This window comes from Eucyclogobius newberryi, unplaced genomic scaffold (genome assembly GCF_026437365.1).
Source record: "Eucyclogobius newberryi isolate DKJ021-1_F unplaced genomic scaffold, fEucNew1.0.hap1 SCAF_1, whole genome shotgun sequence".
Taxonomy (NCBI): domain Eukaryota; kingdom Metazoa; phylum Chordata; class Actinopteri; order Gobiiformes; family Gobiidae; genus Eucyclogobius; species Eucyclogobius newberryi.
In genome coordinates, this window is record NW_027315723.1 from 36,437,878 (window position 1) to 36,658,069 (window position 220,192).

Here is a 220,192-nt window from a genome sequence, read left to right on the forward strand (position 1 = left end):
TTACGCCCACACCCCTGTACTTAAAATTAAGACTCTGAGTGATACAAGAGGGGTTCTAGAAAGTCACATAACCACTTTTCAAAAGTGAAAACATGTAAAGGACAATCCACTGCTGGTTACAGTATCAGATCTGAAGGCTTGTACTGGTCCGGAGGCGTGCAGGCTCCTCATGCTTGATCCAGACATCAGTCAAAAGTTTGAGCACATCAGAGAAACTTTCAACTCTCACAAAGACACGGGAAGAACTGCGAGGAAACAACAGCTTTTTGTTCAGGACCAAGAGTAGAAGAGCGAGCAGTTGTATGACACCAGCACAGACATTACAGCGCTATAAAGGCTACAGTACAATAAAGGCTAATCGCAGCAGCAGAACCGTCAGCCTCCTCAGCCTCCTCAGTCTCCTCAGCCTCCTCAGCAGTGTAAAGACGCCAGTGGAAATAGACATTGCTTTGCCTGAAATGTTCCACACTATGGCATAAAACATGTCTGTCTGGCATTTATTCTATTTCAATCTGATCTGTAACTGGTCTCCATGGAGACAGATATGTTTAATGCCATACTGTGTAACATTGTGGGCAAAGCAACAACATTTCAATAGCGACAAGCAGGCTGCGGACTCTCAAACAGAAATGTGACATTATTGTGCAGCTTTGACTTTTATTATTCTGCATGTACATTCTCTTCCTCCATCACAAACCACTTTTACTTGGGTCAAAATTAAAGAGCTGAATCAAGCCATAAACGTCAGGGTTTCTGGGTCTCTGGGACTGCAAGGACTAGTCAAAATATCGAAGTATTATTTTAATAACCGTACAGACCCTAAAACACACATGAAAAGGCAGGGGTAGTATCAAATCAAAATGTAAAGAAAGATTAAAACTATTTCTGGATTTAATCAATAATGCAATTTATTTCAGTATTTATTTGCTTGATTATGTGTTTAAAAGGTCTCATTGTACAATAGAAAGAAGTGTTAGTCGAAAAAATGCTGACTAAAATAATTGTTAGTGACAGACCTACAAATCCCTCTTGGTCGAAATATACTAATAGTCATTCATTTCTAATTGTGTAAACGCCTTGACCACTTGCTAAAGTCTACAGTGTTGAAGTGATAACGCGCACAGCGCACAGACTTGGGGGTCACTTCCTGTTTGGCGTTTGGCGCGTCTTGTGGGAATCTTGTGTGTGAGAAAGGAAGCCCCGTGTTAACTGTGCTCGGACCACAGTGTCAGAGCACATACTGACTGTAAATGATCCTAAACAGTGAACCTACAACGTCATTAACACATACTTTTGGCAAGTAAATACAACGCAACCAACGGTCAACAGCCCCTTCATTATATTATATATTATATGTCATTATAATTAGGAGTGGGAAATATGGACAAAGATTTATAGCGCAATGTTTTTTTTTTATTATCCTGATAACGATATTCAGGCAATTATATGTAAATCCACCAGAAATGTGTTAAAACATGTCTTTAGACAAAATTGTTGAGGTTTGATTATAAGACAAATATGAATTGTCTGTAAAATGAATCACACATGTGCAGAAATATCATCTTATACCCTCATTTGAAAGTTTACAACATCGCTTTTTAAATATGTTTCTTTTGTAGTATTTTTAACTATAATGATGAGCATGTCTTTAAAACAACATTCATGATATTGTCTAAATTTCGATATATTGTCCAGCTCTAATTATAATCTGAAGTGTGAACTTTCAAAAGCCTCAAATGGTTTTAGTTAATTGTTTAAGGCAATATACAAAAATATAGAGTGCAAATAAAATCCAAAATCGTTTCAAGGTGAATTGTGATATGAAGTTGTTCAGCAAATGTCAAAAGCAACAATCAGAAATCACACTTTCAACTTTGCACAGTATAAGATATATTTAAAAAAAGACTCCAGAATGATTGTAAACGTTGATATAAAAGAAAGCTGTATTGTGTTTGCCATCTCTAATGCTGCAAATGCAGTTGAGAGAAGTTAATGAGCATTTCTTGGATACCTGCTCGTTCCCATACACAACTGTAGTCCTTTAATTACTGCTCTGAAGCATTCAAAACACATTCTGCAGTTTATAAGAGTTGCTTAAACAGCCAAAGATAATTGTTGTGAATCTCTAACGCAGCAGCTCACACAGTAACACGTTATTTACGATCGAGTCGCTTATTTGCTAAACCTTCTGCCATTTTGGAGTTTTTCTTCTAAAGCTCTTTGGAACATTTTTGTGATGTAATCGGGCACAAAAGAAGCAGTGATGCATTTAGAAGATAACAAAACAGAACATTCTCTTTGACAGAGAGTTATGGAAACCCAAAAATAAGGTCTGAGGAATAAAGTCTGGCGGTAATGCAACAATTGGATGCCAACCGCCATAAAACAACAACAACAACAACAACAACAACAACAAGGAATAAAGTCTGGCGGTAATGCAACACTTGGATGCCAACCGCCATAAAACAACAACAACAACAACAACAACAACAACAACAACAACAACAACAACAACAACAACAACAAGAACATTTCAGTCATTAAAAAATATAAAAAGAGGGGCTCTTTGATGAAGGGATGAACAAACAACGTACAATGTCAATTTTTTATTTTATTTTGTTTTGATGCATGTTGCCATTACCATAAGCAGGGATGGGTCTTCGCAGTCTGCTCGAAACAAATAGAAAATGTGTTGAAATGGGTCGTGTTCATGGGACATTACAACACTCTAGGATCCCCACAGTTCAACACTGAGCTGGAGATTATATTAGGATTATATGAGATTCACTGTTTACGTGTCAAATCATGTATTAATCTGGTTGATGGTTCATTGCTCTGTTTTTACTCTGCATAAAACAAAAACTTGCACAAAGTTCAAAGTCCTCTCAGTCAGTAGAAATACACAAAAGTGATTGTTGTCCCCTCACAAAAGACCACAGACGTGATTGTAGTCAGTTGAAAGGACTTTAGGCCATGAGATTAATCTGGTAAATTTGAAATGTATTTATAGATTTATAGATATACAGAGCTGTATAGGCCTCTTCCCACCTCACCTTATCACATCATCTACTCTGTGATTATGTCTTAACCTCAAGTGGAGGCAACAGCCACTTTCCCCTGTTGATAATGTGTGTCAGCCGATGAAATAACTAAAAGTATAATTCACAAATGTTGATGATTTCTCTGTGACAAGACCTAAGAAATCCTGCATTTGAACTATATTATTTTTTGCTGCCCTCCATCTGTCTTTAATATTATTGGCTGATGAAATGACGAACACAACCTATTGAAAGTATAGTACAGTATAGAGTGGGTAAAGGGTAAATGGTGTGACTAGTTTAGTTTTCGTTGCACTTCACTTAACTGTCTGTGTAAGCCTTTTCTGGTTGAAACACTAACACTTTACCAGAACACACTGTAAAAAGAAGGCAAAAAGACATTTATCTTTTTTTTCCGCTTTTTTATTACACAATAAGTTAAAATGAAGGCCATTTATTAACAATGCACAATGATTGAAGAGAAATGTTTGCCTTAAAGTTTGAAGACGTATTTTATGTTTAATGGCCCTCAATGTTCTGTGTGGTTGAGTTTTGGTTATTTAGTGTTTTCTAGAATATCCTGATCATCCTCAGGTCAAGAGTATGTATTAATCTAAGGGATTGTTTATGACCATTACCTTACCATTTACATTAGTGACTTTGTTTACTACATTATTGGTTCAGCCACCCCATAAAATCATCAGCATTTTCAACAACCTCCATTATACCATAATAACTGTAATGTCACTGCTCCCGGCCTTCGTCTGGTCCAGTCTTCTGTGAATGGCGACTTGTCCAGACTTGACGTCAGCTCAGCTCAGCACTTTGTCAGTGACTCTGCTCCAAAACACTGTTTAGGCTCCACATAATGGTTATTTTCACAATTCTCTAACTGCTCCTTGGAACAGATGAATAGACATGTGGCCACAATGTAAACCAGCCAGGACGTGAAATGAGGAAGAATAATGATTTGCAGTAGGGCGCAGGAGCCATGGCCGCCCTAAATGAGAGTGTTCTCTTTCACCTGTCATACACAGACTTGTGTAATTACTGCTTCCAGCTCCAACAACAAAACAACCAAAAGGAGACACCCAGGTCTGAGGGATATCATCACTGTTAGAGATGCAGGTAAAATGCAGATGAGCAGACCAAAATGTTTGCTCATGTGTGGCAGAGACACTGTAATTCAGCCAACAATTCTAACTTGACTTTTCTTAACATTAAAACCACTGAGTTATAATGTAGCCAAGAGAGAAGGTGGGGTCTGTTGCTGGGGCAATCTTGTGAGTGGAGAAAGCGTAAAATTCAAATGGAAAATAAAGTATAAACAGGGCAATACATTCATAGATTAAAGTCTTTAAATTAGCATATAATGGTATATCTGTGGTCCTAATGGAGCAGAGAACTCTACATGTGTCAGGACTTTGTTTTTCTGAATTATGAAAAACACTGCACTGGTCTTTTATGTTTGTGTGTCACAACAACACCTTATGGACACCATCATTGATAATTATTCTATTTATTTCATGATCATTATATGAAGTTATTACCACTAATTAAACGATTTTCTTGCCATATTTGTTTTGTAGAACATGAGCATTAGATAAAGTTCAAATACAAGTATTTGTTACAAAATTACTATTAAAAAGTCCAGCTCCCAATTAGTATTTACCAGTAGTTTAGTTACCATGGCTGTGTTCTCTGTAGCCTGTAAATCAATGGTTAAAACACTTGACCATAAAGGTGCATTTTGTCACTTTTCTGACGGAGGGTCTGCCACCTGATTCTCTCCATGGAGATGTTATTGTTTTTCCAAGAAGGTTCCACAGTAAAGCATTTAACTTATCTTATCCCTGTGGTGACAAGCAGATAAATCCACCAGAACAAGTTACAGGTCAGGTCTGTGGAGAGGCGAGCCCCCGCTCACAATATGAATGCATGTCAAGGTATTCATAACAACACAAAAATACGGTAATTGAATAAAAGCAGGATAGATTGTTTAACGCCATATTGTGAAGTGAAGACAAACAGGACCCTGGCGGACCCTCCAACAGAAAAGTGACACAGTCCACTTTCAGATTCAGTCTATGTCATTGTGTTCTTTCAACCTCTCGCGGTCCACACAGAGGCCAAACAGACGGAGATTTATGCTAAAGTGGTAAATCAGACGAACATAAAGCATCTTCATGAGCAGTTTGTGGCTCTGTCTTGATTCTGAAGGATAAAACAACTCTGCCTTTCCTCAAAAACACAAATGATGGACTGCTCCCTTGTTTTGTAGAAACACCAAATCAACCACTACATTTCAAGCTGGATTGCTCAGCCTGAATATGTTTGGCTGTATAAGTGTGCATGCTACTGCTGCTGTGGCTGCTGTTGTTGTGTCCTTGAGCAAAACACATCACCTGCCTCTTTTCCTCTAACAATTGCGTGAGAGATCGTGAGTGAGAGCGATTCATAAAATGTTGAGCTCTCTAGGTGTATGCGCACTGTTTACGTTTTAATTTTCTTTTTTACGATCACAGAAATTTTATGAATCACTGAATTGTTTAAATGGGAAGCGTAACATCCCGTAAGTTGTTAGCACACCTCTCGCTGACCCCCCTGTGTGACGTCGGAGGACATCCTGAAGACGAACAATGGCAGAGAAAAAAGCAGCACTCACTTTCCCAAGGTTCTCCATTGTCATACGTCACAACACGCTCGACCCCACATACATGAAGCCAACGGATTTATGCTTTGCAGTAATTCACAGAAGAACGTCCCACTGTTTTTATTGCCCAGAGTCCAATGTTTGTTGTTTTAAAGAGGCAACGTGAAGAGTGAGGGGAAAAAACTGTAAAAAATAAATAAAATTAAGGATCCTTTAAATATTTTACCTAATCAATCAATCATTATAAAGCCCCTGCACTACATACAGGCCTACGGGTGTGTAAAAGATTGCATTGCATCTTCATTTAAAAGGGTTTGCACCCTCATTCAGGTGCATTTTGGCCTGACCACATAACATTTCCAAAAAAAAAATGACCACAAGAAGCATTTATTTCATGTTTTTTGCCCTAAAAACCTTGAAAAAGATTGAGATAAATGTGTCATGGTTAATATTTAGGAGGCTGGGAATGAAAAGTGAGCAATACATGTGGATTACAGCAAACAGTTTAAGTCGAGTTTTAAGACAGTGGAAATCAGACACAGCCATCTCCTCTGATGGTGCTTCCTTAACTGGTTCTGCAGTATACAGCCTTGTGTTCATCATTTTAGTAGCCTGTATAAAGAAGTCAGTACCTTAGGAAACAGGAGCTGCTCCTGTGAACACAATCCAATGTTCAGGCTTATAGTCACAAATATATTAAGGCCGCCAGTGATAAACACTATTCTTAACTAGAAATAAAACCTGATGGACATTATTTTTATTAGTAGTATGTGAATGTCAATGGATTACGACTGGACTGCACTGTGCAGTGGTGGACCCAGCCAGGATGTCTAAAGAAATTGAAATGCCCGTGACAAGTAGGTGTTTGACACAGACAGGGACAAGTATGGCCAGACAAAATGTTGTTGCTGTAGGATAGGACAGATTTTAGTGTGCTCTGGTATTTAGAGTAGAAAAAGAAAAGATTATTGGGTTGCTCCCTGGGTGAGTGAAAGTACATATACTGATTTTCAAACCATGAGCAATATAACCTCAAAGAATATGATATATAATAGTGATATAGTAAGGATTCAGAAAATAGACACACAGGAGTGAGATCATTACCCTAAAGAAGACAAAGTAAAGGTATAATCAGCATACTGCCTGATTTGACTACTTGCAACTTGTTTCTCAAACATGTTGCTAGTATTTGTATTACACATAAAGAAAAATGCCCTTTACCGAAATGAATAAAAACAGCACATGTTTAATGCAAAGCATTACACTTCTCACCAAACATGTTTGGTGAGAAGTAAGATAAGATAAGATAAGATAATCCTTTATTGTCCCACATAGGGAAATTTCATTGATGTAACGCAGGTAGATACAGAGGTAGATACAGAAGAAAAGAACAGATAGCTTATAGTTGAAGAGTTGGGTTTGACGTGTTGTGTTGGCTTTCCAGGAAGATGTTTACAACCACACAATATTGAAATTACGGCGTTGTAATATTGAGATATACTTTTGCTGGTTGGTCTTTGAATGTGTATGTTGTGTTGCATGTATGTATCTCGACACACCTGTCACCATCCCGCGGTGCTGATCTGGGATTCATAGACTAGCGCCGTGTTTATTTGCCCTGACACATCTGCTCAAACAGGCCTGTATGAGGAGATCAGATAGTGTTTGTTGATAGTGAGTTTGGCCGAAGCTGCCTCAGAGTTGAGTTTCCTCCCTCCCGTCGCTCCGAGGGCCGCTGTACCACAACAGCTCCCACATGAGGGCTTTGACCAGTCCCAAACAAGAGTGCCCCATGCTGCTCTGCACACCGCATGCTATGGGTGGGAGTTCACTCTGGCTGACTTTAAGGAATGGTCTGTACTCGAGCTATAGGTTCTGTATGAACAGCTTCAATCCAGTCACAAATACGGTGGATGTGTATTTCTGAACATTTTATTTAATGAGTGTGAAAAAATACCTTATTACAATGTTGCCCTCTCCTACTCCTGTGTATTTTGATGTCAGCTCATATTATTCCTAATGAGTCCAGTCTTTATATCTGTTTAATCTCCATCATATCTCACCCGTAGCAGCAGAACTATCAGCCTCTTCTGTCTGAAATCTCCTCCTCCACCCATTCCAGGTTCATTTAAATTATAAGGACAATTCAACTAAACTGAGAGTTGTACAAAATACATGTTTAAATTTAAATGGCTTTTTTTAAAAACAATTTTACTTCTCCTCAGGTAGGAACCTATAGCATAAACCAGCGTTCAGGGATGTGGGCAGTTTACTCATCTGCTCTGACGCTGAACAATCAGAGGAAGCAGGGCACGCCAAAGCAGGAAGGACAGCACATCACTGCTTCCTGTGAACTGTTCGACTGAACTGTTCCTCCAGTGTCCCAGTGGAAAGACACACACAGCCAAACAAACACAGAGGTGGGGCCCTCATCACTTTTCACAGTCCAAATATCCATAAAACATGAAAGAAAAATAAACTATATATTTGTCCGTTTCGTCTGTGGAGCTTGTTGTCAAAACAAGTTTCTATAAATAACCCACCGTGTGAGGAAACCAGCAGTTATTCAAGTTTATACAAAATCCTACGGGCAGGTTGGTGGTTCACATTCCCACAATCATACTGCTGTGTGTTGTGTTATTGTCATATAATACAGGTATACTTTAGACTTTAAAATTGCTCATGATATAACTACAAGTCCAGAATTGTGTAGAGTGAGATGCTTGACCCTGCTGCCCTCGCCCAGTCTCCTGTTGACCCACATCTGTTATGAAAGGCCCTGAGGTGGAGGCTGTTCTCACCAGTATTACCTCTGAACATTTCTCAGGAGGACAAATATTCTTCTTTGTGGGAGCTGTGTTTGACTTTAATCTCCTGTAACCTCCAGTGTGTCTTGCTGGCAGCGAGCCAGCCTCTCTTTCCCACACCAGCAGCAGCCGCACATACAGAGCCTCAAACCAGTGTCCAGCACTGGTGCCAAACAAATACACCTGTAACACACATTTATTACATATCTTTACACATGTACTGATCAGGGATGGACCGACATCCTCTTGTAAGAGAGTACTGACTCATACATCACTGACTCGAGTCGATAGGACACATTTAACACAGGTGCATGAACCTTTCTGTATTTCTGGTAAATGACAATTAACACCATTCTGAAAAATGTGATTCACCATGTGTAACCCTCATTTATCAATGGACTGTGAAAAATAATTCAGCCGTGATGGTTTGGATTCTTTTGTGGTTGATTGAACAAACAAAACAAAAGAGATGTAAAATAATTGCAAAATCACCAGTTTAATCAAGATCCAGACAGACTTTTCAAAACTTTATTTTTAAATTTCATATAACACTTCTATCATATGAAATACTTGACTGAGTACTCATTTATTTATGGAGAACATCTGTAACATTTTGTGTGTAACATTGACACATGAACACAAACTGTGACTATATCAGGTCTTTAAAGTTGGGCCATCACATCAGGTGTGTTTTAGACATCTATGTGATAAGTCAAACTCCTGCGGACTGCATGGCACACATCTTTATGATTGTAGGAGTTGAGTGAGTCCCAAAGATTGTGCTGACAGCCAAAGCCTCATGCCACAATAGCATGGACATTCCTACTGGCCATGCACCAGCAAATATGGAATGCAATTAGCACGTATTAGAGAGATAGTGTGCAGAGGCCTTGTCAGGAGCAGAGCGGAGCACAGCTATCAGCTAATGACAGCTGGGAATACAGGTGGAAACGTCAGCCATCTGCACCAACTAAAATGCAATAGGAACAGCACTTTAAAGCTGATTATGGACAGGGAAAAGGATATACTGACTAAGTCTTCTATTTTTATATCGCTCCCCACAAGATTTATTTCTTCATTTGGAGACAATAAAACACTTATTTGATCTTATCTAAAGTTAAACATAATTGATTTTGTTCCCTTGACAATGTCACGAGCGGCAGAACGGAGCCAAGTACGGGCTGGAAACAGGCGAAGAATTAACAGTCTTTAATGGCACAAAACAGAAAAATACAAAGTCTCTTTGTTAAGAGTGACGAAAAACAAAAGATCCTTCCAGCGGTGGGCAGCGCCAGCAACCGCTGTGTCAGGGGCAAACGAGAGGCGTGGTCAGGTCCGGTCCAGGTTCGGTACACAAGGCAAAAACAGTGTTGTCAGAGGATAGTCGAAAGGGTAATCTCAGGACGGTCCAAGGTCGATGACGGCAAACAGGAATCACAAGGAGTAGGCAGAAGTCGGAGTCAGAAGTCGGAGTCGGAGTCAGAAGTCAGAGTCAGAAGTCGTAGGCAGAAGTTGGAGTCAGAAGTCGGAAGTCAGAGTCAGAAGTCAGAGTCAGAAGTCGGAGTCAGAAGTCGGAGTCAGAAGTCGGAGTCAGAAGTCGGAGTCAGAAGTCGGAGTCAGAAGTCGGAGGCAGAAGTCGGAGGCAGAAGTCGGAGGCAGAAGTCGTAGGCAGAAGTCGGAGTCAGAAGTCGTAGGCAGAAGTCGTAGGCAGAAGTCGGAGTCAGAAGTCGTAGGCAGAAGTCGGAGTCAGAAGTTGGAGTCAGAAGTCGGAAGTCAGAGTCAGAAGTCGGAGTCAGAAGTCGGAGTCAGAAGTCGGAGTCAGAAGTCGTAGGCAGAAGTCGGAGTCAGAAGTCGTAGGCAGAAGTCGGAGTCAGAAGTCGTAGGCAGAAGTCGGAGTCAGAAGTCGTAGGCAGAAGTCGGAGTCAGAAGGCAGAAGTCGGAGTCAGAAGTCGGAGTCAGAAGTCGTAGGCAGAAGTCGGAGTCAGTAGTCAGAGTCAGAACCGCTCGAATGCTGGGGCTAACACGGCTTCGCAGACAATCTCGCACTGAACAGAGAAAACCAAACACATTAAATACTACACCCAGTGATTAGCAATGAGATACAGCTGTGATGAGCTGAGACACAAAAGGGGCGGTAACCAGAGGGAGAACAAGAAGGGGAAACGAAGAGGAGCAGAGACAGAAAACCTGTGAGTAAAACAAGACAAACTATACAACACCAGACAGACGGTGGCCATGACAGACAACTTGAGGATGTTTCACCAAAATACAAGGGTTTCAGAATATACTCAATAATAATATTTACATTAAGAACAGCTCATAAAAGACACATGTACAATAGCAGTTGTCAAGTGTTTGCTCTCTGATTGGATGGTCGGTGACACAATCCCTGCTTTTGCATATCTTGTTGTGTCCTCGGGCAATACACTTAACCAACCTTGAATTGGTGAACTGTTTTTTAAGAGTTCAATGTTGGAAAAAGTGATATAATAGTGGAACCATTTACCCTTTATGTTATAACAAGCATATTTCTACACTTCTTTTGCTTTGGCATCATGGTATTTGGTGTTTGGTGCTAGGTACTTTGGGGCACATTAGATTCACTCTTTCCTTGACTCGCTTGTCCTCACTTGCCCTTAGCGGCTGAATGCTTCAGACCCCTGACTGAGTTCTGTAATTATGGGATGCACTATAACACAGAGTTAAATGCTGATGGTGAAACAGTGAAGTGAGCTGCAGGAGGAGGTGGTAGACTGTTAAGTGCCTTTTCTTTTCTTGTTTCATTCATGCTGCGTTCAGGAACTACTCATAAAGTCCTCCCAGTTCTGACTACCCTTCTCTGAGCTCACTGTTTCTCAGACTGCAAATGTCACTGAAAACAAGTTTTTGCCCTTTTTACACCACCAAATACATAGAGACAAGTACATCACATTAAGTGCCATAAATCTTTGAATGTAGTATGGAAATAAACTCTCTTTAGAAATCATACACACACATCAAAAAAGAAAAAAAAAGGTAGCTAAAGAAGGACGTGGCTGCTTAGCACTGTGGTGGATTTTACAGACAACATTTAAATTGTTTTTTGTGTATGCTGAGACAGAAGTCTTAATTTATTTGGTATTAATGGTTAATGCTATTCTGTGGTATCTGTGGTATATGTGGTATATGAGGTATATATGGTATATGTGGTTCTGTGGTATATGTGGTATATGTGGTATATGTGATTCTGTGGTATATGTGGTTCTGTGGTATATGTGGTATATGTGGCTCTGTGGTTCTGTGGTATATGTGGTTATGTGGTATATGTGGTTATGTGGTATATGTGGTTCTGTGGTATATGTGGTATATGTGGTATATGTGGTATATGTGGTTCTGTGGTATATGTGGCTCTGTGGTATATGTGGTATATGTGGTATATGTGGTTCTGTGGTTCTGTGGTATATGTGGTATATGTGGTTCTGTGGTATATGTGGTTATGTGGTATATGTGGTTCTGTGGTATATGTGGTATATGTGGTTCTGTGGTATATGTGGTATATGTGGTATATGTGATTCTGTGGTATATGTGATTCTGTGGTATATGTGGTATATGTGATTCTGTGGTATATGTGGTTCTGTGGTATATGTGGTATATGTGGTATATGTGTATATGTGGTATATGTGGTATATGTGGTATATGTGGTATATGTGGTTCTGTGGTATATGTGGTATATGTGGCTCTGTGGTATATGTGGTTCTGTGGTATATGTAGTTCTGTGGTATATGTGGTTCTGTGGTATATGTGGTTCTGTGGTATATGTGGTTCTGTGGTATATGTGGTTCTGTGGTATATGTGGTTCTGTGGTATATGTGGTTCGGTGGTATATGTGGTATATGTGGTTCTGTGGTATATGTGGCTCTGTGGTATATGTGGTATATGTGGTATATGTGGTTCTGTGGTTCTGTGGTATATGTGGTATATGTGGTATATGTGGTTCTGTGGTATATGTGGTTCTGTGGTATATGTGGTATATGTGGTATATGTGATTCTGTGGTATATGTGATTCTGTGGTATATGTGATTCTGTGGTATATGTGGTATATGTGGTATATGTGGTATATGTGGTATATGTGGTATATGTGGTATATGTGGTATATGTGTATATGTGGTATATGTGGTATATGTGGTATATGTGGTATATGTGGTTCTGTGGTATATGTGGTTCTGTGGTATATGTGGTTCTGTGGTATATGTGGTTCTGTGGTATATGTGGTATATGTGGTTCTGTGGTATATGTGGCTCTGTGGTATATGTGGTATATGTGGTTCTGTGGTTCTGTGGTATATGTGGTTATGTGGTATATGTGGTTCTGTGGTATATGTGGTATATGTGGTATATGTGGTATATGTGGTATATGTGGTATGTGTGGTTCTGTGGTATATGTGGTATATGTGATTCTGTGGTATATGTGATTCTGTGGTATATGTGATTCTGTGGTATATGTGATTCTGTGGTATATGTGGTATATGTGATTCTGTGGTATATGTGATTCTGTGGTATATGTGGTATATGTGATTCTGTGGTATATGTGGTATATGTGGTATATGTGGTTCTGTGGTATATGTGGTTCTGTGGTATATGTGGTATATGTGGCTCTGTGGTATATGTGGTATATGTGGTATATGTGGCTCTGTGGTATATGTGGTATATGTGGTTCTGTGGTATATGTGGTTCTGTGGTATATGTGGTTCTGTGGTATATGTGGTTCTGTGGTATATGTGGTATATGTGGTATATGTGGCTCTGTGGTATATGTGGTATATGTGGTTCTGTGGTATATGTGGTTCTGTGGTATATGTGGTATATGTGGTATATGTGATTCTGTGGTATATGTGATTCTGTGGTATATGTGGTATATGTGATTCTGTGGTATATGTGGTTCTGTGGTATATGTGGTATATGTGGTATATGTGGTTCTGTGGTATATGTGGTATATGTGGTTCTGTGGTATATGTGGTATATGTGGTATATGTGATTCTGTGGTATATGTGATTCTGTGGTATATGTGATTCTGTGGTATATGTGGTATATGTGGTATATGTGGTATATGTGGTATATGTGGTATATGTGGTATATGTGTATATGTGGTATATGTGGTTCTGTGGTATATGTGGTTCTGTGGTATATGTGGTTCTGTGGTATATGTGGTTCTGTGGTATATGTGGTTCTGTGGTATATGTGGTATATGTGGTTCTGTGGTATATGTGGCTCTGTGGTATATGTGGTATATGTGGTTCTGTGGTTCTGTGGTATATGTGGTTATGTGGTATATGTGGTTCTGTGGTATATGTGGTATATGTGGTATATGTGGTATATGTGGTATATGTGGTATGTGTGGTTCTGTGGTATATGTGGTATATGTGATTCTGTGGTATATGTGATTCTGTGGTATATGTGATTCTGTGGTATATGTGATTCTGTGGTATATGTGGTATATGTGATTCTGTGGTATATGTGATTCTGTGGTATATGTGGTATATGTGATTCTGTGGTATATGTGGTATATGTGGTTCTGTGGTATATGTGGTTCTGTGGTATATGTGGTATATGTGGTATATGTGGTATATGTGGTATATGTGGCTCTGTGGTATATGTGGTATATGTGGTTCTGTGGTATATGTGGTATATGTGGTTCTGTGGTATATGTGGTATATGTGGTTCTGTGGTATATGTGGTTCTGTGGTTCTGTGGTATATGTGGTTCTGTGGTATATGTGGTTCTGTGGTATATGTGGTATATGTGGTTCTGTGGTATATGTGGTATATGTGGTTCTGTGGTATATGTGGTTCTGTGGTTCTGTGGTATATGTGGTTCTGTGGTATATGTGGTTCTGTGGTATATGTGGTATATGTGGTTCTGTGGTATATGTGGTTCTGTGGTATATGTGGTTCTGTGGTATATGTGGTATATGTGGTATATGTGGCTCTGTGGTATATGTGGTATATGTGGTTCTGTGGTATATGTGGTTCTGTGGTATATGTGGTATATGTGGTATATGTGATTCTGTGGTATATGTGATTCTGTGGTATATGTGGTATATGTGATTCTGTGGTATATGTGGTTCTGTGGTATATGTGGTATATGTGGTATATGTGGTTCTGTGGTATATGTGGTATATGTGGTTCTGTGGTTTATGTGGTATATGTAGTTCTGTGGTATATGTGGTTCTGTGGTATATGTGGTTCTGTGGTATATGTGGTATATGTGGTTATGTGGTTCTGTGGTATATGTGGTTATGTGGTATATGTGGTATATGTGGCTCTGTGGTATATGTGGTATATGTGGTTCTGTGGTATATGTGGTATATGTGGTATATGTGATTCTGTGGTATATGTGATTCTGTGGTATATGTGGTATATGTGATTCTGTGGTATATGTGGTTCTGTGGTATATGTGGTATATGTGGTATATGTGGTTCTGTGGTATATGTGGTATATGTGGTTCTGTGGTATATGTGGTATATGTGGCTCTGTGGTATATGTGGTTCTGTGGTATATGTGGTATATGTGGTTCTGTGGTTTATGTGGTATATGTAGTTCTGTGGTATATGTGGTTCTGTGGTATATGTGGTTCTGTGGTATATGTGGTTCTGTGGTATATGTGGTTATGTGGTATATGTGGTATATGTGGTATATGTGGCTCTGTGGTATATGTGGTATATGTGGTTCTGTGGTATATGTGGTTCTGTGGTATATGTGGTATATGTGGTATATGTGATTCTGTGGTATATGTGATTCTGTGGTATATGTGGTATATGTGATTCTGTGGTATATGTGGTTCTGTGGTATATGTGGTATATGTGGTATATGTGGTTCTGTGGTATATGTGGTTCTGTGGTATATGTGGTATATGTGGCTCTGTGGTATATGTGGTTCTGTGGTATATGTGGTATATGTGGTTCTGTGGTTTATGTGGTATATGTGGTTCTGTGGTATATGTGGTTCTGTGGTATATGTGGTATATGTGGTTATGTGGTTATGTGGTTCTGTGGTTATGTGGTATATGTGGTATATGTGGTATATGTGGTATATGTGGTTCTGTGGTATATGTGGTATATGTGGTTCTGTGGTATATGTGGTATATGTGGTTCTGTGGTATATGTGGTTCTGTGGTATATGTGGTATATGTGGTTCTGTGGTATATGTGGTATATGTGGTTCTGTGGTATATGTGGTATATGTGGTTCTGTGGTATATGTGGTATATGTGGTTCTGTGGTTTATGTGGTTTATGTGGTATATGTGGTATATGTGGTATATGTGGTATATGTGGTATATGTGGTATATGTGGTATATGTGGTTCTGTGGTATATGTGGTATATGTGGTATATGTGGTTCTGTGGTATATGTGGTTCTGTGGTATATGTGGTATATGTGGTTCTGTGGTATATGTGGTTCTGTGGTATATGTGGTTCTGTGGTATATGTGATATATTGGGTATATGTGGTATATGTGATTCTGTGGTATGTGTGGTTCTGTGGTATATGTGGTTCTGTGGTATATGTGGTATATGTGGTTCTGTGGTATATGTGGTTCTGTGGTATATGTGATATATTGGGTATATGTGGTATATGTGATTCTGTGGTATGTGTGGTTCTGTGGTATATGTGGTATATGTGGTTCTGTGGTATATGTGGTATATGTGGTATATGTGGTTCTGTGGTATATGTGATATATTGGGTATATGTGGTATATGTGGTATATGTGGTATATGTGATTCTGGGGTACAAAGCAATAACAAATCCATGGAGACAAACAGGTGGTAGACGCCCCACAAGAAAAGTTACATATTCTACAAGTTTAATTTCATTTATCGTTGTCCTTCATGAATAAAAGTTGAATTTTCTGGAACTGCAATTGGAGTCCTTAAATCAGATCTTGATTCAGACATTTGGTTTAAAACTGTGACCCCAAATTACACAGTTATAAAGCTAATGTGCTGGTTGTCACTAAACTAAGCACATAAACATAAATGTATGATATTGTGCTACAAACCACAGAAGCAAAATCATCTGTAAACAAAAACGTAAATGATAGAATTGTGATACATCATCAGCATTTGATGTGAGTCGGTGTAATCCCTCATTCGTCCACACGTGTGCCATCATAAAAAAAAAAAAGATGCAGTTGTAGTCATCTGGACACTGTTTCCACTTTCATCCAAAAGTCATTCTCAATCTGCGGACCTGGTCTGAGAACTCAGATATTTATCCTTTTATATATCCCATATTTGATGTGAGTTTTTAATGAACCATGTTCTTGGAAACACCAATACAAACCTTTCCAAGTTTAAACTGGGCAGAAAATATTAATTTCTGCATCAGAAAGAGCTACTAAGCACAATCTCAAGGATATGTGCCTGAATGAGTGGAGTGGTAAATAAGAGTTGCTATCCGCACCACTAAATCCGTATGCACAACACAGATCGCGTATAAAACAGATCTTCTTTGAGGGATTTCTCTCCGGGTGCCACCACACTGCATGCCAGTGCGGGACGGGCTTCGAGCACCATTAGCAGGCCAGGCCTCAGTCATGCTCTTTTCAGCGCTAATGATTAACTCTCTGCCAAGTTCCTGTCACCCACCACTGGTCTTAGCTCATTGTCCCCAGACAGAGTCCTGCATAGAAAAGTTAGTCTCTTCATACGATCACCAAACTCACGTATGTTACTGTATGCAATTTTCATCATGGATGACTTTGGTCCAAAGCTTTGCTCTTTGCGGCTTCATTTTCACGTGTTGTTTGTGTGGAAATGTGCACTCCTGGTCAGTACAACTGCTGCGACTGTGATATCTGCTTTAAGATACAATACTGCATTTATGGTATTTATGGTATGTATAATTAAATACAAGTTTTGATTAGTCCATGGGTTCTTAGGACAGCTCTTGTCTGTGGAGGGAATGAAGATGTGAGCTGAGGAAAACCTATAAGGAGATTATGGATGAAGTAGAACATGGCAAAGACAGCTTTGTGAAGCCAGACTAGAGGTTCCTCCTATTGAGTTACAGCCAGCTTTTTCCCATATTTAAAACAATTATCCTGGTGTAAAGTGCAGTGACTAATTCCATAAAACAAAACAATTTAAGCAGCACTCCTAATGAATCCCTGATTCACTTTTACTGTGCCCTATACACTTTCATGAATCAGTCCAGAGCCACGCAAGAAAACACAGAGGAAACACAGATTTTCATGTATTTTCCTGAAATGCTTGTCTTGAATCTTTAACATTCACTCAATGCTAGAAAGCCTCTCTGCTCAGGTTATTCTGTATAATCGGTGTCAAATGATACGGCCCTATAGCTAATATATGGTAATTTATTGACCTCATAGGGGAATTTGTGCATTTGATCCATCCTTCATGGTCGTCAGGAGCAGTTGGCACAGCAGAGCCTGAGGACCCATCTCCAGATCATGAGCTGAGCTTTGTCAGGACAACTTCAGCTGGAGAAATGTAACTGTTTATCTATTTATTGGATCCTCATTAGTCGTTAGATGAGTAAAGACTAGTCTTTCTTCCCATTGAGCATGTTCCTTCTTCTGTAACTAATTTGTTCTTATTTTGAACTTCTTGACAATGACGAGATTACGTTTCGATTCTAAAAGACAAAGAGAGTGAATCTTTTAAAAAAAATAGTTTTTCTTTTCTAAATGTCTTTTGAACTTGTTTTTCTTTTTAAATTTCTTTTAAATGTGTAACATTTTAAAATGTGTGTGCAGTTATATCTTTACTTTGCCGCAGGTCACCCTTGAAACAGAGCTTTAGATCTTTAGATCTGTCAAGACAGTTGCTTTTATCAGAGGGTTTATCAGGTCTGTGTCATACATACAAAACAATAGATGTAAAGTTTATGATGAGAATTTTAACCGTTTAAAGAAACATTAGTGGCAGTGGTAGAATCTGCTCTTGATGTTGCAGCTAACAGAAGGTCAATAGGCCAAAAAGAGCCTCCCCATGGTACAATGAAGAATTGCATTCACATAAACAAAGAAAGACCTCTACATCCCCTCAAAACAGAAGAATCCCTAAAAGCATGGTAAATCTGCCTACTGTCCTATAAGCAGGCTCTGTGTACGGCCCAAAGTTAACAAAACACATGATTTCTTTTCAGCACTGTAGCCATGGTAACAAACTCTCACAGCGCAGTAGAGCCCTCAATCCCAGCTACTCTCAGCTCTAATTATTTCCATGTTTTTTTTTAACAATATCCAAACACGTAGAGATAAACAAAATTAAATTATTCCCACTATTATCACTGAACAAGCCCAAGCTGTAAAACTAGTGTCCCATATAAATCCATCAGTAAATGTAGAAAGGTTCACTGTTGTTGATCAAGCAGAGATAACTTCAGTCATTATGTCCTCTAAAACCTCAACTTGTGTCCTAGACCCCATTCCAAGCTGACTCCTCAAAGACATTCTCCCCCTAATTATAGATTCAATTCTTAATATAATAAATAATTTATTAGGAACATGCAATTATTAAAATACTATTGCATGTCAGAGCACAAACCAAGCCATGAAGTCCAAGGAATTGTCTGTTGACCTCCGAGACAGGATCATATCAAGGCACAGATCTGGGGAAGGGTACGGAAAAGATTCTGCAGCATTGAATGTTCCTCTGAGCACAGTGGCCTTCATCAGCCGTAAATGGAAAAAGTTTGGAACCATCAAGACTATTCCTAGAACTGGGCACAGCTAAACTGAGCCATCGAGGGGGTTGACCAAGAACCCGATGGTCACTCTGACAGATCTCCAGCATGTCTCTGTGGAGAGAGGAGAACCTTCCAGAAGAAGGACCATCTCTGCAGCGCTTACCAATCAGGCCTGTGTGGTAGAGTGGTCAGACGGAAGCCACTCCTCAGTAAAAGGCACATGAAAGTCTGCCTGGATTTGGCAAAAAGGCACATGAAGGACTCTCAGGCCATGAGAAATAAAACTCTCTGCTCTGATGAAACAAAGATTGAACTCTTTGGCTTGAATAGCAAGAATCATGTTTGGAGGAAACCAGGCACCACTCATCACCTTGCCAGAACCAGCAGCATCATGATGTAGGGAATGACTCTAAGCACACTGCCAAACACTAACAAAGTAGTGGCAACAGCACAACTCTGAATGTCCTTGAATGGCCCAGCCAGAGCCCAGACTTGAACCCAACTGAACATCTCTGGAAATATCTGAAAATGGCTATGAACCGACACTCACCAACCAACGTATCGGGGTTGGGAGGTTCTGCAAAGAAGAATGGAAAAAGCTGCAGATAAATAGGTGTGCCAAGCGTTATACTCAAAGATTTGAGGCAGTACTAAGTGCCAAAGACGCTTAAACATAGTATTGAGCCAAGGCTGTGAAGACAATTGTTGTTTTGCTTTTATAATACATTTGTATTTCAAACAACCTTCTTTCACGTTGTCATAATGGGGTCTTGTTTGAGGCATATGATGAATTTAATCCATCTGCCGCTGCTGACCTGTAGATCCGGGTGCTCCTCAAGTGCCTGGAGGAACGCTTTCTACTCTAGATGAATGGCTCCTTGTCTGCCTGGATGAACTGTCTTTGCTAGATGAACCTCCTCCTGAGTGGTTCTGGTCCCAGTTAGTCTGATATGTATAATGGATGGATGGAGAATGGATAATGTCCCGTTTGTTAATTTCCTATGAACATTGTTCAATCGGATTTGAGGAAACTGCTGTTGTGATTTGGGTGTTACAAAAATAAATTGAATAGAATTTTGGAATGACGCTGTAAAATAACAAAATGTGGAAATACTGCATAGCCATGGGCTAATTTCCATCCATTGTCCCGCATTCACTCTCACAAATCACTTTCATGCCAGCATACTTGAACACTGTGGGCAAAGTGGGTGAAGTGTCTTTACCAAGGACACAAGTCCAGTCATCTCCCATCCAAGTACTAACCAGGCCCATTCCTGCTTCGCTTTAAAGATCTGACGAGATCGGGTATTGACAACAACACAGACCGGGGCTCTGTGCTGGAGCCCCGGTCTGTGTTGTTGTTATTCACTCCAAAAGGGATGCGCTTATTGGCTCTGATATTCTGTTTCATTGTGTTTTTTCTGATTGGAGAGATGGTACTTGTTTGATGCTCTTTTGGTTTCACCTGAATATTGGCCAAAAATAGTCTCTCTCTTCTGATTAGAATGTCTTTTGCCATTTTATGTAGTTTCACTGAAAATAATAATTTTTCTTCATGTTCTTTCAATTTATTTTTGTCAACAGTTTTTCCTTTCACTGTCCACATTTGATGTGTTTTGTAATGCAGGACCTTAGATTGATGATATTCCTTAATACAATTCCATTGTTGTTCTGTGGGAGCCACTGCTTCATCACCGTGAGGAATCAATCTTTTCTCTGCATATTTTTGGAACAGGTTCTTCATCTGTGTAGTTTGCTTTTATGCTTCCTTTTGATTTAGTTCATTTGCACAGATTGCGTTTTCGAGATCCTTTAAAATTTCATTCATTTTGAATGGAATAAGGTCCATTTGATTTAATTTATCTAATATCTTAAGTTTGAATTAATATTATTTAATAAGAAAAAGTTTGTCAGTCAGTGGTCTTTCAAAAACAAACAAAACAATAAAACAAATTACAATAATAATAACTATTATATTATAATTCGAACAATAATTATAAAAATAATAATGAAATAAAATAAGGAAGAATTAAAAATTGAAATAGAATAAAAAATTGAAAAAATGAAATTAAATAAATACTAAAATCACCCAGCCATAGAAGGTAGTTAATCTTGTCATGTAGAGTGCTTTTAGCCAAGTAGTAGCTTTCTTAGTTCCCTTTAGTTACCTACACGTCCCACGTTTTATTATTTTATCTTTTAATTTTAAAAAAAATTTCCGGAGTCCAACTCCCTTTTAAATCAGTCCAACTGATTGTCTAAACTAATGAGCTAACATTCACTAAATTCATACTTTAGTGCAATACTTTAGTGCAAATTTAGGTCCATTTTTGGCAATCTTCAACAATTTAGCATTTTCAATGTGCAGATTTTCGTATCTAAATAAATAATAATAATAAACAATAAATACACTTTTTGTTGAATGGTCCCAGTCTCAATTGTAGGTCAAAAATAAACTGGCAATAATCTTCTCTTCTCGGCTCGGTGTCCCGTTACTGAACGCTATGCGTTGTCAGCCGACATCCAGAAGGGAATATTTAAGAGCACAATTCGGATGTTTTCTTTCCAAGCACGATGAGATGCCCGCATCCTCCACCAATTCTGTCGAAGTTTAGTTTATAACAGACTGCGAGAGGCGAGGATTGTTCTCTTTATTCGATGAAAACAGGGAAAAACAGGCAAAACGGTAGCATGTTGTTCGTCTTGCAACTGTGATTCGACTTTCCACAAGATTTAGCTGTGTTTTATATATCTGTTGCTTGGGTCTGATAAAATGACGTCATATCGGACGTCAGGCCATCGTGACCCATATCCAGTAAGATCGTTGTGACACATGATAAATAGGACACAGACATGACAATAATTTGATCAATATCCACAAGAGTAGCGCTGATTTTTGGTCAACAGAAGCGACTGAATGGATTTCTTAATTTTTCTAGTAATTTTTAGCATTCATTTTTGTTCAACCTAACTATAGTACTTTATTACTTTCCACCACTCCCCTCCATAGTAGGGCCATAGTTTAGGCCACCCTGGTATATATTTTTACAAAATGTTTTAAAGTTGAAAGCTGGAGGTCTTGAGATAACCAGGATTGCTTTCCAAAACTATCTGAAATCACAGCTATTTCACCCCAAACACTGTAAATTTGGTCCTTAATGTGTCCCCCCTTATGCCTGTACCAAAAACCTTCACTTGACTTGAGCTACTGAATTCAGCCTTCTTCATCACAGGGTTCTTGTTAGACAACACTACAAAAACTTCAGTAGCCCTAATTCTAAGGTCAGTCATCGCAACGCGCCAGCGCTTTTCCAAAGGCCCGAATAAAGTATGCTGAATCATCTCCATACTTATGTAATATGGATATTGAGCTTCATGTTGAGTCTTTACACAGAGACAGAGGCAAATGAAAACAGGAAAAGAAAGTGTACCACAATCTGGTCATCTGTGTCTTTTTGACGTTTGAGTTTGCCTAGTGCCCATGAAAGCCCCTTTGTTCCAGTGATGTAGTGTCCCGAGTGTTAAGAGGCTGCAGTGTGGGCCCCTCTGCTTCATTATGAACCAGCTTTTGTGCTCCGGACAACTAAATTTATATATATGCATGTCACAACCAATAGGTCAGGAGTCATAAAGAAGAGTTACAGAGGGATATTCCTATTTTAAGTTAAATTTAAACGAAACAACATCAGTGTTTTGCCTGGATGATGTTTGGAGTTTCATTCAGCCCTCAGCTAAGAGGGACCTGATCGTGGGCCAGGGCATCACCACGGAGGTAGCACCAAAACGGCCTTGCATAAACACTGCATTTCTTCAGCGGCGAAACTTCTATCTTAGCAACAGCTTTGTGTGTTGTCTTAGCCAAATTCAAACAGTGCATGTATACAGACTCTCGGGCACATAGCCTCAGCAGACGTACGCTTGATTGTGTCTATGGGTAAATCAGATAAATGTTTCTGTTGGAAGTCCAGAGAAGTGTTGTTGACCATGTTATGGTAGGAGCCATCAAAATTCCAATCACACATGGTAAATACGCTCTGAGGTTGTGTGGTGTTGGTGTTGTTGACGACAGTGTGGCCTACAAGTTTGGGAGCTGTGAATAATGTCATCACTATTTATGAGGAGACAAAACAATATATAGACCAAAGGTTCTCATACTTTGCACACCGAGGACCACCAGACCCATACCTGGATTAAATTATGGGTAAACCACGACTAAAATGAGGTATAAGGCCCGCATATCACCAGGGACACACGTACCACAGTTTGAATAGATGTGCACACAGCCTGAGATCAATATACAATAAAGGAATATCTTATCTTATCTTATATAAACATCCATTCATTATAATGATGCACTGTCAAGCTAATTTGGCCTGATATATATTTTTTCAGCTGTAGCTTTGTCCAGCTTGTAGTGTTGTGCAATCAGCAATGTGTTTGAATAGATGTAACGTCCATGTTCTAACCTCTAGGTCTATGTCCCCTCAAGACTATGTCCCCTCAAGACTATGTCCCCTCAGGACTATGTCCCCTCAGGACTATGTCCTCTCAAGACTATGTCCTCTCAAGACTATGTCCTCTCAAGACTATGTCCCCTCAAGACTATGTCCTCTCAAGACTATGTCCTCTCAAGACCATGTCCCCTCAGGACTATGTCCCCTCAAGACTATGTCCTCTCAGCTCTATGTTCACTCAGCTCTATGTTCCCTCAGCTCTATGTTCACTCAGCTCTATGTTCCCTCAGCTCTATGTTCACTCAGCTCTATGTTCCCTCAGCTCTATGTTCCCTCAGCTCTATGTTCCCTCAGCTCTATGTTCCCTCAGCTCTATGTTCCCTCAGCTCTATGTTCCCTCAGCTCTATGTTCCCTCAGCTCTATGTTCCCTCAGCTCTATGTTCACTCAGCTCTATGTTCACTCAGCTCTATGTTCCCTCAGCTCTATGTTCACTCAGCTCTATGTTCCCTCAGCTCTATGTTCCCTCAGCTCTATGTTCACTCAGCTCTATGTTCACTCAGCTCTATGTTCACTCAGCTCTATGTTCACTCAGCTCTATGTTCATTTTGTTCATTTTAAGCTCAACGTTAGATCTAAAAACAGGACCACTGACTTACTGTTCAAAGTTGCATAACTGACCCTCGTCTTCATATGGTCATTTCACCAAGCAGTGGAATTTCATCTACATGTTTTATGACAGTTGAACACAACTGGAGACTGAACTTTTATATAACTACAAATAAGTCATGAAGTGGGCGGGGTCAGGTTGAACACAAACATTTCCTGTGCACTCAAGCCTCAAATGTATGACAAAGCACGATTACCTTAACGTGCATGAATCAGTCCAAATACAACTCTGAGTAAGATACTAACATTGTTATTAAAAAAACAGCTCATGAAAGACCATTTTACATCATATGTCCGCTTTAGATGAATGTGGACTGTAACCGGTACAACTGTCCGGGGGAAATACTCTAATCTGATTCGTCCTACTTTTATAGCTTTAGTAAGAATTTGTTTTGTTATATTGTTTCAGCATCCTAAATTGGAAAAGGTAGTAGTTGTTTATGTTGGGATCAGGGAGAGGAGTTTTGAGATGCCTTGTGTAGTGTAACTTTACACATACTGAGTTGGGCTGTCTCCAGGGGATTTGCTCTTTTATATTGAACTGATCTAGTGGTTTTGTTGCTTTCAGCGCAGGAAATTGAGTTGTTTTATGTGTGATCCAATGTAAGGGCTGTTTCTGATCAGTCAGACTTCAGACCAGTTTCAAGTGTTCAAATGAAATACAAAATTGCAATAGAATGTGCATGTAAACTACATCAAATTCACTGCACTGACTGAAACATTGAGTCATGAACTACATTTTTTGACACAGCTTCACAAGGAGAACTTTTACCGGACACAGGAGAACCATCACAGGCAGTAGCTGCATAAGACACTGCTTGTAGAGACTACTTTGGTATCTATCAATAAACAATACATTTTATAGCCAGCACACTCTCCTGACAACTTAAAGATATGATGTGAAAATGTTCCATGCTTGAGAATGGCCCTTGGAAATGTTCCTCACGCTGATGTGTGCTACAGACGCTGTGGCGGTCGACCACTATGTCTTAACGTTAGCTTGGTGTTGAAGCTCCAGAACAGCCTGAGGTTACTCCAACTTCACAGAACCACTCAAGTTTTTCCCCAGTTTTCCTCTAGATTTTTGGTGGAGTGAGAGGCTTAATTAACATTCCCAAAGTGTTTACAGTCAATTAATCAACAGGCTGCGGGAGCTGCTCATTACTCCTCTGCTGTCCCACATCAAACAAATCCTCCTTCAGTCAAAGGAATTCCCACAAGGAGTAGCTTTTCGGATGTTATTAAGTGCAGCTCATAAAAACGATATGAGCCGATTTTGCAAAGGGAGATAAGAGTGGAGTGTGTGTCGCTGGTGTCGCAATCATGTATGTGTGTGTATATATGTATATATGTATATATATATATATATATATATTATACTTTTTCAATGCTGACCATCAATCAAGTAATTTGTATAATTCTTCTTTTACTCGGACCATGCTTGTTAACAGTTTATATAGTTATTTTTCCTAAAGAGGTTTGGTAGTTTTTCCTGGCTGAGAAGCAGGGTCTGAGGACAGGGGAGCTTGGGACATTTGTCTAAGGACATGAGATGGTGGGACATTGCCACGTTCCTATGAACATTGTTTAATCTGTTCTCACTGCCCTTTATCTCAACCTCTGTTGTGATTTTGGGAATTACAGAAATAAATTGAATTGAATTGAAAAAACCTTCAGAAAACTGTAGGCTAGTCAGCAGAGATCAGAGTATACAGAAGTAGAGAGAGGGTTAAACGTGTCTCCACGTGAGAACACTTTTCAGACAGTGGAGTATTTATAGTGCAATAATTCAATGTGTTCATTAGATGCTACAGTGAAGGCCTGACACAGGGCCAGAGAAGAGAGGCAGCTTTTGTTGGTTCTAATGCCCTGCACTGGCGTCTACTGTACTGACATGTGCAGCAAAAGGGGAGAACTTATGGCAGCGATTGCATCTAGACCACTCAGACATTGTATTTCAAGTCTGTAGGGCCTTAAGGGAAGTACTGGTTTACTCAGCACCAGCACCTCTTTGCCTGTCGGGTGAGAAACTGAATGCATCACATCATTAAAGCACGTGATAAGGAGGGTTCACATTATAGTCTTTTATCAACTTTGTTTTTAAATGTTTTTGTCATGGAAGTGTGGGTGATATGACAATGAAGTCACAATTTTCAGAGCCTAGAGAACAACTTTGGTTTGATTAGTAAATATGTCTTTCAGAGGCAAGTGAGACATCTGCTGTTTCTGAGAGTTCACATTTCACTGTGATTGGTTGTATCCACATGTCACTCACTCGGGGCATGACATACTCTGACCAATAGGAGAAGTAGGTGGGGAAAAGGAACTGTGTTTGAGCATGATTTCACCAAATTAGTATATTACCACAGGGATCAGAATAATAACAATATGGTTTATATCGCAATATTGCCCAGCCTGACATGGACGTTTCAATGTGACATTTGAACAGGTTTGATTTGATTGAAGATTGAAGCATTAATAAATAAATATTTGAAATAAACATTGAGTTAACAACAAGAAGTGCTATTGTTTACCAGGCTTCCAATCATACTCAATACATTTTAGAATTGATTGTGGTCTTATTTGTCTTATATGTTATTTCACTGCTGATCCACAATTCAAACTGTGTGCTTCCTTGTGTCCCCCTGTGTCCCCTCACATTCTGCGCCTCGTGGGACAAATCCTGTGAGGCCAACTCTGAGGACAGCCAGTTCACATTACGTAAGCTCTCTGGCCAAACGAATGCTCTTTTGATCAATTATGATCTTCGCTGCTTTCATGGAGTAAAACTTACTCTGTAGTTTTCAGCTTGGTCTATGAACTATGGCAGTATCTCATTCTCAGATCTTGAGCCAGGCTCTTGGTCTGGACTTCCAAGATTATTGTAGGTTTGATGGGGAAACTGTAGCATGACTTAGTATGAGTTTGAAACAAGTTTGTTTTTCTTCATATTTCTAACAGATAAGTGCTTAAAAGATGTACCGGTATGTTTGTGTGATATGGGAGTTTGTTTTTTTCTTTACAAAACTTCCTTTATCACTTTCCCTCCAAATACTTGGATTAGGTGCTTCATGCTCTATACAACTAAAATTGAAACACAATTTAGCCTTATTAGAAGTCAATTGAAGAACTGAAAGGAGTTTGGACTGCATCAGATAATACTAGAGGTTTACTTTAGAGTTGCTGCTTGGATTGCTGAGTTATATGACACCAGCAAAAACATAAGCTCCTTTAAGTAAAATAAGATAATGCTTTAAAGGAAGGGAGTTTATTGACTTGAAAGAGCATTTCCCCCAGCCTAGCACTCCACAACCTATATTTTTAGACAACAGAAATACGACTTATCTGTGAAGTCTTAGAATTAGGTAATGTGTGAAAAACTACAATAAAAGCAATGTCCAAGATCTCTGTCCAATGGAAAAAGTCTATTGGTTCCAAGCACAGCATTCCACTGGGCCATGTGAAGTGTGTACACTCATACCTGCTCTGACCACAACCACACTGACCAGAAACATGCTAAATCACTCCACCGCATGCTGCTTTTCCACCATTCTTTGTCTGCAACAAACAGAAACCAACAGGAAAATATATCAAATCTAGAATCACTTCTCTAACACCCACATGCAAGAAAGTCACAGCGGTTTCATGCTCAGGTAGTAGTCCCAGGGCCGCTTCTATCTTTAAGAGGGCTGTGTGCTGTTTGTGGGGCCCCCCAAGAGAGATATTCACATGTATTGATACAAATGATACTTGAAGAGAGAAAACAAGGAGAAATGGAGGCCTTATTAGGGATAGGAAGCTAATAAGCTCCTGCTGATGGTGATTAATTATTGTGAAGCACTGTGTTCCAAATTATTATGCAAATGTACCAAATATAAATGACAGTCATAAGTTTCAATTCAACAATCTTTAAAGTATAATTTGAACGTTATTGTAAATGCACAGTTCTAAATGATTATGCACAACTGAGTATTAAACCATGTTATTGTTAAAGAACTGAAAATGATCATTTGTTAAATTAGAAGGTTTAGCAGGTCATATTTACTGAAATCAATTTATTTTAATCAAATTTCTGTTTCTGAATGTATTATTCATTGTTTTATGTCGCAGCTTAACGCTGAGACAAGTTCCTATGTTTATGAACTGTGTTCAATAAACCTTATCTGATTCTGAAAAGTGTGGTCTACTTAATAATGTGGAACGTCCTTCTTAAGTAGTTATTCTTTTAATTGGTCCTACCTGGCAAGGGGTCAGCCCTATGTTCCCCGGGACCTGGGTTAGGGTTATATGCTGTGCTATTTTATGCTGTAAATTTATGTACAATTATTGAGGATGTGGAACCTGAACTAGTAGCCTATGCTAGCATTGCGTAGTTCCCCCACTCATAGAAAAGGGGGAACATAGGTACCGGGGAATAAAGGTACTAAGGTCTGTGATAGATTTTTCTGTCCCAAAGAGCCCTGGGACAATACCATCCATGAACAAACATTACCTTTGAGACATTTTGCTTAATAATTTGAAACGCGGTGTAGTTGAATGATACAAATTGTCACTATAAAAAGTATGGTAAATTAGCCTGTTGAAACTAAAATATGTGGGAAACTTCCAAATGAGTGCCACATCTCACAAAATTGCCACACCAGATATTTTTCTTGGGGCCCCCTAGTGGCTTGTGGGGTACTGTGCTTTAATCTGCCTGTATATAATTGAAATGCAGCTTTTACAGAGGTGGTCAGTAACTCAGTAAATGTACTTGATTGAATTCCTTTATCCAACATTCCCTTTATAACCAAATATGCCTTTCTAATGTAATCTTTTACTTTATTTACTCTAGTCTAGTTTTAGATGATGAACTGAACAAAATACACAAATACTATTTGCATCTTATATTAATGAATGCCAAAAGGTATTTGTAAAAGAGCTCTCAAGTAGATTCTGAACAACAGTGTTCAGAAAGAAAACATTATCCACCCACACCGCAATGTCTGTGCATCAAGTAATTTGAACCATGTGACAAGATGATCAGTGTCGTCTCATCCATCACACCGTCCATCAAAATACTACATGCTCTCAGCAAGTCCCACAGCTACAGAGGAGCAGGTCTGATACAGAAAGTGTTGGCCACGTAAGGAACAACGCCTTGGCAGTGATTTTAATATTTTTAGACTTTCTTTTCTTGACATTTTTAGGCCTGTTCCACTCCTAAATACTGTTTATAACATACCTACTTTTTCAAATGTCATAGTAAGTTATTTGGCTTCCATACCACCTCTGCTGCCTATAAAGAATAAATCCTTAATTATTTACTCTCACAAAAAAATGTAAGTGTAGTGACCATGTGTCCACGAGACCAGGGTGCTCCGGTGGCCCCGATTCCCGCTCGTCCATAATCTCTTATGTACAAGTTAAAGAATGTCTTAATTAAAGCCATTTTAAAGGAGCAGGTGACGTCTTTTGATGTAACGTGTCTATCCAGTCTAATTAGGGTCCAGGCTGTCAGAGGCACTCAGCACTGATGCCCTGTGGCTCCTCAGACCAAGTCATCTTCTGTGGATCCAACACAGGGCAGCACAGGGTAACCACCTGTCCTACTTCTGGTTTCTGTAGTCATTTAGCTTTGACCCCTGTCCATTCTGCCCATATCAATATCTCTTTAAAATGCAATATTCTTGTGCTCGCCGGTGATGCAGTGGATAAGGGCGGTGCATATGTGTGGTTGCTCCTGTAACGTTGTGGGTTTGTGGGAGTCCAGCCCTCGACATTTGCTAAATGTTTCTCTCCCTTTCATGCTTCAACTGTCCTGTCAAATACAGCCTTCAGGCCCTTAATATATGAAACATTCTTCAAAAGGACATGAAAATGAGATGTGGGCATGCCAGAACTCTAAAGTAAAACTAGTAGATGATGCAAAAAGTGTGTCCTCTTTCAAAGTTGTCTCTATAGACACCATGGAGCCCCCCTCAATTTTGAAGTATTAATTATATTAAAACGAGGTAACCTTCGCTTAGACAATTTACCTTTTGGAGGAAACATTACTTATTACTTATTCAAGCCTGTTTAAGTTTGTTATCTTATGAGGCCCTCTTCAGCTCGGGGCCCTGGACAAGTCCCTGGTTTGCCTGTAATTGTAGCAACTTGATGTATGTAATGAGTAGAACCTATTCTTTCACATACACAGGACTGTTTATCGAATTGGACAATAAACCATCAAATTAAAAGGCTAGACCAGTTTTCACTAACAATAAAATATAATTTAATACATCTGCGGATTTACTGTGCTTCACCCACCCCTTCTGAGCTGCTGTCTGCATTATGTTAATTCTACAATATGCTATCCTTATAAAACAAACCATATACTATACAGTCTATGAACAAACAAAGTATCACTTGTATAATACTGACATCTAGTGGCCAGTTATATAACTTTCATAATTACTAGCTATCTTTCGCTAAACATTTGTTTACCTTTGTTAGCCCATAATCTTTGGGGTTATGACTTGTTTTATAAATTCATCCACCTTTTCCCTATTAGCGCTCCAGCCCATGGCAACATGACAAAAGATAGGCATAAGCAATAAGGGCTATTCAAACAGGCCCACTGCCCCATGTCTCTGAGGGTCTGAGGTGGGCTTGAAGTGGTTTCTGTCTATTACTGAGAGATGGTCCAATGACTGTGGATTTAGTAGAAATATTCCCTATTCGGTCGTTTATGACTATTTCTGTGTGCTGAAGATATTAATTAAAACAACCTGAAAATGAAGTCTACCTATGGAAACACCAGAGTCTAAAAAAATCCTTTCAACGTCTGAACATAGAAAACTAAAGGCAATATTAGCATGGAGCCTACATTAACATATAACATTGATTTTAAAGGGACTGGAGGTTATTATAAGGTTTTGACATAGAATAGGCTAATAATATATATATTACGTGGACCTATGTGTCCTCATTTGATCCATAAATGAAAGTTAAACACCGCCCTGACCACCCCTAAAACTGAGGCTCAAATACACGTGCGTTTGCATCTGTCCCAGATCCTCTTGTACAATGAGAGATCACAGCTTCTTTATGAATTATGTCTCTAAAAGAAGACACTTAAATGAAGTGCTAAACACTGTGAGTAACTAAATGACAAGCATAAAGTACGGGGCTAATAATACTACACATTGCACTCATCAACTGAGCTGTTGACAGTCTGTAGCATCTGAAAGTACAAGGTTTTCAATTAGTCACAAACTGACACATTTTTATGGGATTAAACAAAAAAGAATCTGTGGACCACAAATTACTTAAATATTTCACAGCGAGCACATGTGTCGAGCACAAGAATGATGCATTTCTTCCACGTTACCTTTGCGTTTTTTATCTTTATGTTTTTCGAAATCTCCGCCGAGTGAACCGTCTCTGACGGGCCACGTGAGGGCCGTTACGTAAGCATCGGCTTCTGACCAATCCCGTGTCAGCGTCAAACCGGAAGTCGAACGCCATCGCCATTTACTCCAAACGCAAACAGCAGACCGCTTCACTGCGCGGATATTTACACGGTCCCGTGCTGCTCGACGCAGATAGTCGTGGTTTTAATCCAGAGCCAGGCGACATGAAGCACAACTCAAACGTCCCGGCTTTCCTCACCAAGCTGTGGACTCTGGTGGAGGACGCAGACACCAACGAGTTCATCTGCTGGAGCCAGGTATGGCGCTGTGTGTGGGGGTCGCGTTAGCCATAAAGGACCACCCTGCCCACTGTCAATGCACTGTACAACAACCCACTCTGTTGAAGGAATATAACTCGCATTCGATTTGATTTATTACATACAAATATATCAATAATTATTCAAACGTGCGAGGCCTGGTCTTTATTACCTTGTGTTGCTGCTTTCGCTGGCGCATTGGCTCAAACGCATTATTAGCATGTAGCCACGTAGTATTGTAACATGGACACACTGGGGACATGAAAGTCACAATTATGCTGCCTGACTTTTGTTTTAAATTGCTGGTTGTGGTGTTTGCAGGAGGGAAACAGCTTCATGGTGCTGGATGAACAGCGGTTTGCCAAAGAGATCCTCCCGAAGTTCTTCAAACACAACAACATGGCAAGCTTCATCCGACAGCTCAACATGTGTAAATATCCATTCTTCTGTTTCCAGAGACGCAAATAGCCAAACCACGGAGTCTGAAATCTAAACTAAATAAAACACTGGAGTCTCATAGTCCTGACTGTTGTGGACTTGTGTTTATGATTGTATCCAGTATCTGTCAGTTTTTACTACTACTACTACTACTACTACCTACTACTACTACTACTACTACTACTAACTACTACTACTAACTACTACTACTACATTTTAACCTGAAAGTATTGCATCATTATATTACAGTATGTGGTTGTTCAGTATGTTATGTCTCTGTTATAGGTCTGTTAGTGATGTAACTGAAATACCGTGATATTGTATTGTCAAAAGTCACAAAATAATATTGTGCCATGATTGTTTAAGCGCTTATTTCATCACTTTTTTTTATCTTAATTGGAATATGACATAATGCTTCAATTCAAAGGCTTGTCAAGGCATTTTGAAAGGAAAGTGTTGCATCATCAATTCTGTTCTGGTCTCCACAATATTGCAATAAATATCGTAGAATGAATATCATGATAATATCCTTCTGTTGCATATCATAATGTCTGTTAAGCACATTACATGTGTAAGGCATTATTATTATCATTGTAGCATCCCTGAGCCTTTAATAAGTGATAAATACAATTTTCTTTTTTTACCAGAATGTTGAAATGCTTTCAATGTTTTGATCAAATACTGTGATTGCAGATGGATTCAGAAAAGTGCTGCACATTGATTCAGGGATTGTGAAGCAGGAGAAAGACGGTCCAGTGGAGTTCCAGCATCCGCACTTCAAACATGGCCAGGATGAGCTGCTGGAGAACATCAAGAGGAAGGTGAGCTCGGCATGAATACAGGAAGCTTAAACCTGCCTCTGTCGATACATGATTTGGCATAGCTGTGACATTTTAAGGACAAAAAACTAAAACATTTGATACATTTTTTAAGGTTTCAAATGCTCGGCCAGAAGAAAACAAGATCCGACAAACCGACTTGACTAATATTTTGGCAAATGTCCAGAATGTTCAGTGCAAACAGGAGGACATCGATGTGCGCCTGGGCACGCTCAAGAGGTGAGAGCGCCACCTCCAGGGAAACCAGAAAGTGCTTACGTTCTTATCAACCAAATGTACAATAAGTGAGAATTATATGCAACCTTCTCCTGGTGCGTTTACAAACATGACAAGTTGGAGTCACTGAAATGTGGGTGTCGCAGAGGAAAGACGGGGAGGGAAATTTAAAGTTGCACAAGATGGAAAAGTAAACTCAAATAATTTGTGTTTAGACCATAAATATTTTGGTTGTGCTTTATAGTTTTTAGATTCAACATTTTTCTGTGGCTTCTACATTATTCTACATACAAAACAATTTACCCAGTGAGTCTTGATTGACAATGATTTAAAAAAAAACAATTGGAATTTCATTTTAAATTCAATTATTGATATTATATTTGTTGTTCATTTTAGAGAGAATGAAGCTCTGTGGACAGAGATCTCAGATCTGCGGCAGAAACATTCTCAGCAGACGCAGCTGATTAAAAAGGTATGTTGTGCTGACATTTGTCCACACTTGTTTAATTAATAATATGAATGCACAGTTTGTGTTTTTTTAATACATATTTCATGTATAGTTTTATCTCTATGTGGCTAGTCATAATGTGTTTTTTCAAACATCAAAAGGAGCATAACGACTCAATAGCCTGATTGTGTTGTGTGGGTTCACTTACTGAGCCTGGTTGTGTGGGAGAGAGTACATGTGTGAGATGTAACTGCCCTGCTGCGAGTTGACATTTAGTTAAAGGCCATTATAGTCATGATGATTAAATGTGTCAATTGCCATCTGATATATAACACCACTAAGGCTAATTCTTTGGTTGTTGATCATTATCCTTCCTTTTTCAGCTCATACATTTCCTCCTCACATTGGTACAGAACAACCACATCCTTAATGTAAAACGTAAACGGTGAGTTACACTTTTTACCCCCTTTAAGTGCCATCAACATGTTATTGTCTATTGGTCTTGATGAAGTTTCATTTGTTTATTTGGCTTATATAGACTTGAGCTAAATCTTTAGTTTGTTTCACAGGCCTTTACTTATGAATAGCAATGGGAAGAAGTCTAAATACATTCACGAGTTATATGATGATGACGGGAGTGTGGAGCAGGCGAGTACTGCAGATATACGCACAGCTGAAGGAAAATTTTTATTCTAAATCACACATTCTCTCCTGCAGACCTCTGTCAACGGTTTGAACAATGTCTTAAGCTCAGACGTTACTGATGACGTCATCATTTGTGACTTCACGGATGTTGCCGATGTTGATTTGTTGTCAGACGCTGCCCAGGGGTCATCTAAGAGTCATGAGCACAGGTGAGAGAGAGGATTATTATGTTCATTCTCAGTCTGGTAATGTTTTAGATAATGGCTTATAATAAATGCTGGTTTTGGACTTGTTATCTTGCTATCATCAGTGCAATTATGGCTGTCTTGGTGTGCATCTTGTCCCATTTTTTTAGATTATTTTGGTCCGCACGTCACAACATACTTCAGTCCGCACTTCTAGCGGACTGAAGTGTGGAGCGATACAGACTTTAGGCAAGCACATTCCCCGCAATGCATTTCACTGCATTTCACCGCCTTAGCAAGTTAGCGGCGAGCGCTAACAGAAAACAATGGAAATGAATGCCTTAACTGTTGATCTGATGATAGTTTAAAAAAAAGAGTTTGTCAAAGAAATAGAGCTGTTTACTGGAGCCTTTACCTGTATCCTGTGTACATGAAACACTATCTTCTCTTGTGTCGCTCGAACAGTGCCTTGTGTTTAACATTTTAATATAAATTCTGAATTTGTTCCCCAATACTTCTTCTCTGGCCCAGTGTGTCAAAGTTTAAATAATAGTGACAACCTGAACTACAAATCAAATTGGCTAAACTATTATGTATTCCTTGGCCCTGTGTATCTATCTTCTTTTTTGTGTCATTTTGAACATTGTGGACCGTGCGTGCAGTGATGTGGAGATCGTGGAGGTGGACAGTGGTGGACAGAGCAGTGGTGCGTGGCCTGCAGATATGGAGGGCACATGCACAGAGCCCAGCACACAGAGCCAGCCCTCGCCAGAGAAGAGCACTCCCACCAGCTCAGCACTGCAACTCAACAAACAGTTCACCCTGAACCAGGAGGACCCGGTCAAACTAATGGACTACATACTGAAGGAGAATGGAGCCATCTCACAGAACATTAGCCTGCTGGGCAAGTAGGTGCTGGAGAAATGAAGAACTAAAATCTGTGTGGATACATCTATTTACCGTACATCTTTGCACTCTGCTTTATCTGAATCTATTCAACTATTTATAACATCAAATGTACTATTTACACTGGCATATGCTGAAGTCTCATGGTAAATACATGTGTGAACTGTGAAGAAGAGTTTTGTGTAGTTTAATTCCTGTTTATTACTGTGTCAATGCAGATTGGAGTTGATGGATTATCTGGACAGCATTGACTGCAGTCTGGAGGACTTTCAGGCAATGCTGAGCAAGCCCTTTGGTTTAGACAATGAGGTAAGTGCAACTGTCACAACATGACAGGAAGGAGCTGTCTAATGTTATTCTACAATCAGTTGGTGCATTCAATGCTGTTTTCTGCACTAAACATACAACATTTTAATAAGCCAATTTCTGTTTTAAAATGCATCTATTTCTGTCTCCTGTTTTTTACTACTTGTAGGAAAGTGTTGGACCCAAACAAAGCACTGGGCTGCTCGACCAATCAAAGACTGAGGCCAAAACTGGTGAGAATGAGAAGGACGGCTCAAAAGCCCACTGGAATGTACCGTTCTACTTCAAAGAAGGAGCTGGGAAAGAATTCTTCACCTTTTGTTTTCTTATAATGCCCCCTATCACACTAGCTAGCTAGGATTACCTCATTGGTGTTGTTCAAATCACTTGGGACTAGTCTGGGTCAAGTCTTCAGGTCTCAAGTCATTAAAAAGGGTCAGAGTCCAAGTTCAGGCCATTCTTAAGAGAGCTTTCTTAATATAAACTGTGTCCACTCAGACTACTGTGATTTATGTAGCTTGAACCTACCTTAACGTAAATCCAAAATTTAAAAACAGGTCTACTAAAGCAGATGTAAAGAAGTTTGAGGTAAAATGACTTGAGAGTTGTAAATAGTGAAGTCCAAGTCTTTGTCCACGAGTCAGAGTCCAAGTCTGAGTCCTCTTCCCCATCTATTTCTAAAGGCCGTGGCTGGAGAGCCGCGGCGCGGTCAAATGGCCGCGCAGTTTCAGAGACCGTATAGCCTCATGGCTAACCCTAACCTTAACCTTAAAGCGGCGCTAAAACACGGTCAAACAGCGCAGCAGTTTCAGGAGCCGCGGCGCGCGGCCGGCACAAAAATAACATGGCAGTTTCGGCCGCGCGCCGCGGCTCTGTAGACGCTCCTATTTCTAAAAAGCCCCCAGCAGACTGAAGTGTTTTTGTCTCTGATGCTCTCTGAGCTCTGCTCTTTATCTCCTCACAGATAAGCAGCTGATCCAGTATACTTCCTGCCCTTTGCTGGCTTTCCTTGATGGTGGTTCCACATCTCCAGACCTGGACCTGGCCACCGGTACAATCATGGCGACAGAACAGATGGACAGGCTACCCTCAGAGCTCCTGGACAGTGTTGACTCTAGTCCAGCCAAACACAGCTCCCTGATCCGCCTGGAGCCGCTGACCGAGGCAGAGGCCAGTGAGGAGTCACTCTTCTACCTGTGTGAGCTGAGCCCTGGGCTGGAGGCAGACTCCTCTCAGGTGGAGGTGTTGTGAGGAGCTTTATTGACACTGGCCTGAACTGAAGCTACATGTTGTTATTATATTATTATTAATATATTTCTTGAATGCACACAGAAGTGAAAAAAAAATCCACATTAGTTACTGCTTCCAGATGGCATTCCATTGTAACTGTCAAAACCCGAAAGTTTGTGCTCACAAAAAAGCAAGTCATATTTTGTCCAGGTCCAATAGTGTAAACTATGACATATTCGTAACTGGTTGTACAGATTTCAATAGTTGCTTATGAACTCTCTACTCACCGTTGCTCCTGTGCTGTTTGTCACATCAGTGCTTGTGTTTTCTGGAATGACATAGCTCTGCTGCCACAGTCACGTTTGTCATTTAAAAAATACTTTGTTCTTTGCGTGTGTTTTCATTGTTTAAATAAAAATGTATTTTTAGTTAAACTTGTGGCTAAATAAAATGTTCGCTCTTTTAGATGTAAAGGATGGCTGATTAATTTCCCTTTTTTTGGCTGGTCCTTTCAACATGAAACTGTTCTACATCTAGACATGATCTTGATTAATAGACTTTATTCATGCTTTGTAATAACCAATGTCCAGTGGCTCTATCCACCAGCTTTAGTTCCTAGACCAATCTTTAGTGTCCTTCGTTTTAGTCCAACACTTTGCTCAAATTTATTGTTTTGTGTCCTTGGCCCTTTTTGCCAGAGCAGCTACATAATCATGATTGGTTACTGTAATGTCATTATAAATGCCTGGAACCAACTCATATTAAACTGGTCATTGTGTTCAATAAACTAACACTCCGTTAGTATATTGTGCTGCATAGGTTTCATGAAAACTGTCTCAACATAATCCATGGTTATGTTCTGTTTCCAAATATATGATATCACCCTACAGGTGTTGGGTATTTTATAAAATAGAATCTTATTGCCCTTACAAAGAACACATGGGGACCATTTGATCACAAAATATGTGATCACAAAATCAATAAAGTTGCCTTATTTGTCTGCTACATTTCTGAATATCAGAATAAATCAAGTTGTCAAATGTCTTCACTTTGTTCACTGATTTACTTTGTAATGTGTGGTAAAGTATCACTGTTATCAACGTGGAATGAAATTGTCATTGCAAAATAAAGTTGTAAATATTTCATTTCAGATCACTTAATGTAAGTTTTATTATTATCATACAAAACATCTCTTAAGTGGTTGGTGTAATCCCTCATCTGTCCAGGAGTGTTCCACACTGGATCTTTTTCTGCAATCCCTAAAATGGGACTGACAATGGTGTGCTATGCTTTGTTGAAGTATAATAAATACATTCAATATGAGCTAATAATAATAATAGCTTTGCAGATTAGAGCGTGTCAGCGATTGTTGGATAATACCACAAAATAAACGCTATTACTTTTCTAAATGTCCAATACTGAAAATGGTCATCTCCACTGCACTTTAACCTGCCTTAAGTTACTGTAATAGACTAGACAGTGAAGATGGGTATTAAGTAGCATGAATACATGTTTCAATCATTTTTAATATGCCATGTGCAATACAGTAAAACATGTCAAAATACAAGGTAAAAAGCAATCACTATTCAAAACATTCTAGTCACTGAGCAGAATATCAATACACTTCACAATGCTTGTTAATTTTAATTCACAGAGCTAAAAGAAAAGTAACAGATGAGGTTATGGATGTGAGGTTTGAACATGCTGCGGGTGGAACACAATACACTACAGCAATATTAAAATATAAATACTAGTTACAACATGTCGGTGTAATCCCTCATTCGTCCAGGCGTGTTCCATAGTAGAAAAAAGCTTGAGTTGTAGTCATCTGGACTCGGTTATCTGGACTCAGTTAGAAAAAAAAATATTTTTTCTAACTGAGTCCAGATGACTACAACTGAAGCTTTTTTCTACTATACTAGTTACAACCACAAGTGTCATCCAGTACACACTGTTTGGGTTATTAAAGTTAAACATGCATCTTTTCTTCCCCTAATCTGGCTTGTTTAGGAACCACAAAACGCACTATGTCATCAAAACTGAGCAATGAATACAGCAAATTACATTTTATGGAAATGTGCATGGACTGATGATTTTAGTCAAAGTCTCTGTTGACGAGGATGAGCGGGGCCACCAGGGTCCACACGTACAGAGCGATGCAGATCCAGCTGGAGCACATTTTCACCCACACCGACGGCCAGCGACTGGTCATGGTCTCATACGTGGAGTCAGGGCTATAAAGGAAACGAAGAAGATGCTCAAAAAAACGATTTGCAATTTGGAAAAAAGTTCTACTATTATATAACAAAACAGAACAACAGCAGCTATTCTTTACACATCACTGACATGTTCAAGGCATTCATGAGTTCAGACGAAGGATGTTAAGGATGGATGAAAAAAAAACTTAAAATTTTAAATATGTGATTATTTATATATATTTATTTATTAATGAATTAATATTTTATTAGATTTATTATTAGATTTTTCGATGAACTTTGTGATAAAATGTGAATATATGATTATATTTATTTGTTGCACCAATGAAATTTCCCCATGTGGGACAATAAAGGAATATCTTATCTTATCTTATATTTCTGTGATGTATTTTATCTGCATAATAGTGATATTTTATCTGCATCATTAGTCTAAGAGAAAAACGGGTGTGTGACAAACTGCATTTGTGAAGGGGTCGTAAAGATGGGCCAAAGACTGTTGCCCCAGGGGGGGAGTTGCACCCCCCTTGCAGGCTTGATCTCTACGGAAAAATACCAAGTTGTTGTTGTTGTTGTTGTTGTTGTTGTTTTATGGCGGTTGGCATCCAATTGTTGCATTACCGCCAGACTTTATTCCTCAGACTGTCGTAGTCCGTAAAAGAACTCCTTCCATTGCTTTCTAGTCACAAAGACATATCATGACCTCATGGGCTTTGTAACACCAAAGCAATGGAAGGAGTACTTTTACGGACTACGACAAAGTCTGAGGACTACGAAAAGTCTGAGGAATAAAGTCTGGCGGTAATGCAACAATTGGATGCCAACCGCCATAAAACAACAACAACAACAACAACAAGTGCCTTGATGTGAGGCTGACCAATGAGAAATGTGACCCGCCTATTCCAGAATATCTAATAAAACCAACCAGCATGGGAAAAAACGAGGTGAGACGCAGGAGAATCACGCAGGCTGCTTACCACAGCTTGCGTGATCAGTCCCCGCGTTTTCTCCCAAGCTTGCCATACAAATGTCTGATATTTCTGTGTCGTTTCATATTCTAAGTTGAATTGTGTTCTCTATGTGTTAAGGAATAGCATCGGTGTATGTCTAATTCCATGACAAACTTACATGTAAAAATATGCTTTATATCACACAGCATCTTTAATATTCTGAACATAATACAAGTATGACTAAATACAAGAGTTTTTTGCGAGTGTAAGTGTAAAAAATATAGCACTATTTTTTGATCAAAGTGAAAGGTGTGACTGACCTGTACCAGTTGGTGAGCGTCATCATGATGTACAGCGAGGCCAGAAAGAGCATGAAGTGGAAAAAGGAGTAGGAGTAGGTGACTCCTTCCTTCTCGTTGTCCAGGGCTCTGTTAAGGCCCCCAGACTCCTCAAAACTGCCACTTTGGGGCCCGTCCTCGATCAGAGCGGACTCATCCGTGCTGAGGGTCAGTTTGTTCACCTGAGTGTTGGAGGAGTTACGGATGCTGAAGGGAGACAAAACAAATGTTGTTGTTTTTTTTACATCTCTCAACTTGCCATGTTAAAGCTTGTAGGTGACAGGAAACTGTGTCAGAAACTCTCGGTCATATTAGTATTGTGGCCATTGTCGGCTAGTTACCTGGAGTAGAGCACACACATAAGGAACAGGACCAATCCCACAATTCCCTGTGCATCCCACCACTGCACCACCTGACCCTGGGCCGCAGTGCTGGTGCCGTTTAGACCAATCATGGAAAGAAGGCTTGGGTTACACTTCCTATCTGTGAAGAAAGCCCACTTTTAACCTCATTGTGTTATGTTTAAAAAGCAGGTTCTTAGTGACATTAGAGAACTCACCAGGCTCATTGGTCATTGCAGACCAGGTCACATACATAGTGTACAGAGTGACCAAGGAGGACTGCAGCAGGCCTGAGCGGGGCTGGGACTCCTGCAGACCACACAAGACTTTTTATTCAAAGGCAAATGGCCTAAATTAAATAGATGTCACCTAGAGGTGTCATTCATATTTCAGACAGAAGTGTTCTTGTAACAAACCTGAATCTGGGGCAGAATGGACAGGACAGAAGCTCCGATGCAGAGCAGCATGTTGATGCTGATGAACACTTTGTTCTCAGTGCAGCCGTCCGCATGGGTGTAAAACATGTAGAAGAGCACCAGGGCAATCAGCGACAGCAGGTAGTTTACAGCGGTCATTGAAAGCAGGGCTGAAGACACACAAAGCATTCGGTTTCTCATACATGTACCACTTCCAGCAGCACAGTGAATGGCAGGGCGTTACTTCTGCCATGGTGACTGTTACCGCAGTGTCATGTTCCCCGCTACACAAACATGTCGTACCTGCATACCAACAGCGAGAGTTTCCCTCCTCCATCTTTTCCACCCACGATTCATTCCAAGAGTGAGCAAAGTCAATCAAAAGCACCAACTGAATGAGGATGAAGCAGAAGGCTCCTGCCATTCCCATGTAGAACCACACTGTGCAATATATTATATATATTAGGCATAAGAAAAACGGTTTAGCTGCACAGCATTTGTTTCAGTTTCCTTATATTCAATAGCAACAGAATATATAGTAAAACAGGTTCAATAGACTCAAAGAGAAAGATGAGTTTTACATTCAAAGGTTTCCAAACTGTGACGTGTTAAAAGTATTAGCGACTTACCAGTTGTAAAAGGGCCTTCGGAAATGAAAAATGCTCCTATGGTGATCGCAGTAGCTGCAGCAAACTTGAAAAACCAAAACCTGTATCAAAATTCAAAAGAAGGGAAATCATTATGTAATATTTCTAAATATTGCGCAAATATGAAATGAGATACAATAATATTTTAATGATTGATAGTTCTGCTTGATTTATTGCACGATATACAGTAGGTGCACTAGAGACCAGACCATTGCACAGGTCCCCTAAAGACACTGACCCGTTGTGAATGGCGGCGCGCGGGTCATTGCTGCTCTTCACACGAACCATCAGGAGAGAAAAGAGGAGGAAGAACATGGCCATGCCAAAGCACACGCGATACACGGCTTTGTAACCCACCAGCACATCACAGTTCACATGTCCCTCCACACCCGGGATAGAGGAGCCCATCCCACCCTCGCAAAAGCCTGGGATCTGCACACACACAATTAAACCAGACAAATGTTCTATTATTTCACTGATTTAAACATGGCAGAGTTAATTGTAATGTTGCTGCAGATGTGTACCCTCTTGAGATGGTCCTCCATGCCAGGCATTAACATAATACAGGCGACTCCCACTCCCATCAGCAGGAAGAACGCATAGATGAGCCGGGTCACTGTGGAATTGTTTCCACTGGGACAGCAACTGCACAGCAGGCAGGGGGCGCTACCACACAGGCAAGGGATCTGCGTTCACAGAAATCAGATATTATTTTCTGTGACAAAAGCATTAACAGGATAGAACAAAGGTGAAACAGTGCTGTAAATAATGGGTTATTCTGTACGTTAAAAAAGACTGCATTCTTAGAACTACAGTTTACCTGCTACGCTGCCCTAGTAGTGACTATGCTGGGGGAAGTATGGCAGCTGGAGCACCATCCTCTGCTTTCTCCTACTCTTACTATCAACAACATTTAATATTTTAGTTCACTGTGTCCGTTCATTGCTGTTCACATGTTTTTTCTTCTTCTTCCACTCTTCTCGGGGAGTGGTTCTGTTTCAGACCTGTAGATCCGGATGCTCCTCGACTGCCTGGAGGAACACTCTCTACTCTAGTATGAACCAACCTGTCTCCTCCTGAGTGGTTCTGGCTCCACAGTCTCGCTGACATGTTTAATGGACGGATGAAGAATGGATGCTGAGACATTATCCTAATTTCCTATGAAAATTGATGAATCTGTTGTTGTTGTTTTCACTGTCACAGGCAACTGCTGTTGTGATTTTGGACGTTACAAAACAAACTGAATCGTACTCTTACTACATTAACATGAACATATTTTATTGTCCATCCTAAAGAAAGTAATCTTTGAGCACACAGATTTCATAGAGAAAATGAAATATATTCTCTTTTTTCCCTCTTTGTATTTATGAAACTGTGGCCTAATTCAGTATTTCTCCACCAGGGGCGCACGACCACTTGTATCAAATAATGTTTGAGGAATATGGACATAATTCGCATTCAAACAAGAAAATAAAACAGTATTAATTGACAATACAACTATTGTAAACAGCAGGAGTTAGGGGTCCCTGAGAGTGAGACAAAATGGGCCCCGGGAACCACTGACCTAATTCCAACAACAAAATCCTCTACAAATGTGCCTAGTTTCGGGTTTCAGCCCTAGAACATCAAGCCAAATAAACAGAAGGATTGAAATACATATGTGGGTGACACACGCACCCATCACATGCCAGTGTGTTTTGGGGACACGGAGTGACGCAACAGCAGCGGTGAAGCTCATGTTTACGTGCACAGACGACATTATTATTACACTTTAAGAACATTATAAACCCGTGTTAACCGAGGCTCTGTTTAAATATCAGAACTAAAGGAAAGAGCATAAAACGCAGCAGGCCAAGGAAGGACGTGACGCGAGCAGTGTAGGCGAAAGACACAAATAAAAGCCAATTTAAGGTCAATTGTTCCGTTAGTAACATGGTAATAACAACTGGCTGCGATCGGGACATTCATCGGGCCGAATGTCAAAGCAGACAGTTAAAGCCGTGAGTCCGTGAGTCCGTGGCCTGTTGTTTGTGTGATGCGCAGTCATCGTGGCCTCGGACACGAACCGCTCGGGCCCAAAGTCCGCACCGTGGATCTGTGCGCTCCGTGTCATTTACGTGAGTGATCATTTATGAATGTTCACTCACCCAGCTCGCCATGGAGCACAGGCCCAGCACGGCTCCCATCTCTGCGGCCGACGGCGCTTTGTTTCTGGATCAGACGAATTTGGATCACAACAACCGCACGGCCATGTAACGTGTTTCCATCTGCAGCCGCTACAGCGCCTCTACTGGCGAGTCTGGGAACTACAGCGCACCCACTTTCTGTCCAGTTTGAGAAGATAAGACTTTATTTGTCCCACAATGAGGATATTTCAGTGTTGCAACACAAAGTACGAACAGAGGTGAATAATAAAAACAAACATAACTCTTATTGAACAAAGCTTTTATAAAACTCTTATAAAAAGGCTCTTAAAATCCTAATAAAAATAATAACAATAGTAACACTCTTATTTACAGCTCTTATATGGACAGAGAATATGGCACATAGTTTGTGTGTGTGGGCATTGGTGTGGACACTGGTTTGGACACTGGGCGCTGGCGTGGGCAGTGCTGTGTTTACATGAGAAAGGACTCATAATCATATCTATATAATACATCATATTTTTGCAGTTATAAGAATATTAACTTCATGTAGTCTACATGCATTCAGTTACGTCACATGTACTGTATCTAATATGTACATCCCCACATAAATCACACACAAAAAACAGTCGTCAATGTTTGTAAAATATTGTGTTCAGAAGTGTGCTATAAACCAATTGGCCAAATTTGTTTTAGGGCATATAAGTAATTATTTGAGAACAATACAGCCCCAACAGTTGAATAGAAACGCAGAGCAAATTAGACATTAGAATTAGACTAGGTAGTGAATTAGAAGTTGATCAAAAGTCAGTCTCAAAATGTCTTCTTCTGTCTATTCACAAAACCAGTCATTTTTTGATCAATATTTTAGATTTTAATATTCAGACAGGGAGCAATATCAAATACACAGTTATATAGATTAAAACTCTGGTCTCTCTGCAGTAAAAAAGTAATTTTGATAACAGATAAAAGGCGTACAATTGGACAATATTTATTTTATTATTACCATACTTGAATTTGTTTGAACAATTCTTCACATCAGACATTTCCCCAAACTTCATGGTTGCAGCCGGGCTCCGTGTGCACAGTTTCAATAAACAAGTACAGTCTCCATTCTCATGTCCAGTGTATGTAAACACTAATGTCCGGTGACAAAATGAGTCCATAAGAGCTGTCGTTACTTTCCCAATCGCTGCTGACATCCTCCATATCTGTAAAGAGCCCCCAATAAATCCTCATAGGAGATATTTCTGTGGGTCGACAGGGAGCTGCAAACAAAGAATTCAACAATGTTATTCATCCAGACCTGCATAAAAGTGGCACCCCACAACTAAAAGAGGCCCAGAACGACAGAAGAAAAGATCTGGTCTTTCTTTCATTTTTGACCAAAAACAACTGAAGCTACATCAATAAAAGGGAAGAAGAACTGGGAAATAACTTGCCTGACCAGCCATTCCCAACACTTTACAAAACCTGAGGGTCTGGGATCCAACCCAGTTGCGCCAATTTCCAAAGGGAGTGATTGACAGGCAGATTAACCAATCAGACAAACGCATTGTCCGTTCGTGTCTAAACAAACATGGTGGATGACGAGGAAAGGATAAAAATAACACAGACTGAGAAACGTTGCCGACTTCTGCCGAGTCAACAAGCGACGCACTAAACTCTGTAAAAAAGTTATATATTTTGTTCTGAATGTTTCGAAAATATTTGAGAGACTTCTTCCGCATTTGAGAGACACGCGACAAAAAGTCTTACAAATGGAACGTACATGAACTCCGTGAGTCTGATGTGCCATGGAAGGAACCCCAGTGTGCTGTCGACAGGACCCAGCTTCAACACCAGGTCTGGGTCTGAAATATTCCTGAACTCTGAAACAAATAACGTTGCACTTTACAATGAGCGTTTTACTTATAAGAAAAGCACGACAAAACAGAAAGGACAGTTACTCTTACATCAATAAATCCAACCACTACATTTACGACAGAGGAATGAGTGATTATCTCAGGACATGAATGCACGAGCGCTGACGTACCCCTGAGCAGAGAATCCAGCATGGAGACGCTGATGTCTTTGGCGCTCCTCTCTTTGTTTTCCACAGAGCGGCACAGCTGTTGGGCGGCTTGCACGATGCTCGGCTTCCCATCTTCAGGAGACAGTACATTGACGACGGGCCTGCATGACACCACTGTCCACAACACGGGAGAAACATCGTGACAAGGCACATGGAAAACACACTTTAGAAAACAGGGCTGCAGTTTTTCAGTCGTTTAGTCCAGTCAACGATGTCTTAATCCACCAGAATTTGTATTAGTCAACCAATTATTTTATTTTAGAATGGGGACGTCAGCTAAAATGAGACAGAATGCATTAGCTGAAGATTTGGGAGTGAACTGTGAGTTTAATCTGCTTTTTTTCATATAAATACAGTTTCCTTGTACTTTCTAAGAAGTTGTTTTTGGATTAACTCAGTTGTAGTCATCTGGACTCAGTTAGAAAAATTAGACATTTCGACTCTCATCCAAGAGTCATTGTCAATAAGAGAATTTAGATCGAGAACTCCGATATTTATACTATTCTGTGGTAAGTCCAGCCCATTGGGCGGAGCCTTCCTGAAGTGGAAAGAGTTGTTTGTTTCAACAGAAACTCCCCCCCTTGTATCTACAGAGCCTATTCAGACTTTTAATGGGCTATTAGTCTCCCCTTTGTCTTTGTGAGACCCTGGCTCACCGACTCCGAGTACCTGATTAGCATCTAAATGTCCTGGTCCTCAGTATACCATTATAGATACCAGGGAGATTGAATCTTAGCCCTCCATTTCTGTTTAAAGAAGGTCTTTCTTTTTTAACAAAAATAGCTTCCTTAACTCCTCTTTCAAACCATCTTTTCTCCCTGCTTAAAACCTTCACCTCACCGTCTTCAAACGAGTGATTAGAGGCTTCAAGATGGAGATGCACGGCGCTCTGAGGTCCTGAACTTGTATTTCTTCTGTGCTGATAGAGCCTCTTGTGCAGAGGCTGTTTTGTCTCACCTATGTACCGTTCTTTACAACTTTCTTCACTGCATTGGATCGAATAAACTACATTGCTCTGTTTTTGAGTCTGCAACTTGTCCTTAGGATGAACCAGTTGCCTGTTTTAAAATAAACGGGGACTTCGTGATAGAAACACCCTTCCTTCTCTGTTCAGTTTCCCTTTTGTTCTCTCATGCAGTTGTAGTGTTGTGAGCGCAGTTTGGGTCGGATACATAGATACTAGCCATGCCCCCTTTTTAGTCAAGTAATCAATTGGCTGAGCGTATCTTAAGTCCACCAAGAATGTATTTAGTAGACCACAGTCCTACTAGAATATAAAAAAAGGCATTTTGTCAATGGCATGTCACAAAAGTGGTTGAGACTTATTAGCTTAAAAAGACAATAGAGCCTTATAGCTCAATTACCTTTACATTTTTGGTGGTCAGACTGACTGGTGTGACCTGTCTTTTATCACCTGTTGTTGCCAAGCATGACTTAAAACATGCAAGGTAATGAGCCTTTTTAAATGAACTGCGGCTGCCACATTATTATTATTTTAGTCAGCAATATTGTTGTTTTTATTAGTCGACTAGTCAAATGATTTATTTTTATTGTGCATTGAAACTTAATAAATAAATCAAATAATCAACCAAATAAGAGTTGAAATATGGAGACTGAAGGCTTCAAGATAGAGAATGTTTGTGTGTAGTGTATCATTAATGAAAATCAGAAATGGACTGTTCTTTTTTAGCCTTCCGATTTGATAATATGCCACGGCTTTTGTAATAAAAGATTTTTTAGGTGCAAAGATGGATAAAAAGTACATTAAATGCCTACCATGTTTTTCAGAGCCATTGCTCAGGAATTCCACTTTTGACCCTTCTACACCCAACAAGTGTCTCTGCAGCTGGGTTATTTCATGCATGAGAAGAGAGTTGTTTTTCTGGAGAATACCTGTAAACACAAAAGACTGCATTATAATACTTTCTCAAACTATAGTTCAAAGATAATGATTGGACTAGAATTACAATATTAATGCAACACATTTACATCCACCGGAGCATCCTTTGGTTATAGCGATTATAAAAAGGAGCAAATTATTATGAACTTAAAAGAGCCAATATTACAAGTTTGTCCAAATAGTTTCCAGGTTTGGTTCCACCAGAACCCCCAAACACAAGCACTGCCATTTGTACTGATTGGCTGCACCTCTGTCCTGTGTTATCCAGCTGCAGCAGAAAATGTGCATTCAGAAAGTTTGATTTCATAAAGCTGGTCACAAACTATAGGAACAATAATTTATAAAAATGAAAGAAAATGAACGATTTCACATTTGTTTTGTTTTCTATGCATCTATAACCGTGAATAGTCTTTATATCATGAGGTTTCTTCACACAAGAATTGTTGACACAATAATTCAATGTTGTGACACTGGCATCCCAAACCAGGCCAAAACTAAACTGGACCAGACCAGGACTGAACCAGGACTAGACCAGAACTAGACTGGACCGGACTGAATCAGGACTAGACCAGAACTAAACTGGACCAGACCAGGACTGAACCAGAACTAAACTGGACCAGACCAGGACTGAACCAGGACTAGACCAGAACTAGACTGGACCGGACTGAATCAGGACTAGACCAGAACTAAACTGGACCAGACCAGGACTGAACCAGAACTAAACTGGACCAGACCAGGACTGAACCAGGACTAGACCAGAACTAAACTGGACCAGACCAGGACTGAACCAGGACTAGACCAGAACTAAACTGGACCAGACCAGGACTGAACCAGGACTAGACCAGAACTAAACTAGACTAGACCAGGACAAAACCAAGTCAATATCCGAACAAAATGGGCTCAAACCAGGACCAAATCAGGACAAGTGTAAACGCACCCTTCCTGGACATTAGGGTGGTAGATCCCGTGAGGGGACAACCGCGCCCTGTGTGTGTCTGTCAGGAGGTTTAATTCAGTGCTAAAGCTCAGAATGACAGACGGGACACTCGTACCATTGTCGTCGTACACGCTGACATGTGATATGCCCATGGCCATGCACCACACCACCAGGTTGGCCACGTCCGTGAAGCAGGGCTCCTCATCCACCACCAGCAGTCCGATGTGCAGCGGGAGCTTCTCCAGAGACTTGCCGTCATTGAGGAACATGGCCTGGCGCTCGGCGGGACTGTCCGCGGGCGCTGCCTTCGAGTCCGGGTTGCGCTGCATCTTTTTCTGCTCCACCGGGAACTCCGTGAAAGCCACCGGCAGAAGAAGAGAGGCCAGCGCCCGCTCCCACAGGCGGCCTCTGAAGCAGCGAGTGCGGGCCCGGAGCCAGCACACGAAAGACCTATTCATGTGGACCAGGACGAGCAGGAGCCGCCACAGCAGGCCGTAGAGCAGAGCCATCGCGGGAAAGCCTTCAGTGTTATGGGCAAAGTAATCCAGTTACCGACAACTCACTGCTTCCACCGCCATCTTTGCCTCATCCCCGTGTGTGATACACGGAGCCCGCTGATTGGACAAGACCGGGTTCTTCTATCTTCAGCGCTTTTGGCAGGTTCTCCTGGTCAGACATGCGCAATGCCGCCCCCTAGCGCCACACACCATATAGCACAGAACACTTGAAACATAAAACAGAATCCCTCTCTTTATGTCATCAATGAGGAAAAAACGATATTATTATACGTCCATGGGAAAAACTTGTTTTCTTCTTCTTCTCCTTCTTCTTCTTTGGTGTTTTATGGCGGCTGGTATCCTAAACCTTGTCTGTTGAACAACAAACAGATTTAAATAAGATAATCAATATAATCACATGCATTTTAATATGCATTTAATGTTTATATATACATAAATATATTTGAATATGGTCTATCTCTTTTTGTATGCCTTAAATTACAGTGTTCGGGAGCTCTGGTGGAACCAAACCTTGAAACTATTTGGACCAACTTATAATGTTGGTTCTTTTAAGTTCATGATATATATATATATATATATATATATATATATATATATATATATATATAGACAGAGTAAACGGAGTATAAGGGCCAGCCCGAAAAAGATATTTAATAAAATGCGGGGCACTACAAGAATCAAGTCATTAAATTTCTACTTTAAAGTCATAATCTTATGAGATTAAAGTCGAAGTAAGAAAAACGTTGTAAATTAATGAGAATAAACTCATGATTTCATGAAAATAAAATCAGAAATAAACGAGAATAAAGTCGTAGTTTAGGCAACAACAGAGGCAGAGGCAACTCTGAGGGCGACAGTAAAAAACGGATAAACAATGTCCGTGGTCCAGAGTCCCCCGTCCTCAGACCCTCCTTCTCGGCCAGGAAAAACTACAAAACCTCCGTGGGAAAAAGTAGAAATCTGGAGGAGTTCCACAGTGAAGGAGAGATCTGACTCTCACAGACGGACAGGCTGACGTGAGATAGACAGTGGAGCTGGAGCCACTCAGGAGGAGAACCAGTTCTTCAGAAGGAGAACCAGTTTGTCAGGAGGAGAACCAGATCTTCCAGGCAGATGAAGGACCGTCCATATGGGGTAGAGAACGCTTCACCAGGAGAGGAGCATCTGGGTCCACAGGTCATCAATGGATCTATCCCACTCCCCTCGGGGAAGTGAGAAAAAGAAAAGGCAATGAACAGATTGCAAGTGGAATTAAATATTAAATATTGTTTGATAGAATAAGTGGTCAGAATCAGTGGATAGTGCTCAAGCTGCCATACTTCCCCTAGAATAGTTTCCCCTAGGGTAGCGTAGCTGAAACAGTAGGTTTTCAATTTCTGTTCCTAACTGGCCTGACCATAAGCGATTTCAAAGAGGAACGTTTTTTTAAGCCTGGTCTTAAATTAAGAGACTGTGTCAGCCTATTTAACATGGACAGGAGCTGATTCCATAACACAGGAGCTTGGTAGCTAAACGCTCTACCTCCTACTGTGCTTTTAGAGACTCTTGGGACCAGGACGCAAAAAGAACGGGCTTGGATGAGTTGACAGCTTTTAATCATAGATCAATCAAATAATTCTAAACCACATATTGTATCTTTTGAAATGTCAAAAGCCCTGAAGAGGGAATAAAGGCATATATTGAATTGCAAGCTCCAATGTGTAAATGCATTGTTTTGTTGCAGAAGCTCAATAATCACTTTAAATCTTGATCCTGAATATTGTACCATGAGGAAATACTGTGCTAAACTTGTACCATGAGATTTGTATCATTACATCCCAACTATTCGCAAATTCATTATTTTCAGAAGCGAGTGTAGAATCTTCAAGCCTTGTGGTCAGTGGTCAAAGCAAACTCTTGACTGTGAGGGATGTGATGCAGTCATTTGTGGCTGTGCTGCTAAAATAAGGCCTGAGACAGACTGTTTTCCACAGGTGATGTCTGCCCTCACAGAGCTGTCTTTACACACGGCACATGTGAGGGTTTCACTCTAATGTGATGATGGGGTTCATGCACTTTGTGCACAACACGCCACTGTAACAGCATTTTGGGTTGCACAGAATATCCCCAACACTCTTTCAATCAGTGTAATTAATACAATACAATAACTACTAATTGATTTTAGTTTTGTGAGAAATGACATACAAAATGCTTTACCAACATTGCTCATCCAGTACTAAACCAGAATTAAACTAGGACTAGACTCGTACTAACTAGGTCTAAACCAGGACTAACCAGAATTAAACCACTTTATTTAAAAAAATGATATATATTTGGAAGATGAAATCGTTTGAAGGGCCTGCTTTGGCCCCCGGCCTTATAATATAATAATAGCCCTGGTTTACGGTCTTAATGTGGTTTGTTCTGTCGCCTCAAGAAGGTTCTGGTTTTTCATCTAGTCTGTGTGTCTGTGGGTTTTTTATATTTTTTCTAGATCCTATCATTTCAGATTGTCGATTATTAGCCCGCGGCTTTTGAATCAAGAGCTTCACAGCCAATCCTCTGTCAGTAAAAGTATTTGGTTTGGAGCAGAGTTTAGCCTTCATAAAATGTATATTGAAAGACATTTTTATTTTGTGATGGATCCAAATGATTTTAATGTTTTTACGTTACACTATTGTAGTTGACATAGTAAGACTGGCCAACCAACATTAACACTAAACGGTGAAAATGAAGACTCCCTCGCCTGCTGTGGTCTGAGCGCGGTCAGTGTCCTGCCCAGTGTCCAGGACCTGAGCCACGCGCAATCCATAAACCAGAAGGACATGGGGGCCCTGCACGGGGGAAATGATTGTTTGTGATGTCTAATTATAAAGATCTATTGTGGTCTTTTGTATTAACTTTTAACCCATCCAAGTCAAGCGCCATTTGCGTCCTGGCCGTGGTGCTGAAAGTATTCTCGTTAAAAAAAATAGATTATCTTGTTAATTGATTAGATTATTCTTGTTAATTAATTAGATTGTTCTTGTTAATTTATGACTTTTTTCTGGCTTCGACTTTAATTTCATGATATTATGACTTTAACGTCCAAATTTAATGACTTAATTCTCCGCATTTTTATCCGTAATATATAAATTAAACTCCAGCAAACTTTGTTTGTTTGTTTAGTAAATTTAGTCAAATCTGTTTGCACCTCAGCACATCCAGGAGGCTCTCTCACCTCATCCAGGAGGCTCTCTCACCTCATCCAGGAGGCTCCCTCAGCACATCCAGGAGGCTCCCTCACCTCATCCAGGAGGCTCACTCAGCACATCCAGGAGGCTCTCTCACCTCATCCAGGAGGCTCTCTCACCTCATCCAGGAGGCTCTCTCACCTCATCCAGGAGGCTCTCTCACCTCATCCAGGAGGCTCCCTCAGCACATCCAGGAGGCTCTCTCACCTCATCCAGGAGGCTCCCTCAGCACATCCAGGAGGCTCTCTCACCTCATCCAGGAGGCTCCCTCACCTCATCCAGGAGGCTCCCTCACCTCATCCAGGAGGCTCCCTCAGCACATCCAGGAGGCTCCCTCAGCACATCCAGGAGGCTCCCTCACCTCATCCAGGAGGCTCCCTCAGCACACCAGGAGGCTCCCTCCGCACATCCAGGAGGCTCCCTCAGCACATCCAGGAGGCTCCCTCAGCACACCAGGAGGCTCCCTCAGCACACCAGGAGGCTCCCTCAGCACATCCAGGAGGCTCCCTCCGCACATCCAGGAGGCTCCCTCAGCACATCCAGGAGGCTCCCTCAGCACACCAGGAGGCTCCCTCAGCACATCCAGGAGGCTCCCTCACCTCATCCAGGAGGCTCCCTCAGCACATCCAGGAGACTCCCTCACCTCATCCAGGAGGCTCCCTCAGCACATCCAGGAGGCTCCCTCCGCACATCCAGGAGGCTCCCTCAACACACCAGGAGGCTCCCTCAGCACATCCAGGAGGCTCCCTCACCTCATCCAGGAGACTCCCTCACCTCATCCAGGAGGCTCCCTCACCTCATCCAGGAGGCTCCCTCAGCACATCCAGGAGGCTCCCTCACCTCATCCAGGAGGCTCCCTCAGCACATCCAGGAGGCTCCCTCACCTCATCCAGGAGACTCCCTCACCTCATCCAGGAGGCTCCCTCACCTCATCCAGGAGGCTCCCTCAGCACATCCAGGAGGCTCCCTCACCTCATCCAGGAGACTCCCTCAGCACATCCAGGAGGCTCCCTCAGCACATCCAGGAGGCTCCCTCAGCACATCCAGGAGGCTCCCTCAGCACATCCAGGAGGCTCCCTCAGCACATCCAGGAGGCTCCCTCACCTCATCCAGGAGGCTCCCTCCGCACATCCAGGAGGCTCCCTCAGCACATCCAGGAGGCTCCCTCACCTCATCCAGAAGGCTCCCTCAGCACATCCAGGAGGCTCCCTCAGCACACCAGGAGGCTCCCTCAACACACCAGGAGGCTCCCTCAGCACATCCAGGAGGCTCCCTCAGCACATCCAGGAGGCTCCCTCAGCACACCAGGAGGCTCCCTCACCTCATCCAGGAGGCTCCCTCAACACACCAGGAGGCTCCCTCAGCACATCCAGGAGGCTCCCTCACCTCATCCAGGAGGCTCCCTCAGCACATCCAGGAGGCTCCCTCAGCACATCTAGGAGGCTCCCTCACCTCATCCAGGAGGCTCCCTCAGCACATCCAGGAGGCTCCCTCAGCACATCCAGGAGGCTCCCTCAGCACATCCAGGAGGCTCCCTCAGCACATCCAGGAGGCTCCCTCAGCACACCAGGAGGCTCCCTCAGCACACCAGGAGGCTCCCTCAGCACATCCAGGAGGCTCCCTCACCTCATCCAGGAGGCTCCCTCAGCACATCCAGGAGGCTCCCTCAACACACCAGGAGGCTCCCTCAGCACACCAGGAGGCTCCCTCAGCACATCCAGGAGGGTCCCTCACCTCATCCAGGAGGCTCCCTCAGCACATCCAGGAGGCTCCCTCACCTCATCCAGGAGACTCCCTCACCTCATCCAGGAGGCTCCCTCACCTCATCCAGGAGACTCCCTCACCTCATCCAGGAGGCTCCCTCAGCACATCCAGGAGGCTCCCTCAGCACATCAGGAGGCTCCCTCAGCACATCCAGGAGGCTCCCTCAGCACATCCAGGAGGCTCCCTCAACACACCAGGAGGCTCCCTCAGCACACCAGGAGGCTCCCTCAGCACATCCAGGAGGCTCCCTCACCTCATCCAGGAGGCTCCCTCAGCACATCCAGGAGGCTCCCTCAACACACCAGGAGGCTCCCTCAGCACACCAGGAGGCTCCCTCAGCACATCCAGGAGGCTCCCTCAGCACATCCAGGAGGCTCCCTCAGCACACCAGGAGGCTCCCTCAGCACATCCAGGAGGCTCCCTCAGCACATCCAGGAGGCTCCCTCAGCACATCCAGGAGGCTCCCTCAGCACATCCAGGAGGCTCCCTCAGCACATCCAGGAGGCTCCCTCACCTCATCCAGGAGGCTCCCTCAGCACATCCAGGAGGCTCCCTCACCTCATCCAGGAGACTCCCTCACCTCATCCAGGAGGCTCCCTCACCTCATCCAGGAGGCTCCCTCAGCACATCCAGGAGGCTCCCTCACCTCATCCAGAAGGCTCCCTCAGCACATCCAGGAGGCTCCCTCAGCACACCAGGAGGCTCCCTCAACACACCAGGAGGCTCCCTCAGCACATCCAGGAGGCTCCCTCAGCACATCCAGGAGGCTCCCTCAGCACACCAGGAGGCTCCCTCAACACACCAGGAGGCTCCCTCAGCACATCCAGGAGGCTCCCTCACCTCATCCAGGAGGCTCCCTCAGCACATCCAGGAGGCTCCCTCAGCACATCTAGGAGGCTCCCTCACCTCATCCAGGAGGCTCCCTCAGCACATCCAGGAGGCTCCCTCAGCACATCCAGGAGGCTCCCTCAGCACATCCAGGAGGCTCCCTCAGCACACCAGGAGGCTCCCTCAGCACATCCAGGAGGCTCCCTCACCTCATCCAGGAGGCTCCCTCAGCACATCCAGGAGGCTCCCTCAACACACCAGGAGGCTCCCTCAGCACACCAGGAGGCTCCCTCAGCACATCCAGGAGGGTCCCTCACCTCATCCAGGAGGCTCCCTCAGCACATCCAGGAGGCTCCCTCACCTCATCCAGGAGACTCCCTCACCTCATCCAGGAGGCTCCCTCACCTCATCCAGGAGACTCCCTCACCTCATCCAGGAGGCTCCCTCAGCACATCCAGGAGGCTCCCTCAGCACATCAGGAGGCTCCCTCAGCACATCCAGGAGGCTCCCTCAGCACATCCAGGAGGCTCCCTCAACACACCAGGAGGCTCCCTCAGCACACCAGGAGGCTCCCTCAGCACATCCAGGAGGCTCCCTCACCTCATCCAGGAGGCTCCCTCAGCACATCCAGGAGGCTCCCTCAACACACCAGGAGGCTCCCTCAGCACACCAGGAGGCTCCCTCAGCACATCCAGGAGGCTCCCTCAGCACATCCAGGAGGCTCCCTCAGCACATCCAGGAGGCTCCCTCAGCACATCCAGGAGGCTCCCTCAGCACATCCAGGAGGCTCCCTCACCTCATCCAGGAGGCTCCCTCAGCACATCCAGGAGGCTCCCTCACCTCATCCAGGAGACTCCCTCACCTCATCCAGGAGGCTCCCTCACCTCATCCAGGAGACTCCCTCACCTCATCCAGGAGGCTCCCTCAGCACATCCAGGAGGCTCCCTCACCTCATCCAGGAGGCTCCCTCAGCACATCCAGGAGGCTCCCTCACCTCATCCAGGAGACTCCCTCACCTCATCCAGGAGGCTCCCTCACCTCATCCAGGAGACTCCCTCACCTCATCCAGGAGGCTCCCTCAGCACATCCAGGAGGCTCCCTCAGCACATCCAGGAGGCTCCCTCAGCACACTAGGAGACTCCCTTAGCACATCCAGGAGGCTCCCTCAGCACATCCAGGAGGCTCCCTCACCTCATCCAGGAGGCTCCCTCAGCACACTAGGAGACTCCCTTAGCACATCCAGGAGGCTCCCTCAGCACATCCAGGAGGCTCCCTCAGCACATCCAGGAGACTCCCTCACCTCATCCAGGAGGCTACCTCAGCACACCAGGAGGCTCCCTCAGCACATCCAGGAGGCTCCCTCAGCACATCCAGGAGACTCCCTCACCTCATCCAGGAGGCTACCTCAGCACACCAGGAGACTCCCTTAGCACATCCAGGAGGCTCCCTCAGCACATCCAGGAGGCTCCCTCAGCACATCCAGGAGACTCCCTCACCTCATCCAGGAGGCTCCCTCACCTCATCCAGGAGGCTACCTCAGCACACCAGGAGGTGGCAGCAGCGGCACCGCAGTGAAACTCACTCAGCGCAGAAGCAGACGTTTGAGCAGAGCGTCATAGTGGTCGTCATGGCGGACACCAGGGAGAAAGCGCTACAAGACTACAGGAAAAAACTACTGGAACATAAAGAAGTCGATGGACGATTAAAAGAATGTGAGTACTGGAAGTGGTTGAACTCTTCCCGTTTGGTTTGACTGCTCCATGCGCCATTCCTACACGTTTCCTTGGTGACAGACAGTTGTGAAGCTAACGGTGTGCTAGCAAATGCTTTGTCATGCACCCGCAGACTCTTTCATTCCAGCTCAAATCGAGAGCTCTGAAGTCTGAAACACGAGCAAAACATGATTTAATATGTGTCGCGATGTACTGCGACTGAGTCAGTAGTTGCCAGAAACTATTATAATCAATCTCATTTGCTACAAACTAAAGTAACTCCAATTAGCTTTAGCCAAGAATGCCAATGTTTGTTTTTTTTACATGGCCAGCGAAAATCATACGTAATTAATAACCAGATTGTTGTTTATTTACAGTTGCAAAATACATGCAATAATAAAAATCGCCTAGTTACGGAAGCGTACCTAGTTAATCAATGGGTTTTAGAGTGACATGCTGTTGTAATAGGAAGACAACGTTGAAAAAAATAGTTAAAATAACGTCAATTTTTTTTACATTTCCCCTTCATTTTTGCCACTGTTTTCATTGTCACACCCTGCTCAAGAGTGAACAATCAATAAAGAAATCAGATTACTCACATCAGGTTGTTGTTTACATGAAGTTCAATAAGTTGAAATAACTCCAGAAATCAGAAAATGATCAGATTCTCGGTGTGCATGTAACCATTGTTTGTGTTTGTTTCAGTGAGGGAACAGCTGAGGGAACAAACTAAGCAGTATGAAAAGTCTGAAAATGACCTGAAGGCTCTTCAGAGTGTCGGACAGGTAACTGCACAGTACAGTCCATGTTTAATGATGACCGAGTTGAGACAGTGTCATTATTAGCACTACTTTTTCACCTTGAACTACTTTGTCATTTGATCATTTTTGCCAAATAGTCTCAAAAGTAAGACTCTTAGCTACAAGATTTATGTTGCTGGTAGACTTGTTCACATCATTTTTTTATTTTGATTTTAATACATGGCCTTTTCTACAGATTGTCGGAGAGGTGCTGAAACAGCTTACTGAGGAAAAATGTAAGTAAATGGTCACTTAAAACTTCAAAATGCATTTCTAAAATCTAAATCATATATATTTTCTTTTTCAGTTATTGTCAAAGCAACAAATGGTCCTAGATATGTGGTTGGATGTCGCAGACAGGTAATAACAAAATAACACTTAAATTATGAAAACATTTTATTTACAAAGGATCAATACCGATTGAAACTGTTTTTTAAAACTCTTCTCCAGTTGGATAAGTCCCAGCTAAAGCCAGGTACCAGAGTGGCTTTGGACATGACCACTCTCACAATAATGAGGTGGGATATTTGCTTTACTAAACATGTGAGACACATGAAGCATATGTTTCACCTGCATCATCTTCTTTGTCTTCCACAGGTATCTGCCCCGGGAGGTGGACCCTCTGGTGTACAACATGTCCCACGAGGATCCTGGTAGTGTTTCCTACTCAGAGATTGGTGGCTTAAGTGAACAGATCCGGGAACTTAGAGAGGTAAAAGTTTCAAAAAGTTTTAAGATAAATGATTTTAAACAAATGTTTAATATGCTTTGCTGTTGCTTCTGGTTTTGACAGGTTATTGAGCTGCCCTTAACCAACCCTGAACTTTTCCAGAGAGTTGGGATCATTCCCCCTAAAGGTTGTCTCCTCTATGGACCACCAGGTTAGATTGGAGTTGCAAAAGCTGAAGACTCAATACGCACCATTGTAACTAATTTGCAATAATGAATTCACTGCTACATTAACATTTGAATGTGACCTGTTGTTGAAATGACACCAGCTATACCATGTCACTTGAATAAACTCTTCAGATCCTTTAGAATTATGCACAACTTCAGCAGTGCCATTGTGTTATAGGCACTGGAAAAACTCTTCTTGCGAGAGCAGTGGCCAGTCAGTTGGACTGCAACTTCCTCAAAGTGAGTAACTGGCACACATTAAGTTTGTAGACTTGAGTGATGGACTGAAGCTCACGCTCTGGGCTTTACAGGTGGTGTCCAGCTCCATCGTTGACAAATACATTGGTGAAAGTGCCAGGCTCATCAGAGAGATGTTTAACTATGCCCGAGACCACCAACCTTGTATCATATTTATGGATGAAATTGATGCTATTGGTGAGTGCATGCTTTATGATGTCACACATACCTTTTATGTATTAAATATTCATACATTTTAAAGTGTATCTCAAGAATAAAGTCTGAAGAATAAAGCCTGGCGGCAATGTAACACTTGGATACCAGCCGCCATAAAACAACAACAAGTGTATACAGCACTACAATACTATCTGTTTTATGGATGTATTTACAGGTGGGCGGCGCTTTTCTGAGGGCACCTCTGCTGACAGAGAAATCCAGAGAACTCTCATGGAGGTATAACATTATTACTTGACACACCTTTATCATTAATATTTTAACAATTTATTGCATTAGCAATACATTTACTGGCTATGGAATTCATATTTCTGTATCCAGTTAACAAAGTAGGGCTAAGAAAGTTACACGGCTGCACTGTTCCAAAGGTGCATTGCAGATGGGTTTAGTGATTTCCAATAATAAAATGAGAACCAGCACCAACCATGTCCTTCAGATATTTCTTTGGGTTATTTTCCACTTTCTCCCCTGCTGTATTGTAATGCAGATGTAAATGTTTCTCAACAGCTTCTCAACCAGATGGATGGCTTTGACACATTGCACAGAGTCAAGATGATCATGGCCACAAACAGACCAGACACTCTGGACCCAGCGCTGCTGCGTCCCGGCAGGCTTGACCGCAAAATCCGTAAGCATTCATTTGGTTCAAACATATGAAATACATTCAGTGTTTTCAATGTTTTTTTTCCTTTCTTTTGACCAGACATAGAGCTACCAAATGAGCAAGCTCGTTTGGACATCCTGAAGATCCACTCCAGTCCAATAACAAAGCATGGAGAACTTGGTAGGTCAAACTACTGACTAGCAGTTGATGATTGTCATTAAAAGATGATTAATTAATCTTTTAATATTTGTTTTAGATTATGAAGCTATTGTAAAGTTGTCTGATGGTTTCAACGGCGCAGATCTGAGGAACGTCTGCACAGAAGCAGGTTGGCCGCGGCTTTTACACTTTCTTCTTTCATTGTTGTTCTTTTTCTCACATTTTTGGCCCTGTGCAGGTTTATTTGCCATCCGCGCAGACCGGGAATATGTGACACAAGAAGACTTCATGAAGGCCGTCCGCAAAGTGGCCGATTCAAAGAAACTTGAGTCCAAGTTGGACTACAAGCCTGTATAAAACATCCATTTGCTTAACTTTACAGTGTCACAGCATTTTGGTGAATTTGCCTCAGTTTGTATGTTGTATTTGGGAGGCAGAAAGTTTTACATGTTCAAATTCTATACTCTTGTTGTGTGCCTTCCATGGGAAAGCATCAATAAACTGAAGTAAAAGATACATTTGTCTTATACTTTATTGCAAGATATATATACAATATACACAATATATATTTACACGTTTTCAGAAACTACTGCTTAATGACAAGTCTTAACTGATTTACATTAACTGGGTTAGAGAACTGTTTATATATTAACCTGATCACAAATGACAAACTTCAGATTCTGATTCTCTGAATCACTGCAATCTGTTGACAGAACTGACTGAAGTTAAATAAGATGTACAGTCTGCCTAATGTTTACTGTGAAAACCTACATATGGTTCCATAAAACTAGAATAGGTCTAATTTTAGATGAACCTGCATTAACTGTTGGAGTTAGATCTATTTGTGGGTCTTAAGGTGAAAGACTCTATGATGAAGGCCCTACAGACTGGACAGTGCTGCAGGTGCAGCACACAGCTCTCACACACACACGTGTGTCTGCAGGGGAGCAGTACTTTGTTCACTTTGTCATTCTGACACACAACACAGTCCCGCTCGCTCCTGTCTGACCACGGCTCCTCCTCTGAGTCCAGATCAGGTCTGTTTGGGCTCACGTCTGAACTACTGCTGTTACTTGGTTCAGCTTTGTCTTCCTCGCCGTCTGCGGACATGAAGAGAGGCTGCAAAACAGAACAATGGGTTTTAGTAAAGGAGAATGTAGTTTATGCCCAAGCTCTCAAATGTCTTGGCAACTATTATTTAACAAAAATATGCATTTAAGACTGTAAATCTTCACTGAAACATTAACAGGCCCAGTATTTTTGCTCTGTTAACTTTATATAAATTCATTTTGAGTGTTTTATGATTTGAAAAAGATTACCTTTAATTCATACATGCTTCCTTGTGCAGTAAAAAGGTACTGAAAAAGTATACGTGCTGAGAGGGAATACTTGTCATCCGGCACATGAGTGACTGTCACACTGGCAACCTGAAACACAGAGGATATGAGCAAGTCTTTTGTCCGTCACGTGAGGACGAGTGAAGGAACAAAGGACTTACAATGTTATAACTGTCCAGAGCCTCCTGCTGAGCCAGAGTCAACACAGCCACGAGGGGATAGCGCTGTCTTGGTAGAGGCCCAAAGTCAGTGATCTCCCGTTCAGCCGGCATCTGTGTGAAGAGCTCAGTCCAGTTTGTATCACGGACTCTGAGAAGGTCTTTTAAAGAAACTAAGCTGAAGAAAATTCCAATGACCATGGTCCAAATGGTCCATAGTATTATAACAACAACCTCTAATAAAGCTTTCTGAATATATGCAATACTATTGTACAATAATGGATGAGGGCAGTTGTTTAAACTGCACTGTGTAACTTTTCTGGTCCGCCACCTGCTTGTCTTCTAGATGTTATTGCTTTTCCTGGAATGTTCCACAGTATGGCATTACGGACTGCAGGTGGAAATTAGCCACTATTCACCATACCATTAAACTTATCTGTTTCCATGGAGACAAGCAGGTGACATCATCAAAATCAGATAATTTTTGAGCAATAAAACGCCTTTAATTGAATAAACATAAGATTAATGCCACACTGTGGAATATTTCAGGCAAAGCAATAACATCTTCATGGAAGCAAGCAGGTGACAGATCCTCCAACAGAAAAGTTACATTGTGCACCTTTAACAATATGTGTAATATAAGTAAGTAATAATAAGTACAGCCCCGTTTCTCTGCTTTCCCCGCTCCACAGACGGGGGCGATCTGGTCACAAAACTGGACTCAAATGCGTCTTGATTGGGCTAGAGCAACGCCGGCGTCTGGTATGTGGACTGCCGCTTCTGTCCCAACGTCTTTGTTTTGTTAGTCGTTTCCATTGTTTTGTTTTGTTCCCGCGTCTCTGTGTTGTCTTCTGTCTACATCCCTGTTCCTTAACTTCATCGGACATTACTGCACCGTCCATCGCTCATCTCCTCCCTCACTCCTGGACTATCTACTGCCCTAGCCGCCAGCTAACAGCTGGCTTAACACCTGCGGAGGTCCGTCATGGTATCGCGGGGCCTCCCTGCCGTGCAGACAAGGTCTGGGGCAACCAACGCCACTCACTCCACCAGCTTCAACACCCGGTCCACTGCTGCTTTTTCACAACTCTCTGCCCACCAGCTTCTAGTTAACCAGCCTCTAGCCACCGCCAACATTCTAACTGGATTACTCTCATCTGCTGCTACGTTCCATCTCCTCCTCGGACTATCACTCCCACGCCTCCAGGCCACCGCTCCACCAACTTCTCGCCTACTCACCTACACCGCTGCTGACCTTCACCTCCTCAACCATAACCACCGTCTCCCAGCTGCTGCTGCCTCTGCAGCTAGCTCAGCTGGGATCCTTCGCCGGCCCCGCTACATCCACAGGGGCTCTGGTCTCTCCCATAACCAACACTCCAACGACGGCTCACCTATCCCCTCACTCTGGACTAGTTTTCGCCCCCCCGTCACCCCCACTTGCCGCACTGCCAACCTCAGCAACCTCCGCCCCCCCCACCCCTGCGCCCCCATCCATCTCCGCGCCCCCATCCATCTCCCTTGCACTGCTGAACTGCCGCTCCCTCGCCAACAAATCACCTGTTATATCTGAACTGCTACTGGACAATAACATTGACCTGCTTCTCCTCTGTGAAACATGGCAACAGCCCCTGGACTTCTATGCTCTCAACCAAGCCACTCCCTCCAACTACACTTACACTGCCTAACCCCGCCTCTCCGGGCGTGGGGGAGGTCTTGCTGTTATTCATAAAAAATCTACATCCATCACTGAACTGAACCTCAACCTTCCATCCATCTCATCATTTGAATACCTCGCCTTCTCCCTCCCCAACTCTATCACCGCTATCCTGATCTATCGTCCCCCAAAGCCCCACCCCTCTTTCCTCACTGAATTGTCTGAACTCCTCACCATCGCATCCTCTCTCTCTGCCCGCCTCCTACTCACTGGTGACTTCAACATCCACATTGACTGCCCCAACACCCCACTGACATCCGACTTCCTCTCTCTCCTGGACTGCTTCCATCTCACCCAACATATTGACTTCCCCACCCATACCAAAGGCCACACTCTGGACTTAGTCTGTTCCTCTCTCCTACCCATATCTAAGCCCCACCCCCTCCCCTTCCCACTCTCTGATCATCTCTGCATCCTTTTCTCCGCCCCCCTACCCTCGCCCCACAACCCCAAAAAACGCACCATCACCTACCGCAATATCAAGTCAGTCAACCCCCTCACGCTCTCCCAGCTCATATCCTCTGCTTTCCCCCCTGACTCCCCCCCCTCTTCCCCCGACGACTATGCTGTCATGCTCAACACCACCCTCTCCGACTCCCTTGACTCCCTAGCCCCCTGGAAAACCTCCTCCGTCTCATACATCAACCCCGCCCCCTGGTACACCCCTGAACTCCGCACCATGAAGCAGACTGGCCGCCAACTCGAACGACTCCTCAAAAGAACCCGCCTCACCGTCCACGCCGAAGCTTTCAAATTACACATCTCCTCCTACCGTGACGCTCTCCAAGCCGCCAAATCTGCCCACCTCTCCACCCTCATCAACAGCTCCCACCGGAGCCCTCGCACCCTGTTCTCCACTGTCAACAAGCTGCTCCAGCCACCGGACATCACTCCACCCTCCTCCCCTGACCTCTGCAACTCTTTCCTCCTTGCCTTCAATGACAAAATTTCCAAAATCAACAGCTCCATGACTGCCGTCTCCATTAACTCCATCACCACCCCCACCCCTGCCCCCCCTCCTCTCCCTGACCACCCACCCTTCCCTCCCCTCACCACCTTCTCCTCTGTTAACTCCTCTCATATCATAGACCTCATCACCGCTTCCAAAACCACCACCTGCTCTCTCGACCCCCTCCCAACGACTCTAACCAAGGCCTGCCTCCCTGCTCTCATCCCCCATCTCACCACCCTCTTCAACCAGTCTTTATCCCTCGGCCATGTTCCTTCCATCTACAAACTGGCCTCCATCACCCCCATCCTCAAAAAACCCACCCTAGACTCCGCCAACCTCTCCAACTACCGCCCCATCTCCAACCTGCCGTTCCTCTCAAAAACGCTGGAACGCATCGTCGCCGCCCAACTTCACACCCACCTCCAGTCAAACAACCTCTATGAACCCCTCCAATCTGGCTTCCGCCCACTTCACAGCACTGAAACAGCCCTGGTCAAAGTACTCAACGATCTCCTCACCTCTGCAGACTCCGGGGCCCTCAACATCCTGTTACTTTTGACACTATAAACCATTCCATCCTCCTACAAAGGCTGCGCCAACTGGGTGTTGAGGGCTCTGCACTTGACTGGCTCACATCCTACCTCACCAATAGGCAAGAGTTAATTTCCCTCTCCGGTCACTCATCCACCCTCTCCCCAGTAACGCAGGGGTCCCCCAGGGCTCAGTCCTCGGCCCCCTCCTCTTCATCTGCTACATCTTCCCCCTTGGTCACATCCTCCGCCAACTCAACCTGGACTTTCACTGCTACGCTGACGACACCCAGATATACCTCACCACCAAATCCACCCAAAACCCTCCCCTCAGCCACATTGAAACCTGCATCTCTACAATAAAATCATGGCTCACTCTCAACTTCCTCAAACTGAACAGTGACAAAACAGAGCTCCTCCTCATTGGCACCAAATCCACTCTCAATAAAACTGGTCCCTTGTCACTCAGCATCGACACCTCGACCATCACCCCCTCTACCCTGGTACGCAATCTCGGTGTCATCATGGACCCCACCCTCTCCTTCACTCCCCATGTCAGCCACATTGTCAAGACCTCATACTTCCACCTCCGCCGCATCGCCAAAATCCGACACTGCCTCACCCTCCCCGCTGCTGAATCCCTCATCCATGCCTTCATCTCCTCCCGCCTTGACTACTGCAACTCCCTCCTCACTGGCATCTCCCATTCCCTCCATAGACTCCAAATGGTCAAAAACTCCGCTGCCCGCCTCCTCACCCACACCCGGTCCCGTGATCACATCACTCCCGTTCTCCGCTCTCTCCACTGGCTCCCCATCAAGCAGCGCATAAACTTTAAAATACTCCTCCTCACCTTCAAAGCTCTTCACCACCTTGCCCCCCCCTACCTGTCTGACCTCCTCATCCCCCACCGCCCCACCCGAGCTCTCCGATCCTCCTCCTCTCTCACCCTGACTGCACCAACATCCCGACTCAAAACTTTTGGCGACAGAGCATTCTCCCGAACAGCACCCCGACTCTGGAACTCCCTCCCCCAACCTGTCCACCACTCTCCCTCACTCACAACATTCAAATCCCCCCTAAAAACATACCTCTTCACCCAAGCCTATGACCTCCCCTACCCCTAGCCTCCTCTACCCCATTGCCTACACTTCTACCCCCTGTTACATCCCCATCTTTTTCTCTCTACTTCTTCTGTCTTGTTCATTTTATCTGTATATTAATGTGTACTGTACGTGTTGTCCCCCCCTGTCTGTAAATACCCCCCCTTTTTTTTATTATGTTCAGCGTCTTTGGGTCACTGAAAAGCGCTATATAAATTTATATTTACTTTTTATAAAGTTATTATTATTATTATATTACAACCATATGTTGATTTAGATGGAACTATTGCTTTGTTTTTTATGCATTTCTTCTATTTGTTATGATGGAAAACTGGACCAACTGGAGAGCTGCGTTTTAGAGGAAACTAAAGAAGCATTACAGCGTTTGAAACATGAGTTGCATTATAAAGGATACTGAAAGGTCTGGCTGTAGTCATAGTGACAGGCTAAAGCCTGCTGGAGGCACTGCAGACTGCTGGGCTGTGGACTGTGCTGCAGAGCCTTCAGCGCTGCCTGAACTGAAGACGCTTCACAACCCCAGAAACAACTTAGAACAGAAGACTCCAGACAGCGAAGTCGTAACCACACACCATCTACAGGCAACAAGTACACATGGTGAAACACCGAGAAGGAGAAGAAAGAAGTGTAAATGAAGCAATATTGTCACCAGTCACAGAGGCAGGTTTAGATGCCAGCTCCAGGGTGAAGGGGTTTGTCACCCGAACCATGGGCTTTTCTGGAGTTGGGAAACCTGATTGTTCTTCATCCGAGTTTCGGAGAATAGTATGGACATCGAAGCCAACCCTAGGGCACAAGACCACATTATAATTCAAAAAATAAGAAATAAAATACTATAAAAGTTGTCATTGCCTTGTAATAAATGTGTTTGGAAAAGTGTGCCCTTCAAATAGCTCCAGGCAAATAAATAAATAAATAAATACACAATGACAATAATAAGACTGAATAGTGTCCTAGTATTGAATAATTGTGAGTAATACTGTTTGCTTACGTTTCTCTGGAAGCCTTTGAATGAGTTTTACACGTTTGTTTACCTGACTCATATTCAGAAAGCTGTGTGGAGAATGCCAGCTATATTAAGAACCATCATTTCAAACACAGACATGACATTTCCTTCTTGAAAAGCCGGTCTCGTAGCTATGTCTTAACTTATGCTAATGACAGTAAGCTAACTACTTACCATCCAAGTACCATTGCAGCCGTGACAACAAAGCATAAAAACACAACACTGATGTAAAACAGTGGAGAATATTCATAAAGAGTCACCAGGAAAACCGCCACCATTGTTTCCTATTTTGTATTTAGTCTAAATATCAGCTGCAGAAGACGCAGTCAGCACGAGTCAACACCACCATCACTGACAGCATGTAAACGTGTTGTTACTAGAGGCTCTCATTGTTGCAGTGGACCAGTGTCACGCGACAGCCGGCGGCCATCTTGGGACGGATCAAATGGTTTTAAAAGAGTATTATATCTAAATTTTCTGTTTGCACGTTTTAACATAGTTTCTATGTTCTATTAATATGTTTTGTGAAGTTGTTATACTGTAATACTAATTGTGGTAATATTTGCATACCTAACTTAATAATTGGATCATGACAGGATCTATACATGGGTTTCAGCATAATTTGTTTGTTGATTTTCACCATCCAAAAGATGGGATATTTTGTTTGAAATAGTTCATTGCTATGGCAATGGTCCTAATCATTTTGAAACCCAAGGAAGAAATTAATATTCTTTATAAAGAACGGCACCAAACAGTTGTTTATTTCTTTACATTCTCTATCTTTATTTATCCCCATTGCCCCAATCCTCAACCTCCAAAATGTACACAAAAATAAAATTCTCTCATAACAGAAAATCAGTGCACAATGCCAGTGGTCACAATTGTGTGCAACATTTAGAGATTCAATAAAAAAGATATCATAATAGTGATGCAAAGCAGCCCACTCACACTAGATCTTAAGAAAGTAGCCAATGTACTAAGGAAAAAACATGTAGCTTCAATTCCCTAGATAAAGTCTAAAAATTAACATTATTTCAATAAAGAAGATTTCTGTACAAGTCGACACACATGTTTTGAGCTTTGGTTGGAAAAAAAAACAAGCACGTCAGTGGAATGTTTCTGTGACCGTGAATGAAATTACAAACAAAACTCCATAGACCAAGTGACATGTGAATCCAAAGTTGTGTAGCTCATAGTGACATTAACTTGCCTGAACCGGTTCTGAATGAGACACAATCCTGTACCTTTTTAATGCAACTGTAATTTTACAACAGGTAATCCACTAGTACAGCCTCGACCGCTGTTAATGAATGAAAAAAAATCCTAAACCAGAACAAAACTAAATCCAAAAGTGTGACCTATTAACTAAACGTTGAAGATGTGATTAGTAAAGATCGAGCGTCCCACGACTGGTCCATTCTAGTCTGTAGTGTCTGATCTCTATCACACAAGGACGAGAGCCTGAAGAAAATATTTACACCAACTCTTTACAACATATTTGCATTCATAAATTATGTATAAATAAAATAAAAACACTAGCTTAATCATCAGCTAAAACTATTACAATGCCAGTCTGATTATTACCCTTTTAAATTTGGTGGAAGATTAATCAAAAAGACACAGCAATGACAGTGTTCCTAATAAACAATCTACATGTCCACATAATCAAGTCCCAATTAAAACATTCAAAAATATAAATTAAGGCAAGTATTCAAAAATGTGTTCAACAATGACCCCACAGCACTATGATTTTGTAAAAATGTACAATAAATAAATTAAGGCTTTAAAGGCGTATGCATGCAGTGGTCGTGAGTGACTAATCCAGACTAAAGAACTACTTCAATCCAGTCTCAGGGGCAATTCTTTAAGGCAAAGGTCAGGTGTATAATGCAAACTTACAGCTAACACGCGACCACAAGTACATATATTCCCTCATTTTTGTCAAACATAATCTGACGCAGCGATTCTCCGTTTGAGCGCTGCATTTATCCTACAACGACCCCCTCTTGAGTCTCTATAATATGTCCAAGACTAGACGTAGACCAAGTCCCGCCCCTGAGCTGCCAGTTCAGTGATCACCTCTTGAGCGCCTCCTTCCGCCTCGTCCTCCTCATACTGGATTGGTTTGGGGCAGCTGTAGGGATGGCCATTGTCGTCAAAAAATCTCCTAAAGGTGAACTCATAAAACGCGTGTTCGGGGTGTTTTCCGTTTCTGAACCAGCCGTTCAGCGTGTCGTTGTGGCTGTCCTCGTCGTCGCTATCGTTGCTCCACAGTTTGTCTGGGTCTACCGGGTCGAAGTTGGACGTGTCGGTGGAGTGGGCGATGGTCGGGACGTACGGCGCCCCCTGCTGCCGGAGGTCGCTGGAGAAGTCGATGCTTTTGAAGAAGGCGTTCTCTTTGATTTCGTCCGTGCCGTTCTTCCCCAGCCGATCCTCGTGTCCGCGGCACAGTTTGATGATGAGGTCTGACGCTTCGGGACTGAGTTTGGCGGCCGGCGGAATGTGCAGCGTGTTCATCCAGTTGATCACCTGGTTCGGAGGCGAGACGGACACGTTCAAAACAACATTACACAGGCGACACGGAGAGGACTTCAGACAAAGATGCTTGGCATACCTTGAGCTGCGTTTCCATGGGTGTGGTGGCCAAGAATGGAGGCTGCCCGACAACCATCTCATACAGGATGACGCCGACGCTCCACCAATCGCACAGCTGAGTGTATCCTGCAAGAGAGGAACATTACATTCTATTTATAACAATCCAATTTAAACGTTCCATACCAAGTTCGATCAATAAATCAGATCAAAATCACTAAGTACTTTTTTTGGATGGGCAAGCAGATTTGGGGTAATCATCACCATTTAGTGTCCTATAAGTTATTTGTTCTTTTCTTCTGTATCTATCTCTGTATCTACCTGCGTTGCATCAATGGAATTTCCCCATGTGGGACAATAAAGGATTATCTTATCTTATCTTATGACATTTGCACACAAAAGTTAAAACAAAACTAAAAACTAAAATGCAAAGGTGAGTTTTGAACCTGGGTCTCCCACATGACGGGCGGACACCTATTCTAACTCCTGAAGCAGTAAGTGATGCTGAATTGACTAAATAGGCTCACCGATCACTTCATTACACTATTGATTAGTGTTCTGTGTTATTAAAAGGCTTTCTGTATTTCTAACTAACATCTAATCTTTAGAAACATAAACAGAGCCTTAGCTACAAAGCTAAAAGATTGTTTTTAAGCCTGTTGGTTGAAACTTGGCGCTGCCGTTTCTTCACTTCCTCTGAACCGCCAAGATTTCCAGGTTTATTCAGCGCAGTTTGAGGCTGTGTGGTCCTCAGAGCGCATGGACAGACCTCCAAAACAAGCTTCTTTCCGCTCTGGTTTTAAAAGCTCATGTTAGAGAGTGGAGCATCAACAGGGCTCTGAACACGGCCTCACTAATTGCAGACTGAGCAGAACCAAGCTTCTCGCGCAGTAACGCTCAGTGACCTGTAGAGGCCACTAAAAGACACGGTGTCTTCAGCCAAGTTTCAGTAGCAGAAGTGAGGGGAAAACAGGCTTATTTGGATACATTTCGGACCAATATAAATATAGTTGTGGTAGATTTTATTGGTCAATCACTGCTTGCCTTGATTGCCCTGACTGCACGCCACTGCCTTAGTACTAGACCCTTGTTAAATTAGAGCTCATTTTGCTTGGAGTCAGGAAACCAAAGTAACACTATTATGAACATGAAGGCAGAAGCACTTTTTATTACTTACCTGTCCTTAGCAAAACTTCAGGAGCAATATAGTTGGGTGTCCCCACTAACGAATGAGCCAGACATCTCTGGTGCTGCCGAGCCTTCCTCCGCTCCAGTGGTTTCAACCGGTCAGTGCAGCGACAGTTCGAGGGATCCTCCCACTCTTTACTGAAGTCCATACTGTCCTGCCGCACGTGGTCACCTGGAAAAGAACACAGGTTGTATAGTGCAGTAGATAGGTCCCATATGTTTATAATATAGCTCTTGATACACCCCCAGCCCGCTACATTCATAAATCATGTATTCAAGTTTTTTTTTTTTTTAAAGTACTCGAGCATGTTTTAAGGCCAATAACTGTACAAATAATGCAGAATGTCTTTTCTTTTTATATATTGCTCAATCATTGCCTGAAATGTATCCAGTTTGTATTAATCACAGCCCATTTATATATATTATTTTACCACAACTAAATGTTATGTACAAGCCACTAACTATCACATATATACATGCATCACTATTTAGTATTTACACATATTTTAAAGTAAATATAATATATTTTGATGTTGAACGCAGAGATATGCGTTTCTGTAAGTAGTATTCCTACACCTCTTTCAGCCCTTTCACACTCACCACTTTGATAGTACTTTGAGTCGTGGGTCCAGCGGAAGCCAGTGCAGAGTCCAAAGTCCGTGAGTTTGATGTGCCCGTCTCGGTCGATCAGGATGTTGTCCGGTTTAATGTCTCTGTGAATGAAGCCCATTTTGTGGACGCTCTCGACGGCGCAGGTGAGCTCGGCGATGTAAAACTGGGCCAGCTCCTCTTTGAAGATGCCCAGTCGGATCAGCAGGCTCATCATGTCGCCTCCCGGGATGTACTCCATGACAAAGTACAGGTTGTCCTTGTCCTGAAACGAGTAGTAGAGGCGCACCACCCACTCGTTGTCAGCCTCGGCCAGGATGTCCCGCTCGGCTTTGACGTGGGCCACCTGGTTCCTTAGGAGCACGTCCTTCTTTCGTAGAGTCTTCATGGCGTACAGCGCGCCCGTGTCCTCTTTCCGGGCCAAACAGACCTCACCGAACGCGCCGATGCCGAGGGTCTTGATCCTCTTGAACATGGACTTCTCCATTTTGGCGCGTTTCAGTCGGATGTAGTTGGATTCCTTCTGGCACAGCATCATTCGCATCTGCTCCTGGGCGTCAGGGGACAATCCCACCTGCACAGAACAGATCATTTAAGACACGGGCGATAAAAAATGACGTGTTCACTGGTTCTAAACTTCAAAAATAAGTACACGATGCACAATTTTGGGAAGTAAATACATGAACTGAAAACAAATATTTTGGCGCAGTTACTCCATCATTTGATGGTATTCAGAGGACACTGTGGTACTTGATCCCATATGTTAGGCTTCCAACTGCATGGCATTAGTGAAAAATGGAAAACACTGCTCTCATACAGCCTGCGTGTTTTTTTTAGTCTTTTATTAGCGATAATTAAATGCACAACAAACACAAAGCCGTTTTAATCCTACGTCTTACCCTTTTAGACTATAATATAATCCAACACAATATGAAAGTAGTCCAAGTATTTAGAATACAGTACTCTTGATAGGACAGAGTAACAGATTATGTAACACAATTAAGGCAGGTACAGAAACGATCTTGCTACTTTTGCCACTATAATATTTTTTTAAATGTCTTCTTTCTTTTGTTTATCTATATGCAAAGCAATGTGTAGTAATTTCTCTTCTGCATCAAAAAGGTTTGTCTAAGTCCAAGTCTATTCAGCATTCTGTGACTAAATACATTTCTTCCCAACACTGATGATGCATAATCACAAGAATGTGCTTCATGCTGCACTTGAGCAAATGAAACATGCTTGTTGCGCAAAGAAAGACAATGTAATTCTGTAAATACTTAAAGCTAAAAGAAAAACTCCCTTTGTTAAGAGTCACAAAGTACACATTTACCTTTTAGATGGGCTGAAGGCAAGGAGGAAAAGACGAGTAGAAAAAGAAGAGAAAAAAAGAAATAAGAACAGGATATAAAAGGTTTAAAGGGTAAAAGTGAAGCGATGAAAGAATTTAACAAGAACAGAAGAATAGATTTGTTAGGAATTAAATGATTATTTTCAACTGTGTATTTACATATTAAACATTATTTCAAATCATGAGAGCTGGATATACAGCAGTTTGTAGTCCTAATTAACTTGACTTTTCGGAAATATTGATTTGTTTTCCAAACCCTGATCATGAGTTTGTTATTTTTCTTTTGTATTAATCTGTTTTGTCTTTGTGGCCAGTCTCTGCCAATCCTGTCCAAACAACATCACAAAATATCTGAATAATTGTGGGCAATATTGACATAAATTAATATATCAATATGTTTTTGAAGTATCCCAATAACAATATTCAGACACTATTATTTCAATTCAACAAAAATGTGTTAAAACATGTCTTTAAACTTAAATATCTGTGAATTTAATCACAAAATCCAGAAATATCACCTTAAACTAGTCAATCAAAAGTTTAGAGTTCCGAGTATTGGGAGGAAAAAACATCACGATTTGACGATTATTCACAATTACTGGGAAAATGACAAGAAAGCTTTAATCTTCTTTCATTCCTGAGGTCAAACATGTTTATATTCCTCAGTTTGTGACCAGCTTCTCAAAATGTCACCAAAAGAGTAGTTTACGTTTAGGTGTATTTTGGGACAACAGATTAAATCAAAAAGACTTAATTTTGCTTTTAAAATAGTCACGGTTATTATTTTTTGTTGTTACGATTATATTATAAAATCACGAGTATCAATTAACCGAATGACCTCCCCACCATATACCTTTTTTCTTTTTTTATTTAAAAACCCTTCTTTTATAACTTTTTTTAAAAACAATAAACCATACATTCAATTTTTAAACTTTGTATATCTATCATTCACAGTATTATCTAAAGCGATCTAAACATCAATACACTGCCCACCTCTATGTGTGAAACGGCTTTCCTTACCCTTTGCATCTCACTTTCCAGCTGCTTCCTCCTGCGGATCCTCATCTGATGGTTCTTGAGGATATTTTCCACGTGCTGCTCCATAAAGAACTTAAACGCTTGTGGAGAGTACAGCGCCACTCTCCCGGACTCGCCTCTCCTCTCCAGGTCCTTCTTGTTGCGCCTTAAGGGAACAGGCGACGTTGTGATCTGCTTGTTCTCCTTTTCCATTGCACATTCTGGATTTTCGGACGCTTTGTCCCCGGCATTCCCCTCGTCCTCGCCTGAACTCGCCTTACCCGCTGCTGGGTCGTAGGCGGGCGGACTAGGCGTCGTCGTTTGCTGCAGAAGATGTTTGGGATAAGGTGGAGGTGGCCCTTGGTAATTCGGAGCCTCCGGCACCACTGATATCTGCGGGACGGGCGGCGTTGGTTCGGGATACGCGGGCGCGGCCTGTGGAGGCGGAGGCGGCTGTGCCCAAGGCGGGTGAGTCGGGGCGACCGCGGTGTGCAGCTCCGCCTTTTGGACACGGATGCTTTTGACCGGCTGCAGGATGGGGGCTTGGGTGATCGCGGTGACGGTGGTGGCAGACGGCTGGGAGTTGGCGGGATGGCACGCTCGACCGTTCATATTGGGGTTGGTGAACGAGTTGGAGCGCACCGGCATGTTCTGCCAGGATGGAGACAGGTCCTGGTTGCTGCTGTTCCCCGATGAAGACGGAAGTTGTTGGTTGGACGGGGCTTGGGACCACGACTGAGGTGGGCCTACGCTGTACATGTCCAAATTGTGGCTGTTCCTATTGGGCACCAGCATAGACTGAGGAAGATTGCCCCCATTGACGTAAGACGGGGACGAGGCTGGACCTCCCGCCTGGTCCGTGGGGCTGTGGCGGCTCGACTGGTTCACGGGGTAAGGCGGAGGGGGCTGCCTGCTTCCTGAATGGTAATCTGACTGTGGGTTGTTATTCTGTGACCAAGACGGAAAGGTAAACTTATTGGAGCCAGTGTTCTGCATTATGATTGGCTGGTGGTTGCCTCTTTGGTTTTGAGGCGCTGAGGAGGTGTAACTCTCAGGCCACGCCCCCTGAGGCACCGGCGAGATGCGTGGCACAGGATAATCCATGTTACCGGAGTAGCGTTTGGTGGATGGGTTGTCCCAGGACGGCGCAGGAGGCATGGCGCTGCGGTTGGGAGGAGGCGTGACGCTGCGGACCTGAGGCGGGACGGGGGGGTTCACTCTCTGGTTGTTATGGCCCTGTGGAAAAGCAGGAGGAGGTCCGGGGCTGTCGGAGCGGTACAGTCCATCCGGCATCAGTGAGCCGTGTCGGGGGGTTAAGGACTCTCGAGACCCCTTCCAGCTGGGCCTCCTCAGGACTGGCTGCTGAAGATGGGATGAGCCTACAAAATTGTACATTTAGCAACAGTTAGCATTAAATATAAGCTTAGAAACTAACTGATGTATTCATTAAGATACATTTACAAACATTTTTGCCATTATACAATACATTTTAAACCTTTATAAAGACTTTCACATGCGTTAAGTGATTTTTATCAATTTACCTACTTAATATTTGACAGAATAAAACACACAACTTCATTGGGTTATAATTAGGAATGTAACAATAACCGAAATATTGTGATATTGCATCATCAAAACGCTCACAATTATATCAGGCTGCCACAACATATCAAATTAGAAGCTCTTTTGCCAAAATCAAATGCAATATTTTGTTGCAACAGCTAAAAACAATGAAAAAACTAGACCATGAGCCTTTGTTCCACTTCAGTGCAGACGACATGAAGAAATACCTGTTAAAGTACTAAGCACTTTTATATCTTAAGACTCTTTGGAATGAGAGGAATGATTCGCACCAAAGGCTTGTCGAGGCATTTAAAGAGGAAAAGTACAATTTCTACAATTCTGTTAACTTCCACAATGTTGCAATTAATATAGTACCATGAAAAAAGTTGAAATATAGTGGAAATAACGCATTCACCGACTGACACCGGCTGGCTTTTGTCACATTATAGGCAAATGTCCTATATCTTGTGAACAGTGCACTGGTGAATCAACACACAGACAAAGGATAAAAGGAGAGCAAAGCCACAGGTGAGTCCCAGTGGACACTTTACATACCTGAGGCTTTCAGACTGGGGCCGCTGGGGTTGGCAGAAGCCATCTGTTCCCTCATTGGGTCCTGGTAGCTCACCTTACTCATGTAATCCAAACTGCGACTGTGACCAGGCTGAAAAGACGGGAAAAGAGATTCATATTCATATTAGCAAGTAAAACTCACTAGAGCAAAATAAATCTGAAACATCATTGTCCTTCATTCTTCTTTTTTAATTAATCTACAAAACAACTTATGCAACACAAAACAGGTCCGCATTACAATGATAACTGTTAGCGCTCTCACAACAAGTGGCTGCCAACAATACTTTTGAACTTACAACTGCACAAGCTCGTCTTTCAACTTTGCATACTTCTCATTTTCCAAATAACTCTCTTTAAGCCTAGTGATCCACTATAGTCATGTACCAAATGAGACAGTGGACCGGTCTCACCTCCTCAAAGCCGGGCCACGGTGGATCCATGGACATGTGTTTGTCTGATGGATGGCTGGGTTCATTAGCAAAGGGCTGCAGAGACTTTCGGATCTCCTGTAGAGCCTTGTGGTGTGGGTTTTTGGGATTACTGGATCGGCCCTGCTGCCTCGAGTCGTCCGAAAGCATTTTCCCAGCCCCGCATATGTCCGCCTTAGAGGAGTCCGTGGGTTTTGTCATGTTGCGCAGGCTGTTTCGGATTTCCTGCAGCATTTGTTGGCTGTTGCCGCTGTAGTTGTTCGCTGGGAACATTTTGGGTCTCATTGGTCCACGGTCTTCAGTTACGTCTCCTCTCCAAACTCGGAGCTGCAATAATGTAGAGAAGAGGATGACACTGAAGCTTCACATGAATGAGGGGAGGACTTCACAGGAGCATAGTTCTGCAACAGGACAAAAATTTTATAAGGATTCAGAGAAGCTTGTCACCCAACAGGTTTGTCTATTCAAGACCAAGATCATAATTACTTACCGGTATTATAAATAGAACAATAAACAACACAGAACCCACAATCACACAAAACACATGGCAATAATTGAGGGGACGGTTATCATAATTAATGCACTAATTTAGAACATCAAAAAGTTGCCAAGTACAAATTCTAAGTTGTATCTAAATCAAAGCTAAAACATGTCATGTGTAGTTATTGGCGTCATTAGCTGCTGGCGCTAACACTAATTCAAGAAGCTTTGAGAGCGAGTTTGTGGGGTTTAAAGCTCACGCCTGTATTGTAATATATTAATTACACAATAAACACGTATCCACAACCTTATTTCCCTGCTGTGTCCCTGGTTTTGTGAGCTGAAAGTCACACGGAGCAGCAGCGTCTCCGCGGCCTCCATTTGCTGCTAAGCTAATTCAACAACAGGTTAGCTCTGCAGTGAACTTTACTGACAAAACCACAACTCTCTGAAAACTATACTCACTGTGATTTCCAGCGTGATCCAAACTAAAATTATAAGATCATTGTGACTGTGGGCCAAAGAGGCCCCTGGTGAGTTAAAGTGTCCTCGTTATCCCGAGCGGGTCGCTTTTGGTGTCGTTGAATTCCTGGGATGTCTGAATGACAAGTACAACAGCGTAAAGCCACAACATTGCACTTCCGCATTTCGAACTCCAAAATAAAACTTCACTACGTACAGGCAACCACAAAGATACACGAAGATGAGGTGTTCGTGGATCATTATCAGCATAAAGTTAAATAATTATATTCACTTCACACGCACTTACATAAGAACTCTGAATACAAGTGGCCACTTTGGTCATTATACGTATAAAACCTTAAACGTATAAAAGCGGGAAATTAACTGTATCTCACACTTGACCAAAACATTCCCCGGATGCAACGTGTGAGTCTCACGCTTAGAATGACTAATTTTGTGTTTTAGTATCCACCTGGCATCACAAGGCTTTTACACCAACATTATTATAGCATGGATTGTATTACAACTGTAAATACATGAATAAAGCATTTTGCCTTCTTGTATCAATTAGATAATGTATTACATCCATCACCACTACGGTCACCCCCCACACCCATCTACCAAAAAATTGAAATGATAATAAAAATATACATATAAATTGCATGATTATAATAAATCAAATGTAGCTCCAGCTTTAGGCCTTAACGCTTTCCAAAAACATGCAACAAATTATTAAATGGAAAAGGTAGTCTGTAAAAGTTTATAAAATGCATTTATTTCAATATTGACCTTCAATATCGTATACTGCTGAATACAATGACTGTTGTAATATGATCTGGAATAATACATGGGAAATACTCAGAAAATCTGAAACATATGTATCATTGTATCATTGACATGTGCTTAACACTTTCAACATACAAAATGTAATATTTTTAAATGTACAAAACACCCAACTCGTTCACAAAGTCTTTCTCCCTAAACTGGCACCTGCCGATTGACAAAAATTGCCTCTCCATCTGTGCCACACACAAGACACTGTCCCAGGACGTCCAAGCTGTTCACCGACAGCGTTTGGCTCGGCAGCATGTGAGTGGTCTCCAGTCGACCTTTACTGGAGTCGCCATTGAGCCAGGCACTAATGATGGACTGGTTTCCTCCAGCTGGGGCCATTGCACTGCGGGACATCATGCTGTTGTTCCTGCCACCTGGATAACAGACAAGAGACATAATATGCATAAACATATCAAATCTGAAGGTGAACGCAAGGAGATTGTTTCAACTGTTGCAAAAGCTTTGCCTTGTAAGAATGAGGGAGTGTCTGATGACGAGGTTTCCCAATGGAGCAGTGATCCGTCCTCTGAACATGTAAATAAATGATCTGGGTTGGTCGGATGAAAATGGACCTCCCACACTGAAAACGAAAGGTTAGGACAAAATGTTACTCACAAATCATCACCCCAGTAGCAACAAGAATCCAAAGACATAATAATAGTTTTACAATGTCCAGTTAATTCACGAGTTATAATACATTCCTTGAAACCAGAACCATTGTAAAGAGAAATGACAGACATATAGAATAGTTCTTGGTGAGAGCAGCATCATTTTCACTGTAATGTATCTATTAATTCTGTTTTGTCTACAGTAGTTCGTAGCTTTTTTCTAGGTACTTAGTATTGAACTATAACATCATTTTACATTTTGTTAATTGTAAACTGAATCATTCAAAACTGTAACAAGCAGCGCGTACATGTCTTTATGTTTGAAAAATGGCAACATGACGTTTTTACGAGAAATGTTTTTTGTGCGTGTGTGTGTTTTTTTCAAATAATCAGAGCTAAGTTCAAGGATGGGGGCGGGGACAGGGGGTAGGTCAAGCAGAAATCTTCGGGGCCCTCGAGCCACTGTTGCAGGACAATACAGGATTAACTTAAATGTGGACGAATCAATCAATACAACTTTGAGTAAATTACTGGTAGTGATGAGCTTTTAACATTGTAAACATGTTAAAAGCTCATTAAAGCCGATTTAGTGTAATATTCTCATTAAGAGCTTTGAGTGTTAGTAGCCACCGCTTGCTAAAAATAAGTTAAAAACCACTAACATGCTTTAAACAAACGTAAAAGTTTATATAGTGACTTACTTTCAGCTGAATGTGCCTCCATGAGCGAGAAGGGCGTGTTTCCTTGCCTCACGTCCCACACACAGAGCATGCCATCTTGTCCACCAGTGGCCACAATATGCTGTTGGTTTGGATGTCTTCCCACGCAATGAAGAGGAACTCTGTCCCCTGACCTGGAATGCAAATGTTTGTCAATCACTAAACCGAAACGAGACTGTGGCTAAACTGTGTAAAGTGTAACGTACAGCGACAGAATCTGGGACGGAGAGTTGCCCTGTTGTCTTAAGTCCCACAGCTTGAGTTGACCAATAGAGTTCACGGTCAATATTTCGGATGTTTTCAAGTAAGTGACAGCATGAATAGTGCTGCTGTCCGCATTATCTGTTGAAATCAGAAATGTAATACACACAGTAAAACATAGTCGTAAGTGGAATCAGAGTGCACGGTCTATATCAGTGGTTAACTTTCGCAAACACAGCAAAGATTAAAAATGCACACCTATAACTCGAGTTACTGTTTCGTGGTCGGCTCTGAAAGTGATAATTCTGCCGTCTTCGCCGACTGTGACGATCTCAGGACTGCTGCACACGACGCCGGTGCAGGGAGCGTTGTCACTGGGGTAGGAGTGCAATCGTGTCCAGCTTTGAGACACCGATAACGTCTGGAATAATGAATACAACAAACAAAAACAAAACAAAACCATGAAGCAAATACAGGTTGTCACAATCTCGTACAGCAATTTTGAAAGCAACTTACTTAGTTACTGAGTTGGTCTAATTTAGCTATTGAAGTCTATGATGTTTGTAATCAAGGAATGTGCATCAAATTAGTAATGAGAGACTAGAGTTTAATAATGACTGTTGTGACATATTGTGATGCCTATGCAAGATGTACTGTAACATTAAGGGACATAATATAAACATAACGAGCATCACGACAAAAATTAAAATGTACATACACATTATACTTCATCACTTAGAGCAAAACTTTTAAAACATAAAGGTGCATTGTTATGTTTTACATAGACACCGCGCAGCGTGAAGGTGTGAAGAAAACATAATCTACCTGACTCTTTTGTTGATGACGGAAAATGGTGACAGCTCCTGTTGAAGACCCCGTGACAATTCTTTCTTGATCCAAGAACTGAAACGAAAATGGCGCGAGTCTTTAATTGCTGCTTTTACACAACATTTTATATGAGACTCCAAACTGACTTGAAGATCCTGGACGTCTCCATCGTGCCGGAGTTCACACAAGAGTTGGGGGTCTCCTTCAAAGTCATCTCCCATTGCAGACACTCCATTGTTTCCAATAGACCAAATGGAGATCTTGTTGTCCTATGAAAGACATCGAAAAGAAAGGAAATGTCACTGTAAAAACGTACTAATGGAAAGGGGACATATTACTGTTACACGGCATGAAAATGTTCTGATAAAAGTTGTATTTTGATTCATGCTTGTTTGAGTGATCCTGTACTGTCCTACTTGAAGCTTGAGAGCGCAGAAAAGTCATGTTTTCACCCATCCCCTATCTACACCCACTTCTCTATTCTTTCTTGTGATTATTAAATAAATTCAGACTCCAGGTCATACATGTCGGGTTCAAAGATGTCCCATAGCCATTCACAAATGAACATATGTTGATTGTTACAGTGAAACGACAATATGAAGGCTTATCTGTTCAGCAGTTATGTACAGGAAGTCAAAGGCTCCAATTATTATTAGCATGTTAAAAGCTAGAGCACTATAGCGATTTACAAGGGACAAAATGTATAAGAATGATTTAAATATGATAGTTTAAGATCAAATACCCGGGGAGGAAAAGGCATAGTAAGAGTCTATGAAAGCATGTGAAGTGCGTTTATTCCAAATGTGGGGCGTTTTCATAACCTTCAAGATAAATGGCAATGCATGTATAAACTTAAGATTTATCAGAAGGTAAACATCAGCTGAAGTTTGAATGAAGTGTTGACAGCTAACACTGACCTCGTTGTCCCATGAGCCCGTGGCAAAGATGTCCGGCTGCTGCAGAGTGGAGTGAGAAACCGGCCTCCATCTGGTTTTGCTGATTTTCTGAGACACGTACTTGGCTACAGTTTCATCCATGGCAACAGAAAAGTACTTCGTCTAGGTTAATAGTAGAGATAGCCGCTCGTATTAGCTTAGCATGCGCCTTCAAAGTGACGCGCCAGTAGTTTTGGAAGCGCGTCTTCTTCGTTGTGTTTTTACATGTTGGACTCCCCCGTGTGGTGAGAGGGCTGCATTACACTGTCAACTCAAATACTGCTGCAAATTATACAACAAAAGGCATAGTTTTCTGACAGAATTTTGTTTATTACTGAAATTCTTATTTTTGTTTTCATTTTTGTTGTTTTGTTTATTAATATCATGTATTTTAAGACACCACGCTGTGCACACAAACATATTTATTAAACATACAGAAAAATACAGTAGCTCCGTTGCAGAACAAAAAACGCTAAATATATGAATGATACAAGATTAATGAATATGTACATGTAGTACTTGTGCAATGCTTGTACAGTGAAATTAAACAGAAATATGCAGACGTTTGACTATGATTTGTATTAGTGTCGCACAATATTTTCCAGCAGTCAAGTAATGGTATCACAATAAACTAAATTGTGACAGCACCACAGTTCAGAAATTTAATGTTTATGAAATGTTGAAAAAGATAGATTTTTATTCACAATTTTCCTCATTTAGACTCAATTGGCCTTGATTAAGTCTTGGTTTTGTCACTGTTAAGCCTTTATTTTGACAGATTTTGATTAATACATTCAGGCACGAAAACCTTTTTTCTAATACACCAAATGATTTTGTCAAAATATATATTCAAATTGCTATAATATTGCATTTGTAGTAGGCTGAACAACCGCATCGCAAGCATTTCCAATATTGTGCAGTCCTACTTCATATATTCCAGACTTTGCTTACTTCTTCAGATGCAAATTATTTATATTCTATTTTTATGTGAACCTTTTGTGGTAGTATCTTTAGTGGTGTCCCCTCTTCAGTAAACATATAAGGATATACTTTATTCCCAGTGAAGGTATCTGTGAACGTACATAAATGTGACTCCATCTCTGCATCAAAAAATGACAACTTCCCGCCATCATGATTTAGACTAACTTTGATCCGCTGTGGCTGTTTTTTGAGAGAAAGAACAGTAACATCCCCAGATTTGGTTTCTGCAGAATATGTCCCCTCACAGTGGCACAAGCCCCATATTTGAGTTAGACTAGCACTGCCCTGCTGACCAGATACTGTCGCCACACCCAAAGTCCAGTTTTGATTGTTTTTAACCTCTACTTCCCACACATGAATCCCATACGTGAACTCTTCTGAACCTAGGACACAAAAGTTGCTCAGCCGCTCGGGGTTTTCAGGAAGATTTTTGATTGACTTTCCAACACTTACTGTACTCAAATTATCTGACAAAACAAGTCGAGCCCCTGCTGTGTTTGGATCTAAAATGATTGGACTGTAAGTGATAAAATCCTCCATTTTCATTTTCAACCAGGTAGTTAGGCGCAGATCTCTCAAATGTTTGGCTTCATCTATGAGAGCTCCTGTGTTCATGTTTGGCTCATCCACCAAAGGACAGGCTTCCACCTTTTCCACAACATCCTTGTACTTTGTCAAGAACTTCACATCTTCAGCCTCCACTTCCTTGGTTGTTGATTTGATTGTTTCATTTAGAGTTTGCATTTCTTTGCTTATAATATTGATCTGTTTCGTAATCTTGCTCTTCTTCAAGACTTTCTCCTCCCTTAAAAGTGTTAATCTATGCTTTTCCTCTTTGCGTAAAAACTTGTGAAGTTTTTCAATCTCCTCTATTATTTGCTTTTCGGTTTGAAGTGCTTGGATTTCAATATACTTGCCTAAATTGTCCCATTTTGCAAATTAAACTTCATATTGCTTAAGTTTCTTCTTTAAATGCCCAACTGTTTCATTAAGTTCCTCTCTGTAGTCCTGGGCCGCCTCATCTATTGGTTTGAATTTGTGGTTGTTATGTGCTTTTGAGGCCTGACAGATAAGACAAACAGGCTCCTGATGGTCCAAGCAGAAAAGTTTGAGTTTTTCCGAATGCAAACTGCATACGGGCGTGACTGCTTCTTTGGCTCTCTGCAGCACGAAAGCCTCACAAAGCTTTCTCAACACCAGGTTAGAGGGCAGGGACTGTATGTCAGTTTGTATATGTTTTTTTTTACAAACTGGGCATTCCTTTGTGACTTTGTGACTTGTCCACCAGGTTTCAAGGCAGGTTTTGCAGAAGCTGTGACTGCACGGCAGGATCACTGGGTTCTTAAAGATTTCCAGGCAAATCTCACAGTAAAGCTCTTCCTCCAAACAGGAAGTCATTTTCTTCTGTAAAATAAAACACTCTCAGACATTTCACAAGAGCCAATACTTTTACTGTACTACACGACTGCATTAGACGTTAAGGCATTGTTCCTTACTTTCTTATTGCAGGCGTAAGTCAGCAGACCTAACTAAAAGTGAAAGCCAAATCATTTAACACCTTTTTGGAGTTGGCTTATAAACCAAACTGTGGTGTTTATATTGTTCTTCATCTAGATGACTCATTGTATTTGGCACCAAAAACACAGCTACAATTATTTAGTTTGAGCTCTAAACTATAACACATTTACAAATGCCTGTTTTTATTATGCAGTCAATCATAAGTGATTGTACAAAAATAGTGAACTACTTACATCCACGGCAGAATTGTCCGATGTTGATATCCTATTCTGAATTTATTCCTCCTAATTTGAGATATTTTGGGATGAGATATATATGTCGTGTTTTCTCATGAAACGTAGCTTGGTTCTGTTTCTTTTTCCTGTTCCTGATTGCCAAACTAGAGGTGGAGTCTTGTACTTCTGTGCTGCCTCATGAAAACTGCGACACAAAGGACTGTGTACAGTACACGCAATAGATCCATAGTACACACCCAAAGCAATAAAACTGTTCACTCTTATCTAGGAGAGATAAGACTGTATAAGACTGTAAACCTTGAAATATCTTTAATCTGTAAAAAGCTTCTCAGGGCAGTATCTTGTCTATGTTATGTCTTCTTCCTGAATCCTCCATACCTAAATGTGATTGTGTGTCTTCAGCGCAGGTCTGATGCTGGACCTCACACTCTCTGTTCTCAGTCTTACTGTCTCTTGTGTCAGGACAGAGACAGGAAAAATGTCTTCTCAGTATTGTGCTCCTACAGATTAGATTGGAACTATTGAGCTTACCTATATACCTATGGTTCATTCAGACACCCTTACATATTGTCTGTTTTGTGTGAAATGTTTTGTCCATAGTTTGTGTTGTTGATGCCTCTTGGCCAAGACCCTCCTGAAAAAGAGATCTCCAAATCTCAATGGACCTTTCCTGGTTAAATAAAGGTTTTATCTTTTTTGTTTTTACAAATTGGCTACTATATTCAAAAATAGTTCTATTTGTGGTTCACATTCTATTTCGTTGGAGTCACCATAGTCTTGAAAAACACTGGCTATAAACAAAATCATATCATAGAAATCATAATTTGACACTTTCTGAAGTTCAGTGGAGCATGGATGCGGTGAGTCAATAGCAAATCATCATGCGCCCTCTGGTGGTCACTCTGCAGATGACCGCGGTAAATCTCATTATAAAGTGAGGGAGAAAAGCTTTATGCCGTGCACTTATCTCTGACCGGTAAAGACATCTTAATGAAATGCAGCGTTCGTGGTTTGACGTGTTTGGTTTGACGTGTTAGCAGCAGGTCCACTCAGGCGGCCGCGGTGAAGCCCGATGGCCGGTGACGTCGCGCCCCCCTCGGCTCTGGAGGTGGCGCGCTTCCTTGGCAAAACCTTTGGCGCAGGCGCGGCACTGACAGCTGCTGTCTACTTGCTCCGCAAAGTCTGTCTAATAATGGCCTGGAAATCTGGAGGAACCAGTCACGCAGAGCTTGTCAACAACCTCCGCAGTAAGTGTTTCTCTCTGTGCCCGGCTGCGTTCACATTCCTCCCGCTTCGGTGCATAAAAGGCATGTTTCTGCAGTCTGGGGCTCGCAGCGGAGCCTCAGCTAGCATTAGCTGGCTGCTCTGCGCTGCCGTCCTAGCGTCACCTCTCCTGCCCTTTCAACTGCCTTTACTCAGCGGAACAAGCGCGTGCTTTGCAATAGCATCAACGACACTATCCGTCCTCCCGGAGCGTCCTTCACAGTCAGCGTTAGCTTAGCGCGTTAGCTCAATGTGCGTCATGTGCAACGCCATGGCGAACAGCAGCAAGTGCCCAGCCCACCCATGTGTCTATGCCCACCTAACCATGTGTCTATGCCCAGCCCATCCATGTGTCTATGCCCACCTAACCATGTGTCTATGCCCAGCCCATCCATGTGTCTATGCCCACCTAACCATGTGTCTATGCCCAGCCCATCCATGTGTCTATGCCCACCTAACCATGTGTCTATGCCCAGCCCATCCATGTGTCTATGCCCACCTAACCATGTGTCTATGCCCACCTAACCATGTGTCTATGCCCAGCCCATCCATGTGTCTATGCCCACCTAACCATGTGTCTATGCACAGCCCACCCATGTGTCTATGCCCAGCCCATCCATGTGTCTATGCCCACCTAACCATGTGTCTATGCCCAGCCCATCCATGTGTCTATGCCCAGCCCATCCATGTGTCTATGCACAGCCCATCCATGTGTCTATGCCCACCTAACCATGTGTCTATGCCCGCCTAACCATGTGTCTATGCCCGCCTAACCATGTGTCTATGCCCGCCTAACCATGTGTCTATGCCCGCCTAACCATGTGTCTATGCCAGCCCATCCATGTGTCTATGCCCACCTAACCATGTGTCTATGCCCACCTAACCATGTGTCTATGCCCACCTAACCATGTGTCTATGCCCAGCCCATCCATGTGTCTATGCCCAGCCCATCCATGTGTCTATGTCCACCTAACCATGTGTCTATGCCCACCTAACCATGTGTCTATGCCCAGCCCATCCATGTGTCTATGCACAGCCCATCCATGTGTCTATGCACAGCCCATCCATGTGTCTATGCCCACCTAACCATGTGTCTATGCCCAGCCCATCCATGTGTCTATGCCCAGCCCATCCATGTGTCTATGTCCACCTAACCATGTGTCTATGCCCGCCTAACCATGTGTCTATGCCCGCCTAACCATGTGTCTATGCCCAGCCCACCCATGTGTCTATGCCCGCCTAACCATGTGTCTATGCCCGCCTAACCATGTGTCTATGCCCGCCTAACCATGTGTCTATGCCCGCTTAACCCATGTGTCTATGTCCTCCTCACCCATGTGTCAATACCCTCCTCACCCATGTGTCTATGCCCTCCTCACCCATGTGTCTATGCCCAGCCCACCCGTGTGTCTATGCCCTCCTCACCCACGTTTCTATGCCCTCCTCACCCATGAGTCTATGCCCTCCACACCCATGTGTCTATGCCCTCCACACCCACGTGTCTATGCCCTCCTCACCCATGAGTCTATGCCCTCCTCACCCACGAGTCTATGCCCTCCTCACCCACGTGTCTATGCCCTCCTCACCCACGTGTCTATGCCCTCCTCACCCACGTGTCTATGCCCTCCTCACCCACGTGTCTATGCCCTCCTCACCCACGTGTCTATGCCCTCCTCACCCACGTGTCTATGCCCTCCTCACCCACGTGTCTATGCCCTCCTCACCCACGTGTCTATGCCCACCTCACCCACGTGTCTATGCCCACCTCACCCACGTGTCTATGCCCTCCTCACCCACGTGTCTATGCCCTCCTCACCCACGTGTCTATGCCCTCCTCACCCACGTGTCTATGCCCACCTCACCCACGTGTCTATGCCCGGTGGCTGCCCACAAGTCCGAAGGTTCACTAGTCCGAAGGTTCACTAGTCCGAAGGTTCACTAGTCCGAAGGTTCACTAGTCCGAAGGTTCACTAGTCCGAAGGTTCACTAGTCCTAGGGTTTGGGTTGGGACTTGTGGGGTGGAACTCTATGCCCACCTTCCTTGATGTTGTACGTGGGGCTGATCAGAGGACTGACAGAGGCAGGTTGAGGTCTCTTATTGTAAAAACATTTATTCTCGTCTGTGATCACATTTTTAGAAGTTTACATTTTTGACCTAAAATACATACAACTTCCATTTGTTTTTATAACCAATTTAAGACAAGTGATGTTTGGGGTCTGTTCTAGCAAATGTAATCAATTATGACAAAACATTCTCATAAAGTAGGGCTATGGGGTATGTTGTTGTTTGTATTAACCAATATCGACCACGCTTCTGTCATAATAAACTCCCACTTTGGATTGCAACAGTGAACTACCAGTAATGATTAAATTAAGTGTAAATTATATTGTGTCGACTCCCAGGCCTAAACCTACATTGTGAATTTGCAGAGTTAAAACCAGTGTATTTTATGTTTTAGTTTTCTGGAGACTCATTTAGACCAGTGTTGTCACTTTGTGTTTGCTCAACAAGATCGACTTAAGCAGGTCACACACGGGCTGAATGCTAATGCCAGTTTATTTAACATTACATCCTATTCCCTCGTGCTGCACATTTAGAACAATAGTATGATCTTGATATCTTGAATTGTGTCTACATTGATGATTTAAAACGGTCACAATTTAACTTTAATCAGTTTATTTCTTAGTTCTCAGTGGGATTGCAGGAAGTCGACCCCAAACAGTTCCTGTTGTTATTTGTGTTTGCAGAGCGTTGTATGTGGGCCATCTGGCAGCGTGTTGGGGGTATTTGAAATGTATCCCTGCGCCGCCCTGGGGTAAAGCGGGGCTGCGTGAGGAGCCGGCTGTCCTCGTCTCTCCCTCTCACACCAGCTGCTGCCCAAACCTGCTCCCAACACAGCCCCTTTACTGTCTCCTTGTCTTCATTTAGAAGTCACATTTAGTATATTATTGGATATAAATTAGCTCAATTGAATCGGTTGTTCTGTTTAATTTGCAAAGCTACAATTCCACTTAAAGCTGCGGTACCTCATTTTCAAACGGTGAAATAAGGAAGTAAGTATTTGAACTTTTTCTAACTCTAATTCTCGCCGTAAGAAAGTAAACTCCAGAAATATAAACACACACATACACATTTTTACATTACTTAAATAAATCTGTATAATATAAATAAACTAATCAGTTGACTAAGACTCCATTAACCGATTAATCAATGTGGAGGCCGGAAACAGAATTGACTAATTATGAGAAAGAGCAGTTGGTTACCCCAGCTTTAAGTGGAGGATTTGTCTGTTTACAGTGTGAAATATAAGTTTATTAAATATTTCTTGACGATGAAGTATTGCATCTATTGAATCTTTAATCTTAAGTATGACCTCACAGGCTGAGAAATAGATTTTCAAAGTTAGGGGCCCCCCAGCAATTTCAGGGGCCCACAAGCGCGCCATATGACGTCATAAGAACAAGATACATTTGTTGTTTTAAATCTCTTTATTAGCATGTCAAATAATTTAAAGTACTTTTATCTTTTATTTGATATGAAGGAAGAGCACAAATACTGAATTCCTATAAACCAGAGATCATGATCTTTCAATACTGTTTAATTTAATATAATAAGGTTAAGATACAAAATAAATACTGTATACAGCATTTGACACAAGAAGATCTTATATGTTCTGCAGCAGGAATAAATAAAATCACAGTCTACAAAATAAACTACTACAACGCAAAATAGCATTAAATGAAATATAAAAATCGGTATTTAGTCAAAAGATAAGAGCGCATGAAGCGTGACCGGCGCGGTCCCGGCGAGAGCGCGCGCCTGTTTCCTCCGCCTTTATCGCAAATACACATTTTAAACCTGTTTACCACATTTTCTCCAGCGCGTTTTGCCGTGACTAAGGCTGTACACCTAGAAGTGTGAGTTCTGAGTGTAAAACACGCTAAATCTACTGTTACACGCTCCTGCGCGCCGCGTCTCCCCCCCTCCTCCCGTGGTCTGTTTTGGGCAAACCAGGAAGAAAAAATCTTTTGAAATCAGATTTATATTTCGCCCGCCTGTTCAATATATTTCATTTAAAAATCCGTAAACCAAGTAATAGAATAACTACGGCCTTACTAGTTAAATCTTTTTTTCGAGGAATTTCGATACAGGGGCACAGGGGGCCCCCTCCAAATTTAAACCCCGTGCCCGCCGGCGATTTGAAGGTCCACGGGCCCCTCAAATTTCGCAGCCTGCCTTAGACAATTGCTACTATTTAGCGTTTTTACTGCATTGTAATTCCATCCATCCATTGACGGGGCAGCAGGAAGAAGTCAAATTATGATATTGACTAAATTCTGCTCACCTCTGAAGTATATGCGGGTCCCAGACGGGCCCCGGAGCCCATCGCCTCCGCTTTTGGACTTTGTAAAGTTAATAAACCAAAGCCATGGTCCAACATTAAACTACATTTACACCACGAGAAAAGCAACACAACACAACTCCTCCACTGAGCATGTGCAGGACGACTCGGACGCACGTCTGCTGCTGAGTGTATTTTAGGGACGTGAGTCCGGCGCGTCGAGAACGCGCGTCTGGTGCGTTTGTCTTTCAAATGTACACGCGCTCAAATTCTGCGTCGGGCGCGATTCGGCCGCCGCGGTTTGTACGAGGCTCAAGCAGGGACTCCCAGACTTCCCACTCCCCAGACAATTCCTCCAACTCCTCCGGGGGGATCCCGAGGTGTTCCCAGGCCAGCCGAGAGACATAGTCCCTCCAGCCGCAGCGTGTCCTGGGTCTTCCCCAGGGCCTCTTCCCAGTGGGACATGCCCGAAACACCTCTCCAGGGAGGCGCCCAGGAGGCATCCGGGACAGATGCCCGAGCCACCTCAGCTGGAGGAGCAGTGGCTCTACTCCAAGCTCCTCCCGTGTGACTGAGCTCCTCACCTTATCTTTAAGGGAGCGCCCAGCCACCCGGCGGAGGAAACTCATTTTGACCACTTGTATCGGCGATCTTATCCTTTCGGTCATTACCCAAAGCTCATGACCATAGATGAGGGCTGGAATGTAGATTGACCGGTAAATAGAGAGCTTTGCCTTTCGGCTCAGCTCCTTCTTCACCACAACAGTCCGTTGCAGCGACCGCATCACTGCAGACGCTGCACCGATCCACCTGTCAATCTCATGTTCCATCCTTCCCTCAAGACCCCGAGATACTTGAACTCCTCCACTTGGGGAAAGGACTCCCCACCCACCTGAACAAACCACCTTTTTCCAGTTGAGAACTATGGCCTCGGATTTGGAGGTGCTGATTCTCATCCCAGCCGCTTCACACTCGGCTGCAAACCGTCCCAGTGCATGTTGCAGGTCCGGGTTTGATGGAGCCATCAGGACAACATCGTCTGAAAACAGCAGAGATGAGATCCTGTGGTCCCCAAACCGGACCCCCTCCGACCCCTGACTGCGCTTCCTGTCCATAAAACTATGAACAGAAGGGCCACAAAAAAACTAAAGTGGACTTTGACCTGTCAATAAAAAGCTCCTGGAGATCAAAACCCGGCCATGAATGTAGAATTATGATGGTCGTATGACATGATGCAACAAACGACTAATAATTAACTAAAGCAAAAATGTATGCCTAAGTATGAATTATAACTATAACAGTTGTAATAATTGAATTAACTGCCCTCCGAGACAACTGCCGTTACAAAATTAAATTCAATTGAATGGAACTGTAAGTGTGTAGTCTTGTATTGTGTCGCTGTGAGGAGTTTTCCCCTTGCGCTTGTCATGAAGATAAACACTGTCTTTTTTGTTGTTTTTCAGAAAATGGCATTATTAAGTCGGAGAAGGTGTACGAGGTCATGCTGGCGACAGACCGGGGGCATTTCTCTAGGTGTAACCCCTACATGGACTCTCCACAGTCGATAGGTACATCGCGTTCACATCCCCAAAGATTCAAGTGCAATTTTAAAGCAATTAACTAACAAATGCATTATTGTTTGTCCCTCAAGGCTATCAAGCGACCATTAGTGCTCCACATATGGTATGATTTTAAAGGATTCTTGGCAATTTCCTACGTATGAATGATTGATTTCGTGGCAAACAAAGAGGTTACTGAGGCGTCCTTTTCATCTGACTTAATTCGATTTTCTATCATTTGATTACAACGGCGCTTGACCTAATCCTATCAATGTGTTTGTTTGCGGAATTGGTTGCTTTTTGGTCTTTTAAATGTCGGCCGTGACATTTCGCTGTTGTTTTGTAACAGCATGCCTACGCCTTGGAGCTGCTTCACGACCAGCTGTACGAGGGAGCCAAGGCCCTAGACGTTGGATCTGGAAGTGGCATTTTATCGGTCTGCTTTGCACGAATGGTAAGCCATATTTACAGGGTCCTCCGGCGCTCCTCTGCTGGTGCCGCTGATAGAGATCCGCAGTGATTCGGGTAACTTTGTGCTTTAGTTCTGTCACTGTTTATCCCAAAGTCTCAACAACATAAATCACAGCAATGAAACGGACATTTTACACCATTTGATTGTTGTTTACAGCTTTCTTTGGTCGTATTTGTAGATATAATTGTAGATTTCATTGACATAAAATCTGCAGTAGAATATATATTTAACTATAAATGGTTTTATTGTCGCTCTTGTTTTGCAGGTAGGTCCTAAAGGGAAAGTTATAGGCATCGATCACATCAAAGAGCTAGTAGACGATTCCATAAATAATGTGAAGAAAGACGAGGACAGTTTGATAACATCGGGAAGAATCCAGCTAGTCGGTGAGTGAAGCTGTGCAATATGAGCTGTGCAAGTGGAGAAATTAATAACATTAACAAATAAATAAAGATACCCGTTATCTTTGTGAATGTGCTCGCAAAGTTTTTGACCAATTGCTGATACTTAAAACATTTTATAATTTATTTTAAGTTATTAAGTTAAATGTGAATTGTATTTATTTATTTTGATTGTGTGGATAGTTTGCACTTGCAGTAAAACATCCTGTTAGATCAAATAAAAAAACAATTATTCATTTATTTTTATTATTATAATTATATTATTATTATTAATTATCTTAGTGTACGTTTTCACAATCTATTCGCATTCTTCAAGCTATAGCACATTATAGTTAGATTTATTTGGTACATGCCAATAGCCATCAATTGCGGTACATTCTTCACACTTTAAAAAAAAATATTGACTTATGTTGTGCACATCTGTTTTACTTTTGTTTGATGTCTTCTCATTTTGAAAGTGGTTATTGTAAAAGTTGTGTCTATTGTACTAAATGGTCCGGTAATCATTTTTGGTTAACTTGAAATTCCACGATATCAAAACGATTACTTTGGCCTTTATAAAGAGAGGATTGGCTTGTTCAATATATCCAACATTGTTAATGAATCTAAATGCAAAATGAAGAAGTTGTGGTTGTAAATGTCTTTTGTAAGTGTTGCCCCAGACCAGTGCACAGTAACTTAAATGAGGTGAAACCAGAGACCAGAACAAAAGCTGCTTCACTGTCTTACTGTAGTGTCTGTTTGCAGTTGGAGACGGTCGAATGGGATGTCTCGAGGAGGCACCATTTGATGCCATCCATGTTGGAGCAGCCGCACCCAATGTTCCACAAGCTGTGAGTTTGAACTGAAGAGGGAGATCACATTGTTCTTATCCTCAAAGCACCAACGCTGTCAAATGTACTACAGAAACCACACAATAGAACATTTAATTTGGTGGAATGCAATGTGTCTTTATTTGAGTTCATTTGTTGTTCATTTGAGTGCGGCGACCCCCCCCTCGCCTGAATCCTGACCGCTACGGTCAAATGCCCCATTCCTTGTAAATAGGTTATTAAATTCAATTGAGACGGTTTTGATGTGTACTCACTGCAATAATGGGCCCGAGATGACAAATAGTATGCCCATTATTTAACTATAGCCCAATTAAACAAATAAATATGTGCAAATGTAAGTGTGACATGACATTCACCTACCAACACCGTCACGCTAAGCCATCTAGTGACAGATACTCTACTGCACCAGGCAGGACAGGCTCCTGGCACAGTCCACAGGGAGCAGGATTGACTTCAGAAGCATCCCATGTGGAGGGGTGGAACCAGGGGCACGGACACCCTTCAAAGCAAATGTGAACAGTGACCCCTCATGGTGATGTAGAAACTGCACACAAAATATGCCTCCTGGTGTTCAAAAGTAGATACTAGTTTTATCATTTCTTTACACAGTGCATCTTTAAACCATCACACAACGCAATAACATAATAATAATATGTACTGTGAATTTCATTACAGTTGCATGAGTTGTCATGTCACACTAGGTCACTGGTGAGTGGACCAATCTGACTGCCAAAATTCACAGAAGACTTTAAAGTCTGAACCCACTGAAGAGAAAACCCACTAAATCTAATCTGTTGTAATGTAAATTGGTGACTTAAGCATTTGTGTTGTCCCTGTAGCTCTTGGACCAGTTGAAACCGGGCGGGCGGCTCATCCTGCCCGTGGGGCCGGCCGGAGGGAACCAGATGTTGGAGCAATACGACAAGCTGGAGGACGGCAGCACCAAAATGAAGCCCTTGATGGGGGTGATTTATGTGCCTTTAACAGACAAAGACAAGCAGTGGTCCAGGTGGAAGTGACTTCCTCTTGCTCTCCTCCCCTCTCTCCTTCTCGCGATGGCAAAGGTGAAATGGTGTGGCTTGGAGCAGGCAACGGAGAGGCACAAACGGCTGCATTTTGCTGCTTGTTGACTTTTTTTGCTTCTTCCATACCATACTGAGTAGCTGCACGTTTCCTTTATTTTTTACCTTAACTTCAAATAAACTAAACGTGCTTGCCTAAAACCAAACTCAAAACCAAAAAGAACCAACTTCACCATTGAAGTTAGTCATTAGAAAGCATGGCTTTTTGAACTTTGGATGGATTTGAAAGATCAAATTGTTACAGGAAGTGTGATCTGCATGGGGAACTTGTGGATAGATTGTGTAGTACCTCCGTCTGCATGAATCCTGCATTCATGTTGACCATTTAAAACATACTGACGTGTTACATTGAATGTATAATGTATTAATTACCTGTTTGAAAGGATCTCAGGAGGTCACAACTCTAACCACAAGTACCACATTGTTTTGAAAATCCAAACGTTCCATTTAACATGTTACCACTTTTGGTAGTCGCCTCTTGCATGAACTTATTGCGGTGTTTTCTCAAAGTTTACAATGGTTTTTATCTACAGGTATATGTTGAAAGTACTGCTTTCTGCTGTATGTATAACAGCATGTCCTTTTATTCAAGTTAGATAATGACCATTGTTTAATTTAATTTTGGATGTTACAAGATGACAGCCAGACCAAGTCTGGATATAGTATATTTTAATCAATAAAAGTATTGTTAAACTTCTAACATTTATTAACCTTTTATAATCTGTTTTTCACAGGGATGAACTTTGAAGATACTCATGAGAGCCCATGACTCCAGTTTGAAGTTGGAAAACCTCCGATCGGAGTGACACTCATCATTTTGTTCAAACTAGAAACTAAACCACAGTTTTTGTTCAACTATGGACTCACAGAAAATCACATTGATGATCTATGCCGGACAAAGCGGCAGCAAAGAGAGACTGCTTTCAGCTTGGTACTGACATAGCAAGACAGAGGGATTTTTAAATTAATTTTCAGGCTTGCATCTTTTTTTAGTTATGTATTCATAAACTGCTGGACTTTTGTGGTCTTCTTGAATTGCAGTCGACAGTATTACATTTCAGCAGCATCAGAGCTGACTGTAGTAGTGACGCTTGGAGACAGACGAGGAACGACGCCTTTTAGTTGAAAAACCCTGTTTGGGAGTGCGGGGTTATATTGTATGTTAGAGTTCTAACATGAGCTTTCTCAGCAGTATTATTCGCGTCACACAGAAGCTGAAATAATCTCGCATACAGTTTGCAGCGCAGCACACCACAGCCAAGGCCCTGTAATACAAAGAACATTTAGTGGACATTGCGGCTGTACAATTTTTGGTACATTTTTGGCCTATTGTCAAGAGATAGTTTAATTCAAATCAGCACATATTTTGAACAATGCATTGTTTTTTGCATAAACTAAATGCATCCATAATAATGTATCTGTTGTAGGGAGCTCTATGATGCTTTCTCAAAACGCCTGTCTGGTCAGTCAGAGCCACTCACTTTGTTTGAAAAGTGATTTTCAACTTCCATTCAACACGTCTTCCACGTTAGCTCAATGAAAAGCTGTATCACTACATGAAATGCTTTGCTGCAGCCTTGTACATTTGGCCTTCTTTAGTAATGTAAACCTCTGTGCTGGAAAGCATGATTGACCAGACATATATAGGAACAGTCCCAAATAGATTATACTATACTAAAATGACCTCTAATTGTACAGACTCAATCAAACAACAGTAATAAATGTGTTGATTTTAAAGGGAAAAATCATAGATCTCTATAATGTACCACTTTGTAGTACAGGGTTATGAAGCCACGTTATTCGATCCAAAGACTGCGGCCGACCTGCACCAACGCCACGCACTGGGCTGAGCGATCCGACATGCTTTGTGCTGCTGCTGCTGGCTTTAACATTAAGTACAGACACTGAACAAAAGCTTGGCACTGATTTGCCAAAATTAAGTAAATATCAAGCAAAATGAATGTTTCCATTTGTTGGGAAAGAAAACTTCAGACATTCAAAAAGCACATTTGATTTGGGTGATGAAAGTGTGGGGTGATGTTTGGCTTTCATAGTGTGGAATGGCTTGAGAAAATAAAGAAATACTTACATTTTGAATATCTTATTTCGGTGTAAATTTTTTTTTTGTTTTTATATATGAAAATAATACATTCAAATTACATATTACATACATATTATCTTCAAATTAAAGTAGGGATTGCCTAGTTCTTTTATTCCTATTACTCTTCCAGGTCTGAATCGGGCTGAATTGTATCGATTCACACTGTTCTGTAAAGTAAAAACATGTATTTTCCTTTTTTACTCAGTTTCCTGCTCCATGTATCATTCTATCATAGATATGTTTGTACTATGACCCATCCCCTAAAGACTGCAGATGGAAATTAGCTGTTAAACCACTGGTCTGGTGAAGCATCTCTGCTTTTATGCTTCATGAAATTTATCTTGATTTTAAAAAATGTAATCTGTAATATCAAAGGATGTGTTTTCCAGTACAATCCACTTGTAAATCATTAGTCAGTTTGCTTACAAACCCACTATACAGTATTTATAGTGACAACTGACAATATAATAATAATAATAATAATGATGCCTTATACTTTGATGCGCTTTATCCCACACTTGGTTTGATAAGTTTCTAATGTAGCCACAGCTGCCCTGGGGCAGACTGATGCCTTCTTGCCCCTCTGACCACCACCAACCATTCACGCACCACTTTCACTCTAGGCAGTGTGGTCTTGCCTAAGGATTTATCTTACATGATTTAAAGATTTTAAACTTTACTATTGCCCATTTTAGCCTTAGGCACATTGAAATGTCTGATTGAATTTTCATAATTATGCTATATTCAACCCGCGACCCGGCCCCGGATAAAGCGGAAGAAGATGGATGGATGGATGGAACCAAAGTAACCCAATGATAAAAACAAACATTGTTAGTCATAGCAGTCATTCTGCAAATTAATGGTGAATGAGTTTATTGTGGGACTAGACACAAGATCAGAATCAGAATTACTTGTATTCATCCTCACTGGGAAATGATTTTGGTTACAGACCTGCAACCGACCAGTAGAAGAAAATAGATGTTTTAAACATAAGATCAAAAAATAATAAAATGGATAAATTAAATATAACTTTTTATATCAACCAAACCCCTGCTATCAACAAGTAAAGGTAACTTTAAAGGTGCACTATCCGTCCAGTTAAGGAGTTTGTATTGTCCCAAAAGTACTTGGTTTGTGGCATTCATACCCTCCACTAGTGCATCTTTAATTGGTGAGGATTTAATTTACCAGTATATCATTATGATTTTGCTGTTTAGATGTTCTGACAGACCTGTTTTATTGTGGAAAGGGGTAATTGTACTTATACATTTATCTAAAGAATGTTTTTATAAAGGTTTGTTCCAGGTTGTCTAGGTTCGTTTTAGGTTCCGTGAAAAATGATGGCTCAGTCGAAACATTTGTGTGGTGATTTTTATTTACACCCAGTCCCAAAAACAGTGGCAGAAAATTTACAGTGAGCAAATTATGTCAATCAAAAAAGTATATACAGGATCCAAAGACTTACAGCAGCAACAATAACAGGGTCTCTCAGTGACGGTGAGGTTCAGGGCTAGTGAGGCACCGACTCTTCCAGAGTCAGATTTGCGAACCCAAAATAACACCTTAAACAGGTCATTCTGGACCAAAAAGAGAAGCTGTGCAGGAGACTTGCATTCATTCCTCACTGTTTGTGTGCTGTACAGTCCAAGAGAGCCATGTGTAACAATACATCTGTTGGCACTATATTGTTGGGCGTAAGGTTACGTTCTGTTCAAATAATAAAGGCGGAGCCTCGTGTAAGTCGATGCCAGGATCTCCTATGAAATCTGTGGGCTCAGTGATTGGGTCATGAGGGAAGTAGGTGTCAATGTGTTGTTTTTACATCTGTCCACAGAGGGGCGCTGTAGTGCTGCTGTTGTCCCAGGTATAAGAGCCAGGTGAAGACAGATAGTTTGGAGGGGCTGATTTAACAGATTTTTGGCATATTTATATGAAATATTGACGTGTATTTTAATAACTGTGCAATAAAATGGAATAATTTAATTGGCCAATGGATTCACTGGATGATTCATTGTAGTATGATTCCTTCTCTTCCATCTCTCCCTCTTTGTGCTTTGTCCCAAACATCTGTCAAGAACATTACTTCAAACTTCATTGTATTATAAGTTTTGAGTGCAGGTATGTCTTTGCAATTCATAAATATACAGCTCGTTATTCCAATTTACCCAAGACACGTTTGTGTTTCTAATTATGTCCGCATGTCCTCCCCGTGTTACCGTGGCTTCTCTCCAGGTTCCTCCCACGTCCAAAGACATGCATGTGTGAGGCTAAATTGGCAACTCTAAACTGCCCCTTAATGTGAGAGTGAATGTTCCTCTGTGTGTTTATCTCTCTATGTTAACCCTGTGACGAGCTGGCCCCTGACCAGGGTGTGTCCTGCCTAAGGCCCAAAGTCACTGGGATATACTCCAGTTACCCACGACCCCAAAAGGGAACAAGCGGCAGAAAATTACTGAATGAAGAACGGTGACAATCTGCAATTTTGTATCTAAATTTTTCATCTTTTTACTGACTTAAAGTTATGAGTTTTATTACTATTAATCATTTTTACAACAACAAAAGTATATTGACATTGCAAAACAATTAATAAATAATGTATAATATACTTTTATTATCTGACATGACACACAGAACTTTGAGGAAAAGGTACAGCTGCATTTACACAAAAAAGGAAGAAAATAATTTGACAATATTTATGAAAGTAATAATAATAAGATTGATGTAAAGTGCACCTGAGCAAGCACTTCCAAATACGGTCAAAGGACAGTCATCATATTTCCTGTTTGAGGGAGGCAGGGAGCAGTGTTAGTGCCACCTACTGGTAGAAATACACTAATACATGTTTTTCACCAGCAAGAGACACAACCGTTTTAGTAAATATTGAACTGTCATTAGTATCTTGAGACAAAAGGTAGAGGTAGCACAGTAGACAAGGACATTTCTCAACACAAATTAGGCATATCATCGTGACCACTGACACATCTTATTCAGGCATATGACTTTTGTGTGAGTTTGGGCGGCCTCGTGCAGCGTTATGCCTGATTGGTGTATCAAAATGCCAGATATAGCCAGATATTTCTCTTTATTTTCTTTTAATCTCATGTAGAAAAATATTACCAGCTCATAAAGACAAATTGACATAAATACTATATATCATTATATTCAAGGCAGCATTTCGGCAGCATTCACGTCGCCAACGTAAGGAGGAATTGTTCATAGAAAAGGCTAAAACATGAATAAACCGAAGTCCAGTAAAAAAAAAACAACAACAAGGAGGCCAAAGGAAAGAGTGCAAATGTTGAAGTACCAGCAGGTGACAATCAGCGTTTGAAGTGGTGGAGGTCGATCTGAGAGCTACAGGTACATGCCGTTGATGAGGTAGTCGGACTCCTCGGTGGTCAGGGGCCGCGCCTTCTTCAGTTTGTGTCGGGCGAGTTTGAGACGACAGCCAATCATGAGGAGGAGCAGAGCCGTGATGATGATGCCAACAGCCAGAGGGAGGATGGCGCCTACATGCAGGAAAAGAAGAAGTGCAGGCGTGTAAGTCCATTTATCCACAATTATTATTACATTAGTGGTTCGTGAGCAAAGAGTACGAGCCTGATTCAGGCGCGGGATGATCGCCTTTGACGAGGGCTGGTCTGGAGATGGCCTTCTCACTTTCTGTTTGACTCTGGGACACTTTAGGAGCAGCTTGCACGAAAAGAAAACAATGAGCATCAGTATAAAAGTAACATTCAGTAACTGTAGCAGAAGATATACACGGTAAGTGTGTATTCTGGATAATATACTGTCTACGCTTTGAGTGCATTTTACTTTGACACATTTAGTAAAACAATCGCTTAATTTGTATTTGAATCCATTTTTTGTTAAATTTGAAAGTAAAAACATTGTAGTCATTTACCTATTTCTGTCTGTTTAGTCACTGGTGGAGCCACTGTCGCCGGTTTAAACGATGGAGCTGAAAGAATATAATAAAAACTGTAATACAGCGATGATAATGTGTTACACGTATCTTCAGCCTCGTCACAATCTTACATTTCTGGATGCACTCGCTGACACAGTCAGACTCCTGAAGGAAGTTGTTGTGGTTGCCCTGACAACCTCCGTACAGGAAGTGCTTGCACTGTCCGGCGTCGTGGTCGTAGTACCAGCGCGGGAACGTGCCTTTACACGGCCCCACGACTGGAGCTGAGGAGCACGGGTCTGAGAACGTGATCGAAAGAAGAGCTATCGCCTCAATATCATAATGTTTACAATGATTGGCAGTATGTCCACAGTCAAAGCACATACAAGAATTATAGTTACTCAAACGTGTACTCAAAAGTAAAAGCACTGATAATTTAAAACAAATCAATACTGAAAAATCACAACTACCACAAAAGAATAAGAAAGAATTCTTACTACCGTATTTTCCGGACTATACTTTTTTCATAGTTTTGGCCGGCGACTTAAACTTATATTTATACTTATATACTTATACTTATCCTCCAGAGTGGCTTATATGTGATATTATTTGTTATTTTCACAGTTGCAACCTTATTTCATACTCCAGTGCAACTTATATATGGTTTTTTCTTCTCTATTATGCATTTTTTGGCTGGTGCGACTTATAGTCCGGAAAATACGGTAATTAGAGTTAACGAATCCATATTTTACATATTTTAAAGGCCACCAAGGTTTCTGCTATCATAACTGACACACGTACTAGTGTTACAGCTCCTATAACCATAGTATTTATACAACTGCAATACACCAAAGCTAGTCTAGATACTGCTTATAATACAACTTTTAGAGTACTTTTCTTACTACATTCTTTACTTTATTAACTAAACCTACCGTTCTAATATTATCACAACTACAAGCCCTCCTACAATAACTTTCTGATAACTTTGTGGCAATGTTTTATTCGGTCACTTTTTAACTGATTAAACATGCTTTTTACTGTAAGATGACCTCCTGAGAATGCAGTGCAGTGTCAATGCGTTCAGAGCCTCTGCAAAAGGCCATGTTCAGAGTCAGGATCAGATGGCAGCGACCACAGAAGCCTTTTGTCCTAAACTCTTTGCTCTCCCATGAAACTCTATGAGGCAACTGCAGCGGGGCAAAGTATGAGCCCAGCTTTGCGCTCACCTGCAGGACGCCGTCTGTTTCAAAAGCCTCTCAAACAATAAACATGACACTTTGACCACGCTTTGATTGAACCTGTGTGCCATTTCTGTTTGCAGATTGGTATAGCGAGGTTCAATTCTTCTAGACGGCGCACAGTTTTGTACGAGCAGCTATCAACCTGTTTAAGAGAGAAACTTCAGCACCGCGAGCAGGGCGGGGCCAACAGCACTTTGGAGGCGGGTTCATTACTTCATTTAAGTTCTATTTTTACTCTTTTCTTGAATTAGCTGATTAAAAACGAACAAGGAATAAAACACTTCTACTATTTTACTCTGCTACAACTACTCGTCTAATTGTTGCTGTTTAATCAGAACCAGCGTGATATATTCATAGGAGCAAGTCATGAAGTCAAAACTAATTCTCATGAGGTATATATAAACAATGTTATATGTTTTTGTTAAACTATGTACCTTGATTAGTTGCGTCGTGTTCACCGTTGCCCTGTGGTGGGACAATGCTCTCCACAGTTTTCCTGTGTCCCGGCTGCTCCTCTGTGTCTGTGTGGGTCACTAAGCGACGCGGGCTGGGCACGTCCATGGAGTGGGTCACCGACTTTCTGCTGCCCTCAACTGAAAAAATAATAAGAAATAAATAAATGAGTCCATCTCGTCAGGGTCAGTTTGAACACTCGGACACAACATGAGCTTAAATTCACCAGATGTAATGAGCTACAGATGGACAATGAAACCGTAAAGATTGGGTCAGCGCACATTTTTCATATAAATCTTGTTGTTAAAAGTCCTTTCAGCAAACAACAATCGGGTTAAAGATGGTAAGAGTCAAGTTAAAGGAAGCGATCTCAATTGTACAGTTGAAGACGACACTTGGGACTCAATTCTTTCAAACAACAGGGAGTATAAAGGAGCCTGGGGTGACTTTATTCAGTTCAAAACCTTCAGTAAATATAATTTTACCCTATCAAGACTCCATAAAATGTGTATTTGCAAAAATGCATATGGTGGAAATGTCAAATCGCCACAGGTACTTTGATACATGCTCTGTGGGATCGGACTTTTCCGATGTGGAGGAAAGTGTTGGACTTCTTGGACACACTTTTTGGCTTTTCCTTTTTAAGATTAGACTTTTTACTCCTCACTGTTTTTATTTCACACTGTTATGTTTTTTGTGTGAGTTTAAAAACCAACAAAAAACAACAAAAGTGTAGTATATCAATTTGAAAAAAGACAACACACAACATTGTCTTAAGTCTATAAGAGTTACATTTTGTGAAACAAGCTGGTTGAATGGCACTAAACTAAAAAGGTGCTCACAGTTGGAGCAGAAGTCTTCGTCGGAGCGGTCGGGGCACTGCTGTTTCCCGTCGCAGGCGTACGTGATGTCGATACAGCAGCCGTCGTCACATTTGAACTGGTAGTTTGAGCAGTGACCCGTGCACACTATTCACACACAACAACACCTATTAGCCCCATGCTGAATAATGAAAATGTACATATATTTAAACTGACCTTCCGCCTGGTGTTTTGGAGCCACCACGGACACGGACACGTTGTCGGAGCTCTTCTGCCCCAGCGTGTCAGTCACCGTCATCTGAAAGGTGTAAACGCCTTCCAGGAGGCCGCTGACTTTCAACAGGCCCGGGTGAGTCGCCTGAGAACACATGTCAGCCTTTCAGTCACTGCATTTGACTTTTTACGCAAAGTTCCTATTATTTGTTCAAGGTTTTAGACTTTAATGCATATGTAGAGCTGAAGAAAAAAAGTCTTTAGGGTACAAAAGGGTCACAGTTTGATAATATGCACGTGGAAAATCCCCCTGGAACCAAAATAATTGTCGTAATAAAGCAAAACTAGCTAGAATCTAGAGTACAACCAATTGTAACTTAAAAAGAGTTATTATAAATTCACACACACTTTCTGCACCGTGTTAAGTATTATAATTTCACACACACTTTCTGCACCATGGCGAGTATAAAATATGCTGACTTTCTCAACTTCTTAGACCAGTGTAAACATTCTTATCTTATCATTCCAGGCGCTGAAAAAGAAAAGAACAATTTTACATTTTATCTGCCGGATAAGAGTTTCTCAAAAAGGTCATAAAATGCGCCCCTTATGGTATTATAAACAGCTCCATTTGTGCAGAGCAGATAATGGACAGAGGCAGGTGCACACATGTCATTAGTCTTATCTCATTGAACACCGCAAGGCATTATGGGTAAACACATGAGTAACCTGATGCTTAACTCTGTGATAATGACTTTTTAGAACACTGCACAGAGAGAGAGAGACAGGTGACCATTCAAACCACTGTGCCACTCTCGACCAAAAGATTGTTTTTGACCACACAATATGACTATGATTATTGAATTATAAACTCTGCAAAATGGAGAAAAACTGTAGTGTGTCTGTAATAAACTGTATAAAGTGACATGTCTGTGCTTTTGTGGGTCATTTCACATTTGTCTAAGACTTAAACCTCAACTAACTGTAATATTTAGACATAATATCGTCTGGATATTGTTATCGAGATGCTCAATATTTCCTGTCCGTACGTGAAACAAATGAATTCAGAGTAAATGTGCTTCCTGCGTTTGCGTCCACCAGTAAACCCTGTGTTTTACTTTTTCAACCTTTAAAAACCCCTGACGCCTCCAACCTCCTCTGCCCCAGGAAAACCATCAGCCTCTTAGAAGTACAAACATATACTCTTTGCACACATTTAGAACACGTGTAGTAGTGGGACTTTTTGTGCTAATTTTCCGTATCTTTATTACATTGATAGCAAGAATATTTGTAATTAAATAGTGCATAAATGTGTTTGTGAAGAGCACACTAGTCATGTTTAAATGTAATATATAAACATAGCCTTTTGTCAGGTCTCTCATTATTTCAAATTGTACTTGGTCTACTGCAGTGTACTCGGATAAAATATATTTATAGTATACTACATGTTAATACACTTCAAACACGTTACTTTGAAATGTACTTTCACAGAAATTCAACCTTTATTTGTATTGACTAAATGCACACACTGTAACATTACTAATATAGTGAGGTATTATATATACCACACTATACTTTAATGTAAACACATCACACATTCACTCACTTGCACCTCATTAGTCTGTTTTAATGACTGCACTGCTGACCTTCATGTTGATGGCCGTGTCTCCTCTGACCAGTGTCCACTCGTAGCGGTTGATCCCATGGTCGTCCACACTGTCCCTCCCGTCCAGGACAGCCCAGTCTGTGGGCAACTGGATCACCACGTCCTGCCCAGCATCACTGCGCGGGGGCTCGTCTTCTGCAGGGAAAGACAAGGCTATTCACCATTAAAAACCTCCTCTAAGATGGATCGTTTTTTAATAGGGTACATTAACCCATTTAGCATCTAAATGCAATATTCTTAGCTCATTTGTAGAAGTACATAAAGAGGTAATCATTAACTAACTGGACCTAGAACTACAAGCTTGGGAAATGTAAGGGAAAGTAACTGTTGAATCAAATGTGAACTTTTCTAGTCTAAATTGCTGTATTCCTGAAATGACTAGAACTAGAAATGTAACATTTCTGTTGACACTCTTAACATCTTGACTTTTGTGGTGCCCCTTGGCCTCAGAGAACAAAAAGCAGCTCTCACATGTTGACTTGAAGTGTTAGTCATAGGCCCAAAGTCTGAGTACTCCTGATTAAACAAACTATAGTTTGAGACTGAATAAGGAATAGAAGTTATAGAGACAAATGATTATACTTTTATATTCTTATTCTTATTATACTTTTATATTGGCTTAGTAATCTATAGAACATATGGTTAACTAGCCAGTATTTCCCTCTCAAAACATGACTGGTGCCTTCAATAAAATGGAGTCAGATCATGTTTTTTCATGTATTTGACCCAACCCTTTTCCTCTTGAGAGATTGTGATCAGGAGATACATCATGACTCCAAACATTAGCCACAGGTCTACATTTACTGACGATAGTCTTCATTATTTTGGTTGTTTTTGACTTGCCTTGTGGGTCTTCCTCATCCACCCCGGGCCTCCTGCGGGTCCCGGGGGGGTCGGTCAGAGCAGGCAAGTGTCCCCCCCGAGAGGTGTTCCTCCGGGTGAATGAAGAAAAGCCCTCTTTCTGGGCAAAGGAGCACACGTTTCTGCCCCTGTAGGTGCAGTTGAACAGAAAACATCCCAGGCCCTGCCTCGGGTCCTCCTGCACCACGGCCACGGTGCAGTGCGGCAGGGAGCAGCAGGCGTGCACGCAGTCCCTCCAGGTGTACACGGTGTCCGGGGCGAGCAGGAAGGTTGCGCCCTGGTCGATGGAGAGCTTAGTCCGGATGATGCGCGCCTCTGCGGTGTCGTAGTCCTCCACACAGGAGTCCGTGGCCTCGCTCTCTCGGTTATACGCCTGCCCCTGCTGCAGTTGCTTACGGAAATCATCCAAAAGCTCCTCCACGCCGGTGATTTTAGTCTTTAGATCTGAGATTTGAGAAGAGCGTGCGTCAGCTCTGGCCAGCGCGAGCAGGAGAGCGCAGGCCAGCGGCAGCAGCCGGTGATGCTGAAGCAGGGCCATTTTGTTTACGCAGTGAAGCAGCCTCCGCCTCCAGCGCGAGCCCCGCACAGCAGGGTGCTCACATGGGTGCTCACATGGGTGCTCACATGGGTGCTCAGGTGCACCGCCCACTCCAAAGGACGAAGGAGAATCCAGGGTGTTTACAGTGATCGAGCCGAGGCGACTCTTTCCCGCTGACGAATTTCACGCTGGAAATGTGAGGTTGTCATGGTGATGAGGAGGGTCTGGAGAGGGACTGCTGACGTCACGTGGACCCCTCATTTCTCTTAAGTGAAATGAAGGTCCAACTGACGCTTCTAAAGCACAGAGTGTTTTGCATTGTCAATCCGTTTTGTTTTGTTCAGTCTCTGAAAGAAGGAACACTTTGTTGTGAGATTTTTATTGGACACAAAGAGACACAAAAGTCTTGACGCCAGTTACAAAACAAATGCACACATTTCTCCTCCAAAAAACACAAAGTGGTTAAAATGTAAAGGCTCCTCCATAATTAATATATTTGCAGTACATGCTGTGATTCAAAATATTCAAAATGACTGCAAGATACAACAAAAGACATAATGTTTGGTAAAATGGCATAAACATTAATATCCCCAATTACTTGACATGATTTTGACACTTTACAAATATCCATTCCATACAAATGGATGTTCACAAGTTCTTAAGACCATATAATCAATACATTATCAATAAACAGAAATTTTGTTCACATGACGCAAAATATTTACACAATAATGCAAATAAATGTATTTGCCGTGTGCATGTGTGACAAAATTAAATAATCTGTAAAGAAAAGACTATTGAGATCCTTCAGGTTAAATAAAATTAAATAATGTAGTGATAGGAAAATGATACAACCCATCAGCCATAACATTATGACTACAGGCCGAATATCACTCGTTGGATGGGTTTGGTAGAATATATAAGGTGGAAAGGGTACACTTGAACAACAGGTAATGCATGTGGAGGGATAAATGAAGTTAATAGTTGTTTGAAAATAAAGGTAGTCATAATGTTATGCTGAGCACTATGTATAGTTTGAATGTAGTAAATCATATCTCAGGCTTGTCAAATTCTGTCAGTCACACAGCTTTTGTAAACATTTTGTAAAGACATGTTTGTGCTGTCACTAAATATATTTCTGTAACAAGAATCTGCCATAACAAAAATACATCATCACTTTGATTATTCTTAAAATGACCTTTTCCTTTGGACATTGATAGACTCCAAAACCGTGGTTCTCAGTTGGGAGGCCAGAGAGACAAGCCAGTCCTCTGAATGTGTTCTTTTCAGGTTGTCTCACATTAGTATTGAGGTAAAGAGGAGAGAGTGAGCTGCTCCGAGGGTCCCCGCACTGTAAGGCTTCAGGTGGGCTTCTGTCTGTGCTCTGTGATGGCCTTCCACAGTCTGCACAGGATCCCTCCTCTGAGAAATAAAAGCACATTGTGTGGGCTTATATGATTTCTTACCACTAGAGAGCGCAATTTACAAACTTACAAACAGAAAAACCTCAACATCCTTGATTAGGGTGAATTTATATTTATGGTATCTATCTATAATCTCAAAATGTTTTTCATTTCTTAAGTCATAAATAAATGTTTTAATTGTTCATTTTTTCCTGAAACTGCTCAAATTAAATTGAAAAAAGCAGGGTATAATTCAACATCTGTTTAAGAAAAATGTGCTTATTTACCTGAGGCTTAAACTCTTCAGATCCTCTCTCGTCACATCATAGAGGATGTCATTCAGTGTGTACTGCTCAGTCACGATCTACAACAGAAACGGCACAAAATAAGTTGTAGTAAAATATCTATTGTGTACAAGATTTCAAAATAAAAGCGTGTCCCACTTTGTCTATTGAGTCTTGGTCGGACCCGGAGAGCCGCAGCCATTTGGTCAACTCTGTGTCTTGTTGTGGCTCTGTGGTGTGGCTCTTTGGACCCTCCAGAGTGGGTGAGGATGTGGGCATGTCTGAAACAGCAAGAATTTTATTTTCTAAACCACATCCTGTTGTACCTGCGAAACCGCAAACCCCACAATTCAACTCTATTGCTGAAAGATGATTTTCCGCCGCAACAAGTTTCCTGCTTTCTAATAAAAAGCTTTAATGGAAGGATTCAGTTAATGTATTTGAAAATATAAAAGAACCAACTTGTTTTCATATTCAGTCATTTGATAACATTGTTTCTTGAGATATTTTGTATATCTCAATGTTATACATAATATATATATAAAAAATGTATTACTGAGCATGAACATACACATACAGTGGTGTGAAAAAGTGTTTGCCCCCTTCCCAATTCCCCCCCGCATGTTTTTACATTTAAATGTTTCAGATCAAACTAATTTAAACTAATTAAACAACAACACAAGTAAACACAAAATTCAGTTTTTAATTAAGGCTTTTAATGATTCAGGGAAAACAAAATCCAAACCTACCTGGCCCTGTGTGACAAACGTTATCTTCGCCCAAACCAAATGACTACCGGTAGTTAAGCAACCCTTAGCAGCAACGACCGCAATCAAGCGTTTGTGATGACTTGCAATGAGTCGATTACAGCGCTGTGGAGGGACTTTGACCCACTCATCTGTGCAGGATTGTTGTAACTCAGCCTGAACTGCTTTTTTAAAAGGTCATGCCACAGCATCTCAATAGAATTCAGGTCAGGACTTTAACTAGGCCGCTCTATAGTCTTCATTCTGTTTTTCTTCAGTCATTCAGAGGTGCACTTGCTGGTGTTTTGGATCATTGTCCCGCTTCTGAACCCAAGCTTCCAGGTCCTGAAGCAGCAGAACAGACCATTACACCACCAAATTTTACTGTTGGAATGTTCTTTTTCTGAACTGCGGTGTTATTTTTACACCAGATGTCATGGGACACACAATTTCCAAAAAGTTATTTTATTTTTTATGTTCCCAAAAGTCTTGGGGATCATGAAGATGTTTTCGAGCAAAATTGAGAGGAGCCTTAATGCTCTTGCTCAGCAGTGGTTTTCGTCTTGGAACTCTGCCACGCAGGCTTCATTTGCCCATTGTCTTTTTTATGGTGGAGTCATGAACATTGACCTTAACTGAGGCAAGTGAGGCCTGCAGGTGTTTGGATGTTGTTTTGGCGACTTTTGCGACCTCTTGGATGAGCCGTTACTGTGCTCTTGGTTTAATTTTGGTCTACTCAAACACTTTAAAACCTTTTCCAGACTGATTATGCTCAATAACTTTATTTCTCATTTGTTCCTGGACTTTTTTGGCTCTCAGTATGATGTCTAACTTTGAAGGGTCTTCCGGTCTACTTCTACTTCACTTTGTCAGGCTGGTCTTATTAAGAGATTTCTTGATTGAGGACAGGGAAGGCTAGAGAAATTGAACTTGGGTGTGATAAGAGGGGTCAAACTCTTTCACACAGGGCCATATCGATTTGGATTTAGTTTTCCCTTTATAGTTTCCTTGTGTTGTCTTTGACTTATATTTAATTTTGTTTGATGATTTGAAACATTAAAATGTGACAAACATCCCCAAAAAAAAGGAACTCAGGGAGTGGGCCAACACTTTTTCCCACCACTGTTTAAGCTGTATGCATGGTAACAACTAGTGTTAATACGTAGTATTAAGGGGGGGAACAAAAATCATATTAAAAAGATATACCTATATATTTACAAATTAATATAAAATATAACTATATATAGTTTTGTGTGTACAGAAGCGGTTCACCTGTGGGCTCGGCTCTCAGCCTCAGGAGCCGTATCTCCTGCTCTCGCTCGTCCAGCACTTGTTGAAGAATGGCCTGGTATTCTCTCTCCTTCTCCAATAACTGCTCCAACAACCTGTGCAAAACATTTTCAGCTCGTGAACTTTGGCCAATCCATGCCTGCATTACCTACACGAGAAAAACCTGATGAAATAAGGTAAAAGGAAGGTGGATGACTCTTGACCATGAATTTGCAAACAATGTCTATGTCTTTGTAACTTCACAGGTTCTACAGGTGATGGCAGAGTTGCATTTTGTTATCCAGCACGACATTATCATGTACTCCATGTCAAAAAGCATTACAAGATAAATTGCAATCAGATTGAAATTGCAATTTGAATGGATGCAATTGGCAAATCGCAAAGGTTGCAACTTTGAAGAACACAATGTTTTATTCTGCTAAAAAACAGCTAACCCTCTAGTTAAGATCTTTCTAAACTCACATGTGATTATTTTATTTTTGTCAGTTTACAGGCCAATGTCAGTCTGTTTGTCAGTTCTCCTGGATGCGTTTAAAATACAGAATCCTTTTATCAAAATAGAAACTGCAAATGCAATTGCTATAAAAATGAGATATTAGATATTTTCCCCAAATGGGAATAAAGCATGTTCTTATCATGTGAAGGAGACTTGATTTACCGGTTGGTCTCGAGCTTCATTCTCCCCAGCTCCATGCTAACAGAGCGCTGGGCAGCATGAGACTCATGTGACACGGTGGAGCTGAGCGTGCTGACCCCCGAAGTGACCACGGTGTCGTCGTTAGGGGGGATGGTGTCGTCGTTAGGGGCGACAGGACCGGTCTGGCTCTGGTGGGCCTGGGGCTGGCCTGGTTCAGGATCATCATCTACATCGTCTTGATCAGCGTGGTCACTCTCTGAGGCCAGGCTGAAGTGAGGCCTCAGCTCTGATGGACAGGAAAAAATACTTTTACTAACATGTACTGTATTTATTAAGGGTTTTATGCCCATATATTTATTTATCAGTTTGAAAAAGGTGACATCTAAAGTATTACAGTCAATGCACATCAATGTACTTCATTCATTTTTGACAACACAATACTCTAAGCGTCCATATTCATCTGTACTTGTATGTATCACAGTACATATACACTGTAGTAGCCTATATTGTGTATTTTTCTTTTAATTTACTTGCACTAATAAAGTTATTTTTCTTTTACTGTTCTGTTTGTTCTTTGTTAATAATATATTCTTTTAGCAACAGCGACCCAGTAATTTTTTCATCTCTTTCATCTTCAGATACAATAAATAATTTACAGACACAATTAAAAAAATAATTGAATAACTTCTTAGTTTTAGGGTAAAAAGTTGAAATAAATTGCTTTAATAACTTATGCTTGTATGAGTATCATGCACCTCCAGTGCTTTTCCCTGACCAGAGGATATTGCGGTCTGTTCTCCACAGACCCATATTGAGCTGCTAATGCATTTATCCCGCTTTGCCCCGGGGCCTGCAGTTTACCTGGCACTAGGATCGTGATGGCGGTCTGCACAGCTTTACGGATGATGTTGTCCAGAGCAAACATCCAGTGAGGCTTGATGTTGTGGTTTCTCAACACTTTGTTCACCTAAATATAAGAAGAATGTGCATTAAAAAAGCTATAAACATAAAAAGTATATAATCGAGGTATAGCTAGTTCATTGTTTTTTGTAGATTATTACATAAAATATAAACAAATATTAGGCCATTATTAATAACAGCTAAATGAGCACATATTATACAGTACTTTATATCAAAGGTAGTAATGGGTAGTGAGGACGTGGTAGTAATGTTGCTTTTACTCATTAACTTTTACTTCTTCCTTTCCTGATAACAATTTATGACGTATTAGTTTATTTGTTGTATTATATCCGACCAAAGGAGGCGCCATGGATTTATTTGTTGTGAACAGCTTCCCAAAGGCAGTTGTCTTATGCCATCTTCCAACACACTTCAGAGCACTTTACTGCCAATAGTTTGAGTCTTATATCAGATAAGATCAGAGTGTGGCAGATGTAAACATTTCAACCAAGTAAATTACAATGTCATTTAAATGTACAATGCCCTCCGGAAACTTACAGCATCCTGAAAGCCAAACAGAACCACCTGCAGCTGGCTGATGGCAGTGCTGTCAAAATCCAGTTCTAGTTTGAGCTGAGACAATGTGTTGGCAATGATTTTCCTTTCCGCCATCCGCACGAAATCTGCCAAACTGGACACCAGCGTGGAGATGTTCTGTGGCTTTAGTTTAGTTTCCTCAGACCCCTACAAAAGACACATCTTAATTCATTGAATAAAATGTACTATTTTGTATCTTTTTGTCTGTCTTTATACTATATTAACCTGTGTCAGAGCGTCCATGAGGTTTGCGACCACTTTGTCCTGGTCTTCTGTTAAAATGCGGTGCAGCGTGGCTCTTCTCTCACTGTCCTTTCGAAGAAGGAAGAAGCCCGAGTCTTTTTCATCTGGAGAGGGAGGAGCGCTGTGGTCCTCAAAGTTCTCCACTGGAATGCTGCAGGAATTAGAGCAAATAACCATATGGCAAAATATGTAGTGTTAAATATCCTGATAAGACGAAAGTAGTAAATGAAAAATAGTAATTGATGATGATAAGACTTGATGATTAACAATGATGAGGGCATTATTTATTTACTGTATTTAAAAAGTGATTGTGATTGCAAACATTGTGCGTGAATAAAAGCTTGAAAGAGGTTTTTGTACTAATGCGTTACGAATTTGTAGCAGTATCAATTTGGGAGCAACTTTGCGAGATAATCCATCCCACCTCACGGGTGTGGCATATCGAGGTGCTGAACAGACAGCAAGCAGCATGAATATTGCACAGGTGTGCCTTAGGCTGACCACAAAAAAGGACACCCTGAAATGTTCAGTTTTATCACACAGCACAAGCCACAGATGTCTCAAGTGATGAGGGAGAAGGGAGAGTGCGATTGGTGTGCTGACTGCAGGAATGTCCGCCAGAGCATGGTCAGAGAGAATGTTCACATCTCTGAGCCGTCTCCAAAGGTGTTACATCCAACCTGCCTCACAACCGCAGACCATGTGTAACTGCACCAGGCCAGGACCTCCACATCTGACATGTTCATGTTCAAGATCGTCGGAGACCAGCCAGACAGCTGCTGCAGCAATCGGTCTGCATAATCTAAGAATTTATGCACAAACTCTCAGGCTTTTTGACTTGAGTGGCCAAATGGTCACATTCAATAGCGTCTGGCGCGTTGGAGAGGTGTTCTCTTCACGGATGAATCCCAGTTTTCACTATCCATGGCAGATGGCAGACTGCGTGTGTGGTTTTGGGTGGGTGAGCAGTTTACTGACGTCGGTGTTGTGGCCCATGGTGGTGGTGGGGTTATGTTATGGGCAGGGAATTAGACATACACCAGATGCTATTCCTTAACACATAGAGAACACAATTCAACTTAGAATATGAAACGACACAAAAATATCAGACATTTGTATGGCATGCATGGGAGAAAACGCGGGGACTGTGTCAGCCAAGCCGTTGTAAGGAGCCTGGCTGACCCTCCTGCGTCTCACCCCCGCGTCTCACACCGTTTTTTCCCATGCTGGTTGGTTTTATTAGATATTCTGGAATAGACGGGTCACATTTCTCATTGGTCAGCCTCACATCAAGGCACTTGGTATTTTTCCGTAGAGATAAAGCCTGCAAGGGGGGGTGCAACTCCCCCCCCGGGGCAACATTCTTTGGCCCATCTTTACGACCCCTTCACAAACAAATGCAGTTTGTCACACACCCGTTCTTCTCTTAGACTAATGATGCAGATAAAATATCACTATTATGCAGATAAAATACATCACAGAAATATAATCATATATTCACATTTTATCACAGTTATGGGCAGGCGTATGTTATGGTAGGATAATGTAGGTACACTAACTTCACAGTAAACAGATGAAAAAAGAGATGGCCTATGGTATGGACAACAAACACAAGTGCATTTTATTGATGCCATTGTGAACGCCCTGACAAGATCCTGAGGCCCATCATTGATCATTCATCCACTACCATCACCTCATGCTGCAGCGCGATAATGCACAGGCCCAGGCAAGGATCTGTACACAATTCCTGGAAGCTGAAAACATCCCAGTTCTTGCATGTTCTATACTCAGCGGACATGTCATTCATTGAGCATGGATCAGAATATACGGAAACCTGTTCCAGTTACTGACAATATCCAGCAACCTCACACAGCCATCGAAGAAAAGTGGACCAACATTCCACGATCAACAACCTGATCAACTCTATGTGAAGGAGATGTGTTGCAGTGAGAGGCAAATGTTGGTAACACCAGATAATGATTGGTTTTCTGACTTCCCCCCTATAAAGCAAATCTGAATATTTTCTAGTGGTCTTTTATTGTGGCAGGCCGAATGCCGGGCTCAGACAGCACACGGTCCAGCTACCATTGCTGTCCCTGTGCGGTCTGTTTGCAGTGTGCCACTCACTGCAGTGCTGTTACTGTCACAGTGTCAGTGCCGAACTCGCCACACCACCAGTTCATGTGATAAATAGTGTACTGGTAAACAAAGCACTATTTACTCACGGGTTTGGATTGTGTTCACTTAATTTCCTTTTCATATTGATTTTTCTTCAAACAATGGCTAAGCCCGGAAGTTTTATTTCGATTTATCCCTCGTTGATTTTGGAAAAACACCAGATGCATCTTGAAATGTTACACCTGTGAGGTGGGATCGATTATCTTGGCTCACTAACATACATTTTGACAGCTTTGTGAACAATATTTTAGCGAAATTGATCTTTTGTGTTTAGAAGATTCAGCTCATGAAAATGAAAAAAACCTGTAGCAGTATTAACAGTTCTATAATGGCAGAGACAGGGGGCATTAACATGACCATAAAAGAACAACAGGAGAAGGAACAGCAGCAGACAAGAGGGACTGGGACCAAATTAGAGCCAAGTGTTTCATTTTGCTTTAGTTTTTAACCGTGTGTTTTGTGTTTTGCGTCATGAGACAGAAGTGAAGCCCTCTCCTTCTTTGCTCACCTCAGGAACAAGGAGCGCGGCCCCTTCACTTCCCTCTCGCTCAGGCACTTGCCACTGGATTTGAAGTTGAAGGGGTTGGTGTGGAGGTCGTTGTCAGGAGAAACGGAGCCGTATTCACTGCTGCTGCTTGTGTCCTCCACCACCACAGGGACCGGAAGAGAGATGCTCCGGAGGTACTCTGAAGCATCGCAAGTACAATTCAAAACAATTTAGAACAAGTACACTTAGGACAAGATGTTTTAAATGCATAAGATTTTTGTTGTTGTTTGTCATAATATTTGTAACATGGATTGTGTGTCCTGTATGTAAATATATTAAAATCAAATATTTATTTTACTCATGATAATAAATGCATACCGTATTTAATTTGTTGCAAAATGTACTTTGGACACAAACTTAACTTTTCCTACTAGCTCTCAGTAATCTTGAAAAGTAGAATGAGTTCTTACATTTGGGTCGCTAGAACCACTGGCTATATCCACTTTGTAAAAGAAAAGGGCTCTCTAGTCACCTTATTCCAAAAGCCCGTTTGGGCGCAGCTATTGCAATTAAATAAAATATATGTACAACAACAGGATCAGAACTATAGTGCAATCTGGCAGTGCAAAACACTGGCTAGGAGGTATTTACATGAATATTAAAGTGACAAGTGTGATTAAGGTGCTATGAAGTGTTCATGAGCAGAGGGAAAGGAACTGTTCTTGTGGTGGGAGGTTCTGGTCCGGATGGACCGTAGCCTCCTGGGTGCAGTTGTGATTGCATTAACATTTTTAAACCAGTAAAAGCACATATTACATCTGTTAACTTCAGCAGTAGTAGAGTAGAAAAGCAGAACATGATTTGACAATTCTATGAAAAGCCTTGAAATACAATGTTGTGTAATGTTTCTTGGAACAGGTTATATGCAAAACAGTTGAAAACTGGTCTGTAGTTGTCTGAACAAATCGAAAGCACCTTACCTAACCCAGAAGATGGCGCTGCAAGGACAAGAAATACAAACACATGTCAGCAAAAACAGCACTTCCCACAACAGTTTCTGTAATCATGACACAAGCATTTCCATGGAATCCAGCTCTCTCATTCTTAAACCAGGGAACATGCGTATTATGTTTGACATTTGAACAAAGGAGTTCAGATTTTAGAACAAACAAAAGGAGGCCTGATCTACTGGTTTTGGCACATAATGGATGGGAGGAGCAATCCTACAATATCTAATTTTAGTGTTGCGATTATTGTAAGAAGCAACATCAATGATATTTTCCTCTATAAGAGCAACTTTATGAAATAAAAACATATATATTCATAATAATTAAGCAATATTAATGTGGCATAAACAGCCAGATTGAGATGACTTTATTTGACTTCTAACGATTATTATTATTTATTGTTTTTAAAATGTTAATTGATCAATGTCATATCAGAAATAGGCTGAATTAGTACTTTCATTAAATAGTGATTATATGGAACACAGTAAAACCATCATAAAAATAGCAGCAGCAATATCTAATGTAAACACAATCTATACTCATATGTTCTCTATTACACCGCTTTTCCTTCTTTTCCCTATACTTCCTTATATATATATTTGCCCAATGGAGGAACATTCGACCTGGTAAACTCACCGCTCAGGCTGCTCTTGCTCTTCTTTTTGCGGCTGGTGACGGTGAGGAATTGGTCCGTGAGCAGATCTGTGGCTGTGGCGCGTCGATCCGGGTCGGGCTCAAAGCAGCGCAGGATGAAGGCCTTGGCCTCCTTTGACATGGACTCGGGGATCTCCGGGTGGATCTTAAACATGCCCACCTGCACACAGGGTTGTATAAAATGATACATCTGATTTACTTCTATCATCACATTTATTCTGTCTTGATTTTTTTGTTGTTGTACCTTTTCTAAAGTGTGTAGCATATTCATTTATTATTTATTACAATATAAATTACACTTAATTAAATTAATGGCTCTCGCCTTCCCACACGACAGTGTTTTGATTGCGATTGCCCCGACACTGCATTATCTTAGACTTTATTCTTTAGACTTTATTCTTTAGACTTTGTTCTTTAGACTTTGTTCTTTAGACTTTGTTCTTTAGACTTTGTTCTTTAGACTTTATTCTTTAGACTTTATACTTCAAACCCTCTCCTCCCTGTACCCCCGTCACCTAGCAACAGATCTGCCGCTAATGCTGATGCTAACGCTATTGCTAAGACCACGGCACGGAGGAAATGTTTCATCAAAATAAAAGCGGAAGAGGAAGTGAAGGCATTCATTGCGCCTCTGCTGGCCAATTGTGAAAATACACAATATCTGCAATGCACTTTTTCCATGGCGTCTCGAGGAGAATATAATCCATGAGTTTCAAACAAATCAGACAATTTGAGGTTTTCACATAATGGGTAGGGGGCGCTATAGAGTAAATTTGTTACATGGTATTAATTATTTCCTATCAGACCATAAAAACGCATTAGTGAGTGAAATATGAGCTCCGTAGATCAATTCCAATAGGCGTGACTTGTCCTTGAAAAAATAGGAAATTAAGCCTTTTTTGAGGGCGTAAGGAATATAATTATTTTTTTGAATATTTATTACATTTCGATGTCTTTAGATACAAGAAGTGTTTTGAGCTCGATCGGACAAAAAACCTAGGACAAGTACGATTTTGAAAAAAAAAGTGGCGGTGCCACTTTGATTCGACATGGCTGACTTCCTGTTTATCATAGAGCGATGCTGCTAGGTGTTTTACTCGTCAAAGGTCAGAGGTCAAAGGTAGCTCTAGCACTGTGCAAAGTCTCATGTGCCTAGGCCAAAGATTAAGCGTTTCATGTTTTTTCTTTTTTGAACTAGTCAGTACTGTTGCGACGGGCGTTCTCGCAACCTCCATTTTATTGGAGTTCGGGCCGAGCCGATCGCGTCTATGCCCCCATGTGTGACATTCATCAATGTTAGGGGGTCAAATATGCCCGAGTTGTGACAAAATGACCATGAATAATAATAAGAAACCAGGCAATAACAAAGAATCGTCGCATTCCATTCCATGTAATGGCTCGAGCCAATAAGACAGCGTACATAAGATTTACATGGCATTTAAGCAAGAACTTTTTTAGTATTTGCATAATAGCGCGCGAAAACAACTCGAGCTAATGAAAAAATATGAGCCTTTTAAGGTCACAAGGTCTTAAGAGTTTTCAAATTAGTGACAAGTTATGTGTTTGAATGACAATAATGGAAGGACACACTGCGTAGCTGAAGGCAATAGGGCAGTAGTTCATCGTCATGACCATTTAGGAAGGCTAAAGTCTGTGCTGTAGTTGTTGAGGAATGTGAACTCAGCGACGCCCCACCCATTCACATTCTTTAGAGATGATGAGTGAGGGATAGTTACAGTGTTTGGGAAAACCTTAAATCAAGGAGTCAGGTAGAAATGGGTGATGTATTGTCCATAAAAGAATAGCACAACAGTTGTAGGAGAAACAAAAAGCAAAGAAAATGTCCGTGTTAATCTTTAAAAAAGGATGTAAAAAGATGTATTTCAGATATTTGTCCAACACAAAACATTAAGAGGCACATTTGAGCAGATTTCTGATGGAGTCCAAAAAGTAATATTGTTGTTATCAGGATAGGAAAAAGAAACTTACTAAAGAAAATTAAAATCTTGTCAATACACCTATGTCATAAACCACTGTGGAGGTAGATGATTTGTTACATTTCTTCGATAAAAACATTATATCTGCATTAACCTCTATCATTGTTTTTGACTTGCTACTGCCACAAGCAAAGATCAGATTTTTTTTTTTTAAGTTACATTGAATATGTAAATGGTTCACAGTTCTGACGCGAGTGCACAGCAGATTCTGACAGCTCTAATGTCACCACTAGTTTACACATGGAAGAGCTCTAAGTAAATACACGGCAAGACAAGGCAAATAGATCAATTAGAGCTAACAAACCGGACCAGCAGACAATTACACCAATGTTTGTGTGCAAATAAATGTGTGTATGGGAAAATATTTGGAGTGAAAACTAGCCGGCGACAGGTGCATCCTCACTTTGCATTTGTACAAAAAACAAGCATTGTTTTGAAGCAGATGGTGTCGTAATCTAAAACATATATTAGAATAACAAAGGACAAAAAAAACTGAATGAGGCAAAGGGGACGCCACCGCATGTGCTGGTTTTCAAATACAACATAACATGATGCTACATTCATGCCTCTACCTGCACACCGACCATGAATTGAACAAAAAAACAAAGATGTGGTCAGACTTTTAAGAGATGACACACAGTTCGTCCGACCCGGCCGCTAATCCATCGATGACAATTCAGTGTCTCCACTATAATGCAGACCATAAGGCACTTAATCACTAATGGGTTTCTCTGTAATGGCTCGACACAAAGGGATCATATGTAACATTGAACATGAACCTTGTGCTCTATGCTGTTCTCTTTTGGTCATACCTGGCTCTACCATTTACTGTATATGTGCTGTCACTAATGCACTGCTGAAACTACTAGCATCAAATGTACATGGCATTGTTGGACCTATGGATGAGACATGATCATGGGAGATATATTTTTACATGAGTTTACGACTGCGTCAGAAATGTTCTTTTTCCTTCTGAATAACACTTCATGAGGGGCTTTAGTTCCAAAAAGCAGTGCTGCAATGACATAAACAATAGCGAGGTCAATATAGTGAGCTGAACCACACAATCTATGTGTCTTGTCTCGTTTAGTGGGAATTCTGTCTCGTCCCATCTCTACAATTCATTCATGGATTTAGATTTAGAAAGTTGCCGTGGCATTCAACAAGTTAAAACACTCACAATACTCCATCTTTTGAATGACAAAAAGTAATGTGGCAGGAACAAATAAAGTAAGTATGCTGAGTGTAAACCGTGTCTGACCTTGAACATGGCGGCCTGTGGCTCCCCGAGCTCGTAGAAGGGGGGTCTCCCTGTGGCCATCTCGATGATGGTGCAGCCCAGGGACCAGATGTCTGCAGGTTTACCATAGCCACGAGGACCTTTGTCTATGATCTCAGGAGCCATGTACTGCAAAGTACCTTCAAACAAACATGCGATTATTTCTATAAATGTATGTTTATAGTTCATAAATAAAATAAAACATATTTCATGTTCATTTCAGTTAATTTCAAAAAACATTATTTTAAAAATCAACACTTTCTTAAACCATGACATAATTGCTCTATCTAAGCTTTGTTGAAGCTTAAATCTTTAACAGAGCAGGGCGTCCCGTGTCGTCAGATAATCTCTACTCACTGTGGAAGTTTGAGCTCTCCATTCAAAGAGGCCTTTTGTTCTATAAATAGCCCTGAGCTGTGTACAAGCCAGACTGCTCTGAGCTAAAATGGGAAAGACACGCGTTTATAGCCAGGTTGGGCCATAAATAGCAGTGGTCTGACTAACCCAGTTTTTGCACACTCAGAGAGTGAAAGGGTGGTTCCCAGCATTAGGCCTGTAGGTCAGACTGAAATACTATTGGCTGTTGCAGTGGAGCCATCGAAACTGACCACAAACACACCAGCCGCAGTCACACCAAGTTTAAAAGAGGGAACTTATTGTAAATATGCTGAGCAAGAATAACCAGTAGTCATGTGTCTATTAGCTCATAGAAATGCAGAGTTAATATGTAACATGTTACTACAGACTTGGTAATGATCAATTGTATTTCCGTTAAAAATTGTTTCAAAGCTGAAATCTAGTTGCCTTCTTCCTGATCTGAACGGTCACTACCTAAACCCACAGTTTATTTTTAAACCAGCAAGAGTGCAGGATACACATATTTAAGTTACAATATTATAACTAGACTTTATGTCAAATCATACATAAAGAAACTCCTAACAATAGTATTATTGTATTTGTACACATTTGAACTTTTACCCACCCTGACATCATGTGGCCAACATCTAAAGGTCTTGGGACTATTCTCATCTATAAATCCACAGGCCCAGAAAAGCCGCTCTATAGACGGATGCGTTTAAACAGGTCTTGCTTGTGTAATTAGAGGCAGTAGGTCAGTGCGTACCTGTGAACGTCTCGGTGCAGGGGTTGATCCCGGCCAATCTTTTGGACGTGCCAAAGTCAGAGATCTTCAGGACGCCGCTGTAGGTGTTGATGAGCACGTTGTCACCCTGTGGAGAGAGAGAGCCGAGTGAAAATTAAAAATCTGGAACAAAATGTATCCATCTGCCATTCTTTTTTTTTTTTTTAAGGGAGACGAATAGAAGCAAAATAAAGCAACATATAGGACTGTCACAATAAAACATTTCAAAGTGCAATATATTAATACCAAAAATATCACAATACAATTCAAACTATGCCTCTGACACGATCCCTGAAGCAGAATACTCACAGTAAAACCTTTTTAAATGTACAATATTGTAAATAAACAAATTACTAACAAAGCTGAATCAAACTCTACTTTATTATTAAATCAGTACATAGTTAGTATATACAATCAGTCAAAAAGTCACCCTTCAACATTCAAAAGCTCATAAAAAAGCAAATCTTAATAACTTTATTGCAGGTTTATCAGTTTGGATGCCTTTCATACAGTCTAGAAAAGTAATAAGTGATAATAATAAAGCACTTGCCAGGGACATCAATACATGTTCACACCTTGACCCTTTTCACTCTGTTGCACTGATGTTGCCATGGTGATCGAGCCTTGCAAGTGTGAGGTGTAGAATAAGCGATGTAAAAAACTGTTATTGTATAAATGCGCTTGCTTAGGAAAACCTTTTTAAAGTTGATTTCGGTCTGTCGTTCTAAGAGCTGTTCAAAATATTTTTTCAGGTTGTTCTTGTCACAGTTATCGGTGACAGCTGGTAGTTTATTTACACTTGCTTCCTGAGGAGTTCCCGTGTCAATCAAACAGCATAACTGCTGCTTGGAGCTGACCTTGTTTTCCCTTTTTCCATCAAGGCTCGTTTCAACTATCAACCTCTACAGCAGATCTAGAAATACCAACGTTTTATGAAGGGTTATTATCTCACGTTAGAATCTTTGTAGAGATGAACAAATGAGTGATAATGACAACATTCTTTAAGCCTATAATATAGTATATAATATAGTAGAATTTCTATTTATCTGCAATTTTGAATGACTAGCAAGAGTATGAGAGCCTGGTCAGAGAAATTATACGGTTCAAGATTTATTTCTAAGCTGAGATTGATGAATGTAGTGAAAAACGAATAGTGTTACTTATGGGCCGTCACCTTGATGTCTCTGTGTGCGATCTGGTTGTCGTGCAGGTACTTGAGCCCCTCCAGGATCTGACGAGTGTAGAAGCCGATGGTGGGCTCGTTGTTTTTCAGAGGGCCCCACTTGGACCGCAGTAGAGCAGAGAGACTACCTGAGAAACAGAGCAAAGTTCAACAAAAATCAATTTGGCCCCTGTTATCTGAGAAGCATGTGTGGTGAGTCAGGGCAAGCAACTTTGGTTTGCTCTGAAAATAACTATATCCACTGCTTTTGGCTCTTGTATTTTAAAAAGTACCACCAAGCCACTGTTACATTTTACTACCACTACTCCACATGAGAAATAGATTATCTGGTTTTATTAGTTTCTTCAATTCTACTAATAGTATTTAATTCAGTATAGTTGTTGTACATTATAGCCGTCTGTCCCACCTCCAGGCACTTGCTCCATGAAGATCTTGATGAAGCCGTTCTCGCTGATGGAGCCCAGGTACTGCACTATGTTCTTGTGCTTCAAGTGTTTGTGAAGAGCGATTTCTTCGTGCAGAGGCTGAGAGTATCTGCCATGACAACACATCCACGTGTCAATGAATTTCACATGCACATCACGTCCTACGACACTTTTGTCAGTGCATACATTAATTAAAAAGACAAAATTGCAGTGGCTCTGGAGCTAAAATGGCTGATTGTCCTAAAAGCAGAAGGTTGGAGGTTCAGCCCATGGTGAATACTGTTGTTGTGTCCTTGTGCAAAACACCAAAAACTCCTGCCCTATGTGTGTGAGTGCATGTTTGTTGTGGTTGTCAGAGGCCATATCTCTAGGCTACAGAAGGGAGTCATTTCCCTGCGTGTGCTCAAACAATTGTACTTAATTCACTACTGTTTTGCTTCGAACACAGAAAATAGAAACAGGACAGCAAATATAGCATTTTACAGTGTACGTTTACTTGGCTAATTGTCAAAATTTCCATTACAAGTTAGATTTTCAATAGAAGTTTATAAAGTAGGATTCTGTTCAAAGTGTGCACATTGTAAACAACTCCAGGAGCATTCACATTTGAGGGACTGAAATACATTTGTAGAGCTCTAAACTACAGGTACAACAAGATGTTTCTATAAAAACACAGGCTCTTATTCTTTTCTATCATCTAAACAATTGTAGCCTTTGTGACTTGATGATTGCACCGAGTAAAATTGTGAGTTTGATTTGATTGTGATATATTGTGCAGCTTTATCTCCTGACATTACAATGTAAACAAACAACCAACAAAACTGTGTTATTCCAGAAAGGGGTTAAAACCTATACTGACTCATTATTATGTTATATAGGTGTTTTTTATTTAATTTATTTAGTTAATTTTATTGTATTTCTGTTTCTGTAATTTCGTTGTGGTTTGAATGCATTTTTCCTGCTGTGTGAAGCACTTTGAATTGCCCTGTGTATGAAATGCGCTCTACAAATAAACTTGCCTTGCCTTATATGTTATACTAACATCTCTTTATTTTTACTGTGACGACCGCAGAGGGGAGAAACCCACAAGGAACCAATGACAAATGAATCAGTCATCTATGGCGTCACTGTCATGTCATACCACACGCAGAGGCACAGACACACTGCCATTGTTCATAGCACTTGTGCATTTACTGAACATTTTGCCCACATGCTTGGCTCTGGAGGGCTCTGCTGGGAACACACTGTGCAGGGGAAGTCGCTCAGCCGGAGACAGCCTGAACAGGAGTGGGTGGATCCACAAGTGCCGTTGTGTTTTTAGCCGACAGTGATGGGATTTCAAAGACTTAGAGACAGACTGTGCACGACAGCCCTCCACTAACGAGCCGCTAAAGCAAGTGTGAGCATTGAACTGTCCAATGAGCAGCAAACTCATGTGGCTAAGCTTGACGATCCTATTATTATAGTACATTTTAGGGACTGGAAGTAGACCGGGAGTGGCCCGGAGTCTAGTGATATTTCATTTTATGTTTAAGGCTGAATTTGAAGAAAAAAAACAAATGGAAGGACAAATGTTCCTACTTTACAGAGCTAGATTTGCCAGTAGGAGTACTTATAGTACGGTGAGCAGGAGCACGGAGAGTAAACCCATCTACCGGTAGTTACAGGGAGAACATGCAATCTCTTCACAAAAAGGCCATTTATGGTCCAGAAATTCAACTTAAATCCTTGTTTTGAGGCGTAAGAACTTTGTCTCTCTGTCTCTCTTTGCTTTTCTGGATTTGTAAGCAGCAGTACAAATCAAACAAATAACAATTTAAATCAACAAAATAAAAGTCTGGAGTTACACTTTCTTATTACATTTCGTATACATGCATTTGTCACTTTAATACTTGCTATTTTACTGATGTCATTAAGAAATGTCTTTCACTTTTCACCTTTCTTTTTCAGATTATATGACATTTTCCCCTGCTGTTATGAAGCCTCTGTGCATTATAGTTCAGAGTCTGACCTGCTGTCTCGCTCGGGGATCTCTTTGATGGCCAGCCGAACCTGGTTACTGAGGTCTCGTCCAGCGTAGACCACTCCGAACGTGCCTTTTCCCAGGACCACTCGCTCACCGAGCTCATCGTACTCATAATCGTACTGCACAACAAAACAAAAGAAAGCATTGACAAAACCGTTAAATGTTGCTCAATTTCTGCCAATTCAGCTCGTCTCGTCTCATTCACCGGCAGCAGAATCACTGGCCTCTTCAGCCTCTCCATCTCTCAAAACCCGTCCAAACCCGATGCAGGGGAGATATTTCCTCCAACAGACGTACCGGTCTTTAAATTCTTCATCACATTGTCGACATCTCTTCATTCTGGGCTCTGAGTATCTTTTCAGTTTATATTCATTACACTCACTGCACTCCACGTCCCACCTGTCTGCCTGGAAGTTATTATTTTGATGGTAACAACTTATACACAAATGTGGTTTCATCTTTGCATTCTCAAGGCATTTATGCTTTTGTTGCACTTCATCACTGAAATGAAATGAAGAGGGCAAGTCACAGAGATGGAGGAGTTTGTTATTGCAGACAAAAAGCCTCCTGCGTCGCAAACCTGTTTCACATCAGAAAAAGCTGCAGTGTGGAGAGTAAAAATAGGGCAAGGCAGGGTCTGGATAATTAGCAGTTCTTTACCCACGGAGGAGAAGGGTGAATACAGCGGCAGGCGTTTGTTATGCTTTACCACATAACTGGGTGCATTCAAAAGCATTATAATGACGCCAACTGTGATGAACGAGATTTAAAAAGGCTAAACATTTCCATCAAAGTAAATTGGCGAGTTTTTTTAGGGTTTGGTGCATGAAACAAGACGTACTTAAGCGCAATTACTCAGACGCAATCAGCCGTTTGTTCACGTTGTGCATAAATTTGCAGATTATTGGACAAAAGACTGGAATATCATCAATTAAAGTATGTAGAAATGAGTGTTATTAAGTTATACATTTAACCAAGAGACATATATTTCATAGAAAATATAGCTACTATCTTCAGTCTGCAACATTTAAATCACACTCATCACAAAGTACAATACAGTGAACTGAAGTCGCTTTAACTGATATTTGTTGTGGACTCTACACAATCATAGTCATACTTCCACTAAGTATGCACTATTGTGCATACTTATACTTTGTACTTCTACATTTACTCTTCTTGCACAATGTTGATTTAGATTCAAGTTGTTTTTTAATAGCTATTCATCTTCATTTGTTTTATTGCATGTTTCTTTTCTCATTCTGTTCCCCATTGTGAGAAAAACAAAGGCGCTCTTATCATACCTTGAATAAATAAGAATAAATAAGAAGATCAGAGATAAGAATATCTCAGCAGCAGAGCAATCAGTCTCCTCAGCTGCTCCTTCTTTTTCCCCTTTACTCTCTCTAATGCCCAGGAGAGACACTGTTTTCCCTCGCACACACACTGTACATCACATCTCCCTGTTACATCTTAATCATGACCAATAATTGAGTTCAGTGTTCTCACCTCTAAGGCGTCACCGTCACAGTCCCCTTCTTCCGGACCTCTCCATGCCTCCTCCATGATGCTGTTAACCAGGTCACAGAATCTGCAATGGAAACCGCCGGCATGTAAACGTATCTTACTCAACCGAAGTCAAGCAGTAAGGATGAAGAAATATTGGGAAAATAGCAAAGAAGTAATGCAACTGCGGTTAGATTTGTTGCAGTTGTTTTTAAATTACAATGCAGTCCATAGTGCATGCAAAGGAATCCAGGGAAAGACTGAAAAATAAACTACGAACTGCTAAACTATAACCAGAAATATTTAAACTGCAGGTTTAGCAGTTTGTATACATAATAACCACCCTGATGGAGACACAAGGGTTCTTTCTCAGTGTTTATGTATCCCAATCATGGATAAATGGTGCCAGGAAGTGAATCTGGTGTTAAAAAATAGAATAAAGACTCAGTATGTACAGAAGTAGGTCCAGAAAACACCAGATTTTAAAATGTGTCTGACATTAACAATGATTAACTGTGCATCACTTGAAATGCTAAGATGTCAGAGGTTAAAGATCAAGTTCAGATGCATGTTTGGGTACAGCCGGCTTCAGAGCCATTAGCTGTTGTGACAGTTTGTTTATGCAAGCACCTCCCACACTCTGGCGTACAATACATGACCTTTACCACCGCTGCCGGGCTCTCAGGGAGCATCAACACTGTGTCGAACTCAAACTCTTCCCATGCCTCAGTGAGCTGCTGCAGGACGAGGACACTGGCTCATATAAGACGGATTTGTTATTATTATTAAGAGGGACTCAGAGTCTATATTATGTAAAATCGATCGTTAAACAATGTTATTATGGTGGTTTCTCATCATTAGTTTACTCAGAGTTGACTTTTGAGGTTTGAGTGCACCGAAAATGTGTGTGTTTCATCTACCCCCCATCTCCACCCACTGCTCTGTACTTACTTGCAATTATTCAAACAATTCAGACCACGGGTCATACGACTACAGTTAAAAAATACCCCCTAGCCTTTTTGTTGAGTATAATTGGTCTGGATTGCACATTAAAATGGTTGCTGTTGTCCACTATCATACACACAGACACAATCGTACATCCGCCTGGCATCCATCTTTTCCCTCCACTTCACTTCTCTGAGCATCAAATAGGTAAAACTGCCGTGCATTGGCAGCAGGGATGAGTCATGCTCATTCTCGACATAATGGAACCAGAAGTGCTCAGAGCCTCAGATGTGCCACAGGAGAGAAGTGTCAAAATGAAAAAGGTGTGTTCCAGATGAAGTGGAGGTGCAAAATATCACAGCTGCACCATAAAGTCAACTATAAGTTCAGCTGGAAACAGAAGAAAGTCTTAAATGATAAACGAATAAGAAGCAAAAGATGTTGAAGTTATGATTTTTGCCATTTCTTCTTCAGCCTGCTCTCTTTTACATCTGGGATTGTCAATTCAGCCACATAATGACTCTACACATTTTTATGGATGACAAAATGTCCAATGACACAACTACATTACAATAAGCAGTTGGTAATTGACACTTAATCAAATGTATAACCAAGGCTATAAAAGGATTTGATTAGACCATAGACCACAGCATAAAGACATTTTTAATACAGAGTCAGAAAAAAGGCTTTTAGCAACTTTGCAAATTTAAATTAAATTATTTGATGTCTTTTAATGAATTCAAAGCACTACTAAAGACTACCCACAATGCCAGTGCTCTTGCTTTGCATGATTTTATCCCATATTGTATGTGTAAGTGTGTTTTTGTGTATTTGTTAATTTCATTGATTGGAATTTTAATTGGATATTCTGTATTTGTTTGTATAGGTTTGTGTATGCAGCTGTATTTTATATTTGACAGGGTACTCACGAAACTCATTTGGTTTCCTCTGTACAAATAAATGATAGAAAATAAAATATACAAAAACCTTAGTTGAATTGTAAGCATAATGTATTTTGTCAAATCTATAATCTTAAGTAATTCAGAGTCCACAAGAAGTCAGATTGTTTTAGGCCAACAAAAACATTTCCAAGTAAATATGGATGTCAAACGTAGTACAGTCTGGAGAAAGGTTTCACAGGTTTTTACAGACACACAGAGGTCAAAATGACAAGGCAAACAACGCTGCCACATATGCAAGTTATAGAGTAGTATAGAGTAAAGAGTCTTCTACACACAATGATAATTAATGACTGACCTTTTGCAGTGCATTTCAGTGCAGAAGTAGATCTGGAAGTCTTCAGCATTATGCAGGACGTACAGGAAGACACTGCGCTCATCGAACTTGGAGATACTAAAAAAGAAGAATGAAGTTTAATTTAGTTATTTAGCAAAACAGTAGTGAATTATTTTATTCAATGCAACTGCAGTGACTCAGATAATGATGATGAGCTCATCTCAAGCCAAGAGAAAATCCAAGGGTCACAGTTTAAATGCAGAGAGAGTTACGCTAGAGCTACTTTATGCCACTGACACAAAAATCCTAAAGCTGGATAATCATAGTGAACCCTTTTTTAAATGTACAATATTGTTAAAAACATGATCTACAATTAAATAAATAGCAGAATGAAACATTTGAGTGCTTAGTATCTATAATTTATTCTAGAAGTTACTTATTTGACCTATCCTCAGTTAAAATCTTATTGTGCTACAAGAATTTTTTGTTTTGTTTTACACACAATAAATACTGAACCTCCAACATATATTTCCAGCTATTATTTATTGAAAGATAAGTTGATATAGTAATTACTGTGACCGGCCTACATATGTCCCAGTTCAGAACACTGCAAATTTTATAAAACTAACCAAGATTAATTCACTTAAATCTAGATAAAAAAGCTTACTTATCTTGTTTTGAGAATTTTTTACTCATTAAACGCTAAATGTGTAAGACTATTAAGCTTATTTCAAGAAAATATATATTTTTTTTCTTATTTAGTTTTTAAATCTATAATCTAGTAAGAATACATGCAAAACAAGCAGAACAAGTTTTCAGACGTTAAAAATAGGAGCCTTTCTTAAAACAAGAATATTTTAGGTACAATAACTTTTTTTTCCTAAAAATAAGAATGTGACATCCATAACATTTTAATATGCATTTATTGAATGCTTAGGCACATAATTTCAAAACCACTACAAATAAGGTAATAAACAGAACCCTTACAATATCCAAATCATCTTTAGTTTTTTACTACAATGACATCTTCAAGGTTATATTTTGTCATAACGTACACACAGCTGTTGAAATTGATTGGATAATATGATGTATAGTCAAGAAGTTTTTCAACATCTGTCAGTTCTGTTGCTTGCGCAAGGTTAGGTACAGCAATTTCATATGCAAGAAAATCTCTGTTTAAACCCATTGTTTCATAAACCTGGTATTCAAAGCAATATAACGCACAGTTAACAATGAAAATATTTTTTACAAGCCCAAAGGTGGGAATTGAACCATTTGCAGAGATGATTATCAGAGACCTATCACAAATGTATTTGTTACCATACAGAACAAGCCACTTCACCCACACTGCATGTTGTACATTGTCCATCCCTAAGAAATCTCTAACTTTTGTTCTGACATGTTCAATATTAGCAACTTCTGAAACAGGACCCAATTCTTTCTCATGTAAAAAAATCGGGTGCTCGGTTCCTGCTTCATTTTGACAACATTCCAATAACTGATTGTGATTTACAAGGGACTTACACACATTCTTAAAGTTCAGTTTGGAAGACCATTGTTTAAAGAAACAGTGTTTAGACTCAAATCTCATGCACATATGCCTTATAACAGGTCCCAGAGACATCATCTGAGAAGGTAGATGCAGCATGTAATGTTGCTTTGGGATTATATTATTTTCTGGGAAGAGTTGTCTAAATAGCTTGAGATGATCTTCTATCATTTGTTTCAGTTTTAACACAGTTTGTACAGACACAACAGGGGCAAAAAGTATTTTTACAATTTCAATTAAATCCAAAATAAAACGGACATGGGGATTTTTCTCTACACTGTCCAAGAGGAATGGCAAAATCTTTATCAATATCAGCATTTGCCCAGATGATTGTTTGAGTTTATTGTCATTTGAGGCTAATGTAGCAACACTTATTGGAGAGGGCTTATCACGCACGTCTACTAAAGAAAAAGGAAATGTCTGCATCGCTGCATTAAACATGTCCAACTCCAACTTTCCAGAGAGAATAAGGTATTTCAACACACACTTAATTTCCATAGGTGCCACACCTTCAAGAATAATGTGCATAATATCCTGTGGCATTTGCTCTATTAGATTAAAACCTGGAAAATCAACCAACTTGCTTTGTCGGTTTATGCCATAAGTAGTTTTGAGGGAGGATTTTAAGAATTCAGTGCTAGCCCTTTCGATTTCGATGCACTGCCTAATGTGTCGGTCCATTGTCCTTTTAGTGAAGCTCCTTTCATTAAAGTTTGTTTGCATTTCATCAAACATACACTCATAATGACGACATTTGCTGTATGCAAAACCAACTCCTTCCTTATCTTGCCCAGCTCATGCTGGGCAAGTGTGTCACCGCACACAGCGACAACTGCACCAGTTAGGTGAAATTGCCCATTCACAGTATCAATATTAATTCCATTGTACAGCAACTTCAAATCCTGGTCTATTCTAGTTAATATAACATCTACCCCGCACTCATCAATGTCCTTTGCCTTCGCTATTGCAAGGAGTCGGATTGATGCAAGCTTTGACCTAAACTTTGGGTCTATGTTGCCTAAAGTGTAATAAAACATTAGTAATTTATTTACTGCTGCATGTGAGCCCAGTGGATTACAAATTTCAATCTCATCTGAGTACAGTATCACTTGTAAAGCAGATTTCTTTTTAGAAAACAATGGATGGGTTTTGAAAATGCTTCCATCATTAATGTCATATACAAAACTGTCTTTGGGGCAACTTTGTGGACTGGTGTTGAGCATTTCAAATATTTTTGAGTTAGACAACAGCTGTTTAAGACTTTCAATAAGCGGGACATAGTAGAAACACTTGTTTTTGATTGCAAGAACCCTTGATTCTCCCTTTTTAACTCTGCAGGCATACTTGGAAATGATAATCTCCTCAGGTGTGACAGGGTTACAAAGCTCCTGCATTGCTCTGTCCTGCATGTTCGCTGTGGAAAATACGGCAAAAGGATCTTGAAAGTGATCCAGTGTTGATAGAACCTCTTCTTGTAAATGTTCAATGTTGGAATGTCTTTCAAAGACAGTCCTGATGTTCTCTCTTAGGGAACTCAGAAGTGCCACTTGATACTGCTGGACGCCTGAGACAATGTTGTTAACGCTTCTCTGAAAAACATACAATCATGGAAAAAAATAATGTTAAAAAACAAACATAACATCTCAATAAAAAAAAAAAAACATAACAAGGTAGACAACAAAATATCCTTCATCAAATGAATTAATACATTTTAATAATATACTCTCTTTGTTTAGTATAAAAATGATAAATCGTGTTCTTCATCTTTTCACCAATATAGGCCAAACAAATGAACTAAAAAAATTAACTAGCAGCAGCTATAGATGTATTGGCAAGAAATACAATTTGAATTATTAAAACCAGATTTTTTTACCTGCGTGTGTAAAAATCTGATCGTAAGTGCAAAATATTTACCTAGGTAATTTATTCTGACTGTTGCACATTGTCCTACTTTTGTTCTGAACTTGACTCTACTTTAATTTCTGTGGAACTATGCATAACCACATTTTTTTTATACCTGCCATGCTAGTATCAAAATATAAGAATGGCCATGTTTTTATGTTTTTACATCACATTGACATGACTCCAAATATGCCTGGTAAAAAAACAAAAACAAACCTTACCTGAGATAGGTGGCATTGCTCCCGCACACCAATAGCAAATGCAGCAGCACATCTGGCAAGATCCATAGTTGCTCTTCCACTCTACAGAACGGGAAAAAAGTATTATAGTTAGTCCAGCATTACTATTCTGTAAAACCTCAATCAACCAAAGCCAATATTTTAATTTTGTAAACACCAATTTTAACCTGTCTACAAAAAAAAAATGCCTTGCCCACTGCTACACCTGGTCATCATAACAGTGGGGGCGCGCGTTTTTATGTAGTTTATGCTAAATTAATCGTTGGGACACGTAAGTATTTGTTCACCCAAATATCGTGCAGATGCCTTTTGAACCAAAGCAGCCTGGATCATGCAAGAACCTGTACCTGACGCACGCAACGTTAAGAGGAGATGGAAAAAAGTTCTATGAGCACTGGGTAACCATGGTAACCATGCACTGCACGCCCAACCAACACCGTGTTGATGTGTTGTTATCCGAACACGTCATGACGATAACAATGATGGTGCACCTCTCTAGACCATTAATAAGGCCACTATAATAAGGCCACTAAAGGCAAAGGACTCTCTCTCTCACCTCAGGAGCGCTCACAGATCTGAGGCTCATCGCAGGCCAGAGCACTCTGTGCGCAGTGACAAACACAGCAGACGTACCAATGCAAACATGTAGCAAAGACATTTATTTACTAAAGCGTCTCGACTCGAAATACCGGATCAACTGTACTCCGTATTGCGCATCACGAATAAAGTAATCATAAAATCATGAATCGTTACATTACCTGATTCTGACATTGATCTTCCACCTCCACAAAACTTCCCGGTGGCTCCTGTTGCTCCAGCGTTGCAGATGTAGCAGACGCGGTAGATGGCGTCTCCGCTCCGGGTACAGCGCGCACCTGCTCCGCCCCGGACCTTGTTTCGGTACAGTCTGAAAAAACAACTGTACCAAAGTTTTCTCGTCCTATGGCAGCTGCGTTGGATGTGGTGGTCAGCCATCCTCTTGGAGGGTTCCCAGTAGCTAAATAATGCGAATGCGTGCGTCGGAGATGGTAATAAAAGGAGTTGAAAACACGATATTCCTCGGCGCATCCATCCACTCCACAAATGACGCGGAAGTCTGGGCTCCGACCATGTGCAGTATTAATATGACTTAAAAGGGACCGAAGCGTCAAAGCAACAAATACGAAGCAAATCACGCACCTCCAACAGGCCATGATATCCCAAAAGCAGAAAATCACTTTTGTAGATAAGTCTGTCGTGTCTTCTTCTCAAATTTGTTTGAATGGAGAATAATCTGCCGCGCTAGGTTTGGACAATACCAACAAACACCGTGGGATTATTAAAATAAGAAGGGGAAATAATGAACAACAGTGACCCGAAAGCGCATACAAAATAAACGACAGAAAAAAACATAAATATGTATATCAAGCATGTTTTATAAAAAATGAAACAACGACATAGATTAATTTAGTTTTTGTCAGTGGAACATTCCGGCGGGATCAAGCGGAAGCGATGACTTTGACTTGGTGAAGGCCACTCAATAAAGTTTATTTAATAATGCAGTATTGTTACCATGTTTTATATATTGTACGTCCCATATAATATTATAAAAATTGCATGTATATTTTTGGAGATCGTAAATTGCAAGGTGGTATGAATTTGTACAAAATCAATGTTACACCCCCATGGCCATTTCCAAATGGTTGTGACCCAGAGCGATCTGCGCATCGATGTTGCGCATCTTGCGTCATCAATCAGTCGAGAAAAAAAATGGTCGATTTGAGAACACGAGGTAAGCTTTTTGTATTTCTCTTTTATATTAGTCAAATAACTAATGCTTTGCAAGAATTAAAAAGTGATACAATTTTGGTCAAATCATGGGTAGAGCTGCAATACAAGAATTTTTAAGCATAAATTGTGGCTAATGTAGAAGGCTTACAGATGCTAGTTAGCTTAGCAACTATTGCACTTAGCTAGCTGCGTTGGCGCCACATTGGACCACAGAGTGTCCGCACAGCACATTTGTATAAATTAGGTATAATAAAGGAGTGAAATTTTCAATGTGTTTAAAGAAAATAAAATTTACTCTTTCATTTTATTTGAAACGTTGGTGGGGTTATTTCTTGGCATGCTAATCAAGTCGCTTATATCGTCGCTTATATCATGTAGCTGAAACTAATGACTCAAATACAAGCGTTTTAGATATTTGGACTTTGTCAGAAATTTTATTACTTGGTGGCCAATCTTTAGGTTTATTTTAAGTTGTTAGTTCACTTTGGTAATTGAACTAACTTAATTTAATTAATTTAGCATTAATGTTTCCTATAGTAATAATCATGAATCATTTAATTTGTTTGACAGGTGATAAAGCCATGGAGAAACTGGATGATGTCACAGTATCTATCTTAAAAGGTAACGTAAAGTATATTGTCTTGGTGTCTACATGCTCTACATTGTATGAACAATGTATGTTGTCTTTTTGTCGTAATTAGCTGCCAACATTGATGAGAGCTTGCTTTCAACACTGAGTTGTGATGATCTGAGGGACCTTTTGCCTGGGCCAGAGCATTTCAGAAGAAGGAAACAATTGTGGTCATTATTCAATCCAGAGGTATTTATTATTTTGTTAAAACATTTGGTTCTAAAAAATGTGCATTATGTTTAGTACTTGCAGTTCATTGTTTATTTCTGTAACACAGCAAGACCATACTGTTTCTGCAAAGCAGGCTTCGATTATCCCTCAGACCACTGCTTCTCCCAATACAACCCCATTGAAGACCCTGCAGCTCCCCTGCCCACCGGAATATGTGGTTTACACCGATACTGAATTGGAGCAGTGCCGAAAGAACTACTGTGACATGGCCAGCACTGGCACGGAAGAGTGTATCATGTCTAAAGAGTTAAGATGCAGGCTGGTGAGGAACACCATTACGAGTATGGTGTCTCTAGCAAGAGCAAGCCCCGGTCAAATGGTCCAATATCCCTCCAAAACCGATGTCACTGCAATGGCTAAAAAAATCGTGGAATACTACCCAATGCTGCAGGACAAGGATGGCTGCACAAAATATGTATGTATGATTCTTTTTGTTTTTGCTTTTTAGACTAAATGTTCTTTTTGGTGCAAACATGAAAATAATTTACAATTTGTTTCCAGGGGAGCATTAATGCCTACCTGCTAAAAAGATTGCAAAATATAAAATCCCCAGTTAAAAAGCAGGGTCCGACACCTGAGAGAGGCCGGCCAAAGAAAAGGCGGATTGACTTCTTGAGTGACAAAGAATTAAATGAGGAAAAGGCAGATTATGATGCTGATGCTGATTCCAGTGGGACATCGACCAGTGGGGCATCAACCATTCTGCTTTCACCAGCCAGCAATTCTGATGATGCTTTTAATTCAAATTCATGTAAGTACCCTACAGTATGTAACATACTCCATACACAAAATCTGTTAAAAAATATTTTCTTGATAAGCATTATTTGACCATATTGGGATAACTCAAAATGCATTCTTGTCAAACCATATCAGTAAGGTAAAACCTGAAGTCAGTTCTTTGGCTAATTTACTGCGCAAACTTCCGCTCTAAATTCTTGCAGTGGAGGATATTTTATCATTTTATTACATTTTTAACAAGTCCTATCAGCTTTCAATAGTAAATTAAAATAATAGTTGACTGAAATGTTCTTTTGATTTTTCCATTTTAGTGGAAGAGGATAGTCTGCTGATACAAGTCAGGCACTACAAAACACTCCAGGAAATGTATAGGAAGCCAAAGCCAAACCAAGATGCGGTGTCCCAGTTATTGGATCTTGAGTTTCAGGCCAGAAGGGCATACATTGACTCAAATGCCACCAGAGAGGAGAACAGAGCTGCCCAAATCTTGGAAGCATATCCATGTTTCAAGGAGCTTCATAATGTAAGTTATAATAAGTCAGATTTGATTTTACTGTTGCACCAAAATAATCTTATTTTCTCATTTCAGGTTTTGGGTGAGCTACGCAGGATTTTGGACTCATCCAATGATAAATTCCTGGATCAAGTTCGACAGAGATGGGGGGAGTTCTGCTCCAGAGTCCACTTTTATGGGGTGTCTAAAAAAGCAATGAAGCCACCTATGATGATGGAACAAAGTAAGTTATTAGTGGCTTTATTTATACCTCAAATTTACTGTATGGAATTTTATTTTTATTTTTTGTTACAGCTGATGCCCACATTGCGTTGGTGAAGGCGCTACCAGCACTCTTTCCCTCTTCAGCGCTTCCGCCCAAAAAAATGGGGTGTGCCAGTGAGGCTTTATTGCACATCCTTAAGGTAAAATGCTTTTTATAGAGTTGCATTAAGAATACACTAACAGTTGACATTTACAACACCCAGATAAAATGTATTGTTTTTCTGTTTAATAGCCTTCAGAAGACCCCCATGTTTTTCTACAAAAGAGAACTCTCTCCTGTCCGGTACTACTTTTCGATGGTTGCAAGTGCATCATTGCGGTGGGCAATACACCAGTTGCAACATTAGATAAAGAACAGCTTGGTGAGGGGGTAATTTATCTTATGTTTTATTATTACACTTTCCATCTGACGTACCCCAAATGTGACAGACCTTACTGTCTGTCATTCAGACAGAAGTACTTCAGGATGCCATTCATGAGAGCGACACCACCTCCTCATACAAAAAAGCCCTGGCAGAGTGGCGTGATTTCATTGGATAGTAGTGCTGTATTTTGGAGATGGAGGAAGGGGATTTTAGAGTGTCTGTTTTTCTCTTCATTGTTTTTTTGTATTTGTTGAAATTGCAGCTTTGTTCTAAAAGCGTTCACATGCAAGATTTAGTTGAGCAAGTTTAAGGTCTTTGCTTTGTGATTGTTTGTGCCACAAAATGTTTTTGCAACAGTAAATCTGTGTGTCCATTACAGATGTAATTTTATACTTAGCTATGGTTGCTATGGCACTGGATTGTTCAAGATTTTGTCAACGTGTACAATATTTTAGAAAATAAAGATATTGACACTCATTTTGAGTTTCTTTTACTTTTTCTTAAAATAAGCAAATTAAGAATTTAAGATTTATTTGCTAAAATTAAGAATAAATAAAACTAATAATGAGCTTTATATTCTAGTTTTAAGATTTTCTACCTTAATTTGCTGCTTACAATTAGTGTTTTATGCTTAATTTTAGATAATTTAATTTGGATTGTTACTTAGAATAAGTGTTTTTAGCTTATTTTAAGAGTTATACACACTTAGAAAAAAAGTCTTGTTTCAAGAATTCTTGATAAGTAAAATTCACTTACCCCACTGGCAGATAATTTCACTTAATTCAAGTAGATTTTCCCCTAAAACAAGTGTTTTAAGGTGGTGTAAATTTGCAGTGAAGTTACAATTGCACGTACCAGAGTCCCCTAATGTAAACTAATTTACATTTTCACCAGGTTATCTCCTGCTCATACATACAATTTGTAAATATAATTGTGTTTTTCTGTCATGTAAAAGTAGCCTTGGAGGGCCAAAAAATAAGCAATGCCGTATGACACACTGGGTACAATTCCAGTAGAGCAGCTTCACTAGACTTCTGACAAAAAGAAGCTTCTGCTGCAGAAAAAATAATCAAAATAGAAGTTGAAATTGCACAAATATTTCTGAAACATTTTTGAAACTTGAACATGGCCGGAACAACCAAGGCCAAAGCTGCAGACACACTCTTGTATTGTGTGGAGGAACTATTGTGTGCAGCTGAGTGGGAGAATAGACTAGAGTGGTTCCCATGGAGACGCCTGAGCACAACCCTCCAGCTCTCGGGCTCAAGTCCTCCAAAAAGCGAGGGTCCATCGGGACAGAAGTACATGTACAACAATGCTCTTTTTCTCCTGCTAAAATGTATGCTGTGTAATTTGACATGTCCCATTGTCACTGAAGTGCACTGACACATGCTAAAAGAGGGCTTTGTGACCATAAACAAGTAATATAGGGATTATACGTTCACCTAATATTTTTTTCTGAATAGTGTGTTTATGTAGTAAGTTTATATCATTTTCTAAAGTGAAGATGGTACAGAGGGAAGTAATGTCCAGAAAAGTGCAGGTGAGTGCGGCGGAGGGTCCGGTTAAAAAATACAGATGTTAATAATATATATACACACGTCAAACAGGACAGGTGCTCTTCAAGGACTGGACCAAAGTAATATTAAGAGAGATAAAACATGTGGAATAGTGCAAAATGCAGCCACAAAAGGCCCTCTGTTACCTCACAATATGCAGGTTTATGTTCATGACCAGGATTTTTTGTTTTGAAAATTATTTTTGAATATTATTCCGCATGTAATTTCCCCCCTGTCTTTTAATAGATCCTTTTAGAAATGAACAATAACACACTGATCTTTTTTGTTGATTCCATTATTATATCGCTATTAACACTGAACTTAATCTTGCCTACTTACATTTTTTAAATCAAAAACAGTATTTTTGTCTCACTGACTAAAACAATACAACAACAACAATAAAGAATATTGACAATTATAACTGTACAGTCTTTACTCATGATATCATTTGATAATATGTGATGTTTTGATGAATACAGAGGGATAATAAATATTTGTCACAAATAAGCGTAAAGATAGTTTTTTTTCTTTGGAATGTTTCTAATACAAATACAAAATATCAGCTCATACTACAATCTGAGTGAAATCAACTCATCCTTCAAGCATTTGTGTGAGCAGATAACTCATCCGCAGCCCTCCAAAGTCACGGTGACATTACTGCGTGATACCGTTTGATTAAATAGAGACACTGACCTGACACCTCGCACTGAAGTGGCACTGAAGTTCCACTCATGGATCCCTTTGTGCTGCGAAGAGACCACAAACCAATCACACCGTTATGGACCCCACAAGACAGTGGAGGAGCCCATGAACACTGATATTACCCCGGCAAACGACTGGACTAACAATGACGAATGAGGCAATCAGCCGTTGTGAAAACATACGTGTCATTTCTTGGAGATTAGTATTTGTTTGATTTATTTTAAAATTCTTAAATTGGACAGAGAACGCTACAAAAATGTATAACCCTAAATAGTACAAGCAAAAAAGCAAGCTCAAAGCTGGTGAGTTTGATCAAGTTTGATTTATGTGTGGCTAAGCATCAAAGTGCAGGGGAAAAGAAAAGTTCAATACTAAAAGAGGATGAGAGAAACCAAGAGTGCACTAATGCTTTACAGCAGCCTTATGTAAGCAGAGATAAAGAAATGGATAAAATAATTAAATACAAATAGCCAGTAAAAAGAAGTTCACATAGAAATAGCATTTTGTTTGCATACAATAATTAAGAATATTACAAATGTTTGCTTGAAAAGATCACACATATTGCTGTACTTTTACCTTGTCATCAGAAGCCACATGCCAGATTGACACCGTGTTGTCTTCCACGTCTTTGTTAATGGACAAATATGAAGGCTGGTAAACTTTTGTGGGTTCCAGTATCAGCACCTGTGCGGATTCAAAATGTTATTATACTTTTTCTTAAACATGTATTAACTGATCTGATTTTGATGTTAAGATTTTCTTACAGGGAATCTGACAGAGGATACATCCTTATTTGTAGACTCCACTAAAAAGTCCATCCAGAAGTCCACCAGTTCTTGTTTTGGCGCTGGCTGCTCTGTCCCGGGCTTTTTGAAATGTTGGTAAATCAGAATGGTCTCAACAAGAGAACGTAAATACCTGAAAGGCAAAACAGGTATTAAAGAATCGTTACATAACTTTAGCTGTGACTTTTCTGTAAATTATCGTTGGACAATCCAGATGCAAATCAGACACTACAATACTCACTACGGTTACATGTTATGGTTTAAAGTTCATAATGCATAAACCAGGGAACTTTGATTGAGCTGTGGTCATTCTAATCTCCAAAATCCCAAAAGTACAACTGGGAAAGTCTGTGTTCACTCGCAGGAGGTAAGAGCTCACTCCGATCCCTTTGAGAGGCTTTAGATGACAAGGGACAGCCAGGAAACTATTGGACGTGTACTTAATATCAACTGCAAAGACACAAACTACAGTCCCTCCACCACGGGCTAGCTAGTGTTCTTTCATAGTTTTGGTTCGCTGTGTTAAAGTGAAAGTAATACTACCAGAGCAAATAACTATATTTGTCAAAAGTCTGGTTATAAATCTTTCTTGGCAATTAAAGCTACAAAGTTTTATCACTAAGGCCAATTTTTTTTATTCACAGGAATGCCTCATAGCACCTGTCTGCATCTATAATTTGCTTCTTTGAATTCCCGCAGATTGGGACAAGAGCGGTTCCCTGGAGAAGCGAGACAAAGAGTGACCCAAGAGCATCCTCAACAAACTGAAAGAGGAGCATGCACGCTGGACAGTTTCGGACCTGTGAAATGTGGGAGAGTTAATTGGATAATTTGCATGTGTGTTTTGTCGGGTATACAGCCCTGAACACAAACCAAAGGAGATTATGCAAACAATATTGAGGGATTGTATTTCCACGCAGGGTTCCGTTTGTCAGAGCAACTTTAATTTGGTTTTCACAGCTGTAGTAACCGTAACAGCTGGGGCACAGATGCACCATGAACTGTACAAGCTGTTGCAACAGCGCAGTCTTTCAATGTCATTAACTCAAACAAACGGGGACAGTCATGTTGAAAATAACTAAATGTGACAGGGAAAATTGGGAAATTAATCGAGGCATTGCTCAATTTGACATGTCTGTTATGATCATGGCTGTAACTTTGTGTGAAATGTCCTCCTACTTTATAATTGGCTGATGGTGTCATTTTTCCCACGTTTCCCACAAAGGAATAGTTTTTTTTAATCGAATGTACGAAGACATTTGGTACATTTTTATTGAATGTAAACGTTAAAAATTAGTCAAAGATTGTAATGGTGTCAAAAAACTTAAATATATCAGGGGAAATGTTTCTGGTGTGTGGGTCTGCCAGCTGCTTGTCTCCATGACTCCATCTATATTTATTTTGTTTTCAGCTTTTTCTTTCTTGGAAAAAATGCAAACTTACTCCACAGATCTGACCTGCAACTTGGCCTGGTGGTGTCACCTGCTTGTCTCTCTGGAAATAGAGGAGTAAAATGCCATACTGTGGAATATTACAGGCAGAGTATAACCATCTCTATGGAGACAAGCCGGTGGCAGACCCTTCGCCAGGAAAGTTACTTTAGGCACCTTTATTTAATTACTCAAACACACATTTATTTAAGATAAGATATTCCTTTATTGTCCCACATGGGAAATTTCATTGTTGCAACGCAGGTAGATACAGAGGTAGATTTAAGAAAATTTAAGAAAATTTAGAGCACTACAAATGTGATCTACATTTTACTGAAGCTATTTGCCATTAGGTTTCTCACCAGATTGGTGCTTTGAGTTTGAAGAGTTTCTCTGAGGCCTGGATGACCCGGGTGTTGTCACAGGCCAAAATACTGGCCCCCAGGAAGAAGCCCACATCCCAGTAGCTCTGCAGTTTATCCAGGCTGCCCTTTTTCCCGAGCAGACTGCTCAACTTCACTCCTGCAACACAACATCATTATCACTATTCTGTGTAGAGGAGATCCAGCGGTGCATGTTACAGGTACAGAGTGCTTCCTGGAGGATGGGCTGAAACAGGGAAGTGTGCCGCGGCACTTTACAGGGATGACGCGTCGCTGTGAGTATGACACGTCCGTCTGCACATCCGAGGAGAAGTATATTGGGCACATATATGAGGTACCAATAGCACTGTAAGAGGTTAAAAGCTCTGAAAACAAACTCCTCCTTCAGCATTTGCCAAACCAACTTTAAACTTCATCTTCTGGAGTGGGGCATTAGAAGTTCTCAAATGTTTGGGTATGAAAGCTACGGTCTCTGTGCAGCGGAGCCGCAGCCTTCACTGTAGATTGTGTTACATTTCCGTGCTGATGCACAGAAGCATGTTATTCAAATGAGACTGAGGGCGCATCATTTACACAGGACTGCAAGAGCCTGTGAGGGCAGTTGGATGCCGCTTGCAGCTTGCAGCTTTAAACTTCTTCTTTCTTTCTTTCTTCTTGGGACCAACTTTCCTACTTTTCACCAAAAAATCAGGAACATTTGCACACCTCTAAAAATCGTGCCTCTCAACATTCTGGCTCATTTTTCTAAAATAAAAAAATTTGGCCCCGGAATGTACAAAAAATGCATGGCGAGACAGGAAATGGCCCCCAAAAAATCTGATAGTAGAATCATGAAATTTGGTGCAGAGGGATATAGTGACAAGGGAAGCAACAATATTACGGCTACGGCCTCCACCCAATCATATGTCAGCCATATTGGCTAAAAATTTACCTTTATTTAACAAGTTAAAAAAGCAAGGTAGAGACATCTGTACATTAGTGTGCGTGCGAAAGAGTGTGTGTGTGTGTGTGTGTGTGTGCGAAAGAGTGTGTGTGTGTGTGTGTGTGTGTATGTGTGTCGTAGTAGTGAGCACTTTAACTAAATGCACTTTAGTACTAGATTCATGTACTGGTACCTATTTGCAAATTCCTGTGTATTTTATCTTGTCTAGTCTGATCTTGCTGTATCTGTTTTACCATCTTGTCATGTCTTAACCTGTGTGTGCTTTACACTGTTGCATCTGCTTTTACCTTCTGTTCTATGGGACTACAGCTAGAAATGAGCTTTGAGCTAAATCCGGTGTATTTACAGCATTAGCTGTTCATTAATACATGCTGTCCCATTCAAATAAATAAATAAATAAATAAATAGATTTAAAAGCAGAGACATATGTGATAAACATACACATTTACAGAAGCGATTTAATGTTTATTTACCGGTCGGTATTTTTATAAATCACACCTGCCAATATTGGATGCAATGCAAAATGCAATGCAAAGTGAGAGATGTGTGAAGGGAAAGAGGAGGTCTACAGGGACAGAGATGAACTGAAAAGGTTGACAACGGATTTCCAGACGTCTTTGCTCCATTTCTCAGATTCTTCAGCTCCACTGAGGCTCATCTTTCAGATGAAAACACTGCAGTGATTCAGGATATTTAGGATAGGAAATGTATGTTTATCTCAGTACAAATGAACCGCCTTCAATCTTGATATAGTAACTTACAGCATGTGGTGCACAAGAACATTAATACTGATCTTTATACTTGGCATGCAACAAGCTTCACGGCAGACAATTTCAAATTTACATATTATGTGCACTCAGGGATATTTAGATGGTACAGTCCACTCACCCACTTTGCGAAGCTCAAAGGATGAATCAAACTGGTGCCCCGCTGCCAGGAGCAGAACGGCATAGTTAATACCAGAGTGAAGCGTTGGCTCAGATTCAAACCCCTTTTTGAACCTGCAATAATACAGATAAAGTAAATAAACAAATTCATTAAAAAACGTATATAGAATTTCTATATAGGGGCGCACAGTGGCAGAGCCAATAAGGAGCTCATCGGTTTGAGACCAACATCACTTGATCTCTGTGGGTGGAGTCTGTGTGTTAACCCATGAGCTGGCCCTAACAGATAGTTAAACCCACAGTTAGGAATTAACTAAACTGAAGTGCTTACATTGATTTATGAGGACCTACTTATTACTTATTTACTTACTTATTTATGAGGACTACTAAAGTCATCTTTATTCGCCATTATTTCGTGTTCACTGCTCTTTATTTACTTCGTTCTGCAGTTTTTGGTGACACAAAGGCAGCGTCGCGTAGCCATTTTGACACTAATGAAAAAATAATCTGCTGATTGTTAACAGAACTGCAGCTCTCCATCGGGCGACGTACAGCGGCGTAACGTAAAGAGGCCGGAAGTCCGCTGACTTGTTTTATTGTTGTTTTAGATCAATATTATGATTTAAAATGTCCAAAATAACATCATGATCCGGGTGTCATAGATCAGAACAACATAGCTATCTTGTTTTTTTTATACTTAAATGTACTCCTTCCCATTATTTCTACAAATGTATTTTTAACCTGTTATCCTTAGGCGGATTTTTGTCCAACGGTCTCTAAAAACACCTCTTCAAATTAAAACCATACTTGTTTTTTAAGTATGTGGGTTATATACAAAAACTCGGTCTTTGTGTAAAGGTAACATTCTCTATTTTTACCCTCATCAGTCAGAACTACTCTAAGTCTGACTGAACTAAAGTTATACATCTTGGAACATCCACAAAAAGGTTTTTCTTTATCCTCGCCTAAGTTTTTTGTTAAAAATGAGGGTGTTTATAGCTGCTGTTTGTATCTGAGGCCTGAAATACACTATATATCATTACAAAAACTAGTTGGCCACTTAAGTTTCAAATGTGAGATCATTATCTATAGAAACAAGTATTTTACCACACTTTTTGTAATACTTTATCCAGGCGTTGGATAAAAGGACCACTCCATTGTCCAAATCCATCCAAATTGGACACATTTAGAATTTTCATCACTTTTGACTTCTTCAACCTACATACATCAATGAATGCTCTATTCAAAGCTTACAACTAGGGGAATCCATTTCTTTACACAGAGACACTATATTATGTCATTGAAATTCATATTCCATAAATAAAAACAATTTTTCACAATAAAAATAGACAAAAACAAGTGTTATGTGAGCACGTTTTGCGCACAAAACCATCGCACGGCTCTAAAGTGGAACTTTTTAGAGAAACTCCATACATATTACACATCCCCGTGCTCGTCTACCCATTGGCTGTTTGTCTGTAGCGTCAAACACAGTCTGTAATCTAACTGGTTGATTTAGTAAGGCTGGGACTTGTGTGTAATTTGCATCTCTAATTGACACTTCATTGGCTTTACTGGGCCGCAGAACTGCCAAAAACCGTCCTAATTGGCTAATCTTGGTGTCAATCAAAAGCTAACACTTCCTGTTAGCCTCTGTGGCAAGGACATTGTGGTGAAAATTCTATTCTTGGCAAAAGAAAAAGAAAAAATGGAGTTGACAAAAATCCTTCATGGATCCAACATATGTATTGGACCTAATTGTTTTACCAGATTTAACTCGTTGGACCATTACGAACGGATTGAGACCAATCTTGTGGGGAAATATTAAAGTTTGACGTGTACAAAGCCTTCAAGGTAGGAAGTTCGAAACTTTTACTTTGTGCTTTTCTGTACAAAGACCATATGTGTTCGGGCTGTGATTGTTGCACGTGAAAATGGATTGTATATTCAAAAAGGCGAGACTTAAGGTTAAGGTTTAATTTGTAACTCCTGTAAGTTTACTAGTAGCATTAGTGGTGGGCGATGGCTCTACTGCAAACTGTTGTGGTGTCTTTAGGCGTGACCCTTTATCCACCTTTATGAACCTCAAATCTAATATCTAAAAGTTAGTTTAGCAGTCTCCAGTCATGAATACTACACAAACAGTCACAGAGATATTGAGTTGGGGTCTCAGAACGAGAAGCTGCAACCAAGAGCTGCTTAAAAGCATGAATTGACGTAATTTAATGAGCAATCTGTTGTTCCCGGGATGTAAGTCTTATTAGCCTTGGACGTGAAATTCTCAGCCAGATGGAATACGATTACACAAGCAGCATCTTCCATCCAACCACACAATCATAAGATCTCCAAAAAACAATTTCAACAGGACGACAATCTCTCTTCAGTAGTATAATGACTGTTTTGTCATTTCCATCTTCCTGCCTCAGAGGGTGCAAACAACAAGTGCATCAAGAACATAAGCTTTTTGTAAACGGATACGTTGATAAAACACGGTTATAAATATCTACTTCTACGTGACCAATTTAGGAGTTGTTTACAATTTAAAAAAAAATCCTGGATTAGGTTGTAGAATTGATGTTCTATTTAATCAAATAAATTCAACATGGAGTAAAAACAGTTTTGTCCACGAAGGTGCATTCAATATCCTCATTTTGCATTTCATTATCTGTTTGCATTATAAAAGGGCCTCAAAATGCTGAACGCTCAACTGGAATGACAGCATGATGTTCAGGGATAATGGAAGGTGAGTCAGTCCACACTCACTCACCACACTTGCACACTTGTTGCCCTTTAAAACTTTTCACCTAGCATCATTTGAGTCACACTGGACGGTCTCATAACATGTCTGCAACAGGGGTGTCAGGATGAACCAATGTAACAATGATAAGTTGTTAAAATATCTGGAAACAAATGTCTCTCCGCATTCTTCACCCCATTTTCAGGCTTATAGCTGTCCTGACCAAGAAAAAAATCCCTGGGCTGACAAATAAAGGACTGTCTGTATTTTCATTCTTGTTATAACTCAAAATTGGGACACCCGTAATTGAAACAGCAACATCAATGCAGTGTAATGTGTTGTACAGCCCTTTTCACACATTTACCAGCGTGTACTGCTGTCTCGGCTCTCTGTGTCTATAAAATGGGACTCCAGGAACTTGTCCTTGTAGATGCGTCCCACCAGGCAGTAGATGTCCGAGGCCACCTGCTCCTCACCCTCCACCAGTGGCAGCATGATGTCCAGGGCCTTTTGCCGGTCTCCCGGAAGGTTCCTCCTGCATCCACACACAAGGAAGGGTCAGAAACATAATCACAAAAATGTAATCTTAAAGCAGTCTATGGCAGTGGTTCTCAAAGTGGGGTCCAGGGAGCCCTGGGGGTTCCTAGGCCATGTATTTTTGGTCCATCAAAAATTGTGATTACAATGATCATTACTTGAATACTAAAATGTCTTCTGATATACAATCCAAAACATACAATGTTGATTATGGAAACAACTACCCCAATAAAATTCATCCAAACATTATGAACATGGCTTGGACTTCTGCATTTTACTGTTTATAATAATATTATAATAGGTCCCCTTTAAGCCCATTTGTTCATTCTCAAACACACTATCGAGACTCCATTCATTATACTTAAGGTCAGAACACTGGGACCCTTTGCAGCGCGGCAAAACGAGCGCCTCCATTCTTTTCTATGAGGGTGCGAACACCGGGCACAACTTGATTGGAACTTGATGAATTGGTACGCGGCGAAAACACGTTTTCTTCAAGTCAGTGCTGAATACAGACTGAAAGCAGGAGCGCTGTAAACTTAAAGGAGAGGCATGAGCGCTGCAGGAGGCAGAGAAAGCACCTGCTCCTTTCCTGCTTTTCTGAGCACAAATCTCTCGTCTCTCGCTAAACTCACTATAACCTGCTCAAACCACCATCGCTCCTCTCCTCACACAGCCTCAGTCAGTCTTTTTGTAGGTAATCTGCAGATAAAATCCTATTTGGAACACCAAAGAGCTGTTTTAAAGCCTTTTTAAGAGCTGTAACATGAAGTGTTTAGTTGGTGTTGATGCGTGAGCTTTGGTGTTCATTGGCCTTTAGACTTTTATTGATCCACAAGGGAAATTATGACAATCCATTAACCAGACAACATCACATAAAAACAGGAATTAATCAAAAATGACATTGGATACGCAACAGTAATTATTGTCTTATCCGTGATACAGAGCAGCCTTTCTTTAATGATCAGGTTATAGGGGCCATTAGGCAAATTGCCAGTGTTTGTGTGAGACTCGGAGGCTCCTGCTGCTACAACAACTCATTGAAGTTTTAATGTTCGTCAAAACAAAGTAATGAGGAAATTAGCAGTAGGCTGTTATTATGAAGACATGCCGACAGACTTAACATGTAACGTTGGAGATAAAGTGACACTGTACATGGCACTTTCTCTCAATTATATTGACAAAAGCGTTAAAAGATTTTGTTTGTGGCTAATACAAAGTTGAAGAGTACTTAAGCACCATAATCACATTAGTCATTAAAGTAAAACATCTGAAGCCAGTTGGTTTGAGAATCCATCCATCCATTTTCTACCGCTTGTTCCCTTTCAGGGTCGCGGGTGACTGGAGCCTATCCCAGGGCCTTAGGCGGGGTACACCGTGGACAGTGGCCAACTTGTCGCCGGAGAACCCGGAGAGAACCCACGGTAACACAGGGAGAACATGCAGACTCCACCCAGAGAGATCATGTGATGTTGGTCTGGTCCGGGAATCGAACCCATGAGCTCCTTCCTGGGAGGCAAGAGCGCTAACTGCCTTTGCCACCGTGCATTCAGTTGGACATCTGGACACTGTTTTTAGAAAAAAGTTTCGACTCTCATCCGAGAGTCATTCTCAATCTGCAGATCGAGTCTGGGGACTCAGATATTTATCTTACACTGTGCAGGCCCTGCCCGTGGGGCGGGACCTTCCTTGTATCCTAGCAGCCCTGTAATGGGCTGTCGAATCCTATTGTAAACTGACAGACACTGTCACTCCCTCATCACCGAGTACCTGAGGAGCATCAGAATGGCCAGGGCTTCTCCTGCTCCATGGCTTCAACACACTTTTATACACGACCGGTAGGTTGTACCTTAAACCTCCATTTCTGTTTAAAGAGGGATTCTGTCTTTAACGCCTCTTATAAACCATATTTTTAGAATCTTCACCTCACTGTCTAGTGGCTTTAAGATGAAGATGCACGGCGCTCTGTGGTCCTGAACTTGCATGTCTTCTGTGCTGATAAAGCCTCTAGTGCAGTGGCTGTTTAGTCCTATGTACCGCTCTTTACAATTTTCTTCCCTGCATTGGATAGAATATATATATATATATATATATATATATATATATATATATATATATATATATATATATATATATATAGGGTTAAAACAACTTAATTCAACTTTAAACCATTTAATTAATCAAGTACAAATGATTGATTTAAATTATACATAGTATACGTAGATAGTACAACTTGGCTGCAGTACTTGTAATTGAGTACATTTTTAGCCTTGTAACTGTACTTTTACTTAACTGATTTCTATGTATATTCAACTTTCTCAGATCTGCCAGAACAACTGTCACACTGTGAGGCAACTACAGTTCCTGCTTCCAACAAATCATTTCCATTATACAGTATCGATGCGATTGCACTTACCAATCCTCTCCTCAACAACAAATAATGGTTATTCATTTTGATGTATTTATTTCTTGGTAAAACAAATTGCTTTTAATTTGTTACTTTCATCTTCACAATATTTCAGTGAGCATTTTTTTTCTCTCACCAAAGTGTCAAGAAACCGACCCAAACGACTGGTGTTATTTTGCAAAGTCTCGCACTAGCGCGGCGTGTCACAGCGCCGACAACAAGTAAAAGAAGAAGAAAAAAATGGGTGGTAAACATAACGCTTAGACGAAAATCTGTGCTGCGCGCCAAGGTTGAATAAAACATATGAGCTGACAGCTATTACCATGGAGACGGTCCAAAGGGAGGCGAGGGAGACCTGATCTATCTCTGTTAGTCTGATGGGCGATGGGGAGTTGGATGGCTATGCATTGCTCACAGGCTCAGAGCAAACAGCCATAAGAGAATATAGACGCATAATAAGTGGTATTCGAAAGAACAGCATGTGAACTAATGTTGACATGCAGCCAAGTCATTATTAAAATATGAGCTCTTTATAATACTGCATTTGTCCATTTTCTAATCTCGCTGGAACACATACTGATATTGTGCTCATGGGCAAGACATTTCACTCAAATTATAGTATTTGGCTGGTAAGTAAAGGAGGAAAAAAAAAGAAGAAAATAATGTAAAAATAAATAAATAAATAATGTAAAAAAATAATAATAAAACATAAAATCAACAAAAAAGGCACCAATGACATGAAACAGTCAACTTAACATTGTTCTACCATTCTTAAATGTTTGCACTCGATCACATCACGCAAAGGTGCTAACTTTTCAATGTACATTTCTCATTGACCAAATAAACATTTACGTAACGTCATACAACTGTCATTTATAGAGAATGAAAACAGATATCTGTCCAGTATCACAAAAGAGGCTTCATCCAATTAGTGGCCCACTCCAGGCCTGCTGCTCCATGCACCCACTGAGAGGCCACTTCAGATCAATCAAGTGTTTGTACAACCGCACACAGATGATCCATGAGTCAGCCTCAGAAAAGATGGAACAATCCGCTGTTTGTATTTAGCAGGCAGTTTAATGGGAAACTTTTAATATCGGCTGCCATCTTTAGTAAATAATCTCCATAGTCTCCATCTAACTACCTCCTGCATCTTCATCAGTAACATATGCGGATGACATGAAACACGCAAACTCAATCTGATCTCATAATGCATTAAACTAGTGGTGGAAAGTAACAAAGTACACTCTGAAAAAGTTAATTCTGTATGGTTTGAGGGTTTTTGTTGTTGTTGCTTTGAACAAATCAAATTGTATACAGTATACCGTATTTTCCGGTCAATCGCACCGGAGTATAAGTCGCACCAGCCAAAAAAATGCATAATAGAGAAGAAAAAAACATTTAGAAGTAGCACTGGAGTATGAAATGAGGTTGCAAGTGTGAAAATAACAAATAATATCACATATAAGTCGCTCCGGAGTCTAAGTATACAAGTATAAATATAAGTATAAGTATAAGTCGCACCTCGGCCAAAACTATGAAAAATTGAAAAAAATACGTTATATATTAAATCTTGGAAAAAAATAGAACGTGATTGACTGAAAAACACCACATTTAATAGTTCTACGTATGTTTTACTCTGAAAGTAACATTTCAAACATGCGTTTCAATAGAATTTTTTAGAAGGCAGGAGTGATACTTGGCTGAGGCACTCAAAAAGGTCAAAAAGTTCTTGAAAAGCCTTTATTATCACATGGCAGATAGGAATGGAATGTACTGTATGTATTTCAAGACTTTTACTTGTTCAGATTTGCTATGTGCTACAATCTGCTCCTGTATCTGTTAAAAATATCACTAAAAAGACAATGCTCCCAATTAATGATGGAACACCTGACACCTGATGTAAGTTGTACTGTAAATGTGGACAGTTTATGACTCCAAGACTCAGCTAAAATCTTTGCAATTCTAGTGATACATGATCATTTGAGGGAATCTTAAGTAATCCTCAAAAAAAAGAGAACAAATAAAAAGAACTTCAGACTTTTACAGGCTGATCTTTAATCTCAAACCAACTGAAAACTCTGGTGTTATAAAGTCCTTCACAAATGATTTCCTGTTCTTACTAAAACAACTAAAGCTGTAAAACACACAGACATGCTCAAAGTGGGAAACTATGACACATATAAATATGGCAATTTCTTTAACAAAACCTGATGTATTTGTACAAACATTTTCCAGTATAACGCACAGTACATGGATATATTGACTCACCGGTTCAGTGCAAAGGCGTAGTGGAACTTGACGTGTGGATGGATCATAGGGTCAAAGGTCGGCAGCTTCTCCAGTGTCTCCACCAGATTCACAATGGACTCATAATCCTGGACAATGACAGGGGACAATAAGAGTAGGAGCTTGGGTTGCACTTTCACGGTGGCCACTCTGGGTAAACCACTGTGCCATAAATATCTTTTCATTCAATTCATTTATTTCTATTGACTGGAGGTGGAAAATAACTGGAGACTGGAACCTTTTCTAGTATGTTATTTGTAGATATTTACACAGTGTTTTTGTATCAGGGGACGAGAAGTAATTTCCCACAATCTAAAAACAAGCTTAACATTAACATAACAACTGCTTCATGTAAATTATAAACCAGCAAGTGATAAATCTACTCCAAAAAATTTTTAAATATTAAAAATCATAAAAATATCTACTATCTACCACCTTTCTTTACAGTCTTGATGGATAGCAACACTAAATTGACAGTAGACATATTTATATAGCTATATAGTATGATTATATAGATACCGGTATATAAAAAGTATTGTATAGTATAGATTTTCACCCCCAGAAGAAATAATTAGTATGATATTTTGCACAATATTTCCCTTTCTTCATTTTTAATCCTGCTCGTGTCACTTGAATTATTGAACAGCCTGATCTACAATCTACATCAGGTCTTTCTTTTTCAGGTCCTTCAGGTCTCAATACCTCTGCCTCTGCTAAACCCAAACTCTGTTGAATAATGCAGTTCGTCTTCCATGCTTGCTATTTCATGCATGATTAATGGGACGGCCCGTGGCGAGTGGGGGGCATCAGAGAAGTGGGAGACAGCGGAGGTTAAAGAAAGGATGTTTTGGGACATGGACACCAAATGACCAGCCCTGAGCGGTCCATAGGAGGTCTGAAAGTGGCCTTAATATGAACAAATGTGACTCCAACAAGAATGATGAGGCGAGAGAGAAGTGGAGAGATGTATTGGCCTTGATTTGACTTTATGGAAGTTAAAGAATATATAGAATTTTCTTTGTCAAAATCGTGTAAAAAGTCATGCAAACATTATCTTTACTTCATACTTGACTGGCACTGCAAGGAAATGTGTTCTCTGCATGTGATAAATCTTTTAATGTTTCTAGGGGCAAACTGTTAAGAGTATGAGTGACATTGAATAATACTAGTTGGTGTAATCCCTCATTCATCCAGGAGTGGGCCATTGTAGAAAACGATTCAGTTGTGGTCATCTGGACTCTGTTTTTAGAAAAACAACATGTTTTGACTCTCATCCAAGTGTCACTCTCAATCTGCAGATCGAGTCTTGGAACTTTATCTTCTTTGTACAATCACAATCCTATTGTAAGATGGCTGCAGCCCCCTCATCACAGAAGAGTTTCTGATTAGCATCTGAATGATATTCATAAAGCTAGGTACGCACAAAACGATGCTCAAACTTTGAACTTGAATTTGTTTTGAACTTTAAAGTGAGGGATCTTTTTGAACATAGCCCAAACCTGTAAAAAGGGAGCTGGTTGGAAAAACATGTATTGAAAATTAAAATATGTGAACCATAATAGAAGAACACTTCCCATCCAATACAAGGAATGCTGTGGATTAATATACATATATATGATACATGAGCAGCACGTGTCACCTGTATGTCTCTGTAGGTGAGCAGCAGGTTGATTACTATGTCGTCGGAAAGGCACTCCACGTTGTCCAGTCTCTGCTGTATCCGGCTCAGCTCTGAGGTCAGTTCTGTGCCCGTGTACAGCTCACGCGCCTTTCGGATGTCACTGAGGATGGTCTCATGGAAATACTGGCTGTTTACAAAAATACAAACAGCATAATTAAATTACGGCAGATTAGGATATCGTAATAACCAAAATGTAATTACATTATAGTTACAACTGAGCAAAATAAAAGTTCTATAGAAATGTTCTCTTAACAATGTCTTATAGACTACAAAGTTTTCATTATGTGACCAGCTTGAATAAATCCTTGTTTTGTTGCTGAACAACCTTGAATGGACTGTTACAATTTTTTCATGTAATAAAGTCAAAACTGTTTTGCCACAGTACAGATATATTGTAAAAAAGAGACCGCTGTGTAAAGGGTGTTTTGTTCTTCGAGAAGCAGGAAGTCTGCTGTTAGCATGCTAGTTGTTGCCAGCAGTTGTCAAAAGCGCTTATAAACCTACTGCATGTGAATATTTAGGATGCTAAGAATGCATTTGGTATGTGAGAAATACATTAGGCCCCCATCAAACCGTTTAAAAGGAACTAGTTCTCGTTTTCATTGTTTTAAGACAGTAAAAAGGTACAGAACAATTAAAGTTTGTTATATTCTGGTATGTTATGACTAAACCATAACATTTACAAATACATAAGTTATTGTTAAATATAAAATGTGAATGTAGTGACATTTTGAGCCATGTTGAAGCGAGCTTGATTGTTGTGCCTAACTTGGAAGAGCATCAGGTATAAGACATTAAACTCATGCATTCATAATTGTATAATCCACCACATTTGAGCTGCAGAGATGTGCTACAGTAGATGTGCTTCTACACCGAGCAGCTCACGTGGCCGGCTGCATGTAACCACCTGAGTCACTATTCTTGGAGCAGAGCTGGAGCTTGGCACAGCGAAACGCCTCAGCTTCACAGGCAGCCAAAATGTTTGTTGATGCCCAAATATGGATTATCACCACGCAAGGTCAAAGTTCAGCATGCACCGTATAAAGATAATAACCGAGAAGGAAACGAGAGGTGCAGTAAATCACAGCAAGCTTCTGCCACATCTGACAACACAATCATTATTCTTCTGTTGCTTCCTCATCTTCTACCAACTCTAAAAGGTCGATGTACATTTAAAACATTTTGCTTTTTTAATTCAAATCTTTGTCTAAAATGTAAAATATTTTATTTTACTTATTTAGAAATAAGAAATGGACAGACCTGATCTTTTATGTTAGTATAATTATGCTCTCTGCCTGTGTGAATTATTATGTACTTTTTTCTGCCTATGTGACAAAATAATTTCACTTATTATTGAAATAAGTTCCTGCATAACTGCATATGACCACTACATGTTTCACTAAAACACAGTGCACATGATTACTAAAGATTTACTAAAGATTTTGGTGTCGATATACATCACACAATAGTTATGATTTGACAAATAGACACTTTTATTTTGTTAAATTATTGTTTAAACTGTATCATATTTGCTGAATATATCCCTAAAAAAAGTAATTATTAGAAAAACATGACGACCTATCATATGCAGTTTAAGCTTTCAGACCGCTTTTGTTTCATGTCAATAGAGCCAATAGACGCCAAGAATTCAATCATAAACATCTGCATTACAACTATAGAACTCTCAACGGCCCTCCTAAATCTAAATGTTCAACTTGATGTAAACACAACCTGCGTGAATCATTCGATGCGATACATCACCTTCTAACCTGTGTGACGGGTGTTTTACCACAGCACAGTGGGAGGGTCTTACCATGAGTTGGCCTGGGACTCTTTTAGCAGCTGGAGGAAGCGGTCCAGCAGAGGCATGCAGATGGGGCCCAACAGCATCTCAAAGCTGGGCTGCATGAGCTCCGTCAGCCCCTTCATCAGGCTGCTCTCACAACAGTACACCTTATTGTGAGGGGTCACCATGTACGGGATGAACGAGTAGCTGGCCGAGCAGGTCTGCAAAAGAGACATTTTACTCTAGAATCCATGCGTCGAGGGAATTTAAAAGAAAGTAACTGGCAGGTTATTGACATAAAAAGTCCAAAAAGTGCACTATAGTCAATAGTTTCATTGCAGATGGTTAGATACTCAAAAGGAAAACACATTTAGAATTATTTGAATTGTACATCTGTAATTCACTCTCACAGAAATTCACGATACTTTTGGGGAACAGATGTACATTTCCAGGTTGAACTTTAATATGAATACAATAAACTGAAAACAAAAACATGGAAAGTACTGATCATCAATCATTCCCAGTTGCTGTACAAATATTTAAATTGTACATTCAAAACATGAACTTGAAATATACATATATACACATATTTGTGAAGAAAGCAACATGCACCCTTTGATTGTCTGTTTATCTACTACCGTACTACAGTAAATACCTCCAATAACCTTATGGCACTGAGACATTCTATATGTAGTTTGAACAACTTAAAATGCAGCGATTTATTCAAATGCTCCATAAGCTTTCATTTGGTATACATATTTTAAAGTACACTTACGTAACTAAGCCCCGAGAGGCATTTAAGGGATCTATTTTGCTCATAAGTGTGGGCCTGATATATGTGGGTGTTTAATTTCAACATCAAGTTAAAGGCAAGGCTGCAAATAAATACTGTTAAATATTTTTGGGAAAGGTTTTAGAATAAATTTAAAACTGTGCTAGTCTTTTTGCACTTGCTTCAATGGTGTATGTATAGATTGGGGTCAGAAAGTCTCTACATCATAAAATAACCAACAGCTCTTTCAGAAGTGCCAGAGCGCATGGTGTGAAACTGTCTTTGTAGTGCAAACACTTCAGAGGAAGTTTCCATTCTTTCAGACGGCTACTCTGACAAATTTGTGATCTTGGACAAAGGAAACATCTGCACAAAACACACCCTGTTACAATGTTATAGCAGGGAACAAACACAAAAATGTCAAAGTTACAGGAGAAAACACGTAATAAATTAGAATAATCCACAAAATCCTAGAGTCTATCAAATCTGGCGATCACTAAGCACGGACATGATATATGATTGATGATCAAAATTGTTTGGTTTTGTGATTTCTGTCATGTCTTGGTGATTTTAATGCATTTATTTTCCTGTTGTGTGAAGCACTTTGAATTGCCTTGTGGACGAATTGTGCTCTACAAATAAACTTGCCTTACCTAATGATTATTTTGTCTTTTTTTCATGCAGTGATTTGCTCTTCCCGACATACTATACTACTACAAAACAGTGCGGCAGACGACAAGAAAAAAACTAAATTATATAACACACTGAGATTTCTTAAATACATTTTCTTCCTGATAAAGGTAGAATTATTCCGACTGAAAAATATGCATGAAAAAAAGAGTAATTCTGATGAAAATTACTTTTTGAACTATTGCCACTATCTTTGTTATAAAACATCTTTTTGCTTGAGTTTTTAAATGAGTATAGCCCAGATAATAACTATTTAAATAGTCGCATAGTCACGATTGTTTAAATTTAGCTGTAGCCTTGGAGTTTACTCAGAGCAAACAAAGAAAAGCAGAAACACATAACGCTTGCTACCGCTTAGACATGTGCAATAAAGAGTGTATAATATCAGTGCAAGGCTATGTTTTAGTCTTTTCTACCATCATATAAAATATCAGGTTATGACTATTGGCTAGTCAATGGCATTGAGGAATATTCCAAATACAATCTAAGAGAGACAATAAAGGATTATCTTATGTGAAAATGATAGAAAGAGATGACATGCTCAATATTTAATCAGCACAGATTCAGCAGCTTGTCTCCTCACTGTGCACTGAACCGTCCCCGGCTGTTTCATTTATACTGAAGGTCGTTGAAACAGACATTTCAATTCAGGGTTAGGGGTTAGAAAGAAGCAGTTCCCAGCAGAGAAAACACTTTTGTTCTGTGCACTGGCTAAATAATACTCAACTCATCACTAATCAAACAGATGGAAAGGTAAAATGTGTATTGAAATGTTAAATATGGAAAACAGTCCAAATGCAGTTTGATCCCATCATGCATTCCACAAGCACAAATACATATTCAAACAAGCAAGACAGATTAAGTTATGGAGACGACAAAAGTCACCCGACAGTCTGATTTTTCATTTGCCCCACACATTTTGGATTCCATGCTTTTTTCTGCAGACTGAGCCAAACCTTGATTATAATTACTACATCCCTAATCATGTCGTTGATGGATGATTTGTCTCATGGGGACCCAATTTTTGTCCCCACAAAGTGTTACCCGACCTATTACAAAGCTGGGCTGTAGCAGTATTTGTACTTGTAAGTGATAGAGGAGGTAGAATAATACCGTATTTTCCAGAATATAAGTTGCACCAGCCAAAAAATGCACAATAGAGAAGAAAAAAATAATAATAAGTCGCACTGGAGTATAAGTCACATTTTTGGGGGAAATTTATTTGATAAAATCCAAGACCAAGAACAGAAATTTCATCTTGAAATGCAGTTTAACAGATTAGAGAACATGGTGAATAGTTGTACGTATTCTTACGTAATATTCAGATACATGACGCACAGACAACAAACTGTCGTAAGTGTCTGGTATGTTAACGTAACATATTAACAGTTATTCAGATAACTATAGCATAAAGAACATGCTAACAAGTTTATCAACGCATCAGTATTACCCCAAATCACTAAATCCACTGAATTCTTCTAAACAACTCCGCCAACTCCAGAGGTAGAGGAACTGCCAATTCTTCTTCTGCGTCGCTTAGAGCCTAGAGCGCCCTCTTACAGTTGCCAGTGTGAAAACAACAAATAATATCACATATAAGTTGCGTGTCGTGGAGTATAAGTCGCACCCCGGCCAAAACTATGAAAAAAGGTGCAACTTATAGTCCGGAAAATACAGTATATTGTAGTTTTACTTGACTATCAGTAATTCTTTAAAGGGGACCTGTTATGGAAAATCTACATTCAAAAGTTTGCAGCCATGTCATAATGTTTTCCCTTCTTGTGTACCAACTCAAACGTGTGTTTGATGCATGTATGAGCAATCTTTATTTTCCATCAATAAGACAGTCAAGGCAAGGCAGTCTTTGCAGCAACTGAACTATGACAGCAGTATTTTTGTGTTGCTTGCAAAAACACATCTCCAGCTGCATCCTTTGTATGTTTTTCACTTTCAGATTACACTCAACTGCCACTGTACACAAAAAAAGGAAGTAAGCGCTTTAGGCGTGGCAATAGAGCTATGAAAGGCATCTGGATTCAGACTACTTCCCTCTGTCCTACGATGACATCACTTTTCCTGTTCATGGGCGCAGAGTTCTGTCTAAATTTAGCCTTTGTGTGACTCGTGCCGTTATGGGCTGAACATGTTTCACAATGGCAGCAGTGGCAGTGTTGAGAATGCGAGCACCTGTCGGAGACCCGTGTAACAAGTGGTGGGGCTTAAAGCATGTGAGGGGGCATGGACTGACACATGCAGTGTAAGATAAGATAAGATAAGATAAGATATTCCTTTATTGTCCCACATGGGGAAATTTCATTGGTGCAACGCAGGTAGATACAGAGATAGATACAGAAGAACAGATCACTTATAGGAAGTCTGAAAAACACTTTCAGTAGAAGATCTCCTATAAATAAATAAAAACTCCCATAGACAAATAAATAAATAAATACATAAATACCATTGCATGTGATCACGACAGTAATTGCACATGAATATGTGTCACGACAGCACATTGATTGCACATGAATTTCACAGCAATTGCACATGAATTACACATGAATTCCAACAGCAATTGCACATATGACAGAATTGCACATCAGTATTAGTTTAGGTCAGTATTGCGAGTGTTCAGTACTAACAGTGTTTGTTATAAAGTCTGACAGCAGCAGGAAGGAAAGACCTACGGAACCTTTCCTTCGCACATCGAGGGTGGATCAGTCTCTCACTGAAGCTGCTCTCCAGAGCAGAGAGAGTGTCCTGCAGGGGGCGACACTCATGGTCCAGCATAGATGTGAATCTAGCCAGGACCCTCCTGTCCCCCACCTCCTGCACCGAGTCCAGAGCACAGCCCAGGACGGAGCTGGACTTCTTGATGACTCTGTCCAGCCTCTTCCTCTCCCTCTCTGTGATGCTGCTGCTCCAGCAGGCCACACCGTACAGGAGGGCTGATGCCACCACAGAGTCGTAGAAGGTCTTCAGGAGTGGCCCTGTCACTCCAAAAGACCTGAGTCTCCTCAGGAGGTAGAGCCGACTCTGGCTCTTCCTGTACAGTGCGTCTGTGTTATGAGTCCAGTCCAGTTTGTGGTTCAGATGAACACCCAGGTACTTGTATGAGTCCACTCTCTCAATGTCCCGTCCCTGGATGTTCACTGGTGAGGGGGCAGTGGGGTGGCGTCTGCGGAAATCCACCACCATCTCCTTGGTCTTCCCCGCGTTGATGAGGAGGTGGTTCCGCTGACACCAGTCCACAAAGTCCTGCGCCAGTCCTCTGTATTATGCGTCATCGTCGTCCGTGATGAGTCCGATGATGGCAGAGTCGTCAGAGAACTTCTGCAGGACACAGCTGTCCGTGTCATGTCTGAAGTCTGCAGTGTAAAGGGTGAAGAGAAAGGGCGCGAGGACAGTGCCCTGGGGCGCCCCCACACTGCAGGTCCGAGTGTCAGACACACAGTTCCGGGCTCTCACAAACTGGGGTCGGTCTGTGAGGTAGTCCAGGATCCACTCTGCCAGGTCATACTCCACACCAGTCATCTGATAGTGCGGCAACAATGGACAGGAACCACATGATTGTGCTGGTTTCTTGCAGGTCTAATCTGATCCCTTTCAATTAACAGGCAATTAAAAGATACTTGTTGAAATGTGGAAATAGCCAAACATTTCTTTTGGACAGTAAATGATTTATTGGTAATGGTGCATTGATGCTGATCAACTCATGCACAATATTTTACCAATGACCACAACAAGTGAACATTTTGAAGATGAAAAACAAAATGTGACTTAATTACAATGGCCAGATGGATATACAATATCGAATCATGAGCATTTCTGCAACTATACATTACATACTTTACAGTGTATTACCTTGAACTGAAAAATCGAGTCTTGAAAATCAGTGTCCTGATTTAAAATGTGTGTAAAGTAGTGAAGTCTACACGAGTCACAAGAAAACCAGAGCCCTGGAGTTCATGTGGGGAAAAAGCCTGATAATTAGCTTTGGTTCATTTCTGCCTTTTCAATCCGCACTAAAAGACTATCTCCGGTTCACTCACACTGCCACTCAAGAGGCCTTATTCAATGATTTCTACAGATGCCCTCTAAGAATTGCAATCATTTTACTTGAATATATTCCCATACAAAGTCAGGACAATTCCTGCAATCTGCTTTCTATTTCTTTTGATGACATATTACTCTGAATGGTAATAATTCAATCAAATATATCCAATAATTGTATCACCTACTTTCATCCATTGCAGTATATCTGGCATTTCTATCTTCAAGCAGGCAAAAAGAGTGTAGTGTCCTTGGGCATTAATGTGGTGAGTGAGTAAGTGATGGTGGTTAGAGAAAGGCCTTTAGTTCTAAGTTCATATTACTCATTTCAGTATTTTGATATAAATCTTTTAAGTAAGATGAAACTTTATTATTTCGAAATAGCTTTATATATTTTCCAAGTGGATTAACTAAGAGTACACTATGTGCCTTTTTATGTGGTTCCATCTGTGTGCTGTGTAAAAATGTAAAATCATCCACTTGTGTCCCACAGAAGATGTTATTTGAATGCTGCATCTTTTGCAAGTCAAAACCTCGGGCCGAGGCCTGCAATGCTTTCACTATCACTTTAATTTAAAATATCTCAAACGGCATATCTTTTTATACATCAAAACAAACTTGTGAAAGCCGACATAAGGTTTTACAGCTCTAATTAGTGTGAACAGTACAAAAGGAGGCACTAGGCGTTAGACGGTTTCAGCTGCAGTTTGTGTATGTGTGAATATTGGGTGACTACGTGAGAAAGGCAGAGGGTACTTACAGTGTTCTTCTGGAAGATTATCTCCTAAAACAAGACAAAAAACATCAGTAAACAAGAACAGTCTAATCTTCAGGCAAATTACTATTCGACCTAGAACATAATAACAAGAGATATTTTTTGATAACACCTATTTTTGTTAGTGTCATCTTTTTTAAAGAGCCTGTACCTGATTTTGAAAATGTTGCCAATAATTTTTGTGAGATTACAAACTCCTCCCCCTTGTTATGCTCCCGCTGTTGTGTTGGATTGTGAACTGGTGGACCCATACCACCAGTGGTGCAGGGCAGGACCAATCACAGGCCAGCATTGTGGTTTGGGAGGAAGCAAAAGGTGAAACACCAAAACAAACATGGCGGCGTCAACGCACGTACTTTGGCCTATTTCAACAGAAATACGGACAGACTGTTTTGTTTTTGAAAAACGAGCAGAGGGAAGCGTTATGTGCATCTGTGGATGGAAAAGAGGTCTGTGCTTTGCTTACATTTGTCATGCTATTGTTGCGTTTCGACCAATTAGCATGAGGTATTTCCCAATTGTTTTCAGTGAGAACCTTTCCAGACTGATAGAACTAACTAAATTCAAATTGCTACACATCAATCAACCAGATTACGATTTTGGACCATGAAAGTAGAACATGCTTCAGAATTAACAGTTTGTCCCATCAACTTAGTCCCTTCTCTCGCTCTAATGAACCATGACAGAGAAACAACTGCCCAAGATAGTTACAGGCCGTGAAAAGCATCACAATTGAAAGAAATTAAGGAGCTGACCAAAGATAAACAATACATTTAATGAAAAAATCACTTTCTTCTTATGTACTATATATTCTTATTCTTATTCAACCAGAAAAGTATCACTGAGATTGAGTACGTCTTTTTGAGGAAAGTCCTGGCTCCAGAGACATTATTTAGAGAAAATCCATTGTCATTCAGTCACACAGATCCACACAAATGAACAGAGAGCATTGGTTCTTTAGCAGCCGTCCCACACAAGGGTTTTCCTTGTGTGGGACGGCGGGACATTCACATGAACCATAAAAACAACAACTATAATAATGTGAAGCTATGACTACACCCGCTGCTGTTATATGAGCTATACGTTATGCCGTGTACGCTGTGTGGTCGTTGGCAGAGGTTCCTTGTCGCCATTAAAACGCTCTGACTCCACCTCCATAACCTAAATAAAGACTACAGTGTTTCCCTGAATGTGGCTGTCTAGGAGCTGTGTAAATGGTGTGAACTCCGCCTTGTCTGCTCAGACCTGCAGTCTGTGGACATACAGTGACCATGAAAAACTCACAAAAATCACAGTTCTAGTCAGATAGAACATCTTAAAAACACATTATGTTTAAGTTATTGCTTTTAAAATGACATGCAACCATTGAGTAGCGGTTAAATGGAACATAATATGCAAAATCGACTTCCAATCGAATAATCCAGGGTGGAAGATTACACCTAAATCATAATATGCATCTTTAAATGATGGCTAATACACAGAGGTGGTATAGTAGCCAAACATTGTACTGAAATATTGTATTGCGTATTGTTACTTCAGGATAATGTAATGTAAAAGTAGCAAGTAAGTTATGAATATATATACGAGTAAAGTCTGGAAGTAACATCTGATTCATAAGATAATTAAATTTGAAGAACAAAATGTGGTATTTTCAAATGATGGAGAAAAACAATCTGAAATCTGAATAATGTCTGACGGAGCGGTGCAAGAAACACAAATCATTCAGTATAGTCAACATAAAGCAATTTAAGCCAAGTATGGTGTCTGAAAACTACTCTAGTACATTTACCCACTTCTGCAAATACATTTCTCTGCTGTGACAAAGCATTGACTATTGCTGAGTAAGCTGTTTGACTTCTGAGCTGCGGAGAGTTCCTCTTTTTTACAGTAGGACAAGTACTAAAGTAATTAAAATGGCCTGTACATAGCGCATTTTTCATTTCCTTTTAAATGCTGAGAGACAGTCACTTTTCCGCAGTGTTCTGATTTGACGCCACGCATTGAAACACCCACGGTCAAATTTGTCACCGGATTGTACGCTGAAATTGCTCATTTATTGCAAAAAAGGAAATTGAAATAGGTCAAGGAAGGTACACAGACCACTTCACTTTTCTGTATGTAGCTTTTCGTAACAGTAAATTACAGTCATTTTACTGTCATTAATTCTCATATAAATAAAAATTATTGTTTATTCCTCCATTCAACTGTTTTGCAAAATTATACTTTCATCATATTTTCCAGACAACTGCAGCCTATCCAATTATTGAAGGTAAAAAGCCGTCAAAAAAGTGCACTTTGTCCTCGTCTTCTCCTAAAGCGTCCTCTAATCGCTACTATTACATGCACCTTTGTGATTGCATTGGTGTTGTATAACATGGCCTAGTTTACCTGGAGGGATTGGAGGGAGTCCGAGTTGGTATCGCAGTACAGGATGATGTTGTTCGCCATGCTGAAGCTCTCCCGGACGCCGAGGTGGTAGAAGAGAGAGGGCTGGCGGAAGGCGTCGGTCATCTCCACCACAGCGATGTCTGAGAGGGGCAAGAGGGCTGAGTGAGACACAAGGAGCACCAAACCACAGCAGAACACAGAAGTGAAGGAGAGTTAGCTATTCCCAACTGGGCCGAGAAAAAAAAACAACCGCCTCCGTTTTAACCAGGGGTCTTTAACCAGGGTCCGCAGTTCCCATGATGCGCCGCAGCCAAGCACAAACACGACTCGTTGCCCGGTGCCAGTCCCGAAGCGGGAAACAAACATCAGAGACAATTCTACAGAGAATTTAAAACTTTCTCCAACAAAGAAACGGACCGAGGACGGGCAGGTTGTGAGGACAGAAGATCAAATAATAATCGCCAAGATAAGTTATTGGCAGAAGAAGTAGCCTTGCACAGAATGGTTAAGGCCATCTTCAATAAGTGAATATAGACAGGCCTAACGCTCCACTGGTAGTGCAGTGGTTATGAGCTTTGCCGACTGTCTATACCCCCTCTCTCCCCCTTCCACGCAACCATCTCCTGGCAAACAAAGTCTTTGGGCCAAAAAAATAAATAAAATAATAATAATGAAAAACAAATGCAGCCTCCGAACACAGAATATAAGACACTGACACTATGTGGATGCGACATGTGGTATAACTTGATGTCATAGGATAATTTTAACAGTACCGGTATGTTTTTACTGTTTCATATCCTCACTGTACTACTACAATAGTCTTCAATAATATATTTTATTGAACAGTACATGAACTGTAATATATTTAATATACTGTTTAGAATGAATCAATGAGACCCATATAAACCAGTACAGCCATATATTATCCAAAATGATGCATTTTTATTTTTTTTCATCATCAAATTGCATCTACACCAACAGCTAATTAATGATCTATATGTGTTAAAAAGGCATATTACACTTTCACAGATACTTAGTTTTGAATTATAACCATCACTATTTGACATTTGTTCATCGTAAACCCCGATATTAATATAAAACAGCTTGCTAATAGAAATAGGTCCACTGATTCTCTTGTAACTGTAGAACTAATACTGCAAAAAACAGCAGATGTCATTTATGTGTTATTATTTTTGAAAAGTGGCTATGTGACATGCTAGAGTCCTACATGTATCAAGTATAGGGATGTGGGCGGGGTTAGGGGGTAGGTGAAAACTGGAATGGTGTAAAATAATGACGAGGAAACACTGTTGTAACAAGGTTAAAAGCTCATTAATGTCGAGTTTGCACAATACATCTCCTTTAACAGTTATATTTAGCTAGTTCTATAAACAATGGATGAATTGTCTGACAAATCAGCATCACCACCTTTGAGATCGAAGCTTATCGGCTGCACAGAAGACAGTTTGACTCCTCTAATCGAACACTAACTAGTGTCTTGTTTCCTCTGCCAGCTCCTGTAATGAGACTCAATTCAGGACAAATCACACTAATTCAAAGGTGCGGATCAAGCACAATATTTCCAGCTGTAAAGGAGTTATTGATTCATCTATCAAAGCTAAAACTGCCCAGTGTCACTGCATGGCGTTAACCTTTGTGAGGGGATCAATAGGTCAATAACAGTAATTATAGCCGAGTGGCAAGTTTACAGGGACATCAGCTCCTGGAGTGTGGAGATAATGCAATACAACACAATAATGGGTCAGATCGGGGCAGGCGTTATTTAATGGAACGATGTATTATGATGATAATGAAATACTCAAAAAGAAAAATGCACAAATCCTTTTTGCACTTTACTGGGTACTCTTTGTAAATATATTTTGTAATCTTGTCACCACTTTGATTCAAAACTGGAATTTCCCCATTGTGGAACAAATAAAGGTTCTCTTATCCCGCCTTAGCTTATATTTATCTCAACACACCATCAAATCTGCATTAACAATAGAAATGCTTCCTACCCTCACCTCAATAGAAACAATAGAAGGCAAAAGCGCCAGTGGCAGTAGCTCATTTGGTCAGTGGTTCGATCCACTGGTGAATATTGTTGTTGTTGTTGTTGTTGGTGTTGTCGTGGAAAACACTTTAAATGCCTTGCCTCTGGTCACTACATACTGGTGTAGGTAAATGGGAGATTGCGTCGCTGAAAACACGAGGGTGGCAGAGTGGTTAGAGATTCCCGGTTCAGACCAACATCACACACACATCACACTGGGTGGAGTTTGCATGTCCTCCCCGTATTACTGTGGGTTCTCTCCAACCATCCAAAAACATGCACGTGCGGTTGAATCCCGCCTAAAGCTCCAGTCACCCACGGCCCCTAACGGGAACAAGCGGCATGAGGACATTTATTTGTAAGTTGTAAGAAACTAAGTCAACTTCAGGTTATTGCTAGATGTGGAAAAACTGTTGTTATTTATGTCAGTCAATACTCACTAAATGAGTGTGCAGGATAAAAAGTGAAAAGCACATGCATTTCATAACAACATTTTTAGAACAATGAGCACACTGTTCATCTGGGTTATGCAGAACTGAAGGGCATATGAGGTGAACTTGTATTACCCACACAAGGAAAGACAAATCAATGCAAATGCAGTGCTCCTCTTATGACACAGATGTTTAGTTTAATTTGTTTCCAGACTACCACTTCACCGTGTCAACAGACTACTCAGAGTGGGCCTTCTTTACACATTGTAAAGTCAGAATTCAGCCACAAACGCATCAAATGATTGAGGAGATTTCAGGTACACATTCTTGCCAGCTCTATGTCATGTAAGAGAATGCTGCTAGACTATCTAAATGTAATGTACATATGTATACACTGAGCCAATGTACCATGTGCCATGTTGCAGCTAAACACAGGCCACACATACATATATTTTGAAAGAAAATATGGCTACAAAGTTAATCTGACATAGCCTGTGTCTGAATGACAAGCCTAACCCCTCACTCACTAAATAACACTGCACTCTTTGGTGGACTCTATAGTGCACTCATTTATAGAGCGATTCGGACCCTCAGCTCACAACTGTAAAGCACTTTGTGGTTTTTATCTGTGAAAGATGCTCTATAAATGGCAAATAAAATGGGAAAGAGTGTCAAGATTATCTGTCAGTGTGGTCCAATAGATTTGGTTTTCTATCGGGCGATCACTAAGCACGGACAAAATGTATGATTCATTTCAGCAAAATTGTTAAATTGAATGATTAGAAATGAAGGTGTTGTTATTTCTGTCATGTCTTTGTAATTTTAATGGATTTTTTTCCTGTTGTGTGAAGCACTTTGAATTGCCTTATGTACGAATTGTGCTCTACAAATAAACTTGTCTTGACTATAAATAAAGTCTTACTTACTTAGTCTTTCCTCATTACAGAAAAAAATATTTCTGTTATGAATCCTGATGAAACCCGGTCTGATTTGCACTATTGATGGACTAATCTAATCATAGAAGTTTTAGTCAAGCCCAAGTTAAATAACAAAATCTATCAATATTGAATGGCTCAAGCTAAGGTAAGAGGCTAATGTTAGCAGCTTTACCCCGCAATAGTTTATTCAAGAGTTGTTTACTCATAAAAACAGGTCAACAGTGCGTTTAAACAGAATTTTTGAGTGCACTACCTTATCTTTTTTTTGTTTTTTCTCCACACACACAAAATACAAAATGGATATATTTGAAAGAAGGTTTTAAGAAAAATAAAGCATCCTAAGAAAAGAAAGGTTAAGGTCCAAAATAAGAGTCCCATTTAGTCCAGATTTTTTCAAATTTGTCCCTTTGTCCGTCAGTTTTGGTGTCGGTCCAGTCCTGTCTGTGCGGTTTGTGTGGTCCATCCATTTTATTGTGATTGCCTTTCTCCCAGTCGTTAGATCTAAAAGTATCCATTTGTGTTGTCCAGGGCAGAGGTTTTGAGGCCCAAATACACTGTTCTCAAATAGAGTGGGACGGTGGTGTCAAAAACAGTCTGCAATGATTTGTTCATTTCCGTCCCAGAAAACATGAACTACTATCTTTTGTTCTGTAATGTTGCCATCTGTGTCTTGTTCTGTTTAATTTTCCTATGGTTTAGTTTTTTTTGGTTGATTGTAAAACGATAAACCCCTAAATAGTGCCCTGTGTCGAGAATACTTTGGACTCAGCCACAGAGTTCAGGTGCACTATGCCACTTTTCTGTGATGCCAAGGTACAGGTCAGATCTGTGGAGAGGTGACCAGGCAAACAGTAAGAATGCATGTTTTTCAAGGTACTTTTTTTTTTTAATGCTATGTGTGAAACATTCCAGGCAAATCAATAACATCTGGTCTCCATAGAGAATAAACGATCTTCTGATGAGTTAATTACCACAATAGAGCTGCTGCACCCACAGGACTAAAATTGCAGAGGAAGCTCCCTTCAGACCGCGGCGTCAAAAGCGTACAGTTTACATTCAAAGTCTATGTAAACGCGCGTCGAACGCATCCTGCGTTTTCTGGGGCGCGATTCCTGCGTTTTCGCCCAAAGCGTCCGCCGCTGCCATTTTCAGCTTTGTCCAACTTTCAGCGGCAGATGCGCCGCAGCAGCCAATCAGAGACGACGCTCCAGTGACGCGCTACGCACGACCCGGAAGAAGGCCCAAAACAAACCCGCAGGATAAAAAAAAATCCCAAGACGCAGCTCTTAGAGCAAATAATGATATTGACTAAACTCTGAAGTATATGCGGGTCCCAGACTGGCCCCGGAGCCCATCGCCTCCGCTTTTGGACTTTGTAAAGTTAATATACCAAAGCCATGGTCCGCCATTAAACTCTATTTACACCACGAGAAAAGCAACACAACTCCTCCACTGAGCATGTGCAGGACGACTCGGACGCACGTCTGCTGCTGAGTGTATTTTAGGGACGCGAGTCCGGGGCGTCGAGAACGCGCATCCGGGCGTCTGTCTTCAAACGTACAGGCGTCCAACTTCTGCATCGGGCGCGAATTTGACGCCGCGATGTGTACGTAGCTACAGCAGGGAAGAAACTGCGGTGATGAATGGCAATGAGCCTGAAATGTAGCTTTGGGAGTATATCTTTGTCATTACATGAAGCCGTAAATTATAATACATCATTAAAACGAATCAAATTCAACATTAGTGACCCTGACCTGGTCCGAGTTTGCTTTCAAAGAGTTTAGATTGTGTAGATTGCACCCTAAATCTGCAAAAAAGGTAAATAATGTAAAGCTCTTGTTCATGCCAAAATCCCCCAAATCATCAGTTTAACTTTAGTTTGTGATTTCATTAGACAGTTTATGCAAACTGCATTTTTGAAAAGCATTTCTGATGTTTCGCTTTAAAGTACTTTCTCTTTCTTGGTTTATTGAATTATTAGAATCGCCAATAGATTTCGAATCATTCTGAGACAAAGGTTCAATCATTCCCCAAATTAAATGCAGAAATAAATTTGTAGCTTAGATAATGTGAGGCTTGACTCAATACTAGTCCATTTAGTCAGAAATCTAACCTGGCTAAGTCACACCAGATAAGATGTATCACTCTGAGTTGAGGTCTAGTAAATTTATAAATATCACGAGAATTCATCTGGTTGGCCAGGCCAACAGAAATCTCTCATTAATCTGAAGCTCTGTCAATCCGTTCTAAGGCTCTGTTTATTCTGTCCTCGATCATGTGTACATCCCGATGTGCAAAAGGAATCCACTATCTCCCATACAATTTGATCATTCCTGCTGGAGCCGTTAGCTTCAATGCAAATTACCCACCTCAATCACTGACAGTGTGGAGTTGGGTGGTGCATGCTGGGATAGCTTGACGACACATGCAGGAGGTCAATCCCACAACAGACGTCCTCCAATCTCCACAGGTTACCATAAAGACTCATTAAACTATAAGACCTCTAAAAGTAGCTTGGAACAGATGATTGATTCTGATTGAGGGCAAAGCATTCAGTAAATGTAACATATAATCCATTCAAACAGGTCTTTAGTGAAAATGAATATTCAAACACTGGACTAGCAATGGCATGGGTGGAGTAAAGTCAACTAATTCTCTAAGCCAGTTTACCATCCCAAGGAAGGGCGAATATGTACTGTGGGTAATTAAAAGTACAGTACATGTTGTCCCAGAGCTACACATAAGCAGTACTTGCAGGGAGAGGTGGCTGGTAGGCTGTTTAAACCTTTACAGAGGTGACTTCAGGGTAGGGCTTTATTTGGGTCTGTAGGATCAACTGTTCTTGTTCAGTTAAGTGTGATGTTTTCTCTCTTTCCATTTTGTTTGTTTGTCTATGTAAGCACATTTTGAATTAAGTCAGTATCATACAGCGGTCATAACAAGTCTGGTGAAAGTGTATGGGTTTTGAAGCACAGAGGATATAGTCTGGATTAACAGCTGATATCAAGCAGCGAGACCACGCATTTAGAGATGAGGGGAGAGAAAGGTGAGGAGGGTTTTGCATACTGCTCTTCCATCCTGTGACTGAACATCTGCAGGGGGGAGGCCCTCGGCTGTGGATCCCCCTCTGAGCACGCTGTTCGTCAACAGATCAACTTCACAGCACTGTTTACGCTCGCTGCTTTCTCTGGTCCAAATGGTGAATGTAATCACTGTCTGAGTCACACGTTTACACATTGCTGCAAGCCCCCATGCATTTTGCTTTTCTGTTTTCTTGGATATTTTGAAATGTACAGGGCAGGAGTGATCCATTGTAGATCCATTTGCTTATGTCCAAAACGAATAAAGAGGGACAATAAAGTTGATCTTAACCTAAACATGCAAGATTACTTAAATCAAGTGAGAATTAAACAAGCTGACCTTTTGAGGCAAGTTGAAGACAATGCAATATGTAATTATATTATCAATATATCCAATATATCTTAATCTAAGTAAGTGTCAGTTAGGGGTGGGTCGCAGATCATATGCCCCCCCCCCAAAAAAAAAACTCAATTAAGAAAAAAGATGAGATCACAATTTTGATTTTTATCATGATTCAAGTTAGTAGCTTTTTATCCTCCATTTAAGAGTAACTAAAATGATTTTCTGCTTTTGATACATTTAACTGTGATGGTTAGGAGTGGTTGTGTAAAAGTTTGTTTGAGCTTAGAGCTCCATTAAACTGAAATGACAATTTCATCAAAATAGCAGATTGTTACACGCTCAGCACACAATTAGACTTTTGTCATCTTATCGTCGAGCTCTGCGGTCCTAATATCAGTGTAGTATTTTAGTATGCAATGCTTGGTAACACACACGATCACATGTCGCTCTATGCCGCTGAAAGCAGGCACCTGCCAGAACACTGCAGAGCTGACATATGGCTGTGTAGAGGACACAGTTAAAATCACAAGGTTTAGAAAGCTTAAATCATGAATAAAACAATTCCATTTGAGCTATTATAAAATTGGTGAATGTATCACTGGACATTGGTCTTCTTTACCCCCAAAATTACAAAAATAAATAAAACACACTACAAGCAGCCCAATAACCTGGAAGAGGAAGGTTAAGAAGATAGTGGGCTAAAGAGAGGTGTGAATCCTCTGGTGGAGAATGCAGCACGGTCTCTACTGCTGCCACTTTATTAACGTATCCTAATATCTATCTGTGCATCTGCATTGTTTTCAGTCACACAATATTAATAGTACCCCAACAGCATCCAAATTACATGGCCAAATGTAAAAAATATGTTAACAGGCTAACAGGCTTGATTTCAACGTTATCCTCATGGCAACTTACTACATTGTACGGACTAAAAATAAAAGTGAACAATGTAACACAAACAAATTTGCAAGCATACGTTTGGCCAATGATTCCCTAGTAAGCCTTTGGTGTAGGTTCAAATTTACTATTATGATTTTTTTGTTAAATATATACAAATAATAAATGGATTATTGGAAACTGCAAATCTGAAGCAATCTGAAGAAGAAGAAGAAGAAACTACAGCAATTACTGTCAAGGAGTTTTGCATACAGCACTGGTAAACACAATAATAAAACGTTCTAGCTAGAGCCTCAGGAAGCTAAGACTACAAAATAATTAGCTTTAGTGAAGTGGGGATAAGAGGATGTTAACAATTAAGGTTGGATAAGTAATTACAAAGGTAAGTGAGTGGCTGCCAATGGGATATCGCAATAATTTCCTTGTTCAGATTGATCTGTAATTAGGAAAGGCTCAGAATTCCCTCTAGTAACTAAATATTACATCCATGTGTCATGAGCAGTTCGCTTGTAGGCATATTAAACCTTTCCCTTAATAAAAACAACTCTAAATATCACTGCTTGTTATTACTTGTTTAGAAAGACCATAATGCTGAAAAGCAATATATTTTCATTCAAATAATTGAGCAACAGTAACAGTAAAATCAGTATTATTGGGTAATAGTAGTTCTAGTAGCAGAGCTACACAAGAAGCAAGTTGCATTAGTAGTAGCTGCAGTATCAAAGTACTGGTTGTAGTAGAATACTTGAGTACTAATTCACCTCAAAGGGAAGAAATGAAGAATAGCATCTCCATACCCAGACCCACAGTGCACCCGGAGCAGTCCCTAGAGTAAGCAAATACAGCCCCCATTACAATCAATTACATAAGTGCCACAGGAAGAGAGGTAACCATGGAGACGCTCACTCTGGGAGACGGATGTGAACCATGCAACCAGACCAGACCGGACTGAAAGGGTGTAAAAAAGAGGATCCCAAACCATATAAGGCTGAGAGAGGTATTGTGGTTCTGAAGTGGTGGGATGGTTAATGTGGTGGTCCATAATGGAGTTCATATTGATGGATTGTTGTCTGGCTAGCCAAGGCATTAAGATATTCCTTTATTGTCCCACATGGGGAAATTTCATTGATGCAACGCAGGTAGATACAGAAGAAAAGAACAGATCACTTATAGGAAGTTTGAAAAACACTCTCAGTAGAAGATCTTCTATAAACAAAAACTCCCATAGACAAAACCTCCCATTTCCCAACAAGGGATGGAGGGGAAAAATAATAAAGATCAAAATAAATACATAAATACCATTGCATGTGATTACGACAGTAATTGCACATGAATATGTGTCACGACGGCACATGGATTGCAGATGAATTTCACAGTAATTGCACATGAATCACGACAGTAATTGCACATGTGACGGAATTGCACATGGTTAGGTCAGTATTGCGAGTGTTCAGGACAAAGTGTTTGTTATAAAGTCTGACAGCAGCAGGAAGGAAAGACCTGCGAAACCTCTCCTTCACACAGCGAGGGTGGATCAGTCTCTCACTGAAGCTGCTCTCCAGAGCGGAGAGAGTGTCCTGCAGGGGGTGAGACTCATGGTCCAGCATAGATGTGAATCTAGCCAGGACCCTCCTGTCCCCCACCTCCTGCACCGAGTCCAGAGCGCAGCCCAGGACGGAGCTGGACTTCTTGATGACTTTGTCCAGCCTACTCCTCTCCCTCTCTGTGATGCTGCTGCTCCAGCAGGCGTAGTATATATAACACTTTTATAATATACTATACTTTACAAAGACTATAGTTTGTTATCATATCTATGTATATGTAGTCTCCGCAATGTCTGGCGTGCATGATTGAGCGGGGATTTCAACAAATACACAAGCAAAACAGTCATCTTTTAGGGTGACTCTGAGCACTAAGACCTCCACTAACACCTTAGGCTGTGGTGCTGTTCATAGAAGGTTCATCTCCGATCTCAGACAGACGGTAAGTGTAGACACATGCTCCTCTTAAGTAAAAAAAAAACACACATTTGGTGTGCCCCAAAGTTCGAACTTAGGCCTTTTGCTTTTAAACCTGTATAAGCTCAAGATCAAGTCATCAGGAGACAAGGAATCAATTTCCACGGTTGGGCTGATGATACAGAGCGTTACATATCTGATGACACCAGGCCAATGGATGATCTTTTAAACTGCATTTAACTCCAAGCAAAGGTTAGTCCTGGCTGAGACATTAGACCTAGTTTACTTTTACTTGGATCAGTCTCTGGATTAGAGGCCTGGATTGATTCAAGATGGATAGATACTTTATTGATACCGAAGGAAGCTCTTGTGGTCTAGTGACAGTCAATTCCCATTTTGCAACGCAACTGTAACTTGTATTTGTCATTAAAAAACATATAAGATATGTATCCCTCATAGAAGAGTATAGATCCCATGGAAACCAACTATTCCCGTTGACAAATTTCCTAAAAAGTGGATCCTTTCTTTGAGCCAGAAATGTGTGGCTGCTATGCCAAATTTCCAGGAACACAAGGTTTAGTTTTCAGGTCTGGGCATGTAGCAGCAGTATAAGGTGATCACAGTTTGTAGACTCTGTCAAAGTTATGGCTCTGTAGCTTCTAGACAGGATAAAAGAACAGCATTTATTACTACAGACTTGACTTGCCTGGTGAGTTCTTTGAGTAAATAGGGATGTTTACATAGTAGCTACTGGAATCTGCCAAACTTCCTTGCAGTATTTTAAAGTACTTTAGATTTTTCTACTGATACTACTAGCCAATAAACTGTTCCACTATGTTCTTCTCATATATTGCAAAATAACTCCTAAACTCTGTATCCAAGTAGTTTAGGCACATTTATTTGTATAGCACAATTAGTACACAAGGCGATTCAGGAAAAAATGCATTAAAATCATAACGACATGACAGAAATCACAAAACAGTCAAGTGCACATAAAATAATTTCAGTCAAATGCACAGTGGAAAACTAGATGGTAAATAAGTACATGTATTCTTGACTACTACTGATATTACTACTGCCCCAAATGGTGACGTCAAGGTACTAAAATTTCAAACTCCATTTCATTACTAAGAAAAAGGTTTGATATTTGTTGTAAATTATCATTTTCCAAGGCAGTTGATAATTTACAACAACAATGGCATACAAGAAAATGATGTGAATAAAATAGTTTTTGTATCATGCTAGTTTGTACATTATCATCATTTTAAACTATTCAGGATTATGCATTTTGTTATACTTAAAATATAACGCAAGTACTATTTTCCTGCTTGAAAAGCTGATAAGATCCTCCATTATTATAGGAGAATAATATACATGTGTGTCAGTGCAAGTTGTTTAAGGAGTTACTTCTCACAACTCAACTTAAAAGGTAAGAGTCGTAATAGTGGTGGGCACTAAAGTAATTACAGCAGTAGTTAGCAGAATAATAAGAAGAAACCAAAGCAAATGTTTCTTAGTAGAGTTCAAACCTTATCCCCCCATCACTGCACCTCGAAAACACAGGGACACAGATGTATTAATCTAGGAAGTCTATCAGCATAATAGGTAATAAACTTTACTTGCTCCTCTTTAAATGACCAAACTGTATGCACAGAACATCAAATATAACAGATACAGCAGAGAAGGACTGAGGGCAAATTGTGTCAAAAATCCTCAATGTATTCTGAATCAGGCTTGTCTGCATAAGGGTTTGAAAGGCCCCGCACTGGAATAAATACAGTTAAGAATTCCTTCCTGTAGAGTAAATAAAAAAACTTTTTCAGAGGTGAATTAAATAAAAAAAAATCTGAACAAAGTTGTGGTAATAAGTAGGTGCTTTATTTTATTTTAAGTTGAGTAAATATTTTTGATATTCTGATTTTGCAAGTACTCTCAGCTTTTTATATAGCTGCACAAGAAGCTTTATCAGCACAGAAGGCCCATTTAGGATCACAGAGCGCTGTGCATCTTCATCTTAACGCCACAAATCACTCTTTTGAGGACAGTGAGGTGAAGATTCTAAGCAGGAGAAGAGATGTTTTGAAAGAGGAGTTAAGGAGGCTATTTTTGTTAATAAAGAGAATCCCTCTTTAAACAGGAATGGAAGCTAAGGGTTAAGTTTGGAGTCATGGGGTCAGCGCTGGCCATTCAGGTGCTAATCAAGTACTCATTAGTAATGAGGGAGCTGCAGCTATGTAACAATATGATTTATATGGTCAATTACAGGGCTGTTGGGGTAACAAAGAAGATTAGTATAGGGGGGGAGTTAAAACAGTGCAAACAAATAGATAAACAGGACATTACCAGGCCCGGTGGGCAGAGCCTACTCAGAGTAGAATAAATATCAGAGTTCTCGGACTAGATCTGCAGATTGAGAATGACTTTAGTATGAAAGTCGAAACATCATGTTTACTACAACTGAATCTGTTTCTACAAAGGAAAACTCCTGGACACATGAGGGATTACACCGACTAGCTTTTTATACAACTACTCACCGTTTAAGTATTATTTTGACATATCATCATTTACACTCAAACTATAGCTACTGATGTTCCTGCTGCCAATAATACTTCTAAGACCACAAATAGTACTACTAGGTTTTTCTACATTACACTGTTAATAGGAGGAATATCTAGTTAAAATGCATTAAAACTATTTTTTGCAAATACGCCACCCTATTATGTAAATAAATAATCTTTGGCTCCAACTACAAAATAGATTAGCAGACAATGGTTAAATACCCTGCCCAGCACACTCCTAAATGCTGTCTTTATTTATAGACTCCACAGCCCCGAGAAGCAGCACAACTCTTCAGGAAGTCAGCCTCAACCTGGCAGTTCTGCACCACTCCCCTGCCAAACTGCCCCTTCTTCCACCCCAGCATTACTTTGTTCCTTGTCTTCACAGTGGGGCATTTTACAGACTGCAGTGGGCGAGCCACTGGCCTGCTGGGGGGAGGAGAGCGAGAGAGCGCCCGGGAACAGTATGTGAAGTGAAGTGTGCAGACAAACTCACTGCATGGGACAAATTCATGTGACTGTTTCGCTTATGTCCTGCTTGGGTTTTAGAGTAGAAGACAAGTGAGTGGGAAGACAGCCAAGCACACACACTGATTTGAGTAAATACCTGGAAGATACTTCAAAAAGGAACAAGCAGTTCCATTCTGAAGAGATATTATTCTCTTCACGTGTGAAATTCAAAGGGCAAGTCATATGTTTGTGACAATGAGCCAGAACCCGTAGTCCAAGCGGTTGTTAAAATAATTTAGGTGAATCAGAATCAGAAAAGGGTTTATTGCTATTGTCATTGAAAAAAAATTAACAAACATAGGAACTTGCTTTGGTGATTAGGTGCAACATACAAAGGTGAACAAAAATAAAAACATAGGGCATAGATAGAAGAAAAACTATTTAAATTTACTATAAGATAAAATAGGCTTACTATGTACACAAAATTTACGGTTCAATTTACAGATGTAGTGCAGAAAGTGAACAGTGCAGTGAGTGATTAAACTGTAGTTAAAGTAGCAGGTGTTAAGAAGTGTTCATGAGTCCAATGGCAGAGGGAAAGAAACTGTTCTCATGGCCTCCTGCCTCAAATAGTCCATGTCCAGGGTGAGAAGGGTCAGCTGTGATCCGACCTGCTTGTCCCAGAGCCCTGGAGACGTGGAGGTCCTGCAGAGATTAAAGTCTGCAGCCGATCACCTTCTCAGTAGAGCACACAATGCGCTGTAGTCTCTGTTTGTCCCTGGCTGTGGCTTCAGCGTACCACACAGTGATGGAGGAGGTGAGGATGGACTCAATGATGGCCGTGTAGAACTACTCCATCATCAGCACTGGCAGCTTGGGTTTCCTCAGCTGCCTCAGGAAGTACATCCTCTGCTGGGCCTTCTTGATGAGGGAGCTGATGGTGGGCTCCCACTTGAGGTCCACGTTGGTGATGGAGGAGTCTGTCATAGTGAGGGGGGACTGGGGCTATCCTGAAGTCAGCAGCAGTTCGTGTCCAGGGAGAAGGAGAGGAAAAAGTCCACAGCCCTGTAGAGCTCCTGTGCTGTTAGTCCGAGTGTCTGAGACATTCTTCCCCAGACGCACTTCCTCCGATTCGTCAGGTAGTCAGTGATCCACCTGCAAGTGGAGTCAGACACGTTGAGCTCGGAGAGATGGTTCTGGAGCAGAGCAGGGGTGTTCAAAAACAGGTCCAAAAACAGGATCCTGGCGTAGGTTCCCAGGGAGTCCAGATGCAGCAGGGTGAAGTGGAGTGCCAGGTTGATGGCGTCGTCTACAGACCCGTTGGCTCTGTAGGTGAACTTCGGGGGGTCCAGCAGGGGGGAGGTGAAGGACTTGAGGTGGGGCAAGACCAGACGTCCAAATGACTTTAGGAATACAGATGTCAGCGCCACAGGCCTGTAGTCATTAAGTCCAATGATCCGAGGCTTCTTGGGGACAGGGAAAATGATGGACCACACAAATGTCGGTGAAGATGGGGGTCAGTTCCCCTGCACGGTGTCTTAAGGTGGCGGGAGAGTCACCGTCAGGCCCAGCAGCTTTTTGGGGGTTGGATTTCCGTCACCGTGTCCATGTACTTGTCCAAACTATCTGTGGCAGTTCTGAAAACCTCCTAGTCTGTAATGTCCAAACACTCACGTAGCTCCTCCACCTCATTGGTCCACTTCTTAGAAGTCTTCACTACAGGTGTGGAGAGTTTCAGTCTCTGTCTGTACATGGGGATCAGGTGAACCGTGGCGTGATGTGAAGAGCCCACAGCAGCTCGGGCCACGGCACAAAATGCGTTGCATTAATAGTGATCTAGCGTGTTCTGCTCTCTGGTCGGGACTTAAACTGTCTGTACTTTGGTAGTTCGTGACTGAGATTCCCCCTTGTTAAAATCGAATATAAACAGCGGGGGAAAACTCACATGGAGAGTAGAATGGGTTACAGTTACCAAATATATATTCCAGAGCAGGAGAGCAATGCTTGGAGACTACGGTCACATCCAAACACCAGGTGTTGTTAATAAAAAGTTTAAGTTTAAAGTCTCCTCCGCCTCGTGTTTTTCCCCAGGATAGATCCCTGTCTGTCGGCGCAGAGCAGCTGGAAGCCCTCCAGCTGTACGGCAGTTCAGGACCGACTCGCTGAGCCACGTCTCCATGAAGCACTAAACAAGAGATGTTTCGTCTCATCGGCAGTGCCAGAAGCCCTGATGTGCCAATACATGTGGAATCGAGGCCAATTAAATAATACAAGACATTTAGCATTTGCAATGTATTTAATATATATAATTATATATATATTATAATATCAACATGCAGGAGACAGTGGTTGCATTATGTTAATCAATTACAAGATAGGGTAAACATAATTAATTAATTTGTTTTGGCATCGTAAAATAGGAGGCAGAACAGTATTGGGTAAGGCTTACATACACAGAACGATAAAGAGATGCTACCGGTACATACATTATGCCATATAAAATGCTGCCCTAGTGTTCAAATCTTTACTGTAGACCTGGATCTTGCCACAGTTATCCCACAAGGTACAGTCTAGTCTATCTAATTCTCTGTCACCGTATGCCCTCTGACCTCTAGAGCAGCCATGCGTGCAGTAAACACACAATGGAGAAGCCAAAGTGTTGAGCCAAAGCTGCAGCACATACAGTCCACCAGCGTTGACACAGACCCAGCAGGACCTGACCCGCACAGCCAACAATATGTCAGTCCTCTCAACAAAGTGTGATTACTCATTGACTATTCGGTTGCCTTCTTTAAGCAGGCAAAAGTCTGATTGATATTACTGGACAAATATCATTAGTGTAGCAAGTTTGCAGCTACCATAAAGCTATATAAAGCTATCACCTATAATAACATGTATGGGAAAATCAGACTTCTGTATTTGAACTTGGAAAGTGACAAATAAACAAAGAAATCCAGTTAGTGTGATATGTGATGGATGTAATGTAAAGCTAAACATTTGGTGGTTAATTGGTGTATTGATTTTAAAAAAGGGAAATACAATAAAAAGTAAATTTACCGTAGTTGTGTTTTGGACTAAAGAGTTAGTGACTAGGTCTTTTAACAAATAGCATTGCCGTTTTCTTTTCCATCTGTAGAATTGAGTGACATAGTGTGTTTAACTGTGATGATTTATTATATGTGCTAAAAGTATACATGAGACAAGTAGTAGCCTTGAAAATATCTGTTCACGCGCACTCCCATTAAACAGTATTTCCATACCTTCTGTCTCTCAGTTAAACTAATGGAGTGTCTGAAATGTGCAGTACAATCCGATTACAACAACCAAAGTACATTTCTGACATGTGAGACAGGCCTCTACTCTGATAATGTTCAAATCCAGTCTCAAAACGGTTCTGTTTAACTGTGCATATGACCGAAAGGATTTTATTTGCACTATTTTCTTGAATATTATTTATGTTTTAATAGTTTTGTTTGTTTATTTATTTTATTGAGACAAGGACAGTGCACAATATACATTAACCTTAACAGGAGATATGCATTGTACCAGGTTGTAGCTCCAGTGCTATTTTCTATCTGTAGACCCTGGGCAGGCTGATGTTATTAAGTTATTTTGATTGTATTGTGATTTCAATGTATATTTTTGTTCCCTAAAGCAATTTGAATCACATGTATGAGCCTTGACATGCCTAACTGTACAGACGGAGCACTAAACACCAGCAAACAGCCGTGGATCAAAGCCGCTTCTCGCTCAGTGCACTCATTGTTCAAAAAAACCCATTGTTCCCAGAGTAAATGACAGTAATTCCACGTAATGATCAACAGGCAGATAAACCCTGCATACCACAGTTATGAGAGCCCAAACAGGAACATGCAGAGATGACATGACGCTTGGGCTAGAAAAAATAATTTTACAATGGTTTTCTGTGAAAAATGAGCCCTCTTTCTACATTGGATGTCATTGGTTGAAGAAGATTGTTATGTCGGAAGGAGAGAAGAGCGTGTGCAGCTGAGATATACTCATTCTGGGAAAATGCCTCTCTCTGTCCCAAAGGAATTATGGGAAAATTCCAACGTGGTCTGACAACAACACCAAAAAAGAAAGCCTGGTAGGGCTTGAGGAAGTTGAAGTTAAAGATGCACAATGTACATTTTTGTCACGATTAAGGTGATTCTGGAATTATTGACATGGATTAAACATGCTGTAATGTGGGCACCTTTTCTAGATTTTATGTATTTTTAAACTAATTCAATTAGTGTGAGAATAAGTTACATTAGAATTATTACTTAAACATATACATGTCTTGAAATGTGAAAAATAACTTTTCAGTGGTCAAGAGTTCTACGTACCTCCTAATTATTCACTGCAATTAGTTAGGACTTTTCATAACTTTCAGAGGCCGGAGAGAGTTTTGCCGTCCCGGAAAGTCAACAAAAACTTGCATGCAAACATTGCACTTCTTGATGCAGACAGCACACAGCAAGACCCACTTTTACAACAAATCTGTACTGGATAAAATTTGACTCAACTACATGGAGAAACATTGGGTAGAGCCACTTTAATAATAAAATCTTACAACACAGTGTATGCTCGTAATAGAGGGCATAAATATATGGATCCTTTACATTAGTTACCATATGCATGTTTCCCTTTTTCAGGGAGGATGGCCACTCATTTGAGAACCTTGGCCACCAGAGCTGAGCTCAGAGTGGAGCTGCTGCTCTCGCTTCAGCATGTCTGGACAGGTCATTCTTTTAATTAGGATTCCCCTTGGTCTACTTACACTTATGCAATGGTGGAAGATTTATACAGCCCATGCATTCCAACAGACATGCATCAATTTTACTCAATGGCATAAGGTTATACTTTCTTCCTATTGTAATAAGTCCACACACTTGTTACTATAGAGATTTTCCTCAAGTGCAACAAAACAAAGCTTCAGATGTTATTCTGTTGTTCCTGGTTCTTGGAAAAGCCTAAGTGTTTAGTAACGAATGCCAGCCCAATGCATCATAGCTCCCTGTAATGCAAACATTGGCTGCCGTTTCTGCTCCAGGCTCCAAATGACTATACATCACATCTGCTCTTTATTTGACCACACCATCACTGGAAGGACTGTTTTCAAGCGTATCGTGTTAAATGTAATGTTCCTGGAAGGAATTCAAACCACGTACAACAAACAAGGCCATAAGATGTTGTTAAGTATTATTATCTGTACTATTACTTCCAATATGACGTACTCCAGTACTAGAACAAAACTATTACAACTAATACTATTGTCACACCAAAAATATCCCAGGCTAGCCACAAAGGTAAACTAGGGTTATCCTGCAACAGGAGATCACAAGGAAAAAGTAAATGGTTCAGCCATTGACACAATGGCTAGCACCCTTGTTTCATAGAAAGAAGTCCATAGGTTTGAATCCCGGATGACGTGGGCCTTTCTGTGAGATGGCACGTTCTCTGCGTGTCTGGGTGGGTTTCCTCCATGTACCTCAGTTTCCTCATCAACCTAAAACATGATCAATAGCCAAAACCCTACAGCTAAAGTGATCCTGACGATGTGTCCTTACAGGTCGCCCCAGAGCAATTGAAAATCACTCAAGAACATTGTATACTCTCAGATACAGTACATACCAATACTATAAACAGAATAAGCCTTCAGGAGAAAGTGCCTTCATAGTCATAGGTTCCAATGGAAAATCCAGCCACACACTAGTCAGCACAATGGCGGAGGTGCACAGTGGAATGGGAACATTTTGCATGAGGGAAAATCTAACAATTCAATCACCCCCAGATTTTGTGGGGCACTGATTGTTCATTCTCTTCCATGAGGTTCAAACTAGTTCCATCATACATTATACTTGAAACATATCACCAGTGAAAAGCAACATGTCTGAATAATGACGGTCTCATCTCGAATTGAACACTGTATTACAGTGAAGGCTGAGGTGATATTGACCTTTGACATAGGCAACTGAAGTGTAAATAAGAGCTTGTTAGCCTACATTGCACAGACACAGCAGAGATCATGGGCTGTCACCAAGGTTTCAATCAAAATCAACAAATCCAAGATGATCATATTGCATGCTCAGTAGAGCCCCACAGAAAGGTATTAAATGTGCAACAAGACTTCAAGTTCCAACTTATACATAATGCGACGCTTTGGGCTTTTGCTGTCAAATAATATCCTTATACACTTGACTGAGAATTACACGTTCATTAGAAATACTAAGCTTGCAATTTGCTAAGAGCACAACTTAATTGCAACACGTGCAGTGCTGTTTCTACCGTGAAGGGTTCAAAGAGGCATCCTTCACTCACCTGCGTTATAAAAGCGGTCGAGCACTGTGGTCTCCCCAAAGTCCAGTTTCCCAAAGTTGACCGTGTCCAGTTTGCTGCCCACCGCATCACACGCGTCCTTCAGGCACTGGAGAGCCAGAAGCTCGGGACTGTTCTGTAGGTTAGCCTCACTGTTCATCACATAGGCCACCGTGACCGGCCTTTTAACGGACTTGACCGTGGTCAACAAGCATCCAGACTCCAGTGAGGCTAGTCCCAGAGTGGGATTCATCCCACTGCTGATGGCTGAAGGGTCCTGCCAGAAACTTCCCGCGGCGGGGACAGAAGAGCCACCAGCCTCCGCGTTAGCTCGGCTCTCAGCTGTGCGCGCTCTGCCGCCGGGACCCGTCCCAAAGCAGGGCACCATCAGAGATATCCCGTCTTGATCCAGGCTCATATTTGCTATATTAAACTACTTCTGTTGGCTGTCTCCTGCAGCTTAGCGCCATGTGTGTTACGCACGACAGATCCCCATGCAACCCACACGCGAACACGATGTGCAGCCGCCTGCGGGTTTAACCCAGGTAAACGCAGGAGTGAAGGCTTCTCTGCAGCCCTGCATCATCATGCATGCTTCCTGTCGAGTGCAGCACACACCGACTACAAATAACACGAGTCTATTCTCTTCAGATCCGTGCAAATCCAGAGTGTTTTTATGCAGGCGAAAGCGCACACGGTTGAGACTGGTGCTAGGTCCTCGCATTCCTCCTCAGATCTAGCAAACAAATCCACATAGTTCCCAAAGTTGTGCAAGAGCGGCAGCGTCAAGTCTGCTTCAGCGCTGAGTAACAACGCCCACAGGGCCAGAGCAGTCACAGGGGCCAGCGCAGTCACAGGGGCCAGAGCAGTCACAGGGGCCAGAGCAGTCACAGGAGCCAGAGCAGTCACGGCGCGTCGTGAAATCCCATCGTGGCGTCTGGGGTGAGTCTCGGCTCCACTGTGAGAAAGTGCAGAAGTCTAACAGACCCAGCCCTGTTTCCTCTGTTATCTTCCCGTCCAGACTCACGCACCGAGAGGGCGGGGCCACAACAACAACAGAGAGAGTGTAGTGTAAGTGGGCGGGGCTCTCATGACGAATGTGGGGCCCCTGGAAAAAGGAGCGTGTGTCAACAAAACGTGCGTCAAACATGTCCTTTCTCCACACTTTATCTGATGACCCACATTACAGAGAGGCACTGCACTTCCATCAAAGCTCTGAAATAGCAGAACTGAATAATGGGTTTATTGTTTTCTAACTTCACATTTTGTCATGCAGGTGCCCTTGATAAGATATAACCATGCAAGTAAACCTGCATTTCATAAGCGCTATCTCTCATTTTTAATAAGCCTCTTAAATCCATCTTCCTCAGAATCAGAATCATGCAGCCTCCTCATGCAAGATGTTAATTCCCTCTGAATAACAACCTTCCTTTAGTTTGCAAAGGGCGTCCTCTTGTGGGGAAGAGGTGTCATTACAGCAATAAGGCACAATCAGTCCAAACATTAAAAAGTTTGAACTTTCTTTCAGTCGAAGGTAGTGTAGGGCGGCACAATAAATTGCAATCGAATCTAAATCCAAAATTTCCTGTTGTACTCTGCATAAAAACTGCTGATCCTAGTTTAAATTTGTACAAACATGTTCCAAAATACATGTGATTATTTCATTAGTTTGTCAGGTCATAGACCTATTGTCTTTTCATCAAAGCACGTTTAAAATGTGAACTTCGAACTGAATTATATTCTTAAAACATACATCACAAATCTAATCACACTCGTTATACATGTCGGAAAAAATGGCAATAGATATTTTCCAAAATTGTGCAGCCCTAGTCCAAGGGCTGAAGGACTGATACCAAGGTATGCTAAAAGAAAAAAGGGGTACTTAACGTTCTCATTTGGCACAAACATTTTTATGATGTTTGAGGTAGGACAAACAATTTGTCCTACCTCAACCACATGAAACAGATGGACAAGTGAGACGGAAAGACAGACAGATAAACAAACAAACAGACAGACAGACAGACAGACAGCGGGACAGGACTATGACAGAACTGACAGGATGGGATTGAGTAGAAAGGTCTGTAAGTGGTCATGATCGGGCTTTTGATGACATGCTATGTTTGGGTGTTGCTGATCTGTGTGTCTGTATGTAGAATGGTAATATGTTGGGGGTAAAAGAAAATAAAAAATAAGTCAATAAATAAATAAAACAGAAAGGGGGGGTGATTATGTTTTGTTGGGTTTAAAAATTATAGAAAAGGGGACCAGGTGTTTTCAAAAGTGTTGCATAATGTGGATTGTAGAGATGTCATTAAGGACAGAGTGTTGGAGATAAAGGGATTCTGGAGTCCAGGATGGTAGAGAGTACCTCTGTGATTGTGATCCAGAAGTAGTAGACTGGTTGACAGAGCCACATGGCGTGCACATAGTCGTCTGTGCTACCTAAAATGCATTGTGAACAAAATTTCGGTGTTGGTGAAGCCCATTTTAAACATTTTACTTTGAGTGATGTGAGATCTATGTATGACTTTATACTGTATAAGTTATAGGTTTGTGTTAGTGGTCATGGACATTTTTATATTAATTATTATTATTATTATTATTAATTCTGCGGGTTCTTTGTATAGGCTATACGACTTGAAGGGAATGGAAAAATATGTATTTAATTAATAGTTAAAAACGATAAAGGCCAATGCACAGTGGGACAGTTAGATGCAGGACAAAACATCTGAAGGTCTCTGCTCTGTGACAGGCAGGAGCACAGCTGTAATGTTTGAGCAGTGACCAAACTGGTTCTGTAAATTTCCCATACATTTTTCTCATAGGCTTTCTGGAATAAAAAAAGTAGGCTGTGGCTGCAGATCCGCGGCGCGGTCAAATAGCCCAGCAGTTTCGGGAGCCGCGCCACGGCCATATAGCTTCATGGCTAACCCCTAACCCTGACCCTAACCTGGCGTGGTCTAACCCGGCGCGGTCAAATAGCCCAGCAGTTTCAGGAGCCGCGACAAAAAATAACATGGCAGTTTCGCGGCTCTGTAGACACTCCCAAAAAAGTATGTATGTTAAAAGGGCGGGATTTTAGCAATGAAACAGGGGCTCATGTGAGGCTCATTCTGCTTTCTGATTGGTTAATCATCTTGACAACCAAAACACTTAAGTATAACGTCAAAAACTTGACCATCATCATGATCAATGTTATTTTAACAACTAAAGCATTACAATTGTATCAGTAAAAGATTTGTCATGTTTAGGATTTTTAAAATCAAAATCTTATACTATTCTAAAAAGTACCTTTTAAAATATTTTACTAACATGCATTGCACTTAATCTCAAATGTAACAATTTTAGCAGACAAACGTTGGAAGGTCAGCTGTTTGGATTAAAAATCAAAGACCGTTTCATGGTCTATATCCCAATTGCAATTTTGAAACATGTCTTTCCTTTCCCCACCACTAGATGTCCCACTGTCCCCATAAATCCACCGCCGATAGCCGCATCTGTCTCCCGGGCAGTGAACAGCGGGCTGCGGGTGTAGGTGCTGCTTTCTCCCGCGGGGTTGTGTGCTTTCTCCGTGATACACCGCTCCTCCTGTTATTCCACTGTGGGCCAATCACACATCTCCATGGCTGTTATTTATGCACCAGCACCTCTCTTCTTTTTCTCTCAAATTAAAGTGCAAACTGCCTGCCAGGTGAAATCATTTGGAGCCCTCTTCCATTTAGTACACACGAAGAACAAAAATATTGTTTATATTTTCAGATTCAGGAAAAAAAGGAGCTTTATAATTATCACACGACTAATCCCTCTGGATAAAATGTTCTGGAGATCTGGGTCCAGACCAAAGCGGTTGCCAACGCCCACTGCTTCTGACAGTTGCCCCAGTGAAGGATGGGTCAATGGAGAACATATTTACCCAGGGTGACAGAAAAGTATGCCTGAAACTATGAGGTGGTCAACAGTGTCTTGCCCAAGGATAATATTTGATATCCGCCCACAGTTTTTTTTTTAAATGTCTCAATGAACCCTTTTATACTCTCAGAATAATGTTGTCCACGTGGCCTTGGAAAACTGTCATTGTAGCAGAAAATACATTGAATTGTAATATGTTCCAGGAAAGGTACATCATAATTTCACTATGAATCATAATGGCTGACCCCTTTTTATTGCATTTCAACCCAATAAACTAAAGGACAGTGCGTATCTTTCATAAACATCTCATTGGCATTCACACATTACACTATTATAAAATGTCTCCATCTTGTCTATCTTTCGTAGTTCAATAATTTAAACAACATCTAAAAAGTCTAAATAGATGCTCTGAGATAGAAGCTAACTGTGTTGAAATGTTGAAGTAATTTGTTTGAGAGACTTAGTGGTTTTAATGGGGAAAAGTTTAACAATCAGATCATATTTAGGGACTAAATTATGTGTAACATTCATTATGAGGAGCATTAGATGTTTACAAGAAAAGAATAATAATAATGATGATGATGATAGCGATTTGGGCTCATTAGCCACTTTAGTGTTTTTTGCTCACTATAAATGTGGCCAAGCATTTCTTTTTAAGGATGATTTAACATATGATTTATTAATTAAGCTACAAAAGTCAAAACAATTAGCTGAAGTTTGGCAGAATTAGTGTAAGCAAAGTGCTGTGAGGTTGGAAATGGTTTAGATTAGATACATTTATAATGTTGTTGACTGCAGTGCTGTGCTCGGGATCCTTCTCCACATCTCGGTCCAGGATCTTGGTCAGAAAAACCCTGAACCCGGCTGGGGCTTCAGTCCAATGTGTTTTTGTTTGATGGAAGAGATCAGAACTCTACATTCCTTTGACCACTTAGCATTTGTATCATGACCAAACTAAACTATATTCCTTTGCTTCATTTGAATGTACACAAGTTCGGCCAAGTATGTCTGTATTGAAATGAATGTTTAATTTGACTTTTATTTATCATTGTCAAAATAATTGCAGTAAATGTGATGGAAGTAATCTCAAACTACAATATGTGTCATGTACTTCAGTTAAAACACATTCATAGTTTGTAATTATGAATGATTTAAGTGTTTTAAAGAACTATTATAAGTGATAAGTAGGCGATTATCACGATTGTACCATCAACAATTATTGTCTTCCTTTTTTATGATAATTATTAGCGATATTATTGTTTTGCCAGGTTCACAATACAAGGGAACGTCTGGGACAATGTACATTTAAAAAGGAAAGGCCCCTGTATTTCAAACCACTTCCCTTTTTGTAATGAGCCAGACATGTGAACAACCAGCACCATCCTTTCTTTTTTTTTTATAATACTTCAATGCCAGGTGCCCCTCTAGATGCCTTTCCATTTATCTAGATGTGGGAATGGCACAAAGAAGAAATAGGTTGTGGCCGGATCATAAATCTGTTCACAAAGCCCGCGAAACACCGCCTTAGAAGAGGTGAATCAAAATGAGTGATTCGTTGTTGAGCAAGGACGCACCTCCAAATGAATAGCACAATTATAATGAAAGTAAATGGCCCTTGTTAGCGTTTCTACCATCGCCGGCGTCGCAATGGTGCATAGTTAACCATCGCCGCCACTCAGTCCAGTCCACCCTGCACCCTGCAAATAAAGCCCTCCCATTCTCCCTCTGCCACGGACCATGAAATAGTCCCTTAGCTTTGAAATGGAGAGAATCAGTCACTTGGCGATACGGCGCAAAGTTCCGTTAGTTCTCCTATACAGGTGGGAGATAGATACTCGCAGGCATGGACTTATTGCAGCCAGCTCCATAGATATCTGCCAAAGCTTACATCAACATTAGCGGGTGGGAAAAGGGGGGCGAGGGAGGGGGGGGGGGGGGGGCGACCAAACAAAATTACAGAAATCTGCTAAGTTTGACAAATGGTGAGCGCCGGCTTTGCCACTAGCTATTAGCCTGCAATGATTAATAAGTGAGAAAATAATTGCACTTCATTGAGATTGATGACGCCCCATTTAACCTCCCCACTCATCCACAGTGGCGCTGGCTGGTGTGTCCGGGCACCTCTCCCCGATAATGCTGCAGCTATCCTGGCCTCATTGGCGCCAAATACACCCGCGTTTTATAGCTTTGTAATGATCCTACGGGGCATTTGGAACGAGCCCGGAGGTGCTGTGATCATAAGTTTATTGTTAGTAAGTGAAAAACAATGATGTAGCGCTGGGAGGCCGCTGGGAAACTGCCGCTGCTACACCAATATAGAAGCATTTAAGGCACACACTGGGGGGAATTAATGGCACCGGAGCTGCCATTAGCCGCCATGCTAACGAGTTTGTGGGCTAATCTTGCTAGGTGTTGTTTTGCAGCGGTCGGGTGTTCAGTCAAGTTTAAGGTTTAAACGTTTTTGATAAAATTTGCGACAGTTTTAAATGTGAGAGAGAATGATTGTGTGTTGATGTCTCGGGGCGTTGGATGATATTTAATACATTTTGTGTCACAATTATCACAGCCAAAGTAAGTGTGATTAACAATAATATCACTGTAATAATTATTTCAAACGCTAATGGTTTAATAATGTAATGGAATTAAATACAACTGCTTTATGGCATCATGTACTGAAGTTAAAAAGACATTTCCTTTATCAGTACGTTCTATGTTTCATTAACTATTACAGAATTGTACTTTGTTATACATGAAAACAACAATGTTTTAGAAGAGAAACTTTTTCTGCACAATCTGGTGGTGTATTGACTTATTAGCTATGTCATTGTTTGTTGTCCCATCCCTAGCATGCAGAATGCAGAGACACTCTCTACACTATTACATTACACTATGGTAATCAGTTGCTAACTTTGTATTTAAGATTCTTCTAAAAGTTTTAATCTATGTATCTGAGTATTTAGTAAAAATAAGATGCAAAAAGTTATTCCTGTAAAGGCCCCTGGCAGGACTGCTGCTTTACTGAAATCAGAAATTAATTGAAAGTTTTAATTTCCAACTGACTACAGTAAAAAAAAAAAAAAACACAGAGTCACACAGTGATACATGAACAAAAAATAAACACTTTAAACCCTGGCCTCCAATATTATAATTTAGATAAATTTCCATATGCAGATACAGTCCCTGGACCTAGTCCCTGATCCGACATTCCCCATTGATGTGCCTTAAACACTCAGAAGTCGCCACATCTAAATGGGATTTTGTCCATTTAAAATGCAAACCAAACAAGGCAGGATCAGGCTATAGGAGTGCACGGCCCTTATCCTCTCAGTCTGCACAGAGACGTGGCCAAGGTTATTAAAGAAGGATGTAGCCAATGCAAGATGGCCGCCGCGCGCTCGTGTCCAGAGGCACTGTGTGGAGATAAATGGTTGACCCAGCCCGGTGTCAGGTTAGGATTGATGCCACTATCAGCCCCACTGCTTTCCCAATGATTTTCTCAAATCTCTGATAGAGTGTGTTATCTAGTTACTGGCATGAGGGCAACGGCCTGCAGGCACCGAGAAGGTCAATCTACGAGGACAATCTTTGTTGGACTAAATGAGAAAAAAGGGCTCACAAAAAAGAATCAAAAGCAAGCTGCTAGGTCTCGGGGATAAGATAAGCCAAATTACTTCTCTTTAGTAGGATAGCCCCGCGGCCAAACATCAGGGGAAAAACATTAAGTGAGGCAGAGGCTGTGTTCTCCAACTTCAGAGTTGTAGATCTCACCTGTATCTTCTAACTGGAACTTATGTTGATTTAGGGAGAGCATCTCCAGTTATGGTGAGTGCATCTGAGCTGTTTATACGCTGCACTGGCTGATAAGTGACTCGCAAAGCCTATAGTAGATAGAATCACTAAGCAGTTTGTCATAGATTAGAGCATTTTTTCACACCATCAACAGCTTAAAATTCTAAACAACAACAACACCACCAACAACAAAAACAACAACACCACCGCCACTGGATTTTAGGATTGGTCACCAATTGTCAGCACACAGAATCTAATAAATATTCAGTGCAGACATTGGTTTTAGAGGGCCCCTGGCACAGATGTGGAAGTGTTGGTATTTACCTTTAATATTCTCTGTCCATATAGCAGATATGAGTGTTACTATTGTTATTATCATTTTTTATGAAGAGTATAAGAGGTTTTTTATAAGAGTTTTATAAGTGCTTTTGCTTATAAGTGTTTTTTATAAGTTATCTGTTTTTTAATAACTATTGTTATTATCATTTTTTATGAAGAGTATAAGAGGTTTTTTTTTATAAGAGTTTTATAAGTGCTTTTGCTTATAAGTGTTTTTTATAAGTTATCTGTTTTTTATTATTTACTTCTGTACCAACTTTGTGTTGCAACACTAGAATTTCCCCATCATGGGACAAATACAGGCTTATCTTATCTTATCTTGCCTGAAGTACGATAAAATTTGAGCAATAGCAGCTCAAATAAATCACTTTTAAGACGACTTACATATACTATTTCACTTCTTAGTTGTTTCAGTTTGCTGTTTATCTGTTGCAGCTCAGTTTCTTTGTTTTTTTTAATTATGCTGTTGTTTATAAGGGTTTACTAGGGTTCTACTGCTTTAGGGTTATCGTGTTGGTGACATACTGTATTATTTATTGTTATTGTTTATTGTGATATTACTATAATATAACATTTTAGTGTCACGATTATTCATGATTATTGAGACTGTGACTAAGCAACAGTGACATCTTGAGTTTGTTTTCATTCCACACAAACATGTTTGTGACCTGCTTTATGAAATTGAACTTTCTGAAAGACAAAATAAATTTAAATATGACAAAAACAGCTAAATTAAACAAAAAAGTTCTTCACAGTTAGGTCTATTTTTTTAACTATAGATTGAACAAAAATACTTATCGGTAATTTTGCTTCCAAATTTGTCACGATTATTACTTTTTTGTATGCCTGTTGCAAAAAAATATATAACTATTGTGGCCTAATTGCCTCACAACAAAAAGATCTTGGGTCTACAAAACATATATTGTAAAATGAAAAATCTACATTCAAACACACACACACACACACACACACACTTACAATAACTGCATAAATTGTCCTTGAGCAGATCGTCTTCTTGATATCAATGCAAGTGCTTGTCCATTTGTCCATAACTTTTCTACTCCGTCACCAGACTTTGAACTACTCTTTTCAAAAAGCTAAAGTACAGAGTTTGACTAATAGGTTGTAATTTGCTGTCTGAGGACTAACCTGGATCAATAATTCGGTGTCAATACTGATGGAGAGGTTTGTGTGAAGGGGAAATGATTCCACTGTGGTATGAGAAAAATGGCGGCGCGGACATGACCGGGGGCTTCTGTTAGATGTCCACAGTATCAAGTCGATGAGCTAGAAGACAAATAACACAAAGAAAACACATTTGTGAAAAGATCTTGATGTCCTCCCTGGTGGTGCATACGATCAAAAGTTTACAAATCTATCCCCACTCACTCACAAATGTCCCTTATGGAGACACATTTCATTTCAATTTTTCACAACAATCCAATTTTGAAATCCTGACAGAAATATTGACCAAACTGCTACAAATGATCCAGAAAATTGCAGAAATGTTACAGAGGAAATAATACATAGCTCCGTATGGATTGTCTTCCAAATCCAATAAATTTGTAATAAATTGCGTTATGGAAACAGACAAAAATGGCAGGTTTTCATTATAGAACTTGAAATCATGCATGCGACTTACCACAAATATTAGATCAACTGTTACAGCAATACTTGCTTCATGCATATTCGGAGTGACAGCCCCTATAGTAAGATTAATGGCAGATTTTCAGCCACAATCATAAATCTGTTATGCACTGAAGCACTTGATATACAGCAGCGATTACAATAATACTTCATCATGCACATCATGCTTATTTGTTTAGGAGCTTATATCCAATCTATGTATTAATAATGTTATGAAATTGTTATTATAGCTGATGAGAATATGTCAAAATTAATAACATTGTTATATCTAGTCAGAATTATTAGATGAAAGATATATTGCACTGGAATAATAAAAATGGCATAACATCAGACTACAGCACAGACAAATACAGACAAATGACACCAGGGGGCGGTAGTGTGGACGATGGCGCTATGACACTAAAATAAAAACTTCTGTTTTAGCCAGTTTAGTTTGACTTTGTAGTTTATTGGATCTTGATGTCCATGGTCGGCCCCAACTGTAAGTTGTTAAACTTTAAATCTGATTTAATGATATGAACATGCACGGATTTTGTACTTAATTAACACTTAGCTAACAGTATTTGAACTGGACTAGCAAGCGTGCTAATGCTGTGAATCGTGGATCTGGTCCATGCATTTATGCATCTATTCCACGAGTGAACGTGCCAATTAAAGCCCCGCTTACGCATAAATTGCAATTAAATGTGTCTTGCTTTACCTTTGTCCCTCCTATAGACAAAACAATATCATAAAACGTAGAGCTTTATCCATGTGGTGAGTTCCAGGGCCCTCGGAGTCACGGTGTCTCTAAGTTTCTGTGTCTCAGGTGTGATATTATAATAGATCCATGCTCAGGTGTCAAGAAACTGTAAACGGTAAAATGCAATAGTCAATTTACCTCAAGCATTAACTGTCTCGTGTGTATGACTTGGCTAGAAATGTTTTTAGTGCGATATCGATATTATATAGACTATAGAAACATTTGCCGATACTAATATTTCAAATGGTGCAGAGGCCAACTGTTTAATTTAGTAAAAATAAAAACAACATGTATTTATCTGGGATGTAAAATATTTGTTTGCATGCTTGCATAAATATACAGCCATATTTTTATTGTAATTGCTCTTCCTTTTCCATTTTTACTCAATAGTCTGTTCAAAAGAACACATCTGATGCGCTGGGAAAAAGCTGTGAATGACACGTGAGCAGAGAGAAACTGGGGCAGATTAGATCAAAGATTGCTCAATAATGGGCCGATACTGATATCTGGGAAAACCAATATAATAGAACCAATATATAACCCATCCCGGATCGGCGTTCCACTTTCTCAGTGTTGAACGGTTGGGCTCATAGAGAGTGTGACACGCTCCAGTCTCCCTTTGTGACTGTTGCGCTTGAGAATTCCTTTTTGTCTCACGTTTTGCAAGTCTATTTGTTTTGCCCCACATGTGTCAGGACACGCTGCTGTACTGTCTCCACACGTCCTACTGTAGCCCCATGCAGAGTGTGCCAGAGTCAAGCCTTGATGTGACAGTCAAAGGAAACAGACGAGAGAGCAGTTCAAATATTCAGTCTGGAACACCGCTCACACTGCACAGGGTTTAGGAAACAAAAGGGATATTATGCAACGACACAATTTCACAGCAGTAAATCAAATGTGTATCGCAGGAGTTCGTCACATGTGCTTGTGTGACTGTGCAGAGGCTCAGATTGTCAGCCACGCTCTCCTTAGTCTGTCCTAGGGCAGCCGTCAGTGAATGAAAACCACTGGCACTCAAATTTGGCGCGCTTCCTTGACATCTCTCGCTGATGATGCTGAACAGTTTTGAGCTTCAGTTCAATTCTATTCTTGTGAATCTCTTGTATCTCCATATCCTCAATGCCCATCTATTTTCATTGCCCTTAACCTCTGACCCTTTTTGAGCAGGATCGTGACTTCAGACGACTCCCGGCCCCTGTCCCGGCCTTTGCTTTGCACTGACCTGTCATCGCTCCTTTAGACCTCCGTGGCGCTCTGAGTGTTTCTGAACTCACTCCACACTTTGAGCGCTGCAGACTCTAAGTGGATTGGGTTCCTGTCAGGGCGCGGCGTTTGGACATTGATAAATTTCTAGCGCGTGCGATCGATACCTCTCACCTCTGCGCCCAGGGCCCCTCCACAGCGGGACGTCATAATTACTCTGTCAACCCAAACGCCTCGTCCCGTCTCAGACTGTGTGAGAATGATGTCGTCCCTGTTTGTAGAAAGTGTTTTAAATCAAATGAGTGTCGGGACTTTTTCGTTTGCTTTTCTATGGAGATTTATGGATTATGTTTGACTTGACAAATGCTTTGTGTTGTATGCCAGGTTGGATTTGTACTTGGCAGTGATTGACAGCTGGGCAAGCCCTCCTCCTCCCCTCTGTTCCCATGGCGTTTTTTGATGCCTGTCATACCGGCCAATCAGGTGAGTAATCTGACAACCGCTCCCACGTGCATGGGAATTACACACAAGCAGTGGGAGACACACGGACAGGTGCGGACAGGTGCAGACAAGCATTAGAACCAACTAAATATTGAAGTCACCAAGGAAATGTTAAATTAAAGGAAATTAGTGTTTTAGGAAATTCTTCATCACAAGCAATAAAAATGTTGTATCAGGGAGGGCATCTGGAGTAAAGCAGATCTATTTAGGACTATGTATTTGACCAATAAAGACATTTGATTAAATAAAACTTTGAGTGTGTAAAAAAGGTAAACTACTTTATCATGTCGTTAAAAGCTCTGAAATGTCAAATTTTGCATAATATCTCTCTTAATTACATTGGAAAGTCCTGATTGGATTTTATTTCCTATATTTCCACACACACAAATGTATTAAAAGCAATGCCGGGCTTTATATTTAATAAATATGAATGTGTACATACAGTAAACATTTATCTATCGGTTACAGAAAATCATACGGACAATTATTCCACACGTTTCTTCACTGTTATTTGTTGTACAGTTGTGTTGTAGTGGACGCCATTGAACGTTATTGCTCCAATAACGGTAGAATCAACTGTACAATTTGTGAAATTACAGTAGATCAAGACAAATAACGTCTACATTTCCGGATTCTGCAGCACATGCCTTTCCACAAACCTCATTGTCTTCACAGTGTATCACCAGATTGAATCAGTAGTGTTTACTCACCGATTAGCGGCGACAATTAGCTTCTAAAACAACGCGGTGGGGTTGAGGCACGTCGATCATGTTAAGTGAATTAACATATGCCATGTTCCTTTCGGCGTCTTCCGCAGATCACTTCTCTGTCCAGATGTGATGTGATTTATTTATTCTGTTTGAGGGGAAAACGGGGAATTAGCTCCATCTGCTTCATTAGACTTTGTGCTACGGCGACGGCGACTGCAGCCATCCTCCAGGTTACTGTGCGATGATAATTGTGCAGCTGAGAGGATTTTAATGTCCTCATACGTCTTAATAGGCATCCTCATGGAGAAACGTAACCAGATATAAGTCATTTTCCTACACATTTACTCTTTTGATCTCTGATTCCAGTGATAAAAAGTGTGTTGTCAGTGTAAAGTCGTGGCATGTTGGATCTTGGATTGACTCTAAACCCTACAAGGCAGTGATACTCAGCCCTGTGCCATTGTAATCCCACCGACCCTGCCATCCAAATGTGATTGTGATGTGCCACATCTATGTTAATAACTTATAAAGGAAGGGAATTATTAATACAAATATAGCACCTTTAGTGTGTAGTTTACAATAAAAAAGTATCAAATACCCAGATACTACTATTCAATACTAAAATTAGTGTTGACATTTGATTAGAACTGTAATGATGACTTGGAATAATCGTGACTAGTTGACTATTTAAATAGTCGTAACCGTATCAATCTTTATAGTTTATCTGATCTTTACAGATCTAAAACACATGCTAAAGCTCTTCTTTATGAGCTTTAACAGCTTCAGATTCAGATAATAACACGTACAGTAACTATTCTCTAGCTATACTTCTTCAGTTGCCATATTTCAACCTGTGCTTGGTTAAAATGTATTTTTAAAATATCCATATTCAATAGAAATTATAGATGACGTGTTGACCTCATCTATAATTGACGGAAGGGGAAGCAGTGTCTCACAAACACCGTTTACGGTGCGGGTGGAGGCCTGCTGACCTCGACTGGGGATGTCGTCGGACGGTGGAAGGAATACTTTGAGGATCTCCTTAATCCCTCAGTCACGTCTTCTGAAGAGGAAGTAGAGACTGGGGACTCGGAGGCTGGCTCATCCATCACCCAAGCTGAAGTCACTGAGGTTGTTCGCAAACTCCTCGGTGGCAGGGCTCCGGGGGTAGATGAGATCCGCCCTGAGTACCTAAAGTCTCTGGATGTTGTAGGACTGTCTTGGTTGACACGTCTCTGCAACATCGCGTGGCGTTCGGGGACCGTGCCTCTGGACTGGCAGACCGGGGTGGTGGTCCCTCTGTTCAAGAAGGGGGACCGGAGGGTGTGCTCCAACTACAGAGGGATCACACTCCTCAGCCTCCCGGGTAAGGTCTATTCCAAGGTACTGGAGAGGAGAATCCGACCGATAGTCGAACCTCGGTTTCAGGAGGAGCAGAGTGGTTTTCGTCCCGGTCGTGGAACACTGGACCAGCTCTATACCCTCCATCGGGTGCTCGAGGGTTCATGGGAGTTTGCCCAACCAGTCCACATGTGCTTTGTGGATCTGGAGAAGGCTTTCGACCGTGTCCCTCGGGGTGTCCTTTGGGGGGTGCTCCGGGAGTACGGGGTCCGGGGCCCTTTGCTCAGGGCTGTCCGGTCCCTGTATGACCGGAGCAGGAGCTGTGTTCGCATTGCCGGCAGTAAGTCAGACCTGTTCCCAGTGCATGTTGGACTCCGCCAGGGCTGCCCTGTGTCACCGGTTCTGTTCATAATTTTTATGGACAGAATTTCTAGGCGCAGTCAGGGGTCGGAGGGGGTCCGGTTTGGGGACCACAGGATCTCATCTCTGCTGTTTGCAGACGATGTTGTCCTGATGGCTCCATCAAACCCGGACCTGCAACATGCACTGGGACGGTTTGCACCCGAGTGTGAAGCGGCTGGGATGAGAATCAGCACCTCCAAATCCGAGGCCATGGTTCTCGACCGGAAAAAGGTGGCTTGCCCTCTCCAGGTGGGTGGGGTGTCCTTGCCCCAAGTGGAGGAGTTCAAGTATCTCGGGGTCTTGTTCACGAGTGAGGGAAGGATGGAGCGTGAGATCGACAGGCGGATCGGTGCAGCGGCTGCAGTGATGCAGTCGCTGCATCGGACCGTTGTGGTAAAGAGGGAGCTGAGCCGAAAGGCAAAGCTCTCTATTTACCGGTCGGTCTACGTTCCTACCCTCACCTATGGTCATGAGCTTTGGGTAGTGACCGAAAGAACAAGATCGCGGATACAAGCGGTCGAAATGAGTTTCCTCCGCCGGGTGGCTGGGCGCTCCCTTAGAGATAAGGTGAGGAGCTCGGCCACACGGGGGGAGCTCGGAGTAGAGCCGCTGCTCCTCCACGTCGAGAGGAGCCAGCTGAGGTGGCTCGGGCATCTGTTCCGGATGCCTCCTGGGCGCCTCCCTCGGGAGGTGTTTCAGGCATGTCCCACCGGGAAGAGGCCCCGGGGAAGACCCAGGACACGCTGGAGAGACTATGTCTCTCGGCTGGCCTGGGAACGCCTCGGGATCCCCCCGGAGGAGTTAGAGGAAGTGTCTGGGGAGAAGGAAGTCTGGGAGTCCCTGCTCAGACTGCTGCCCCCGCGACCTGGCCCCGGATAAAGCGGCAGAAGATGGATGGATGGATGGATGGATGGTGTTGACTGCCTAAATGATTGTTGGTTGTAGCCCTAAACCTAGAGTAACAGTACTTTTTTTTCTTTCTAAATATTATTTTTCATTTGAAATTTTATTATTTCAAAATTCAGAGAACCAAACACAATTGTAATTTACAAACGCAGTCACACTTGAAAATCAAAGTCCTTGTAATACAAAATAAAAGCCCCCTAAACAGCTCCTGAGTACACGAGGTCAATATCCACTGACAGTAGTTCTGTGTTCCTTCCTCCAACTGTGTGAAATGCATCTTTTAGCGGTCATTGTTGGTCTGCATGATATAATAGGAAAAAAATAGACCTGCAATTTTCCTCCATAATACTCCAAAACTCCATGAGCCTCAACTTAAGAGAGAAGAAGAAAATATGAAGCACAAAACAAGAATCCTATGCATTTCAGATTGTGCTTGTAGAGGTCTAAACAGTTTTTTTTTCTTCTATAAAACACATAATATATTGTTCTTTACAGATATAATTCTATAGTTTAAATAATTGCTGCATTTGTGGTTTGATAGTGATGCCAGCTCAAATTATAGTACTGATTCATTATATTGTTCAGCCCTAGTCTTTAAGCTAAACTTCTCTAACATTCTTTCACCTTTTGTTTGTCTCTCTGTGTACAAGCCAAACATAATCAACCTTGGGTCCAGTATAATTTGCTTTGAAATAATTTTCCTAGGTCTCTTCTCCTTACAGAATATGACTCTTTTATCTATTGAGATGGCGTTACATACATTTGAATTAACAAGCGTACATTGTTTTACTCGCACCTTGAGTTTTTCCACTATGTTTATCTGCAGATGCTTCCACTTCCTCTGTGCCAAACGTAAAGGGGAAACATGTGTTTCATGCGCTGTTTATTAGATTTAGTTACATGCATGTGGCAGCCTGTGGAATTAAAAGTGAATGAAGCGGAGATGAACAGTGCTCCGCTTAATGCGACCACAATAATAATAATAACAAGAATAATAGTAATCGTGGCAATATTAACCTCCGTGCTCATTTAGACATCAATACTAATCACTCTCATTTGGAGGACAATAATCCTAATCAGCTCATTTGCGTGGCTCTGTGGAGGCTGGCTCTGCCTTTGGGGTTGGCTGGTGCTTAACCTAATGATAATAGTCATGATTCATGGCCCAAGCCTCCCTCGCTGCGTGTCGTGGTGAAGCGCTGTGTGAGCCAGACAAAAAGAGCTTTGCCAAATAGTGGATTTTCTCTGCACTGAATTGTAAACACTACTGCATAATAGCTTATTTTTGTAAGTACTTTTTAAACTCAAGTATTTGTCAATGTTTCACCCGATGCTTGCTGAGAGAATGTAGCCAAATAATGATGTCTAAATAAGAACCGATACATGGAATCTGCCTTTGTTTTGTTGGTGGGATCTGATAGTCCATAGTTTGTAAATGCCCTGTGTGTGTGTTTAGGGCTGTAAGCTTTGAGTTGTTTTGTTAGTTAATCGGTCGTAGTGTCCATCCTTACACTTGTGAAGTTATTAATGCCTTTTGTAAGTTAAGTTTGGGTCAAATGCATGGTCGGAACATAGACGTGTTGTTATTGCAATTTAAATTAAACTTTATTTCAATACTGAAATAGGTATAGGCCCGATACTCAATACTCATTTTGATACCGCAATGATAATAAAAAAAACCTCAATAGACTCACATTTTCAACATAAAAAATACTTCTTTCATTATATTCCCATGTGCTTCTGCTAAAGCTCAAGATCATTCCAAAACTGTTTTCAGAAAGTATTTGTTTTCTCTTGATCGAGTTTGTAAACTAATTTAGGTATCGATTCGTCTCTGATTTTCAATCTTATCTTAATCTTTTCAATCTTTCAATCTTCCACGCTCCCTTTAGTCGAAGAATTGAGCTACAGACATGTTTAATCAACCAATAATTTATTAAATCGACTACAACCCTAGTAAATAGTAGTCTAGTAATAATAGTGGTAGTAGTAGTAGTAGTAGTAGTAGTAGTAGTAGTAGTAGTAGTAGTAGTAGTCGTCGTCGTCGTCGTCGTCGTCGTCGTCGTCGTCGTCGTCGTCGTCGTCGTCGTCGTAGCAGTTGTAGCTCACCATTGTCACAATCTCGTCTTGTCATCGTGAACCCAAACGTATCTTTTACAACAGTTTTCTCGTCCCAGCTCTACAGTAGTTGGAATAATGGTGCTGATTGTAGAAGCAGTAGTAGTTGTATTAGTAGTAATGATACATGTACTAGTCTTATTACCAGTAACATAGATTCTGATTGGGGCCAGAATAATTGATATAGTAAAATAACCATCTTTTATGCAGCCCTTTGCAGTCGTCCTCCAGCCACAGAAATCTCCGCTCTTCTGATACAGCCTGTACATCCGACTCATGGGAAACCAGCCCGAGCAATAACGTTATTCCTTATGAGTGGCGCTCATCTCATCTCTGCCAAGCTTTGAACTTTTGGCTCGCCTGCTTTTTTTCCTCTTCCCGAAGGAGACAGAAAATGGGGACAGAGGATAGAGGAGAGAATTGTCCGGCACTGATTTGCTGTAAAAACTCTGGACAGATCAAAAGCGGAGTGCGGCGGAGAGCGGGGCGCGAGGGGAGATGGTATCGGCAGCTTTCATTTCATTCACAGAAACCAGTGTGAAATGACTTCATCGGTTGTGTGCGCTCTCACCACACACTATTATACACTACTGTGCCACGACCTTCCTTCACCCACTCCAGTCGCTCTCCTGCCAGCCACCTACAGGCCAGAAATCACTAAAGCTCTCAGAGATTATCGGTATGGGGCAATAAAAGCAAATGTTGAATTGGAAACAAGATAATTGACATGAGATGATTGTTGAGGTCGGGCGGTGTGTCCCTCTGCAGGTCAGTTTAGGAATTGTCCCTCAGCAGTTCAGCAGAAAAAGGCCGTGCAAGGTGAGGTAGAACAGGGATGCACCAGTGCCAATATCAACCAATACCTGTGTAGAGACTGAAAATGTATTTTATTTATTTAAAACAAAATTATCATGTAACAGAATGGATCAAATTGTTCTTGATCTTTCCAGTATCTAAACAGAACAAATTTGTGCAATAAAAACGTCCCAACAGATTCTCTGGGCCCACATTGGCCATTAAATAAGGTTAAGGTACACTTAATATTGTAGCTTAACTTAAATAGTGCATTGCAACTATGTATAGGCCCTAAAAGGATCTGACATCCTGTAACCGAGATCCCCAAGCTCTCCATGTTACATCACCTCATAAAATACATCTGGACTTTTGTTCTGTTTTATACATGCATGTTTGAGTAATCCTGTAATCTGTGGTTATGTTTCACTGTCGCTCCCACAGAGCTACATCTAGGAAGGATTCATGTACACGACTATGGAGTGTCCTCCACCATTGACATTGGTGTGTAATCCTGGGAGACAAGACACATCAAATATTCAACCATTGGGGGCATAATTCAAGTTAATACTTTGTGTGCTATTTAATATCATGAAAAAGGACTTTTGTCTTATTGTTGGATTGTTCCAGTGGCTCAAAGTTGTATGACTCACTGCTGGAGAACTTCAGTTAGGTCTAAACCACAGCACAACTTTAACATCACCACACATATATTGAGCGGTACAATTATTACCAAAAGGCTGTTATTGCCATTGATCCTATAAAAACACATCCTACAAAACGCTTTGGACACTTTTCTATGATCAGAGCCCAGCCTTCAGCCCAGGCCCACAGTGTTGTGTTTTAGCCTGGCGGTGCACATCATTATCACTCATTCCCTTTCACTCTTTAATAGGAGCTGAGGCGAGAAAGCGCCGCAATTTACCCCAACTTCTGAGCCTTTAGCGCTTGAATAATTTAGCACCGAGCATTACATATTATCATTTCCGTAACAACAAACGACTTCTTCTTAGCTCTTCTCTCTGGCGTTGCCGCTAATGGAGATCCTAGCTCTCCCAAAGTCAAAGCCAAGAAATAATCGGAGTCGACTTAACACGCTGATTCCATGTCTTTTGGCTTCCTTCATCCGTGGTCCTGATTTCCTTGTCTTGTCTTGCGCTTGAGCTCTCTGTTTAGCCGTTTAAGCCCATGACAGGGAGAATATTGCATGTTGAAAAGGCTGCACAATAGACACACAGCCCCGTGCACAAACACACTGGAGTTAGACACTGTTGCCCGTAGCGAAAGGCCCCAGGCAGTCTCTATCCCGCTAGCCAGAGGCGATCGTTCTGCTGCTATGATACTTTAACTGTGAGATGTCAGGAAACATTAGGCCCCTTTTTAAAACACTCGCTATGATGCTATGCACAGACACACGCGCACTGATAATGCACGCACACACACACTTTACTAGAAGCTAAAGACATTTTATACTTGAAAAGTAACAACTTAATTAAAACTGTTACTATGTCAAGATTAAAATTATTGTTAAGATGAGGTGATCATGATGTATTCATACCCTGCAATTATGACTGGATTATATTGATTTTAATTACATTTAGCTTTGACTCGATAAAAAAATCTTTGTTAGTATGTCAGTATAATTGTTTCAATTTTTTTTTTAATTTTTGGCCCATAGGCTTCATTTGACATGATATACAGCATGGAATGGGGATGAGAGAGAAGGGAGGACATGCAGTAAATAGTCGGAGTCAGGATTCTGAGTCACGACATTTGGAGCTTGCCATATGTGCTGTTCTCGAACCACTCGACCACCGGGCAGCACACGTCAGTATTATTTCAAGTTAAATTACTTTAAAAGTGATAAAATCCTCTTGAAAATCCCTGAAACAATTATAAAATACTTTGAAACTAAATAAACCTTAACTTGTCTATTTTTCTTTTCACTCATTCTAATACTAATGATTCACTACTGATTGACCAAGTCAAAGTGCATTATTTTGATTCATGTTTGTAACGTTAAGTCAAATAACATTTTATGTCATCTAGAAATAAATACTAAAAAAATGTATTTATTTCAATATTCAATCACATTGCAGTTTGCCTAAAGGTAACTAAACCATGGCACTGCTACAAAACATCCAGTTATTGACATTGTTGCTGCATCTTTTTGCATTGCATGTGCATCCTCACTCCATCTGTTCTTATTTCCATGTCCAGCCCTATTTTTTGTAAGCCTAACTTTTGAGAGGTTTAATAAAAAAACATCTGACATCCGGATTTAGAGGGCTCTCCACTCAAATACTTCTTGTATCCAGGCAATAACTCTCATACTTTCCAGAGAGCAGGGACTGTTCATGGGCAGAGACAAAACCATAGAGACTCCACTCTGATATTAGGATTTAATCAAATGCACATTTTTTTCATTTAGTACCAAGTGTTTCTAAATCTGGGGGGATTGCAGGGTGACTTGTGTTTTGATATGTGCGTTATTAGTTTGTTTTCTTTTCATTCATTTCCTTTTGTCGTCCTACAGGTTCAGTATATCCAGTCAAGAGGATGCGTGAGAAGCTGCAGGAGGAAAAAGACTGGACAATAAAAGTGAGTAGACATTAGGGACACATGTCCTGTTGAGTAGACAAACATTGATGAGGCCTTCATTTAACCAGGAAAGTCTCTCCTTTCAGGGGAGTCCCGGCCTCAGACTGGACCTTATTATACACTGGGGAATCCTGAGCACCTGAAAGAAACCTTCAGACACAGGAACATGTAAACTCCGCACAGGAAGGTCCCATGCAGCCTGGGAGTTGAACCCAGGACCATCTTGATGTGAGGCAATAGTGCCACTGTGCTGCATAACATTATATCTAATTTGTGGACTATTGTTTGTCCCAGCCATGCAGCACCTGGACTTCTGGTCAGTGTTACCATGGGGCATGTTTTGTGTTGTTCACGGAAACATTCCCCCAGACACAATCAGACAATCACACACAGAATGGCCCTAAACAGTCCTGAAAATCAAATATTATTGGGAGAAGAAAAGCCTCGACATACCTTTATATGGCACAATGTCGTATTGCACTGATTCCCCTTGATTTTTACAAGGAGTATATATTTAGTATTCTGTGAGCACCTCTGCCACTCTTACATCACACAACACATTTTAACTATGGGAAGATTATTACTAACCTTTAATAAATGCAGACTTGAATACATTATGAAGATGGCCCACATAAGGGAGTGGTTTATTTGTCGTTATTTATTTGTAATTATGCTTCCAGTTTTTTGCACTTGTTAGTACGTTTTAGAATCACTGACTACACAATGTTTCATTTTAAACTTTTTAACATTTTTAATAGCCTTACTACACAACAGTAAACTGACATTAAACTTGGCCCGTGCCACCAGACTAGATTCAAAATAATTACAATCTGCCCTAATGTGCCCGAGTCTTGCATGAATTTCAAATAAGCACATTTCTGGTATTAGCAGCTGGCAGCTAGGCTAAAAGTTTTCCTGTAACATTTTCTATTAGTTGTAGCCCATGTATTAACCTGCAGAGCCAGGCGTGGAGGTCCGGCGTGTGCATTTCTGTTTGCCCGCTGGCCCACACGCTGTTAATTGGATAATGAGGTACAATGACAAATCCCCGTTGCTGCTACAATAAGTTGTATCCAGCCAGGTTTAATATCGCTGGCCCTGGTGTAATGCTGTTTGGACCGCGCACGCAGTTCAGGTGGCTGCGCCCAATCTAATCTGACTCCCTCCCAGCAGCCAATCACACGCTGCTGTTTTTGCCCCAACAACCAATCAATTAGCTCTAATTCGTGAACTCTTTGGCTTTGCCTCCGACCGTTTGTGGCTATTTCGTATATTTTCTCTTTTTCATTTGCCTCACATATTTGAAAATGTCTCCCGCTACCATCTTTTTTTAATATGTACACATATTTTAAAAAATATTGATAATTAATTGTTTCACTAATAACATAATAGTGCATTACTTTCTCCACTGACACTCAAAGACAGTCCCTGGAGTGTGAAAAGTATCTCTCTCATTCAAGTATAGGATGTCCTGAGCCATATTTTGTCGGGGCGTTTACTTATAAGCTGCGGTTACACCCCATTTCAAACTAACTCATGCCTAATTAGAGCGGAGGCTAGAGCTTCTCCATTATGAGAGTGAAAGAGCGAGGAGAGACATTCGGGACATTCGTTATTCTGCACGTCTACTCCCGCTCTTTCCACGGTGCTTATAAAGTAACACTCCTTTTAAACTGTTCCAAAGACATACAGTTCTGCATAAGTTTTAGACCAACTGAAAGTCCCAGCCTTTCCAAAAAACAGCTCAGTTATCAGTTCCTTGTTACTTTTCCATTTTTACCCACCTCTCCCTCACCTGCTCTCCCATAAGAGTGAGCATGATGGCCCATAACTCAGGGGGACAGACAGGCTCACATTAATTGGATGTCCATATTAAATGCAGAACGAGCGTCGCGCTGAGGGGAGACTGGATGACTGACTCTTTTGGCAGCTATTGACCTATGAGGGAGAAGACGGTGCCCTTTACCGTGGCGCCGCACCCAGCCCCGGTTTTCTCTGCTCCCGTCGGCGTGATGGATCTGCGGCGCATTCATTTTGTGACCCTTCACCTGGAAGCAGATTAAGCGCTCTGATTCAATATGGCCGTTAATGGGGGCGCCAAAAGTTTATGAGGATTTCTGCAAAAGGCCAGGGAAATTAGATTGTAAGCTAACAGATTTATTGCTCTGTTTCAACACATTGTAAAAAGATTATAGGACCTCCAGGCGGGTTCGAGAGACCGAGGGGCGACAGTGGGATGTGCGGTGTGAAGGAGAGGTATAGGAGACTTTTCTGTACTGACAGGGCTAAAACAAGCATGTCACACAGAAGGAACAAGATGCAAGCTTTGGGGGGTCCAGGGGAGATGTGGCAGCAGTAAATATTAGTAAAGCAAATAAACATGTTGCTATGCTAAGGGCCACATCAGATTCTAGATATCTGGGACATAAAACATCAACGATGGAAATGATTGATGAATACCTGTGGAATGTCCGTTTGACTGCAGGAAAAAAACAATGACAAGGAAATGAATCATGAAATCAACTGTCAAGGACTGGACTGAAATAACTTTGGACAATTACAAAATATAAAAAGTGACTTTTATTTTGATCACATAGAGGGGCTTTTTATTTTTTTTTGTGGCCTTCTCTATTTCTTTTTGATTTTCAAAATCAACAACAAAATCAAATGAAATGTGGAAACCTTGTGTATTCACTACTCACAAGCATCTTAAATACCTTGAATGCAACAAAAAAAACAACAACACAAAACTCTCACAAGTTACAAAATAAATGTGGTACTAAACATTGAATTTTTACTCCTTGGTTCCCATTCAGCATGACTACGGTATTTCCCTGTTGAGAATAAAGAGCAGATGAAGTTTGATTCATTTTCATGCATGTGGTGTTCTAGAGCAAGACACTTCACCCACCTTGCCTCGGGTATTGATAGCACTTGGTCAGAGAGGTCATAGATGCTCAATAGCTGTCACTTTTCTTTTAAATTTGTCCGCCTCAAGGCACAACACACTGCCCCCTTTTTACCTTTCCCAAGCCTGGATAAAACGGGCATCGCACCAGAGGCGATTCATCCAATCCCCTTTGCCAAATCTGTAATGGTTTCTAACAGAAGTGAAGATGTTACAAGTTCAAGTCCAGCTGCTTGCTCACACTCAAAGTTTGAGACTGCAGTCACGTTGAGATTCACAATTATTCAGAACCAGGGGGTATAATCCATATGTACCATGAAATACATCAGCCCAGGTTTGACACTGTCAGCTAAACATCCCGACTCCAAAGCCAAAGTGTGTCTGCTTACACCTGCTGAAACTGCACTTAAGCACTCTAAAACCCTTCAAGACATCTTTAATAATGATTGGTGGTACTTGCACTTCCCTTGTGTCTTTAGAATAATGCAGAATGTGGTCACGCGTGTTACTTTACTTGTTGACTGACGACCGCTACCATCTCAGTTGTACAATTTAGTTTGGATTTAACCCATTGATGTCTGTTGTTGGCTTGCACACCAGCATTGCCCGAGGTCCTTTTTCTGTAGTAAATTAATTTACATTTGGAGGATTTACTAAAGATGCTGGCTTCCCGTGGAGGCCGCTCAGATCAAAGTGTCTCATTCTGTGTGTTTGATGATGTTTGATGTTTGCTCTGGGTGAGAATGTTGCTGACTTTTTGCTGTCTTTCTCCCAGCGCGGCGGGGGGTGCCACTTCCTGCCTGCCGTCTGCGTTTTGGCCCTTCCTCGCCCGAATTTGGTAAGTCGGCTTTGACGTTCCGTTTGCGTTTATTCTTGATTCCCTTTGCTGACTCGTTCCTAATCACCTCTGCCCGACAAACATCTGATGGAGGATGCAGGATGAGCGCCAGTTCATTTCTAGTTCAAAGCTCAGCAAAATCTTTGGATCAGTGAAAATCAAGTTTGTGCTTTTTGTGCTTCAAGTTGAACTTCAAGAGGATTTAACCCTCTATTTGCTCAGCCCAACTTACAAATAAGGGCAATATCCTCCGTGGGAAAGATTGTATCGGGATGCAGTGTGTCTGCAAAGGAGTAACATTATTTTCGAGAGTTCGTTACTAATATTATACATGCAGCATTTTTATAGATACGTTAAAATGATGAAAGATAAGTAGCCAAATGATATGGTTGAAGAGGAACAAATCTCCCAATCACACACAACAGCAGTAAGGATTTTGTGAGGAACTTTCCCCATTCAAAAGATGTATCATTTAATTTAAATTGAGGACTGTTGCCACGCTAAATCCTTAAAAATCAGGAATCTTCCAGCCTAAAACCCATGAATCGGTTGTTCATAATAAATGTAAGTCTGCAGTCTGTAAAAGAGCCAATAAAGACAAATCTGCATGAAACTAGTCTTTTATAACGACTCATGCCCTTAATACCGTGGATATACTATGTTTACTTCCTGGTCATATTTTATGAGTTATGTACTTAAAAAGGACTGCGCTCCTCTCTGTCTCCACTCCATACGAGGCCCTCAGGCTACACAGGGCCCCCCCCCATACTCCAGGGGCCCCTATACGCCCACTCCGTTTGTATGTATATCGTTTCAGTGTGTGCGAGGAGGCAGCGCGTTGCGGCTATTGTTGCTAATCTGATTTGGTTAAATGTCCCCAGGGCTAAACACAAAGCACAAGCCTGCAAACTTTGACCCCAGTGTCTTCATCCTCCTTTCTCCTCTCTCAAAGATCATAATCCCGACCGTTTTACTCATTTGAAGAGGCTAATCACTGTGGCACATGCATTATGTTTCACACAGCAAAAATATACTGGATGCCAACAAATTTTTCCCATTTGTGTTTTTGCGAATGCAGTTCCTTGTTGAGATAATGGTTTTGTTGTAAAGATTTTGAGCTGTCAATTTAAGTTAAGTAATGATTTATCTGGCTAAAATGAGATCAAAATGTCTCAAAGCATGAGCAAATAACAATCCAAAATTAAGAAAAGAGTTATGTTTTATATATGTTCTATATGTTCTAAAACAAAGCATGTTTGTTAAAATTAGAAACATAAAATCTCATAATTTTCTCACAGATTTTCATACACTTTTGCTGTGCCCTTAAAATATACTGATATTGTAGAGTTTGTTGTGTGTTGAAAAAGACTTACCAGAAATCAATATACAATGCAAACAATATGATTTTACTGATATGGTGTTAATTTTAAATGATTGTGTTGATTTGAGGTATTAGTGGTAAATGTATTGTTAATTGTATTTTTCCCGTTCTCTGCTGTTGGCATGCTCTTCTTTTTGTGTGTTTTTTTTTCTCGTGGTGATGTAATCCTTGACAGTTGACTGACAGCCTGTTTTCAGTTGTTCAACATTGGCCGTGGGCTGTAGATTTTCAACTTCATCTGTGGACATTTCCAAAGTGGTCGGTCGAGTTGGTTTATCCTCATTATTCCCACACATCGGCACATGTCACGTAACTGTTTGGATATTTACCCCTTCTATCTCCTCTCTGATAATTCTGCTAACAAACCCTCATTTTCATTTCATTCCTGCTTTTCTCTAGCTTCACCAGACTCCCTCTATGCCTCCCTCTATCCCTCCTACCTGGGGCAAAGTCTTATGTAAAACACATTTATTTTTAATAGGTTTTTTAATGAATTTTTTAGCTGCCTATTAATAATGCCATTAGTGGTGGCAGAGCGGCGTCAGACAGCAGCCCGGCCTTCCTAATCCTGCCCCCCAGCCCTGGCAAACGCAGCTAATCCAGGCCCCTGCTTCCAAGTAGGCCTCATACACACACAGTGCACACACAATGTACTCCTGTGAGTAAGAGCGCACACAAGGCCACTGGTTAATCCTCATGATGTGTTCAAACATTCACTATCACCTCCTTGTGTTAATTATGTTTTTATATGTTTTATTTGCATTTTAATGTGTGTGGTTGAAATTAAACGTGTTTTTAAAAATATGATTAACAATGATAAGCAAAGCAGGTATTACAAAAATGAATATCTCAATATTTTTGGGAAGATCCCAATGAAGATATCAAAGAATATTTTGACATATCATCAGAAATATGGTAAAACGTCCTGGTTTAAAACATGAATGGACTTTCAAATCAACCAAAAAAGTGATGTAATCTTTAAATATTTGAAAGATTACAGTTTGCTCTTATTGCTGAATATGTATGTGTTTTTACAAAATATTCAAATGTTGCAATCTCCAAACCAGTAAGTGTGATACTATCATGTATCAATATATCTCAAATCTCTAAACCAGAGTCTTATAGGCCCTTGATTTTCAACTAGTGCCTTCAGGTATTGCCAGGTTTGCCTTGAAAATTGATTTAACTGAATAATTTAAAATGTTTGCGTGTCTTGAGCAAACTTCTGCATCAAAAAGAAAGCATAACAACAATCACCATTGACAAATTTACAGAGCCAGATACAGTGTCTTATTATTCACCACATTATATACCACATTGTTATACTAAAAAGTCTGATTTGACAATGTTTTAGTGGTTTCTTTTCTACTAAAAAATGTGGCGTGTCTTAACAATTAAAACCATGGTCTCTGGCACACATTAGTGTACAGGGAAGTCAGTTTATTTAGGTGGGGGAAGTGTCTTGCCCAAGGACACAAAATATGCACTGGTCCTGTGTCATGCCCTGGTCGCCGCTGGGATTGAAGCCAGCCTCCAACCTTTGGACTGGAACACTCTCCTGTTTATTAAGAATACCTTGTTCATATTACTCTCCAACATGACATAAGAAGAGCTCCTGTAACCATGATGTAAGAAGATGAAAGAGAGCACAAGTGTGTCATAAGAATTCAATTAGCGTAAAAGGACAGTAGCAATTATTTTTACCTTTCAGCTGAACGGACTGGATTTAGATATGCAGAAGTATAATGTGACCGTGACAATATTTTATTTATAGGCAATATTGTTTGTTTTACGTCAATTCTATCAAAGACATTCTCAAATATAAATATGAAACGCACTGTTGAACGTGATCGTCTGGCCCCTCATTAACTATAAAGCTCCATCAGGCCACGGGCTAATAACCTGTTTAAGCTAACACACACACACACACACACACACACACACGATCTCTTTGTGTAAGCATCTCCAGTACTGCCCTGTATATATTTCTCCCTTTGCATTCATGTCCTGTCTCCCTCCCCTGTCCTTCCTTTTCTCCCTCTCTCCCCCTCCATCTCTCCCATCTCGACCCCCCTTGAGTTCCTTTTCTTCTTATACTCCTACCTCTGCACCTCCCTCTCCACCCCTCAGCCTTTCTTCTCCTTCCACTGCTCCCGTGGGTGCCTAGCGGGTCCAACCTTGGTGCTCCTATGGTCCACCAGATCCTCTCTACCTGGGGCCCTTAGTGCATAAACACACTCCCACACGCGCACGCACACACGCACACGCACACGCGCGCATTATAAGCACACCGATTTGTTGGAAGTCGAAGCTCCAAAGCCTTAATAGAATTTGCGAAAAGTCTGTTAATTACTGCTGGTTTGAATGCTAATTAAATGTTTCAATTAATAGTGCGTCTGTTGCCAAAAAATGTGTGTGAGTAATTGTCGGTGGTAGGTGTGAAGTGAAAGAGACAAAGAGAGAGAGTCTACCTCGTGTGCCAGAGGAGCCCGGAGCACTGGGAAATTTCATTCATGAGATGGAAGGGGCTGGAACAGATTCAATACAGCTGTTTTCCATAAAAGAGCTCATAGCCCCGTCAAATATAGCGGTTCTGTCTGCATGCTGTAGTATATTTGTGGTCCATGTACGGGACTGAAGGCAACATGGAGGAAGGAGCAACAACCGTGTAAATACAGAGACAGCACAAAAGTTAACTAAGTCAGATAGCGTGTTGACAATTGAAGTGAAAGTTGTTGTTTTGATATTATTCGCATTACATTTGTTTTATATAACAGGAAATCTGGCAAACAATTGAATAACCTCCCACAGCATCTTGGAATAAATGTAATTGTGGACGTTTTCTATGGCAAAATTAGTTACAATGTTTTATTTAAATTACAGTAATTAGACTTGCTATAGCTCAAGGCTTTGTTATAGACCTACATTTTTGCTTAATTGTAAGCTATGTCAGACAAGAACTTGAGAAAAGCAACTTTACTGTAGTTTATTGTCAACAATAAAATGCAACACTACAAAGTAAACTCATTAAAATGTAACTGTTATTTATAGATTTTTGTTTGGGACCCTTAATTATGAAATTAACAAAAAAACAACAACAATACATTATTAAAAAGTGAGTGTTCACTCCGCCTCAGGCTTTGGGTCCGCTGCATACTGGCATTGTATCTTTGAGCACTCTATGTATTTTCTTGAAGTACAATCAATTCACTCAAAAATATCTCCTAACCAGAGGTGAGTAGTTGCATTTACTCAGTTAAAGATACTGAAGTATCTTTTTGGAAAATGTTAGCTTCTGTAAATAGTTTCCTGACACGATATATTAACTCATATTTTGGTTGAAAATGGTTGAAATTAAACGTGTTTTTAAAAATACGATCAACAATGATAAGCAAAGCAGGTATTACAAAAATGAATATCTCAATATTTTTTGGGAAGATCCCAATGAAGATATCAAAGAATATTTTGACATATCAGAAATATGGTAAAACGTCCTGGTTTAAAACGTGAATGGACTTTCAAATCAACCAAAAAAGTGACGAAATATTACCTTCAGTCTTATGTATGTGTTTTTACTAAATATTCAAATGTTGCAATCTCCAAACCAGTAAGTGTGATACTATCATTTATCAATATATCTCCAATCTCTAAACCAGAGTCTTATAGGCCCTTGATTTTCAGGTATTGCCAGGTTTCCTGACACGATGTATTAACTCATATTTTCACTGTTAGTTTTTTCCTCATTTTGAGTATAAGTCTACAAGTGACAAAACATTTATGTGGATACTATTTGTATTATATGATAGAGCTCTATGGACCAAGTGCATTCCTGCAGTTAGCATTCCTCTTCAGCTGTACAGTTAGTGCTCTCGCTTCACGAAAGAAGGTCCTTGGTTCAACTCCAGGGTGGCGTAGGGCCTTTCTGCATGTTCTCCCTGTGTCTGGATAGGTTTCCTCTGGGTACTTCCGTTTCCCCTACAACTAAAACATGTACAATAGTATGCTATACAATAGTATGTGTATGAATGAGTGTTTGTTTGTTGGAGCGAATGCGGGACAGCAGATGGAAATTAGCCCATGGCTATAATCCGGCGTGTTTACAGTATGTATATCAAGTATGCTCATTAACATGTCCCAACCAAAACAAATAAACTAATTTCCAAATGTTTGTGGTCTATCCCTTTAAAATACCAAATGTATTGCATTATTTAATGTTTTGTCCTTCTATTTACATTACATTCAAATTGTAAATTAGTCTTAAGGATACTCTTACTCCTACAATTTAACATTAATAATTTCTTCCACCTTTGCTTTGTACTTCTACTTGAGTAATATTATTTTGATGTTACAGAGTAAAAATGTTGGCTACTTTACCCACCTCTGGTCCTAACCTATCCCCATCTTTCTGTGTGTGCTCTATAGGCCACTGTCTCCCTCTACAAGAACATCAGCTTCATGACCCCAGGTGCATGTGGGCCTTTGGGTGCCCCTGCTCCGTCGCCGCCTCCATCACCCTGAGTTACGACCTCCGCACAGCGACGGTGACGCAGCCTGCCTTGTTTCAACCTGTGCGAATTCTCAGTCAGTGTTTTTCCTCTTTAGCCTGTCACACTTGCTGCACGCTGATATGAATTCCATTTGACTGCTATGCAAATCAAAAGGCTTTAGGTAAGCTAGTGCTAACCGCCCCGTGGCTAATGGGCAGTGGGTGCGTCAGAGTCTTCGTGTGGTTTTGTCCCGGAGCGGTCGGGATAAGGATGTGAAATTCCAGATCAGCGTTTCGTGGCTAAGGCCCGTAGGCTCCTGTCAATCCCGCTGACACACACACACGTGCATCGCGCCAGGTTCCTGCCTCGGATTTACATAATTAAGTCATTTGTTGTGGTTGAGCCAGATAACATCATTGAATTATTCACTGGCAACAATATCACAGGATGGGTAAACCTCTGTATAAACGTTTGTCATGGTTTGGTGTTGCACAGGTGTGTCATACCCACAATGCAGCGCTCTTCTGGCGACAGTCAACCGTGCCTAATCAATGAGAGGTTTATCTGACATCAGCTCTGTCAACGGCCACGTTCAAAGGCTGTCGCTTGTCTTTTCTCTGCCAGGGTCACCGAAGCAGACTGCATATTGTTTTATTGTATTCAAATCCATATCTTAATGTTGAAATAAAAAGGCTTAATAGCAAAAATTAGGGGGGATTGTCTTGATCTCATTGTGAAATATCTATGTAAAAAAACTGAAATACTTTTAGTAATACGTTGAATGATTTGAATGGAGTTTGGTGTTAATGGGTAGGCAACGTCATGCAGCCCCCCAGCATATCCTCTGCCCCCTTAGATTATCATGATTTGAGTTATCTAAACACCTGTTAATGTACTCAAAGGCTCAACATAATATGTTATTGTCGATTCCCTCTCTGATGAGTGTGTTTGCTCACCGCTCCTGGCAGGTCACACAAGGGATTAATAATGTATACCTTAACCTTACCTTTGCTGTACAATTATGTCTATGCAGAAAGTGGTGTGTGAGTTAAGGCCGTCATTGCAGTGGGGATTTGGGGGAAGCGTCTTGGCCGAGGATTCAGTGACATTGACATAGAGAGATTTGAACTGCTGATCTTGTGGTTAGAAGGGTGATGTGCTCCAGTAATATGTAATAGAGCAAAACAAGCCATAATTGAGGGGAAATTACAGGTATTTGACAGCTTTAAAATAAATATTCTAGACTACTCATGGTTCATTTGCACATTTTTGTTTTTGTTAGATAAATTAGTTGTAAGCAGATTTTTCCATCAAGACCAGTATCTTTTGTTGTCATATTTGCTTACAGAAAAGCCAGGGTCTAGTGCACATCTGTTTTAAGGTCTTTTTATCAACACTGACACAAAAAGAAAACAGGATTGTGGGTAAGATGTGGAGGTGGGGTGGAGGTACTTTGAAGTGTTGTGCACCAAGGACAATAGGAGCGCTTGATGACAGAGGAAAAATTGTGTAATTGTGGCTCTGGAGCTGAAATGAAACACTTCAGTGGAATTACAAAGCGAGGTGTGGAGCTCCGTACACATGGATAATGAGATACCCGTGTTTTGGTTCTGCGTGTTAGCGTTTCATCATCTTCCTCTTTCACAGATGAGATTACTGTGTTTTAAAGCTGTTGCTGCAACATAAGAACTCTCAAAGATTTTGCCTTTAAAGAAATGTTTCAACCTGGATGCGTTTTTTTTTACAAAACTAGGTTCAACTAAATTTTGGATCCGCAATGTTCAAAATTGAGAGAATTTAGTTTATTATGCTTTTTATTGTTCATTAAAAACACATTAGTTGTGCCAGTCCCATTTGACCCAGTGCTATAGAGGCTAATCTAGCAGTGGTAAAGGTATTTTATAGGTTTTATGTTGAGTAAACTAGCTCTAGAGGAGACATTGGAATAGATTTCAAAGTCCACTTTTGTTTCACGCCTCACAATAAGAAGGTCCCAGCTTCTGGGCACTCTGGTTTCCCCCATCAACATAAAACATGCACCATTGGTAAATCCTTCAGCCCTGACCAAGCCGGCATTGAAAGATGAGTCAAATGCAGAGGATAGATTTCTCTACGGTGACAATAACGTGTACCCTAACCTAACCATAGCATAGTTTAAGATTTCAAACATTAATGTTAAAAATGCATACATGTTTGTTTTTGTTTTTTGCAGAAATTGCATTGTATAGACAAAGGTCATATTCTCACATTGCATTTTGCATTAAATATACAGCACATTTACCAAAGTCCTTGAGTGAAAACAAAAACTCTCATTCAATTTCTGAAAATAATTTATCTAGGTTTTGCAGGATGAATCACTACTCAATACGAGCACAAGACAGTAGCCAAGGACATAGCCAAAGGTGATTAAGATTGCAAACAAAGTCTCATGTTCTCACAAAATCACTAACTTGAGGCAAGCTTTGAATTTTAATTATGAATTGCTTTTGGATATTCAATTTATTCCCAACAGTAGTTCAGTTATAGATTGTTGTCAGAACAGTCCTGGTTGGAACAAGCAGACAAAAGTTTAAAATATATGTACTATATTGCAGTGTAGTGAACTAAAGTTATGTATGAATGAATTTGAATTTGCTTGGAGCTGGTCTACTCTATATGACTAAAATACCTTTTTCAGATCCATAACATCTGTTGTAACTACCGGTACAAACTCCTACAACAGGATTTAATCTAATGGTGTTTTGAGGTGTCCATAGCTAAATTATCTATTGGATTAATAATGAGCAGGATTATAGAAAATACTATACATAATTACCAAATGACAAGACGAGACACAAAATTGGGTCCACAAGAACAAGACAAGGTGAGATATTGACATAATTTATACTAAATATATTTTGCGGTTCACAATTTTATTTGGTTGTTGCTGTCATTGTACCACTGCATTTTTTACCAAGTTCTCATAGGTCTTGCTCACCAGCGTTAACCCAAAGCGAATCTCACAAAATCATTTTCTGTGGGTGTACTGACCACCCTTGTGGCTAGCACAGGCCCTGTGGTACTCTGTCCCTGTATAGATAAATACCATACCATAGCAGTTTTATCTTGTGGCACAAGATTTTGTCCCGTCTCTAAAAAATACCATGATTAATGCAGAAATCCAGTCCCCATCTGGAAGGGACATCAGCACTTCTGTCTGAACACTACCTTCAAACCATCGTCTGACTGTCATTACATCAAGCAATACTTTATTATTTCCCCCTGTGGTGAAAATAGCCTTTGACCAAGAAGAAAGAATGTCATCACATGGCACCCGCTGATCACTTGGTGTTCCTTGTGGCCAACTCACTGCTTAGCCTCTCCTCCTGGCCTCTCCTCCTTGCCTCTCCTCCTGGCCTCTCCTCCTTGCCTCTCCTCCTGGCCTCTCCTCCTGGCCTCTCCTCCTGGCCTCTCCTCTGGCCTCTCCTCCTGGCCTCTCCTCCTGGCCTCTCCTCCTTGCCTCTCCTCTGGCCTCTCCTCCTTGCCTCTCCTCCTGGCCTCTCCTCCTTGCCTCTCCTCCTGGCCTCTCCTCCTGGCCTCTCCTCCTTGCCTCTCCTCTGGCCTCTCCTCCTTGCCTCTCCTCCTGGCCTCTCCTCCTTGCCTCTCCTCCTGGCCTCTCCTCCTGGCCTCTCCTCCTGGCCTCTCCTCCTGGCCTCTCCTCCTGGCCTCTCCTCTGGCTTCTCCTCCTTGCCTCTCCTCCTGGCCTCTTCTCCTGGCCTCTCCTCCTGGCCTCTCCTCCTGGCCTCTCCTCCTGGCCTCTCCTCTGGCCTCTCCTCTGGCCTCTCCTCCTTGCCTCTCCTCCTGGCCTCTCCTCCTGGCCTCTCCTCCTTGCCTCTCCTCTGGCTTCTCCTCCTTGCCTCTCCTCCTGGCCTCTTCTCCTGGCCTCTCCTCCTGGCCTCTCCTCCTTGCCTCTCCTCCTGGCCTCTCCTCCTTGCCTCTCCTCCTGGCCTCTCCTCCTTGCCTGTCCTCCTGGTCTCTCCTCTGGCCTCTCCTCCTGGTCTCTCCTCCTGGCCTCTCCTCCTGGCCTCTCCTCCTGGCCTCTCCTCCTGGCCTCTCCTCCTGGCCTCTCCTCCTGGCCTTCAGCTCATCTCCTCTTTCCTGTTCCACAACCAACAAGAGGCCTGTTCTGCTGCCTCACCCATTCTATAGACAGCGGATCTCCTTTCCCTTCCAGGATCTCCAATGGCTATGAACATTCTCTATTTGGATTGGGCAGGAAACCCTCTGGGGCCATTCTCAACAGAAAAACGTTATGCCTGCCAAAATGTTTCCCTGCAATCATCAGTCAAAGTCCCTCCTCCCAATGGACAGTGGGTTTGATAAAAATGATCTTCCTCGCCTCCATCGACCACAGCATCACGTCTGGTCTTAGAGTGGTTTGCACAACCTGTACACTCTGTATTTGGGGAAAAGACTGCACTTGCCCAATTGTAGACCCTTTGCAAAATAATGCTCTTTCTCTTTGCTAGTGTGATAGGTGGTTCTTCTCCCTCCCTCAAAAAGGGTGTAAATGTTTTTCCATGAACGTTTCTTCTGTCTCTCTTGCTATGACACTTCTGACACTGCCCTCAAAACATTATTGTGATGCAATCCATACCTTCCTTGAGTGGGTTGGCTTTTAGCCACCTACTTGTGCAAGTCAGATGTCGTCGTGAGTCTCCACAATCTCCTCATATTACTTTTCTCTTCAGAAGGTCTGAAGGCCCTTTAATGCCAACACAATCGAGTTTGCACTATAAACTTCCTTTTCCATGTCTCAGACCTAATCCTGGACCTTTGCTCTTCTCTCTTTGGGTCTGCCTTGCAGTGTTGGGAAAGTTCACTTTCTACATGAACTAGTTCAGTTCATAGTTCACAAATTTTAAAATGAACTAGTTCCGTTCATAGTTCATAATTAAAAAATATTTCCACAGCCCATATACAACCACAGGCAGCAATTATTTTATTAGTTTAATGCCGAAAATATGTGTCAGATTTCATCTTCATATCCAATTTTTAATCCTTACACAACCAGGATTTACATTCACATTGAAGGGACAGACTTCCCCCATGTGTTGCTGTCTATTCAGTCCACACAGTCCACACTAGCAACAGTTGCAGCTTTCAGCCCCACAGTATATTCTCAAAAACATGAGGGAAAACTTGCCGGGCAAAATTTGCACAGAAATGTTATGACCTTATCATAAAACTCACGTAAATGGTCGAATCGTTGCTGCTCTGTTGACTACACGTTGCGGTCGCGTCCATGCTGCTTTTTATTTTGATGCGCAGTGCAGTGCGACACTTGAAATCTCTGTCTCCGCTATCTATCGCCTCTACAACTTTGGAGCGCTCACATTTTCCAGGCATAGGCTCTTTTTGGGCAACTTAATGGTGTTTTACGCCTGGAAGTCTCTAGAAATCTGACACCTTATTGAACGAAAATAAAAAGAACGAACGTGCCGTTCACAGACACCAGAATGAACGCGTTCACATTATCGTTCGTCAGCAGTAAAACCGTTCGTTCAGATCATGTTCACCAAAATTATGTACGCGTTCATGAAGTTTCGTTCAATGAACGCGTTCAGGCACAACACTGCTGCCTTGTTCCACACCTGGAAATGTGTGGTTCCAAGCGTGTGATCAAACTCTCTTGCACCTGCAACTAGAGCCTGTTTGTTCATTTCTTATTCCTCATCACCAGACTTCTTGACTTTTTTGGCTTAAAGTTAATTCTAGTCCATGTTGCCACCCACCGTGCTTCCACATAGCTTGTTGTTGTCATTGTTATATCATCTATATACCCTCTGATAGGGTGTTGTACCTGAAACTATTTTTGGGCCACAGGCTTCCCTTTCAGCAGCTGCTATGATGGGGTTTATCCCCATAACCCCATCACTGTGTTGTGAAATGGATGGTCTTGAACCGCTGGACCTAATACCCCAATACAACTATGGGGTGATAGTGAGCTGAACTTGTTATGAGTGTTGTTGAGTCAGAAGTGAAGAAGTCACAAGTTCACCGTGTTTGATCCTGAAGCAGAGAAAAGTGACTGTGAATGAGGCCAGTGAAGCAGAGTGAATCTGACTGAATGGGAATAACACAGTCCCACAGCAGAGGAGAAAAGAGCAGAGGGAAAAGAAAGAGCAGCATTGGACATCCTCCAGTGTGTGAAATCTGCCACAGACTCACAAAAGTCCTGTGGAACAGGAAGACACAGGTTTCCTCAGTCACTGCAGCACAGGGGAATCACCGTCAAATCACATGGAGCCCATTGTCCAATCAGAGCCGCCGGTGGAGAGAGGTAGAACTGCAGGTGGACTCCAAAATAAAACCTTGTTGTGATCTGCCACTTTAAGGAAACAGTAACAGTAAAGTATAAAAAACTTAGCAGCAAAACTAATAATTGCAAAGCAGCCAATTAAATTGTGCGGGAGAGATGAAACCGCTCATATTTCCCCTGGTAATTTCATGCTCTAAACTCGCTTCCGTGCGCACATAAAAAGAGCAGAGAAAATATCATTTCAGAAGCTGACAGAACTCATTGTTCGTGGAATTTTAAATTCAAAAAAGTTAATAAAGGCGAGTGCGAGATGAAGGGAATTTGCATTTCTCAGATTAACAGCATGTAGAGCAGCGGCGGCGCGCGCAGCCTCGGGTCATCATTTAAGAAACCTTTGCATATTTTATTTAAGAGTGGCCCGGTTTGGAGCGTAATAAGACAGACAGATAATGATTAGAAGGTCGGGCCTGCAGGGCAGAGCCGGGTTGGGCCTGCCGCTCTAATGCCCAACACACACGTGCGCACGTACACACGCACGTACACACACATGCACACCCGGCCGCTGCGCCTCTAATTGGCTGCTGATGGTTTATGAAATGTTTTCCAAAGCTTTTATTATTGTTGTTGTTGTTGCTTTTATTGCTTTCATTATTTGAATGGAGGTTTGTGCTGCTGAGCTCAACGCCACCTGGCTCTGTTCCTCTTTAATCACACTCTCATATGTCAGAGCTACAGCCAGAGCCAGGTCACCATCCACAGCCTGTTGTCAGCTCTGGACCTAAACCACAACTAGAGCAAGACAAATGAATGTAAAAGAGCAGCATGTTTTGGCCCTGTGTCATTCACCCTCCCATTATGAGTGAAGCTTACACCTATGCAGCAGATTTCAGCTGTCACACAGGGATCAGAGCTGTACAGAGCAGTGTTATGACAGAGTGGGTCTGCTGTATCTACAAAGTACTCTCATTATTCAGACTGACACATGTGCCTACTTTGTTGTGTAGTATTGTCTTTTGTTTCAATCTTTTTTGCAGTGGAGGCGTTGTTTTTGACTCTTTGGGGTGTATCTCAATAATGATCCAATCGCTTAAACTCTTCACGTGTTTAGGGCCTATTATTGTTACAGGTGAAGTCATTTCTCCAGTGGACCAACACTAATACTATGTCCTTTGTTTGCTTGTACGTATGTGTGTGTACTTCAAAGTGGCTCTGCGATGAGCAGATAGCGTTTCTCTGATTAATTTAGTCATTTGG

At 41.0% G+C, this 220,192-nt stretch overlaps 11 protein-coding genes and 3 long non-coding RNA genes across 20 annotated transcripts; 6 read left to right on the forward strand and 8 right to left on the reverse strand.

Annotated features, from left to right (window-relative positions):
* Window positions 1-31,778: 31,778 nt before the first annotated feature.
* Window positions 31,779-37,600, forward strand: hsf2 (heat shock transcription factor 2). Its single transcript, XM_072445411.1, has 12 exons — window positions 31,779-31,996; window positions 32,318-32,426; window positions 33,128-33,255; window positions 33,368-33,492; window positions 33,886-33,961; window positions 34,321-34,382; window positions 34,507-34,585; window positions 34,655-34,791; window positions 35,430-35,675; window positions 35,892-35,982; window positions 36,149-36,212; window positions 36,944-37,600. The coding sequence occupies exons 1-12, from the start codon at window positions 31,904-31,906 to the stop codon at window positions 37,228-37,230; spliced, it is 1,497 nt and encodes a 498-aa protein (XP_072301512.1). The 5' UTR covers window positions 31,779-31,903; the 3' UTR covers window positions 37,231-37,600.
* Window positions 37,601-38,700: 1,100 nt separating this feature from the next.
* On the forward strand, window positions 38,701-39,509 carry LOC140360174 (uncharacterized). The gene is made up of 2 exons (XR_011926903.1): window positions 38,701-38,976; window positions 39,145-39,509. It is a non-coding gene; the product is annotated as an uncharacterized lncRNA (long non-coding RNA).
* Window positions 39,200-44,431, reverse strand: serinc1 (serine incorporator 1). The gene is made up of 10 exons (XM_072445327.1): window positions 44,262-44,431; window positions 42,639-42,800; window positions 42,353-42,546; window positions 42,097-42,176; window positions 41,771-41,908; window positions 41,468-41,637; window positions 41,270-41,360; window positions 41,052-41,193; window positions 40,693-40,917; window positions 39,200-39,443 (listed from the first exon to the last, which is right to left on the reverse strand). Exons 1-10 carry the CDS (start codon window positions 44,298-44,300, stop codon window positions 39,305-39,307), a joined length of 1,380 nt encoding a protein of 459 aa, XP_072301428.1. The 5' UTR covers window positions 44,301-44,431; the 3' UTR covers window positions 39,200-39,304.
* Window positions 44,432-45,109: 678 nt separating this feature from the next.
* nus1 (NUS1 dehydrodolichyl diphosphate synthase subunit) lies at window positions 45,110-49,780 on the reverse strand. The gene is made up of 5 exons (XM_072445035.1): window positions 49,285-49,780; window positions 48,109-48,225; window positions 46,294-46,446; window positions 46,030-46,129; window positions 45,110-45,526 (listed from the first exon to the last, which is right to left on the reverse strand). The coding sequence occupies exons 1-5, from the start codon at window positions 49,676-49,678 to the stop codon at window positions 45,436-45,438; spliced, it is 855 nt and encodes a 284-aa protein (XP_072301136.1). The 5' UTR covers window positions 49,679-49,780; the 3' UTR covers window positions 45,110-45,435.
* Window positions 49,781-57,044: 7,264 nt separating this feature from the next.
* psmc6 (proteasome 26S subunit, ATPase 6) lies at window positions 57,045-60,650 on the forward strand. Its single transcript, XM_072445353.1, has 14 exons — window positions 57,045-57,203; window positions 57,909-57,988; window positions 58,200-58,239; window positions 58,311-58,363; window positions 58,454-58,521; window positions 58,601-58,715; window positions 58,797-58,884; window positions 59,079-59,140; window positions 59,212-59,335; window positions 59,529-59,590; window positions 59,879-59,999; window positions 60,075-60,155; window positions 60,232-60,303; window positions 60,373-60,650. Exons 1-14 carry the CDS (start codon window positions 57,119-57,121, stop codon window positions 60,489-60,491), a joined length of 1,170 nt encoding a protein of 389 aa, XP_072301454.1. The 5' UTR covers window positions 57,045-57,118; the 3' UTR covers window positions 60,492-60,650.
* A 38-nt stretch (window positions 60,651-60,688) lies between these two features.
* On the reverse strand, window positions 60,689-67,317 carry cgrrf1 (cell growth regulator with ring finger domain 1). Its single transcript, XM_072445377.1, has 6 exons — window positions 67,130-67,317; window positions 66,599-66,735; window positions 66,347-66,524; window positions 61,633-61,780; window positions 61,454-61,561; window positions 60,689-61,253 (listed from the first exon to the last, which is right to left on the reverse strand). Exons 1-6 carry the CDS (start codon window positions 67,231-67,233, stop codon window positions 60,954-60,956), a joined length of 975 nt encoding a protein of 324 aa, XP_072301478.1. The 5' UTR covers window positions 67,234-67,317; the 3' UTR covers window positions 60,689-60,953.
* Window positions 67,318-68,529: 1,212 nt separating this feature from the next.
* lats1 (large tumor suppressor kinase 1) lies at window positions 68,530-77,350 on the reverse strand. 2 transcript variants are annotated; one of them, XM_072445046.1, is made up of 8 exons: window positions 77,219-77,350; window positions 76,256-76,600; window positions 75,828-75,936; window positions 73,701-75,088; window positions 71,336-71,918; window positions 70,725-70,907; window positions 69,570-69,676; window positions 68,530-69,484 (listed from the first exon to the last, which is right to left on the reverse strand). In XM_072445046.1, exons 2-8 carry the CDS (start codon window positions 76,556-76,558, stop codon window positions 68,987-68,989), a joined length of 3,171 nt encoding a protein of 1,056 aa, XP_072301147.1. In that variant the 5' UTR covers window positions 76,559-76,600; window positions 77,219-77,350; the 3' UTR covers window positions 68,530-68,986. The 2 variants fall into 2 exon arrangements, with proteins under 2 accessions (XP_072301147.1, XP_072301155.1); XM_072445054.1 differs by lacking the exon at window positions 77,219-77,350 and having other exon boundaries at window positions 73,713-75,088; window positions 76,256-76,662.
* A 621-nt stretch (window positions 77,351-77,971) lies between these two features.
* Window positions 77,972-81,563, reverse strand: nup43 (nucleoporin 43). Its single transcript, XM_072451733.1, has 8 exons — window positions 81,323-81,563; window positions 80,552-80,674; window positions 80,403-80,480; window positions 79,836-79,998; window positions 79,583-79,718; window positions 79,359-79,510; window positions 78,516-78,629; window positions 77,972-78,423 (listed from the first exon to the last, which is right to left on the reverse strand). Exons 1-8 carry the CDS (start codon window positions 81,440-81,442, stop codon window positions 78,194-78,196), a joined length of 1,116 nt encoding a protein of 371 aa, XP_072307834.1. The 5' UTR covers window positions 81,443-81,563; the 3' UTR covers window positions 77,972-78,193.
* Window positions 81,564-82,217: 654 nt separating this feature from the next.
* On the reverse strand, window positions 82,218-83,333 carry LOC140359858 (E3 ubiquitin-protein ligase TRIM35-like). The gene has a single exon (XM_072445066.1). It carries the CDS (start codon window positions 83,063-83,065, stop codon window positions 82,307-82,309), a length of 759 nt encoding a protein of 252 aa, XP_072301167.1. The 5' UTR covers window positions 83,066-83,333; the 3' UTR covers window positions 82,218-82,306.
* Window positions 83,334-85,115: 1,782 nt separating this feature from the next.
* pcmt (protein-L-isoaspartate (D-aspartate) O-methyltransferase) lies at window positions 85,116-96,125 on the forward strand. 3 transcript variants are annotated; one of them, XM_072445089.1, is made up of 8 exons: window positions 85,116-85,322; window positions 91,145-91,249; window positions 91,333-91,364; window positions 91,590-91,694; window positions 91,978-92,098; window positions 92,861-92,946; window positions 93,786-94,010; window positions 94,763-96,125. In XM_072445089.1, the coding sequence occupies exons 1-7, from the start codon at window positions 85,148-85,150 to the stop codon at window positions 93,963-93,965; spliced, it is 804 nt and encodes a 267-aa protein (XP_072301190.1). In that variant the 5' UTR covers window positions 85,116-85,147; the 3' UTR covers window positions 93,966-94,010; window positions 94,763-96,125. The 3 variants fall into 3 exon arrangements, with proteins under 3 accessions (XP_072301190.1, XP_072301180.1, XP_072301200.1); XM_072445079.1 differs by having other exon boundaries at window positions 93,786-93,955; XM_072445099.1 differs by having other exon boundaries at window positions 93,786-93,911.
* Window positions 96,126-98,882: 2,757 nt separating this feature from the next.
* Window positions 98,883-105,884, reverse strand: lrp11 (low density lipoprotein receptor-related protein 11). The gene is made up of 9 exons (XM_072445109.1): window positions 105,274-105,884; window positions 104,411-104,565; window positions 102,768-102,909; window positions 102,573-102,698; window positions 101,712-101,870; window positions 100,168-100,335; window positions 100,034-100,090; window positions 99,730-99,822; window positions 98,883-99,638 (listed from the first exon to the last, which is right to left on the reverse strand). The coding sequence occupies exons 1-9, from the start codon at window positions 105,827-105,829 to the stop codon at window positions 99,484-99,486; spliced, it is 1,611 nt and encodes a 536-aa protein (XP_072301210.1). The 5' UTR covers window positions 105,830-105,884; the 3' UTR covers window positions 98,883-99,483.
* Window positions 105,885-106,192: 308 nt separating this feature from the next.
* map3k5 (mitogen-activated protein kinase kinase kinase 5) lies at window positions 106,193-183,029 on the reverse strand. 4 transcript variants are annotated; one of them, XM_072445133.1, is made up of 30 exons: window positions 182,897-183,029; window positions 182,027-182,825; window positions 162,995-163,134; window positions 160,592-160,615; window positions 154,347-154,540; window positions 152,492-152,660; window positions 150,835-150,941; window positions 145,984-146,154; window positions 142,884-142,996; window positions 141,032-141,191; window positions 139,219-139,372; window positions 139,031-139,138; window positions 138,446-138,498; window positions 128,012-128,107; window positions 125,813-125,894; window positions 124,292-124,425; window positions 122,262-122,389; window positions 121,847-121,983; window positions 120,655-120,760; window positions 119,514-119,671; window positions 116,218-116,415; window positions 114,616-114,791; window positions 111,912-112,080; window positions 111,648-111,833; window positions 111,051-111,156; window positions 110,211-110,475; window positions 109,535-109,647; window positions 107,676-107,797; window positions 107,520-107,596; window positions 106,193-107,251 (listed from the first exon to the last, which is right to left on the reverse strand). In XM_072445133.1, exons 2-30 carry the CDS (start codon window positions 182,439-182,441, stop codon window positions 107,191-107,193), a joined length of 4,122 nt encoding a protein of 1,373 aa, XP_072301234.1. In that variant the 5' UTR covers window positions 182,442-182,825; window positions 182,897-183,029; the 3' UTR covers window positions 106,193-107,190. The 4 variants fall into 4 exon arrangements, with proteins under 4 accessions (XP_072301234.1, XP_072301242.1, XP_072301251.1 ...); XM_072445141.1 differs by lacking the exon at window positions 182,897-183,029 and adding an exon at window positions 115,575-115,592 and having other exon boundaries at window positions 114,616-114,793; window positions 116,238-116,415; window positions 182,027-182,855; XM_072445150.1 differs by lacking the exon at window positions 182,897-183,029 and having other exon boundaries at window positions 114,616-114,793; window positions 116,238-116,415; window positions 182,027-182,855.
* LOC140359913 (uncharacterized) lies at window positions 134,013-134,714 on the forward strand. The gene is made up of 3 exons (XR_011926892.1): window positions 134,013-134,071; window positions 134,152-134,270; window positions 134,359-134,714. It is a non-coding gene; the product is annotated as an uncharacterized lncRNA (long non-coding RNA).
* Window positions 135,361-136,237, forward strand: LOC140359907 (uncharacterized). Its single transcript, XR_011926891.1, has 4 exons — window positions 135,361-135,573; window positions 135,640-135,787; window positions 135,859-135,968; window positions 136,061-136,237. It is a non-coding gene; the product is annotated as an uncharacterized lncRNA (long non-coding RNA).
* Window positions 183,030-220,192: the final 37,163 nt, after the last annotated feature.

Coding starts and splice junctions, on each gene's coding strand:
- nus1 (XM_072445035.1), bottom strand. CDS start 49,678: ATGGCTCTGCTCTACGGCCTGCTGTGGCGGCTCCTGCTCGTCCTGGTC. Junction 46,447..48,108: donor CAATGGCTCTGAAAAACATG/GTAGGCATTTAA, acceptor TGTTGTGGACAG/TGGTGTCATGCAGGCCCGTC. Junction 46,130..46,293: donor GCTGGATTCTCTGCTCAGGG/GTACGTCAGCGC, acceptor TATTTGTTTCAG/AGTTCAGGAATATTTCAGAC.
- psmc6 (XM_072445353.1), top strand. CDS start 57,119: ATGGCGGACACCAGGGAGAAAGCGCTACAAGACTACAGGAAAAAACTA. Junction 58,716..58,796: donor AGATCCGGGAACTTAGAGAG/GTAAAAGTTTCA, acceptor TGGTTTTGACAG/GTTATTGAGCTGCCCTTAAC. Junction 59,141..59,211: donor TGGACTGCAACTTCCTCAAA/GTGAGTAACTGG, acceptor TGGGCTTTACAG/GTGGTGTCCAGCTCCATCGT.
- cgrrf1 (XM_072445377.1), bottom strand. CDS start 67,233: ATGGTGGCGGTTTTCCTGGTGACTCTTTATGAATATTCTCCACTGTTT. Junction 66,525..66,598: donor TAAACCTGCCTCTGTGACTG/GTGACAATATTG, acceptor TGTTGCCTGTAG/ATGGTGTGTGGTTACGACTT. Junction 61,781..66,346: donor GACTACAGCCAGACCTTTCA/GTATCCTTTATA, acceptor AGACCTTCTCAG/AGTCCGTGATACAAACTGGA.
- LOC140359858 (XM_072445066.1), bottom strand. CDS start 83,065: ATGCAAACTCTAAATGAAACAATCAAATCAACAACCAAGGAAGTGGAG.
- map3k5 (XM_072445133.1), bottom strand. CDS start 182,441: ATGAGCCTGGATCAAGACGGGATATCTCTGATGGTGCCCTGCTTTGGG. Junction 150,942..152,491: donor TCACCTACAGAGACATACAG/GTGACACGTGCT, acceptor GTCATTGTCCAG/GATTATGAGTCCATTGTGAA. Junction 138,499..139,030: donor ATGTGGCTTCTGATGACAAG/GTAAAAGTACAG, acceptor GTCTCTTCGCAG/CACAAAGGGATCCATGAGTG.
- hsf2 (XM_072445411.1), top strand. CDS start 31,904: ATGAAGCACAACTCAAACGTCCCGGCTTTCCTCACCAAGCTGTGGACT. Junction 33,962..34,320: donor AGACGCAGCTGATTAAAAAG/GTATGTTGTGCT, acceptor TTCCTTTTTCAG/CTCATACATTTCCTCCTCAC. Junction 34,792..35,429: donor TCTAAGAGTCATGAGCACAG/GTGAGAGAGAGG, acceptor CCGTGCGTGCAG/TGATGTGGAGATCGTGGAGG.
- lrp11 (XM_072445109.1), bottom strand. CDS start 105,829: ATGGCCCTGCTTCAGCATCACCGGCTGCTGCCGCTGGCCTGCGCTCTC. Junction 102,699..102,767: donor TCCAAAACACCAGGCGGAAG/GTCAGTTTAAAT, acceptor GTGTGTGAATAG/TGTGCACGGGTCACTGCTCA. Junction 101,871..102,572: donor CGAAGACTTCTGCTCCAACT/GTGAGCACCTTT, acceptor TTATTTTTTCAG/TTGAGGGCAGCAGAAAGTCG.
- lats1 (XM_072445046.1), bottom strand. CDS start 76,558: ATGAGACCCAAAATGTTCCCAGCGAACAACTACAGCGGCAACAGCCAA. Junction 70,908..71,335: donor CTCAAAGTACTATCAAAGTG/GTGAGTGTGAAA, acceptor GTTCTTTTCCAG/GTGACCACGTGCGGCAGGAC. Junction 69,485..69,569: donor CCATGGAAACGCAGCTCAAG/GTATGCCAAGCA, acceptor CCTCCGAACCAG/GTGATCAACTGGATGAACAC.
- nup43 (XM_072451733.1), bottom strand. CDS start 81,442: ATGGATGAAACTGTAGCCAAGTACGTGTCTCAGAAAATCAGCAAAACC. Junction 80,481..80,551: donor GAGACGTCCAGGATCTTCAA/GTCAGTTTGGAG, acceptor TTTTCGTTTCAG/TTCTTGGATCAAGAAAGAAT. Junction 79,511..79,582: donor CCGTCCCAGATTCTGTCGCT/GTACGTTACACT, acceptor TTTGCATTCCAG/GTCAGGGGACAGAGTTCCTC.
- pcmt (XM_072445079.1), top strand. CDS start 85,148: ATGGCCGGTGACGTCGCGCCCCCCTCGGCTCTGGAGGTGGCGCGCTTC. Junction 91,250..91,332: donor GGACTCTCCACAGTCGATAG/GTACATCGCGTT, acceptor TTGTCCCTCAAG/GCTATCAAGCGACCATTAGT. Junction 91,365..91,589: donor CCATTAGTGCTCCACATATG/GTATGATTTTAA, acceptor GTTTTGTAACAG/CATGCCTACGCCTTGGAGCT.
- serinc1 (XM_072445327.1), bottom strand. CDS start 44,300: ATGGGAGCCGTGCTGGGCCTGTGCTCCATGGCGAGCTGG. Junction 41,194..41,269: donor TGCAATGACCAATGAGCCTG/GTGAGTTCTCTA, acceptor CTTTCTTCACAG/ATAGGAAGTGTAACCCAAGC. Junction 40,918..41,051: donor ATGTGTGTGCTCTACTCCAG/GTAACTAGCCGA, acceptor GTCTCCCTTCAG/CATCCGTAACTCCTCCAACA.